Source organism: Erythrolamprus reginae, chromosome 3 (genome assembly GCF_031021105.1).
Source record: "Erythrolamprus reginae isolate rEryReg1 chromosome 3, rEryReg1.hap1, whole genome shotgun sequence".
Classification (NCBI taxonomy): domain Eukaryota; kingdom Metazoa; phylum Chordata; class Lepidosauria; order Squamata; family Dipsadidae; genus Erythrolamprus; species Erythrolamprus reginae.
Window position 1 is genome coordinate 109,818,751 of NC_091952.1, and position 243,793 is coordinate 110,062,543.

At 40.2% G+C, this 243,793-nt stretch overlaps 2 protein-coding genes and 1 long non-coding RNA gene across 5 annotated transcripts in view; 1 reads left to right on the top strand and 2 right to left on the bottom strand.

Annotated features, from left to right (window-relative positions):
• The window catches only part of KCNT2 (potassium sodium-activated channel subfamily T member 2), a 295,119-nt gene extending 219,049 nt beyond the window's left edge, over positions 1-76,070 (bottom strand). Inside the window, exon 1 of the mRNA XM_070746341.1 lies at positions 75,975-76,070. Coding sequence (XP_070602442.1) covers positions 75,975-76,069 — 95 coding nt within the window. The 5' untranslated portion in view covers position 76,070. The remainder of the gene's footprint in view (positions 1-75,974) is intronic.
• A 24,140-nt stretch (positions 76,071-100,210) lies between these two features.
• LOC139164343 (uncharacterized) lies at positions 100,211-102,700 on the bottom strand. Its single transcript, XR_011558606.1, has 2 exons — positions 102,618-102,700; positions 100,211-101,539 (listed from the first exon to the last, which is right to left on the bottom strand). It is a non-coding gene; the product is annotated as an uncharacterized lncRNA (long non-coding RNA).
• An 11,207-nt stretch (positions 102,701-113,907) lies between these two features.
• Positions 113,908-241,899, top strand: CFH (complement factor H). 3 transcript variants are annotated; one of them, XM_070746350.1, is made up of 23 exons: positions 113,938-114,159; positions 132,957-133,148; positions 135,341-135,446; positions 145,901-145,977; positions 154,941-155,135; positions 156,460-156,630; positions 168,954-169,127; positions 176,622-176,816; positions 177,226-177,408; positions 185,099-185,287; positions 185,955-186,131; positions 188,736-188,909; positions 192,293-192,475; positions 193,864-194,043; positions 198,301-198,465; positions 201,377-201,547; positions 202,601-202,777; positions 218,179-218,355; positions 218,739-218,915; positions 229,256-229,435; positions 238,128-238,310; positions 239,407-239,603; positions 241,166-241,899. In XM_070746350.1, the coding sequence occupies exons 1-23, from the start codon at positions 113,964-113,966 to the stop codon at positions 241,169-241,171; spliced, it is 3,825 nt and encodes a 1,274-aa protein (XP_070602451.1). In that variant the 5' UTR covers positions 113,938-113,963; the 3' UTR covers positions 241,172-241,899. The 3 variants fall into 3 exon arrangements, with proteins under 3 accessions (XP_070602452.1, XP_070602451.1, XP_070602454.1); XM_070746351.1 differs by lacking the exon at positions 198,301-198,465 and having other exon boundaries at positions 113,908-114,159; XM_070746353.1 differs by lacking the exon at positions 218,739-218,915 and having other exon boundaries at positions 113,949-114,159.
• The last annotated feature ends 1,894 nt before the right edge of the window (positions 241,900-243,793 follow it).

Genomic DNA, 243,793 nt, shown 5'->3' on the forward strand with positions numbered 1-243,793 from the left:
ACCTCTGCCCAGAATCCAGTCCTGGAAATTTCTGTCCTGGAAAAGGTAAAAATATGGATCCATGAGAAACCAGTTTGAGTGACATAATATTTTTCTTCATTGATTTTTTGAAGAAAAGTAGATATCACCCTTTTTTCCAAAATATGAATTTAGAGCTTTTATCCGTTTAGTTAGATCTCTTTATCAGCACAGCCTTTTCAGTTGTTGAGTCGGTTGAATATTGTGTCCTTATAACAACAGCTTTGAATTCAACTGCTCAATAGACTATTAAGACTAAAACAGGAAGCCCAGTCCGCTGATTAATAAGATTATTTTGTAGTGTTCTGCACAATCATTGAAACTAAATAAGTTGCCAGAGAATAACATTTTGTTTCTCTTGTGTTTGTTTTGGGGTTTGTTTGTTTGTTTTATTTCCTTCTATGATCTATTAAGTGGAAGTTCATTGTCCTTGTGTTCATTACATTACTGAAAAGTAAATCTATTGTTATGCAAGACAGAGGTTATATCAGCATTATGAAATGGATGCCGTACCATATTTGAAACAGTTTGTTATTACTAATGATATAATGGTTGATGGAGAAACTGGCTTGCTTTAAAGTTTTTCCAACAGATCTCTTAGAGCAGTGATGGTGAACCTTTTTTCCCTCGGGTGCTGAAAGTGCATGCGCACACACTATCACACCTGCATGAGTGCCCATACACATAAATCAATGCCTGAGGAGGGTGAAAATTGCCCCCCCGCCACCCTCCCCGGGGCCCTCTGGAGGCCAGAAACATCCCATTTCCCAACTTCTGGTGGGCTTGGTAAGGCTGTTTTTCATCTTCCCCAGGCTCCAGAAGCTTCCCTGGAACCTGGAGTGGGCAGAAACACCCCCTATCCCCCCGGAGGCCCTCTTGAAGCTGAAAATGACCTTCCAGAGCCTCTGTGTGAGCCAAAAATCAGCTGGACAATGCACACATGCGTGCTAGATCAGAGCTAGGGCAATGGCTCGCATGTCGGCAGATATGGTTCCGCATGCCACCTGTGCCATAGGTGTGCCATCACTGTCTTAGAGGGTAAATTTAGTAATACCTCTACAAGAGACATACAGTATCTCTCCTTACATCTCAATGAAGATCCAAATCTTGACACATATTTTTTTGAATTGCTTTTTTATTAATATATCTGTGCAACTCATATGGCTTTTTTTTGTCTAGCAGTCCAAGTCCAAGTACATCTGCTTTATTTTATTCTCCCTCCTTTTTCCCTCCCTCCCCACATTTGGTGCTACAGGTTAATCAATATATAAAGGACTCTTCAACAATTTGGATAGTGAGAATTAATGAGACAATGAAGTTTATACAGATCTTGCCAACATGTTCTTTGTGTGGATGTACTGATTTTGGACTTGCCAATGATTGTAACCAAAATTTTATTAATTGATGATTGAGGGGAAATTATTTTAACTGAATGAGAAAATAATGTCTACCACCATCCCTTTTATTTATAAGAGTAACACAGAAGCATTTCTATTTCAACAATAAAGAAACAAGCACAATTAGTCTTCGTGCATTTAATAATATAAGAAATTATTGATCTCATACCTTTAATCACAGCATTTGGTAGGTAGCCATAGAAATTTTTAGATTCACATTCAATAAAGTACTGATAAGATGGTTAGTAGGTGCATATTAAAGAACAGCAAAAAAATAAAAAAATAAAAAATCACTGTCAAAAGAAGCCAACGTAATAGCTAAATTCTACTTCACAGACACTTAAAACTGATTTGTTAAAACAGTTATGAGTCATATTTTAAAAATAAATTGATTGGTTAAATCGAACCCATATTTATAATCATATTTTACAACAAAACAGTAATAAAAATTATTTAGGATACAATTTCCATGATTTGCTATTTCCTATAAGATGAGGACTACCATCTAAAAATAATCTAATCAATTTAAATTAGGAGAAAATTGCTAAATTGATTCAAAAATTTAAAAAGATCATATTGAAGAAAAATAAGTTAAAATCAGCAACAGAATTAGAAAAGTACGGTATAGACTGGTATATGAATATACAGTAATAAGCAAGGTATGTAAAAGATATTAAACCAGAAGGAGTTAATTTTGAAAAAACAAAATTGGATGAAATTTTACTTGGGCCAGATGAAAACTTGATATTTTTAAAAATAATTATTTTTGTCCATCAAACTAGAATTTGAACAAGTGAAAGAGATTATAATAAAATGGATGAGGTATATAAGCCATAAAATATAGGTATGTGGCAACAACAATGGGATAGGAATTATAAAATGATAATGTCAACACCATTTAAAGATAATATGTATAAAATGTTTTATAGATGGCGTATGTCACCAGAGGCTAGCAAAAAATGTTTTAATAAGTTTATGAAATGTTGGAAATGTGGTCATACACCTGGCCCCTTTTATCATATGTGGTGGACTTGCACGAAACCCAAAAAATACTGGACAGAAATTCAAATATGGATCTAGAAAATATTGAAAAAGACTATTGAGTTAAAACCTGAAATATTTTGTTAGATATTTTACCATAAAAAAATAATAAAGAAGAAATATATTTAATTGTTCATAGAGTAACTGCTGCTGGAATTATATATGCACAATTGGAAGTTGAATAGAATACCAACAGAAAGAGAGATGTTAATGAAAATCCTGGACTGTGCTAAAATTAATGGACTTACATTGAAAATTATTGTTAAAGAAACTTCAGAATTTTATAAAATTTGGGGGAAATTCTATGAATGGATTGATAATTAAAATAGTTAAAATACATAATTATTTTGAAAATAATGTAAGAGAATTAGAAACTTGATGGTAGAAACCCAGATGACAAAAAGAGAAATGGTGGCAGCATTAGATAATTACGGAATGTAACACACATTTAAAGTAGTTTAAGATTCATATTATTCTAAATATAAAATTTTTATTCTTATTTGGTTTTAGGTTAATTGTTGGAGTGATGGAGTAATGATAGCTGAAGTTTAGGATGTTTTGTTAATTTTTTTTAGATAAGAAAAATTTATATGTATGTTGTTAGGATTGATGTGTTTTGATTCATGTATGCTCTTTGAGGTGGAGAAAAATTTTTAAAAAATATACCCACGAAATTTTAAAAAAGATCTGTAATTTAAGGCACTATCATAATGCTCACCAGAATGGAAGACTGTAGAAACTCTGTCAAGCATTATACCTTATTATGATGCTAATAGTATTCAGTAGATACTGGAGCAGAAAATAATCCAGTGAAAGCTCATTGATTCCAAATTTCTGATAGGCATATTCCATGCCATTCAATTTGTGGCAATGTATTATTTATCCATTGTGCCTCGCAGTATTGCCTTTATGAGATTGGCAGCTATCTAAATGTGATTAATAAATACAAATAAATAAATGTTGTCTTATGGCTATCTTTTAAAAATTCAATAACACTCACTCACAACTGACAACATTATCATGAATTATAAAGATTTGGAAGTTGTGATATTCTTACTGAATTATGTAAAATATACTGGAAAATGTCACATTTTGCTACAATATCAAAAAATTTATTCGCTGGTTATTGGAATTTGTAGCTGCTGTAAATGAAGAGAAGGCACACTGGGGGCTTTTCTTCTATGTATGGATAATTGGTGTGCATTGGAACTCAGCTAAGTTTATTCAATTATTACAACTCAATAAAGAATTAGAGCTGCTGCTGTAAGTCTGTTCCTAGAATCCCTCATTATTTGCCATGTTTGCTGAGGATGCTGGGAGTAGTGCCTCGATATTTAGTGAGCCAGATTTTCTCTTGTTCAGCTCAACATAATCAAGGATATGTTATTGACATAATGATGTTCATTTCCCATATAGACATTTGGGAAGAAAAGGAAGAGCAGGGTGCCAGAATAAACAATTGCTTTTATCTGCCACACAGCTGCAATTATATAAAATGAGTGAACAAAGCTCTTAGAAGTCTATTTCACAGGCATATTTTTGAGATCAATTTTAGACAAGGATTGTTTATGAGCTGATTGACAGTCTTCTCACTAACTTGTAAGTGCAGATGTATTTGTGCATAAATACACACAATGGAGGACAGGGAAAGAAGACTTGTTCACAACTCTTAGCAATGTGACATAACTATGTTGTATTATAATGGACTTCAACAATATTTTCTTTTCCCTACTACTTAGGTTTGGAGTCCTAATACAGTAGAACAGATGTTTTTACTCCTGAATAGAGTAACCCCTCAAACAAAACATGTCTCCTCTTGCCTGAATGATCTTTTACAGCAATAAAAGTCTCCCCTTCCAAATTGAGCTACAGTCACATGCAAAAATACCATTGTCATCTTCATTCAAACAATATATTCAATAAGTTAATCTTATCATCTCCTTTCTCTAATCAACTTCATTGAATTGTTCTTGTGAGATTGCATATGTGCTTTTTAAATTCTTTTTAAATTTTATTTATTTGCTCTAGCTTTCATTCTTTTATTTTATAATTTATAATTTTACAATTTCTTTTGATTAAACACTACATCAGGAGAAGCCTCATCAGTTTATTTCAATTCTAAACAATTTCTGGAACAAGTAAAGAGAAAAGAGGGGAAAAACAAATGACATAGAAGGAATTCAGGAATGACTGTCACTTCAAAGCTTCCAAAGCAACTGAAAAATGGTCAACTATTTATCAAGGAAGAATAATTTAAATAAGTAAATCTATCCAATAGTAATAGTAATGGAAGTAACTTTGCTTACGTGAATTGAAAGATGGGATTTGAAAATAAGAAATTGAGAACAACAATTACACTTCAGTAAGGCATTGAACAAAGTAGACCATAGCCTACTTCTTGGCAAGGTAAAAAAATGTGAGATAGACAGCATCACTACGAGATGAATTTGCAACTGGATGGCCAATCACACTGAATGTGTAATCCCAAATGGAGCTATCTCTATGGAGATATATGCAGCAGAATACCCCAAGATTCTTTCTTAGGCCCAGTATTCTTCATAAATAGTTTAGATAAGTTATAGAAAGGGAAACTCATCAAATTTGCACATGACACCAAGTTGAGTATTAGCAAACTCCTAGAAGATAGAGTCAAGATCTAGAAGAATCTAGCCAGATTCAAACATGGGCCCTGGTCAGGCGTAAGAAATCAGGAACAAGGATTGTTCAAATGAGTTCATATTTATTCAATGCTATCTCTAAACAAAAATCTAAACTACTATGTCAAGGTAAATTGGCAGCAGTTGAATTCGAGGGCTGGGTGCAAAGGGAACCCAAACTGATGATACCCTTGCCCCTTGTGCGCTTCAGTAAGCATCTTGGGCACCCATCACAGCAGTGTTCATTCTCTTAGCACTCAGGTAGTGTATTACAGCACTCTGTACTTAGAGGGAAACAGAATGATGACACTCATCCCTAACCTTCACCACAACGCTGGTCGATGATCAAACCACTGGCACTGCTCGTTCTCTTCAGCTGGTTTCCCGCTACACGATAATAATACCAACTTCCCCCGCAAATATTCCCCATGAGAGCTATTTGCCCTATAACCTTACTTTCCAGATAACCCTCGTATATTTGAGGGGCTGTCACAAAGAAGAAGGAGTCGACCTATTCTCCAAAGGCACCAGAGAGCAAGATACAAAATAGCAGATGGAAAGTTAGCAAAGAGAGATCCAACCTAGAATGAAGGGGAAATTTCCTGACAATTAAAACAAATCAGTGGAAAAGCTATGGTATGTCATTACTGGAAGTTTTTAAGAAAAGACTAGAATAGTATAGGGTCACGGTGGCAAACCTATGCCATGCATGCCACAGGTGACATTTGAAGCCATATCTGATGGCACATGAGGCGTTGCCCTATATCAACTCCAGTATTGGCCACTTTCGCTCTGCCCAGGCTTCAGAAAAGCCTCTGGAACTGTGGATGGCAAAAAAACGGGCCAACGGGCACACCTAAAGTTCATTTCTAAACTTTTGGTAGGCCTGTTAGGCTTGGTTTTTTTTCCATCCACAGGCTCTGGAGACTTTCCTGAAGGTTGGGGAGGGCAAAAAAATCGCCCAATGGGCCTACTGAAAGTCCGGAGTCTTCAGTGAGACCTGCACGCATGCGCAGGGAACAGCATGGGGGGGGGGGGTTGTGTGCACATGTACAGGAGATGGCATTGCATCATGGGTGTGGGCACCCACATGCACACATGTGCACCCTTTTGGCACCTGAGTGAAAAAAGAATTGCCACCACTGGTATAGGGTCTCCTACTTGAGTTACTAGAAGACTTCCGAGGCCTTTCCAACTTTATTAGTTTATATTCTCTACTATTTTTCAAGATCAACAATAACATACTCTCCCCAAGGCTGCTGCTGTTCCTCCAACCACTTTAGCCTTTAGAAGGACAGATCTAGAATCTCACAAAAGAAAGTGCCACAAAGTTTATATCTAGATAATACATTTTAACAGCACAGATTGTACTCTTTATCTTAGACTTCTTAACAACAATAAACAACAATGTGGGTTCCTTAAAGAAGTCTTTTGAGGCTTTTATTGAGAAACAATTAGACAAACTGTCTGCACCTAAGAAAGCACAAACTAACAGTAAGACAGAGCAGCCTGCATCTAATAGCAAAAACATTTTAACTCCAATTGAGAGGACTACTCTTTACTCTGGGATGAAAAGAGGGAGTGGAGAATTAATAATAATTGGATTATTATTAATTCTGTACAAGTTGACCATCTCCTTCTAGGTAAAAAAGATCAGTTGTCCACTGCAAATAGCCCTGACTATTTGGCCTTGACAAAAACCATCTTAGATAAACAACTAAAGTCAAGTGGTTACAAAAAGTGACAGATGAAGCTCTAGAAGTACAGCTGATTCATTATTCTGGAGCACAGCCAAATAGTGAGCAAGATGAAATATTGAGAAAATTAACAAATATCCAACAGACACTGTTAACCACACTTATAGCAGCAGAACCTCTGATTGATTTAGTGGCAACATGTCCCGAAAGGTTTGCAATAACAGTAATAACAAGCAACAAATCCTTCTGATACACCGCCCCCCACCAAAGAATGATTCTGAACAGAAAAGCACACAGAAGGAAGATGATCTGGCAATCTTAACAGATTCACAGGATTTAAAGTGGCAGCACCCAATTAATAACTCTATTTCCCCTAATGTAAGTTCTGGTCCATTGAATGCCAATGCTCTGCTTCTCTCTGAAGTCGCAGTTATATCAAATGGATAACTTATAAACCATTATAACTGAAATTTCAGTGCAAGGCTGAGGCCTTCTGTACAGGATCACATTAATAACATGAACAACCCAAATAATTCTACACCCTATTACTTTCATGTTTGTTTGTTTTTTAGTTGTTAAACCTAATAGGCTAGTTAATCTTCAAATTCTAGGAAATAAGCCCCAAAGCTTTGTTTATTTATGGTATTACAGTGGAAGACGTGTAGTGCCGCAATGCTTAGAATGCAGTATTGCGGGCTATTTCTGCTAACTGTCAGCAATTTGATTCCCATTGGCTCAATCTTCCATCCTTCCGAGGTGGATAAAATGAAGACCCAGATTGTTGGAGGCAATAGGCTGATTCTGTAAACCGCTTAGAGAGAGCTGTAAAGCACTGTGAAGCTATATATAAATCTAAGTACAGTGGTACCTCGGTTCTCGACCACAATTCATTCCAGAAGTGTAGTCGAGAACCGATTTGGTCGAGTACCGAATTAATTTATCCCATAGGAAATAATGGAAATGGATTTAATTGGTTCCCAGCCCCTGTTGACTCGCTGGGAACCAATTAAATCTATTTTCTTTATTTCCTATGGGATAAAAATCTGAGGAGATCTATAGTCTAACCTCTCCAAGTTGCAGGAAGGGTGGGGGCGGCTGTAATACTGGCAGCTTTGGGGGGCTCCTTTCCTCAATGCTTCGTCTTGTGCACCAAATTTCTCCTTCCCAGTGGCAGCGGTGGTGATGGCAGCGGCTTCCCTTCGAGGAGCAGCAGCGCCGGGAACGTCACGTAATGAAGGGAAGCTGGCGGCAACTGCTGAGATGGCTCCACTGGCTTCCCTTCATCACGTGATGTTCCCGGCGCTGCTGCTCCTCGAAGGGAAGCCGCTGCTGTTGCCACCGCTGCCGCCGGGAAGGAGAAAGTTGGTGCACAAGACGAAGCACTGAGGAAAGGAGCTCCCCGAAGCTGCCGGTATTGCAGCCACTCCCACCCTTCCTGCAGCTTGGAGAGGTTAGACTATAGAGACTGGGAGGCTGTTAAGCGGGCAGTAACATTTCGGATAACAAAATATTGTGTGGCTGTTCGGTATCCGAATTTTTGTTCAGATACCGAAGCAAATTTTTGCAGAAAATTTTGTTCGGTATCCGAAATGTACGAGAACCAAAGCGTTCGAGAACCAAGGTACCACTGTACTACTGCTACTCCTTTACTTACCTTCAAGAGAAATCAAGTAGCACTTTAGAGTGTATTTGTTTTCTAAATAATCACATGTCCATTTTCTCAGTTATTGTTTTATGTAAGAGAGGATAGCAACTATCAAGTTACTCTAAATTATATGGTCACTCTGACTCCATATCACAAAGGATAAATAGGTTTCACTTCATGCAGATGTCCCCCAGGACAGAAACATAAAATGAGCCAGAGTGGATACAATGGCTTTGACTGAATATATTAATTCTGATCAAGCTTGTCTTTGATAGACACAGTTGCTTCATCTTTTACAGATGTCAATTCTGAACTTACAGCCTATGAAAACCTGACATCAGAACTAAGAAAATGTTTAAGTAAAAAGATCCTCCATGGAAGGTCCTTAGTGGTTTCACACAGAATGTCATTTCTCTAGAAAAAGATTACGGCAAGCAATGTGTCTAGCAGACAACCATCCATCAAACAATAACGACATTGCCAGGCTAAAATTTAGACAAGAGTATAAAAAATGATAAACATAAGAAGTCTCACCATTCTCTCTGGTTAAATTTAGAGTTAGCAGCCAAAAGCATGAGAGGTGGAGGTAAGCTGGGTGATGGCTCATGTACCTGCAGAAAGGGCTCATCAACCACAACTACGTGGGTTCTATAATTCCAACATAAAAGTACAGAACATCAAGAGTCCCAATGATTACATACAGTGAGGATTACATACACCCTCCTTTATTGATACAGATATAATCTATTTTTTAAATGGATCTTTAGGGTGACAAATCTATACCAACTGTAGCTGTGAGGACACAGTTGGGTGTATCCCATGCACATTTAGTAATTAAAGAATACAACAATTGGCTGAAAATCTTATTCATGGACCCAGTGAGATTATCAAAGCTGTCTTTCAAAAGCAGAGGCATTCATGATTTTTGCCATCCCATAATGAAATCAACTTTGTTTTACTATCTTTATTGTGAAGCTAACCTAGTTTTGCCTTATTTTCGGAGTATAAGATGCACCTTTTTCCTCCCTAAATTTGGCTGTGTCATATACTCTGAATGTAACTTTTTGCAAAGCTTTTTTTTCAGCCCTAACTAGGTGCTAACGATCTTCCCAGCTCTTACATTGCAGGCTCTTTCACTGTTACTCTCATCTAAGAATATTTTCCAAGCCCTATCTTTGCAGGTTTCTTTCATTGCTCTACTTGCTTCGAATGCTTTTTTCCACTCCTAACCAGGTGCTAATAATGTTCCTAACTCTTACTGGCTTGCAAGTGCTTTCATTTTTACTCTCTCCAAATAAGATTTTTTTTCAAAGCCCTAACCAGGGGATAAAATAATGTGCTGAAGCTGACCAGACTAAGGACGCTAGCCAGATGAATATCTGGTAAGCAGATTCTTTTCCCTATTTTCCTCCCCCAAAACTAAGGTGCGTCTTATACTACACTGCATACAGGTGCGTCTTATACTACAGCCAAAATGTGACCTCCAGGAAGGACGTCTTCGTGACGTCAAAGCTCCGCCCAGGGAATTCCCTATTGGGATTCCCCACCTCCTTTCCAGCCTGCAGATCGGCCGAAAACGGCACCACTGATCGCAAAAACAGCGCTCCGCCAAGCGGCGCCACCCAGCTGTAACCTTCTGAAACAGCCGGGCGCTTCTCAGCGGCCTCCAGAACCCGAACCCGAACTTTTGCCGAACTTCCGGGTTCGGGTTTGGGAGAACGTCGAGAAGCCCTCTGGCTGTTTTAAAAGGTGACACCCGGGCGGCGGCGCCCAACGGAGCACCATATTGCGATCTGCGGTGGGTTCGTAAGGCGAAAAAAGTTCGTAAGAAGAGGCAAAAATTTTCTGAACCCCAGGTTCGTATCTCAAAGTGTTCGTATCACGAGGGGTTCATATCACGAGGTACCACTGTAGTTAGTTTTTCCACATAACAAAATAGATAGATGGGAATGACATGTAAAGTCTCTAACTGGTTATTTGTGAAGGATTTACACGAAATGAAATACCTCTGCCTTAATTCTGGTACAAAGCAGCAGATACAGCAATTTCTAAGTACTTCTTGGGAACAACAGCAGAGTAAAAATCCTGTGTTTCATGTTAATTCCATAGAAATCCAGATGGCCAGCACTTGATTTGGCAAAGAATTATCAAATCCATTCCAGTCTATCATAAGTGGTCTATGTCCGAAATAGCAGAGGGGGAAAGACAGACGTATTCCAGATATCTGGAATTTAAAAATAAATGTAACTGGAGGGAAAGACCCGTTGTACCTACCTGAACGGTCTTCTCGATGCACTGGAAGGAGAGTCCAACATGGTATTTAACCAATCCGATTGGTAGAGACTGAGTAAAAATTTACATAATAAAAGTTACCGCCCCCTTGCAGTCCCCCCATGAGCTCAGTTTTAAAAACGAAAGGCACTTAAGAGGATAACCAACTTTTATTGACCAATGCAAGAACTCATGAACCAACCCAACCTCCGGTGTCCCTGAACTGCAACTACCGGGTGGGTTTGGACTCTCCTTCCAGTGCATCGAGAAGACCGTTCAGGTAGGTACAACGGGTCTTCTCCACTGCATCTGGAAGGAGAGTCCAACATGGGATATACCAAAGATCTTTAAAGCCCATGGGAGGGAGAAGGTCTAACTAGGGACTTAGGAGAAACACAAACTCTTTGAAGAACCCTCCTGCCAAAGGCCGCTTCCGCTGAAGCAAAGGAGTCCAACTTATAATGTCTAATAAATGTTGTAGGGGCTGCCCAGGTTGCAGCTCGACAAATGTCCTCTATCGATGCTTGAGTAGACCAAGCCGCCGAAGTCGCCGCACTCCTGGTTGAGTGAGCTGTCAATCCTTCTGGAACTGTGTGTCCTCCAGCCTTGTAGGCCTCCGAGATACAGTCCTTAATCCACCGACTAATGGATTTGGCCGATAATCCAAGTCCCTTCCTATATTCAGAAAATGAAATAAAAAGATTCTCAGACTTACGAAACTCCTCTGTCCTTCTAATGTAAATCTTTAGAGCTCTCCGGACATCCACCTTATGCCACAGTAGCTCTGATGGATGACTCCCGTGAGAGCAGAAATCTGGAAGAACAAGTTCCTGTTTCCTATGGAACACTGTATTTACCTTTGGTACAAAGGTGGGGTCCAAGCGAAGAACCACCCTATCCGGATAAAAAACACAGAGGTCAGGTCTCACGGATAACGCCGATAACTCCGACACCCTGCGTGCAGATGTAACAGCTACAAGAAAGGCTGTCTTGATGGAAAGTAGCCTAATTGGTATAGACCTCAATGGTTCAAAGGGAGGTTTAGTTAAGGCCTTAAGTACCCACGTGAGGTCCCAGGATGGAAATCTCCTGACAGGCGGAGAATGTTTATTCGTGGCTCCTTTAATAAAATCTCTGATCCAAGGATGCTGAGCCAAGGGACGAGACTCTGGAGTTTGAATCATAGTGGCTAGGGCAGCCACCTGTCGCCTCAAAGTATTAGGAGCTAAGCCACGTTCCACCCCTGCTTGCAGAAACTCTAAAACAGTAATTACAGAAGCTTCCCTAGGATCCTGTAAATCCTTGTCGCAAAATTTACAAAACGCAGCCCAGGTCGCCTGATAAATTCGTGAAGTCGATGGGCGCCTGGCAGCCTGCATGGTATCTATAACCTTCTCTGGTAAGTCCAACTGCTTCAATTTATGCCTTTCAAGTGCCAACCTGTCAAGTGTAGCCATTGAGGATCTGGGTGTTTCAGATTCCCCTGGCTCAACGAGATGATCCGATCTGGAATCCTCCACGGGGGTGACACTGAAAGTTCCACCAAGTCCGCGAACCACGGGCGACGTGGCCAATATGGTGCTAGTAAGATCACCTCCGCCTCCTCGTGAAGAATCTTCTCCACCACCCTCGGGATGAGATTCACGGGGGGAAAGGCGTACAGGAGACCTGGAGGCCAAGGTGACAGAAGGGCGTTGGTCCCCTCTGCTCCTGGATCCGGAAACCGTGTGAAAAACCTCGGAAGCTGAGTGTTCTGGCCGCTGGCAAATAGGTCCACTAGGGGGACCCCAAACCTCTGGGTCAACTGGTAGAACAGGTCTGGATCGAGTCGCCACTCTGACGGATCCAGGGTAGCCCTGCTGAGCCAATCCGCTGTGGAGTTGCTGATCCCTGCGATATGTTCCGCGGTTAGTGATGCCAAATGGGTCTCGGCCCAGGTGAAGAGCCGCATAGTTTCCTCCATGAGACGTTGAGACCTCGTGCCCCCCTGATGATTCAGGTGGGCCCTGGTTGCTACATTGTCTGTTAAGATAAGTATGTGTTTGCCCTCTACTAGGGGGGCAAAGGCCAACAGGGCTAGAAACACTGCTCTTAGTTCTAAGAAGTTGATATTGACCGAAGCCAATTCCTCTACTGTCCATTGTCCTTGGGCCATATGACGTCCCAGGTGGGCACCCCACCCGTATAAACTGGCGTCTGTGGTCAGAATGAGACGGTCCTGAGTACGAAAGGGGGAACCCTCCTGAATTGTTGCGGTGAGCCACCACTTCAACGACTCTTTGACTTTCCTTGGTAGGAAGATAATCCTTTGTGAGTGGCTGACCCTGGCCCTCTGGGCTGGCAAAAGAAACCACTGAAGGCCTCTTATATGGTGTCTGGCCCAGGGAACTATACCTATGGCTGACACCAACGTACCTAGCACCTTTGACAATAGCGCCATCGGGGGCCGTCTGAGGCGGATCAAGCCGGCAACCAGACGATGAATGTTCTCCTGCCTCTCGGGAGAAAGGGTTACCTTGCCGGATATGGTATCGATGATGGAACCCAGATGTTGTAGTCTGGTTGTTGGAGACAGCTGACTTTTCTCCACGTTTATAGTGAAGCCATGCGCTTCTAGGGTCCGTATTGTTCTGGCTAAGTCCTCTCTGGCCTGCCTGGGAGACCTGGACAAAATGATTATGTCGTCCAAGTAGGCCATCAGTCTGATAGAATGAGACCGAAGACTGGCCGTCAGGGCGTCCAGCAACTTGGTAAAGGTCCGTGGGGCCGAGGAGAGGCCGAAGGGCATCGCCCTGTACTGGTAATGTACGCCTTCTGAGCAGAACCTGAGGAATTCCCGGTGTGCCGGGTGTACAGGTACGTGGAGGTAGGCCTCCTTTAAATCTATTGAAGTCAACAGGTCCCTGGAACGTACCGAGGGAAGAATAGTCTGTAAGGAGTGCATATGGAACCTCCTGTACTTGATGTAGATGTTGAGTTGTTTCAAATTCAGTATCATTCGGTATCCTCCTGAAGTCTTGGGTACCAGGAAGATCCTGGAGTAAAATCCCCTGCCAACTTCCTGCTGAGGTACCTGTTCGATGGCTTGTATTTCCAGTAAATGGGCAATCTCCTTGCGGATCTGCTGCCTCTTGTGTAGGTCCCGAAGCCTCGGGCAACTTACAAAGCGATGAGGAGGGGGCCCCATGAATTCCAGACGAAGTCCTTCCGATACGGTGGCTAAAACCCACTTGTCCGAGGAAGTGAGCAGCCAGGAGGGGCTGAAGTGCTGCAGCTTCCCTCCTAGAGGTAGGGGCCCGGAGGAGTCATTTGGAACGACGATATCCCCTCTGGTTGCCTCCACGAAAGGGCCGCCTGGACTGCTGGAAGCCTCTGGGACGATCCTGATAAGATCCGCGATCATTCCTGAATGATTGCTGGGAGTACTGATTCTGGTGAAAACCTCTCTGCGCCTGTCCTTGTCCGGTAGAAGCATCCCAACGTGGGTTCTGCCATCTGGTGTAGGGAGTAAAACGACGGTCTTGGCGTCTATTGGACTTAAGGAGGACCTTCCTCTTGTCCTTGTCCTCTATGAGGACTTTATCCAAAATGTCACCGAAGAGCATCGATCCCTGCAGTGGAGCTGAGGCCAGGCGCCATTTTGATTTCAAGTCCGCTGGCCAATTTCTCAGCCACAAAAGTCGGCGTGACGACAGCGTAGTGGTCATGCCCCTACTGGCAAACTTAGCTGCGTGTAGGGTGGCGTCGGCGGAAAACTCAGCTGCGGCCTGTAGTTTGCTGATATCCTGGCGAAGTCTGGCTTCCTCCGGGCCAAGGCGCGACTGCAGCTCCTGGAGCCACATGATGGAGGCCCTGTTGAAGAAGGAGGCCGCAGCAGCCGCTCTGAAACCCCAGCCCGCCATTTGGTGGGTCTTGCGTAATAGGGTTTCCGCCTTTCTGTCCTCTGGTTTCAAGCTCTCCCCCGTCTCTGACGGTACAAGGGCACTGGAAACCAGCGTGACTACTGGCTGGTCAATGGGGGGAAACTCCAAAAGTTTTTCCACCTCATCGTCGAATGTGTAGAACTTGCGCTCCAAATTCGAAGGGCCCTGAGCCGCTGCGGGGTGTTGCCAGGGTTTTTTGACTCCCTCAACGAAGATATGCGATGCCGGGATGTGGTCCGACTCGGGTTGGGGTTCTCTTAAAAGGGAAGCAGATGTCTTGCCGGTCTCTGCTTCTGGTGTCTTAGCCGCTCCCTGCAGGTCCATTACCTGCTTTGCCTTAAAAAGCAGAGTCCGAAACAGCGTGGGCTTAAACAGTCCGGCCACTGGCTGCTGTTCTGGGGTGTTCTCATCCTCTGAGAACTCATATTCTTTATCACTGTCCTCGCCAAAGTCCGGATCCTCTGAAAGAGACCCCAAACCCGAGGGGGGCGGTATTGGCCAAAGGCTTCTTGCTTGAGTCTGAGGTCGGTTCACTTGCTGGCCTGTCCCGGCATTCACTCCTTGAGCATAGACATTTGCAAACATCTCCTGTAATTCTGGAGCCATGTGCTGCCACGAACCAGTCTGGGGGCGCAGCCCCGCCGCTGTGGGTGTAAATGTGGCAGAAGGTGCCTGGGTGCCCCTTCTTGGGAGCCCGGAAGGTTCAGGTCTAGTCCAGGACAAGGCTGGAGACGGGGCCTGTGGCAATGACATGAACTGTCCCTCTGGGGACCAGTCACCCTCCTGTAGGGGTCCCAGGTGTCCAAAGGCTGACTGAGGGGTCCCAGGTTCAGGCGTGGTTGGCTGCCTCTGAGTCAGAGGTACTGGAGAAGGGGAGGGGTGCAAGGCTGCCTCCAATTTCTTCTCTAGCGCCTTTATGCGCTTTTCTGCCTCTTTTAATGAGGCCACCGAAGCAGGGGACTGGGAGGGCTTTGACCTCTCCTTATCCTTCCCCTTAGCCTTCTCCTTGCTCACCACTGGGGAGCTGGCTTTCTCGGTATTGGGCTTATCTTCCATTGTACTCACAGCTCCGGTGTTGTAATAGGAGTATCACGAGAAAATTGCCTCTCAACAGCTTCGTCACGAAAGAAAAAATGGCTGCTGATGCTGGCCTCGCCCTTGCGGCTGCGCATTAGAGCCGTAGCCCAATTCGCACCTCTCAGCTGCCGGAAGCCCTTCCGGATGGCGCTCTTGCGCTCCGTGGGGGGGTGTAGTCAAAATGGCGCTGCCCAGCGTTTTCGCGGGTCTTTTGCGCTCACCCCCCCTTTCGCCGCTTCTTCGGGCTTTCCCAGCCCGGTCTCGGCCCTCCAGGGCTCGCCCAGTCCAGCCGCGGCGATCCCAGCGCTGGCGGCTGCGGCGGCGGCGGAAGTCTCTGCGGCATTCCTCGCCGCTTTACAGCTGATTCGGGCTCCGGCGCTGCCTGCGAGCCCCTCCGGGGGTCGCCGTTCTCCTCGAGCCTCCCAGTGGGGGGGGCGGACCCCCCCACCTTCGGCTCGCAGCCCTTGTTTGACCGCTGAGGCCAGGGACTCCGGGCTGAGGTGCTCCTCTTGGGGGCAGTTCCCTCGGGGGGAAGCAGCCCCTAAGGAGATCGTTGGGGGTGTTGTCCGCGGAGGACAGAGACCCCTGCCTCCAACGTTGATCAGATCTGTAAGGAGACAAAAGAAAAAAGATTAAACTGGTAATAACACCTTAAAATTTATTCAGCAAAACTCAGTATGTCTCTACTCTGGGACTGAGTTTTTAAAACTGAGCTCATGGGGGGACTGCAAGGGGGCGGTAACTTTTATTATGTAAATTTTTACTCAGTCTCTACCAATCGGATTGGTTAAATACCATGTTGGACTCTCCTTCCAGATGCAGTGGAGAATAATTTTGCAGTCTCAGTTCAGAAAAAAAATATTGTGATTCACTTTTTGCTTGACATAGAAGAGCTCAAAACAAAACCCCAATGACAATCACTGGAGTTTTTCAATAAAGTTAGTTAATCTGGAGTTTAATTATAATAATCACAATGAACTTAATATACAAATTATTCAGGAATCTTTGTTTCTATAATCTTAAATTATTATTATTGTTTTCAATTATTTTGACTCCTAGCAAACTTATAATTTGAGGAAACGAAAGGAGAAAACTGCATTTATTTGCATCCTTTATTCCTTGATAATATGTTTTAATAGAAGTATAATGAAGGAACTACTGAATAAGACCCAGAACAGGTGCTACTCATTTGGAATGGCTAAGATGATTATCACCTTTCCTTTAAATATATGTTCACAATTTAAAAATACAGTATGTGTAAAATGTACTCATTAATGTTAAATGGTTAATTCTTTTTTTATATAGTAAAATCAGTACATTATTATACTAATTCAAAATAAATCTCTAGGAAAATATAAGGGACAGGTAAAGACTTCTTCAAGTTGACTATATAAATACATCCTTGCAGACCTTCTAGCAATAATAAAGTGACCAAGTTGTTTGCTTTATAACATTTTTAGCTCTACAGTCAAGCCTACAAACCAAGTACTAACCAAGGCTGAACACTAACAAAATAACCTGGGTGCATCCATCTGCTTAAATAGTAAATATATACTATAATATGCTTATGATATTTACATGGACTTTTAAAATCTTATTTTATTGTTTACTAGATTTTATTATTCAATAAGGTTTATTTCACATGTACACTAAATGAAATTGTTCCTTTTTTCTTGTTTCTCCATTTCCTTATTATGAGTAAAAAGTTGGTTTTATGATTTATAGCTATATTTAACTGTGAAATCCATTATCATCAGCTATTATGTAACAAACCAATGATTGCACATGTATAATTCTTTCCTTACTCAATAACACTTGAGCATACTGTGTTGCAGTACTTTATTTATATTGGAATACATATTCCAAATATGTTTTGTTAACTAATGCGCAATGGGCTTTGATATAAGTACAATACTTAACATTAGCTTCATTTTTATACATTACTCTAAAGACTGCTTTGATAAAGCATATTGTACTTTGATTGTTTAAAAAGCACTTACTAAGGACAATTTTATATATAAATTAAAGCTGGTGCCATTTTTCTAAATGTCAGTGAGTCTTAGTTTTTCTGCCAAACTTGTATAAGAATCAAAGCAATAAGGTCTGCTTTCTTTTTGAGACATTAAGTCAGTGTTATAATAATATAATAATTTATTAGATTTACCAACTCTGTGGGACCTAATTGGCCGCTGGGATTCATACAGCAGAAGAGGTCCCGTAGGTATTCTGGTCTGATGCCATGTAGGGCTTTATAGGTCATTACCAACACTTTGAATTGTGACTGAAAACTAATTAGCAGCCAATGCAAGTTGTGGAGTGTTGACGAGACATGGGCGTATCTAGGAAGGCCCATGATTGATCCCACAGCCGCATTCTGCACGATCTGAAGTTTCCAAACACTTTTCAGAGGTAGACCCATGTAGAGAGTGTTGCAGTAGTCGAATCTTGAGGTGATGGGGGCATGAGTGACTGTGAACAGAGACTCCCTGTCCAAATAGGGCCGCAACTGGTGCACCAGGCCCTCCTTGCCACAGCCGAGAGATGATGTTCTAATGTTAGCTGTGGATCGAGGACACCCAAGTTGCAGACCCTTTCCAAGGGAGTCAATAATTCCCCCCAGGGTAATGGACGGACAGATAGGATTGACCTTGGGAGGCAAAACCCACAGCCACTCTGTCTTGTCAGGGTTGAGTTTGAGCATGTTGACACCCATCTAGACCCTAACAGCTTCCAGGCACTGGCACATCACTTCTACTGCTTCATCGACTGGACCTGGGGTGGAGATGTACAACTGGATGTCATCAGCATATTGATGGCACCTCACCCCATGCCTTTGGATGATCTCACCCAGTGGTTTCATGTAGATGCTAAATAGTAGGGGGGAGAGGACTGATCCCCACAAGGGAGAAACCTCGAAGTCGACCTCTGACCCCCCACTAACACCGACTGCAATCGGCCAGATAGGTAGGAGGAGAACCACTGCAGAACAGTGTCCCCAACTCCCAACTCCTCTAGCCATCATAGAAGGATACCATGGTCAATGGTATTGAAAGCCCCTGAGAGGTCAAGAAGCACCAGGACAGAGGATAAACCCCTGCCCCGGGCCCACGAGAGATCATCCATCAGTGCGACCAAAGCAGTTTCCGTGCTGTAGCCGGGCCTGAATCCTGACTGCTGAGGGCCTAGATAATCGGCTTCTTCCAAGGACCGCTGAAGCTGGAGCAACACCACATTCTCAACAACCTCCCCCCATAAAGGGAAGGTTGGAGATTGGACGGTAGTTGTTAAGTACGGCTGGGTGCAGGGAAGGTGGACAAAGACAAGCTCCAGTCACCTCGACTGACTCGTTGTCAGTCGACACTGCTGTCCAATTGGAATCAAGGTCCGTCCAAATCTGAGCGATTTTATCAGCGAAAAACTTATTAAAATCCTTGGCACAACCCTGCAAGGGCTCCCCACCTCTCCTCTGATTAAGAAGGGAGCGGGTGACCCTAAACAGGGTGGCTGGGTGAGATTCCGCTGATGCAATCAAGGCAGCATGATACGCACATCTTGCCGCCTTGAGCGCCACTTTGTAAGTCTTAATATGAGCTCTTACAAGCAACGTATTACATTAAACAATTGTAGAAGGAACACCTGCAAGAGGAAGGTAATTTATTATTGATATCTGGTCAAGAATATTGTTATCATCGACAGACCTGGCACTCAACTATACAGACTTAAAAAACTATCATCAACAATATCCCTCCAATTGGCTGAAAGAAATTGAAATCAAAATGCTAAAAGCAAACCAAAGTAGGCCCATCTTTACATAAGCACCATATTTCTTCCATTCTTAAAATGTGGGCAGTCAATCTATATCTAGTCAATGACATTAAATTACCAAAAACAATAGTATGGAAATTATGAAATACATTGGAACAATATTGCTTAACAGAAACAACCTAGACATGCTGAGGTATCTGAATTTTTTAGAACAAATATGAATAATTGAAGTTAGCAAGGTGTAAGGATGAACAAGTGAATGGGATCTGGTTGTATATTAACGAAGCTAGTCTTATTACATATTCTCTCTCTCTCTCTCCCTCCCTCCCTCAATCTATATATCTCTGATCTCTATCATCTCTACTAATCTCTATCATCTCTATCCCTATCATCCCCATCTCTACCGTTTCTAACACCTGAGAAAGGCACCATAGTAATCCGACCAAATAAAATAAATAAATCTCTATATCATACCACTCTCTCTCCCCACCACCTACCTACCTACCTCTCTATTTATCCACCTACCTTGTAGACCATGTTAGTATATGGTAACAAAAAAAGTTCAAGAGATTAGTTGTCAATGCCCCAAATAGCAGCTAATATCTAGATCAGTGTTTCTGAACCTTGGGCGTTTGAAGATGGGTGGACTTCAACTCCCAGAATTCCCCAGCCAGCAACACTGAACTAGATCTAGTTCTAATATCTTTTAAACTAATTTTATTAAGAAATGAATTACAGTTCACAAAAACTTTTAATCAAATGTGATAGTCAAAAAGGAGCACCAGTACACACACACACACACCCCTACATGTCGTATATTTCTTTTGAACTCCGAAATAACTGCTTGGCCTTATTTTGAGGGAGATCTTATTATTTTGGGGCACATGGAGCAAGACAGGGCTCCTCTTACCTGATTTCCAGCTCTGTCTCCCTAACCCTAACCAGAGGAAATGGCGGGACCAGCTGTGCATGTGTTTAAATATTTTCAGGGAGGGCTTATTTAGGGGGGAGGGCTTATTTTTGGGGAAGAGTTTATTTTTGTAGGAGGGCTTATTTTTAGCGGATTCCTTATTTTCGAAGAAACACTAATATATAGACACAAACATACACATACAAACACTTTTAAGAGTTTACTGTAGTAATTTTTGGGTTCTTGTCACAGGGCCAACATCTATTGTCTAATACAATTGGGGGGGAGATACATGTGTGGATTTCAATTTCTCTCACAGTACAGTGGGCAAATTTCCATTTTATTTCTATCTTATTAGATTTTTAAGCCCTTCTTAACTACCTTAGAGTTATTGTACTAACACTGATATTCACTTATTATGAGCCTTAACAAAATATTTTCCCTTGGCAACTAATCACATACTATCAATTTCTCACAGGAACATGGCTACTTAGTTGACTAATCTTTTATGAGCCTTGTAATTGTTGAACAGATAGGTTAATATTCCCTTCTGCCAAACTGCCCCATATCTAATTATGTTCTTAAATATCTTAGCTATATCTTTGAAACATTTCATTATCTACATATTGGTTCTAGAATCTTCATATTGCTTTTTTAAAAAAAATTATATATGCATATTGTTATTGTTATCACCATCATCATCATCATCATCATCATCATCATCATCATAAAGCACTACATGGCACAGGACCAGATTATCTCCGAGACCGCCTTCTGCCGCACGAATCCCAGTGACCGGTGAGGTCCCACAGAGTTGACCAAACAATGTCGGTTGGTGGGACCTAGGGGTAGAGCCTTCTCTGTGGGAGCCCTGGCTCTCTGGAATCAACTCCCCCCCAGAGATTCGCACTGCCCCCTCCCTCCTTGCCTTCCGAAAGAGCTTAAAAACTCATCTTTGCCGCCAGGCTTGGGAATTTTAGATCTTCCCCTGACCACTGAATGCCTTAAGTATGACTGCTGAATGTTTGGTTAATAAGTTAATTGTTTGGTTAATCTTTTCTTTTAATTGTTTTTAAACTGTAGTATTAATTGGATTACATTATTGTTCTGTTTTTATATATGCTGTGAGCCGCCCTGAGTCCTAGGAGAGGGGCGGCATACAAATCCAATTAAATAAACAAACAAACAAACAAATATAATCATCATCATCATTATTATTATTATCATTATTATTATTTGTATGCCGCATTTCTCTGAAGACTCAGGGCGGCTCACATGATTAGATGCCTCCAAGAATTTTTCAGAACAAAATGCATCCCTTTTTTGGTCTAATCATTTATCCAACGTTTTGGGAATCAAGCCTAAAACAAGAGATGCATAGTAAATCTCAGTGTTTGAACAGTAAAGACATAACATCTGCTACATAACTCAAACATTTGCTGGTAGAGAAAACAAAGAGGCAGCTCTTGTTTCTGGCTGTGACCTTTAGAGACAGGTTGGTCCACAAATCTAACTAATACATTTGTGCGATTCTATCAAGATAATTTAATTAGATTCAGCATTTAGGCAAAGCTTAGTGGAATACAAAACATCTGCTTCCTGCTCTGATAATGAATTATAGACACTGAAAAGTTCTCTCAGAATAGCCAAAATGTCCAACAAAGCTATGCAATCCATAACCATTAGCCAATTACATGGAATATCAAATAAATTATCAAGATAGTTTTATTTGCTTTAAATTTGGCAGGTGGTGACAAAAATTGCATGCCAGGTTAATCATGCACATAATTTATAACGCAAATGTAACTGTATATAAACAGAAAAAGAGTTTAGTAATATTAGGCGAGATCATCCAGGGGCATGGGGTGAGGTATCGCAAGTATGCTGATGATACCCAGTTGTACATCTCCACCCCATGTCCAGTCAAGAACAAAAATTGCATGCCAGGTTAATCATGCACATAATTTATAACGCAAATGTAACTGTATATAAACAGAAAAAGAGTTCAGTAATATTAGGCGAGATCATCCAGGGGCATGGGGTGAGGTATCGCCAGTATGCTGATGATACCCAGTTGTACATCTCCACCCCATGTCCAGTCAACGAAGCAGTGGAAGTGATGTGCCGGTGCCTGGAGGTCTGGATGGGTGTCAACAGACTCAAGCTCAACCATGATAAGACGCAGTGGCTGTGGGATGTGCCTCCCAACTTGGGCGTCCTCCTCGATCCACAGCTTACATTAGAGAACCATCTTTCAGCTGTGGCGAGGGGGGCGTTTGCACAGGTTTGCCTGGTGTACCAGTTGCGGCCCTATCTGGAGCGGGACTCACTGCTCACAGTCACTCATGCCCTCATCACCTCAAGGTTCGACTACTGTAATTCTCTCTACATGAGGCTACTTTTGAAAAGTGTTCGGAAACTTCAGATCATGCAGAATGCAGCTGCGGGAGCAATCATGGGCTTCCCTAGGTATGCCCAAGTTACACCAACACTCCGCAGTCTGCATTGGTTGCCAATCAGTTTCCGGTCACAATTCAAAGTGTTGGTAATGACCTATAAAGCCCTTCATGGCATCGGACCAGAATATCTCCGGGACTGCCTTCTGACGCACGAATCCTAGCAACCAGTTAGGTCCCACAGAGTTGGCCTTCTCCGGGTCCAGTCGACTAATGTCATCTGGCGGGGCCCAGGGGAAGAGCCTTCTCTGTGGTGGCCCCGACCCTCTGGAACCAGCTTCCCCCAGAGATTAGGATTGCCCCCACCCTCCTTGCCTTTTGTAAACTTCTGAAAACCCACCTCTGCCATCAGGCATGGGGGAATTGAGACATCTCCCCCGGCCTATATAATTTATGCATGGTATGTTTGTGTGTATGTCTTGTTTTTTAAATAAGGGGTTTTTAGAGGTTTTTAATATTAGATTTGTGATACATTGTTTCTTATTATTGTTGTGAGCCGCCCTGAGTCTGCGGAGAGGGGCGGCATACAAATCTAATGAACGAACGAACACACGAACAAACAAACAAACAAACAAGTAGATTATTGGAGTTGGGAAACATTTGCAAGTAGTGCGCATGTATATCAAAATATAATGGATTGTACAGTGATGCCTCTACTTAAAAACTTAATTCGTTCAGTGACCAGGTTGTTAAGTAGAAAAGTTCTAAAGTAAAAGCAATTTTTCCCATAGAAATCAATGTAAACGCGTGCAAACCCATTAGGAAAGAAATAAAAGCTCAGAATTTGGGTGGGGGAGGAGGAGGAGGGGGAAGAGGAGGAGAACAGTTGCTGCCGAAGGAAGAAGGTGAGGTGAGGAGAATCAAAAAAATTCAAAACTTTAAGGCTTAAAAAAAAAAAGAGGCATACGCCTCCCTCCATTCGCTCTGGCCTGCCAAAGCCTCCTTAAGCACCACCGAAAGGCTCATCTGGCAGCCCAGAAAAGCCCGAGATGGCCAGGATTAAACGAGGAATGACAGAAAACTGGCCGCGCTTCGTGCCACTTTCACATTTCCTGGGAAATTTTTCCAGGCTCGGGTTCTTAAGTAGAAAATGGTTCTTAAGTAGAGGCAAAAAAGTGTTGAACACCTGATTCTTATCTAGAAATGTTCTTAAGTAGAGGCATTCTTAAGTAGAGGTACCACTGCATATGTATAAAAGTAGGAGAAAGCAAATATATATATTTAAAGGGGTAAAGTCTATCATGATTGCCATGGGGAGTGGATATGTCTCTCAGAGGCCAATAAAAGTTAATTGGAAACCCAGCAAAAGTAACTGCGCAATTTCATATATAAAAGAACAAAGATGGAAAATGCAATTTAATGATGGAAAATTAGCTCTGCAGTCAAAAGAAAAAGCAAATGATAAATACTGAAACATGATATGCTAGGAGATGAGTGGAAAAGGGAGAGAGAGACAGAAAGAGAGAGAGAGAGAGAGAGAGGGAAATATTTCATGTTTCCAGCATAGGCATATAAAAATCTCAAACAGAAGGTGCTACACATCTATGAAACAAAGGATGTTTTATCTTTCATGTTGCACCTCATCCTCTGAAGACTACCACATATAAGAAACTCCCTGCTTGTCCAGAAGACAGATAGCAAGGTTTATTACTCTAAATATGAAGGAAAAAAGTAAGCACAATTCAGATCTTGGGAAGGAACATATCTTCAGCAGAACAGAAAGGAATCTTATGTAAAACTTTGTTTTAAACCTTTTAATAATGTTTAGTTATAAAATTGCTGTATTAAGATTGCAATTTAAAGAAAAGAAAGGAATCAGAAAAATACAGGCAGTCCTTGACATGGAATCCAATTTTTTGTCATTGTGGTGCTAAATTGAGTCATGATGTGATTTAACCCAATTTTACCATTGTTTTTAAAATGGTTGTTAAGATTTACAATAGTTATTAAGCTAATCATATGCTTGTAAATCCTTATCTACCTCTTCCTCCCACCCAAATTCCAAGCTTTTCTTTCTTTCTTAATGGATTTGCATGCATTATTTGCTTTTACATTGATTCCTATGGGAAAAATTGCTTCTACAGTACTTACAATCTTTTCTACTTAAGAACCTGGTCACGGAACTCATTAAGTTCTTAAGTAGAGGTACCACTGTAATTGTAACAGATGCTTATATTCTGCTGCCTTTATTATTCCTTTTTACATATATGTATATAACCTGCTCAGTTATATGTATATAATTGGTTCTGATTTCTCCTTCTATATATGTAATTACAGTAGTATAGTGCCTTACACCTAATTTATCAGGCCTGTTTTTCTGGTGAGCAAATCTTAAACATTAAAGTGTTATTCCATGATGCTTGGTAGCTAGTATTCAATGGTATTTAGATTTTTACACTACTGTTTATAATAATTTATAATATTTCATGAAAACTCTGTAATGGTGGTGATTTTATTGGACGATTTACAAGGAGAAATGTAGCCGTGGTGGGTACTTTTTTCCCTTAGGCATATGGTACATAAAGCACTATGAATTAATATTTAAATGTAGTGGTTTAGACCATTACATAGTGCAAAATGTGTTTCAATTCAAACATTTTACTAAATGTTAAGCAAAAGAACTTATTTTGAATTGTTTCAAATACAATGCTTGTAATTTTCATTGTAAACTTCATGGCTCTATAGCCCAAGCCTAAAGACAGCACAGTGTGTTCCAATAGAGTCCAATTCATTATTTGCTTACACCTAATGGGCAGAATCTTTCCAAACTAAAGCTATATAATTTTAGCGTATATTTTATATATTTATATTTTAATGTTTTTAGTGTTTAAATTGTACTGTCTTTTTATACTATTATTAATTTAATTGATTTTTAACGAAATTGGGGCTTTAAGTAATGGATGACTGGGATAAACATACTTGTGGTTACGAATGGAATGACTGGTACGATTGGATGGGCGGGGGTGGGGGGGGGGTATGGTATGGATGAGTGTATCGATAGTAGTGTGAATGATATGTCTGGCCCACCTGACGCCCGGGAGACAGGAGAGGGAGGGGCACCGATCTCTGGGGTGGCAGGGGGTCGGAATATCCCTGTGTTGCTGGGGAGAGGCAGATATGGCGGGGGCCACAGAGTTAGCCGTTCCAGGGGAACGAGGGACCGTTGCTTAATAACGGTCCCCTGTTCTGGCTCTGTGAGCCCAATCTTGGGTACTGGTGATGAGTGTAACTCTGGCCCTGGGCTCAGGTTGCTGCTGTTGAATGCCAGGTCGGTGGTTAATAAAGCTCTCCTCATCCGGGATTTGATCCTGGATGAGGAGGCCGACCTGGCATGTATTACTGAAACCTGGCTGGGCCCGGAGGGAGGTGTTCCTCTCTCTGAAATTTGCCCAGCCGGGTTTCAGATATGGCATCAACCGCGACCCCAGGGGAGGGGGGGAGGAGTGGCTATTGTAGCCAGGGAGAGCCTTTGCCTGCGTAGACTCATTGCTCCGGAAATAGCGGGTTGCGAGTCTCTCTTGATGAAGTTGGACTTAGGAGTTCAGGTGGGCTTGTTTCTCACGTACCTGCCTCCCAGCTGCGTGTCAAAAGCCCTGCCTGTGCTACTCGAGGAGGTAGCCGGGTTGGCGGTAGAGTTCCCCAGACTTATTGTCTTGGGGGACTTCAATCTGCCGTCGCTCGGCGAAACCTCTGGGTTGGCACAGGAGTTCATGGCCACCATGACAGCCGTGGACCTGACTCAAGTAGTTCAGGGTCCGACTCACGAGGGAGGGCACGCACCTGACATGGTATTCCTTTCCGAGCAATTGAGTAATGGTCTGAGACTAAGGGGCTTAGAAGTGTTGCCTTTGTCATGGTCAGACCATTTTCTACTACGGCTTGACTTCCTGGCTCCAATCCTCCCCCGCAGGGAGGCGGAACCAATGAAGATGTTCCGCCCCAGGCGCCTGATGGACCCAGAGGGCTTTCAGACGGCGCTTGGGGTTATTCCAGAGGCACTCGTCCACAGTTCGGCGGAGTCTCTCGCGGAGGCCTGGAACACGGCTGCAGCGGGGGCTCTTGACCGGATTGCGCCTTTGCGACCTCTCCGAGGCGTTAGACCCCGTAGAGCCCCATGGTTCAACGAGGAGCTCCGGGAGTTGAAACGCCAAAAGAGACGTCTAGAGAAGCGATGGAGGAAGAGTAGGTCTGAATCCGATCGAACACTTGTAAGAGCTTTTATTAAGACTTACAAAGTGGCGCTCAAGGCGGCAAGATGCGCGTACCATGCCGCCTTGATTGCATCAGCGGAATCCCGCCCGGCCGCTCTGTTTAGGGTGACCCGCTCCCTTCTCAACCAGGGGGGAGTTGGGGAGCCCTTGCAGAGTAGTGCCGAGGATTTTAACACGTTTTTCGCTGATAAAGTCGCTCGGATCCGGGCCGATCTCGACTCCAATTGTATAACAGAGTCGACTGACAATGAGTCAGTCGAGGTGACTGGGGCACGTACTTGTCCACCTGTCTGGGAAGAGTTTGATCTGGTGACACCTGATGAAGTGGACAAGGCCATCGGAGCTGTGAGTTCCGCCACCTGTTTACTGGATCTGTGTCCCTCCTGGTTGGTTTCGGCCAGCAGGGAGGTGACACGGAGCTGGGCCCAGGAGATTACCAACGCTTCCTTGGGGAGGGGAGTTTTTCCATCACTCTATAAAGAAGCGCTTGTGCGCCCCCTCCTCAAGAAGCCCTCCCTGGACCCAGCCGTACTTAACAACTATCGTCCAGTCTCCAACCTTCCCTTTATGGGGAAGGTTGTCGAGAAGGTGGTGGCACTCCAGCTCCAGCGGTCCTTGGAAGAAGCCGATTATCTAGGTCCCCAGCAGTCGGGTTTCAGGGCCGGTTACAGCACGGAAACCGCTTTGGTCGCGTTGATGGATGATCTCTGGCGGGCCCGGGACAGGGGTTTATCCTCTGTCCTGGTGCTCCTTGACCTCTCAGCGGCTTTCGATACCATCGACCATGGTATCCTTCTGCACCGGCTGGAGGGGTTGGGAGTGGGAGGCACTGTCCTTCAGTGGTTCTCCTCCTACCTCTCTGGCCGGTCGCAGTCGGTGTTAGTGGGGGGCCAGAGGTCGACTCCTAGGTTTCTCCCTTGTGGGGTGCCTCAGGGGTCGGTCCTCTCCCCCCTGCTATTCAACATCTACATGAAACCGCTGGGCGAGATCATCCAAGGACATGGGGTGAGGTATCATCAATATGCGGATGATACCCAGCTTTACATCTCCACCCCATGCCCAGTCAACGAATGGGTGGAAGTGATGTGCCGGTGCCTGGAGGCTGTTGGGGCCTGGATGGGTGTCAACAGACTCAAGCTCAACCCGGATAAGACGGAGTGGCTGTGGGTTCTGCCTCCCAAGGACAATCCCATCTGTCCGTCCATCACCCTGGGGGGGGAATTATTGACCCCCTCAGAGAGGGTCCGCAACTTGGGCGTCCTCCTCGATCCACAGCTCACATTAGAACAACATCTTTCAGCTGTGGCGAGGGGGGCGTTTGCCCAGGTTCGCCTGGTGCACCAGTTGCGGCCCTATCTGGACCGGGACTCATTGCTCACAGTCACTCATGCCCTCATCACCTCGAGGTTCGACTACTGTAATGCTCTCTACATGGGGCTACCTTTGAAAAGTGTTCGGAAACTCCAGATCGTGCAAAATGCAGCTGCGAGAGCAGTCATGGGCCTACCCAGGTATGCCCATGTTTCACCATCACTCCGCAGTCTGCATTGGTTGCCGATCAATTTCCGGTCACAATTCAAAGTGTTGGTTATGACCTTTAAAGCCCTTCATGGCATCGGACCAGAATATCTCCGAGACCGTCTCCTGCCGCACGAATCCCAGCGACCGATTAGGTCCCACAGAGTGGGCCTTCTCCGGGTCCCGTCAACTAAACAATGTCGGTTGGCGGGCCCCAGGGGAAGAGCCTTCTCTGTGGCGGCACCGACTCTCTGGAACCAACTCCCCCCGGAGATTAGAACTGCCCCTACTCTTCCTGCCTTCCGTAAACTCCTTAAAACCCACCTTTGCCGTCAGGCATGGGGGAACTGAAACATCTCCCCTGGGCACGTTTAATTTATGCATGGTATGTCTGTGTGTGTGACTGTTAGCATATGGGGTTTTTTAAATATTTAAATATTTTAAATTGTCTGATTGCTTATGATTTGTTTTTTACATGTTGTGAGCCGCCCCGAGTCTTCGGAGAGGGGCGGCATACAAATCTAAGTAATAAATAAATAAATAAAATAAATACTTCAATATGTAGATCCGGAAAGATAATAGGGTATGACTACCCTTAACATCTTCCCTCCTCTCCCTTGCATTTTGGGATTGTACAATCTCTTAATTTTGGGCTTCTCTGGAATACACCATTAACTTTCCTGAGAAAGTTCTATGTTGCCAAAACTCCCTTTCCAGGTGCACTTTATTTCATACCTCATATGTTACTACAGCACTGTATTCCAGGGAGATTACAAAAGTAATACAACTTATTTTTTAAAGTCAATTTTGGACTTCTTTCTCTATAAACCATTATACAAAGAAACATGAAAGATACTGACATCATCAATATTTTTCTTTCTTTTCTTTTCTTTTACAAGCCATTACTGCTGATAGAAAATGTTTTTCATACACACTAACAATTAAACAAAAAATAAACATTAAATAGTAAATGACTACTTCCACTTACATAGTGGACTACAATAATTGATATTTCCATTTGAATAAATTGAATTCAATTTTTTATGATAAATTCTAAGAAAGTTTCATCAAGCATGAATAAACTTTAGTTATTACTTTAGGAACTGCCTCATAACATGGTAAGATGGAAACAGCTGCTAGTCATTAAAAAAAGGTGTTATTCTAAAATATCAAATGTGGAAAAACAGATTCTCAGATTCCAGAATTTAAAAGTGAAGCCACAAAATTAAATTAACTAATAAAATGTCCACTGACAAGGCCAAGCTTCATTTATTTTCATAAGGCGTGAAAGTATTTGCTGACTCTTATATAACAAAGCTAAGGAGTCATGGGATATCATAAACTGGGGATAAAACTTAAAATTTGCAGGACAAAATAAATAGCCATCAAAATTTTAAATGAAGACACAATGATACAATTATCTCATTTAGTTCATTACTTAAAAGATTATTTCAAACATATCTGCTTGAATAATGAGTCTATATCAATTTTTCACAAACTTACATAATTCATCAATTGTATCCCTAAATTTTAGAGCCCGTACCACCCTTGCCATTTTTATTCTAATTTATGTATACAGTTTACAATATATTAAAATGTATTTATACTTTATTTATATTTTACTCAAAAACACACGCATGAAAATCTGTGCAAATTTTATCCTGGAATGGGACAACTCGCTGCAGCCAACTTGCTGTGGCCAACTCACCACTGTCAACTCACTGCAGAACAACTTATTATGGGACAACTGAATAATTTCAATTCAATAATTCAAATTTTTAAATATTTTAATTTTTGTCGTTCACATTTCATTTTGTCCTTCCTTTTGCAATTTTTCTTTAATGATTCTATCCCAGCATTTGTCTGATATTAGTACAGTATAACTTTTGTCCTGCAGCAAACTGTCCCACAGGAAGTTGGCTTGCAGCGAATTGGCTGCAGCAATGCATTTTAATTTTCCAATTCCACAGTTCAGGTTAAAAATAAAAACAAATACAGTGGTACCTCAAGATACGAACCCCTCGTCTTATGAACAACTCGTGATACGAACCCAGGGTTCAGAAAATTTTTGCCTCTTCTTACGAACTTTTTTCGAGTTACGAACCGACGTTCGGAGACAGCTAGGAAGCCGCGCGGCTGTTTTAAAAGGTGACAGCCGGGCGGCGGGGCTTCCCAGCAGCCTCCCGAATGCCGGTTCGTAACTCGAAAAAAGTTCGTAAGAAGAGGCAAAATTTTTCTGAACCCCGGGTTCGGTTCGGGGGGTTGCTGGGAAGCCCCCCAGCCCGGCTGTGACCTTTTAAAACAGCCGCGCGGCTTCCCAGCTGTCTCCGAACGGTGAACGCGGAAGTTCGGCTTTGGTGTTCGGCTTCGGGAGACAGCTGGGAAGCCGCTCGACTGTTTTAAAAGGTCACAGCCGGGCTGGGGGGCTTCCCACCCCCCCGAACCCCAAACTTTCCCCAAACTTCTGGGTTCGGGGTTCGGGGTGGTGGTGGGAAGCCCCCCAGCCCGGCTGTGGCCTTTTAAAACAGCCGTGCGGCTTCCCAGCTGTCTCCGAACGCCGAACACGGAAGTTCAGCTTTGGCATTCGGATTCGGGAGACAGCTGGGAAGCCGTGCGGCTGTTTTAAAAGGTCACAGCCGGGGTGGGGGGCTTCCCAGCACCCCCCCGAACCCCGAACTTTTGCCGAACTTCTGGGTTCGGGGGGGTGCTGGGAAGCCCCCCAGCCTGGCTGTGACCTTTTAAAAGAGCCGCGCGGCTTCCCAGCACCCCCCCCCAACCCCGAACCCGGAAGTTCGGCAAAAGTTCGGGGTTGGGGGGGTGCTGGGAAGCCCCGCCGCCCGGTTGTCACCTTTTAAAACAAGGTGACAGCCGGGCGGCAGCGGGTTTTTTGCGGGGGGGGGGGTTTGGTTGCACGGATTAATTGACTTTACATTGTTTCCTATGGGAAACAATGTTTCGTCTTACGAACCTTTCGTCTTACGAACCTCCCCCTGGAACCAATTAGGTTCGTAAGACGAGGTTTGACTGTACTTGGACCATAGTGATTCAAGGCTGAATTCCGCACTATGCCGGAATGATAACTATGGTTTTCTCAACAACTCATAATAATTAAAGTTTAAGGTAAAGTTAAATTATAACAAGTCGATTAAATTATATTATGGCTTAGAACTGTAAATTATTCAGGTAATTGTCTCCTCCTTAGTTCAATGACTTTTGACTTTTTCTAGTACAATACATTAACCAGTTGTCAGCCTAAGCCCAAGAATGATATTGAACAATCCAACTAGAGTTCAGTTCTTTATTTGCTTACATACAATAGACAGAATCTTTCCAGACCAACTAACTAACCTGGAAGATTTTAGGGAGTGACTATCCTTACTCTTTTCCTCCAATCCAACTCTGGGCTGTGTTGCCTGTTGTCTGCCCCCTTTCCTTGGGAAATCTTACGTCCTTTGTGAGAAACAGCCACTTCACTGTAGTCATCATATAACACACTCCCATAGATTTTATCTTTCACACCACTGCAGCTCACTGGCATGTATTACATATCTTCGTGGCTATCTTCAGTTTTATTACATAAGTGCTTTAAAATTCAATAAAGGCAATATATAATTAGGTAAATATCACTTCATTCATCCATCTTGATAATACTTTTCTTAAAAATAGTAAGATTTAAGCAGAAATTATGTTTCATTTTCAACAACAGGAAGCATCACATTACAGAATAAACCAAGTCATAAGATTTCCAAATCAACCCCAGATGTTCCCAGAATAATGTGCTTATAAAAAGCATTTCCACTGATCCTCAGCTGAAAGGCTTCTTGGTGACTTACATACAATTAAACGAATATTTATGTATATGTTTACAAAATAAAGGCCCTAGTCCAAAGTGAAAGAGAAAATTAAATGGGGGGGGAGTAAATAAAAGTTGTGAACAACATGAACAAGTGTAGGACTGGAGGAAGCCCAATAGATTTAGGCACTAGTAGAACATCATTATTTTTCAAATTCCTCTGCTGCATCCTATAAGAAACAGATATTACATTGCCTTATAGTTTTATTCTTTAAAAAAATACAGCGGAACACACTGGTAATCAAATACAGTAATACCTCGTCTTACAAACTTAATTGGTTCCGGAAGTAGGTTCGTAAGGCGAAAGGTTCGTAAGATCAAACATTGTTTCCCATAGGAAACAATGTAAAAGCGATTAATGCAGGCAAAGGGGGGGGAAATCGCAAAATGGCGCTCCGCTGGGCGCCGCCACCCGGCTGTCACCTTTTAAAACAGCCGGGGGGCTTCTCGGCGTTCTCCCGAACCCGAACTTTTCGGGTTTGGGTTCGGAAGGCCGCCGAGAAGCGCCGCCGCCCGGCTGTCACCTTCTGAAACAAACGGGGGGCTTCTCGGCGTTCTCCCGAAAGCTGAACCCGGAAGTTCGGGTTCCGGAGGCCACTGAGAAGCGCCCGTCTGTTTCAGAAGGTTACAGCTGGGCAGCGCCACCCAGCGGAGCACCGTTTTTGCAATTGGCGGCGGTGTTTTCGGCCGATCTGGAGGTTGGAAAGGAGGTGGGGAATCCCAATAGGGAATTCCATGGGCGGAGCTTTGACAGCCAGGCGGCGGTTCCCAGCGGAGCGCCATTTTGCGATCTGCGGTGGGTTCGTAAGCCGAAAAAATTTCGTAAGAAAATTTCTTTCGTAAGAAAATTTCCGAACCCCGGGTTCGTATCATGAGGGGTTCGTATCATGAGGGGTTCGTATCACGAGGTACCACTGTATATAAATTAGTAATACTAACAAAATAGATATGTGAACAAAATTTTAACTTAAGAACATTTAACACCAGTATTAATGGAATTTAAATTTAAGATTTTTTTTCCACATTTTTTTAAATAATGAATCTTGGACAACAAAGATAATTTCTATTTTACCCTGCCTTCCTGCATGTACAGTAACAAAATATAATTTTTATTTTCTAAAATTTATTCTAATTGATATTTTAAGTCAAGCATTACCAATAGTAGCAGTTTATGAAATCTAGGTTAATTCTTTTACCTCTCTTAGGGCAGGGGTAAAATAATTGATATTTGACAGTTTAAGCTAATGCACAAGGTTAAAAAAGAAAGAAAAAGAGTTACAAAATGACAACTGCTATGACATGGTGAACCTGTAGCACGCAGAGCCATATCTGAGGGCATGTGAGTTGTTGCCCTATGTCAGCTCCAGCAAGCATGGATGCACTGGCCAGCTAATTTTTAGCCTTCTCTTTAGTCGTGTTCTCCCTCCCCACCTTCAAAATGGCCCAACCAGAAGTTTACTTATGTGCTCACCGTCAGCTTCCTTTTCGCTGTCAATAATCATCAGGAACTTCTTCAGCTTTGGACAGTTGCAGCCAGGCTTCTCACATCTCTGCCCATTTCTTCTGCAGCCAGGAAAGCTTTCCCGAAGGCATCTGCAGCCTATAACAGAGCTCCAGATCAATCCGGAGCTCTGTTGTTGGTTACACAGGCCTTCAGAAAAGACTGCCTGGCTGCAGAAGAAATGGGCCAACGTGTATGAAGCCTGTTTGCAACTATATGAACGGAACTAGTAGGGCAGCTCCACTTCATTTTGTTTGTGAATTTCCAATTGGCCCGTTGTGCCATTTTTCGCCATTCCCAGGCTTCAGGAGACTTTTCTAAACCCTGGGGAGAGCAAAAAACAACCCAATGAGGCTATTGAAAGTCAGGAAGCTTCACTGAGGCCTCTGTGCATGTGCAGGGGGGGAGGGGCAGCAGGGGGTTGTACACATGTGCAGAGCATTGCATTATGGGTGTGGGCAGGCGTGAACACCCTATCGCATGCACACACACCCTTTTGGGTAATGCCCATGAATTCGAGCTGAAAAATGTTTCCCATCACTGTACTAATCATATACAAGGGCAAAAAGGGGAGGAATTGAGAAACTCTTATCCTAAATCTAATCTTCCAATTAGATTAGATTAGATTAGATTTATTAGATTTGTATGCCGCCCCTCTCCAGAGACTCAGAGCGGCTCACAATACATTACGGGCACTCTGAACCTACCAAGGTTGCAGTACTACCAGTATATTTCACACAAATACAATAACACACAAATATACTAGAAGCCTTGTGTCTTTAATTTCATTAATTCATGGGCATTACCACACAGACAATGCATTAGGAGGAAGAAATCAGATAAAATAGCCAGACTAATCAGTAATAGCAGTAGTAAAAGCAGATAACTCTTCAATTCTTCTACCATCATTGTTTAATCACTCAAGACAGGTGCTTTGCACTGCCTAAAGGTAGGAACAATCCTGGACAGATGTTTGACTTTTTTCATTTATCTGGGCCAGTCAAACTCTAGCTTGCTTAAAATAGAAAAATTCTGCTTGGGAAACAGTGTTCAACAATGATTTCTGGCTAATTCAGACGAAGAATGATTGAAGGTTGGGTAACTACAAACCATCCACATAAAAGAGGGCATATACAAGATCATTCTCTTTCATGTTCTTAACAGAATATTTTGATTATACCTGTAAAATGTTATCTCCCCACACCTGAGAGCAAACATAATCAAAAAAAGCATTCCCAAATACCATTTTCATAGCTTTAATAACATTTGAAGGGATCTTAGATGGGATAATATTTATAATATTAAATTATTTTTCTATTTTCAGCCAGTTGAAAAGATTTCTCAACTGAAATGAAAGGAAGCAAGGAACACTGTAATATTAAGACTGACAGCCCAAAACCAGATTTGTGATTAAAACCTCCAAATGAATTTTGCAAGCCTAATTTTCTTTTTTTTTAAATGTTCCTCTTTTCACATTTATGGCAGCAATTCTAACATAAATAACTGTGATTTATCACTCCTGGTTACTCAATGGAATTCTTCTTGCCTCACATCTATTTAGGCTGAGATCTGGAAGAGTTAAATACTAAGCATGCCCATTTCCTTTGTTTTTTCACATGATTACTCTTTGAAAAGCTGACTGGAAGAGAAAGAACAGAATAGACTATTAAATATCTTAGCAGATTGCAGCCCTAAAGGAAATAAGCCCATAACATAAAATTAACATGAAATACTGTTTCAGGGTCATTGGCTTTCTTCACTCACAATCAACACATCCAGTAGAGAAATATAGGGAGACATATGGAGCTGGAAGGCAAAGATGTGACGATGCAAAAAATACATAGAGGAAAGGCTTCCTTACATTTTCGAACTTAATGTAAATGATTTTACTAATCAAATATTAATAGCACTAGCAGGTGCCAAATTTACCTGAAAGAAAATTAGTTTTCCCCTAAACAATTTATGATTAAAATAGATGGATCATATTTGACTGCCTGATTCATTTAATTAACACAGACATAGGAGGAATTTCCACAAAGCTATTTATCTCATTTGTGCTTTCAGTAAGATTTACGCCAACAATTTCCTAGATGAAAGCCTGCATTCAGTTATTGCGTCGCATTACTGTCCAATATAATACCTATAATAAAAGGAAATAGGCATTGCACATTTTCATTACGTGTATTTCTGAGTTCCCTTTTTCACAAATTGTGATTAACATTCAAATAGGTAAAAGACAGCAAATAAAATTGGTTTAGATTCCTACCAATTTTTACTCTCAGACAAGTAGTAGTTTATACACCTTTAGTTTTATGAAATGTATTAAAATGGAAGAAATCTTAAACATTCATTTTCAGTAAGACTAAGCAGCACATGAAATAACCTTCCTGCACAGCACATAACACATTTAAGCGCCTCATAAAAAGTTCTGAGATTTATATACAGTGGAACCCCGACATAAGAGCTGCTCTACTTAAGAGCAACTCGAGATAAGAGCTGGGAGGGGAGAGATATTTTTGTTCTACTTACAAGCCCAAATTCGAGATACAAGCGCCATGGAGCTGTCTCCTGAAGCCAAATGCTAACTTCCGCGTTCGGCTTCAGGAGACAGCTGCGAAGCGGCGCGCATGTTTTAAAAGGTTGCAGCCGGCCTGGGGGGCTCGGGGGGTGGGGTGCTTGCAGCTTTCTTTCTTGCTCTTTTTCTTTCTCTCTTTTACCTTCCCTTCCTCTATTTCTTCTTTTCTTTCTCCTTCCCATCTTCTTCCCTCCCTCCCTCCCTTCACTCATTCCTCTCTTACTCTCCCCTTTCATAAGTTTCCTTGCTTCCTTCCTCTGTTCCTGTCCCTTCCCTCTTTCCTTCCTTCCTTCCCACCCTCCGTCCATTCATTCACCCATTCCTCTCTTGATCGCTTAAAGCCGGTCCCTGGTGCAAAAAGGGTTGGGGACCTCTGTCCTACAGGATTGGGTGGCAGAGAAGTTGAACATATGTAAATTTAAAAGTTTAAGAAAGTTTACAAGTTAAGTGAAAGAAACTTCATTATTCATTTATATGTACATGTACATTTCTTCATTAAAAACATGTCTTTCTGCATAATTTAGACTAACTTTGTGAGTTTTTTGAGGGCTGGAACCAATTAAAATTATTTACATTAATTCCCATGGGGAAAAGTCGTTCGAGATAAGAGCTGCTCGACTTAAGAGCCCAGGTCCGGAACGAATTAAACTCGTATCTCGAGGTACCACTGTATTTGCAGTGTTTCAAAGATGGCTGAAATGTGCAAAACAACTCTTTCACACACAAAATTTTTTTCAATGTTTGAACACTTATAATTCAAAAATAATAAAGCAACTTGGTAGCGATAACTATAAAGTAAAAATGATAAAGTTCAAACTATTTTAACATGATTTTTTTAAAAAGGAAAATATACAAATTAAATAATTAAACTATCATACCCTAAATTAAATTAGGATATCTTTGAATCAGGGAAATGAGTCTTGCCTCCCATTATTTTTATCAAGAGAAAAAAATAATTATTTAAATATATTTTGTCTCACTAAAAAAAAATCTGATGAGCAGCTACTGATTGATGATATATTGTTCTTACTGTTTTTGAGGAATTTTATGATCTGGTAAATGGTGGTTTTCCATGCTCTAAGAAGTAGTTGGCTTTGTTTGTATTGGTGCAAATATTGAAATTAGTTGTGTGTGTGTGTGTGTGTGTCTGTGTGTGTAACATTTTTGCTGATAATGAAAAGGGAGACTAATATAGATCTATTTCAAACTATTTACCTCTCATCAGCTACCCATACCCTTACTGGGATTTGAAGCTGGGCAGTCTGCCTGTAAGGCAGTAACTTTAACATTTATACACCATACAACTTACCTTTAAGCAACTATTTATTTCAGATCCTTCAATTGGAAATTCAATCAAGAAATATGCTGAAAGTATTAAATTAAAATATGGTACAGTGGTACCTCTACTTACAAACTTAATTCGTTCCGTGACCAAGTTCGTAAGTAGAAAAGTTTGTAAGAAGCAATTTTCCCCATAGGAATCAATGTAAAAGCAAATATGTTATTAGTATTTTAATTATTATTAATTTAATTCATTTTAATATTGCTAGGGGGTTTCGTAATTAATGGATGATTGGGGTAGATATGGGACGAATGATTGGTATGAATGTAATGGTTGGGGCGGGTGGGATTATGGTATGAATGTGATAAATGGAAACAGTATGAATGATAGACTTGGCCCACCTGACGCCGGAGAGGCAGGAGGGGAGGGGGCACTAATCTCTGGGGTGACAGAGGGTCAGAATATTCCGGTGTTGCTGGGGAGAGGCAGATATGGCTGGGGCCACAGAGTTAGCCGTTCCAGGGGAACGAGGGACCGTTGCTTAATAACGGTCCCTTGTTCTGGCTCTGTGAGCTCAATCTTGGGTACTGGTGATGAGTGTAATTCTGGCCCTGGGCTCAGGTTGCTGCTGCTTAATGCCAGGTCGGTGGTAAATAAAGCTCTCCTCATCCGGGACTTAATCCTGGATGAGGAGGCCGACCTGGCATGTGTTACTGAAACCTGGCTGGGCCCAGAGGGAGGAGTTCCTCTCTCTGAAATTTGCCCAGCTGGGTTTCAGATATGGCATCAACCTCGACCCCAGGGAAGGGGGGGAGGAGTGGCTACTATAGCCAGGGAGTGCCTTTGCCTACGTGGACTCATTGCTCCAGAGATTGCGGGTTGTGAGTCTCTCTTGATGAAATTGGACTTAGGGGTTCAGGTGGGCTTGTTTCTCACGTACCTGCCTCCCAGCTGCCTGTCAAAAGCCCTGCCTGTGCTGCTCGAGGAGGTAGCCGGGTTGGCGGTGGAGTTCCCCAGACTTATTGTCTTGGGGGACTTCAATCTGCCGTCACTCGGCGAAGCCTCTGGACTGGCACAGGAGTTCATGGCCACCATGGCAACCATGGACCTGACTCAAGTAATACAGGGTCCGACTCACGAGGGAGGACACGCACCCGACATGGTATTCCTCTCTGAGCAATTGAGCAATGGTCTGAGACTAAGGGGCTTAGAAGTGTTGCCTTTGTCATGGTCAGACCATTTTCTACTACGGCTTGACTTCCTGGCTCCAATCCTTCCCCGCAGGGAGGCGGAACCAATCAAGATGTTCCGCCCCAGACGCCTGATGGACCCAGAGGGCTTTCAGACGGCGCTTGGGGTTATTCCAGATGCACTCATCCACAGTTCGGCGGAGTCTCTTGCGGAAGCCTGGAACAAGGCTGCAGAGGAGGCTCTTGATCGGATTGCGCCTTTACGACCTCTCCATGGTGCTAGACCCCGTAGAGCTCCATGGTTCAACGAGGAGCTCCGGGAGTTGAAACGCCAGAAGAGACGTCTAGAGAAGCGATGGAGGAAGAGTAAGTCTGAATCTGATCGAACACTTGTAAGAGCGTTTATTAAGACTTACAAAGTGGCGCTCAAGGCGGCAAGATGCGCGTACCATGCCGCCTTGATTGCATCAGCGGAATCCCGCCCGGCCGCTCTGTTTAGGGTGACCCGCTCCCTTCTTAATCAGGGGGGAGTTGGGGAGCCCTTGCAGAGTAGTGCCGAGGATTTTAACACGTTTTTCGCTAATAAAATCGCTCGGATCCGGGCGGACCTCGACTCCAATTGGAAAACAGAGTCGGCTGACAACGAGTCAGTCAAGGTGACTGGGGCCCGTACTTGTCCACCTGTCTGGGAAGAGTTTGATCTGGTGACACCTGATGAAGTGGACAAGGCCATTGGAGCTGTGAGTTCCACCACCTGTCTACTGGATCCGTGTCCCTCCTGGCTGGTTTCGGCCAGCAGAGAGGTGACACGGAGCTGGGTCCAGGAGATTATCAACGCTTCCTTGGGGAGGGGATCCTTTCCATCATCCTATAAAGAGGCGCTCGTGCGCCCCCTCCTCAAGAAGCCTTCCCTGGACCCAGCCGTACTTAATAACTACCGGCCAGTCTCCAACCTTCCCTTTATGGGGAAGGTTGTCGAGAAAGTGGTGGCACTCCAGCTCCAGCGATCCTTGGAAGAAGCCGATTATCTAGGTTCCCAGTAGTCGGGTTTCAGGCCCGGTTACAGCACGGAAACTGCTTTGGTCGCTTTGATGGATGATCTCTGGCGGGCCCGGGACAGGGGTTTATCCTCTGTCCTGGTGCTTCTTGACCTCTCAGCGGCTTTCGATACCATCGACCATGGTATCCTTCTGCACCGGCTGGAGGGGTTGGGGGTGGGAGGCACTGTTCTTCAGTGGTTCTCCTCCTACCTCTCCGGTCGGTCGCAGTCGGTGTTAGTGGGGGGACAGAGGTCGACTCCGAGGTCTCTCCCTTGTGGGGTGCCTCAGGGGTCGGTCCTCTCCCCCCTGCTATTCAATATCTACATGAAACCGCTGGGTGAGATCATCCAAGGGCATGGGGTGAGGTATCATCAGTACGCTGATGATACCCAGCTTTACATCTCCACCCATGTCCAGTCAACGAAGCAGTGGAAGTGATGTGCCGATGTCTGGAGGCTGTTGGGGCCTGGATGGGTGCCAACAGACTCAAACTCAACCCGGATTAGACGGAGTGGCTGTGGCTTTTGCCTCTCAAGGACAGTTCCATCTGTCCTTCCATTACCCTGGGGGGGGAATTATTGACCCCCTCGGAGAGGGTCCGCAACTTGGGCGTCCTCCCCGATCCACAGCTCACATTAGAGAACCATCTTTCAGCTGTGGCGAGGGGGGCGTTTGCCCAGGTTCGCCTGGTGCACCAGTTGCGACCCTATCTGGACCGGGACTCACTGCTCACAGTCACTCATGCCCTCATCACCTCGAGGTTCGACTACTGTAATGCTCTCTACATGGGGCTACCTTTGAAAAGTGTTCGGAAACTTCAGATCGTGCAGAATGCAGCTGCGAGAGCAGTCATGGGCCTACCTAGGTATGCCCATGTTTCACCATCACTCCGTAGTCTGCATTGGTTGCCGATCAACTTCCGGTCACAATTCAAAGTGTTGGTTATGACCTTTAAAGCCCTTCATGGCACTGGACCAGAATATCTCCGAGACCGCCTGCTGCCGCACGAATCCCAGCGACCGATTAGGTCCCACAGAGTGGGCCTTCTCCGGGTCCCGTCAACTAAACAATGTTGGTTGGCGGGCCCCAGGGGAAGAGCCTTCTCTGTGGCGGCCCCGACCCTCTGGAACCAACTCCCCCCCGGAGATTAGAACTGCCCATACTCTCCTTGCCTTTCGTAAGCTCCTTAAGACCCACCTTTGTGGTCAGGCATGGGGGAACTGAGACATCTCCCCCGGGCATATACAATTTATGAATGGTATGTGTGTATGTATGTGTGTTTAGAAAATGGGGTTTTTAAAATGTTTTTAGTAGAAATTTAGATTTGTTATAAATTGTTTTTCACTTTGTTGTGAGCCGCCCCGAGTCTGCGGAGAGGGGCGGCATACAAATCTAAATAAATAAAATAAAATAAAATAAATAAATAATGCATGCAAAAGTCACCCCTTTTGCCTTGCGCCACTGGTAATCCCCGCCTCTGGACTTTCTTTGCCAGCCAAAGCGTCCGTTCTTTTGCTGCTGGGATTCCCCTGAGCCTTCGCTTGCTGGGATTCAAAGAAGAACCGGCAAAAACGAAGGGAATCCCAGCAAGGGGAGCCTCAGGTGAATCCCAGCAGCGCAAGAACGGGAGCTTTGGGTGGGAATGGTTCGGAAGTAGAGACAAAAAAATCTTAAACAACAGGTTCGTATTTCAAAAAGTTTGTCTGTAGAGACGTCCGTAAGTAGAGGTACCACTGTATATTTGCTTGGTTTGGTCATAACATAACTTGCAGACCCAATCTGTTTTGAAATTGTAAATTTCATTAGTAAGGAGCTTTGCATCATCAGGAATTTATTGCAATTGTCTGATCTTACAACTTCTCTATCTGGTCCCAGTTGACCTCTTGATGATTCTTCGTAGTTTATTTGAAACTAGAGAAAGAAAATTATGTTCCTTTTTAAAAATTTCTACAGCTATGCAAAGTTTTCGATGAGAGGAATTCTTACCTGCTGGGTCACAAAATATCAATACTGTTCCTGATTTTTATAAGAAGTTTAGAAAAAAAATCTCCCTATATTGATTTTAAGGGTTTATATTTTGCAATTTTATTTTAGTTGCATAAGCTATCTTAAGCAATTTTATAATCAGACTGAGAAAATATTAAATATGTCTGTAATGAAAATTTGATGGCACATTTACTAGCATTGAGTATCTCCACATTTATGTAGCATTAGTAACACTACATAAATGGCATTGGCATCCTTCAGTCTCGAAAGACATACGCTCATGGTAAATAGGATTTCAATAAAGATCCTAATGTTTGAGAAAGAAAATGACAGGTGCAATTCCTGGCTTCACAAGATCTTTCTGTGCTCAGAAACTATGCTAGCAACAGTAGGCAAGAAAATGATGATGTGGAGAAGAAAGGCTACACACATTTTCTTGGAAGTAAGCCACAAAAAACAGCCACTCTCAAGAATAAATGCACTATATTCCCTAGTTCCCTAGACAAAAACATCCATCAATCCATTGGTAAAGAAGCAATCTTGACATATAATCTAGACTTTTGCCTTACCATCTTTTTCTGTAGTTGTCATGGCATTTGTAATTTTTTTTTGTCTTTTTCCCATGGATGCTAACATGACTTTCCATTCAATTTCTTCAACAAATCACTATAATTCCACTATGAATCTTTAAAAGATAATTTAGGGCATTTCCCCCAATTTGGTTTTATCTCAGATTATTTTTGTTTCATCTAAACTTTTTCTGCTGGAGTTTTTCTTTTTAAGCTTCTTTCTCCCTCTTTCAAAATAACTTTTTTATTGCCATTAAGTCTGACTTTTATACAATCTACTTTGGGAATAATATAGTAACTAAAGGAAGACATTAATGTCTCTGCATGATACTTTATTGTATAAAGAAAAGTCAGAGCCATTTCAAAAGTTGGCTGATACCTTCATAATGAGAACAGATGTGCAATGTAACAAATCAATAAACATTTCCAAAATGCTTACCATCAATTATGTAGCTAATGTCTGTTTTGGATTTCTTTGCCTCTCTGAAACATAACTGGACTATTACTCCATTTTCATAAGATAGTGCATTAATAAAGCATCAGAGTACTTAAGACAGGAAGCTACAGAATATATCTCATCCCCATATAATAGCACTTCATTTGGAAGAAACACTGAAAGAGCAGAGTGTTTCTACTTTAGAGCGGAAAACAAGTTGAGATTTGTAATATTATAGCCCACATGTAAAATCTAATTTAATCCATGAAATCTCATTGGGTGTCTTCTCAGCTTAGCCTTTGTCACAAGCTTACTGAAAATATAAAAAATAGTTAATCCAAGTATACTCCTTATATGGTGTATTACAAAAGCAATGCTACAGAAAAAAATGTATTTGTTCAAAATAAAATGAAGATAAACCTGATGCTCTGCAGTGAACAGGTTAACCAACTAATTCTAGCACCTGATGTTATAATGTAAATTATAATGTACAACAGACAACGTATTTGTGCATTGTTATTTATTTATTAAGTAGTATTATTTAATATTAAACTCCTAGCCCAATACTCCAAATTCTGAAAGGGTTACAGCTAACAACCAACCATCAGCTGCAAAGAAAAGTGATTAGTATGCTAGTTTTATTTGTTCTTCAGATCTGTTCATAACTCAATAGAACACCTACACGACAGCCTTTGTACTTTAATGTGATTTCAAGATGAACCTTCATGTCCTTTTCCTAACTTGTAATTCTATTGCTATGAAAAGGATCAACTGAGTAAATATGATTTAATCTGCTGAACAGGATTACAAGACTTCTATTGTTAAGGAGATCTGAACTGGATATCATTTTCAATTGAGAAACCTGATTTAACTAACTCTTGCCCCAACAGGCTAATGAAAAGCACCTTATCCAATTATCAGAGTAAAGGGGGTGTGTGTGTGCTTCAGTAGTCCAGTATGTGTGAAGTGGGGGGGGGGGGGGGGACCAGCATAAATGTATAGATTACTCTGCAGGAATACTAGCAATTCATTAGATCTTAGAACAGATGTAAATAAATGTAATTTATATTGTAGTGATGACTTTGAGAGGGGTGTGTGAGAGTGAGTGAGGGAGGAAGAGATTATTTGTTTAAATCCAGGAACAAAAATGAAGCAAGTACACCAGGGGGCATATGCCACCAACCGCCTGATCTATAATACTGGTACTGCCTTCCACATGATTACCATGTGAAAAAAATTGCTTACTTGCTTGTTTATATGCTGACAAGTTATTAATCAACTCTTAGCCACCATAATCAATAATTTTTTCCCATAATGATTTGACTCTAATCTGATGCTTCAGCTGTTCCAACTGTGTACTCATCAGCCTATCCATCTTGCTGTTGGTGGTCTTCTTTTCCTTTCAACTTTCCAAGCATTAGAGCCATTTACAGAGAGCTAGGTTTTCACAAAATGTGTTTTTAGTTAATAGGATGTGTTGCTTTTAAATTTTCAAAAACATCACTATGAATTTGTTAATGTTTAATTGCTTTGTGGAACAGGAATAACTATAATTACTTGGTCTCCTGTTGGTACAAAACAACATGGAATTACAATGGTAAAAATTGTTCTGCTTGTGTCACCACAATAGGTAATCAAATGGTTATCTTTCTTTAGACCTGCAGTCTAAGTGGAACAGATTGGAGCTTTTAATGTTTACTTTATGACCCTTAATTTTGGGGGGTTATTACAAGTAAATAATAAGCACACTTTGGGAACCAAGTTATCTGAACCAATTCATGGAATCCCTAAGTCTACTTACAACTGCTTGTAATATTTAATAATTAATCAACAAAGAAACGGAAGTAGGAGTAAACTACTCAGTATGCAACTGAGCACTACACTGAAAGAAAGCAATCCTGATGCATCTATGTTACATTTCCTGAAAACGTCATCTAACTGGTTCAAGTCGCTTATGCTGGTTCAAGTTGCTTATGCCGCCCAGTTCTGAATAGGATATACACTTATATTTAAGGGGTTGGGACCCCTTAAATATAACCTCAATTTACATAAAATGCACCAACTGAGCAATTCTTTGTTTCCATTGAGTGTGGCATAATTCTAAAATATTTCATCCTCATTTCTAAAGTAGCAGAAGATCAGAGGATTTTTCAAATACTCTATCATGATCGAGATACAAAGTGAAATTATCCAGTAGATCCAATTCCCTGGGGAGAAAGACTGAAAAAGCAGTTTGGTTGAGGCTGTGTACAGGGCTGAATCCTCTGTAGCTATATAAGCTTAAAGATGATATATGTACCCCTGTGTCTGTAAATATAAGTGTATATCAAGGGAAAAAGAGGTTGCAAAATTAATATAATACCTTGAAAGGTGTATCAATCTTCTTTAGCAAGACCAGCTGAGAAGCATAAACATTTTGAACTTTTAAACATTTTTTAAAAATAATGTCATTTTTCATCAGATGTTTTATATTAAATATTTATACCTCTAAGGTTGAGCAAGGGCTTGTGAGCTGTACAGTAAGAAGACACAGAAAATACAAAATGTGATTATAATAATAATTCCTGAGAAGGGAGGGGAATGAGGATGACATTTTTGCATGGATGAGCTAATGAACCAATGCCTCTGGTAATCTTCCGAGGACGATGTTGGACTTCCAGAAGATACTGGCTTACCTGCCAGCTGTCAGAGAAGAGTTTAAAGCCATCATATCTTTGAGAGAGAACACAGCTGAAAATTAAAATATCATAAAATTCATTTTTCTTCTATCTTAAGAAAGCAGAGGCAATGAAGCTGCTGCAGCAAATTGCTTACAGAATCAGGATTCCTCTGACACAGTAATCAGGGAATAATTAGGGAGATGTCCTACTCTGACAATGTCTGCCTATATGCTAACTTCCCTAAGTACTATTTGTAATTGAGACTTTCTCCAAACATCTCATAGTCTTGTAGTCTTGACTCTAGGAAAACCTGAGAATTCTTTATTAGATTAGATTACAATTCTTTAATGGCCAAGTGTGATTGGACAGAAGAGGAATTTGTCTTTGGTGCACCTGCTCTCAGTGTGCATAAAAAGAAAAGATATATTCATCAAGAGTACAACACTTAATGATAGTCATAGGGTACAAGTAAGCAATCAAATCATACTAAGAAACAATCAATATCAATGGTAAGGATACAAACAACAGTTACATTTATGCAATCATAAATCTTAAGTGGGAGGAGATGAGTGATAGAAACGATGAGAAGACTAATAGTAGTAGCAATGCAGACTTAGTGAAAGTTTGCTAGCATTGAGGGAATTATTTGTTTCGCAGACTGATGGTGTTTGGGAGAAAAAACTGTTCTTCTGTCTAGTTCTCTTGGTGTGCAGTACTCTATAGCAGTGATGGCGAACCTATGGCACGTGTGCCACAGGTGGCACGCAGAGACATATCTGCTGGCACGCAAGCCATTGCTATAGCTCAGCTCCAACGTTCATGTGTGTGCCGGCCAGCTGATTTTTGTCTTGCACAGAGGCTCTGGAAGGGCCTTTGGTTTCCAGATACCCTCCAGCGGGATAGGGGAGAGGGTTTTTACCCTCCCCTGGCTCCAGGGAAGTCTTTGGGCTCTGTGGAGGGTGAAATACGAGCCTATTGGGCCACCAGAAGTTGGGAAAGAAGCTGTTTTTCCCTCTTCATTGAATTATGGGTGTGGGCACTCACACTTGCGCAATAGCGCACATGCACACTCCTTCGGCACCCAAGGAAAAAAAGGTTCTCCATCACTCCTCTATAGTGTCGTTTTGAAGGTAGGAGTTGAAATAGTTTGTGTCCAGAATGTGAGAGGTGTGTAAATATTTTCACACCCCTCTTTTTGACTCGTGCAGCATACAGGTCCGCCATGGAAGGCAGGTTGGTAGTAATTGGGGTTTTTTCTGCAGTTCTGATTATCCTCTCAAGTCTGTGTCTATCTTGGTGGGTTGCAGAACCAAACCAGACAGTTAGAGAAGTGTAGATGACAGATTCAATAATTCCTCTGTAGAAATGTATCAGCAGCTCCTTGGGAAGGTTGAGCTTCCTAAGTTGGCACAGACCAACTTGTAACCACCTTGAATTAGGACTAACTGGTAACCAACTTGAATACCTTTTTCAACAAGTCTGTTGCCAATTAATACAAAAGAAAGGAATACCAGTCTCAACTACGAACACTGTCAATCACAGGCTATTGCTTTGGGCTCTACACTTTGTTTCTGCTGACAACATTAGACTGCTATGCCAAAGTTTGTTTGTTTGTTTGTTTGTTTGTTTGTTTGTTTGTTTGTTTGTTTGTTGATTGATTGATTGATTTGATTTGTATACTGCCCCTCTCCATAGACTCGGGGTGGCTAACAACAATAAGAAGAAACAGCATAAAACAAATCTAATATTTAAATTACTAAAAGCCCTTATTAAAAACCAAGCATACACACAAACATACCATGCATAAATTGTATAGGCCTAGGGGGAAGGTACAGTCATACCTCGTCTTACGAACCTAATTGGTTCCAGGGGGAGGTTCGTAAGACGAAAGGTTCATAAGACGAAACATTGTTTCCCATAGGAAACAATGTAAAGTCAATTAATTCATGCAACCAAAAAAAAAACCCCACAAAAAAATGCTGCCGCCCGGCTGTCATCTTTTAAAACAGCCTGGGGGCTTCTCAGCGACCTCCCGAACGCAAAACGCCAAACCCGAACTTCCAGGTACGGCATTCGGGAGGCCGCCGAGAAGCCCCCAGGCTGTTTTAAAAGGTGACAGCCGGGCGGCGGGGCTTCCCAGCAGCCTCCGAACGCCGAACGCGGAAGTTCGGGTTTGGCATTCGGCTTCGGGAGGCTGCTGGGAAGCCGCACGGCTGTTTTAAAAGGTGACAGCCGGGCTGGGGGGCTTCCCAGCAGCCTTCCGAACCCTGAACCCGGAAGTTTGGCAAAAATTCGGGGTTCGGGAGGCTGCTGGGAAGCCCCCCAGCCCGGCTGTCACCTTTTAAAACAGCCGGGCGGCTTCCCAGCAGCCTCCAGAACCCCGAACCCGGAAGTTTGGCAAAAGTTCGGGGATCGGGAGGCTGCTGGGAAGCCCCCCAGCCCGGCAGTCACCTTTTAAAACAGCCGGGCGGCTTCCCAGCAGCCTCCCGAACCCCGAACCCGGAAGTTCGGCAAAAGTTCGAGGTTCGGGAGGCTGCTGGGAAACCCCCCAGCCCGGCTGTCACCTTTTAAAACAGCCGGGCGGCTTTGGAGCAGCCTCCCGAAGCCGAACGCCAAATCCGAACTTCCATGTTCGGCGTTCGGACGCTGCTGGGAAGCCGCGCGGCTGTTTTAAAAGGTGACAGCCGGGCTGGGGGCTTCCCAGCAGCCTCCCAAACCCCGAACCCAGAGGTTCGGCAAAAGTTCGGGGTTCGGGAGGCTGCTGGGAAGCCCCCCAGCCCGGCTGTCATAGAAACATAGAAACATAGAAGTCTGACGGCAGAAAAAGACCTCATGGTCCATCTAGTCTGCCCTTATACTATTTTCTGTATTTTATCTTAGGATGGATATATGTTTATCCCAGGCATGTTTAAATTCAGTTACTGTGGATTTATCTACCACGTCTGCTGGAAGTTTGTTCCAAGGATCTACTACTCTTTCAGTAAAATAATATTTTCTCATGTTGCTTTTGATCTTTCCCCCAACTAACTTCAGATTGTGTCCCCTTGTTCTTGTGTTCACTTTCCTATTAAAAACACTTCTCTCCTGAACCTTATTTAACCCTTTAATATATTTAAATGTTTCGATCATGTCCCCCCTTTTCCTTCTGTCCTCCAGACTATACAGATTGAGTTCATTAAGTCTTTCCTGATACGTTTTATGCTTAAGACCTTCCACCATTCTTGTAGCCCGTCTTTGGACCCGTTCAATTTTGTCAATATCTTTTTGTAGGTGAGGTCTCCAGAACTGAACACAGTATTCCAAATGTGGTCTCACCAGCATTCTATATAGCGGGATCATAATCTCCCTCTTCCTGCTTGTTATACCTCTAGCTATGCAGCCAAGCATCCTACTTGCTTTCCCTACCGCCTGACTGCACTGTTCACCCATTTTGAGACTGTCAGAAATCATTACCCCTAAATCCTTTTCTTTTGAAGTATTTGCTAACACAGAACTGTCGATACAATACTCAGATTGAGGATTCCTTTTCCCCAAGTGCATTATTTTACATTTGGAAACATTAAACTGCAGTTTCCATTGCTTTGACCATTTATCTAGTAAAGCTAAATCATTTACCATATTACAGACCCCTCCAGGAATATCAACCTTATTGCACACTTTAGAGTCATCGGCAAATAGGCAAACTTTCCCTACCAAACCTTCCCCTATGTCACTCACAAACATATTAAAAAGAATAGGACCCAGAACAGACCCTTGTGGCACACCGCTTGTAACCTGACTCTGCTCAGAATACTCGCCATTAACAATAACTCTCTGATGTCTATGCTTCAGCCAGCTGCAAATCCGTTGAACTATCCAGGGATTAAGTCCAATCTTCACTAATTTATCTATCAGCTCTTTATGTGGAACCATATCAAAGGCTTTGCTGAAGTCCAGGTAGGCAATATCCACGGCACCACCTTCATCCAACACCTTTGTGACATAGTCAAAGAAATCAATGAGATTAGTCTGACATGATTTGCCTTCAGTAAAGCCATGCTGATTTGGGTCCAATAAGTTATTGTTTTTGTCACCTTTTAAAACAGCCGGGCGGCTTCCCAGCAGCCTCCCGAACCCCGAACCCGGAAGTTCGGCAAAAGTTCGGGGTTTGGGAGGCTGCTGGGAAGCCTCCCAGCCCGGCTGTCACCTTTTAAAACAGCCGGGCGGCTTCCCAACAGCCTCCCGAAGCCGAACGCCAAACCTGAACTTCCGTGTTCGGCATTCAGAGGCTGCTGGGAAGCCGTGCGGCTGTTTTAAAAGGTGACAGCCGGGCTGGGGGACTTCCCAGCAGCCTCCCGAAGCCGAACGCCAAACCCGAACTTCCGGGTTCGGCGTTCGGAGGCTGCTGGGAAGCCCCGCCGCCCGGCTGTCACCTTTTAAAACAGCCGGGGGGGCTTCCCAGCAGCCTCCCGAATGCCGAACCCGGAAGTTCGGCCAAAGTTCGTAACACGAAAAAAGTTTGTAAGAAGAGGCAAATTTTTTCTGAACCCCGGGTTCGTATCTCGAGTTGTTTGTAAGACGAGGGGTTCGTATCTTGAGGTCCCACTGTATATCTCAATTCCCCCATGCCTGACGACAGAGGTGGGTTTTAAGGAGCTTACGAAAGGCGAGAAGGGTGGGGGCAATTCTGATCTCTGGGGGGAGTTGGTTCTAGATGGCCAGGGCCACTACAGAGAAGGCTCTTCCCCTGGGCCCCGCCAAACAACATGGTTTAGTTGACGGGACCTGGAGAAGGCCCACTCTGTGCGACCTAACTGGTCACTGGGATTTGTGCGGCAGAAGGCGGTCCCGGAAATATTCTGGTCCGATGCCATGAAGAGCTTTATAGGTCATAACCAACACTTTGAATTGTGACCGGAAACTGATCGGCAACCGATGCAGACTGCGGAGTGTTGGTGTAACATGAGCATATTTAGGAAAGCCCATGATTGCTCTCGCAGCTGCATTCTGCACGATCTGAAGTTTCCGAACACTCTTCAAAGGTAGCCCCATGTAGAGAGTGTTACAGTAGTCGAGCCTCGAGGTGATGAGGGTATGGGTGACTGTAAGCAGTGACTCCCAGTCCAAATAGGGCTGCAACTGGTACACCAGGCGAACCTGGGCAAACGCCCCCCTCGCCACAGCTGAAAGATGTTTCTCTAATGTGAGCTGTGGATCAAGGAGGATGCCCAAGTTGCGGACCCTCACTGAGGAGGTCAGTGATTCCCCCCCAGGGTAATGGATGGACAGATGGAGTTGTCCTTGGGAGGCAAAACCCACAGTCACTCCATCTTATCAGGGTTGAGTTTTAACTGAATTACTGACTCTATTGAATTACTGCAGTCCTAAAACAGGATGCATTTATTATGGGAGATATGAAGACTGGCGAAAAAAAGAGCAAATGTACAATATATGCTGTTTGTGACCATGATCTCTTTTTTTCTTTCTTTGCTTTCATATTTCTATGCTGCATTTTAGTTTTAAACTACTAATTGATGGGGGGGGGATTACTTTTTATGGCATCTCATATTCCAAACAATATGCTATTGGTCCTTGATTCGACAGTCAATGTATAGTTTGTGTCAACACAACTGTCCTGAAAAAATAATAAAATAACTTGTCAGGCTCTCTATGTTTATAACAAAATCCTTGCCAGTGCTTTTGTAGCTGACATCTGAGGATGTTTATAGTACTTCTAGCAGCATAAATAAAATGCTCTGGGGATTTTCTGCTCTGCCTTAACACACACTGCACTATAACCATTATTTATCTAAATAAACTACTACATCCGTTAACCTATCTTAGAAAAACTATTAAGATAAAAGCACTCGCTACAGGAGAGTTCACTTTGTGTCTTAAGCTATATCAAGGTGCAGCAATGTTCTTTAATACTTGCTATTTCAAGGAGTCAAAGAATTCCAACTGGCAGAATCAGGAGGAGAGCATTCTCTGCCATTGTCCCCACCCATGGAATGAGCAATATTTGCCAATGATCCAGAAAGGCAATTTCAGCACACCAAAGATCCATGTTTTTCTCCAATTATGGCATTTACCACTCCTGCTTTTTCAGTTATAAGTTTTAATACATAAAAAAAATGACTTAGTAAATCTGAGATGGCACACAAAAAACTTACAATGGCTGCCTGATGGGTATTCATTCTTTAATAGGTAGTGGAATGGAAACACATAGTATGATAAGGGACACCATTAGTTTCTTTGTAGCAAAGAGATCATCATCGGTATTTTATAGCATGTTTTGTGGTGCTCTGAGACAGAATTATAAGGTGGTAAATATAAAAATGAAGGTATAGATTACGGGCACAAAATTCCTGACAAAGGCAAGAGTCCAGATTTCAAAAGCAGCAGAGAACATATAATGTGTTTGCATTTCTGATCTTCCTAATAGACAGGAAGCAACAAGTAAAGCTAGGCAAAATCACATCAGATAGCTGTACAATTAGCACAGGGGCCCCTCATGGCTGTGTACTCTCGCCACTTCTCTGTATACACCAATGACTGCATCTCAAACAGTCCATCTGTTAAACTGCTGATGTTTGCAGACGATACAACAGTGATTGATCTCATTTGAGACAATGATGAAATCGCATACAGATGGGAGGTTGAGCAACTAGCCTCATGGTGCGACCGGAACAATCAAAACCATAGAAATGGTGATAGACTTTAGGAGAAACCCTCCAATCCTACCACCTATCACAATACTAGACAACACAATATCAACAGTAGAGACCTTCAAATTTCTAGGTTCTATCATATCTCAAGACCTAAAATGGTCACCTGACATCAAAAACATCATCCAAAAAGCACAACATTGAATGTTCTTTCTGCATCAACTCAGGAAGGTCAAATTGCCAAAGCAACTGCTGATACAGTTTATATGGGAATCATTGAGTCTGTTATCTGCACCTCTATAACTGTCTGCTTTGGTTCTGCAACCCAACAAAACCGACACAGACTTAAGAGGATAATCAGAATTGCAGAAAAAACAATTGCTGCCTAAGCAGCCTTCTGTGTAAAAAACAATTGCTGCCAACCTGCCTTCCATTGAGGACCTGTATACTGCACGAGTCAAAAAGAGGGCAGTGAAAATATTTACTGACCCCTCACATCCTGGACATAAACTGTTTCAACTCCTACCCTCAAAACGTTGCTTCAGAGCACTGCACAGCAAGACTAGACACAAGAACAGTTTTTCCCCGAATGCCATCACTTTGCTAAACAAATAATTCCCTCAACACTGTCAAACTATTTACTAAGGCTGCACTACTATTACTACTAGTTTTTTCTCATCATTCCTATCACCCATTTCCTCCAACTTACGACTGTAAGACTGTAACTTGTTGCTTGTATCCTTAAGATTTTTTATTAATATTGATTGTTTCCTCATTGCTTATTTGACCCCTATGAAGGACCCCACCATCCCACCACCAAGAGCAAACCAGCACAGATATCTCTTAGCCCTCCATTGCATCTATATGTGTGAGGAGCTGTGCTCTCCTCTAGTCCTCCTGGGGCAGCTCACCTCCCCGATGGGGGCTCCTCTTCCCTTTTCTCCTGGCTTCTCCAGTATCTTGGCTGGAAGTGGCAGCGCGAGAACCACTGCTGCCCTCTCACAGCAGCAGGAGCAGCGGGTTGGGCGGCCACCTGTCCAGCCAAAAACACTGCCTTGTGCGCCCAAGTCGGCCAGGTGCTCTGGACCACAGATGTGCATAGGTGCTGTGGGCTGGAGGGTTGGGTTTGCACAAGAAGCCCACTCAGGTAGGGAGGGAGGGAAGCCTGCATGGTCCAAGAGAAGGTTAATATTTCTATATAGGAGAAAGCTGTTTGCCTTCAGGGAAGTGGTGGCATCTTCTGAAGAAACTATCCTTTGATCCAGTTGTGTTGAACAACTTTTTAAGGAAGGATATAGAGAAGATAGTGTGAGGAGAGGGTGGGGAGCGGGTGATATGGATTGCAGTGTTCCCTCAGTTTTCGCGGGGGATGCGTTCCGAGACCGCCCGCAAAAGTCGAATTTCCGCGAAGTAGAGATGTGGAAGTAAATACACTATTTTTGGCTATGAACAGTATCACAGGCTTTCCCTTAACTCTTTAAACCCCTAAATTGCAATTTCCCACTCCCTTAGCAACCATTTAGATTTAAAGTTTATTTATTTAAAAAAATATTTATTAAAGGCGGATGAAAGTTTGGTGATGACATATGACGTCATTGGGCGGGAAAAACCTTGTTATAGGGTTTACCGCAAAGTATTTTCTAATTCATATTTTTGAAAAACCGTGGTATAGACTTTTCGCGAAGTTCGAACCCGCGAAAATCGAGGGAACACTGTATTTCAATTTATATTTTGGGCTAGATTACCGAACCAAGAGAAGCATGTGCTGCAGTTGTGGATGACCTTTCGGTGTATCAAGACGGGAATGATGTTTCCGTGCTGGTCCTCTTTCTCTTGGAGGCTGCAGTATCAACTGTAACATCCTGGACTGATTCCAGAAGGTAGGACACAGTTTTGCACTGGTTCTCTTCCTTCTTTCCTTCTAGTTAAATATTGGTAGGGAAGGAGAAGTCCACCTCTAGGCCTCTTTTCTATTTGGTGTTTCACAGCTCTGGTCTCTTTCCTCCCCTTTTTAACCTCTACTTGAGGCTACTGAGTAAGGTCATGTGAAAGTAGAAGTTGCAGTGTCAACAGTACCAAAGAAAAATAGAGGAAACTGAATATGAGCAGCCAGTACGAAGCATTATATAAACTTAACTGTTTTAACTGAAACATGGTTACAAATTAGGATGCTTAGATCTGTGCAGCTCGATTAAGCTATGATTTCAGATGTTGGATCAGATGCTTGCTACCATACCTTTTCATTTAACCAGAAAATTTTCCAACCCAGTTATTCGTTATTAAGATAATAAATTTACCTGATACAGTCAGACTTCCACCCAATTAAAATAATCTGCGACCCAAGCAATCAATCTTCTAATAGGAATAAAAAACATTTGAAACAACAAAAAAGATACAAATTGTATTTCAGCCAAATACAGACTTGGACAATCGTGAAGATTTGACAGATATTTTTCTTTTCTTTCATATCCAATTACCCTTTTGCAACATCTGACCACTATCTGGTTTTGCTTTCTCATTTCTCTTTCCTTTCCAATTGAGTTGCCCTTTTTCACATCTAGAATGCTATTTCTGCACAAAGGAGGGAGGGAGGGAAATATGTACATTTCTTTATGCTTTCTGTGTGTGAGAGAGAAAGTGCTATTGATGCTATGGTGGCTATAGCCCTTCCATGTTAAGCACAAGTTCTCCTGCCTGAACAGGTATGATGGGAAATCCTGGGCAATTTACTACTTTCCTTGATCAGTAGAAATTATTTGTCTCTTTAAGACCATGTGTAATATTTATACGGTAATTGCAAAATAGGCAGTCCCCTTTCTGATGCAGATCAGCAGATCAGCCCAGACGTAGACAAATGCACCAATTCTGTGACACCCCTGAAAGAGAGCTTCAACAAACCAGTCAAACAAGCGATTGCCAACTGTGAAAATCCATCATATCTCACCGAGTAAATGCTCAGTGTGGGAATATACCTGAAATGTTCCGCTATTAGCTCAGGATGTGGGCTGAATGAAAGAAGCTTAACAGACCGGTTTAAAGAGAAACTATCAGATGAAATGGAGGACAAAGTCATTTGTCAAGGCACCCCAGAGGCTTCATCCACCATTCTAAAAATATATTTAATTTTCTACTGATTCTCTGTTTTGATATTGTCTTCTGGTGTTTGCCTATTGGACATTGTCCCTTTGTCTAAGTCCAGGACATGGAATCGTTTTTGGTGTTTCATCCGATGTGGCAGACACTTGTGATACCATCAAATGCACTGTGACTTACAGCCTGGTCCTTCTTTTATTAGGTAAAATCCATGCTTATGTTCCAATAGTTTCAACAAATCTCTAGAGATTTCAGCTGTTCATGTAGTCCAAAAAAATTTGTTTCTAATCATGGATGATAGCTGCTGCAGAAATGCATATTTTTGGCTGACTTAGTTGTTGTGATATATTTAGACAATAACAGATGACCCTTTAAATTTATCTGACTCTGTCAAAGCAAAATAGCTCAATAGTTGTTGGAGGACCAGGAAAAAGAATGGTAGAAATGAGCAGTAAGCTCATTAATCTCTAGCTGGCCATTAAGTGGAATGTCAAATTTGGTTTTAAGTCTGATCCCAGTCAGCCAAACATCTTACTTCACATTTACCTTGAGATAATTTTATAGTATCCTTTTTTATCATTTTGGTTGAGAGAGAGAGAGAATGAGAATAAAATAAAGCAAATGTACTTGGAATTGGACTTTTAGACAAAAAAGAATCCATATGAGTTGCATAAATATATTAATTAAAAAACATGCAACTAAAAAAAAAACATTGAGGGAGGGGGGAGAGGGAGGGAGGGAAGGAGGAGTCTGCAAACTATAAAAACTACAAAATATGCTAGAAAAGCAATCCAGCAGGCATCTATTTGGGCAACAAGAAACAAATGGTCTTTTAAATCTTTTGGCAGCAATAAAACATCAACAACTATAAGTGTAAGTATAATATTCCATGGGAGAAATTACAGCAGTAGAGGTGTAGAAATAATGGAAAGGTTTTGATTGTTTTGGCACAAGGGTACAGTAGACGCAGCTGGCTAGAAGAATAGCTGTAGACCTTGGAGGTTTGTATTTTGATAGTTGTCTAATAGTGAAAATTGCTTTCTGTTGCTGAAATTTTCACTTGATTATCCAAGCAGTTTGGCAAAAGCTCATCTCAATTATGTCTGATGCCAACATAATGTTTCCACTGGTATTTTTACCTGGGGATTTGGCACAAGTTTTATCAAGGGAGCCAGTCTGTGTTGATCCCCTGTACTTCTTTTCATTCAGCTGGCAGAATGAAGTAAATTGCAAACCCTGAGAAATGGCAACCCAGACACACCTGTTTTCCTGACTGTCACAAGAATAAATTAATAATTATCAGGGAGTATAAGTGCATGGTAAGTTGTATTGATTTTTTGCCTTCCTCTTCAGGGCGGAAAGTGTCACCAATCACAGCATTTAACTGGAAGGAAGATGATACTGATTTGAAGACAGGAAGATGATATAAAACAATGCAGCCAAAAATCCTACATAGTGTTAAGTTTTCCACCATAGTACTGCTGATTGCCAACCCATGTGCTCCATATGGGGCTACTATTTGAAAATTATCTGGCGCAGAATGCAGCGAGGCAGGCAGTTCTGAATCCTGCTAGTATTGCACATCCTGAGTGAGATGCACTGAATACCAGTTTGCTTCCAGGTCCAATTCAAGTTCAATTGCCATTTTTTAAGACCTTCAAAGCATGGTATTAGGTTACCTGAGAAACAATTTTGTCTTAATTACATAGACCTGTTCCATTCGGTTGGGCAAGAACAGTGTGTTCCAGACCCTGTTGTGGGATCAAGGAAGAGAGAGCCTGTTCTGCCACTGGCCCCTCCCTTTGGATCACCTTGATCCCTGAAGTGAGGCAGGCCATCAGTCTGAACTTCCAGGAAAGCATTAAAACCTGACTCTGTCAACTACCATGGGAATCCAATAGTGGCATGCATAGTTCCCTCTAAGCTGAGCAGTGAGCAATCGCTCACTTAAAAATCATCATCAACTCAGAGTTTTTCAAACCTGCCCAGAAGACGAGAGGGAAAGAGTGAGAGGGAAGGAGAGAGAGAGGAAGAGAGGAAGAGACAGAAACAGATAGAAAAAAGAGAGGAAGGAAAAGAGAAAGAAAAAGAATGGGAGTAAGGAAGAGAGAAAGAAAATCAAAATCTAGTTTGAAACTAGCTCAACTATTTAAGTGGCATTTTGATATTGATAGAGTTGCCCTATTATGAGCTCACTGTTATAGACACACAGTACAGTATTTTATTTTGAAATTCTCTGAGGCAAAACAGGGTGGGTTTTTTGTTTGTTTGTTTGTTTGTTTATTTATTTATTTATTTAATATTTCTGTGCCGCCCAGTCCCAAAGGGACTGCCGCTCAGACACTATACTTTTCTGCCCCCCCCAAAAAAAAAATTAGAGGGAACACTGGTGGCATGTAATCCTGGCGAGGGGAGGGGCTGGTGCTTTATGGGCGCCCCTCCATCTTTTCAACTTGGTCCATTTTTTATGTATTTTATAGCTTTTTAGACGTACGTATACACATTTAACCAATACATCTTCAATTGATCCAAGGAATGTGATTTTTCTCAGTATGTGCTTGGGTTTAGAGAGAGGGAGGGGGAAGAGAGAGAATGAGAAATTTTGGCAAACGGCAAACGTATAAGATGTGGATACTCTGGTGTTTATCTTGACAGGTTTTTTTGAAGTGGAACTATTGAAATAGGATAGAGGAATGGACATAATCTGCTGCTTGTCATGATCATGTTCTGTCTGGGTAATCTATCCAACCCATTCACTAAGATGAGAGGTTGAAACAGAAGTGTACAATGAGAAAGACAAATGTTTAGACGAGGAGGAAACAATGGAAAAACAGATGCATTTTCAGCATGGCTGGATGCTGCAGGCAAAGTCTCTAAGATTGATCTGTACAAAAAAGAGAAATGATCTAATAGACCAAGTTTCTTCAATGATCATGTGTATGGAAGAAATCTGGCAGAAAGCCTGATGTGATTTCCAACCAAATTGGGGAGTGGCTGTTCCTGCTATTGACAAGTTAGTAGAGGGTTTGTAAGAGGCTTTAGGAAGATCCAGTTGATTTTTCACAAATAGCTGAGCACTCTGCAAATATTGGGTGGGTGGGTGGGAATAGAAACTCCTAGAACAGAATGTTTATACTGTATGTCCTAAAAAAGGAAAGAACCACAACAGGAGTGATTATGAGCAAACTGAGCCATAGGAAATTGCAAACAGTATCTTCTGTACTGTGTATTATGTCACGGAGAGGGGCAGAATACAAGTCCAATCAATCAATCAATCAATCAATCAATCAATAAATAAATAAATAAATAAGTCTTCTTTATTCTTCCAAGCAATTGTGGATCACTTGTAGAAGGCAGGTGCACATCTGATAGTTGAGACAATCTTCAAAACTAAACTTCCTAAAAATCAAATCATTAAAGAAATAGTGATTTAATAAAACATTTTGAATAAGCAGAGATGTGGAGAGGAAGTCACAGCAAGAAAAATGCTGTTTCAGTACCTTAAGAAATTCAAACAAGTTCATGAAGAGGGTTGCACTGGTACATCTTCATAAATATTGCTTAGAAATATATAGATTGCTCTAAAGCAATCTATTGTTACATTATTTAACACTCAGTGTAAACTTTGCTAAATTGTTTTAATGTCATACAAATAATAGGGTACATTTTTTGGCAATGATTTTCATATCAGTTCTTCCATGACAGTAATTATATAATTAACTAAAAAACCCAGATACCAAATAGAAATGTACATGATACCAAATAGAAATGTACATGATCAACCAAGACAAGAAGTAAGAAAATATATCTATAGGTAGTCCTTGACGTATATCTTATCCCTTAGCAACTTTTGAAATAGACCCTGAAAAGGGGACTTATGATGCAGATTCAAAGTTCTGATTCCACCCCTGCCCCACAGACACATAACCATATTTTAGGTGCTTTTTCCAAGGAGATGCAAGGCCATTGTTCACGTTAGTGTTTGTCAGTCATTGTCATGTATTTAATTTTATAGATATTGTAAGGTAAATTGTAAGGAACCTAATTCTATCAATAAATAATAATATTAAGTATGATATCAAGTTTTATTCAACATACCTCTAGGTCAGTGATGGCGAACCTTTTTTTCCTTGGGTGCCCACACCCATAATTCAATGCCTGGGGATGGTGAAAACAGCTTCTACTGCTCCCTGGAGACCCTCTGGCCCTCTGTTTCCCAACTTCTGGTGGGCCCAGTAGGCTTCCCCCAGTAGGCTTCCCCCATCTCTCTGGTCTCCCAGTTTCTAGTTTACTGTCTTAATCACTAGATTTCTCCTATAGCTAAATAAGTGCAGGAAAACTACATATACAGTGGTATCACTACTTATGAACTTAATTCGTTCCATGACCAGGTTCTTAAGTAGAAAAGTTTGTGAGAAGAAGCTATTTTCCCAATAATGCATGCCATTGGGGAAACCACAGGGAGGGTGTAGGCCCTGTTTCCTCCCAGGAGATTCCTAGAGAGGCCCCACAGAGGCTTTTCTGGTTACAGTTTCGGAGGTTCGGGTTTGTAAATGGAAAATGATTCTTGAGAAGAGGCAAAAATATCTTGAACACCTGGTTCTTATCTAGAAAAGTTTGTGAGATGTTTTTAGGTAGAGGTACCACTGTCCTGTCCTGTACTATACTATACTGTACTCTTCCTGTACCACTGTCCTGTCCTGTCCTGTCCTGTACTGTACTCTTCTCTTTCAAAATAATTTTGAAATCAAATTTCCTTTTATCAAACTGAATTAGAATCAGAAAAAATATAGAATATCTGCTTGGTATTCTTGCAAGTTGATGTCCATCAGATAAATTCAACTGTCATGATTCCTGGCATTATTTTTTTTTTGTTGAAAAATCTTGATAATGTTGTTATGATTGCTTGTTTTGAAATGTTAGTTCCCTTTTTGAAGCCACTCTGACAAAATAGGATTTCCAAAGCTCTTAGAAAAAGCAACAATGTAATTTATATGTCAAGATTCATGCTGAATGAATGGTGTAGAAGACACACAAAATCAAAAATTTGTTTTCCTTTAGATATCCAGTTCTGCTATTGCTTTCAGATGCACAAATATCTATTTAGATGTAGAAAGTCTGAATATTTGAGAAAGAAAATCTACAGAACAGCATTTTCTCAGACATTCGAACCACCCTTTTCTTTTTGGCATTTAAAAGTCTATAAAAACATAGCTATTGAAACACATCTTGGAGTCTGCATAGAGGTTGTTTTCCATTTACAACATACATACATACATACATACATACATACATACATACATACATACATACACACACACACACACACGCGCGCGCGCGCGCGTAAGTCCCCTGAATTTACATTTGATCAGTGACCATTTGAAGTTACTGAAAAAAGTTATGATTTTTCATACTTATGACTTTTGCAGATCTACATGGTCACATGGTCATAATTCAGATGCTTGGCAACTGGTTCCTATTTGTGACAACTTCACTTAAGCCAGATTCACTTAACAACTTTGTTGCTAACTGAAGTGATTCACTTAACAAGATCATACAATTGGGCAAAATTCACTTAACAACTGTCTTGCTTACAATGGAGAATTTGGGGTCAATTGTTATCATAAGTCGAGGACTACCTGTATTTTTTTTCCCTCGTAACTGAAATAATTGTGACTTAGCAAATATATTCTATTCCTTGTTCTTACATAGCTATTTTTATTACAATGTTATTTTATGAGATCTATTTCTTTTGTTTTTATTGCTTTTATCCTGACTTATGGAAGAGAGATTATATGCCACTCAAAATTTGTTTTGATGGGAATGCCCTATGAGCCCTGAAAATGAATAAAAGTATGAATACATACCTCCCTCACTGAGAGTGGTAAACACTTAGTCTGAAAAAGACATCTGTCACATGCTGCCAGAGCCCACTTATATAATATTCAACTTCTCTTTCTGCTTTCCAAGTTACTGATTCTATTGATCGAGGCTCATGAGCTTCCAAGGAAACCCAGGCTTCTCCAAACAAAGTCAGACATCTAATCTTCAAACCTTTTCATAATAATTAAACAGGGAAGTTTATATTATATTGACAGCTAGTAAATAATGAATATTTCTAATCAAGATGGAGCACATTCAACAATAGCACCAAATGGTTAAAGGCTGTTTACACAATTCTTCAGTATATATTTATATTTGAGGAAGGGAGTATAAGCACATCAATTTAAGCAGGCAATGTGCGGCAAATGTACTGCATTAATGTGAAATGTGTATTTGTATATGACAGATGGATTAAAGATAAGCCTTGACTTATGGCCAGAAATGACCATTCAGTGCTACAATAGTTGTTGTGGCCTGTCAGCTGCCAGCACCACTAGCACCAGAGTCAGACTAGGAGGAGGAGGAGGGGCAGTGTGGGCCAAGCTTCAGAGCCCTTGGAAGGCTCTGATTAGGAAGCAGAATCAGAGGCAGATGCAGAGCCAGGGTCTTCTGTCCACCCCCAGGTGGAGAAGAAACTGTCTTTGGCCCTGAGATAAGTGAGGGGGAGGAACAGATGGGGCCCATCTCAAAGTGCGTATGCCTAGAGAAGAGAGGAGAGCAACGGAAAGCAATAACCCAGCTCTCAGGGAAAAGAAGCCGTAGACGCTAGCCAGCCCCTGCCTGGCTAGGAAATTAAATAATAGGAGTTTGCGAGTCATCTCTTGTTGCAGACAAGAGTTTGTTTTCCAGTGTACATCAATCAGGTCAGACTCCTTTGCCAGAACCAGGTTTGTTGGGACAAATTGCTCTGTATTTGAGATGCCAATTGAGTCTCCCGGCTGGGAAATAATAGGTAGTGAATTTGGCTCAGCCATTGTAAACAGGAACTGTTTCTGCTTGGCTTAATCATTGACGGAGTTTTTATCTTGAGTTCTCATGTGAATAGAGACTGTTCGTACCCTGTTTCGGGATGGGAAAAGATGTTCATTTGTAATTATTTTTGGTTTTGGCTATCCAACGTAAATAAAGACTGTTCCTGCTGTTTTAAAAGGGGGAGTTTTACTCATGAGTAAGTGGTTTCCCACTGCTTGCGAAGGCTGGGTCAGAACAACAGCCTGAAAAAAGGTGCTTTGTGTAAAGTACGTCTGGCTTTAAAAATGTTATACTGTCTCCTCCCACTCTACATGGCCGCATGGTCACATTTAAGGTGCTTGGCAACTAGCTAAAGTTTAAGATTGGGTGACGTATGCTGTGATCACATGACTGTGATTATTACCATCACTACCCCCAGTTCCTGGTGGCTTTTGTTAGTTTCAAGGGGTGGGGGGAGGAAATGCCCATTCAGGAAAATGGATTCAGCCTTAAGACCATATGATTAGGCTGACAACTGCTATAAAAATGGTCCCAAAATTGGGTCCAGGCAAACGGATGCCAGAGCCTACGACAAATTTCCAGTCCCTATTCTAGTCTTAAGTTTAGAACTATTTATTTGCATGTATTGGAGATGTCAAGTACATGTAACCTCTGTAATATCCTATAATCTACTGTACACTGCTAAAATTCTTACGTCTGCTGGTAACCTTCAATTGTGTAAAACTGGAAAGTATAGGAAAACAATTATTGAACTAAAGTAACTCAAATGAGCTAATTTATAGAATGCCAAGACCCATGATTCCCATTGTAATACAATTTTGCCTTCCAACTACTTCCCAGAAACCCATGGGAGGATGGGAGGAACCATATCCCCACTCTCTTCCCCCCCTCCCTCTGCCCCATGCACCCTATTTTCAGGTTACAAGGCCAAACAGATAAATAATAATTGGTGCTTTGGAACAGAGACAGAAATTTGAAATCTCTTTAACAGTGATGGATGGCAAGGGAAACATAGAGAGCAACATGTCTGCTAGAGTAGGGCTGGCTGCGGGACACAGACCATTTATGGATGTGTCCTATTCCTCTCTGTCAGGTTGGGAAGCAGGAATAAGTTTTCCTCATGGTCATAGCTCCTTTTGTTACCACTTCTCCCCCCAAAATGGCAGGCAGCTGTGGCTTAGAGGTAGAGCTCTTGCCTCGCAATCAGGAGGTTGTAAGTTCGATCCTTGGTAGAGGCAGATATTGGGTCTCCTGCTTAGGCAAGGGGTTGAAAACTAACCTCCCCATCTCAATAAGAAAATTGCATACAAACAAAAAAGGACATGTAGCAAACTTCAAAAGCCGTTATAAAAGCATATGCAACCAAATAAAAGTAGAACGTCTCCACTACCACAGCATACAAGAGGAAAACCTCCTATGCACCAAATCCAATCGAGCCTTCTACAACTTGGTCAACAACAAACTCAAAGACTCTAGACCTATCCCACCTCTCAAAGGACCTAACAACAAAGAATATAATGGTGATTCATCCAAAGCTAACCTCCTCAACTCATTCTTTGGCTCTGTCTTTGTCAACAGCAATGGCTCATTCCCTAATTTCATCACTTGCATCTTAAACTCTCTCAATGACCATAGGTTACAACCGTAGCTTACGAAGTGTGCTGGTGCTGAAGGATTTTTCAAATATTATGCTCAGTGGTTCAGCTATAGTAGAAGAGAGCTTTTTTAGGAAGTATGCACATAGACCGCCTGGTCCGACTGATAGAGAAGGTTTAAGGTCACGTAATGCTTTTTCAACTCAGTATTCATTGAAGTCTATTTGGGTTATACTAATAACAAAAGACCTAAGTGCCACTGCGACAACATCGCCAAGAAGGCTTCAAGAATTGTTAATCATAGCTTCTGCTCTGGCAATCTCACACTACTTACCAAAGTTTACAAAACTTTTGCCAGACACATCCTAGAATACAGCTCATCTGTTTGGAACCCATACTGCATCTCGGACATTAACACCCTCAAAAATGTCCAAAGATACTTCACCAGAAGAGCCCTTCACTCCTCCATCCGAAACAGAATACCCTATGAAATAGACTCACTATCCTGGGTCTAGAAAGCTTACAACTATGATGCCTTAAACATGATCTAAGTATTGCCCACAAGATCATATGCTGCAACGTCCTGCCTGTCAATGACTACTTCAGCTTCAATCACAACAACACAAGAGCACACAATAGATACAAGCTTAATATTAACTGCTCCAAATTGGACTGTAAAAAATACGACTTTAGTAATAGAGTTGTTGAAGCGTGGAACTCAAAATGAGTTCCACACTTCGACAACTCTATTACTAAAGTCATATTTTTTGGACTCCATAGTATCTTCCCCCAACCCCCAACATTTTACCCTTAGACTATCTAGGGTTGACTTCTCCAGGTTCCTAAGAGGAAGGGGCATGCATAAGTAAGGGGCATGCATAAGTGCACTAGCGTGCCTCCCGTCCCCTGTCCTATTGTCTCTCCTATATCTCATATATCATATCTACTATCCCTATATCTTTTCTTTTATTCTCTTACTGGTATATTTTATTCCTATATTTTCACTTCTATTCTTTCTCTAATATATTTACTTGAGTATATCCTCTATAACCTTCATTGTGTATTATTGTGCATTGGAAAAAATAAATAAATAAATAAAATAAATAAATAAATAAATAGATGACCTGCAAGGTCCCTTCCAACTCTGTTAATCTGTTAAATCTATTTAAAAAGAGGAGTGATTTCCAGTGCTGTAAGCTTCCTACAAACAGCAGGAAATGAGGAAAGCCAGCAGCAAGTTAAGAGTCTCTCCCAGTTCCACTGCTTTTTTGCCTGTTAATAGTCATTCTATTTCTCTCTTTAGGAAATATCTATAAAAAGTGACCCAAGAGGTTGTCCACTAGTCAAACAGTCAAGACAATTAGCCTTGCCCTGGAGGTTCTGTAATGAGTATAAGAATATTGCAAGCTTCATTATGACTTTGCACTCTCCCAATTGTTCTAACAGTTACTGGATTCCCTAACTTATGGGCATTACATAATTATGTTGAGGATGGCTGTCCATTATTATAAGTACTGTAATTCATGTATCACTCCTGTAATATAATATAGCAACGTTCAGGAACCATGTTGTTCAGTTATTGACTCTGTTAACCATCAGTGCAAAGCAAAGCATAGAAAAGGAGGAGGACTGGGCAGGCTCAAATTTAATACAACAAAGTTGATGCTTATTTTATAATCTAGTAGAAAACTCCATTTTTGAAACTAAATCTTATGTGTATCTACTCATTAAATCCCATTCTACTCAAACAGAATTACTTCCATATAAATCTTTTTTTAGCCTGGCATTTTGCCAGTTCTGTAAGATTTATACCTTAGATTTATTAAGTCTAGTAAGCAGCAGTATCCCAGGGCACCAAAGCTGAAGCACACTGTTCTAGGAAATCTCAGAATAGAACAACAGATATTAAAATAGTCACTAAAAATGACAAAATACACGTGGAGTTCAAAGATATAATACAAACAATTATGGTTATACTCAAGAGTTACAACTAATGTTTAAATCTCATTTAAAGCATTAATATAAACTGAATAAAGGTGTTCTTTCCAATTTACCATAATTTTTCAAATACAATTTCTAAATATATTTTATCAATTTAGAAATAATATAAATTGATTTCCTAAACTGTCCCGTATGGCTTCATTATGGTATTACTTTTATTTATACCATGGAAAATACATTTCTTTCCCTCTCTCTCTCTCTCTCTCTTTCTCTCTCTCTCTCTTAACCATATGCATTTTTAGGATGAAGACTCTTAGCAAGATGTTCTTTCAACTCAGTGGAATCTCACTAAAGTGGATTTTGTGGATTCTTCTATCAGTTTCCTTAAAATAGCTGTCTAGTCAAAATTCTGTTTATCATTAACCAATGTAGCTGTAGCGAATTTAGAGGATAGCCCTGACAAGCAGAGAGAAGCTATATTACCAAGGCAACAACCATATCAAACTGGCTTAAGCCCATACCAAAAAAGTAGTTTCCAAAAATTTCTCAGATAGCTTCCCCTTTCACATGAAGGTAAAATGGGAAGATGAGAAAGCATATTCAAAGGATCTTTTTCAATTGTTATTCTACTAAAAGTAGTCTTAAATAATACAGTGCCCAGGTCTAGGTCTGAGCCTCTCTGAGTCCACCTTGGAATGAGCGGCATATAAACACAACACAATACAATACAATACAATACAATACAATACAATACAATACAATACAATACATACATACATACATACATACATACATACATACATAAATACATCATACATACATACATACATAAATCTTATAGGGCTGCACAACTTCAGTGCAAGTCTTCAGCGCAAGTATTTTCAACCTAGACAATAAACAACTGCACTACACACTTCCTTATATATTCCTCTAATATACTATAGCTTTAACTCTGCCAAATAATTTATGTAGCACATCCCTGATATAATGCTTTGAGCTCTGCAATCTGACATTCAGTATATAACCATGGTGCCTTTTTGACCCAGAGCATAAAGAGGAAATTGCATGTGGAAAAGTCCCAAATTGTGTAAACAACCAAGAAGTTCCGTTCTCTGGGCATTAGACTAAGACATTTACAACTGTAGGAGAAGTTTATTTCACACAGTGATAAACTTTTCTTTGTTCGTCCAGTGCAGCCTTGACACAAGGACCTACTGATAAGCCTCATGTGTCAGGGTCCATCTATAGGGAACCTAAGGCTCTGTATCAAACCTGAATGACAATCTATCAATCTCCACTTCATTGTTAGTCTATTACCTAGTGCATCCAATCACCTAATACAACTCTGGATTCTCCCCAGTCTGTGACATCTCCCAAGACTCTAGCCTAAGAACCATCAGACAAGGGGTCTGTTTACATTACAGTGTACAGTGTCTATTACAAAAACCAAGACTGAAAGAAAGAGCATGAGTGAGGGAGAGAGGGAGGAGGGAGGGAGGGAAGAAGGGAGGGAGGGAGGGAGGAAGAAAATGTTTGCCAAATTCAGTTGAACCCCAACTATCACTCATGCACATTCATTTCAATTGTAATATTCTATGCAGCTCCTTCCACTACTTTCCCACACAAAAATGCTATGTACAAAAAATCCATGTAAAGTCACAAGAACACTTATAATAAAATTAACTCCAGGAATTGCCTACCTAACATTTTAATTTGCTTTTATTATTTGAAGTGGAAGGAAGAATGAAAAAAAAATATTCCAATAAAAAGACAAGCCATGTAATCCTAGAGAATTTCAGTATCAACTCCATCTATACAAATATACAAACTCTAAAGCCTGAGCTACAACCAACCTCATCTCAAATCCGAATGGGACTAACACTAGTGGCACGAGCAAGGAGCTCTCTAAACCCCATTGCCCTTCATAAAATGAACAACTAATGAATCACCTTAGTACTGAAATAAAAATGTTAGCACGTGCTTGGGGTTGTCAATTGTTAATTTGGCATCATCAACATGGATGGCACTTTACAAAACAGGGACAGCTGTGAAAGGAGAAAGAGTAACAAAGCATGAACATGAACAAGAGGGCAAGTGTGAATAGTGTTTTCTCTTTGCATAGGCAGGAGCAAGTCTCTATTCATGTGTTCACATAATCCTTTAAGAAACGTACAAAATGCATCACTGCTGTCAGTGACACATTTGTGACTTACCATTTATCAATGTTGGACATCATTCTATAGCTGAGCTATCTGTTTCCCAAAGGATTAGAATGTTAGGAAATATTTAATGAAGAAAAATTTCCTATCCTTCCCGTCACTGAGGGCTGACAGTTTCTATGGCAATGTTACCAATTTTTCCCTAAAAGCAATCATGTTTCTATGAAAATATGTACACAGCAGTCATCCACATAAATGACAATATCACCGTAAAAACAGAAAGTTATTCCCTAATTGGCTTAGCCTTTTGCTTTCATTCTCAACTTAAATTGCAATTTCCAATTTCCACCTCTTTAGTTTTTCATTGCAGCACCATATTGTTACATTATAAACCTCCCCTAGATATTTCAAACAAACGGTGACAAACATTTCCAGAAACACAATACCAATAATTCAAGGAAGCAATAGACATGTTCGTGTTCTTTTTGGTAAATGCTTCCGAGCTTCTACAATTCAACAACTGAATGCTCTTCCACTCAAAAAACATTATACTGTATTTCCCATATTTTTCCAATTCTGTTCTCAGTTCTTGGCAACCAAGAACACGGGAGTCCTTCTTCAAAAGCCAGAGATAAATACATAAACTTTCACACGAACTTCCATTCAGGGTATGCTGTCAATGGAATATTGTTAATTGCTAAGGTGAGTCTCAGGTTGTATACTTTATGAAAAAATCCTTTCCTCTCTCCAAATTTTGCGTGGTGATCAGAAATATTACAGGCAAGAAAGAAGAACAGAAGAACACTCATTTGGTTGGACTTGTAGAGATGGATTCCTTCTGGTTCACACCGGTTGTATAGAATAGTAACGAGCTGCTGATGATGTCACGATGATGTCACAGAACCGGTTCTGTCAGTGGTGGTCCATGGACGCCATCATCTTTTGTGGGGGATTTAAAAAAAATTCTGGTATTTTTTTTTCTTCTGCACATGCGCGAAAGTCAAGTTTTGGCACTGTGCATGAGTCACCATCTTGTTTTGGCTTTTTTAAAAAAAAGGATTTTCTGATACTGCGCATGTGTGCAAAGCATGTACACTCCTACAAAACGCAGCCACGTAGTGCGGGAGGAAGTGAATCGGCAGCAAGGTAAATTAGAACCCACCCCTGGACTTGTATTAGTCAAACCCAAAACATTAGTAGAAATAATTTTACATTTTGGGGAGTCTTGGCATGTTACAGGACCAAGAGGTTTGCAAATGCATTTTGGGAAATACATAACATGGCATTTTTAGCTAAAACAAATCACACCCCTAATTTAGTGAAATAATAACGTAGAAAGCTGTTGGTACTTGGATGTCTAACTAGACAGATTAATAAGTTTATTGTTCATAATAATTAACATACTATAAAATAACAGTAGAATAGTAAGATTACAAGATTAATAATAAAAAGAGAAGGTTAAATAAAATACAGAAGGTTACAACAAGATATACCCAGCACTATAACTACAAATTTAAGCATTTCTTTCTAAAAAACAGCAAAATAAAAGCCACAACCTGGCTGTTCATAGATGGGAGCATTGTCTGCAAGAAGATAATTCTATTGTTCAAGGTCCAATCCCTTGAGTTCACCTACCATCAATTTGACCATAATCAGATTATAAATGGAGCAATGCAGGACATAATTATAAATTACGTAATTAATAACGGAGGGAAAGGGCATTTACAATACAGTATTTCCTTTCAAGATATGGCTACAGCCCAAGGGATGTAAAAGCCCTTCTCAATAAAGCACTGGCAATATTAATCGGGTACTGGGTGAAGTTTTTATATTGTTTATAGTGATGGTACCAAGATAAAGTTTGGATTGTACTTCATTGGCATCTTTATTGCCATTCCTTTCAAAAAACCTAAACTCTTACATTTTTTTCTGTTCTGAGACATTCTCCTAAAGATGGTATGGAATTCATGGAGTGACAAAATTTACTGTATTTTTCAGAGTATAAGACACACTTTTTTTCCTCCCTAAAAGAGGCTGAAAATTCAGGTGCGTCTTATACTCTGAATGCCGCTTTTTCCGAAGCTTTTTCCCCCAAGTCTAACTAGGTGCTAACGATCTTCCCAGCTCTTATCTTGAAGGTTCTTTCATTGTTACTGTCTGCAAAGAATGTTTTCCAAGCTCTAAGTCTTTGCAGGTTTTTTTATTACTCTAACTTGCTCCAAGTAAATTTCTTTCCAGCCCTAACCAAGTGCTAACGATGTTCCCAGCTCTTACCACTTGCATGCTCTCATTGTTACTTTCTGCTAAGAATGTTTTCCAAGCCCTGTCTTTGCAGGGTTTTTCTTTTTCATTATTATTATTATTATTATTATTATTATTATTGATTAGATTTGTATACCGCCCCTCTCCGTAGACTCGGGGCGGCTCATAACAACAATAAAACAATATACAACAAATCTAATAATTTAAAAGACATTAAAAAACCCTTATTAAAAAGCAAAAACATACACACAAACATACCATGCATAAACTGTATAGGCCTGGGGGAGATGTCTCAATTCCCCCATGCCTGACGGCAGAGGTGGGTTTTGAGGAGTTTACGAAAGGCAAGGAGGGTGGAGGCAATCCTAATCTCCGGGGAGAGCTGGTTCCAGAGGGTCGGGGCTGCCACAGAGAAGGCTCTTCCCCTGGGTCCCGCCAAACGACATTGTTTAGTCATCAGGACCCGGAGAAGGCCAACTCTGTGGGACCTAACCGGTCACTGGGATTCGTGCGGCAGAAGGCAGTCCCGAAGATATTCTGGTCCGATGCCATGAAGGGCTTCATAGGTCTAACTTGCTCCAAATGTTTCTTTCCAGCCCTAACTAGGTGCTAATGATGTTCCCAGCTCTAATCCGCTTGCAATCTCTTTTAATGTTACTCTCTGTGAATAATGTTTTCCAAGCGCTAAGTCTTTGCATGTTTTTTTTTCATTGCTCTACTTGCTCAAAATTTTCTTTCCAGCCATAACCAGGTTCTAACATTGTTCCCAACTCGTACTGGCTTGCAAGCTCTTTCATTGTTACTATCTCCAAATAAGGGGTTTTTTAAAGCCATAACTAGGGGATAAAATAATGTGTTGAAACTGACCAGACTAAGGATGCTAGCCGGATGATTATCTGGTAAACAGATTCTTTTCCCTATTTTCCTCCCCAAAAACTAAGGTTCATCTTATACTCCGGTGCGTCTTATACTCTAAAAAATAAGGTAGTTAATTGATTCCCAATTGTGTAATGGAGAAAACAGTTTTGGCCAGGTGGGATTCTTAAAGGTTTTCTACAGTAGGTTCTTTTATTGCCTAATAGTACAAAATGTATTTTAATGGGGATGGAAGGTAATTTCCATCCTTCAATAAGCAGTTCTTAAGGAAGCACATCTTCCTTATGAAGTTGTTGGGTTTTAACCATAGTGTGTGGAAGTCATGATCTGGCAGTCACATATCACTAATCCACAATAAATAGTTTTATATATCATGCCAAGACAAAGATCACTATAACTAGGCATATAAAACATGTTCATAGGGACATTTACTGAGAACAGATTTTTCTTACCTGATTTTATTAGAAAAAATAATAAGTAAAGTTGCATTTTGTCTGAAATATGATTGATAATGATCACAAGATTTTCCAAATAAATGTAAGTTAATAAAAATTATGTTTAATTAAGTTTCATATGAATAATGGAAAACTTGACCAAGCTGAACACATCTGCTTTATATAATATATGTTAAGGAGTGTACAGAACCCTTGAGTTATTAAGGATATACACAGAGGAAACATGGGATTCCAGCAAATATCCAGGAGATATGAGTAATTATTCAGTCATACAAAAAGATACATTACAGTTCTATTAGTGTTAACTTTTGAAAATAAGTAAGTCAAGCAATCTGGTCATACACATTCAAATCAGTCAAAATTTCTCAATACAATAATATTACAAGCCTGTCTTTGTCTTGCATATCAGACATACATTACAGCGTACATCAAACTATCATTAAACACATAGTGCCTATTACATCAGTCACATTGAACCAACAGAAAGAACAGAGATAGCAGAGAGAGAACCCAACTGTTTTGTACAAAAGACTAATAATATATAACTTTGATTTTTGTAAAGGTTGTGAGCTACTGAGTAATTGAAAGCACGTAGTAAATCTATCTGGGTGCATGATAATGTGTCTCTAACAATTATATATCTCAATTTAAACAGGATGATCAATAAATACTCCTTAAATTAATGTTGTTTTAATACTATTTTCATTTTCCAGTATTCACTTTTAATGATACAACCATAATCATCTGTGCATTTTTTGTAATTCAAATGTCTTGGTCACCATAAAACATCAAAATTGAAAGGAAAAAAAACATGAAGTGGTCTCTCTTAGAGTTTTTATATTTAATAGAAATTTATCTTTTATCACTGCATGACTCCTATTTCAATATACAAAAGGAAATTATGGAGTTTCTGTAATTATATCTCTCATCTACTCCTCTGGTTGACATAGCTAACCTTAGTCATGCTTAGCCATCTTACTAATAAATCACAATGCAATGTATGAACATAACCAATGAGTGACACAAGGAGAATCAAAACTTTACCTGGATTTAGTAAACTGTCATATTGTATATTTACCAGAATTATTGAAAGAATGATAATCAGATTATTTTAATTGGAGACATTAAAAATTGAGGGTTCATAGACCTATATATAACGAGTTGGTACCTTTTTAAATATGGTATTTATATTCATGGGGAAATCTTTAAATGTTAAAGACGTTTTGAATTATATCAGCCATCAGAATCACACTATTAGGGAGATAGGCAATATATAAATTGAATAAATAAAAATAAAAGAAATATACTAAGATTTGCAATCGGATTACATATAGTTGCATCATGCATAGAGGTCATTAAAAGAATCATATTCAGAAATTAGAAAACTAATATTACAGAAGTAATGCTTTTGAAAACACGTAATTTATCTCTTTTGGAAAAGCAATATTCTTTATTAATCAAAGGATGAAACAACCTGTACTATTTTAGCACAGACTGTATATTTTGCAATAATATTTTGTATTTGATTATACTATAGTACTACAGTATATGGTATTTATTAGTAATCCAGTGACTGTTGATCAATCAATAGTAGATTATTATTGTAACTCATTGGATTTTTTTTCTTTTTCATTTTTTTTTTGGTTTCCATCAGTTTTTAAAGTTAAATTTATATTTCATATTTTTTTCTACATTAAATAACTTTTTAAAAAATGATTATCAGAATTCTGTAAAAAAAAAATTATTCGCTGCTCAAAGCTTAGATTTATAAAATTGTTCAGAGGCCACCTCCAAATTTAAAGCAAGGAAGAAAACTGAAACTAGCCACACTTACTAAAGAGGTGGAGGAAATCAACACAATGAATATTAATTTGGATACCTGTTGATGACATGAGTCACTCTGTGTACTCCAACACACATAGGAAAGGCAATGGTAGTGTTCATAAAGATATTATGAGGAATATAACAGGAAGGAGCATGTTGTAGGAGCCTTTCATGTCACTCAAACATTAGATAAACATCTTAGGGAGATATTTATGTGAGCAAGATTCAGACAACTTGACACAATGGTCAGATATGGGAGATTCCATTCTATACCCTACAATGAGCATCTCTGCATTTGCAGACTGGCAGAGGTAAAAGACCTGTCTCACATCCTATTTAATTGTTGCTTGTATAAGAGGGTGAGAGACAAGTATCTTGGTCTATATACAAAATGAATAACCCATTGGAATCCCCATATCAAAACAACTTACCTTATGTGCGTCCAGAACCTGAAAATAACATTTAACACAGCACAGTATTTAAACAAAATGGTTTTGTTGAGATCTGCATATGTGGAACTCATTGGGTTAGATTGCAGTAGATTGAGATTCTAATTTCATTTTAAATTGTATTTTATCAAATTCCATTTTAAATTGTTTTTATCCAATTTTAGTCATTTTTTTTCTGGAACTTTGCACTTTGATATGGCCTGAGGGCTAATAATGCCATTAGATAATCTTAAAATGTCGCAGAATCATCCATTCATCTTTGTAATTTGTTTTGAATGCCTAGTAATGTGCAAAAGTAATGGGATTCAATTTTTTTTACTACTGGTTCTATGGGTGTGGCTTGGTGTGAATGACAGGGGAAAGATACTGTAAAATCTCCATCCCCTCCTCACTCCAAGGGAAGGTTACTGAAAAATCCCCATTTCCCTTCAATCAACTGAGACCCGCGAGACAGAGAATAGATGGGGGCGGGAACAGTCAGAAGTGGTCTTTACCGGTTCTCCAAACTATTTAAAATTTCCACTACTGATTCTCCAGAACTGGTCAGAACCTGCTGAATCCCCCCCTAATATTAGGTAATAATCAACACATTCAGAAAAAAAGGTCTGGCCTAATTATGATTTCCCTAAATACTAATAAATAATTATTTATTTTCCTAAATACTAAGGAAGGCCAGAATACCACTTCTCAATATTATATACTTGTCACTACTATATTGATATTCTAAGGATGGTATATGGCTAAAATATCAATTCTCCATAAGATCCAATTCTTTACACACCCTGGAATAAGCGGGAATAAGATATAAACTATAAGCATTATATCTAATAAACATGGACATGGATATTTTATATCATATAGTAATGTACGTTTGTGTTAAAACACATTTTAAAAGGTACAAATAATATAAATTATTAAAATAGTATAAAAGGCAGGGTAAAATATTGTATATCTTTATATCTAGCAGCACAATGAGAAAATTTAAGACAGTTGTTTACCTTTTCCACTGGAATAAAAAATAAATCAATATTTATTTCAAGGAAAATACATTAAACTGCAGATAGATTGTAGCTCCGGCTTTTACCAGTAAAAAGAGATTCAGCCATAAGATCAGAATTTTAGCCTATCTAATTAATATCAAAAAAGTAAAATGGAATAAAGTATTGATGGATAATATTTAGCTCCATCAGGCAATTGTAGTCCAATGGTCCCAGTGATTTGTCAGGAAAGACCTGATGCTTCAGCAATGATAAAGCTAAGTAGATGCAATTTTTCCATACTTATTTTAAGCCTCTGGCTGGAAGACCGCCAGAGTCTAATAAAAGAATGCAAATATGTTTAAGAGGAGCTTCTAAAACTGACATTTTTTAAAGAAATGCTTTACTTATATAAATGCTCATTATTTTTCTCCGAGAAACGCCATGTGATGCCGAAGCCTATTTCAAAAAGCCTACACAGACAGGGAGCAAATCATTATTAGCAGATTAACCCATTCATTCAAATAGGAAAGTTAACTGGTATTGATGTCTTCGCCAAGAATTAAAGGACTGCTGAACATCAGTCTGTCTTCAGACATTACAGAGTGTGGAGAAGCAGGAAACACCCAAGAGGAAAGTGAGGTATAAGAAGATATGACCATTGGATAAATAAAAACAAAGAGTGGAGAAGAAGAGAGCTAGCTCACAGAAACCAATATAGATAACAACATCACACATACTTACTACATATACAAAATCATACTTGTTCAGATATATTCATGCCCTACATACTTCTGTGCATATGGGTACCCACGGGAAATGTCTGAATTGACAACAGGCACAAATATGTAGAAGTAGCATGTGTTTTGAGTACAAATGGCTGAAAAATAAGGGGATCCATAAAGGTTAGGAAATACATTATCAACATTTATCCTTAGGCACCCACAGTAGGTACATTATGCAAGACATGTGCAAAACGTCAGGTACCTAGATGTATTTATTCATGCAGTCCAGAATTATACTCTTTCTCAAGCCATTGCAAGGTAAAACAGAAGCCACACGTTCCCCATTTCTAGGAACACCTCATATTACACGCATCCTCCCTCTCCCCCCTCCTCTTTCTGTATCTTTCTTTGCACAAATGCTTCATCTCGCCTACTCACCTCTCGTCGTTTTGCCATCCCTGATCTCCCAGTAGCAAATCTCGGAACCTGTATCTTGGAGGAAGCGGAGGAACCTCATTCTCCAGGTCTACCATCCTGAAAGGAAGATGAAAGCAGCCCTCGCAGGGATGCTAACGGCAGAAGCAGTGAGGAGCAAGATGAACACAGGGAGCCAAAAACCGAGACTTAGTCCGTGCTTAAAAGGAAGACCCAGGAGTATGTAATGCTACCAGGCGCTTGGTTTTTTTTTTTTCTCCCTGTAGCCGAACATGCAAAATCTGTTCCACCTGCTGGCAAAGTTATTTAAAAGCCTACACACACCCTTCCTTCTTTGCAACCTGTATCGCAACAGGAGGCAGAGGAGGGAGGGGGCGCGCGCGCACGCCCCGCAGCCAACCGGCCAGCGTCTCCAGATGCACGCGCAGGTCTCTTAGCCTGCCGGGATCGACAACAAAGGGTTGCCTGCCGCCGTTCTTTCTTGCCATCCTTCCCCGGCCATGCAAATGTCGTTTGGAGCTGCCGCTGAGAGCTCGGCCAATCGGGATTGGCCCTCAGGAGCTTGAATGTGTGACGTGCCGGGAACCTCGCTTTCTCCGCCAATAGCCTTTTCTTCCCTTATTAATATTCGGCGGCTGGATGAGGGTGATTCTCTCTCTCTCCCTCTCTCCAGGCCAGAGAATGAGCGCGGTTGGGTGAATGGAGGTAACCCCGGAGTGTTCAGTGACGGGCACACCGCCTTGTAAGGTGGCCCCTTGAGTGACAGTGGCGCCGCCTGTAAGGCAGCCGGCCTCCAACTATGCTTCAGTGCTTGGGTTTCCATTGTATAACAAAGGCAGTTGGTCGGTAAGGATAGCTTGTGAGGCCAGGTATTCAAACAGCAAATAGCATTCCCCCTTCTGCCTGGAAACAATAGAAAGGGAGCGCGCCCTTCTCCCGAAAAGCCCTTCGGAGCTCCCAATACCGTCTTCCCCGACTCAGCGGGCGAGAGAACGGGAATCGGCCGGGACCCAAATAAGGCGGGCAACCGTTTCCTACTGTGGTTTTCTTCATCCAGGGCTACTGCCCGGAGGGAGGGGGGACGCAGTAGGGTAGCGAAAATGGAGCTCCACCCTAGAGCATCCAACTTGCACTGAAAGATGTTGAAAGAAAATGCAGGGCGTCCTGCATAAACCACGCCCACACTGGTAGTAAACATTTTGGTAGTCTTTCACTGTCTTGGTCGTAGTTTCTGCACCCACCTAAGTCGCTGCTGAAGGGTCTTCCGCCTTCGGCAGCACGCTTTATCCGAGTTTAGTTCGAGCTACGGTTAACTTTTCAATTTCAGGGTTTGCACGACACCCCTTTCTCCCCCCACTGGATCAAGCTCCACAGGCTAAACACGTATCGATTATAGCTGAGTGCGAATAAGGTTGCCGTGCCCACGAAATCTTTATTATTTCTTTGTTTGTTTGTTTTGTCAAGTACATATTGGTGTTATACAAAGATATAATAATGTTTATGTACGCGATATTAGTAAGAGAGAAATATTAGGACAGGGGAGGGGAGGCACGCTGGTGCACTTATCCCCCTCTAGAGAAGCTTTTCCCATCTTGTGACACTCGTACACACCCAATATGCGACTGTTGTGTACCTATATTTGTGTCAGGTTAACGCGCGCCCTCAGACACACACACCTTTGCTCGCGCGCACTCGCTCTCACACACTTCCCACCCCTCCTGCTCAATGGCCATATTGGCCGAAGTCGGTGGAAGCTGTGCAGAACACACCTGGAGGGCACCAGTTTGGGAAAAGCTTCTACAGGCGGCGCGGACTGAAGATTCAGCAGCCAAGTGGCTCCTGGGTGACTTCTATGAGGAGAAGGCGAGGAGCAGAACGGCTCTCTGGGGATCGCACAGTAGGCCCCGCGCGGCCCTCTAGTGAGAAAACTGAGACAGTGGCTGAAACAGTATATGGAGAAATACAGTATACTGAATTGGTTTCAAACCCCACTTCTTTGTCATGCGGCACATACTTTCTTACTTTTAAAAGGCATTTACTATAGCAAATATGTGGCTCATTTCTAATCGTGTTGGAAAGTACAAACGTTTTCAACTTACACTTGATTCAGCACCCTTAATATCAATTTGAAGTGGAACTGTTTTCATTTAATTCCTCCAATCCTATTTTTTTTTGAAGAGGAAAAATGTATTCAGATTTGTTATTTGGATAAATTGGTGGTCAAGAATACTTGGTTGTGACACCCTCCTCCAGTAATGTCTGTACTTATTACCCTAATGTTGATCTCATTGTAATAAATATTGATTCTTTATGATAATTTTCATAAATTTGCATAGGAATTAGAAACCACTTTCATTTTTAATCATGTGTTTTAAGGATTGTAAGATTATTTAGAGTCATATGAGGGAGGTGGACATATAAGCCTACAAATAAATAACTACATCACGTTTGGTGCTATAAATTGTCACTGTATTCTTATAATAAGAGGTGCATTTTAGTGCTTTGCAAAGTATTTCCCTTCTGTGCTAATCTGGGAACAAAGGCCTCAAAATTCATTTGGTTACTGAGTGGCTTAGATTTTAGGAAGCATTGATATCACAACTTTCATTGGACTTGTAGTGAAAAAAAGGTTGAAGTACAATTTTTAAGCTATTTCCCAACATCTTTCACTTCCCCATATAATCAGGCATGACAGGACCTAGCGTAAAACCCCTTCCAGGGGGGGGGGGGGACAGGAAGAGCACTCTTTGATTAAACTGATGCTTGCACATTTTCAAAGCAGCTAGACCAGAGGTCTTCACATTTGGCAAATGTAACACTTGTCTATTTCAATTCGCAAAATTCTCCAGCCAGCATAGTTCAAAAGTCTTAAAAGTTCAAAAGTCTTAAAAATGGCCAAGTTTGGGGACCCCTGAGCTAGACTATGTCTGCATGCCATAATAAATTGGAGTTGATTATTCTATTATTAATCCATATAAAAGCAGCCTGCTTTTAATATGATTTAAGTAGCTTATTGCTATTTTAATTTTGTCCAGATTGTTAGGACCAGTTGGGTATCCTTTCAAAACATAGTTTCTCGACAGCTGCTTAGTTGGCACCTGAGACAGAAAACATCTTTCACCGATTCAGGCTGCTTTAGAATTGTGGCCATATTTATTTATTTATTTATTTATTGGATTTGTATGCCGCCCCTTTCCAGAGACTCGGGGCGGCTAACAGCGACAATAAAACAGTGTACAATAGTAATTTGGTATTGATGATTAAAAATCAATATAAAAACCAAACATACATACATACATACCATGCATAGAATTGTAAAGGCCTAGGGGGAAAGAGGATCTCAATTCCCCCATGCCTGGGGGTAGAGGTGGGTTTTAAGTTGTTTACGAAAGGCAAGGAGGGTGGGGGCAGTTCTAATCTCTGGGGGGAGTTGGTTCCAGAGGGCCGGGGCCGCCACAGAGAAGGCTCTTCCCCTGGGTCCCGCCAGGCGACATTGCTTAGTTGACGGGACCCGGAGAAGATCCACTCTGTGGGACCTAACTGGTCACTGGGATTCGTGCAGCAGAAGGCGGTCCCTGAGGTAATCTGGTCCGGTGCCATGAAGGGCTTTATAGGTCATAACCAACACTTTGAATTGTGACCGGAAACTGATCGGCAACCAATGCAGATTGCGGAGTGTTGGTGTAACATGGGCATATTTGGGAAAGCCCATGATTGCTCTCGCAGCTGCATTCTGCACGATCTGAAGTTTCCGAACATTTTTCAAAGGTAGCCCCATGTAGAGAGCGTTACAGTAGTCAAGCCTCAAGGTGATGAGGGCATGAGTGACCGTGAGCAGTGACTCCCGGTCCAAGTAGGGTCGCAACTGGTGCACCGGGCGAACCTGGGCAAACGTCCCCCTCGCCACAGCTGAAAGATGTTTCTCTAATGTGAGCTGTGGATCGAGGAGGACGCCCAAGTTGCGAACCTTCTCTGAGGGGGCCAGTGATTCTCCCCCCAGGGTAATGGACGGACAGATGGAGTTGTCCTTGGGAGGTAAGATCCACAGCCACGCCGTCTTGTCTGGGTTGAGTTTGAGCTTGTTGACACTCATCCAGGCCCTAACATCCTCTAGGCACCGGCCCATCACTGCTAGGATTGTTGGGGTTTTTTTTCCATTTAAAGCTTTGTAGAATTTTAGATCTAGTTTGGTATAGTAGTTATTATTATTATTATTATTATTATTATTATTTATTATTATTATTATTATTATTATTATTATTATTATTATTATTATTATTATTATTATATTTGTATGCCACCCTCTCCGTAGACTCGTTAAGGAATCAGGCTAGAAACCAGGAGTACTAGTCCTGCCTGAGGCACAAAGCCAGCTGGGTGACTTTGGGCCAATCACTTTCCATCCTAGGAAGGAACCATTGGGAAGCCTCTTGCAAAATACTGCCATGAAAACTACAGTGATTAATCCAGGAATCCAAGAGACTGGCACCAAAAAAAAAAGTTATGCTGTAGGCTCCTATTAAAAAGTAATAGGAAAACAAAACTGGCAAAAAGGAGGATTCAGGGCTCCACAGGGGATGTAAAAAGTCTATACTCCCTTGTTAAATGCCAGATTTTTGAGATGTAAAAAAACACTAAAATAAATAACTCCAGAATTTTTCTGTCTATAACATGTGAGCTATATACAGTAAGTCAATTAAAAAACTGGAAATATCTATTGGATAAAAAATTAAAAACTACAAAAAAGTGACTGCATAACTGTTTCATATCCTATTACCTGTAGGATTAATCACATAACACGTTAAATTGTTTAACATCATTTTTGGAAATTTTTGCTCCCTTTTGCCCTCTCCAGCCCCCAGGATCACTACAGGCCTCCCAAATCGTCTGCCTTCTACTTTGTTATGTTAATACAAACTATAATTCTATACTTGTTCGATAAATAAACAAACAGACAAACAAATAAATAAACAAACAAATAAAAAAAATGAAAGTTCATTTGATATCTTACAGATAGGAAAAAAATAGAAAAATTTTATTGCTTCAGTGTCTTCCTCAGACTATGTAGTCTCTGCAATAAATATGAAACACTATAGATGTTTGCATCACTTCCTTATTCCAGCATGAAAATATGCCTCATCTATACATTTATAGGTTAAGTTCATATGTGATTAATTTATAATTAATTTATAATTTTCTTTAGAGTGAATTGCAAAGGTAATACTGTTTAGTTAGACATGGTCCATCTATAGAATTAAAATATTTTCTTTTCTTTTTAAATAGTTTATTGAATATTAAAAATTAGAGGGGAAAAAGGGAGGGAGAAAAAAAGGGAATGAGGACACAATAAAGAAAAGTCGTAAATTTTACATAGTTTGGAGCATATTGAAAAATCAAAGAAAAACAATTGTATTTATTTAAACAATACATATAATGTGAAGCAAATAAATGAAGTAATGGAAGCAATAAAAGGAAAAAGTTTGTTAGAAGAAAGGAAAAAGTGAAGTGGGAAAGCGGAAGGGGGAAAGAGATGTCTGCTACATGGCAGACATTTCAGAAGTAATCGACTTTATAATTTGATTATGTGGTGGGTGTACATGGTATAAGCATTTTCTATCTTTAAATTGCTAACCAGACACTTATTTTGCAAATTCAGCATGCTGTGGTTTTACCAAACCAAATAGTTCCGAAATTTTGCTTAAAGCTTTGTTCTATTGAAAAAATTAAGAAATAATTTGGGTTAAATACCAGATACTTAAAATAACCCATGCTGTATTGGTTGGAAACATATTTGGTTCTTATTGATAACTGATAAAAATAATCAAAAGTGAGTAATTGGCTAATAATTTGAGGGGACCAAAAATTGTATACAAAACTAGTGATAAATTATACAGTGAAAATACAATAATTCAAAACCCTGATTTTTCAATGATAATTAAAATTATACGTATAAAAGGTCTCCCAACCTCTTCAGTGGATTCCTTTAAAAAAAATCCAGATTGTTACTGAAGTCAAAACATTATTGCCTTATCCATGAATGCTTACTTTTACCCATCCTCTACAAGCTATCCACAGAATCATAGAGTTGCAAATAATTTTGCAGTTTCTCAATCAGGAGAAAATGGTTATGGTCCAAACTTCTCCAGGTACATAGCAGGAAAAGAAAGGTGGATTGGTATGGCTCAAGAATGCCATTGTGCATTCTTCCTCAATATTTGTTTTGTAACTTCTACACATTCTGGGACAATTTGTTAATGCAAATCAGCCTAGTCTTAAACTGCTTTACATAACTACGTCTGAATATTGTGTTGGATTAACAAGATTTAAAAAACAATTTATGATTGGTTTTTATTCTGTAGAATTGCTACTCAGCTAATTCCTGCTTGACATATACGGTACATTCTTTTCTTCAATTGCGTAAAACAAAAGAGATGGTATAGGCTAGCTTTGGGACTTTCTAATACTACATACACAGAATTGCCGAATCTACCATCTATGTCGCTTTTAGGGGCCAACTCATGATGCATTTATAGCTAAGCCCCATTCCATTTTGCATAATTTGTTTTTTGTTTTTCTTATAAAAATCTGTACCGACTATTATATTCTCTTTATTCACTCCGAGTTCTGGGAACTTGGCCAGAAACATCCATATGAAGCATTGCTGCAATATTTTTAAGAGTTCTAACAGGTTTCATGTGTATTTTCTCCACACAGCATAACAAATTATTCTTATGATTTTCATTTTTCAGATGCAACATTGCAACTTCCTTATGGTTCCCCAGTGCAATCAAATCTTACTTACAACTATCATATCCTACAGCTTTAACAACATTACCACACCATTTCATTAAAGCTTCTTTTTTAAGTCTTACTCACCTCCTTTATACTAGCTGCATTCTTGTTATACTTCTTTGGATTGTCACCCAGCTATGCCCAGAATTTCATTGTTTTGTCTTTGTTAGGTGTTGACCGATTCCCTGCAGTCTCCCCACATGATGGAGGTGTAGAACATTTCTGATTGTTGTTCTTATCACCATTGGTGCTTTTTGTTTCTGGAAGAATGTTAGGGAAAGTTCCATTTTTGTTTGCTTTTAAATAGATCTCCAAAGTTTTGTCCGTCTGAATGTTTTATTGTCAGCCTCAAATTGATACCAGCATGCCACACCCTGAAAACTGTGGTAGATCAATTGCCAATGCTTAGATGATTTGCAAAGATGTATTGCTTTCTCTTCAGCTGTTTAATTATTAAATGTGTATGTGTTTTTAATTGCTTTATTTTAAAATGATTGCTAGCTGACTTGAACTCTAGGTACATAGGCAGGGTGGAAATCAAATAAATAAATAAATGTCAACCTGTTTAGTATCTTACATTGCATTTGCAGACCACCTTGGGTAGAAATCTTTGTTATGAAAGGCAGCAACCCGGAAGTCAAAACACCATCTGCGCATGCGTGCCCTTTTTTCTATGGGCACGCATGCGTAGATGGCGCCGGGCAGATCAACTGCTGGGCGGCTTCCCTGGGTCTTCCCCCTCTTGCTGGCGGGAGGGCGAGCGGCGGGCATCAGCAAGGAGTTTCCCCACTGCCCACGCAAACTCCTCGCTGCCGCCCGCCCTTCGCCCGCCCACGCCATTCATTCTCGCCGCTTCCCAGCTGAGTCCTGAAGCGAATTCGCTTCAGGACTCAGCTGGAAAGCGGCGAGCGCGAGCGAACGGCTTGTCCGCCGCCCGCTCGCGCATCGGCCGCCCACGCCGTTCATTCTCGCCGCTTTCCAGCTGAGTCCTGAAGCGAATTCGCTTCAGGACTCAGCTGGGAAGCGCGAGCGAGCGGCGCCAGCGAACGGCTTGTCCGCCGCCTGCCTGCCCGCTAGCGAGGAGCCGAAGATTGGGGGCAGCGCGGCTGTTTTAAAACGTCGCCACCGGCATGGGGGGCTTGCCAGCACCCCCCGGACCCCCAACCCGGGTTTGGGGGGCTGCTAGGAAGCCCCCCATGCTGGCGGCGACATTTTAAAACAGCCGCGCGGCTTCCCAATGAGTCCAGAAGACAAACGCGGAAGTTCGCCTTTGACGTTTGTCTTCGGGACTCAGTTGGGAAGCCGCGCGGCTGTTTTAAAACGTCGCCGCCGGCATGGGGGGCTTCCTAGCAGCCCCCCAAACCCGGGTTGGGGGTCCGGGGGGTGCTGGCAAGCCCCCCATGCCGGCGGCGATGTTTTAAAACAGCCGCGCCGCCCCCAATCTTCGGCTCCTCGCTAGCGCTGCGGAAGTAAAAACATCATCTGCGCATGCGCAGATGGTGTTTTTACTTCCGCAGCGCTACTTCGTGAAAACCCGCTCGTTGCGGGGGGTCCTGGAACGGAACCCTCGCAATGATCGGGGGATCACTGTAATATATAAAACATGTGACATAGATAGATAGATAGATAGATAGATAGATAGATAGATAGATAGATAGATAGATGATAGATAGATAGATAGATAGATAGATGATAGATAGATGATAGATAGATAGATAGATAGATAGATAGATAGATAGATAGATAGATAGATAGATAGATAGATAGATAGATAGTTCTGAGAACAATCTACATACATATACCCGTGAAAATCTACGAAAACAAATATATATATATATACCAAGACCGTCATATATATACTGTATATATATAAATTATATACAATATTCAAATTATATATTCAAATTCAGCAAAAATGTGACACGTGTGTGTGTGTGTGAAATGTATTTAACATTGCTTCTCAATATAACCATCTTATATCTCTAGCTTGCTCTTGCATACATCAAGGTTGCAGTTCAGACCTCAGTTTCATTTATATTAACAACAGAGAAAAATAAATGTTTCAATATTTTATTCCTAGGCTAAATCTTATTTATTTATTTACTTAGTTACTTACTTATTTATTGGATTTCTATGCTGCCCATCTCCGAAAACTCGGGGCGGCTTACAATATATGGAAAATATTGTAAAATGCAATAATATCAATACAATTAAATTAAAATACAAGCAATCTAAAATCCCTGATTACATTAAAAATCAATCACACCGATTCATACAACAATCATACAATCATTCATTGGCCAGGGGCTAAGATCTAATCAGCCCAATTCTGATGACCTAAATGAGTCTTAAGACTTAGAAAAGGTGAGGAGGTGGAGCAGTACAAATTGCTGGGGGGAGCTGATTCCAGAGGTCTGGAAGGCCCCACAAAGAAATGACATTGCCTAGTTGATGGACCAGGAGAAGGCTGACTCTGTGGGACCTAATCGGTCACTGGGATTCATGTGGCAGTAAGCAATCCCGCAAGTAATCTGGTCTGGTGCCATGTAGGGCTTTATAGGTCTTAACCAACACTTTGAATTGAGTCCAGAAACCAATTGGCAGCCAATGCAGACTGCAAAATGTTAGAGAGACATGGGCAGGTCCATGACCATTAGCGTGGCTGCGTTCTGCACAATTTGCAGTTTCTGAACACTCTTCAAAGGTAGCCCCATGTAGAGAGCATTACAGTAATCAAACCTCGAGTCTTCGGAGAGGAGCAGCATACAAATCTAATAAATAATAATAATGTCATCAGTGACTGTGAGCAAAAACTCCCTGTCCAGATAGGGCCACAACTACCCGCCTCGCCACAGCTGACAGATGATGTTCCAAGGTCAGCTGTGGATCACGGAGGACATCCAAGTTATGGACCCTCTCTGAGAGGATCAAAAGTTCTCCTCCCCAGGTAATGGATGGGCATTCCAATTTGAGTCAAGGTCTGTCGGATCTGAGCAATTTTATCCCCAAAAAACTTATTAAAGTCCTCAGCACTACCCTGCAAGGGTTTGTCAAACCCCCCCTCCCCCAATTAAGGAGGAAGCGAGAATCCGCAGCTGGATGAGATTCCACAGATGCAATCAGGGTGACATGATATGCGCATCTTGTTGCATGGAACGCCACGTGGTAAGTCTTAACATAATATTTTGAATTGATAATGAAGTAATCTCAATCAGATTGGTTGGAAAGCAGTCTATATTAGAATAAAATTAACATGACAGTGGTTTATTTTTTGACCATGATGGATTTACAAAGTAGAGTTAAAACAACAATGTAGGCATTTTATTTTTAAAAAACTGTTGAATTATTGATTCTTTCTAATCTAAGAGCTGAACCATGAAATTCAGGTTCAGTCACCAATATTCCATCTGTCAATCCTATCCTATCCCATTCTGTTATGGTACAATATATTTCTTATTTCAAAAATTATAGCTTTCTTTTCAATGAATTAATATAGTGGCAATATTTAGTAATAATTAATGTCTACGTTCAGTAGTTCGACGTTTCTGAGGCCCAATTACACATAAATTAAAGAAGGAAAAGTCTCTCAGAGAGCTAAATATATAATTGAAAGTATGTATGGATGTGATTGGTTAATATTGGAGTTTTAAGACTATTTTAATGTAGATTTTATTGTAGATTTCTGATGTGTTTTGCATAAATTTGCTGTAAGCCGCCCTCAGGAGAAGGGCAGCATAGGAATTAAATAAATAAATAAATTATTAATTAAAGAATTTTTATTCTCTCATTGTCTCTCATTCTGTATATCTCTTTCTCCCCTCTTCCTCCCTACCCACTCACATCCACACACCCACTTAGTTGGAACATAAAGAAAGAAAGAAAATGGAAATACAAAAAAGAAAGGAAAGGAGATATCGTCTTAAACTATTCTTTAGCCTCTGTCCCATGTTTTAATCACCATATATGCAAATTATGCTGATTGAAAGACCCGAACTAGATCAGGGACTTTCCCCCAAAAAACCTCAACCATTATGGGAAATGATTTGTTTAACAACTATAGAATTCACTTAACAACCACAGATTAGCTTGATGGTGACTTGTTTAACAACTGCTGTAAAAAATGTAAAGTTGGGTTGGTCAATCTACTTAATGACTGGCATGATTTATGACTGTAATTCTGGGCCTAATTACAGTTATAGGTCAAAGGCTTATATTAAAAGCACAAAAGTATAAAATATCAGATATGCAGATGATACCACGTTTGTTTGTTTGTTCGTTTGTTCGTTCGTTCGTTCGTCAAACATGTACAAGATAGCAGGTATTGGTATATAAATAAACATCAGCAAAGTAGGTACAGGTAAATTAGGATAATAGGACAGTAAGACAGGGATGGTAGGCACAATGCTGTGCTAATGCATGCCCCTTATAGACCTTTTAGGAATGTGTTGAGGTTGACTGTAGACAGTCTAAGGTTAACATTTTTGGGTTAGGGGAAGAAACAACAGAATCAAGTAGTGCATTCCAGGCATTGACCACTCTGTTGTTGAAGTCGTATGTTCTGCAATCATGTTTGGAGTGGTTTACATTGGGTTTGAATCTATTATGTGCTCATGTATTGTTGCAGTTGAAGCTGAAATAGTCATTGACAGAAAGTGAAAAGGATCTAAAGAGCTTCTTGATGTGGATGAAGGAGGGTGGTGGTGCAAAAATTGGTTTGAAACTCAACTTTAAAAAAAATGAAGATCATGGCATCTGGCTCTCTCAATTCCTGGCAAATAAATGGGGAAGAAATGGAGGTAGTGACAGATTTTATTTTTTTGTCTCCAAGATCACTGCAGATGGGACTACAGCCAAGAAATTAAAAGACGCTCTTGAGGAGGAAAGCTATGGCAAATCTAGACAGCATACTAAAAAGCAGAGACATCACCCTATCAACAAAAGTGTATATAATCAGGCTGAGCACCAAAGAATTGAGGCCTTTGAACTATGGTGCTGGAGAAGACTTCTTTGAGCCCCTTGGACTGTAAGGCGATCAAACTGTTCACTCTTAAAGTACATCAACCTCAACTACTCTTTAGAAGGCCAGATCCTGAAGATGAAACTTAAATACTTTGGCCACCTAATGAGAAAGGAAGGATTCACTGGAAAAGAGCCTAATGCTGGGAAAGATTGAGTGCAAAAGAAGAAGGGGACGACAGAGAATGCGGTGGCTAGATGAAGTCACTGGAGCAGTAGTCATGAATGGATTCTGGAGGATGGTAGAGGACAGGAAGGCATGGAGGAACATTGTCCATGGGGTCACGATGGGTCGGACATGATTTCACAACTAGCGAAAAATTAAATGTCAAGTAAATGTGTTTCTACATTAGTATGGACTAATAGATAATGAGAATGTTGGGCATTTTTCTCTTGGACTGATCTCAGAATAAATTCGTATGGAAGTCTGGTTCTTCTTATTCCACAATTGTACCTTCCAGATCAAATTGCTATATGGCTGCTGCAAGTTTGGGTGTACATATTATTGCTAGGTGACCTATGACTTCTGGTTATTTAGGATACACAGAATATAAACAAAAAAATGTAATTGAATTACCAGGATCAAGATTGAATAAATGACAGACGGTGTGATGTTTGTCCTAATTGTGTACTTGTGTGTTTTTATGTGGGCTAATGTTAGCTTAGAGACAGGCAGTGCTTGGCAGTCTATAAATACAACATCTATACTTGGTTCTTGACTGTTTTTGCAGGGCCAGAACCAAGATAAAGGAACATAGAGTCTTAGATGAGCTAATTAATTAATCTGCCAGACTCAGTATCCTAATTGTTGTACTCTGGTAGGTATTTAAATAAACAAGCATGATTCAGTTCTGAGTTGTTTTTGAGCAAAGGCAGCATCTGGGACTCTGAGGATTACCTCAGTTAAAGATGGGTGTAACAAAATATTGCAAGCCATAATGGGAAAAACTTTTCTCAGTATATAGTTCTACTGCAATTTTCTACTGTCCTGTACTCACTTAAGGAACCAAAATCACTGAGGACTTGCTTTAGTAACATCAAGTTTTAGGTTGTTAACTGTTTCTCCTCTTATAGTGCTTAACCAAACAAATAGCAATAGGTATTCTTACTTTGCAATAAGCAGTGCAGTTTACAAATTCTAAATAAACAAATTTCATTGAATAATCAATTCATGAGGATCTTAATTTTTAAATGCTCATTACCAATTTACATCTCTTTCCAGATGTAGGGCTAGAAGAGAAAGAAGTGGTTGTAAATGAAGAAGGGTTATCAGCAATTAAAAGCACTAAGGAATGAATTTGGTTTATAAACAGTAAAGACTGGATTTGAAAATAAAATAATATTATATATTAATATTAATTCATCCAGGAATATTAGCATTTAAGACAGTGGTTGCCACAACCTGGTTTGTGTCAAAATGTGCAAGGCAGGATAGCAAAGAACTATAGGATCTTTGGTCAAGTGAGATACAAAGTATTGCTTTTTACCTTGACCATAATATTCAAAATTTTCCAGAGAAAAGACATAATTCACTGCCAGCGCAGCAAAACTTGCTGAGTGATTGCTTGGCATGGGGCATGATGGAGCCAGAGGGCAGGGCGGCGAGCCACAATATAAAGGTGGGCTCACCACTCCCCACCTTTGTTTCTTTCGGCTCATTGGTATGATCGCGGGCATCCACCGACCCGACCCTTATCTCAGTGTGACTAGTGGTCACCTGCGGGGGGCCGAGTAGGAATTTTTTGTGACCGCAATGCATTTTTTAAATTAATGGATTTGTATTGTTTTTCTTGTGAGCCGCTCTGAGTCTCCGGAGAGGGGCGGCATACAAATCTAATTAGTAGTAGTAGTAGTAGTAGTAGTAGTAGTAATAATAATAATAATAATAATTGTTTGTTTGTTTATTTATTTATTTATTAGATTTGTATGCCGCCACTCTCCGAAGACTCGTAGCAGCTCACAACAACAGAACAATACAAATCCAATAGTTAAAAACAATTTAAAACCCTTAATATAAAAACCAATCATACGTCTCATATGTTTCATTTAGTTTTAGCGTTTTTTGCCTACTCCACACTGGGGGTGGATGGCGAGTGGACTGGTTAGGGGGTGCCAGCAGGGTTGCTTCACCAGGACTAGGTCAATTGAATTAAATCTCTTTTTGTCACTGGAGAAGGCGGTATGGGGTGGGAAAAGGGGCTAACAGCAATTGTGTGATCTCCTTTGGAACACCTTTTGGAAGGTGAAGGGCTGCCCCTCGCCATGAGCCCACAGCCAACCAGGCCTGGTGATTGAGGAGGGGGTGCCCTTGGGGCTCACTTGCCGCAAGCCTACAGACGACATGCCAGGTGGAACTTTCCCACATGTCTAGAGGGTGAGGTCAAGAGCAAGGAAGGTCAAGGTGAAGACCAAGGCCAAATTCATGGTCAAGGTCAAGGGCTTTTTTTCCTTTGCTCAGCAAGGAGCTTTGCCCATAGTTTCCCATGAATGTTGAACATGAGTTTCTGCCCAATTTATTTTACCTCTACAGGTCCTGATTTCATAAATAAAGTGACTCATATAACCCAGCTCTGTGGTCTGTTTGTTTACTCCATCATCCACTGTAATGTTTTTTGTGATGCTGTTTTTGATAGGTTGGATTCTTTTTTCCCTTTGTGTAAGAACAGATGCAAAAGAGTAAAAAAACGTGTTAAGTAGCTCTGCTTTCCCCTGTTGCTTGTCACCTTCTTGTCACTTTCTTCCTGCAATGGACCAATTGTTTACTTGACTTTTTTCCTTGTTTTTAATATGTTGGAAGAAGCTTTTTTTTGTTACATTTTTCTTTTGTTGCAAGCCTTTGTTCATTGTGAGCCTTAGCTTTCATCACTTTATCTTTATAGGCTTGGATTATTTGCTGGTATTCTGCCTTAGTTATTTGTTAATTATATGTCAGAAATCAGGTGATCAAATAAAAGACATTGATAATATTTTTGGCTGAATAATAGAAAGCATTGACTCTAGAAACATTCCACAAATGGCAAATTTATGCCTTACTTTATTCTTTACCAGATGGATTTGTATCTTTCTTAAATCTTGCAAGCTTATTCAAGGACTTTCACAATGTGTTCTCTGTTGTGCAGCTGCTGAGAAAGCAAGTTATCATATATTAAGGAAATGACTTTTTAAAAAAGAGAAAAATATGCTTCCTTAAAATTAAAAAGGCGTAAATTGTCATGTTAAAAGTGCCAATGTTCTCTTTTAAAATGCTAATAATAAAGCCTAAACATTGAGACAACACTGCAACAAGCTAGTCGTAAATATGAGTATTAATAACAAAATTATTTTTACACAATTGTAACTTTGAACATTTGCTGCATCAGTCAGTCAGTAAGGGAGAAATACTTGTTTAGGTTTAGAAGATATATTTTAATACCAAATTGTGGTTTTTTTACTATTTTTAAATAGTTCTTTTAAAATTATATGGCCTTAATAATCCATATTAACACTAATCTGCTACTCAACTGTAGGACTGAAATGTGGGCTAGCCAATAGTAACTGCTATTACTCTACTATGTCAGTAACAGCAACAAGAGTGCTGAGGAGAGGACTTTCCACAGTCCTTCAACAGATCCTTCTATTAAGAATCAATGTCAGCTGTTGCAGAACTTTCAAACTTTTTCATGTTTTGAAATCTGTTTCTTAAATTAACCCAAACCTCTTATTAAAAAGCAAAGTTCTACTAATAGAAAATTGGCTGCTATAGAATATTTTTAAAATTGTGTTGTATTTATTTTTGCATTTAATCTCTTATGAGATTCTCATCAAGTTGTCATGGAACCCTAGGGATCCAAAGAACAACTTTAAAAAATGAGATTTTAGAATTCATGTAAATCCAAATTTTACTCAGTACCGGTAGCTTGTTTTGAGAAGTTTTTATTGAAGGGGTTAATGTATATGATAACTATTTTGGTTATTATTGATTATTATATTAAAAATGAAAAAAATGGTTTTACTTCCACCCAATATGGGTGATATATTGCCCACTAAAATTGTACACATTAAGTTAATGGCAACGTTATTTCCATTTACTTAATTTCTGTTCCTTTTAATTTTATTTTCTTCCACAGGATAAAAATTGTGTTGAGATATACATTACACAAAAACTGATGGAATAGTTTGTATGAGAACTATAGCCCTTAGAATTTTTTATCTAAATTGCCATTAATGAGTCAACTAGTAGTTACAGGGAAATTAAAGACACATAAAAGAAACAATTACTTTATTTACTATGAGTTGTATGCATCCTCAAGCCTAGGCAATTTACAGCAGAAATAACAACCCAGTAGAACAGTCACAAAAAAAGCAAACAGCACACATTCTAATAATAAACATACCAATAACCTCAGAAATCAATGTCAGTGCTCCCATACAAATCACCAGATAACAATTCAATCCACTAATATAACAGTGTTCCTAACTGCTTTATGTAGCATCATCTTTATGGCTATCCAACCAAAGACTCTTCCAAAGCAAGGTAGTCATGATTAAGAAATCCTACAAACTTCCCAAGGGCTAGAAATTACAATATGCTCTCCCAACCTGACTCTATCTAGTGAGCAGATTCCACTTAGCACAGTTTGGAAGGAATCCAGGACCCAAACTCTGAAGAGTTTTATTGTTTACAACCAGCAATTTAGATTCCATCCCAAAACAAACTGGCCCCAATGCTGCTCTTGTAACATAGGTACTATCTGTTGTATTTTGTATCTCCTACAACTTCTGAATTGTCTTTAAGGACAGTACAATAATTTGTAAAGCAATTAAAATTAATCCAAGTATAGAACGTAGAATAATAGAGTTGGAAGGGATCTTGGATGAGATCTTCTTGTCCAACCCCCTGTTCAAGCAGAAGACTGATATCATTTCACAAATGGTTGACCAGTCTCTTTTTGAAAGCCTCCAATGATGGAACACTGTGACAAGGTGAATAAAACACAGCTTTAATGTAGTTGTGACAAAGGCTCAAGCCAAATCATTTCCCCTTTTCATGCATCCACCATTTCTTAATGTAAAGAGAATCTTATCATAGCACTTCCATTCTTTTATCTAGAGTCAGTAATATATTATAAATCCCCTTTGGTTTAGTAGGTGAATTATAATATTTCTTTGAGAATGAGGTCCTTATTTTACATTAAATCACTCAGTTGAGGATGATAGTAGTTCAATATGGAAATGGATTCAACCCCCCTTTTCAAGTCTACATGATGTTCTACTTTTTAATGTAGTCATGAGACAGAGAGAGAGAGAGAGAGAGCATAGTTTATTGTTTTTCCTTTTTGCCTTTCCTCTAATGACTTAATTAGATTGAAAGCTTTCATTTACATATTAGTTTCTATACATATTAGTTTCCCAAAAAGTAGGAATATGTTGTTTAGATTTATCATGGCTGCCCACTCCGTAAGATCGAGAGTGCATTGTAATATCAAAATAGATAATTAAAATAGATAAAAGCATAACAAAAATACAACAAAAACTCCACAGACATATTAGCCTCAGGTTTTGGAATGGAGATGGGTTTTCATAACCCAAAAGAGCAGACACCATATCTGAGGAAATGCTGCTTCAGAAGTTAGGGGCAGTGACAGAAAAAATACATTTACTACTGTCTCATAATAACAATGTTTAATTAGGCAGATCTAGAGCACACCTGATCTGCACAAATGTACTGTCATAAATGACTGGGGATGGGCAACTCTCCCACTTAACTGGGTGCATGAAGAGCTATATAGGTGAGAATAAGTGTCTTGAATTGAACCTGGAAGCCAGCTGTCAAATAATGTTGCTGATGTGGGAATGATGAAGTAATTGTTATTCCAAATTGTGATTTGTTGAAATAGGTAAAATACAACCTTCAAGAAAAACCCAATAAGAGGGGCATGGCCAAGCGCTGTGGTGACATGGAATTCCTAATTCTCCGCTGGGGAACCCTGGTATCTGTGTCGCCTGGGGATCTGGTCCGATCAGAACTGGGTCAGAACCAACCTGGAGGGGTGATGAAGAAGGAAGTTACCATTGGAGATCTGGGAGGAAACAGTAATCCCTCTCTGAGCCAATAAAGAGCTCCTGACCGGCGGTACTGGAAAACGGCTTGCTACAAGCTGTCCAAGCTGCAGCAGCCACAAACAGAATGATCGATTGGAATTTTGGATTGGAAGTCACCTGGAAAAAAACTTATGAAAAGTCCTGGAGAGACAATTTGGAGAGCATAGGTTGACTGGTGAGTTACCCTGCCAATGAGAAGATTTGGGACTTCTTTTTTAAAGAGTAAAATGGAAATAAAAGGACTGCCAAAAAAAATGGAGGACACAGAAGGCAATAAAAGAAAAAAATTGCTAAAGAAAGCAGTAATTAATGTCTACCCTTTGAGAACTTTTGGAAATATTATACTGAATCAATTTTAAACTAAGAAATTTCTGAATTAATATGAACTGATTTAAAATACTGATTTAAAAGGATTATCTTGAAGATTTAAAGAGATGCTTCATAGAGTGTGAAGACAGATTTAAAGCAACAATTTAGGAAGCTTTGGAGTGCAGTGAGGGAAGAAGTTGGAGGTTACATGTGTTCTGTCTGGATTCATTAATTGCTAGAAATGATAACCCTTCACACGATGATTCAAAAACAAAGCCAGTAACTTATTTTTTCACACAAAGTTCAGAAATACAAGAGTTAATTGTTGGAATTTGATCTTGGCTGTGTCTCCCTCATTAGCTAGAGATTATGCTGGCCTCATCTGGGAAATTCACCAGCAAAGGGATTGTAAAACTTCCTCTAATTGCCTTATTTACTTCGACAGATTACTCACACACACGTCCCAGGGAAATTTCAAGGCGTGAGCAAAAACCAGGCAAGGGAATCCACTGGCAACACCACGGCCCTTATTTCCCATGAAATGTCATTCATGCTGAACGTTACCTTGCCATGTCCCCTTTCCCATCAGCCTTTCTTTATATACTGTCAAGGAGTAACAATAACAATAGAATAGAACAGAGTAGAATTTTTATTGGCCAGTGTGATTGGACACACAAGGAATTTGTCTTGGTGCATATGCTCTCAGCATACATAAAAGAAAAAGATACATTTGTCAAGAATCATGTGGTACAACACTTAATGATTGTCATAGGGGTCAAAGAATCAATATTAATAAAAATCTTAGGATATAAGTAACAAGTTACAGTTATAGATAGAAAGAGGGGAGATAGAAATAGATTGAATAATAAAAATTAAAATTGGAATGTAACCTATGTTATTGTATTATTGTTTTTAAGTGATGATATATGCATATTGCATCAAATAGGTCGTCATAAGTTACTGCTTTATCTGAGGGCAAGACATTTGGAAAAGTTTCTGCCTCTATAGGAACAAACCCCCTGTGCATAATGAGATTTTTAAATTTTACTCCAACTAAGCTCTAAAAAGGCCCTACATCTTAAAGGTATTAATCTGGACTGGTTACAATACTTCTAAATCAAATCTAGATACAATAAAGACAGGATAATGGTAGACTTTCAAAAAACTGATAATATATCCATATTGTTTTATATTGAAGGTATATGCAATGTTATGTATGTTTTTTGTTATGGAGTAAAAATAAAAAAACTATGACAAAAAAAGAAAAACATATAAATCAACATTAGTTAATTCTGTTGCTGTGTTACTGTGGTATGCTTAGTCATTTCTTTTTATGTTCTTATATAAAATTGCTCTGGAGTCTGTTTTTCCCAGGAAGTTCAATAGGTGAAAACAGTTGTAAAATAAATATCTCCAAAGGGAAGTCAGAAAGAAATCTTATCAAAACAATAAGAACAATTACAAATTTCAGCAAAGGTGGCTAACAGATAGAAGTTAGAGGAAAGTTCAGAAAGCCAAAGAATGAATCTGAAGAAATTCTAGCTGAGAGAATTACAACATGGTAATTCTAGATGTAAACAGAATGCTGCATTATCAATATACCTGTATGTGCTGTAGTTATAGTTATATTCTTAACTTTGATTAAAAGAAAATAAATAAGATGGGTATAGAAAGATGTGGGGGGTTTTCATATTCTAATTGCCACTATAGCAGGGTGAAATTCAGCAAGTTTTGACAGGTTCTGGAGAACCAGTAGCGGAAGTTTTAAGTAGTTCGGAGAACCAGCAAATATCATCTCTGGCTGGCCAAAGAGTGGGGTGGGAATAGAGATTTTACAATATCCTTCCCCCAGGAGTGGGGACGGAATGGGGATTTTACAGTATCCTTCCCCTGGAGTGGGGTGGGAATGGAGATTTTGCAGTATCCTTCCCCTGCCATGCCCACCAAGCCATACCCACAGAACCAGTAGGGAAAAATTTTGAAACGGATGCATCTACTTCCTTCACTTACGTGAACAATTTTTTTTAAAATTGCTGTTTCTAGGCTTTTGTTTGTTGATTTTTACCCTGTTTGAAACAATTTTAACTATTCTGTTCATAGTGAATTAACTTGGTCATAAATATATTACCATAGTTAAAAAGGCTTGTTTTAGAGGCATCCAGGCAACCAGAATGTGTCCTTTATAACAGTGGAAAGCATCATAGTTGGGGCAACTAGCATAACATTTTCTCCAGTCCATAATGGTACAAAGGTATGCCCACATAATTTATTCTGCTCCAATTTGCTATATATTTTCCTGTAGAAATGAGGCCAATGTGCAAGGTTATCCTCATAGCTTTAATATAGGATAAATTTAGGATTGATTGAGGAATTCTTCCCACAAGCAGAAAAATACACTCTAGTGCAGGAGTCTCAAACTCATGGTCCACAGGCCAAATGTATCATCTGCTGGTCACGGCGAAGGGGGGAAAAGTTGTGATACCGCACTTGATGATGTGTGATGAGGCAAGATTGACAGCCCTGCTCTAGTGCAACTAGGATTAGAGATACGGGTGAATTGAGAGACTGGCGTGTTTAGCCCTCTATCAGAAGTTTATCTGTGGAGTGGAGGGGGTTTCCTGCCTATCTTTCCTTACTTAGATGCTAGATGGTTGACAACATACCATATTTTTCAGTGTATAAGACACGCACTTTTACTCTCCAAAAGAGGGTCAAAAACTGGGTGCGTCTTATACTCCAAATGTAGCCCCCACCCACTTGCCAGCCTCCACCCTTGGGAGGTTTTCATGTGGCAGTGCAGCAAACCTCTCTCTGATTTCAAAATCAGAGCATGCGGAGACCAAGGGGGAGCATCGCGTTTCGGGAAGCTGGCCGTTTTGGGCGGTGCTGCTGCCCTAAAATTCTTTCCTCTATTCCAAAAATGGGATATGCAAGTAGAGCTGCCCGCCATCTGGAATGCAATGCTCCCCTTTGGTCTCCACACAACGGACCAAATGCTCTTCAATTCCAAACGCTCTTCAATGGTCTTCAATTCCAAAAATGGGGTGTGCAGGAAGAGCTGCCCGGCGCTTGAAATGTGATGCTCCTCTTTGGTCTCTGCACAATTGACACTTTGGGGCTCGAGAATCCCATAAAGACTTCAAAGATGCCAGCATCGTCAAAAGAGCTGTGATCCAATGCCCCACAGCCTCTCATCCCATGCAGCCGGATGCTCCACTGTTTGGAATTGGGGAGGGGATTGCACACTGCTGTCTTTGGTCTCCACACAACAGACACTTTGGGGCTCGAGACTATCGCACATTCTTCAAAGATGCCAGCATTGCCCAAAGAGCTGTGATCCCTTGCCCTGCAGCCTCTCTCCCCACACAGCCGGATTCTCCGCTGTTGGAATTGGGGAGGGGATTGCGCATTGCTGCCTGAAAATATTTTTGTCCCTGATTTCAAATACGGGGCATCTGGCTGTGTTTGCAGAGGGGCCTCAGGGTGTATGATCGGGGCTCCCTCAGGAATGATGGTGTCTCCAAAGGCTACTTAGGAATCTCAAACCCAAACCTGTCAGTTGTCATTTCATCTGCCATGCCAGCATTTAATATGCAATTAAAATGAGATAGAGAATGTTGCAGTGATTATTATTATTGTTGTTGTTGTTGTTGTTGTTATTTATTAGATTTGTATGCCACCCCTCTCCAAAGACTCGGGGCGGCTCACAACAGTAATAAAAACAATACAGTAGTGGAACAAATCTAATATTAAAAAACATATAAAACCCTATCATTATTTAAAAAAAACCAAACAACACATATTTATTCTATGTGTCTTTTTTACTTTTGCTTTCAGGTTTGTTGGATTTTTATGTTATTTATGGTTATAAGTGATGTTCTTCACCTCATCCAGCAGAGTCTCTTCATTAGCAGGGCCGTGATACTGATACAATGACTCCAATATGAATATTATGCTTTTATTTCTTCTTTTCTCATTGAATTGGTTTCATATTTACACAAATAAACAACTTGACAATATAACTATACTTCTCTATACATCTGCTCTCTATGATGCAGATTCGCCAACAGTCAGCATACAAATCCCCAAGAATGCTATCTTCCAACTGTCAAAAACTGATTTACATACCAATATGCAAATTAGCTCTCTCTCTCAACATTCCATCCCCCTTTTCCATGCTATATGCTAGCATAACCCTGCTGAAATAATTTACATTTTTTTTCAAAATAAAACAAATCCATCAAGTTTCTATGTCTTTCATTTGGTAATGGCTTTGTAAATATATCAGCTAACATAATACCTCATTTTGTTGCCTTCTCCATTATATTTGGCATTAAACACCCATTTGCAACCAATTGGCTTTTTTTTTCTTTTGGTAGCTTTACCTATTTCCAAATTCTATTTCTCTTCAATGAATCGATTTCTTCTGAAGCTGCTTTTCCATCTTCTTGCCTCTTCATTTGACATTTTGTTTACTTCTTCCCAATTTTGTGGTTCTTTTACTAACATTACTCTAGCCTTATTCTCCTTTTTAACTTCAGCTACTTCCTGTGTTTCATTTTCCTTACTGATTTCTTTTCTAACTTTATTTTCGTTCTCATTATTTTTATTTCTTAACCACACATGTTCTTTTCCTATGTCTCTTTCAAATCTTACACTCCTAGACACTACTACCCTATCTTCTTCTTCTATATAAATTCTGTATGCATTGCTATTCTCATCATATTCTATGAAAATTCCCGCCGGGTGTATGGCAGACAGCGCGAGGGAGTCACCACAACAAAGTGGTATATTCTCTCTCCAAGCGTCCAGAGAAAGGAAAATACTCTGTTCACTCTGGGCTGCCCAGAGCAAAGGGAGTGTTTCTTTTATCTGGCGCAGGAAGAGGTTTATTCCCTCTCCAAGCGCCCAGAGAAAGGAAAATGCTTCGTTTGCTCTGGACTGCCAAAGCCTCCTTAAGCACCACCGAAAAGCTCCTTTGGCAGCCTGAGGTGGCTGGGATTAAAGGGGGAATGGCAGGAAACTGTTCAGACCTTTATACCACTCTCAAATTTCCTGGGAAATTTTTCCGGGCTCGGGTTCTTAAGTAGAAAATGATTCTTAAGATGAGGTAAAAATCTTGAACACCCGGTTCTTATCTAGAAAAGTTCTTAAATAGAGGCGTTCTTAGGTAGAAGTACCACTGTATCTTGCATTATGCAGCATAAAGAAATAGACATTTCAAACAATTTTTCCTTATTCATTAACTTGACAATTATAGTAGTAAACCAATCTTCAATTAATACTACTTTGTATACTACATACTACATTGTGGTGCATTGCATAAATTCTTTGTGAACCAATAAAGGGTTGTAGAAACAATAAGCATTTTCACATGCCTAAATTGGCTCAGAAATTGATGTAATTTAGTCTAATTTGGAATATGGAAATTGGTGATTTTTTTAAAGAAGATAGCAAGTATCTATCTATGGAGAACTTCAAAATGATGTTTCATTCCCTCCAGTCTTTACCTGAAGTTCCTTTTAAACCAGTTGCAAAGCAGTATCCTTCCTTACAATGTGGAGGAAGCAGAGTATATGCTTCATTTTGCTTGGAAACAGCAGCATCTGTCCAACCATAAAAATTGGTGTTGGTAGATCAGATCAGTGAATAAAGGTGACTAACCTCACCTCAATTCTTCATTAAACAGAACTTTTTAATGTTATTTTTGGCCATTTAATGTATATATACATGCACACATATACAATGTGCCTTAAATGATGATAAAGTGTACCTCACACAACTCTTATTATGGGAGTTGTTAAACTCTTGGGAGCTCAGAATAAACACACACACACACACACACACACACATATATATATAAGAGAACACATTTGCAAAATTCAAGGAAACTCACATAATCTGATTACATTTGTTATGTGTCTTTCATTGAAGACACTTGCAAATTTCTTCAAATAGTTCTTTCATAACACCAGAGGCAGCCTTAGGACCAAAGGCATGGATAGGTCAAATAAATATGATCTGAATGATACAGTCATGTCTTATTTTAAAATATTTTGCTTTTAATATAATTTTTAATACCAAGAAGACATAACATGCAACAGGAAATGCATTGCATCATATGTTCCATATTAAACTTCCCTGTTAATACAAATTGCTAGTGTTCAATTTTAATTACCATTAGAAAAAGAGGAGTTTGAATTTTCATGTGCCATATTCAAACTATATGGTGTTATTTCTATTCATTCTCCTTTAGAACTCTTAAAGTTGCTGGAGACAAACCTTATTATAAAGAATTGTTATTTTTTATGTTCACAAACTAAAATATCAGGGAATTCATTTCAATAATACAATTATTGAATTAGTTGCATTATAACTCCAAGAAGTAAAGAAGAGTGTTTTCTTCCCTACTGGAATTGATAATTTACCATCTGTTTCAATATTATGGTGGACCTCCCCAGAGTTATTTATAACCTGTTTTGAAGTTACAGTGGCCATTCCTCATCCCATGCAATCACATGATCAAATTTTGGCCACTGGGCAAAATGCATTTGTGACCATTTGCAGCATTGCATTGACTAAAATGAATTCATTTAATAATTGCTGGAGAAAAGGTTGTAAAATCAGACATGATCATCTTCTGAAGCACTTAATGACCACCATGATTTAGAATTATAATCCCAGGCTCAAATACAGCCCTAAATTGAGAATCACCTGTACTGCAATGCTGTCATCTTTTACTTTTGAGTTAAGTACCAGTGAAATAATGTAGATATATATTCAATTGTGTTGGGCAATGCCACATCCACACATTTAAATCTAAGAGCTGCTTTTAATGGACAAAGTGTCACACCAAATATGAAACCAGGCTTAATTTCAGGACCTGCTTTTACTTTTTACTGCATTGTTTGATATTGCTGCTACTTTTACAATGTTGCAATGTTTGATTGGCAAATATTGCAGAAAGATTGTTTACACACTGTTCCGAGAAGAGACTCCCTCTGGCCAGTCCTTCAGCCAAAAACAACTATAAACTTCATTTGAGCTGAACAAAGTTTAAAAAGGGAATGAAGCAATAAAGTAGGAGGCATTTCTAATGAAAATTGAGGAATGGCAATGGGGCAGAGAAGCTGAAGAAAACATCAAATACATATTACAGCAGATTTCAAAATATGAAAGCAGAAAAAGTAGATATTTAAGTTGCATTTATCCAAAATAACATGTTAAATTTCCTATATATTTCTAGACTTCATTGTTTTTTCTTTGTTTTACTGATTTCTACCATGCTATTAATTGAGACCCTTCTGGAGTGTGGAAACACCATGGTTCTTTTTCATCTGAATTAAGGGTGTGGTTGCAGATTCAATTGCCTGAGGATAATTAACATAGTGCATTTGAACATTTTTAAAGGATATAAATTGCAGCAATGGAGTTGATGAGGGTCCATATGTTTAACTTTTATACTGAACCTGAAATGTTTTTTTTTAAATCTCAATACTACTCTAACTCTTATACTAGAGAAATTTAAGAGGTTCAGTTGCAGCAGTCAGGTGAAGAGTGATGTAACCAGTCTCTTGCTGATGTTTTAAAAACATCACAACAATTATTAATCTCTCTCTACTTAGAGATTTATTGCCATTTCTTCATCTGTTTGTTTGCTTTTATTCTGATGCAATTACTATCTTTTTGATCCATCCAGATGGAACCATATTCTGTGACTGGAGATAACAGAAACATTATAACTTAAAATAAGAAGAAATACCATCTTATTTTTAGACAACTAATTTACTATTATGTATGTGAGTAGTGGTAGGATACTTTTTAAAATCAGGCCTTCAACATCTGAAAAACAGCAGCGTTGTTTTTATACACACATTTTCAAACTATATTCACTAACGGGATAGCCAATATTCCTCACCCTATTCCACAGACAGACATCAATTTATCTGGCCATGAAACAAATAATAACTAGCACAGCTGAGGGGAGAAGATTAGCTTGGAGGGCTCAGGGAACATTGTAGAGCACACACAATTGTTCCTGGAATGTTTAATCAGTTGGTTATTTTTCTGTCCATTCAACCTGGAAACTTTCCTATTTGTGTAAGTAAGGATACCTTGGAAGAAACTAAATTGGTAAAACATAGTATGAATCATCAAATAAACATCAACAGTGTCAGAACAAATTTAGCCAAAATGAGATGTTCTTGCTGTTTCCTGCTCTTTCTAATAATGTGGCTTGCCATGTGATGGGTGGGTTCCTCCCAGTTCAGACCAGATGGCCGAACCATTAGTGACCTGCTGGTGATATAATGTTGGCATCACAGATCCAGTTCTGTTGATGAGCTGCCATCTTTTTTGCTAAATTTTTGCAGAATTTTCTTCTGTTTGGATGGCTTCTCGTTCTCTACTTTGAAAAAAGCCATCCACCCACCCTGGGTTAATACTGACCTTTATTTCTTCATCCGAAGCACAGCTGATAAGCTCCTCAGCTGTGTTTTGGGCTGAATCAACTTTCTGAGCATGCGCTGAAATGAAATTACATAAGTGGATGTGCACATACTCTGCTTGTGCACACGCACAAAACATTGTGATGCAAACTGGTGGTGAAGATAAGTGGAACTCACCCCTGCCATCAGATATGGTAGCAAATGTATTAATACAGATATCTCTTATTAAGAAATAATTTTATTTAGTTACTTAATTTATTATTTTTACAAGTAACTCACTGCAGTTAATATTTTCCCACAACAAAAACTCTGTGAGTTGGATTGGCTGAGAGATAGTGACTAGCCCAAAGTCACAGAGCTGGCTTTCATAGCTAAGGTGGGAAGTGGAGATGTAGAGTATCAGATACTGCTGATACCTCACCCTGTGCCGATGGATGATCTCACCCAGCGTTTTCGTGTAGATGTTAAATAGGTGAGGAGAGAGGACTGAACCCTGTGACACCCCACAAAGGAGGGGCCTAGTGGTCAACCTCTGTCCCCCGAACAACACCAACTGCAACTGACCAGAGAGATAGGAGGAGAACCATTGCAAGATGGTAACTCCCACCCCCAACTCCCCCATTTGTCGCAGAAGCATACCATGGTCACTGGTATCAAAAGCCGCTGAGAGGTCAAGGAGCACCTGGATAGAGGAGTCACCCCTATCCTGGGCTCATCAGAAATTGTCCATCAGCATAAACAAAGCAGTGCTGTAGCTGGGTCTGAAGCCTGACTGATAAGGGTCTAGATAATCGGTTTCATCCAATGACCACAGGTATTGAATGACATGATACAGAAAGGAAATTTGCTGAATCTTGTTGATTTATTTCCCAACAAGTAATGGGTAACATATACTTTCTACTATAAACCTAAATGCACATTATTTGGAAATATGTTCCTTGAGCTCAGTAGAATTTCATTCCAAAGAAACGAATTAGCAATCATGTTTTAAATTACTTTCAGGAAAAATAACATATAAAAAGACATATCTACCATAATGTTCATTTAAAGTATATAATAGCAGAAACTCAACTTTCATAATAATTCCTGTTACACCCAATGGTATCATGTTAACCTTAGGCTATTTCTTACTGCTTTTATTCATTACAAAGAATACAAGAGAATTGCAACTGCAAAGATTTATTCCCACTTAAAAGTTACAACTATTAAGAAAACAGCTACTGCAAGGTTATTTATTTGTTTGTTTGTTTGTTTGTTTGTTTGTTTGATTGTTTGTTTGTTTGTTTGTTTTATTTGTCAAACATATATAAGATAATACACTTATGTATAAACATGATTATGAATACAGAAAAAGGATATAAATAAATTGGGACAATAAAACAGGGATGGTAGCAGTAATGGGTTGTTAGCCGGAACGCGCCACACTGTGTTCCAGTAGGGAAAATGAAGCTGCACGCACAGCTCGGTGTTGCTGGTGTGCCAGTGGTTGCGCCCCAATGAGATTTTGCTTCTGTACATGCACAGGAAGTAAATTCTTGTGAGATGACATGCATGTGCGTGAAATTTCAGTAATTCTTTCTTCTGCACATGCGAAGCAATATAAATCACTGTAATTTCTTGTGTGTTGCCTCCTCTCACAAGATTTTCACAAAATCTCGCTAGGGCGCATGCACATGCACACCGGCAATGCAGAGCTGCACACGATCGTTCTGGTAGCGGCAGTAAGTAGCAACCCCCGCCTGAATGGTAGGTACGTTGGTGCACCTATGCGCACTCCTTACAGACCTCCTAGGAATGGAGTGAGGTCAACAGTAGACAGTATAAGGTTAAAGCTTTGGGGGCTTAGGGATGAAACATAGAGTGAGGTACTGTGTTCCAGGCATTTATCACTCTGTTGCTGAATTCGTATTTTCTGCAATCTAGTTTGCAGCAGTTTACCTTAAGTTTGTATCTATTGTGTGCTCATGTGTTGTGGTTGAAGCTGAAGTAGTGATTGACAGGTAGGATGTTGTAGCAGATAATTTTATGTACTATGCTTGAGTCAGACCAAAGGCAGTGTTGTTCTAAGTTGTCTAAACCCAAAATTTCCAGCCTGGTGGCATAAGATATTCTGTTGCAAGCAGAGGAGTGAAGAACTCTTCTCATGAAATATCTCTGGCTCTCTCAATTGTATATATTTTAATGGATATGTAGTGTGGGTTTCAGACTTTTAGATTAGATTAGATGTTAATTGCAATGATAATTATTTATCAGTGAATATGCACAAGTCTTTTCACCAGTCCTATTGAATTTCTGAGAATGCATTACTAGAAATGAAAATCAATTCTTCTTGCTTTGATTTCTGAAAGTTTTGTGATGTTGGAATTAAACTCATAATAATAATGTCTCATTAAACTCAGTAGAATTTGGGTCAATATAGCCATCCTAGAACTGAACTTCTAAGAAGTTCTTCTAGTATCTACTGTCAGCGTTCTAAATAGCATCTGAGTTCAGCCTGACACCTGCATTCAAAAAGTAATGATAAAAGTAAAAATGAGCTTACCAAGCTTTGATTTTGTATACTATCTTGAAGGCACAGGACTACCAGGAGATAGGATTCTGACTGGAATGCTCTGATTAAGGCAAGTGCATGATTTAGCAATTTTGTGTGAGTGCATACAATTTCCAGATACTTTTATATTAGCACTTCTATGAAATTGAATATTTGTAGATGAAATAAGTCACCTAGAGATGTCAGCTAAGATAAATCATTTTGAAGATGGTACTATAATTGATCACCCAAATATATTGTGAAATGCATGATTTACTGACTACATGGTTATAACTTGGGGTTGGGTGAGCATGAGCAGGCAAGGGCATTGCAACGTGGTAAGGACATATCAAACTTTGCACTGGGCAAGCAGTCCAGTTTGGAAGCTCTCCTAGACTCAGTGTCATCCAAGAAGTGGGTGTGAACAAGAATGTTTTCTGTCACCATAGGAAAGAACATTATGTAATGCTGTTTGAGAGGACTAGGCTTTGCTATTGCTACTAACTTCCTAGGAATCTCTGTTCTCCCTTAGTATAAAACACTTAATATAAAAGTGTCTTTAAATATACTTTGAGTTTGTATACAATGTGCTCCCTAAGTACTGATAGATCAGTGATGGCGAACCTTTCCTTCCTCAGGTGCCAAAATAGTGTGGACGCGTACTATTGTACATGTGTGACTGCCTACACCCATAATTCAATGCCTGGGGAGAGTGAAAACAACTTCCTCCTCTCCCCAGAGGCTCTCTGGAGGCCAGAAATTGCCTATTTTCCAGCTTCTGGTGGGCCCTAAAGGTTTACCTAGAGCCAAGTGAGGGTAAAAATGCCATCCCCCATCCCCTGGAGGTGCTATGGAAAACAAAAACCGTCCCAGAGCCTCTGTGTGAGCCAAAAATCAGCTGGTCGGTGCACACATGCATGTTGGAGCTGAACTAGGGCAACAACTCGCGTGCCAGCAGATACGTCTCTGTGTGCCACCTTTGGCACCTGTGCCATAGGTTCACTATCACTGTGATAGATTATCAGACTGCATAGGTTGCCACTCTTTTTCTTTCAACTTTTGTTCCAAATCCTAAAAGAATTAAATCAAAGCTCTTTGAGGGACTTTCTGTCTTTTGATTTACCTCAGTAAGTCACTACTGAGAACATCTCAACTGAAAGATTGGGTCTTCTTCCTACTAATAAGTGTATTTGTGGAACCAAGTGCTAACAAACATCTATTAGACCTCATCATTTCAGGCCATCAAGTGGTCCTGAACACCTTGACTTAAAATTGAATTACACAAGTGAAGTGATAGCATTCATAATGTTTGTTTTTAATTGACTTAAGATCAATTGTATTGCTTTTTTATCATTGTTCTTACTAATACCATGTTTACCACAAGGCATCTATTTTTATTAAAATGTTTTTTATTTATAAAACATTTGCATACAAAAAAACCAAAACATACATAAGACCAAAAGACAAATATGTGGTGGGTCTTCTAGTATATACACTCAGATACCCTAAAATGTTACATTAATGTTCACCTTAAAGTTCTACTATCCAAGATATGTGTCTACATATGTATGTATGTAAGTATGTATGTATGTATGTACAGTATGTATGTATGTATTATGTATATATGTATATATGTATATATATATATATATGTATGTATGTATGTATATGTACACACACACAAACACACACATACATACACGTTACTTTTCCATAGGTTTTCCTTGATTTAAAGTCCTGGTTCTCCTTTCTCCTCACCAATGATATAATTTGTTCCAAGTTTCATAATGTTCAGTCTCAAAGCATCTATAATTAAAGAAAAATTGCACAACTTTCAAGTAAACAAAAATAATAAAAAAAAGTCATTGTTTTGATTCGATTATGTCATACAATTTTCAAAAAGGATTGCTTGAAATGTGGGTTCCAGAACATGTGAAATGAACCTGACAGCTTACTGGAAATGTTTCATTTCTGTCTAATGAAAGGGAGGTATCCCTTTTGATGATCTCTTATGGGCTAAAAGCCATAATAGTTATGGCAAGGGGTTAAGTATGCCTTGGTAATTAAACCTTTTAATAGCATATATATTAAAAACATAGAAGTTTGTGTAGTTTTAGTTTTCAGGGTAGAGTTGTATTCATAAAAATTATATTGCAGAATAAAAATGAATTATAATGATACATACTTATTATCAGTGAGTACAAACTGAATTTTGTACTCATCGATGGACCAATGGTAGATCAAGCCAAAACCACCCAGTCTAAAGTTTTGTTCTCACAACAGGCAATTGAATGCCAATGAAAATTCACAAAGAGAACAAAATTGTATGTATGTATGTATGTATGTATGTATGTATGTATGTATGTATGTATAAGCAAACAAACAAACAAATGAGACAAGCTTTTTATGGATGATAATTTGTAGGTATAACTAGATATATATATACCTATTACTAATTAATGTAAACTGTAGAATTGTTGTTTGTGGATCAAGCCAAACCTACTCATTCCATCATTTTGTCAGCCAGCCAATGAAAATTTACAAAGATGACAACATGTTTTGGTTGCAAGTCTGGTTTTCAAGGTGGGTGGCCATAAAAATGTTTTGGATAAATAAATTAAATGAGATAGATGAATGAGTCTTTCTATAAATGAACCCTAGCAATTGGAATTGACGGGCTTGTTACTATAATACAGAGGAAAATCCTGATTTATTTTCTATGAATCTCTCATCTGAAATTATGACCTTTAAGGGACTGGCATCTGCATTTTCTAGTAACAAATTCTCTAGTTCGAGCTTTGCTTAAACTCTCTCCATTCAACTTAATTGGACAACTTCTCCAAAACATTTAAAACTTTGAATATAATTAAAATTATTCCCTATATTTGCCAGGATTATTTCTCTTTTTTTTCTAGAAAAAAATTCAGAACATTTTTATGGTTGCTCACCCAAAACAAATAACTTCGCTTAAGATCTGCAGGTCAGAAGTCCTAGACATATATCAGCAAGGCTCCAAAACAGGGATCTGCTGGTTTGCCAATCTATATGTGAGAAACATGGGTTGAATATCAACAAGAAGTGGATAATAAAATGGTGTACTATCTTTCAAGGTCTGATTAGCCCTCCTATTCAAAACTTCAAGGAAATACTTTATTTATTACCTTTCTGGTGAAAAGAAATCCATCAACATTAAACAAAAAAAATTACTGGCAAAGAGTAATAAGTATGAGTATATTGTTCATACATTATCAGCATTTCTTCTTTCCTATCTTGCATAGGTTAAAGTCTCTTGCACATGTAAACATTTTGAATAACCGTATTAGATGCTTTCATTTTGTTTTATTGCTATGAACTTAAAGAAGAAAAGTGGGGTGAAAGTTACATGTCATAATTCTACACACATTGACCCTTTGAAATTAATTCCAATCCAGCAAGATGTTGGAATTGAGGAGGCTCAAAATTTTGTCTGCATTTCAACAGCTCTCAAAAAAATGAACAGAGCAAACTCAGTTTGGGTTTGAGAGACAGAGTAGCAAAAGAAAAATCACCTCTGAAAATAGGGTTGGAGGCAGGGGTGGGCTACTGCCCGGATAGGGGGGAACGCAGTGGGGTAGCGAAAATGGAGCTTCACTCCAAAGCACCCAATTGCATTGAAAGATGTTGAAAGAAAATACAGGGCATCCTACATAAGCCACCGCCACAGTGCGGTAGTAAAAATTTTGGTAGCCCTTCACTGGATGGAGGGCACAGGGGAAAAAAATATGAAAAAGTTTCTCCAATGCATTTTTAGGGGTAAAGAATCAGGATGCTGGTGATTGAATCAACCCAGTCTGTTCTTGCTATTTTCTTGCTCATGTCATCCAGAGCAAAATGAATGTAGCTGCCTGATGATTCACAGTGTACACATTGAAATGCTTACATATCATATAAGGGTAGAGCACAAATATACAGATGTAACATGTTACTTTATTCCACAGAAAAAATAAAGATACTTCCACTAGCCAATACTAGCAAAGAGTGTCACATGTTTACAGGCAGGCAGGCACACAGACAGACAGACAGGAAGGTTTCCAACCCTTACTGCCAGCTTTCTATAAGGAAATTCATTGTGAAAGTCATCAGGAAGTCAGGAGTCACTCCCACTGATTTTTTTTAGGGGGGTAGGGGTGGAGTGTCTTCACATAGTCATTCTGTTTTTCTATTTGGGCAAAGAAATATCTCTAAATCAATGACCTGTGATTCTCATTCACAGTGTTTCCTGAATTTATCATGTGATCATGAGGATCATGTGACCACAACTGACAGTGGTTTTAGATTTATATGTGTATCTCTCTCTCTCTCTCTTTGTGATTTATATATACAAATATTTATATTTATACTATAAATATATAGTATTTATTTAGTTATATAGTATATATAATAGAAATTTGTACTGTAAATATATAGTATTTTTGTACATGCAGTATATAAATTTATATTTATATAAATTATATAAATATATATTATACTATATATTATACATTAAATTTATATATAAATTTATACTATCTTATACTATATATACATATTAGATTTTGTACACATACACACACACATATATATTATTTTTTGTCAATTTTTTGTTACACAAGGCAGTCTCCCTCCCTTTTCATTATCAGCAAAAATATGTGTAAAAATATATGTATAATAGAATATTATGTGTTCGCCCTAGCACAAGGACAAAAGCACCAGCCTGAAGATAACACAGGAAGAAACCATAATCAGGCTGAAGTTATTGGCTTCGTGCTGCCTTCCGTTCCCTGTCCTAATATTTCTCTTTTACTATTATCATGCATATAAATATTATTACAGTGGTACCTCTACTTAAGAACTTAATTCATTCCGTGACCAGGCTCTTAAGTAGAAAATATTTGTAAATAGAAGCAATTTTTCCCATAGGAAAAATCGATGTAGGAATCAATGTAAAAGCAAATAATGCTTTTGCAAACCCATTAGGAAAGAAATAAAAGCTCAGAATTTGGATGTGAGGAGGAGGAAGACAAAGAGGAGGAGGACAGTCACTGCTGAAGGATGAAGGTGAGGTGAATCAAAAAAATCCCAAATTTTAAGGCTTAAAAAAAAGAGAGGGACTCTGAGGTGGTGAGGAGGACCATGCACCTCCCATACACCCGGCGTGAGGCTGCCTGTGATACACTGCAGCAGAGAGAGAAACTCATGCGGGCGAGAGGGGGTAACCTCCCGCTCCTTTGACCAAAAGGTGGCTGCTGCTGCTTCTGCTACCAGCTTCCTCTTCCTTCCCAAGCTGAAGGGTTCCTCTCTCCTCTCGCTCACTTTGTAGCCAGCACCTTTCCTTCACTGTGGTGACTCCTCAGTTTAGCTGAATCTGAGTTGATCCGGCCGGGGCGAAGTGCCCCCTTTTGCCTTTCCGCACCCAGACGCTCTGGGAGGCAACCTCACGCAGGGTGTATGGGAGGCAGCGTGAGGGAGTCACCACAGCAAAGTGGTTTATTCCCTCTCCAAGCCGCCCCGAGAAAGGAACATACTCTGTTTGCTCTGGGCTACCCAGAGGGAAGGGAGCATTTCTTTTCTCTGGGCGCTCGCAGAGATTTATTCACTCTCCAAGCACCGAGAGAAAGGAAAAAGCTTTGTTCACTCTGGACTGCCATAGCCTCCTTAAACGCCACTGAAAGGCTCCTCTGGCAGCCTAGAAAACCTGGAGATGGACGGGATTAAAGGGGGAATGGCAGGAAACTGGCCAGACCCTCGTGCCGCCCTCAAATTTCCTGGGAATTTTTTTTGGGTTGGGTTCTTAAGTAGAAAATGGTTCTTGAGAAGAGGCAAAAAAATCTTGAACACCCGGTTCTTATCTAGAAAAGTTCTTAAGTAGAGGCGTTCTTAGGTAGAGGTACCACTGTATATCTTTGTATTCCACAAATATGTGCTTAACAAAGCAATTAAATAAATAATAAATAAATATATGTTTTCGTAGATTTTCACAGGCACAGGTATGAAAATCTTGGCATATTCCAGTTTCTTTCCGTGTAAGTTTCAGAGATTCCTGGTGACGTTTCGACGAGGTTCCACTCATCATCTTCAGGCTGGTGCTTTTTGCTTTGTGCTAGCCTGAACAAAGAATAAAACTCCCATGCTCATAAATAGAAAAGGTAGCAGTACTCTCTGCCAGCTAATCTACTTTTAAAAGTTTGAAAAGTTTTCTGATGTTCAATTTTTTAAAAATAAAACCAAAACACTTCATCAACCACAGCTGCAAAGGCAAGCAGCTCTCCACAAGTTTTCTGACTACAATTCCTGATATCCCCAGCTACAACAACAATTGGTACTAGGTTTTGGAAGGCTGATCTTGGCTGCAGCAGAAGTATTTCCTCTTGTTACTATGTGAGTGTTATAAAAGGTGGAACCTTCGAAAGCCATTCCTAACATCAAACTACAAATAATTTCAGTTTTGAAAAGAATGTTGATTCTGATAATATGAAGGCAGAACATGGAATATTGTGGCAATTCTTTAAAATAAGTGTTTTGCAATGCATGGGAGTGCAATGCATATTCATATAATCCATTCAAGTATTGTAGCTGTGCCTTTTTCCAAACTCATAGGGGTGTTTCTTCAATTGCTCACTTTTTCCTAGATCATGAGGCAATTGTACTAACCTAGAAAAATATATAATTACTTTAATGTTTTGCTTTTTGCACTTTCCCACATATGATGAAGCACATTTTTAAAAGGTTAATCATAATCCTACTAAAAAATATTGATTATTCCTCTGGATAACATACAGAACAAAATTATGACTCTACAGGAAAGCTAAAAACTACTTTAATTGACATGGCTATTGTTTCTTCTTCCTCTTCATATGTCAATAAATTAAGGAGGTATCTGAGCCACTTTCAAATATTATCTTATTGTTCTGGATTTAAAAAAAATGTTTCAGCCACCTTTGCTTAAATGCAGTTCCTGCATTTCTGTCTGGCTATCTTCTGTAACCTAACCTTACCCTCAATACTCTCATTTAACAATACTAACAATACTCAATACTAACTCTTTGCCAACAGGAAATAGGCAGAAATTCTTTGGAAAGAGGGAATCAGATTTCTGTTTTTGCTTTTGGTATGTAGAAATGACCTCTGGAAACATGTAGAGGTGAAGGGAAATGATGCTTTATTTTATTTTATTTTATTTATTTGTTTGTTTATTCAGACAATATACAAAATAGCAGGTATCTCCTCTCATAACAAACATAAACAAAGTAAATACAGATAAATGAGGCCAGTAGAACAAAGATGGTAGGCACGCTCGTGCGCTTATGCATGCCTCTTAAAGACCTCTTAAGAATGGGGTGAGATTGACAGTAAACTTTCAGAGTAATTAAGGTTAAAATTTTTGAGGGTTGGGGATGCTAAAGGACCTTATCCTGTATTATTGCTGTGCTATGGAATAGGTCAGCCCCACCTTTTCTGTTTTATTTCCAAAGAAGTTCTGCTTTAGCCAAGTCCTAATCAATAAATAATTGACTTTTATGAGACTTCTTTGTTAGCTTGCTTTATTTTGGAAACCACCTATTTTTATTGTTACTCTGAAAGTCAGCATATTAATCAAATCAAATGTCTTAGAATCTGTTGGATCAAAAGACTATATTAGTGGAACATTGGATTCAGGCAAAAAATCATGAATCAAGCCTGGAGTTGTTCTTTGCTTCTCAAATATTCAAAGTTACTTTTTTTTTTACAGTTTTATGGTTAAAAGGCTTTGAGCAAATTGGCTCCTGAGCTAAACATACAATTCCAGGCATTAGTAATTGCCATTTCATTTTTTCATAGGGTCTTAACAGATGGGCTGACATTACCCTGGGAAAATATAATAGAGATGTGAGTCAAGTTTACGAGGACCAGTTTGGTTTCGTGGTTAAATCTACCTGGATTAGAAGCCAGGGGATTGTGAATTCCATTTTGGGCCAGGCATGTACTCTTTCAGCCTTAGGAAGATGGTAGGGGAAAACCCCACTTCTGAAAATGGTGCCAAGAAGATTGCCTGGACTTGTTCCTGTAGTTATAAAGAGGTAGGTCACTTAATGAACCATAGAAACAACAGTTTCTTTAATAAAGAGGGCCTACAATGTGAGTAAATCCTGGCCAGACATTGCATTTAGAACAACTGCTCTTTGGTAGTTTATTTCCCTATGAGCAAGGTATATCCACAAACACACCCAACTAATTTGCTGAGACATTCTTTATAATTTGCTGTTCTGTGCTGCATGCTCTTTAATAAGAGCCACCCCCTGACAGCACAGGGTACTCACCTTTCCAGTCACAGCAGACTCATGAAAAAAAGAAAAGAATGCATCCCGCACTCAGCAACCAAGAAGGCAAAGTATTTTTAGTTTGCTGTTTAAAGCACCAATCCAGAGAGGAGTAAAACTGTTGTGAACTTTGCCAAAAGGTCAGAATTGTGTGACCAATAGAACCCTTTCTCTGACAGCTTCTGCTTTTTGTGGTTCTGTCTAGTGTTAAAACTTGAAAGATGGAGAAAAACAGGATTCCTTTAATCAACTGGTTTCTAATGCTGAAAGAAACCTAATAACAATGCCCCTGTTTGTTAAGATGAGATTAATGACTTAGAGAAGCCTGAGAGGTTGAAAGCAAACAAGGAAAAGCTAGTTGAGAAATTGGGGAAGTGTGTTTGTATATAATTTACATAATTCTCTGACCATTAACAAAAGAGAAAAAAATGCACCGAAGTTGAACGGAAGAAAAAAAAAGATTGGTTGCCTATGTTGCAACAGGATGAAGGGGGAGTGACCCATGAAGAAAAAGCTCAAAGTAGGATATTCTTTGGAACAGTCAGAAGAAGCAAAGAGTAAGAGAAGATTTGAGAGAAATCTAAAAAGTCTTGCTGTAACAGGGCAAAAGTGCCCTGTGCCCGGCTCTGGAATGACTTTCCATTTTCTGGGTTACACTGCTCTAGTCCTGTTATTGGCATGCTTTACTGCTGTGGCTGGTAAGTCAAAAGTTTAAATAGATATAACATTGATAATAAGGGGTGTGTGTGTGTGTGTGAAAAAAACAAAATTTAAACAGACAATATTTAAGCATAGATTTTTTTCCCCTTTTAATGGAATCCTAAGCATCTCAATGTAAAGGTGCATACCAGTTTTAGGTGATCTAGATTAATTTTAGAAAAATAGAAGATTGACGGCAGAAAAAGATCTCATGGTCCATCTAGTCTGCCCTTATACTATTTCTTGTATTTTATCTTGGGATGGATATATGTTTATCCCAGGCATGTTTAAATTCAGTTACTGTGGATTTACCAATCACATCTGCTGGAAGTTTATTCCAAGCATCTACTACTCTTTCAATAAAATAATATTTTCTTACGTTACTTCTAATCTTTCCCCCAACTAGAATTTTTTTTCTAGTTTTGATGTGAAATTATTAGAGTACCTTCAATCTGCTTTGATTTCAATAAATTTGTGTCTTGTAATCTTCACTTAGTATCAACATATAAAGTTTGCATTATCTTGTTAGATTTGCAGAATCTAAACATAATAACATAAACATAATAACAAATAATAACATAACAATAATAACAAAAGCAAAAGGTTCAGTAATTTGGACATTAATGTTTACATTATTTTTATCATTTTCTACCCTAGATTAATCACAAACAAATTTTTGAAGTGATTTTCATTGCCAGTAAAGGAAATTAATAATACAGTCAGATATAAGAAAATAACACCAATTTGTTCATGGCTATTTAGAAGTAAATCCCTTTGGCTCCAATGGACCTTATTTAGTATGTGTGCATAAAATTGCATCATATATACTAAGCTATAATTAAATTCAAAAGGCATTCTGGTAAGGCTGATTTATACTAAACGAGACAGAGTGTAGTCTTAAATTTAGCACCAGCTACAAATTGCAGTCATTGCTATTAAAAGAGATGGAGGAATTTTTCATGCAATTTTAGAACATTAATGAAATATTAAATTTAGCCAGATTGTTTCAGTGCATGCTTGCATACTTACTTGACAGTAAGTTCCACCAAAGTCTGTATGATTAATTTTGACTTGATGCATAAATTTTCTTGATGAAAATAGCACACAGTAGAATGCCCAAGAAAGTTGTTCTTATTGGGTTTTTTTTTAATTAAGTTGAAATCAATATTAATGTATTTCCTTGTTTGTGATTTATTTAGTCTTCTATCATATTATCACTGAGAGCAGTAATGAGGACAGAGTTTATATTAATTGCCTCACTGATGACTGAATGCTATTGGGAGATTATCTAAACTTCTACTGAGAAAATGACTATAGTATTAAATATTATTTTATTTTGTATTATACAGCTGCAGTTCTGTATTCATTCTAGTAAACTTTTAAAGGACATTGCATTGATATTTTTTCTATTTTTGCGATTTGTTTATACAGATGCAGTTATATTACAATAAAAAGTATAACATGCATTATTTTATTTCTCTACCTGCCCAGTATCAAATATTTATTTTATGACAAGCAGAATATTAACAGGGAACTTACAATATGTATTGGTCTTTTAAAAAGATAACATGACTTTTTAAAATGTATGCTCCTTCTACTGGATAGCAAATAACTTTTCCAAGAATTGCCACCTTTTCACGTCCTCTTGAAATATTTATTCTCAAATTTACATGTTTGTTTCATTAGAGTCAACATAGTTCTAAACTGTATCAGTTATTGTAATAATAGCAGAGGTAAAAAAACTGATTTCAAGAATTTATTATACAATGCTTCTGAAAATGGGCATCTGTAATTATTCCAAAATGAATGTATAAATTTCCACTCCTTTGGGTGGTTGTTGGGGAAGTAATAACAATCATAGTCACAGCTATAATGCCTGAGCAGTTTCTGCATTTGAGAGCTGCCAAGTAGAATTTCTAGCAGTGCTTATCAATTTTAGACATTACTGTATATCTGTTTCCATATATTTGTAACAAGAGGAGACTCAAATCTAGATTATAGATTCTCTTCATTATCTCTTCTTATTGAGATTAATACATCATTATTTCCCTTTTAGAACCAAAGGTTAAATTCAGCTATATTACTTGCATGAAATCAATAACATGCAAAATGGAGTGACTGTGGGTTTTGCCTCCCAAGGACAATTCCATCTGTCCGTCAGTTACCCTGGGGGGGGGATTATTGACCCCTCGGAGAGGGTCCGCAACTTGAGTGTCCTTCTCGATCCACAGCTAGCATTGGAACATCATATTTCAGCTGTGGCGAGGAGGGTGTTTGCACAGGTTCGCCTGGTGCACCAGTTGCGGCCCTATTTGGACAGGGAGCTCTCTACATGGGGCTACCTTTGAAAAGTGCTCAGAAACTTCAGCTCGTGCAGAATGCGGCCGCGAGAGGTATCGTGGCATTACTTAGTTTTGCCCACATCTCTCCAACACTCCATGGCTTGCATTGGCTGCCGATCAGTTTCCGGTTGCAATTCAAAGTGTTGGTAATAACCTATAAAGCCCTACGTGGCATCAGACCAGAATACTTCCAGAACCGTCTTCTTCCGAATGAATCCCAGCAGCCGATAAGGTCCTGCAGAGTTGACCTTCTCCAGGTCCCGTTGACTAAACAATGTCATCTGGCAGGCCCCAGGGGAAGAGCCTTCTCTGTGGTGGCCCCGGCCCTTTGAAATCAACTTCCCCCAGAGATCAGAACTGCACCCACCCTCCATGTCTTTTGTAAATTGCTTAAGACCCACCTGTATCACCCAGGCATGGGGGAATTGAGATAACTCCCCCAGGCTTATATAGTTTTATGTATGGTATGCTTGTGTTGTATGGTTTTAAATGACGTGTTTTTAGATGTTTTTTTAAATATTAGATTTGTTACATTGTCACATTGTTATTATTATTGTTGTGAGCTGCCCCGAGTCTGCGGAGAGGGGCAGCATACAAATCTAATAAATAATAATAATAATAATAATAATAATAATAATAATTATTATTATTATTATTATTATTATTACTGTATAAGTTAATAGAAATACATAAAACGGGAATGTTTTGAAACAAATTACTCTGTTTCAGTTCTCACAGGCTTACTTAGAAAATGCAATCTCTTGTTCTATAACTTAACAACCAGAGATATTTTTTTTAAAAAAAAATCAATATATATTCTATTCATTCATTCATTCATTTCTACTTCTATGCCACCCAATCCCGAAGGCCTCAGAAATTTGAAAATTCAACAACCAATGGCACAGTCTTTCTGCTCCTAGGCTATGTTTGATTTTTTAAATTATTATTTTTATTATTATTTTGCACATTCCCTGAGCTGGCCCATATTCAATTCCCATTTGGTTACTCATTGCTTTTTTCAGTCACAATCCATTCCAAAGCTATCACACAATGGGCAATCCTTGTTGTCTCGTCCTCAGTCTTGTTTCAGGTTGACACACTAAGGGGGTATCCTTCATAGATGGAAATTGCCTGCCAATCTATCACTCTTGAATTCCAAGCTGCAGGTTGGTATGCAATCAGGACACATGGGATTACCATACTTTGTTCCTTTCCTTTTGCTCTTAAGCAATCTTTTTGCCACTCTCTTAATTGGAATGTGTCCCTTTTCTCTTAAACTGCCTGGTTTATGAGTAATCTTTCATTTTAAAGCTCCTCCCCCCTTAATCTTGAGTAATCCATCAGTCTCACTTAAATTGCTGACTGCATTTTGTTAATGGGCCTGTAAGCAGGGATAATGGCTGAACTAATCATAATGCCACTTATAGACATCGTTTCCCACAAGAGAGCTGGAATGATCAGGTTACATGCAACTTTCAATTAAGATGACACATGTGAAAAGAATCATGAGGCCCTATGATAACCTCTGATTACTAAAATATTCAGAGTATATCCTATCAATGCAGATGTTAAAATTGTTGGGCAGTGTTGGGGTTTAGGGTTTAGTGACTGCCAATAGATTTCCTGATCTTCAGAGGCAAGGCAAGACCAGAGGCAGCTGAGAGGGGACTGACTGGGCTCTTGATTTGATAACTAGCTGTAATAACTTCTGACAGGTCTTTAGTTGAGCTGAGTTCTGATTAGTGCAGGTTGAGGAGAGCATTGAGATTCTTTAAAATTCTCTTTGCAAGCATGCTAGTAGTAGATGGGATATGGCTGCTTTAAGTGTTGAGGACAGGATTAATTCATGCATGCTGTATTTTAATAGGAAGGAATCCATTTATGTTCTATGAATGGATACAATGTTATAAGTAAGGTTCTAACAGTTATTAGTTGCTCATCAAATGCTCTTAAGGATAGTACAGAACCACTGCCGATCTGTGATTTTTTTGGTGGTCCACAAAAAAAATGCATTTTGTTATATTGCACTAAATACTATTTATATTTTAAAAATCATATTAGTGTTCTGCAGGATTTAAAATTATAAATTTAGGTCGGAAAGGTAGGCAACCTCTTATTTAGTGGTCATTCAAAATTATAACTATCTCTCTTAGAAGATAGTTACAACCAAGTTCTGGAGTTTAGATGGTGGATGCACATACACGCACACACATGCACACTTAGAGAGAGAGAAAGAGAGACAGAAAGAAATATGACTGTATTTTGGCACATGGCAACTGCTTGTAGTGTTGTGTGGTCATGTGAATTGATTCATGCTTTTTTGCCAATTTCTAGCCTTTTTATCTGGTTTCCAGAAAAATCCACCCATAGCAATAAATGGACTTGCTTTGACCTTAGTGTTCACTTTATGACCATTGTATTGGCTTAATATAGTATTGTCAAATCAGGTTGGTTATGTTGATATCTCAACTGTGATGACTTACAAGAGAATTTCCAGGCATTATTCAGTCATAAGTTGAGGACAACCTACACTAAAGGAGGAACGTATGATACTTTCAAGGATATGTGGGTTTTTTCATCTATATAGAGTTAAGGATTTCAAGTTGAATTAAAGTAATTTTTATGAACATTGGCAGTATTTTAAATAATACACATCTACTGGTAGGTTTTCTTAAAAAAGCATTATTTCTTCATTCAAAATATCTTTTAAAATGTTCTCATTGTGTGTGCAAAAAGAAAAAATGAGACAGAGAAGAAAAGAACATTTTGTGAAGTCAAAATGCCATTTAGCATAAACTAAGTTCAACATCATGGCTATGCAGTGAAGCAAATGAAATAAAATTTTATGAATTTAACAAGATCATATGCTGCAACGTCCTGCCTGTCGGTGACTACTTCAGCTTCAACCACAACAACACAAGAGCACACAACAGATTTAAACTTAATATTAACCGCTCCAAACTTGACAGTAAAAAATATGACTTCAGTAACCGAGTTGTCGAAGCGTGGAACTCATTACCGGACTCCATAGTGTCATCCCCAAACCCCCAACACTTTACCCTTAGATTATCTACGGTTGACCTATCCAGATTCCTAAGAGGTCAGTAAGGGGCGAGTACAAGTGCACTAGAGTGCCTTCCGTCCCCTGTCCTATTGCTCTCCTATATCTCCTATATACCTTTCCTCTATTCCTATATCTCTTCTTCTATTCTTTCATTGATATATTCTATTCCTATATCTTCTTTTCTATTATTTCTTAGATATATTTTACTATGAGTATCTCCTCTATAACCTTCATCATGTATTTTACTATGTGTATATTGATATATACCCACTAAAACCCTCATTGTGTATTGGACTTTTATATCCTTTCTTTATATATAATAACTCATGTCTATCCTCTTCAATATGTATTGTGCATTGGACAAAATAAATAAATAAAAATAAAAATAAATAAAAATTTTATGAATTTAACATTAAAAGATAATTCATTGAATATAGAGAGAGGGTTGGTATTCCTTTCTTCAAGGAACAAGATTCTATCATTACTGTGAAAAATACGCTTAAAAGTATCTGGTAAAAACCTTGAGGACTCATTAAAATTCCTTTGGGCTAGGCTGGGGCTGTAACATATGCAGAGGTATGGATATAAAAATAATTGAAGACAGCAACTATAACTAATACTCTTGCCATCCTATTTTCTCCACAACTGCCCTGTGAGATGGGTTACACATACTGTAGAGACAATGGCTGGTCCAAACTTACTTCGACGACTTTCGTTCCTAATGAAGTTTGGAACTCACAGTGTCCTGGTTTCTAGTCCAGCATCTTCATCACTATGCCAAACGGACTCGCTTGATCTTTCATCTTGATAAATTATTGAAATTGTTAAGGTAGATAAATGAAAATTAGCTCTCTTTTTATAGTAGTTTCAGAACAGACCTCTCAGTTTAATTTAATTTAATTTATTTGACTACTTTGCTGCCCAATCCCATAGGACTCGTAGTTCTACTGGGTATCATTTAACGTAGGGATGTCAAACTCATAGCCAGTGGGCTGGATGCATTACACGCTGGCCATCCCCACTCCTATTTTAGTGAAGGGGAGGAAAGTCATGATACATCACGTGACCACAATGTGACCCTGAAAATTTAACACTCCTGATTTAATATATATTTTCAAATAAACAATTTGGCTATTTGATACAGAACTATCATTTTTTTTAGCAGCCAAAACCTCACTCTCATTGAAACTGGTGCCATTTTTCTCCTTCCTTAGAACTGTTTTTTTGTGAGTTCCTATTTGGATCTGACTATTTGGACCACCAAGGGAGTAAAGTCAGTTTGGTGTAACATACTAAATATACTTAAAAAACTAACAGCAAAAAGGATCAGAAAATAGATTGTTTCTGGGTTTTAAGTAACCCACACTCTGTAAAAGATCTTGGAATACTCATATCAAATTACCTAAGTACCAAAGCCACTGCAACAACATCACCAAAAAGGCTTCAATAGTTGTTAATCTAATCCTACATAGTTTCTGCTCCAGTGATTTCACACTACTAACCAGAGCATACAAAACTTTCGCCAGACCAATCCTTGAATACCGCTCATCTGTCTAGAGTCCACACTGCTTTTTGGACATAAACACTCTAGGAAATGTCCAGAGATACTTTACTAGAAGAGCTCTCCACTCCTCCACTTACAATCTTAGGTTTAGAAGAATAGAACTACATTACCTTAAACACAACCTAAGTATAGCCCATACAAACATCTGCTACAATATCCTTCTTGTCAATGACTACTTCAGTTTCAACCACAACAACACACAAGCACACAACAGATCCAAACTTAAAGTAAACCACTCTAAACTAGACTGCAGGAAATAGGACTTTAGTAACTGAGTAGCTGATGCATGGAACTCACTACCAGACTCTGTTGTTTCATCACCTAACCCCCAAAACTTTACCCTTAGACTATCCACTGTTGACATCCCCTGATTCCTAAGAGGTCAGTAAGAGGCGTGCCTTCCGTCCCCTGTCCTAATGTTTCTCTTTTACTAATATCATGTATTACCGCATTTTTCAGTGTATAAGACACACCGGTGTATAAGACGCACCTAGATTTTAGAGGAGGAAAACAAGAAAAAAAGTATTCTGAACCAAATGGTAGAATAGAAATAGGAATAGAACAGAATAGAATAGAATAGAATTCTTTATTGGCCAAGTGTGATTGGACACACAAGAAATTAGTTTTGGTGCATATGCTCTCAGTGTGCATGAAAGAAAAAGATACATTTGTCAAGAATCATGTGGTACAACACTTAATGATTGTCATAGGGTCAAATAAGCAATGAAGAAACAATCAATATTAATAAAATTCTTAGGATACAAGCAACAAGTTGCAGTCATACAGTCTTAAGTGGGAGGAAATAGTTGATAGGAATGATGAGAAAAAACTAGTAGAAATAGAAGTGCAGACTTAGTAAAAAGTTTGACAGTGTTGAGGGAATTATTTGTTTAGTAGAGTGATGACTTTCGGGGGGAAACTGTTCTTGTGTCTAGTTGCCTTGGTGTGCAGTGTAATAGTAACCTTTGCAGCCACAAGGAAATGTCTCCCTTCCTTCCTTCTTTCCTTCTTTCCCTTCCTTCCTTCCTCCTTCCTTCCTCTCTCTTTCCCTTTTCTTTCTTTCTCTTCACTTATCTCTTTCTTTTCCCTCTCTCTCATTCTCTCCCTCCAGGTCTCTCTCAGTTCTGTGTACTTCTCCCTCTCACCCCCCCACTTTTTGCTCTTATTTGTTTCTCTCTATCCCCATTTTTGCTCTCATTTCTCTCACTTTCATTTCTGTTTTTCTCTCTCTTTCCTCTTCCTTTCCCTTGTTCTTCCTCTCCCCTTCTCTCTCTCATTTGTTTCCCTCTTCTCCCTCTTGCATTTTCTCTCTCTCTCAATCTTTCCCTCATTTCTCTCTCACTCTCCCTTTCATTTCTGTTTTTCTCTTCCCTCTCCCTTTCTTTTTCCTTCTCTCCCCGTTTCTCACTCATTTGTTTGTTCTTCCTCTCCCTCGTTCTTTCCCTCTGTCAGTTTCTCATTTTTCTCTTTCTCCTTTTCTCTCACATCCCTCCCCCTCTCACTTCCCCCCTCTCTTTCCCTCCATCTCTGTCTCTCCAGGGACGAGCAGCAGCCTATCCCACTTCTTCTAACTTCTCCAGTTTCACGCAGAACTGCACCATGTCCAGGTTTTACAGCCAGGCGAACAGGAATGCCTCTTCTGCACTCTGTGCTGTGATCTGTCTCTGGCCGGGCTCTGCAAGATGCGCCAAGGGGACGCCTTGCCTGGTTCTCTGCAGCTTAGGAGTGTTGTGAGGCTGCCCGGCAGTGCTTGGCGGGAGGCTGGTGGCTCAGCCCTGGGGATGACCCCGAAGGTGGGAGATTGGAGTGGGGGCTGATGGAGCCGAGCCCCCTCCCACTGGACAATCAGTACTGCACCGCGAGCCTCTTCTGTGGCTGGATGTGCCAAGGGGAATCTTCCTCGGAAGCAGCTCCCTCCGGGTGGCAGGAATGAGGGGAACATGCCCCTGAGTTAGCTGGTCCTAACGGAGACACTGGTGGCAGTGGTGGCAGCAGCAGTGTGGACGGGATGTTCCCAATGCTGCTGCACCTCGAAGTGAAGCTGCCACCACCACTGTCTCCACTAGGACAGGCTAACTCAGGGGAAGATGCTCTCCTTGTTCCTGCCACCCTTTGCGGCTGGGTGTGGAGTTGAGCTTCCAGGAATCACTCACAAGGAGGATTTCTCATCCAGCCGTAGAGAAGGCGCGTGGTGTGACACTGATGGTCCCACGGGAGGGGGCTCGGCTCCATCAGCCCCCACTCCAATCTCTCACCTTTGGGGGCATCCCCAGGGCTGAGTCGCTGACCTGCTGCCAAGGGCTGCCAGGCGACCTCGGCAATATTCAATGTATAAGACGCACCCAGATTTTGGCGCAGTTTTCTGAAGTGAAAAGGTGCGTCTTACCACCGAAAAATATGGTATATCTTTGTATACCACCAAAACCTACTTGATAAAACAAATAAAACAAACAAACAAATAAATAAATAAATAAGCGAATGAATGAATGAATAAATATTTTTCATGATAGAAAGGACTAATAAGAAATATTAGCAAAAGATTAGCCAAATCATTATTTCTCATATCAACAGAAGAAGAAGAAAAGATTTATAAACATTTATAAAGTTGATTATGATGAGCAGTCATTTGTATGTTACACCATAAATAGAAGCTCCAAGGACCACAGCTAAGTAATACTTTTGGTTCAAGCCACCTTTTGGAACATCAAGTATTCCAAGGTTAGATTGGACACAACCCTATTGGCTTTTAGGACTTCCCTAGAAATATGATTGTGCCTTTAGGCTTGGGAACCCCAAGAGCAGTGATGGCTAACCTTTTCCAGACCGAGTACCTAAAGCTTGTGTACACATGTGCAAATGTGTGCACAGGTGCCTAATCCCCCAAAATGCAATGTGTGCATAGCCCCCATGCATATACCCTGTCCCCGCATATGCACATATGCCACTCTCTGCCCTCCGCACATGTGCATGCAGTCCCCCACATGTGTACTGCCCCTGTGCATGTGCATGCAGCCCCCATTGCACCCTGCCCTTATGCATGGGCACATGCCCCTGCACATGGCCACATGCATACATTTGTGGCCCCTGAACACACACCACCCTCTGCACATGCGCAACAGAGACCTGATGATCAGCTGGTCAGTGGGAGTCTTGCATGCATGCGCAGCAGAGCTAAACTGGGGGGACAGCTCGTATGCTCACAGAGCGGTCTCTGCGTGCCATCTGTGGCACACATGCTATAGCTTCGCCATCATGGCCATAGAGATTTGCAGCATTGCAAAAGGTCTGCATTGCTCACAGATGCTGCTGGCTGGCCTTTTCTTGCATTTCATATTTCTGGTTAATTTGTTGGGTTTTTTACTTTTACGGTTTTAACTTGTTTGTTGCTCAAACTTCTGTATCTGAGATGGCTGTTACATCAACACTCCGCAGTCTGCATTGGTTGCCAATCAGTTTCCGGTCACAATTCAAAGTGTTAGTTATAGCATCAGACCAGAATATCTCTGAGACCGCCTTCTGCTGCACGAATCCCAGCGACCGGTTAGGTCCCATAGAGTTGGCCTTCTCCGGGTCCCGTCGACAAAACAATGTCGTCTGGTGAGACCCATGGGAAGAACCTTCTCTGTAACGGCCCCAACCCTCTGGAATCAACTCCCCCCCCCCGGAGATTAGGATTGCCCCCACACTCCTAGCCTTTCGCAAACTCCTTAAAATCCACCTCTGCCGTCAGGCATGGGGAAATTGATTCCCTTGGGCCGTTTCCGCTTTACGTATGTTTTGTATGAGATGTATGATTGTTTTTTATATTAAGGTTTTTAAATTGTTTTAACCATTGGATTTGTACTGTTTTGTTGTTGTGAACTGCTCCGTGTCTCCAGAGAGGGATAGCATACAAATCTAATAAATGTATGTATGTATGTATGTATGTATGTATGTATGTATGTATGTATGCATGTATGAATGAATGAATGAATGAATGAATTGATGAATGAATGAATGACTGAATGAGTGAAAATAAATAAATCAAATGATCCAATATAATACATAAAATATGAATTCTCTGGAACTTTTACCAAGGAAAGAAATAAGGAAGGCAAAACTCTGTTGATTATAGCCATCATCAAAGGTTCAAGTTCTTTAGACTGAATCATTTGTTAATAATTATAATCACTGACACAATTAATTTTGTAGGACTGAAGGAAGTGGTTGTTCCTCCAGTTATGGAAAGACAAAGATCATTAGTTCTTCTTACGCATCTTTCCTTTGGAAAGGCACAGAAGATGCTGGTTCAAAATTTGAAGGGTTTCTAAACCCTAATGCATATTATAGATGGACTCTTTTATGATGTCTTAGGTATTTGTGTATTTTTGAATTATATTACACTTTGAATAAACATTTTTACTGCAATGAAACTTGTAGTCATTCACTTTGAATGATCTCTTAGCATTTGGGATATTTGGCATTTTTTTTAAATATTTGGGATTTTAGATAGTTATTTAATTTTTAATTTAATTGGATCAATGCTATGGTAATTTACTGTTTTTTTATTTGTTGTAAGTTGCCCCGGGTTTTCCGAGAGGGACAGCATAGAAATCCAATAAATAAATAAATAAATGAATAAATAAATTTTAGTGTCTCTCTGGTCAATACGGCATATTTTGACTATGTAACAGCACCCCCTGGTGACTGAAATATTGCTTAAACTTATAGGCTACTTAAAAACATATCTCTACATAAGAATCTTTTCTCAGGGAAGGTCTACAGATTATTGCTGTGGTTTGGATAGGTAAATCACATGTAACAATTGTAAAGGGCAACATTTTATCTGTCTAAATTTCTCCCATTAAAACTGTAACATTTTTCTTGCAATATTCTACACGATCTGAGAAGTATAGTTCAGACGAAGTATACAGGATTGTTCATTACATTTTTAATCAATTAAATTTTTGCAATATGTAACTATGTGGTTAAAAAGTTGGGCATCAGAATGAAAATATTAGTCAAAATTTGAAATGAAACAATAATTGAGAATAGGAATATTTCATAGCAACGCATGATTTACCTGAAATACTGTCTGCTGCATGACATATTCTAGAGGTGTGATTCAATGTGCTGATGGAGGAATGTGATCAAACATTATTGCAGATGCCAATTAAAAAAAATAGATAATAGTAGTCAGCATCAGGTTAGAAACCAGAAAACCTTTGAGTTTGGCAAAAAGCTTTGGGCCAGTCACCCTTTCTCAACTCTGGGAAGGAGTCAAATAGAGGTACCAACCTCTACTTACGAACTTAATTTGTTCCATGATCAGGTTCTTAAGTAGAAACGTTCATAAGTAGAAGCAATTTTTCCCATAGGAATCAATGTAAAAGCAAATAATGCATGCAAACCCTAGCTGCCCCGTCTCCACTCGCCGCTTCTCCTCACTGCTCCTGTCTCCACTCCATTCACCTCAGCTTGTGGGAAGTTCCCTTTTGCCTCCCCCTTTGCCTCCCCCCTCTGGGATTCTCTTCGTGCTTGCTGGGGCAGTTGGGATTCCCCGCCCCCAGACTTCCGGCAAGCATGAAATGAAGAGAATCCCAGTGGGGGGAAGCAAAGGAGTATCCCAGCGGCCAGCCCAAGCACAAAATGAAGAGAATCCCAATGGGGGGGGAAGCAAAGGAGTATCCCAGCGGCCAGCCCAAGCACAAAATGAAGAGAATCCCAATGTGGGGAAGCAAAGGGGTATTTCATCAGCCGTCTGGCAAGCACAAAATGAAGAGAATCCCAGCAGGGGGAAGCAAAGGGGTTTACCAGCGAGGCAATGACAAGCGCTTCAGCCGGCAACGGAAGTCTGGAGGTGGAGCATCCCAGTGGCGCCGGCTCGGGTTCGTAAATAGAAAATTGTTCGTGAGTAAAGGCAAAAAAAATCTTAAACATGCAGTTCATATCTCGAAAAGTTTGTAAGTAGAGGCATTCGTAAGTAGAGATACCACTGCATATATATATATATATATATATACTATTGTAAATAATCTTCAAAGTCTAACTTCAATATTTGTTATTACAGCCAGGTGCTCCCACACCCATCACACTATGCACAACTACTGTAATGGCTGAAACCTTTTATACTGCCTTCTGTGACACTGATGCAGCCATGGCTTCTCTCACAACATGGCCAAAGCCTTGTTGTAAGAGAACAAGTCCTTCCTGGGCCTCCATTTATATTCCGCATGAAGCCTCTTTCATACTGGCATAGCATCTGAGGAAAAAATATCACAATCATTAATTAATAAATAATAATAATAATAATAATTTATTAGATTTGTATGCCGCCCCTCTCCGAAGACTCGGGGCGGCTCACAACAAGCGATAAAACAATATTGTACAGGCACAAATCTAATATTAAGAAAAAACTAAAAACCCTATCAATTTAAAAAACCAAACAACACATACATACCAAACATAAATTATAATAAGCCTGGGGGAAAGGTGTCTCAAATCCCCCATGCCTGGTGGTATAGATGGGTCTTAAGTAGTTTACGGAAGACAAGGAGGGTGGGAGCAGTTCTAATCTCCGGGGGGAGTTGATTCCAGAGGGCCGGGGCCGCCACAGAGAAGGCTCTTCCCCTGGGGCCCGCCAGACGACATTGGTTAGTCGACGGGACCCGGAGAAGGCCGACTCTGTGGGACCTTATCGGCCGCTGGGATTCGTGCGGTAGTAGGCGGTTCCGGAGGCATTCTGGTCCAATGCCATGTAGGGCTTTAAAGGTCATGACCAACACTTTGAATTGTGACCGGAAACTGATCGGCAGCCAATGCAGGCCACGGAGTGTTGTAGAAACGTGGGCGAATCTGGGAAGCCCCACGATGGCTCTCGCAGCTGCGTTCTGCACGATCTGAAGTTTCCGAACACTTTTCAAAGGTAGCCCCATGTAGAGAGCGTTGCAGTAATCGAACCTCGAGGTGATAAGGGCATGAGTGACTGTGAGTAACGACTCCCTGTCCAAATAGGGCCGCAACTGGTGCACCAGGCGAACCTGGGCAAACGCCCTCCTCGCCACAGCCGAAAGATGATGTTCCAATGTCAGCTGTGGGTCGAGGAGGACGCCCAAGTTGCGCACCCTCTCTGAGGGGGTCAGTAGTTCCCCCCCCCAGGGTAATGGATGGACAGATGGAATTGTCCTTGGGAGGCAACACCCACAGCCACTCCGTCTTGTCTGGATTGAGTTTGAGTTTGTTGACACCCATCCAGTCCCCAACAGCCTCCAGGCACCGGCACATCACTTCCACTGCTTCGCTGACTGGACATGGGGTGGAGATGTACAACTGGGTATCATCCGCATATTGATGATACCTCACCCCATGCCCTTGGATGATCTCACCCAGCGGTTTCATGTAGATATTAAATAGCAGGGGGGAGATGACCGACCCCTGAGGCACCCCACAAGGGAGAGACCTCGGAGTCGACCTCTGACTCCCCACTAACACCGACTGCGACCGACCGGAGAGGTAGGAGGAGAACCACTGGAGAACAGTGCCTCCCACTCCCAACCCCTCCAGTCGGCGCAGAAGGATACCATGGTCGATGGTATCAAAAGCTGCTGAGAGGTCAAGAAGCACCAGGACAGAGGACAAGCCCCTGTCCCGGGCCCGCCAGAGATCATCCATCAACGCGACCAAAGCAGTTTCCGTGCTGTAGCCGGGCCTGAAACCCGACTGTTGAGGCCCTAGATAATCGGCTTCTTCCAAGGACCGCTGGAGTTGGAGCGCCACCACCTTCTCAACAACCTTCCCCATAAAGGGAAGGTTGGAGACTGGACGGTAGTTATTAAGCACGGCTGGGTCCAGCGAGGGCTTCTTGAGGAGGGGGCGCACAAGTGCCTCCTTATAAGGAGCCGGGAAGGACCCCCTCCCCAAGGAGGCGGTGACAATCTCCTGGACCCAGCTCCGTGTCACCTCTCGACTGGCCGAAACCAACCAAGAGGGACACGGATCCAGTAAGCAGGTGGCAGAACTCACAGCTCCAATGGCCTTGTCCACTTCATCAGGTGTCACCAAGTCAAACTCCTCCCAGACAGATGGACAAAGACGTTTAGCCCCAGTCACCTCAACTGACTCATTGTCAGCCGATACTGCTATGCAATTGGAGTCGAGTTCAGCTCGGATCCGAGCGACTTTATCAGCCCTCAGGGTCCATTAGGCGTCTGGGGCGGAACCTCCTAATCGGTTCCGCCTCCCTGCGGGGGAGGATTGGAGCCAGGAAGTTAAGCCGCAGTAGAAAATGGTCTGACCATGACAAAGGCAATGCTTCTAAGCCCCTTAGTCTCAGACCACTATTCAATTGCTCCGAGAGGAATACCATATCGGGTGTGTGTCCACCCTCGTGAGTCGGACCCTGAACTACTTGAGTCAGGTCTATGGCTGTCATGGTGGCCATGAACTCCTGTGCTAATCCTGAGGAACCGCCGAGCGACGGCAGATTGAAGTCCCCCAGGACAATGAGTCCGGGGAACTCCACCGCCAGCCCGGCCACCTCTTCAAGCAGCACAGGCAGGGCTGTTGACACGCAGCTGGGAGGCAGGTACGTGAGTAACAAGCCCACCTGAACCCCTAAGTCCAACTTCACAAGGAGTGACTCACAACCCGCGATCTCAGGAGCAACGAGTCTACGCAGATGGAGGCTCTCCCTGGCTACAATAGCCACTCCTCCCCCCCTTCCCTGGGGTCGAGGCTGGTGCCATATCTGAAACCCGGCTGGACATATTTCCGAGAGAGGCACCCCTCCCTCTGGGCCCAGCCAGGTTTCAGTAACACATGCCAGATCGGCCTCCTCATCCAGGATCAGATCCCGGATGAGGAGAGCTTTATTCACGACCGATCTGGCATTGAGTAGCAGCAGCTTGAGCCCAGGGCCCGGATTACACTCGTCACCAGGGCTCCGGTTTGAGCTCACGGGACCGGAACAAGGGATCGCTATTAAGCAGCGATCTCTTTTTCCTCCAGAACGGCTAGCCCCGTGACTCCCGCCATATCTACCTCTCCCCAGCAGGACCGGAATATTCTGGCCCTCTGTCACACCAGAGAAAGATACCCCCGTCCCTCCTGTCTCTCTACCGCCAGGTAGGCTAAATTCTGCATTCATACTGACCCTATTGTTCCCATACATACCGTCCCACTCACCCCACCCGTTCATATTATAAAAATTGCAATTACCATTTACCTCATCCATACCCCACCCATCCTGCAAGTTAGTCCCACCATTCATTCGATTCATTTCATATATACCTTCCATCTGATCCCAGATATCCATCACTAAAATTACCCCCCAATAAATTAGTTAAAAAATGTATAAAAATTAAAAATAGTTAATTAATTAAAAAGGTTAACCAGTCAGTTATAAAATTAATCTGAGACAATTATATAGATAGAATCAATTAATATAAAACTAGTTCTTGAATAAATAGGTAAATTAAAATTCATCAGTCAATCAGCCAATCCAGAACAGGATGATAAAATGTCTTTAGTAAAATCCTTCATTAAGTCTGTTGTAATTATAGAGCCATCCACCAGGGGCGCAGTTCTTCAATGTAATGCAATAGGGAATACAGTACAGGAAATGAGAAATGGGAGCAGGGGGAGGAAGAGGGGGGGGGAGACGACAAAGCGACGATCTTAACATCTACCAACACCCTCAAAGTTCGACAATTCAGTTTCCACTGTTCACTCTCCCCCAGCTATATCCACTCTGTTCTTTTTAGTCCAATCTCAGCCAATGGCCTCAGCTCCACACGACAGCCCCCAACTCGCCTCAGTCTCCTTCCCTTGAACTCCAACGCCGCTCCCTTCATCCCCCCTCGGCACCAGCGACTAATTGTTAAGACAACCAGGAGATTGGTCTCTTTACACAATTGTAAAGGCCTAGACACAGAACCATGCCATTAAGGCCTCATGAGAATGCTGCCAAGGGTAGCTACTATGGCAGAAAAAGCTTGCCTTTGGTGCCCAACTAGAATTTCTTAACTGATGGTGTTGTAATCATAGGTTTATAGGCACTGAAATTTGGAATAAAATATTACTGGAGAGTGATGTTTTAAGCCTAATGGGTGCTGTATAAAACCTTAATTCTTCCTCTATTGAAAGGAAGCAAGAGTCCAGGCTGAGTAAGCAAGCTGCAGAATCCATGACCATGTTGGGAAATAATTAACTTGATATACAGCATGAAGAAAACCTATAGCTAACTTCCATATAAGGAAATATATGCCTTACTCTCATTCCTTTGCTAATCACACAATCCAGGAAAAGGCAAAGAATGTAGCTTCCATTAATTATCTATAAGGAAGTCATGAGAAGAAGCCTTATATGGTGCATGACTGAATGGTAGTTGGAGGATGGCTTAATGTATGTGGCGTTTGCGAATTGGTTATTCTGTACCACATGTCAGAAAAGGTGAAATACAATAAAAGGAGCGATCTTGATTTAACAGAGGTTGTCTCATCGAGAAAACTTTCTCTCTGTCGCTTCATTCTGATGTGGCAATTATGGCATGCTGTGCCTCCCTAGAGGTCGACCCACTGGGGGAGGGCTGCATGCCTTCAGATGGCTCCTAGAATATACTATCCCACCAGGCCTGATCAGATGAATAATGGTGACTAGGAAGAGATGTTCATCCAAATAACCCAGTTCCAAGCCATAAAGCACTTTAAAAATGATACCCAGCGCATTGAGTTGCACCTTGTAGCACACCAGTCACCATTGCAGTTCACAAAGTAGTGGTGTCATATGCACTGAGTAACCAACCAGGGGTGGGTTCTAACTTACCTCGCTGCCAGTAGGTTCCTCTCATGCTGTGTGGCATGCGCAGTGCTGGAATTTCTTTTTCAGAAAATAAGCCAAAAACAATATGGCAATGCATGCACAGTGCTGGAAACTCAGCTTCTGCATATGTGCAGTAGGAAAAAAAAACACCAGAAAAAAAATCCACCCCCCCCTCACCCCCCACTAAGATAATCAAAAAAATTTAAATAAGAGATGGCAGCAACCATGAAATGGCACCGACCGAACCTGTTCTATAATGTCATCATGACATCACCAGTGGATTGCTACCAGTTTGGGCAAACCGGTCTGAACTAGGAGGAACCCATCTCTGTAACCAACCCCATTTACCACCCAGGCTGCCTTATTTTGCACCAGCTGAAGTGCTTTCTCAAGAGGAGTCCCATGTGGAACACACTGCAGTAATCCAGATAGTAAACTACAAAAGCATGACTGGCAATGAGCAGATCCTCCTGGTCCAATAATATTCTCCCAGAAACCTATTTGTTTCCCACGTTGATAATATTTATTTATTTATTTTATTTATTTATTCGATTTTTATGCCGCCCTCCTCCTTAGACTCAGGGCGTCTTAAAACATGTTAACAATAGAACTTTTTAACAGAGATAGAAAATCCGGGTCCTCATTTTACCCACCTCGGAAGGATGGAAGGCTGATTCAACCTTGAGCCGGTGTTGAGATTTGAACTGCTGACCTACAGATCTACAGTCAGCTTTAGTGGCCTGCAGTACAGCACTCTAACTTCTGTGCCACTCCGCCTTATTCCAGAAGTGTTTAAAAACCTTTGAAACTAAACACATTTCTTTTGGTTTAGTTTTCTGCTTTTTAGGACAAACTGCCCAGAGTTGTTGGCCTCTAGATCTCATATCTGAATACAATGTAAACAAACTATATAGGAAACTGTGAAAAAAATAAAGTTGAAAATAAAAGTAAATTATTTTTTACGAGCTATGGAACGAGATTTGGCAGCTGGGTTTTGCTAAATGCTGTTTCTTTTTCATTGGTGTCTAGCTGAAAGTGCATGTGAACCACCTGCTAGAAGAGAACGTGAACAACCTGTAGATGAACTGATTGCAGAGACATATGCACATAAAGAAAAAATATCATATAAATGTCGCCCTGGGTATGTTAAAGCCTGGTCTATTAGACTTGAATGTAATGATGGAGTCTGGATACATTTGACACCTACTAAGAACTGCACAGGTAAGAAATAAAATAATGTTTTGCAAAAGTCAGTGAAGAAGGATACTGAAATGTTTAAGAAGTATTTTTTATCATTTATTAGTATTTTTTATCATAAGCCATCAAGTGGATGTTGGCTCTTAGTGATAATGTAGATTGATTTTTCTCCTGGACAAGCTCTCTCCAACTTGACTAAGGTTTCCAAAAGGGAAGTCATCCTTGCTGTAACTGTGTTTGTTCACTTTGCTGCCAGGGTTTGAAATAGAGTCCTAATATTAGAACCACCATTAAAAATGCACAACAAAAATATTCTTCCTGTATCTAAACTAAACTAAAAATGTTCAGACTGCCCCCGAAGTTGTTGATACAGTGATACAGAGGAATTACAGAATCTATCTTTTGTACTTCTATAAATGTCTAGTTTGGTACAACAACCAAATGACAGGTACAGATTCCAATGAAAAGTCCTTAGGGAGTTGGGGAGCATACAAATTTAGACAGTCAGTCAGTCAGAAGAAACAATTGCAACCAGCCCTCCTTTCATAGAATACCTGTATATTGAGCAGATTAGAAGAACTGAGAAAATATCTACAGATCCCTCACATCTGAATATTAACTGTTTCAACTCCTCCCCTAACATCTGGATATAAACTGTTTCAACTCCTCCCCTCAGGAAGTCGCTGTAGGGCATTGCATGTCAAAAAAACTAAACACAGGGACAGTTTTTTCCTCATGGCATCATTCTGCTGAACACATTATTCTTATAGGACTATCTTATATATTTGTTTGTCTTATTTACCCATATTGTTTGGCTGTAGTATTATCATCCTTCTCATCTTTTTTAATATTCCCTTTTATTGATAGTATTATTATGATTATTACTCTGTTTCTTTTGGACATACACAAAGCTTTTCTAACCTTATTGTCTAGTCTAAATGCTTCCTGCTGGTCTGGACAATTTGCTTATAGCTCCATCTGCTGGCTAAACTCAGAGACAAATTCCTTTGGTGTCCGATCACACTTGGCCAATAAAGAATTCTATTCTGTTTTGTTCTTCTACTTTTCCCAGTATTACAGACTTCATCAGAAAGCTAGGCCTTTGCATAATATGTTCAAAGTAGGATCCATCCAACTCACTAGAGCAGGCCAGCAAGGAATATTGTAGGTCCTGTCCCCTAACGACTTATACCTGGTGGGACTCAGAAGGGCTTTTTCCATGTTAACTCCCTCCCTTTGGAGAATAAATTAGCCTAGCTCCCAATTTGATACTCTTTCCCTGAACACTTGGTTGGACCCATCAATTGGCTAATTTGACTGTGTGTTGTCACTGGGATTATTGTTTTTCTTTTTAAAAAATTTAATTTCTATGTTGTGCTTTTATTGCTTGTAGGTAGTGTTGGGCGAAGCCAACAAAGTTCGGGTTCGGCGAACTCACCTGAACTTTGCCGTGAAGTTTGGGTGAGGTCGCTGAACCCGAACCCAAACAGCGCCGCTGCGGCATCCTTTTCTGTAAAAATAAACAAGGAGGTGGGGAATTCCCCACCTCCTTTTGCTTCCTTTTATTTTTACCAAAAAGGATGCCGCAGTGGCGCTGCAAGCAAAAGGAGGTGGGGAATCCCAGGATGGGATTCCCCACTGTCCTCCCGGGCGGCGGCGCTTCGCAGTGTTCGAGCAAACGCTGAACCCAAACTTTTAAAAAAGTTTGGGTTCGGCATGTTGAACTTTGCAAAGTTTGGTTTGCCCAACATTACTTGTAAGCCATCTAAAGTCACTCTGAGCAAGTAGGTAACTGTATACATTTTCCAAATAAATAAATTTTCTGCTTTTCTTTGCACTCTGTTTTTACTTGATACCAAGTGCTATGAATTACATCATTATCACTAAAAATAGAAGTTGCTTTTCAGACTGAATGCCAGGAAGAATGTATAGCTGTTTCCATGAATAAGAACTTTGAATTAGCCATGTAATGTCTTAATGAAAGGCATTTCATATGATTACATATCATTCAGAATATTAGAATGTACACACTAATGAGGTGAAGCAGTAGTGCATAAATTCTGAAAATAGTAAGACCAGTTTTAGTTCATAATAACGATGAGATAGAAAAGATGAAATAGGCAAAGGGCGATTCAAGTTCTAGGCAGTCTAAGGGCTTCCCAAATGCTAATGTTCTTGTTATATTACATTGTATTACATATTATTTTAATTTTCAGGAAAATCTTGTGGCAACCCTAGAGAATCTGATTATGCCACTTTTGAACTTGTCCATGGAGATGGTTTTACTTTTGGTGCCCGTGTTGAATATACGTGTATTGAAGGGTAATATTTTTTAAATTGTTTTTCCCCTTTCTAATTATTCATTATATACAACCTGTGTATTACGGAAATCAAAAGCGCTGTCTCCCAAAACGATAATGTATTTATATTGTATTAGCTGGATACCCATCTTCGCGACGAAACTGTGATTGGGTGGTGATTTGTAACTGCCTATTGTCTCTGCTGTGGAGAATGATATCTTTCTTCTCAAAATTCTGGCTGACAATGCGAACAGCCACTTCTGTAGTCATGGGGGCATTGAAACAACCTTGGTGCTCTCCAGAAACTTCCTATCGGTATTAATCACCACTTGGAAGCAGGGAAGGGCTACCAAAATTTTTACTACGACACTGTGGGACGTGGCTTATGCAGGACGCCCTGCATCTTTCAGTGCAAATTGGGTGCTCTGGGGTAGAGTTCCATTTTCGCTACCCCACTGCGTTCTGCCCTTTCCGGGCAGTAGCTCACCCCTGCTTGGAAGTCCTTGTGGCCCTTAGGAACAGAATCAACAGCAGCCTTACATTCCAGAATATACTTGTGTTCATGTAGCAACTTCTGCAATTGGCTAACCAGTTCTGGATTAACACCTGTGTAGATTCCACAACGGATGTCTCTCTCATTGTCATCATCACCAACAAAGTATGTCGGGAGAAATGAAGGCTGCTGCTGAAGTCCCACCCTGATACTTCCTATCCTGTGGTAGACCTGCCCCTGCAGTTTGAATGTTGGCATAACATTTTCCTCCTTCACCTCTCTGACTCCAAAAGACATCATTTGAAAGCATCTGTTGTACTTCCGGGCAGCAGAAAGAAAGTGGTCTGCCATTGGATGCTGGTGGGTAAGACGGCTGTGTAAGGGTTTAGGGTAAGGCTCAAGGGGAGGGAGCTGGACTTTAGCACCGTTGCAGCCTGTCCTGGAAAGTCTCATCCTGCCACTTCAGGGCAGAGTACCAAGCACGGGGTAACTGAGGGCTGAGATCAACCACCTTTCCCCTCAAGTAATCAATCTGAGGTTCATATTTAAAACCAGAGAAATACTTATTAGTCCAAGACATTGATTAGATTTGTGTATCCTTTCATTGCATTTAGCTGTAACTGCCTGAGTAGGGGTTATTAGATGCATACTTTTTTACAGTCTCTCTATTGATTTTGGGATGACTTTGATGATACTTCTTGCAGCTTTCCTTATTTGTGTTTTTTATCTGTAAATCTTTTCCTTTGTTTCTTCTCTCTTCTCTCTTTAACTTGTGTTACAGTAGAAGGAACAGGTTTATCTGAACTGAGGAGGTCAGTTCAAGAAGTGATTTGGGGCTGGGACACTATGCAGGAGAAATTTGGTTCACAATCAGTTTGCTCAGTGGGGGTCGGTAATTGAGACTCATAAGGGAATATATCTCCTGCCACTTGGAGTTCGGAAGCAGTTCCATAGGTGAAAGGTATAGATATTTTGGTGAGGTAGTGAAGTTTAGTATTGTAAGGAGCCGAAACTAGGCCTGAGTGAAGGAATGGAATGTCTGCTAGTTTGAATTGAGGTAACGGAATGTGAGGCAACTGGCAGTTGGAACTTTTAGGGGGGGGGGAGTAGTGGAGTAGAAAGTCTAACTCCTTAGCATCAGTGTGTGTTATTATAATACTGGATAGGAAATACTAATGATCAGATGGTCATTTTGAAAAATCCTTTCTTAGTGAGCATCTAGAAGCCAAGAGGAACATAAGTGCCAAATTTCAAGTTTGAAGGCTTTACTATTCTGGAGATTTTGTGATGAGTGAATGGATTTCACTTTTATATACTTTACAGTGTTCCCTTGATTTTCGCGGGGGATGCGTTCCGAGACCGCCTGTGAAAGTCGAATTTCTGCGAAGTAGAGATGCGGAAGTAAAGACACCATTTTGGCTATGGACAGTATCACAAGCCTTCCCTTAACACTTTAAACCCCTAAATTACCATTTCCCATTCCCTTAACAACAATTTACTCATCATTATTACTGGCACTCACCATTGAATAAGACCCTTAGTGATCCTGATATTTATAAACATAATTATTTATTAACTATAATATTTATTTTTGTTATTTATTTGCAAAAATTATTAGTTTGGTGATGATGTATGACAACATCGGACGGGAAAAACCGTGGTATAGAAAAAACCCGCAAAGTATTTTTTAATTAATATTTTTTGAAAAACCGTAGTATAGGCTATTCGCGAAGTTCGAATCTGCGAAAATCGAGGGAACACTGTATATAGATTCTTGTGTAGGAATTTGTATATGCATACATATACAGACAAGAAGAGAGTCTGATATAATGTAATCTATAGCTCTTGTCTGGCCATCAAGAGGGTAGACACTGATTTAAGAAACATCTTAACATTAGCAGAAGTCCATTCTTTCCATCAATAGGTATTCAATAGGATTCTAGATCTATTCAAGTAGAAATTATGTTCTTGTTAGGGGGCAGAAATTGAACACCTAAATAAATAACTAAAAAATAAGTATTTTTTGTAAGAGACATCATTCTGCACTGTTGCAACATAATATTATTATGCTCTTGAATTTTATATCATATCTATCCCTACATTATATATTTGGACCACATGAGGGCACTCCTATACAAGGGATAATTAATTGAAAGTTTCATTTGTACTCTTTGAGCATTTATACATTACACTATACTACATACGTACATGTTTGTATTTGTCTGAGAAATAAAAAAAAAACCATTTAGTCTGCTTAAAACAGACTGTAATTTTAATACATTTTAAATTTATAGAAGGTATGAAATATCTTGTATCTTATAAAATATAGTAATTGCAATATCAATCACATATATCTGATTTTCATTTAATATGCCTTTTACTACAAGAATGACTTCTAATATAGAGAATGATTCCTGAGATTTTCATTACAAATCTTTAAAATACTTTGTTACACTGAGGTCCTAGTACTCTACTGAGTTTTATTTTTTAAAATCTAATATTTTGTTCCTAGTGCTTCTTGAAATGTTGAACTTTGTCAGGGATCACCAACCTTTCGGATTTCAGGGACCACTAAATTCATAATTTTAAATCCTGCCGACCACTAATATGAATCCAGCGTCCATACTCTCTCTTTCTCTCTCCCTCCCCTCTCTCTCCCTCTGACCTCTCACATCTCTCTCTTTCACTCTCTCACCCCCCTCTCTGTCTCTTTCTCACACACACTCATTCTCCCCTCTCCCTCTCCATCTCTCTCTTTCATTTATGCCAAGACAAGTATAAAAAGGGAAAAGAAGGGCAAATAACTAGCCTGTAAAGATAAAATGAGGGAAACATTCTCACAGTGAACAAAGGCTTGCAACAAAAGTAAAAAATAACAAAAAAAACCCTTACTCCTGTCGGAAAGAGGATCTTACCGGCAGAGTGCTCAGCCTGTTAAAACTGAAGTAAGGCTTTCCGGAGGTCGATGGACATTAAAGCACAAGCATTCATTTTAAAATGAATCAAAGTTTTTATTAGAAAAGTAGAAAAAATAAGTTTAGCCGGAGAGGTTTAACTATGCGTCTTACATCTTTAATAGAGAAAGAACAGAATGGCTGCTAATAGCTTCTCTTCCTGCAAGCAGGAGGAAGTGAGCAAAGCAGGGTTACATCATAGAGAGGGAGGAGCTACATTAACAAACAGAGTTAACCATTTAACTATAGGATGTTTCTTAATGTCTTTGGAGGCTGTCAATCCACAGCGTGACAACTCCAACATGTTAAAAACAAGAAAAAAGTCAAGGAAACAATTGGTCCATTGCTGGGAGAAAGTAGCAAGAAGGTGACAAGCCACAGGGAGAAAGAAGAACGATTTAACTCATTTTTTTGCATCTGTCCTTATTCAAAGGGAAAAAACAGTCCAACCTATCAAAAACAGCACCACAAAAAACAGATTAGGAACACAAATTAAAATAGGGAAGAAAATGGTAATCAAGCAACAAATCAGCAAACATGTAGGAGCAAACAAAGTAATAACCAAAAACCAACATTGGTTTGTCAAAAACAGATGATGTCAGACTATTCTTTTTTTATTTATTTATTTTTTATTTATTCTTTGTCCAATATACAATACATATGAGAGAGAATATACATTAGGAATATATATATAAAGATAGGAAGTAAAAAGAAGGGAAGTGGATAGGAAGAGAATATATATAGAGGAGAGAATATATAAGATAAAAGAGGTAAGAAAAGAGAATTGGACAGGGGACGATAGGCACAACAGTGCACTTATATACGCCCCTTACTGGCCTCTGAGGAATCGGGAGAGGTCAATCGTGGAGAGTTTAATGGAGAAGTGTAGGGGATTCGGGGTTGACACTATTGAGTCCGGTAATGAGTTCCACGCTTCGACAACTCGATTGTTAAAGTCGTATTTTTTGCAGTCAAGTTTGGAGCAATTGATATTAAGTTTGAATCTATTGTGTGCTCTTGTGTTGTTGCTGTTGAAGCTGAAGTAGTCGTTGGCCGGAAGGACGTTGCAGCGTATGATCTTGTGGGCAATACTTAGATCGTGTTTTAGACGCCTTAGTTCTAGGCTTTCAAGGCCCAGGATGGTTAGTCTATTTTCGTAGGGTATTCTGTTTCGAGTGGAGGAGTGGAGGGCTCTTCTGGTGAAGTATCTTTGGACGTTTTCGAGAGTGTTGATGTCTGAGATGTGGTGTGGGTTCCAGGCAGATGAGCTGTATTCGAGAATGGGTCTGGCATAGGTTTTGTAGGCTCTTGTGAGTAGTGTGAGATTGCCGGAGCAAAAGCTGCGTAGGATCAGGTTAACAACTCTGGAGGCTTTTTTGGCGATATTGTTGCAGTGGGCTTTAGCACTTAGGTCATTTGAAATGAGTATTCCGAGGTCTTTTACTGAGTGTTGGTTGGTAGTGAGGATTTGTTTATTCAGTTCATATATGTGGTTTGGATTCTTTTTGCCGATGTGGAGGGTAGAGCATTTGTTGGTTGATATTTGAAGTTGCCAGGTGTTGGACCAATCTGAAATGAAGTCAAGGTCTTTTTGAAGAGTGAGTGTGTTGTCGGTGGTGTTGAAGAGTTTCACATCGTCGGCAAAAAGTACACAGTTGCTTACGATATTATCGCAGAGGTCGTTGATGTATAGGATGAAAAGAGTAGGACCTAGTACGCTGCCTTGGGGAACGCCGCTTTTGACAGGGACAGGGGAGGAAATGGCGCTTCCGATTTTGACAACTTGTTGCCGGTTTGACAAGAATGCGGTAATCCAGTTGTGGAGGAGTCCTGAGATGCCATAGGATTTGAGTTTTAGGAGAAGTTTGTCGTGAACCACTGAGTCAAAGGCTTTGCAGAAGTCGATATAAATTGCATCGATGAATTTTCCTTGATCAAGGTGGGTAGTCCAGATGTTTTTGCAGTGGAGTAGTTGTAGGTTGCAGGATAGTTTCTTACGGAATCCAAATTGTTTTTTTGATAGTAGGTTGTTTGATTCTAAGTAGAGAGTGATTGAACGATTTATAATTGATTCCATGATTTTACAAGGTACACAGCATAGTGATATGGGTCTGTAGTTGTCAACTAGTGATGGGTCTCCTTTTTTGAAGATGGGGATGACTACTGCTTTTGACCACAGTTTGGGGAGAGTGCTGGTCATGAAGGAATTTTGGAAGATGATGCTTAGAGGTTCAGCTATGGCAGATGAGAGTTTTCTTAGGAAGTATGCACAAAGACCATCTGGACCGACAGATAGGGAAGGTTTGAGATCACGGATTGCTTTTCCAACGTAGTCTGTGGTGAAGATGATTTGGCTTAGGTTATTTAATGAGTTAGGAGTGCGATTTGCGAAGAGGGGGGATGAGTTATTACTGTTAACAAAAACGGAGCCAAAGAAGGAGTTGAAAAGATTTGCTTTGGATGGGTCGTCGTGGTACTCTTTGTTGTGTGGTCCAATGAGAGGTGGAATAGGTCTGGAGTCGTTAAGTTTGTTGTTGACGAAGTTGTAGAAGGCACGGTTAGATTTGGAGCGTAGGAGGTTTTCCTCTTGTTTACTGCGGTAGTTCAGACATTCTGCTTTTATTTGTTGGCATATTCTTCTGTAGCGGTTTTTAAAGTTGTTTACAGGACCTTTTTTGTTTCTACGCCAGAGGGATCTTTTTTTGGTTTGTAGTTTCTTTAATGAGATGGGAATGTTGTTTTTCTGTTTTCTTCTAGGAGGAGTAATTGGAACATACAGATCTATAAGTCTATTGATTTGGAGTAAGAACGTGTTGTAGAGGTCATCGATGGAGATGCAGTTGGAGAAGAGGGATTGCCAATTAATAAATGAGAGACTGACGTCTATGAGTTCGTAGTTAGCTTTCCTGAAATTGTACTTAGGTGACACGTTGTTCTGTTGAATGTTATGATGGCGTAGGTTGAGGTTGAAGTTGATCATACTATGGTCGCTGTTGGAGAAGGGTTCTATGATATGCAGTCCATAAATAGCACTTTTACTATTGCAGAAGATGAGGTCGAGGCAGCTGTTGAGTCTGGTGTTGTTTAATACTAATTGTTCCAGTCCCAGGCTGGTGACGGTGTTGTAGATGGCGGTATGTATAGGTTCGGTGGAGCATTCGTTTAGTGTCCAGTTGATGTGTGGTAGGTTGAGGTCACCTAGGAAGATGATGGGGTAGGGGCAGGAGGATGCCCATGTTAGTAGGGAAGTTAATTTTGATGCGTGGGAAGTGTCATAGTTTGGAGCTCTGTAGCACAGTAAAAAGCGGAGAGTGGTGTTAAGGGAAAGATCGCAGATTAGGGTTTCAGGAAGGAATAAATCTTGTGCGACTTGAATGTTTTTTAGATTGAGTGAGCTTTTGTAGAATATGGCTACACCACCTCCTCTGCGGGATTCGCGGTCGGACCGGAAAACCAGGTAGTTATTTTGTGTAATGATGGAGTCAGGAAAGGAGCAGTTGAGCCATGTTTCGCAAACAAAGATTATGTCAAATAAGTTGGTGTTGAGCAGAAGGAGGAATTCTGATAACTTGTTGATTAAACTTCTTGCATTGATTAGTTTGCATTTGAGGTTGTGTTTGAGTTCAGGAAGGGGATTGGATTGCGTTGAGTTGTGGCAGGATTGAGGCAAGGTAGTAAGGGGCGCATTTTCCTATTCATTGCTGGAGGTGCTGGGGAGGTCCGATTGTTGATGTGGGATGGTGGGTGGAGAAGTGTTGGAAAGTTGTGGAGGGGTAGCGGGATTGACAATGAAGGGAGGGTTGTAGGTTTTGGTTCTGATGCAATCAGAGCGGTAGTCAATGTAGAGGTTATTTTCGCCGAGTTCGCACCGTCTCCTGAGTTCGGCGCGTAGTTCGCGGGAGCGGATACGTTGGAGTAATGTTAAGTCAGGTCTGCATCTGAGTTTGTTGTATTTGGTGTTGTTTCTGGCAATGGTGTTCATGGTCCTGATGAATTGTTGTTTGGAAGATTCGTTAGTGCAGACTATTCTGCACAGTCGGGGAGCCGTTGATCCGTCGCTGTACTTTAGTGTGGGGCCGCTTCTGGAGACCTCTAGGATGACATCAGGGGTAATTGTTTGAGGATGTTGATTGTGGATAATGTTTTGTATATTTGTTAAGTCAGTTTCCCCGTTTTCCTCAAGGCCAAAAAGGATGGCATTGTGGCGTTTTTGTGCCCTTTCCATGGCATCATTCACCAGGGTGGAGATGTTGGTGGTAGGGTTTAGAGGAAGAGGTTTTGGTGGTCTGGGTTGGGAGTATGGTGGTGGTGGTGGTGGGGTGCTGCAGGGTGGTTGATTAGGTGTTTTGGTGTTTATCAGGTCTTGGATATTTTTTTCTATGGAGGCGAACCGAGGTTCGATACTTTCGGTATATGCTTGATGGGTTTTTGAGACTGCAGATAAGATTACTTCGGATAAATTGTCGAGTGAGATTGATTTGGGTGTGCAGGATGGGCAGGAATAGTAGAATGAGGGATTGTCGTTGAGGAAGGTGGCAACATGTTTGTTGATGTTAAGGCAGGTATGGTGAGCCAATTTTTTGCAGGATTGGCACTTTGTGGTTCCTTCTTGTGTATTTACATTAGTGTTGCATATAACGCAATTGTTAACGGAAATGTTTGCTTGAGGTTTCTTTTTGGATGGCATTGTGAGGGGTGAGAATTGGAATTCTGTTTGAAGATTCTGAGAGTATCAGTAGGAAATGGAAGTGGCTGCAATGATATTTTCAGCCACTAGATGGGGTTGGAGCTTCTGTTTGACGAATCTGTGAGGATCTGTAGCTTTGGGAAGGGATTGGAAGTGACTGCACTGTTATTTTTATTTTCAGCCACTAGATGGGGTTGGAGCTTCACTGTAAGCTGTGCGATTTTAGGTTTAAGAAGGATAGAGGTTATGAGGAGCAGAGTTGGTCTTCAGCCACGAGGTAATGGGTAATGGCGGTGGTGGGGAGGTGGTGGGGAGGGAGGTCGCAAGTGGCTTGTGGCTTCTTGGTGGGGCTTCTGAGCGCTTCAGAGGCTGTGGGAAGTCCTCCTAGCTTTGGAGATCTTTGTAGAGTTGGGGATTATGTTGGGGTCCCAGGGGATCTGCACGGCGCTAGGGCTCTGGGCCGGTTTCGCGCCGGGTAGTCAGCTGGGCGTCGGGGCTCCAGGTAGCTGGGCTCTAGGAGTCTTGGTTTCAGGGTTTCAGGGGGAGTCCACGTAGCGCTGGGGCTCTGAGCCGGTTCCACGCTAGGCAGGCAGCTGGCGTAGAGGGGAAATCCTCAGGGGAATCCTCGTGGCCAGTTATTGGGCAATCATCGGTCTCCCTGTAGCTGGGAAGCTAGGCTCGAGGAATTCTCGGGGGGTCCCCAGGGGATCAGCTCGGCACTAGCACTGGGCAGGTTTTAGTACTCACCCTCGGGAGTTTTCTTTATTTTTGTGATTTTTAATGTTTTTGATGTTTTTTGCCGTTATCTGTCGGAGCAGCAGTTCCCTCCCTCCTTCTTGTTGCCCCACCGGAAGCAGTCGTGTTCATTCTTTGACAAAGTGGACCAGAGGAATACTGTCTATATAATTTGCTTGGACTTCAGTAAGACATTTGATAAAGTAGACCATAACCTACTACTAGAAAAATGTGGGTTAGAGAGCATCACCACCAAATTGATTCGTAACTGACTGATCAACCACACTCAACGTATAGGCCCCAATGGAACTTCATCTACATGGAGCGAAGTAAGCAGTAGAGTATCCCAGGGCTCTCTTTTAGGCTCAGTACACTTCAACATCTTAATCAATGACTTGGGCGAAGGGATAGATGGGGAACTCATCAAATTTGCAGATGACACCAACCTGGCAGGAATAGCCAACACTCTGGAAGATAGGCTTGAGATACAGAAAGGTTTTGACAGACTTGATTATTGAGTACTATCTAACAAAATGAAATTCAGTGTTAAAAAAGTAAGGTTCTACATTTAGGCAAGAAAAACAATGCACAGGTACAGTATATGTGGTACCCTGCTCAACAGTAGTAACTGTGAGAGGGATCTTGGAGTCCTAATGGACAACTATTGAAATATGAGCCAGCAGTGTGCAGCAGCTGCCAAAAAACCCAACACAGTTTTAGGCTGCATAAACAGAGTGATAGAATCAAGATCACATGTATTTTTAATACAACTTTATAATGCTTTGCTAAGGCCACACTTGGAATACTGCATTCCATTTTGGTCACCACAATTTTAAAAAAAGAGAAGAGCATCAAAGATGTATGTCTAGTTTACTGAAAAGAAGGACCAGGGGAGACATGATAGCAGTGTTCCAATATCTCAGGGGCTGCCACAAAGGAGAAGGAGTCGAACTATTCTCCAAAGCTCCTGAGGGTAGGACAAGATGCAAAGGATGGAAACTAATCATGGATAGAAGCAATTTAGAACTAAGGAGAAATTTCCTGAAAGTTAGAACAATTAATTAGTGGAACAATTTGCCTTCAGAAATTGTAAATGCTGCAGCACTGGATGTTTTTAAGATTATGTTATATAACCATCTGTCTGAAAGGGTGTAAGTTTCCTACCTAAGCAGGGGGTTGGACTAGAATACCTCCAAGGTCCCTTCAAATTCTGCTATTTCTGTTTCTATATTTAATATGTACAATGTTGCTTTTATATTATTCTGTGCTGTTTGAGTCTTTTTTTTTTTTTTTTGTGAAAAACTGGAATATCAAACTCTGTTTTGGAAATACAATATTGTATATCCAGAAGTGGTTTGAATTTGGTGATAGTTTCAAAGGTTTTGGGATGGAAAATAAATTTAAAATTTGGGAAGAATGAGTTTCTCATCTTTTTCTAACTGGGAATAAATACCAAACTTGTTTCAGGAAAACTCTTCTACATTTACAAGAATAATCAGTAATAATTGAAAAAATGTATCATCTCAGTATGTATCAAATATGTTTTAAAATATAATCATTTTGCAGTTTTAGTGTGTTTAGTTCACAATTTTATTTTAAATTATTAGGTATAAGATGCTCAGCCAATTTAATTATCGTGATTGTCGAGCAAATGGATGGACCAATGAGATTCCTCATTGTGAAAGTAAGTAAGCTCTCAACATTTTTAAGGATCAGAATAGTAAAAATTGACTTCAATTCCCATAAACTGTCATGATTATCAAGCAATATCATTTCTGGCTTTAGTTGTGAATTTCAAAACTATTCAGTTTTTCTTATTATTTCCCAATGAAATAAACTCTTCACCTAAATGTTTATAAATCAAACATTTTAAATAATTTCTACTAATATCTGTTTCTTCTAAACAAGTTTCAATATTTCAAATAATGAAATAAATTTGTTTTTTGAGGAGGGGGAGAGCAGGCTAGATTATATTTCATGTTATATGCCAAAACTTAGAAAAAGTAAATATTTGTAGTCTTAATGTGGTGCCTCTTCCTTAGTTTCTTGTTGTGTCTGTTGCATAGTTTCTTCTGTCATGTCCTTGCCTTTTGTCCATGTCTTCTTTAAATGTTCCTAGGAAATCTCATGGTATTAAAACTGAGTTAGTCAAAACCTCTTGTAGCAGATGACTGGGCTGAGCCTAAGGAGGGGGTAAAGCATGAGACCCTGCACAGCCATAAAATATCTAAGTTCAACACACCTTGAATATCTCTCTTATCTCCAACACATTTCTCTTAACAATCAGCTGGCCAAATTCTTGTAGGGAATTTAAACTTGCAATGATTTTTTATATTCATTTGAGCTGTCTCATCTCCTGGTTTTTTGAGTGTTTGGTACCTCTACCACAGGTGGGTTTAATTATTATTATTTTATTTATTACTTAGATTTGTATGCCGCCCCTCTCCGTGAACTCGGGGCGGCTGACAACAGGCATAAACAAATCGTACAAATTCAAATAGATTCAAATAAATTTAAATATTTTAAAAAGTTTAAAAAAGAACCCCAATATACTAACAAGCACACACACAAACATACCATACATAAATTGTACGTGCCCGGGGGAGATGTTTCAGTTCCCCCATGCCTGACGACAAAGGTGGGTTTTAAGAACTTTATGGAAGGCAGGGAGAGTAGGGGCAGTTCTAATCTCTGGGGGGAGTTGGTTCCAGAGAGTTGGGGCCGCCACAGAGAAGGCTCTTCCCCTGGGGCCCGCCAACCGACATTGTTTAGTTGACGGGACCCGGAGAAGGCCCACTCTGTGGGACCTAATCGGTCGCTGGGATTTGTGTGGCAGGAGGCGGTCTCGGAGGTATTCTGGTCCAATGCCATGAAGGGCTTTAAAGGTCATAACCAACACTTTGAATTGTGACCGGAAATTGATTGGCAACCAATGCAGACTGCGGAGTGATGGCGAAACATGGGCATACCTAGGTAAGCCCATAACTGCTCTCGCAGCTGCATTCTGCACGATCTGAAGTTTCCGAACACTTTTCAAAGGTAGCCCCATGTAGAGAGCGTTACAGTAGTCGAATCTCGAGGTGATGAGTTCATGAGTGACTGTGAGCAATGAGTCCCAGTCCAGATAGGGCCGCAACTGGTGCACCAGGCGAACCTGGGCAAACGCCCCCGTCACCACAGCTGAAAGATGGTTTTCTAATGTGAGCTGCGGATCGAGAAGGACGCCCAAGTTGCGGACCCTCTCCGAGGGGGTCAATAATTCCCCCCCCAGGGTAATGGACGGACAGATGGAATTGTCCTTGGGAGGCAGAACCCACAGCCACTCCATCTTATCCGGGTTGAGTTTGAGTCTGTTGACACCCATCCAGGCCCCAACAGCCTCCAGACACCGGCACATCACTTCCACTGCTTCGTTGACTGGACATGGGGTGGAGATGTAAAGCTGGGTATCATCAGCGTACTGATGATACCTCACCACATGCCCTCGGATGATCTCACCCAGCGGTTTCATGTAGATATTAAATAGCAGGGGGGAGAGGACCAACCCCTGAGGTACCCGACAAGGAAGAGACCTCGGAGTCGACCTCTGACCCCCCCACTAACACCGACTGCGACCGGCCGGTGAGGTAGGAGGAGAACCACTGAAGAACAGTGCCCCCCACTCCCAACCCCTCCAGCCGGTGCAGAAGGATACCATGGTCGATGGTATCGAAAGCCACTGAGAGGTCAAGGAGCACCAGGACAGAGGATAAACCCCTGTCCCGGGCCCGCCAGAGATCATCCATCAATGCGACCAAAGCAGTTTCCGTGCTGTAACCGGGTCTGCAGCCCGACTGCTGGGGACCTAGATAATCGGCTTCTTCCAAGGACCGTTGGAGCTGGAGCGCCACCATCTTCTCAACAACCTTCCCCATAAAGGGAAGGTTGGAGACTGGACGATAGTTATTAAGTACGGCTGGGTCCAGGGAGGGGTTCTTGAGGAGGGGGTGCACGAGCGCCTCTTTATAGAGAGTTGGAAAAACTCCCCTCCCCAAGGAAGCGTTGGTAATCTCCTGGACCCAGCTCCGTGTCACCTCCCTGCTGGCCGAGACCAACCAGGAGGGACACGGATCCAGTAAACAGGTGGCGGAACTCACAGATCCAATGGCCTTGTCCACTTCATCAGGTGTCACCAGATCAAACTCTTCCCAGACAGGTGGACAAGTACGGGCCCCAGTCACCTCGACTGACTCGTTGTCAGTCGACTCTGTTTCCCAATTGGAGTCGAGATCGGCCCGGATCTGAGCGATTTTATCAGCGAAAAACGTGTTAAAATCCTCGGCACTGCTCTGCAAGGGCTCCCCAACTCCCCCTTGATTAAGAAGGGAGCGGGTCACCCTAAACAGAGCGGCCGGGCGGGATTCCGCTGATGCAATCAAGGCGGCATGGTACGCGCATCTTACCGCCTTGAGCGCCACTTTGTAAGTCTTAATAAAAGCTCTTACAAGTGTTCGATCAGATTCAGACCTACTCTTCCTCCATCGCTTCTCTAGACGTCTCTTCTGGCGTTTCAACTCCCGGAGCTCCTCACTGAACCATGGAGCTCTACGGGGTCTAGCGCCATGGAGAGGTCGCAAAGGCGCAATCCGGTCAAGAGCCTCCGCTGCGGCCTTGTTCCAGGCCTCCGCAAGAGACTCTGCTGAACTGTGGACAAGTGCCTCTGGAATAACCCCAAGCACCGTCTGAAAGCCTTCTGGGTCCATCAGGCGTCTGGGGCGGAACATCTTAATTGGTTCCGCCTCCCTGCAGGGAAGGATTGGAGCCAGGAAGTCAAGCCGTAGTAGGAAATGGTCTGACCATGACAAAGGCAAAGCTTCTAAGCCCCTTAGTCTCAGACCATTACTCAATTGCTCGGAAAGGAATACCATGTCAGGTGCGTGCCCTCCCTCGTGAGTCGGACCCTGTACTACTTGAGTCAGGTCCATGGCTGTCATGGTGGCCATGAACTCCTGTGCCAACCCAGAGGTTTCACTGAGTGACAGCAGGTTGAAGTCCCCCAGGACAATGAGTCCGGGGAACTTCACCGCCAACCCGGCTACCTCCTCGAGTAGCACAGGCAGAGCTTGTGCCACGCAGCTGGGAGGCAGGTACGTGAGAAGCAAGCCCACCTGAACCTCTAAGTCCAACTTCACAAGGAGGGACTCGCAACCTGCAATCTCCGGAGCAACGAGCCTACGCAGGCAAAGGCGCTCCCTGGCTATAATAGCCACTCCTCCCCCCCTTCCCTGGGGTCGAGGTTGATGCCATATCTGAAACCCGGCTGGGCAAATTTCCGAGAGAGGAACTCCTCCTTCCGGGCCCAGCCAGGTTTCAGTTACACATGCCAGGTCGGCCTCCTCATCCAGGATTAAATCACGGATGAGGAGAGCTTTATTTACCACCGACCTGGCATTGAGCAGCAGCAACCTGAGCCCAGGGCCAGAGTTACACTCATCACCAGTGCCCTGGGTTGAGCTCAGGGAGCCAGAACAAGGAATAGTTATTAGACAGTGATCCCTTGTTCCCCTGGAACGGCTAGTTCCATGGCTCCCGCCATATCTGCCTCTCCCCAGCAACACCGGGATATTCCGACCCTCTGCCACCCCAGAGATCAGTGCCCCTTCCCCTCCCGCCTCTCCGGCGTCAGGTGGGCCAAATATCTCATTCATACTATTTCCATTCATCCCGTTCATCCCGTCCCTGGCATAACCCCACCCACTCCAACCATCGCACTCATACCAATCATTCATTCCATACATGTCATTGCACCCACTCCAATTGTGCATCGGTTAAACCCCCCCCAATTAATTAAAAATAGATTAAATTAGCGATAGATTAGTGTACTAATAAAATATTACAAATATATAGGATATAAAATTATAAGTCTAAATAAGTTAATAAGATAAGAAGTTAAGAAGTTAATAAGATAGTATAAAAATATAAAATATAAAATCAGATCTTAATTAATATCAATCATCAGTCAATCAACCAATCCAGGTCCGAAATCCTCTATAGATCTTCCAAATAGTCTTAGAGTCTTAAAGTCTGCTGTTTTTTCTATAGTCTTGCCACTAGGGGCGCAGTTCTTCTATGGTCTTAGTAGTAGTTGAGGAGATGGGAAAATGGTGAAAAATGGTGTGGGGGGGAGATGACAAATGATGACAAAAAACAGGAATTAAACGATAAACAATATCCCCAGTCTAATTGGCCATGATGATTCTGGCAGTTAATTCCATAATTCTCACCCCCCTCTAGTTCTTCAGGTCACATTAGTCTCTGTGAGCACTCATACTGGGCGTCTGTCTCCTTCATTCCATTTTATCCCCCCTTGGCACCAGCAGCTCTCACCCATTGGTGCCATACCGGGGGGGGGTGTTATTTCTGGATATTCCTCGCCCACCATATCTCCGCAGATGTCCTCCACCACCGACTGCAGGTCGCTCCCACCGGCCTGGATCGTCAGCGGCTTTGGTCTCACGAGCAGGCAGGGTCACCTCAGTTCCAGCGCTGATCTCTGCTCCACTCCGCTCTGCTCCGTTCCCTCCGTTCCCTTCCTTTCCGTCGACCCTCGAACCTTGCCTCCACCTCGCCTCCACCGCCTCGGCACTGTTCCTCCCAGTTCAGACCCCTTGGTGATTTCATGATAATGTCATGGATCCAGTTCAGTCGGTGCCAGTCCATGGGCACCACCACCATCTTCTTTTGAATTATCTTTGAATTATTTATTTATTTTTCTTCTGCACATGCACAGAGATTGAGTTTCTAGCACTGTACATGCATGGCCATTTTATTTTTGGCTTTAAAAAAAATGATTTAATTTTTTTTGCACTGCGCATACACAGGCGCCACACAGCCCGAGAGGAAGCGAACCGGGAGCAAACTACGTTAGAACCCACCCCTGACCTGTACTATTTCAAATTAAAAATCTCTCCTTTCAATTTGTCTCAACAAAATGATATCATTTTATGTTTCAGCTTTTCAGTCAAAAATATTTCCCCCCTTAGGTAGTATTCTGATTGAAAATTCTTTATGTACATCTATGTTGATCTTCAACCTGATATTAAAATGTTTTTGGAGAGCTTAATTTCTTGTCTTCCTTCTAACAAAATACATAAGAATATCTCCTAATGTATTTCTTAACTTTGCATAATGTATACTGTTCCCATATACATTATCTGTCTTTGCCTACATATCATCTCCAACCCATTACAGAAATTCTGTAGAGATTGAACTATCTATTCTTTGTCTACACAGGGGTCTTTTGAAACCACTCTGAATCTCAGGCATAATTCTTTTTCTTCTTTCATTCCAATATGACAAGATTGTGTAAATCTTTTTTCCCTCTTTCTATTATTATTTCTGCCTTTTAAAAAATTTGTTTCACCTCTCTAGTCAACTGTCCTAGAGATTTTTCAAGATTTTAAAAAAATCTCTTCTTTCACTTCCTCCTTAATATTTATAAATCTTTCTTCCAATCTCCCTTAAAATGTAGTCATATCTCTCTTAACAGATTCAGATACATTCTACCTCCACTCTTCAAATGTTTTTTTTTAATCTTTGGAATGATTATTTTTTCCTTGGGTGCTTCCTTTTCCAAGTTTGCTGATTTTTCCAGTAGTATCTATTTCATTTATTTGTAATCCAGAAAGAGAAAATGAGCCAAGTAGAAAATTAAAAGAAGTTTTTCTCTGCCATCTTTCATTTGCCTTTTCTGTATTACCTTAAACCTTTGGTCCTTTCTGACACTTACACTTTGAAGTTCTAAAGTCACATGTTCTGTTTTAAGATTCCTTCAGCTCATTATTTTGAAGTTTACCAATTCTCTTTACTAAAACTCTAAACACTCTGTATTCCCACTAAGATATGTATTTGTTAAATAATTTTAAAAGCTCTGTGTAAAACTAATATTTCAAATTTCACTATCACTTTTATCCATCTTAAACTTATTTAGACCAAACTCCCATCAAGCTTTTTGCTGTTGATTTTATTTTTTTTAAATTATAATTTATTTATATCCAGAAAATCTTTAATCCATCACCCTCACCGTAGTTAACTGTTCTGCTATTCCAAAAAGACATTTTCCCTTTAATTAAAAACAATTGCAATACAAATATGCTTAAGACAGTGAGGTTTTAAGCAAAGCCAATGTCTTTAAAGGCTCCACTGTGGAGCTGAGCTCTTTGACTTTCCTGAGTCTTCTGGCTACTCAGATTTACAAATCAGCTGCAAGGACTTAATAGTAATAGAGTTGGAAGGGACCTTGGAGGTCATCTAGTCCAACTCCTCCTCACGCAGGAGACCTATACTAGGGATTCGTACCTCCGAACTGCAAACTTTCTGATTGACAAGCTCAGTGTCTTAGCCACTGAGCCACCTAGTCACCTTAAAATCTAGCTGTGATTCTCAATTATGTTCTGCTACACCCCTATCCAGGAAAAAGTAAACGTTTCGCCATCCCCCCCCCCCCCCCCAAAAAAAAACCCTCTCTGCCAGGACAATTGTTTGCAACATTCGGCACATTTTCACCGAAAAAAATGAAGCAGCTTATCAGTCTGATTAGGGTGTAATGTATTTAAATGATGCCTTAATTTATTTAGATTCATGCTGTCTGCTGCCAACATTTTTAGACCCATTAAACATACCAGCCTTGTCTCATCTCACCATAGTCACAGTGAAGCCAAGCGTACATACGCTTCATCATATCCTTGTCTTAGCTTTTGGGAGACTTACATCTGTCTCATTATCTCCATCTCTCTCCCCCTTTCTTTTCATCCCTGTTAAATATTTTTCTATGGTGTTGCTTAAGGGTTTGTTACTTGTACTTCATATCTCATGCTCTGTGCTCTGTGTTATTGTTCAGTGCAACCCCCCCCAAATTCTGCGGCAAAAAAAAGCATGTTTCCTGGGTTCATGCCCCCCCCTGGCATTTCTCTGTGCCCCGCCCCACTATTTGCCTTACGTGAAAGAGCATTCCAGAGCACAACGAGCAGTATCTTGGTCTTGCTTTATTCAAGGAGGCTCTGGTGGCTCATGCTTATCATCCAATTATCAGTCTTCATCGCAATATTATCTCCACTCCTCCAGAGACACCCTAGTCTACCATTGTCATCACTTGAAAGTCACATACATTCTTAAATTGCAAATTGCACAGAGATAGGTCTGCTTATATTATGTCCTCAAAACATAAATTTATATAATAACTTTCATCTAGAAAATTCAGAATCCTTTATCACTTGTGCAACAGCCACTTTCTGGGTTACCACAATTAAATAAGCATAAATGGTTATAGATATAATCTCTTACATTTAATGCATGTTACCCATCTTGTTTTAGACAATATATATTTTAACTTCCTAGATCATCCCTTCATGCTGCCCTTCTTTCCTAATTGGAAGTTGTAGCTGCGGAGGGTGTAAAAGTGTGACCTCCACAGCCCAGTCCCCACATCCAGCTCACAGAGATAGGAGTCCTAGTCCTTCTATTTGGCCGATGAAAAATGAAGTAGCGGAGAAAGGACCATGGGTGCCACCTTCAACTAGGCATTGTTTGCACAGACCGCTGCACCCCCAAAAGGCGCCCCTGAAGCTGCCTCAGCCAGGAAGAGGCAGCAACTGCCTGGTCCCTGCCACAGCTCACTTGCCAACCTAAGCCACCAATGCCTGCCGGTCTCCCATGGGACACCCTCTGCTCCGAATTGAAATCCCTGCTGGTGCTTCGGCCATCGCAGCGCCCAAGCACAGTCAGCGACTTGAGTATACGTTGAGGTCGGATTTTTCAGCACATTGAAAACCTTGGCGAATAGAATAGAATAGAATAGAATAGAATAGAATTTTATTGGCCAAGTGATTGGAAACACAAGGAATTTGTCTTGGTGCTTATGCTCTCAGCGTACATAAAATAAAATATACATTTGTCAAGAATCATGTGGTACAACACTTAATGATTGTCATAGGGGTCAAATAAGCAATGAAGAAGCAATATTAATAAAAATCTTAGGATATAAGCAACAAGTTACAGTCATACAGTCAACATGGGAGGAAATGGGTGAAAGGAATGATGAGAAAAACTAGTAGAATATATACTCAAGTATATACGGTATATACAAAATGTATATGCCAAATATACAGAGAATATTTTCAAAATTTGAAATCACAAAACGCTTGATAATTTTTGCTATAACTAATCATTTTGTGCATTTTCTTCAAGATGCCTCAGTATTAGTGTTGGGTGTATGAGTCCCATTCATTATTTTTTGCTGATGTCTTTATTGTTAAATATTTTCTACAAAATCACTGTTACTATTTCTGCAATAATAATGCAGTTCGTGGTAATTTATCTCCCATTATTTGCTCGATTACCCACTGTGATAGAGTAAAAGATTTCTATGCTGATTGAGAATGTCCCCACATCTATTTTTTAATGATCACAGTGAATTCATTAGTAAAAAGACTTTTTTTGTTTCATTTTAAAAAAACATTAAATTTTCCATTTTGCTGGAGACTATACTGTGCAGATCACCAGATTTTTAAATATTTATGGTTGGTGATACGTTTCATTGCCTGCTTGCTTTTTTCTAAGACTTAAACATTTCTTAACTAGCTTTATATTACAATATTACTCTATTTGCAGTCAACAAATGTCCTCCACTAGCACTACCAGAAAACATGAGGATTATTCAGGGTGCAAAATTTCAAATGAATGAAGATTTTTTATATGGTGACCTAGTGATATTTGGATGTACTGGAAAGCTCAAAATAAAAGGATCTAATAAAATTACTTGTACTGCTGATGGCACGTGGAGTGCACCTGTTCCAGAATGTATAGGTGAGTGAGGGGAAGTTATCTGAACTCTGAGTTGCAGTGATTATTACACTCCTTTGTCATAGCTGTGTCACTCTTTGATTGGCTTGGAGTTCTATGGGCTACAGAAAGACTGGACTTATTTGGTCTGCCTCAGACAACTGATGAACCCCAATTGGTTCTAAATGGAACTTACTAAGTAAAATGGGAGAAAAGAGATCTAGAGTATCACTGGAGGGCAACAAAAAGTGAAGCCAGGTGAGTGTGAAATGGAGTTTTACTAAGAACTATCTCATGGTGGTAAGATCAGGGAAGTGTCCATAGTATTCTCTCCTTATTGCACCTAGTTGGTGGTTTCATTCAAGGCAATTCAGTTTTTCCAAAGGAGAATTGTGAGGAGTATGCTAGACATATGTTAGATACATTATTTGGATTCATTCTATAATGCATTTTAAACCTGAGGGAAGCGCCATGAAACTAATTGAGACTTCGTCTATTTTCATTGTCTGGAAGGAAATTAAAACCTATTAATCCTGATCATTAGCTTGTCCATCAGTATAATACATCAATTTTCCTCCTGGTAGGCTAAGACCTCCTGTCAGGTGAGACGTGGTTGAGTTCTGGCAGTAGTAAATTCCTTCTTGGGAAAGAAAAATGGTCCTTCACTTAAGGAACCAACGTACTCGTTTCTCAAGAAGCCACGATTAGCTGAACAAATATTGATTCATATTGTCCTAACCTATAACCCTTCCTGGGGGAGGTTATTAAGAACAAGCAATTGCTTCAGAGAACTGTGGAGTAAGTAACTTTTTCAGTCAGTTTTCAGATCTGAGTACAGAATTAAATTGATCATACCTGTGGTGAGAATAGGATGCATCCATCCTTTTTGTCCTTGGTATTTTAGTGGCTTTTAATCAGGGTAACATTTTGAGCTGCTTTTGAGGATTAGATTGGGTAGCACTGTGTTGTAATAGTTCTACTCTTTCCTCTGAGACAGCTTTAGTTAGCATTCATGGAAGGAGAGGTCTAGCCCATAGATGCTGCTTTGCAGGTTGCCTCAGTCCTCATCCCCATTTCTGTTTAATATTAACTTAAAGACACTTCTTGAGGCTGAAAACATTTCACTTGATTGTGAAATAGTAGATTTATTATCGTTCATCCTAATGAGTATGAAAAAGGTTACTTCTTCAACCTGATTCTACATAAATCCTCTTAGGATGAAAAATGAGATTAAAATTTACAACAATATCTCTTTCTTCTTTAAACTTTTTAGTAATACAGCATTTTTGCTTCAACTGAATAAAGAGGATATTAATGAAAAAAACATTTTGTTTGTATTTTATGGTAGAAATAACTTGCCAGGCAGGCCCTATTGAAAATGGAAATCTATTATCACCAAAGCTCATTTACAAGGAAGGTGAGAGAATACGATTCTCCTGTAATGATGGATACACGTATATTGACAGATCAGATGCCTTATGTACTGAGACTGGATGGAGTTCAAGGCTTCAATGTACAGGTTTGTATATGTTTCTAATGGTCATGGTTGTTTTGAAATCTTATACACATTTTAGTCTTCTTGTTATGCATGCCTAAAAATGTAGCTCCAATCAATCTGACCAGGTTAAAAACCTTGTGGTAAAATAGGAAAATAAATCTTTGTATGTCTTCATTTGATTTTGTTTTTATTGAACATGCCGAGAACATGAATAAGAAGCATTGTCTTAGAAAATTCATCATACCCTTTTTAAAAAGTAAAAGAAAATACTGCTTCAATATCCCTTTAGATCTATGGATTTTTTACATTATACTGAATTGATTTCCTAAACTAGCTACAATTAACTTTAAAGGGATAATTCAAAAAGAGCCACTAAGTCTATAATTTCAACTTTTTAATTAAATAAAAACTCAGGGTTCGTGGCTTCCTGGAACTTGTGGAACCAAATGGCATATTATACTTCCCTAAGTGATGAGACTTAGAAATGTCTTTCTTCAAAGAAGGATCTTATTCTTCTGAAGATTATTTGAGGCAAACATTTACTTCTGTCTTCAATCTATCATTAGTAATATGGCTCAGCAATAAATGTGGGGCCAAATAGGAATGAATGTTTCATATAGCATTTCTTGGACAGTGGAACATAATTCATCAAGACTTTGTGTCTAATGCACAAGGTATAGAAAAAATAATTGTTTCTTTTAGGGAAAATTTGGGTGATGGTGCCACAAGGGATAAAATCTATTTATTTATTTGACCTCTTTGCTGCCCAATCCATAAGTCTCAGGGTGACTTGCAAAATAATAATACAAATACAATAAATAAGAGCAAAAAGAGAAGTCAAATATAATATAAAAAACTAATCCCATGATAAAACCCATTAATATAAAAAGACATAATCACAAGCATACACACCATTCATACAGTTTGGCCATGAAAGTTGTACAATTCATGCCCCCAGGCCTGTTGGCAGAGCCAGGTCTTCATGACCTTACAGAAAGCCAGTAGGACAGGAGCAGTACAGACATCGGCCTTGTTGGCAACCGACCTGGCATTGAGTAGCAGCAGCCTGCGACCAGAGCCCTGACTACCAGCTACACGGGATGAGACCGGGGGACAGAACAGGGAATCGCTTCCAAGCAGCTAGTATTCATTCTCTGAGAGCGGCCTACCCCTTGGCTCCTGCCGGATCTGCCACTCCCAGTAATGACCGTAATGCCCTGGCTATCCACCCTATCTGGAATTGCTCTACCACCTCCACTGGCTCTCTTCTTCTTGGCAGGCCTATCTGTTGGTATGTCTCGGTGCAGCTAGGCTACGAGACCTTCAACATACCCTGAGCAGAGTTTAAGGAAGACTGTGGATGTGTGATACAGCCAGTAACGACACAGGCTTAGTATGCTAAACAAGTATTATTTACATATATACATATCTATAAGCACAAAGCAGAAACAATCAGCAAACCGCACATAGCAGCACGAAGCAGAAAAATACTCCCCCCACAAGGTAAAAGGCAAAAAGGTGAATGAGCTATCCAGCGTCATCATCAGGACAGAGTGCTGCCACTCTCTTATGGCTAGTCAGCCAAAGCCTTAAAGAGATATTACAACTGTAACAAATGCAAAACTACAATTAGCAGTTTAACATACAAGGCAATCCCAAATATCTGTATGTACCATGTACTAACAATCTCCCCCCTTGGGGTTGACAATTTTTAAATACAGTTGCATTTACTGCTTCAGGTTATACCTGGTACAACTATCAGTATGTAGTTTAGCACCCTGCGCCTTGGTGAAATTGTCAGAAAGATTTTCAGTACTTTCACAGTACTCTAATTTGATTAGGCCATCTTTAACACACTCCCTTACATTGTAATATCTTAAGTCTGTGTGATTTGAGCGTGTTTTCACAGCTTTACCCTTTGCCATGCTCAATGCTGACTGGTTATCCTCATAAACCACAACTGGTTTATGGCATTACACATTCAACAGCAACTACCAGTATACTACCGAATCCATACACAATTGTGACAAACTGGCAAACTCGGCATCCATTGTAGACAGACTGATATGCTGCTGTCTCATGGATTTCCACCCTACCAAGGCTAAACCTATAGTAGACTTTATGGTCACACTGTCCAAGGCAAAATTAGCATCCGCATAAGCCACAAGTTTCAAACAGTCATCTGGTTCTAAGTACAAACTAGGATGCATAGTCCTTTTAAAATATCGTAAAATCCACTTAACAGCCTTCCAGTGATATTCCATTGGCTCCTTGTTATACAATGCCAGCTGATTAATGCTATAAACGATATCAGCCCGTGATCAAAGTCCCAAATAAGACAAGCTACCAACCAGAAAACGATACAGTTCCCTAGCTACAGCCTCTCCTTCTGTATTGCCATGTTCAAAGCAACTCTCCATTGGAGTCCTGGCAACCTTACAGTTTTCCATATTATATTTTTTCAAAAGACTGTTAATTTTCCCAGCTTGTGTTAATTTAAAACCATTCTTGGTTTTCTCAATGTCAGTGCCTAAATAATCTCACCAAGATTCCTGATTCTGAATTTCTTTTCCAGATCCTGCACTATCTTCCTTACTGCTTCAACAAACCTAGCAATAATTGCAATGTCATCCGTGAACAATAACAATACTTCTTTGGAATCTTTTCTATTTCTCAGGAACATACAGCGATCAGCTTTACTCGCATGAAATCCCATACCCTCTAATGCTTTAACAATCATGGAGTTTTAACCCATATAAGCTTTACTTAAGCTTCCAACACTGATCCTTGTCATGCTTGACACTAGGCAGAATTCTCATAAAGATTTTATGCTGCAACGGCGCGTGCAGATATGCCGTTTCCATATCAATGTGATGCCCACAAAACTTGTGCTTCGCAGCCCATACTAATGCTGTACTCAGAGTTACTGCTCTTAAACTTGGAACAAAGATTTTATCATAATCACCCTCCATCTGGGAAAAACTTTGACTTTATAGACCCAAGAGATCCCACTAAATGCTCTCCAGGAGGCAATTGTACTTCTTCATACACTTCCAACTGCTTCATGGCAGCTAACTCCTTTCTTATAGCATCATGCCAATGCCTCTTCTCTTTATCTGGAAACATTTTAAGTTCTCCATAATGTGATGGTTCCACAACTGCACAAGCTACATTAGCCTTGTACCTATCCAGTTCCTTCCTAACCCTACAACCTCTCCTTGGAACAACAACATCACTAGTACCTGGCATTGGCTTGTTCTTCACTTCACTCTTAATATACACTACTGGAGCACTTTCACTCGTACCAGGAGTTTCCTCGGCCAATAACTCCTCCTCACCTGACCCTTCAGACTCGCTTCCAGCACTGCTAAGCAGTCTCTGGCAACTATCCTTCTTCTTTACAAATAAAGGAGACTGAACAATAACTTCTTTATTTGTCCCTTCAGGGTGTTCTACCCTATTCCATCCAGTCTGTTCTAGGAAATTGACACTTGCACTGTAACTGCACACACCAGTGTTCTTTTCCCAGAACTTAAAAGATCTATGGTTGTTGTGATAACCAACGAAATACAACAACCTTGCTCTATGCTGACCTTTTCTACGAACTTGAGATGGAATATGCACCCATGCTGGTGCTCCAAACACATGAAGATAGCTCAAGTCAGGCTTCTTACCATACCACTTAGTGAATGGAATCTCTCCAGTAGATGAGTGAACAACATTGTATAAGACAACATTCGCACACAGCAACGCCTCAGACCATATGAAGTAGACCCAGAGACAGGGTTTGAGCAATCGGTACTTTTATTCAGCTCAGAGAATAAGTGACAGCTCAGCAAGGTAAAGTGACGATTCAGCGAGTACCGACTGGCTCTGCAGGGAGAAGCCGCTTCTTTTATACTTTTGCGGTTCCCGCCAAAGCGAGAGCCGGCCGCGTCTGAGCCAATCAGGAGCGACTTCCTGCTTGGGCTCAGACAGCGCTGGAAAAGAGGAACAAACTATTTACAGCGTTACAAGGTAGCCATTTCAGGATACAACACCCCTCCCCTCATAGTTGGACCCATCCATCAAGAAAGCCACGTGACGAAGTCGTCCAATCGGTGAGGCCTTCGAGACTCTCGCGCTGACCTGCGCAGTCCATTTTCTCCTTCGCCACTGACTGTGGAGGATGGCTCGCCGCTGTTCTCCCGGTGCGGCGGACTAGGCCTGGCGGGCCCAACGAAGGCCTCGGAGGACGAGGATGGCTCGGCGTCGCTGGATGGTTCCCCCTGGCCCGATAAGTCTCTCTGCGTGTTTCTTAGTTCGGGCAATGTATAAAAGTCTGTTGAGGGGGGAGAGTCCGAGTCAGCGGGTTGTTGTAATTGGTTTTCAGTTCGTTTCCGAATGTGGTCTATGTGTCGTTTCCACAAACGACCATCCTCCAGTTTAACAATATAAGTCTTGGGTGCATTTTGCTTAACAATAATTCCCTTCATCCAGTTTACATTTCCATCAAAGCATTTTACATATACATTTTGACCCAAATACATTTCTCTTTCTGGTTTTATGCACATTTGGTTATTATTCAAACAGAACCTTGGGTTTAACCTGTCTAGTGGTGACCTCAACTTTCTCCCCATCAATAACTCTGCAGGGCTTACATGTGTGTGCGAGTTAGGGGTAATGTGCTGGGTTAATAAGAATTGGTCCAAGTTCTGTTGCACATCTCCAGGGCCTGACCTGTGCAATGCCTCTTTTGCCACCCTTACGTAACGTTCTGCCAACCCGTTAGCCCAGGGCGAGTAAGGCGAGATGAGGGCATGTCTGACCCCCAGGCCATCTAGGAATAATTCGAATTGCCTGGCTGTTAGTTGTGGTCCATTGTCAGACACCAATAGATCAGGGCAACCATGGGATGCAAACAGTCTGCTCAATACCTTGATAGTGGCACTTGTGGTTATGTTGTTCATTGCTATTATTTCCAACCATTTGGAGAAAGCATCAACCACTATTAGGAAATACTGAGACCCCACTGGGCCAGCAAAATCAATGTGGATCCTAGACCAAGGGCCAGCAGGCTGTTCCCACTCAGCCGGAGTTGTTTTGGGGGGATTGGGCCTAGACTCTTGGCACGGGTCACACTTTGAAACCCAACTTTCAATATCAGCATCAAGCCCTGGCCACCATAAATGCCCCCTTGCTAGGCTCTTCATCCTGACAATCCCAGGATGGCCCACGTGTAACATTCTGAGTACCTTTTCCCTTAGGCGTTTGGGGATGATCACTCTATCCCCCCACAGCAAACAACCTTTTACATATGACAATTCAAGCCTTTTGTTCTTAAAATCACACAATTCAGGTTTAACAATATCATTTTGCCATCCCTTTAGAACACAGTTCACTACTTGTTTCAGGATTTGGTCTTGCTGCGTGTGTGCAGCTACCTCTTTTGCTGTGGTTAGTGGGTTTTCCTCGAGTTCTATCATTAGCACGTCTGTGGTTGGAACAGGGTCTTCTACCAAGTCTGCTATGGGGCATCTGCTGAGGCCGTCTGCATGATTGATTTCCTTCCCCCCCTTGTGGGTGAGCTCATACTGATACCCAGAGAGGAAAAGGGCCCATCTGATTAGTCTTGGAGACATAAAAGGTGGAGTGGGCTTGTTGGGGGCTAGCAGGCCTAGTAGGGGTTTGTGGTCAGTGACTAGCTCAAAATTTCTTCCAAAAATGTAATTGTGAAACTTCTTTACCCCTGCCACTAATGCCAGAGCCTCCTTGTCTAACTGGCTATAATTTCTCTCCGTGCTGGTCATGGTTCTTGAAAAAAATGCTATTGGGGCCTCTGTCTGATTAGGTAGAACGTGAGCTAGGACTCCTCCTATGCCGTACGGCGAAGCGTCGCACGTGAGCCTAATGGGTAGTGAGGCACTATATTGGACTACTACACTTTTAGAAGTTAGTAAATTTTTTATTTGAGCAAAGGCTTCACGTTCAATTTTCCCCCATGTCCAGCGGGCTTCCTTCTGGAGTAAACGATGGAGAGGCTCTGCTACTGTTGCCTTCTGCTTTAAAAAAACGGAATAAAAATTAAGGAGGCCCAAAAATGCTTGCAACTCACTCTTATCTCGTGGCTCTGGGGCTTCTCTAATTGCTCTCAGCTTCTCAGTTGTGGGGTGGATACCTTCCTTATCTATTTTATATCCTAGGAATTCAATACTGTTAGTTCCCCAGACACATTTATCAGGCTTGATTCGTAACCCTTTGTCCTGTAGCCTCTTAAGTACTTCCCTTATTCTTTTGTTCACTTGTTCCTGGTTTTCCCCTGCAATTAAGATGTCATCAAAATATGGGATGGCCCCATTTACCCCTGACAATAGGCGTTCCATGATGCTCTGGAATATCCCTGGGGCTATGCTCACCCCAAACTGTAACCTCGTGCATTTGAAAGCCCCCCTGTGCGTTACAATTGTTTGAGCGTTTGCTGTTTGTTCATCGACCGGAAGTTGCTGGTAAGCCTGCGCCAGGTCGATCTTTGCGAACCTTTTCCCCTCCCCCAGGGAGTGTAAGAGTTGTTGCACAACCGGAATGGGGTAGGGGTGGTGTTGGAGTGCCTTATTCAGGGTTGATTTGTAATCAGCGCAAACTCTTAAGGAGCCATCTGGCTTCAGGGGTGTCACTATGGGAGTTTCCCATGGCCCCTGTTCCACAGGGACCAAGATACCTTGACTAATGAGTTTGTCCAGCTGTAAGTCTAGCTTGGGGAGAAGCGGGAGGGGAACCCTGCGAGGTTTCAGTCTAACTGGTGGGACCTTGGGGTCAATAGAGAAAGATATGGGGGTTCCCTTATACAATCCTAAGGTGGGGCTGAACACTTCAGGGAATTCTTTCACAAAGTTAGGCATAATATCACAGTTTACATTACACACACCCGAAATTTCAATCCCCAACGGTTCCATCCATGCTAGCCCTAGCAGGGAGTGTTTGGCCCCCGTCACAATAAGCATGGGAAGGGTACATTTGACATTCTTAAATACAATAGGTACATTTGCAGTTCCCAGGACCGAGATTACCCCCCCTTGGAAGTCTCTGATCACCAAAGAGGTTTGAATTAGGTCAGCCTCAGACACATTAGGCATATATAGCTTAAATTTTTCCCAGGGCATGATGGTATATCTCGAACCCGTATCTAGCTCCATTGAGCAAGGCTGGTTATTTAGCAACAACGAGATAACAATTTTAGCCCCCTTTTTGGTTGCCGTGTTATTCACGGAATATTGAGAGTTACCTCTATTGTAGTCTCGGTTAGCGGTGGGGTAATTCCTTTGACCCGAGTTGCGGAACGGTCTCCTTTCTCGCGATTGGGGGGGGTGGTTTTGGGGTCGCTGGTATTGTTGTGTGGCAAAAGTTTCTTCTGGTGCCGTTGCCCTGCATGCGATGGCGATGTGGCCTCTCCGGTTGCAACGGCGGCAAGTGGTGTCGCGGAACGGGCATCGATGGCGCTGGTGATTTCCCCGGCAGCCCGCGCAGGGGGCTGGATGAGTAGCTCTAGGGTGTCTCGGTTGGTCTTGCAGGAGGAGGCAGTCGTCCCCGTTGCTAGTTAGCTGGCCGCGGACGTCTGTTCCCATGGCGCTGGGAGACTCGGCGTCGATTTTGGCAATGGTTTCTCGCCTTCCGTGCTCTTTTAATTCTCTTGCCGCTGCGTCGGCTGCTTCCGCGGTTTGCGCTAATTTGATTACGGTTTGTAGAGTCGGCTCATCTTCGGTGAGGAGTTTACTTCTCACTGTGTGGTTCTTCATGCCGAAAATCAAGGCGTCGGTGAGGCGAGCTTCCGGATCTTGAAACTTGCATTGAGCGAGTACCGTTCGAAGCCGCGTTGTGAATTGGCTTATCGACTCGGTTTCTCTCTGAGCCATCATGTGAAATTGATGCCGGTAAACCACGGCTGGTCTGGTTGGTTTAAAATGGCTCGCTAGTTTCTGTTGAAGGACGTCCCACGCTGTGGCTCTTGCTTGTTCTGGTTCGGTGAGAGTTTGGGCAAGTCTACGGATCTCTGCGCCGCAGTAGTTTAGAAAAATAGCCCGTCTGCGATCGGCTCCGGCGTCCTGCATTCCCGCCGCCTCGAGGAATATCTCGAAGGTGGCCATGTACTCGTCCCAAGTCATTTTCTCGGCATCGAAAAGTTCTGGAGCCTGGCCGATCTGGATTTTGTCCATGTTGCACGCGAAGTTCTTCCGTTCGTTCGTCGCCAGTGAAGTAGACCCAGAGACAGGGTTTGAGCAATCGGTACTTTTATTCAGCTCAGAGAATAAGTGACAGCTCAGCAAGGTAAAGTGACGATTCAGCGAGTACCGACTGGCTCTGCAGGGAGAAGCCGCTTCTTTTATACTTTTGCGGTTCCCGCCAAAGCGAGAGCCGGCCGCGTCTGAGCCAATCAGGAGCGACTTCCTGCTTGGGCTCAGACAGCGCTGGAAAAGAGGAACAAACTATTTACAGCGTTACAAGGTAGCCATTTCAGGATACAACACCATACCTGTCCTGACAAACCAGAATCCCTAATCATGGTTCTCATCATGGCCTGTAGCGTTTGGCCTCTCCTCTCAACAAATGCATTATGCTGTGGCCTATAAGGCACAGACAGCCTGTGTTCTATACCACAATCCTTCAGCAAGTCAGCAAACCTCTTGTTTGTAAAATCTGTTCCATTATCAGAGACCACACTAACAACCTTCTTATTCATTTTTCTTTCCACAAATTTCAGCCAGTTACTAGACAACCTATAAGTATCTGCCTTCGTCTTCATTGCATACACAAAGCCAAACCTGGAATTATAGCTAGTTGTTCTCAATGGACCTATTACATCAATAAACACTAGTTACAAGATAGCCTTAGTTTTAAAACCTTCATAATGCTTTGTAGGGGTAACCTTGCTTTTCTCTTAGTGGCAAATATTGCAATCTACATATCTTGAACCTGGTTTAAGTTTGATACCTTCAACAAGCCCAATTGTCTTTTTCACCAATTGAAAATTCAAATGCCCCATTTTTCTGTGCCTAAGATGAATACAATTATCACGAGGTTTTACATTGCCAAACATGGCATTTCTTTTGGCTTGTTTCTTTACATTAAGCACGTATAAACCATCTTTAAACTCAGCAACAATTTTATACCCCTCTTTCTTAATAATGCAATGATCATTTTTAAATAATACAGTATAACCCATCATGGTTAATACATTAACAGACAGCAGATTACACTTTGCCTGAGGAATATATAAAGAGAACACTGTTTTTTTTAAAAAATGAACAGCGAGCATTTCCCTCTCCAGAAGCATGAAGTTTCCAGCTGTTAGCTAAACAAATACTTTCCCTACTTGCATTTGCTTCTCAAAACATTTCTTATCATTGTTTAAACAATGTGTTGATCCACTGTCAACAACCCACAAACCACTCTTAACATTCCTGGTTTGTTTTACATTCCTGGTAGCCACAAAAATATCACCAGGCTTTTCTTTCCATTGACAAAGCTTTGCAATATGTCCTTTTTGTTTATCTTTGTAACAAGTTTGAACAAGTTTCTAGATACAAAAAGCTTTTCTTCTTTAAACTGCAAACGGTCTCTGCGAAGATTCACTTCTTCCAGCAAACACCCAGTAATCTCAGTTTAAGTAAGTTCATCTTTGGACAGCACACCTAACAATGATACATAAGCATCATAGCTATCATTGAGTAAAAATAAGATAATGTACACTTGATGAATCTCTGAGAAAACAAGCTCTTTTTCATGCAGCTCTACCAAAATCTCTTTCATCACAGTCAAATGAGCTAGCATATCTCTATTCCGGGCTAAACGAGTGCGAAAAAATTTCCTCGTTAATTGTATATGTGCACCAACACTGTCCCAACACTTGGCAGCTGAGCTTTCACCACGAATGTGAGTTAATCGCTGGGCTGCAAGCATAAGACCAATTAAACTGTGAGCTTTCATATTGTCCCGGTTAAAGTCTTTTATCTTCTTGGCATCCTCCTCCACATCAGGATCCAAGGCATCCAAATTGGGAGGTTCAGCAACAATATCCCATAGTACCTCACATTGCAACAGCATAGTGCATTTATCAGCCCATGTGCTGTAGTTGCTTCCATCCAACTGAGCAATGGAGAAAATTTTAGAGGACTGGAATGTTTCCATTCTTTCAATAATACTGTTACAGCAAAAATACTAGCTGTGATACAATGCTAGCTAAAATAAACCACACATTAACAAACCAGAGTACTGTGCCACTGGGCCCATAACCAATGTTAGTATGTTTCGGTGCAGCTAGGCTTCAACATACACTGAGCAGAGTTTAAGGAAGAGTATGGATATGTAATACAGCCAGTAACAACACAGACTTAGTATGCTAAACAAGTATTATTTACATATATAAAGTACATATCTACAAGCACAAAGGAGAAATAAACAAACCGCACATAGTAGCACAAAGCAGAAAAATACTCTCCCCACAAGGTAAAAGGCAAAAGGTGAATGAGCTATCCAGTGTCATCATCAGGAGAGAGTGCTGGCGCCCTCTTATGGCTAGCCAGCCAAAGTCCTTAAAGAGATATTACAACTGTAACAAATGCAAACTACAACTGGTAGTTTAACATACATGGCAATTCCAAATATCTGTATGTACCACGTACTAACAGTATCCCAACAAACATACTAGCTTGGGGGTTATGACCAGGGCCCCACCCATTTCCAACCAGGGGAACCTTGGTCTTCATCTCTGGACCCCACATTTTATCTAACCAATAATCCCTATCTATCAAACAAGAACCATTCACTTGAACATTCAATCCCCAAATAATTAATGAAACTAATTAATTAAATTAACTAATAAAATCCTAAGCCAACTCCATCCTCCAATTCCCATCCCACCCTCCCCAGCACTAGAATTAATTTAAAAATATTAGTCAAGCACAAGTTAAGATGTAAATAAAAATAAAAATTACCCCCTTTTTGTCTTCACAAACTCCACAAATCAGTTGGCTATCCTTGTTTTAGACTGAAATCACCTTATGATTTCAGTATTGGTGGTTTTTCCATTTGAGCACTAATTCGCTCTTCCCCTGAGTATTTTGAAATCACATTAATGTTAATTTTAATATTTTTTTTAACAATACATTACTTTTATATTAATGGTATATTTTAGGAAAAACTCTACTATACTATAACCTCTTACAATATTTATTTATTTTTATGCCACCCTTCTCCTTAGACTCAGGGCGGCTTACAACATGTTAGCAATACACTTTTTAACAGAGCCAGCATATAGTAGACTAATACTAGACAACATAGTATGAACAGTAGAGTCCTTCAAGTTTCCAGGTTCTATCATATCTCAAAACTTAAAATGGACAATATCAAAAACATCATCAAAAAAGCACAACAAAGAATGTTCTTTCTCTGCAAACTCAGAAAGTTCAAATTGCCCAAAGAACTGCTGATTCAGTTCTACAGAGGAATTATTGAGTCTGTCATCTGCACCTCTATAACTGTCTGGTTTGTTTCTGCAATCAAACAGGACAGACACAGATTTTAACAGATAATTAGAACTGCAGGAAAAAAACACAATTACTACCAACCTGCCTCCCATTGAGGACATGTATACTTCATGAGTCAAAAAGAGAGCTTTGAAAATATCTACAAATCCTTCACATCCTGGACATAAATTGTTTCAACTTCTAACCTCAATATGATAGAATAGGGCACTGCACACCAGAACAACTTAACACAAGGATAGTTTTTTTCCCCAAATGCCATCACTCTGCTAAATAACTAATTTCCACCACACTGTCAAATTATTTACTAAGACTAAATTACTATTATTCTTCTGTTCCTTCCACATATGACTTTATCAATGTTGCTTATATCTTTATGATTTATATTGATTTATTATTTCCTAATATGATTTGACTGCTTATTAATGTCCTACGTCTATCGCTAAATGTTGTATCTTATGTTTCTTGATGAATGTATTTTATTTTTTTCTTCATGTACACTGAGAGCATATGCACCAAAGACAAATTCCTTGTATGTCCAATCACATTTGGACAATAGAAGAATTCTATTCTGTTCTATTCTATTCTATTCTATTCTATTCTGCTAAGCAGCAAATTGAGAACAGAGCAAAGCAGCCTTAGGGCAAGGATCCCCAATGTGGTCAGTATTAATTTATCAATAGTCGATAAATGGCTATAAATAACTGGTTTGTCATTTACAATCAACTAATCTTTCTTCATCATTGAGAACTTCCCAAGGACCTGGAACTGATAAATGTTCTTGTTGGTTAAAATTGACCACCTGTTTTTATTCATATTCCTCCATAGAAATTAACTGCTCCCCTCCAGAAGTGACAAATGGCCACTTTCTACCTAGACGAACTCAATATATGTACAATCAAAAAATTGACATAACATGTAATGAAGGGTTTGTCTCTGAAAGCCTGGGAAAGCCTTCCATATGCCAAGAAACTGGCTGGGTCCCTGTTCCTGTCTGTCAACGTAAGCAACTTTTCCTATGAAGTTTCTTTCTAGAGCAGAAATTGCTTCATTGTTTATGAATAATATTCTTATAGTTGGGTAGATGAAATGAGATAATTATGGTGGTAGGATAATATTTTATTATAGCTATCAGTAGTTAGAGTATGATTACTGTAATTTTTTCATTAAAAACAATCCTAAAGTCTTTTATAATAATAAAAAAATTGTTCCACAACAAAATAAGGAAAAACAATCTAAAAATGGAATAATAGCATTATATAGCGTAGAAAACATGCTCCATGCTATCACTAACCAGTCATTCATAAGCCATCTGATGACTATAGGAACTGAACTGAATTTTCAGGGATCTGATTAATTAATGTCCATCCAAATTAGCTGTCTTCCTATTTGTTGAAAAACAACAAGGCAGTAGGAGAACTAGTGTATTTCTACGGGATATTTCTCTATAAGATGATAAGGATAAAAGTAACTGCCTCATTATCTACTCACACCAGGTGAAATTCTTACACTTTTCAGTGATAGGATGACCCTGTACCATACAGGATCAGGTATTCACGAAACTGCCCTTTTCAGGTACATAATGCGAAATTTGTTGTATGCTTGACAAAATAAATTATAATCCATCTGTACAGAAAAAATATCCTTTTGGAATTGGTTAGGGGCAGCCCAAATTGGAAAGACTGTGGAAGACAGCTAATAGTATCCAGAGAAAAACAAATATTTCTTGTCTAGTGAAGTATCACAGATAGACTGCTTAGCTATTAAAGTGCTAGAAGAAATAATAAAAATACCATTTCGATACAGAGTGAGAAATGATAGGCAGAGTTGATTCTTACAATGGAATAGGGACAGGTTGAGGACAATGCTGTATATTCATACTCTCAATGAACTACTAGGGGAGGCCTATTTGCTACAGGGGAAACAAAAAATGTACTTTAGTTTATAGGAATACATGCATTATAATTTGCTGGCACCTGAGCAGACCTGCTTTTTTTCATGGCACATGACTAGAATGATTGCAATGAGTGAAAAAAAAATCATATGTTGAGGAATTTAGCTTTCATTAAATGAGGAATGGGAAGAATAGTACTGAAATGGAGGAACAGGAAGCCTGAATACCAAAAAAGATTGAACAGAAGTGGCTGCAGGAATAAAATCAATAGTTTTAAAGAAGGAAAGGAAAAGACAGTAACAGTTAAAACTGTTTCAATCTAGAAAAATAGAAACACATGGGTCTAACGTACTGGCTTGTATGCAAATACTTGAGAAACACAATGAGTACACTCCAGTCTCTATAAAGGTTGTGAAAAGCCACAAACTATCTAAACACTCTTAAATCTGTGTTGTCCCAACTCAGTCAATACTGACTTATCCAAAAGTGAAATTAAACAGAGAAGTGGGTATTCTTTGAAATTCGGATGCCAAAACAGATTTCTATAAAATTGAACATTAAAAAAAACCCACCACCCCTTAAAGCGACAAGGTGAAACAATGAAAGAAAAAATAAGTTAGCCACAAGGTGGCCTAGTAATTAAGCTCCAGTGGTACCTTTCTAAAATGCTCCAAGTTTCCTGAATAACTACCATTAAACACAAAATCTAACTCAAAGGAATTTTCAAGTCTTTTTAAAACAAAAAGTTCTAATCACGAGATAGTTCTAATCACAATGAGATATGACATCTAGTATTATGGTAATATCATTATCTGAATAGAGTCTTCAGAAAAAGATACTCTGAAGTTTTTTTGGTGGGGTATTTTAGGTTCTGCTTAAATTTTTATTCTGCTTCTACATCCAGTTACTGAATCAAGGTTACCAAACTATTTAATATGGGGGGAAATTGAATGTAAACCTCTCTAGTCCTAGCCTAAGGTAACCAGATGCCCCACTTTTGGTGGGACAGTCCCAATATTTAATAATTTGTCCTGCATCCCGCTGCATCCCAATGCCAGAAGAGATATCTAGAGAAGCGATGGAGGAAGAGTAAGTCCGAATCCGACCGAACACTTGAAAGAGCTCATATTAACACTTACAAAGTGTCGCTCAAGGCGGCAAGATGCGTGTATCATGCCACCTTGATTGCATCAGCGGAATCTCGCCCAGCAGCTCTGTTTAGAGTGACCTGCTCCCTTCTTAACCAGGGGGGAGTTGGGGAGCCCTTACAGAACAGCGTCAAGGATTTTAACACATTTTTCGCTGATAAAGTCGCTCGGATCCGGGCAGACCTCGATTGGATAACAGAGTCGACTGACAACGAGTCAGTCGAGGTGACTAGGGCCCATACTGGTCCATCTGTCTGGGAAGAGTTTGATCTGGTGACACCTGATGAAGTGGACAAGGCCATTGGAGCTGTGAGTTCTGCCACCTGCTTACTGGATCCATGTCCCTCCTGGTTGGTTTCGGCCACTGGGGAGGTGACACAGAGCTGGGTCCAGGAGATTGTCAATGCTTCTTTGGGGAGGGAGTCCTTCTTGGCACCTTACAAGGAGGCACTTGTGTGCCCCATCCTTAAGAAGCCTTCCCTGGACCCAGCCATTCTCAACAACTATCGTCCAGTCTCCAACCTTCCCTTTATGGGAAAGGTTGTTGAGAAGGTGGTGGCGCTCCAGTAGTCCTTGGAAGAAGCCAATTATCTAGGCCCTCAGCAGTCAGGGTTCAGGCCAAGCTATAGCATGGAAACTGCTTTGGTTGCATTGATGGATGATCTCTGGCGGGCCTGGGACAGGGGTTTATCCTGGTACAACTTGACCTCTCAGCAGCTTTTGATACTATCGACCATTGTATCCTTCTGCGCCGGCTGGAGGGGTTGGGAGTGGGAAGCACTGTCCTTCAGTCGTTCTCCTCCTACCTCTCCAGTCGGTTGCAGTCGGTGTTAGTGGGGGGTTAGAGGTCGACCTCTAGGCTTCTCACTTGTGGGGTGCCTCAGGGGTCAGTCCTCTCCCTCCTGCTATTTAATATCTACATGAAACCACTGGGTGAGATCATCCAGGAGCATGGGATGAGGTATCATCAGTATGCTGATGATACCCAGCTTTACATCTCCACCCCATGTCCAGTCAACGAAGCAGTGGAAGTGATGTGCCAGTGCCTGAAGGCTGTTAGGGCCTGGATGGGTGTCAACAAACTCAACTTCAACCCAAGGACACTTCCATCTGTCCGTCCATCACCCTGGGGGGGGGGGAATTACTGACCCACTCAGAGAAGGTCCGCAACCTGGGCATCCTCCTTGATCCATAGCTTACATTAGAGAACCATCTTTCAGCTGTGGCGAGGGGGGTGTTTGCACAGGTTCGCCTGGTGCACCAGTTGCGGCCCTACCTAGACCGGGAGTCACTGCTCACAGTCACTCATGCCCTCATCACCTTGAGGTTCAACTACTGTAATGCTCTCTATATGGGGCTACCTTTGAAGAGTGTTCAGAAACTTCAGATCGTGCAGAATGCAGATGCGAGAGCAATCATGGGCTTCCCCAGGTATGCCCATGTTACACCAACACTCGGCAGTCTGCGTTGGTTGCCAATCAGTTTCACAATTCAAAGTGTTGGTTATGACCTATAAAGCCCTTCATGGCATCGAACCAGAATATCTCTGGGACCGCCTTCTGGGTCCCACAGAATTGGCCTTCTCCGGGTCCCGTCGACAAAACAATGTTGTCTGGCGGGATCCAGGGGAAGAGCCTTCTCTGTGGCAGCCCCAACCCTCTGGAATCAACTCCCCCCAGAGATTAGGATTGGCCCCTTGCCTTTCGCAAACTCCTTAAAACCCCTCTCTGTCACCAGGCATGGGGAAATTGATTCCCCTGGGCCGTTTCCGCTTTACATATGGTTTGTATGAGATGTATGATTGTTTTTTATGTTAAGGGTTTTAAATTGTTTTAACCATTGGATTTGTACTGTCTTGTTGTTGTGAGCCGCTCCAAGTCTCCGGAGAGGGGCGGCATACAAATCTAATTAATAATAATAATAATAATAATAATAATAATAATAATAATAATAATAATTTATAAAATCCCGATTTGTTTTCAGTGGCCATGTGGCTAGCCCCTGGCCTTCTCTCCACCCTCCCCTCCTCCTCCGCAGCTGCGCACCCAACAATGAACTGCCATGCAGCATTTTCCAATGCTGTGCAATAGAGCCGGGCACCGTTTCTTCCCACCTGAAGGCTGCAACCGGCAGTACCCAATCCAGGGGCTTGGCTGGCTGTTGCACTCCAACCGGCTTCAGCCAGCCAAGAGTGAGTGCAGCCACCTGAAGCCTTTTCTCCTGTCTTCCTTCACTTGACTGACTTTCTCACACTTGCATTCTCACTTCTGGCGTAGGCTCAGCCCGCCACCTGCCAAACACCACCTTGCTTGAATGCTGAGGGGCCCCCGTCCTCTCCTCAGCCAGGCTCAGCACAGCCCCCTCCACACTCGACTGCCCCTGCCCAGAGCCTGAGAAAAGGGGTGGTGGGAGGAGGTAAGCAGAGACTGCCCATGGGGAGCCCTCAGTGAGGGGATGGCCAGGACTTTGTGGCATGCCCCAGAAATAAGGATCTGCAGGTCGTGAGCTCGGCCTTTGCTGGATCTGTGGAGCAGATGAGGAAGGGAGGGGGAAAGGAAGGAAGGAAGGAAGGAAGGAAGGAAGGAAGGAGATGGGAGGGAGGGAAAGAGGACAGAAGGAAGGAAGGAGATGGGAGGGAGAGTGGACAGAAGGAGGGAAGGGAGGGAGGGAGGGAGGAGGCCATGTGGTGCCTGATTGTCTGTCTAGCTCAGGTTTGGAACTGGCCTGTGATTGGAAGAATCCAAAGGTAAAGCTGGGCACCCCAGCAGGAGAAAGCAGCCTCGCGATGACCGGGGTAGCTCCTGCCTTGTCAGAGAGAAAGAAAGAAAGCGAGAGGGAGGGGGGAAGGAGGGAGAAAGAGAGAGAAAGAAAGAGAGAAAAAGAGAGTTTAAGGAAGGATGAAGGAAGGAAGGAAAGAAAGAAAGAAATAGAAATAGAGGGAGGGAAGGAGAGAGTGAGAGATAAAAAAGAGAGAGGAAGGAAGGGAAAGAAAGAAAATGAGAGGGAGGGAAGGAGGGAGAGAGAGAAAGAGAGAGGAAGGAAGGAAGAGAGACAGAGGAGAGAGAGAAAAAGGGAGAAAAATAAAAATAAACGAGAACATGATAGAGGGAGAAAATGAGAGGAAAAGGAGGAAATGAGAGGAAAAGAAGGAAACAAAAGAATAAACAAAAGAAAGAAAGAATAGTAGCATTAAGGGAAGAACGATGACCCAGCCCAGAGAAAAGTATTGGCCAGTTCTCTTCCACGACACATATACGCTCCCTTCGTCTCAGATAATTTAGGTGAACACCCCCCCCCCTTTAATGGGGTCCTGCTTTACCAATGTTAAAATCTGGTCAGCTTATCCTGGCTCATAGATGTAGTCATTACAATGTAATATGAGAGGCACTCCAAATGTCAGGAAAATTGTGGGGTGCGGGGGACCCAGAGGAAAATCAATCTCTGGACAAACTCTGGAGAAATTCTGAAATTCTCTCTGTAGAAAATCTCAAAGATACTAGTAAGGTTTTACATTCTCATCAGAAATTATTAAAATTTTATCTTCCAAAGCTGACTGAGGTATTCATAAAGCTGAACTAAAAACATTTTGTCCCCCTAACTTCTGCAATGATTTTGAAATAATTCAGCATTATCCAGAAAATGGACCTCTAAATTCAAATACATTCTACCTCTTTCAATATAAATCTGAATCACATCATCTTCCATTTCAAGGTTCCTTCAATTTTTTTGAGAGGCTGCTAGGAAGATGGAAGTTCTCTCAAACTGCAGCCAAGTGCCACTATTTGTCTTAAAACATCTAACTCTTTCCCCTGCCCAGCAGGAAGTGAAGGGTGGGTAGGGAAATTCAGTACACAACCTAAGTCATATCTACTGGATTGTGAATTATATTTCAGAGGTTGCAATCTGCCATTCATCTTTAGTAACCATGTGACATAGCACTACTTTACGTATCTAATGATATCCTTGTACATGAAGGGCACATGTTTCAGAATCTTAAAGCTTAAAACTGGAAAGAGGAGAAAGGAAAAAAGGCTTAGGGAAAAACCTGCACAAATTTTCTTGATTTTAAAGTATTTGTTTAAAAAACTGGAAAAAGTCATTTCTTAAAATATTAGCCGAGGAAAGCATTTTCTTCTACTAGTTTTCCTCATCATTCCTTTCACCCATTTCCTCCCATGTTGACTGTATGACTGTAACTTGTTGCGTATATCCTAAGATTTTTATTAATATTGCTTCTTCATTGCTTATTTGACCCCTATGACAATCATTAAGTGTTGTATCACATGATTCTTGACAAATGTATATTTTATTTTATGTACGTTGAGAGCATATGCACCAAGACAAATTCCTTGTGTGTCCAATCACACTTGGCCAATTAAAAAAAAATTCTATTCTATTCTATTTTAGGACCAAAGCAATATAAGTTACTCCTCAGCTTGATATTGATGCAAACTTTGTTAAAGGTTCCTTGGTGATGAATATTAATCAGAACTCTTGATCATTTAGTATTGTGGGATTCTGCAGACCAATCAAAAGGTTACTGTATCAATGAAGTGTTTGACCTAATCCCTCTGGAAGAGATGAAAACCACACTCCAATATTGAAACCAGAAGACTGCTAGTTGTAGTCTCATCTTAGGTATCAAAGCCAATGGTCACCCTCTCAGCCCAATTCACCCCACTTGTAGTAGAGAAAATAGAAACTAGAAGTATAGCAGAGATGAGCTTCACATACTGTAGCAACCTATTCGCTCGGCACCAGAAATGAGAATGCACATGTGCTGTCCATATCTGTACATATGTGCAGCATCACAAAAAATGCCAATTCTCTCAAGTGCACCATCTGCGCATTCATGCAACATTAAATAACATGGCAATTCACTCACATGTGCCATCCAGACATGCATGCAACATATAAAACACAGCGATATAGGATGGGGTTGCCTGCACAGGTCGCCACTACAGGTTTACCCGAACTGGTCTGAACCAGCTGAAAACCACCTCTGAAATAATGCTATATTTGCTACCTTGACTCATTTATGAAAAGGCAGATGAAAATATAATAATAGCAATAACAGCAAGAATCACAATGCTTGATAAATCCTAGTGCAGTAATAAAACAGGGAAGTAGAAAGAAGTTCAGTCCCATTTTACAGTATAAGACTGAAGATGTCAAATCAATATCATTCCATTCTCCCCACAGCCCGCACAGATTGTAAGCAGAAGAAATAAGGACCTTTTATTACTGCATCACTCATTGTCACTCTCTGTTCTCTCTTTAGATCCAAGGCAGAAATCCAGATCTGATTCTGATATTGCACTAGAGCAAACAATAACATTTAATAACAGGTTCATCTTTGATGCTAGCACAGAATAAAGCAAAGCAAATGAATTGATAGAATATTCTGAATTTGGGGAGTGCCTTACTTTTTTTCCCCCTATGCCTTCTCTTCAGGAAAAGGATGTGATTATATAGATATAGAAAATGGAAGAATGACCAATTATCTTGAATATTACAAACCATTTCCAAAATGGGAGGGACAATCAATTCAGTTTTATTGTTTTGATGGTTTTCTGCCTGCAAACAAGGAAACATGGCAAACAGCAACATGCAGGAGTTCCCGTTATGTCCCAGAAGTAAAGTGTTTCAGTAAGTAATTCTTCCCCTTTGTAGTAGATATTGCCAAGTATAAACAAAACAGGTCAGATGCTGTCCTGACCTTACTTTAACCTTAATGAAGTAACATCCTACAGAGATGTCAGCCTGTTATTGGGTTGTTTTGCCTGCTAGGATGATGCTTGCACTGCTGTCTCTTCTCAAGAGACTCTAAAGGTTGTTTTGGAGCCTACAGTTTGCAAAAAAATGTTACTAAAGCCTTAAATGAGAGAGGTAAAAGCTGAGTCTTTGATAAAATATAAACAGAAAAATAGGATTCTTCTTCATCAGCTTCCTCTTTTCTTCACATCTTGTCATCTCTGTGAATTAGATATCATGCAGAGTATGAATAGCTTCCAAGAACCATAAATGATGTAACCATCTTGCTCTTTTTTGTTTTTAGAACGGTGTGATCCTTATGTACGTTTTTATCATGGCCGTACTGTTTATAACTCCCGGAACAAGTATATAGAAGGTGACAACATTACATTTACTTGTGATTGGGGATATTTTCCTGCAAACCAGCAATCAACAATTACTTGCACAAAAAATGGGTGGTCACCTGCTCCAAAATGTATCCAGCCAGGTAAGTTTTAGGAAGGTTAACTAAAATTGCCTGACCTGAAATTGCTTACCATGTGTATATATATATATGTTTGTATCACATGTTTTTATAGGCAAATAAGGAGCTGTGATGTTCCTTCAATACACCAGGGTGATTCGACACAAAAATATGTAACCCTTCTCTGGTGCAGAGCTGAAGGAATTGGATACTGTAGCCTAGAGGATAATTCTCTGCCTTACAAGGCAAAGGTTGCAGGTTCAAGTCCCAGTGGGTATGGCTAGCTGATGAGGCCAAAATAAGGCCGAAATAGATCTAACCTAGTCTCCCTTGGTTTTCAAATTCAGCAAAAAAAAGAGCATGTGACTGGGGGTAACGGTAAAGTTTATGTATATACATATAGTTGTGCCTATCATTTATTTATTTAACTTAATGCCTTATATTGCTTAGATCTATTTAATATTGCTTAGATCTATTTAATATTTTCAATAAAAAGGTAACTTTTGATTTGAAGAAAAATATTTCAGATTAAGTTTGTTAACAATGAAACATTGTTTTCATTATATTTCTTATTTTTTAAGACACAGTGATGTGTTTTGATGGGCAAAGGAGATTTAGGTTTGTCTCCAAAGAAGATCTGAGGCCTAGTATAAATTGTGTTGGGCAGTATACAAATATAAAATAAATGAATAGATAAATGGCAATTATTAAGGAACAGTAAAATAAAGAAAAAAGTAGTAAACATCAAAATTGCATTTTATATATATCTTGCAGCTAAAACAATTCACTGCATCAAACACATTTTTTAAACCTCAGTGTGTGTGTGTGTGTGTGTGTGTGTGTGTGTGTGAAAGCATTTGCATAAAAATAATTAGGTCTGTGCTCTAAATACTTTCACAATTGTATAACACTAAAGAAGTATTAAAATATGACAATTCTCTAATTGTTCTCATTGAAGCAGGGGTGGGTTCCACCCAGTTTGGATCAGTTCTATAGAACTGGTGGCGACCCACTGATGATGTCACCAAACTGGATCGGTCAGTGCTGGTCCATAGAGACTGCCATCTTTTCCCCCCATTTTTTTCTCATTTTTCTTCTTTTGAGTATATGCAGAAGCTGAATTTTTGTATGCAGTCACCATCTTGAGGAAGCCAGCCAACAAAGAGATAGATTTTGGTTGCCCATCATTGGTTAGAACCCACTCTACTTGGGTCCCCTCAACTGTTCAGTCCCAGATATGATGATCCATGAGAGAATCCATAAAAACCACAAAAAGTTATAGGATGACAAAATGCCTTTCTCCTATTTACAGTTAGGCACCATTCCCCTTCCCTCCTTCCCATTTTTATTTGGTTTTCCCTCCCACCCTGAAAGCAAAAAGAAGCAAGGGAGGGGGAGAACAGCTCAGACTGTTGCTATTATTTTTTGCTCCTGAAAACAGGCTGTGAGTGTGTGTGTGTGAGAGAGAGAGATAAGATGGGGGAGAGAGAGACAGAGAGGGATCGACAGAGAGGGAGAGAGGGAGATAGAGAGCGAAAGGGACAGAGAGAGAGAGATGTGAGAGGGAGAGAAAGAGAGATGAGAGGGAGGAAGGGAGAGGAAGAGAGAAGGGGGGATGAGAGAGTGTGAGAGAACATTACACATGCCTTCGGATGTTTTTCCCCTAGCTTGCACATGACTGTTATTAGAGCCAGGAAATGTAATGGATTGAGTAAAATGTGGTGAAACTCACTTAACAATGCTCTTGCTTAGCAACCAAAACTTTAGGCTCAATTGTGGTCATAAGTCAAGGACTATCTCTGCCTTCCTCTGGATGGCAACCTTGTCCTAGTAAATTCCTGTTTTCTAGCTATTTTCCTCTCTGTTAGAGGCACCAAAGTTTCCTCTCTGTTAAAGGCATCATTTCCTGGCCCTAACAGTCATGTGCAAGCTATGGAAAAACATCTGAATGCATGTGTAATGTTCTAATGTACAGAAGTTATGGTTAAATGTATGGCAGAAAGTGGTCTCTGGCTGCGTTTTCCAAATGCACTAAGTGAGTTGAATCTGTGTGTGTGTGTGTGTGTGTGTGTGTGTATAACATATAGTATATATAGTAGATAATGTATCTTTTTGTGTGCCTATGTGTAATATTTATAGCACTTAGGCTTATATACCGCTTCCTAGTGCTATGTATGTACACATGGGGCATATATACATAGGATTAAATACTATATTTTGGATGTTCAGTAGTTACTACTATTTGTGAGTGTGACTTGATAGTCATGTGACATAGGCATGCCCTTGTGGTCATGTGACTAGATGGGAGTATTTTGGCAGCCATACGACTAGGTGTAGGTGGCTTTATGGTCATGTGACTGGTTGGGGGGGTTTGCTGGGTGGGCATGGCCTACTTGATGTGTCAAGGATTAGGGTTAGTGTGCCTGGCCTCTCCTCGCCTCAAAGGCCTCAACAAGATACAATTTTCCTATCTATTTACTATTGCCAAACATCCAAAATACAGTGGTACCTCATGATATGAACCCCTCGTCTTACGAACAACCCAAGATACGAACCCGGGGTTCAGAATTTTTTTGCCTCTTCTTACGAACTTTTTTCTTCTTACGAACCTGCCGCGAAGCCCTGCCGCCCGGCTGTCACTTTTTGAAACAGCTGGGGGGCTTCTCAGCGTCCTCCTGAACCCGAATGCCAAACCCGAACTTCCAGGTTCGGCATTCGGGAGGCCGCCGAGAAGGCACCTGGCTGTTTTAAAAGGTGACAGCTGGGTGGCGGGGCTTCTCGGTGGCCTCCCGAACGCCGAACCTGGAAGTTTGGCAAAAGTTCGGGTTCGGGAGGCCGCTGAGAAGCCCTGCTGCCCTGCTGTCACCTTTTAAAACAGCCGGGGGGCTTCTCGGCGGCCTCCTGAACCCAAACGCCAAACCTGAACTTCCAGGTTCAGCATTCGGAAGGCCGCCGAGAAGCCCCCCAGCTGTTTTAAAAGATGACAGCTGGGTGGTGGGGCTTCTCAGCGGCCTCCCAAACGCCATACCCAGAAGTTCGGCAAAAGTTTGGGTTCGGGAGGCCGCTGAGAAGCCCCACCACCCTGCTGTCACCTTTTAAAACAGCCGGGGGGCTTCTCGGCGGCCTCCCAAACGCCGAACCTGGAAGTTCAGGTTTGGCGTTCGGGTTCCGGAGGATGCTGAGAAGTCCCCCGGCTGTTTTAAAAGGTGACAGCCGGGCGGCGGCATTTTTTTGCGTTTTTTTTTTCGTTGCACGGATTAATTGACTTTACATTGTTTCCTATGGGAAACAATGTTTCGTCTTACAAACTTTTCATCTTACGAACCTCCCCCAGGAACCAATTAGGTTCGTAAGATGAGGTATTACTGTATACTGATTAACCCTATGTATATATGCCCTATATGTACATACATATGTACACACAGGCACACAAAAATATACATTATTTACTGTAAATATTGTATGTGTATGTACAGACAGAGAGAGAGAGAAAGAGAGAGAGAGAGAGAAAGAGAGAGAGAAAGAGAGAGAGAGAGAAAGAGAGAGAGAAAGAGAGAGAGAAAGAGAGGGAGAGAAAGAGAGAGAGAAAGAGAGAGAGAAAGAGAGAGAGAGAGAGAGAGAGAGAGAGAGAGCTCTTCTAAAACTGCACATTCACCTCACTTACTGCATTTGGAAAAACACATCCAGAGTCCACTTTCTGCCACACATTTAACCATAATTTCTGTACATTAAAACATTATACATGCCTTCATATTGTCTTCCCTTGCTTGCACCTGGCCGTTAGAGCCAGGAAGTATAATGGATTGAGTAAAATGTGGTGAAATTCACTTGAAAATACTCTTGCTTAGCAACCAAAATTTTGGGCACAATTGTGGTCATAGGTCAAGGACTATGTCTGCCTTCCTCTTCATGGCAACCTTATCCTAGTAAACTTCTTTCTGGCAATTTTCCTCTCTGTTAGAGGCACCAAAATAATCCAGACAATTTAAGTTTTCCTGCTACAGCATGGGGTTGGACTAGATGACCTCCGAGATATCTTCCAGCCCTAAATTGCTGTGCTGTTTCAAAGTGTCTTCTAAAGCCACATCTAGTGGCAAGGTTAATAATAATAATAATAATAATAATAATAATAATAATAATAATAATAATAATAATAATAATAAATAGAGTTGGAAGGGACCTTGGAGGTCTTCTAGTCCAACCCCCTGCCAGGCAGGAAACCCTACATCACTTCAGATAAATGGCTGTCCAATATCTTCTTTAAAAGTTCCAATGTTAGAGCAATTTCTGGAGGCCAGCTGTTCCACTGATTAATTGTCCTCATTGTCAGGAAATTTATCCTTAATTCTAGGTTGCTTCTTTCCTTGATTAGTTTCCACTCATTGCTTCTTGTCCTACCCTCAGGTGCTTTGGAGAATAGTTTGACTCCCTCTTTTTGTAGCAACCCCTGAGATATTGGAACACTGCTATCATGCCTCCCCTTGTCCTTCTTTTCAAGGTGCTTCCTTCATCTTCTTCCTTTCTCTCTCTCTCTCTTCTCTCCTTCCTTCTTTCCTTCCTTCCTTCCTTCCTTTCTTCTTCCCTCCCTCCCTCTTTCTTTTTCTTTCTCTTTCTTAATACCCTATATGAGCCCTACTTATTGATATAAGTGGGTTTTATTTGTACGTATCTTCATGTAATCTGCTACCTCTGCTATAAGGAATATGCCAGCAAAGGATTTCAAAGTCTTGGATACCTTAACAATTGAATGGTTAATATCACGAAGGGAATAAAAATGATACAGGAAGCACATTAAATCATTTGGGTTTGGTTTTTTTTTTATAGTTTAGGTCAAGAATCAGCAACCTTAAACATTCAAATAGCCATTTGGATCCATTTTCCACAGAAAACTCCCACCCAGTCACATGAACCCCCTTATTCCTTCCTTCCATCCTCCCTCCTGATTTTACCTTCCTTTCTTCTGTTTTCTTTCTTTCTTTCTTTCTTTCTTTCTTTCTTTCTTTCTTTCTTTCTTTCTTTCTTCCTTTCATAGATTGGAGCTAGCATTCTGTCCCACTCTATATTAGAACAGTTATAGTATCAGATTACCATGCATTTCCTTGAGTTGGGAGATGTATGCATTACCTGTTCCCTTCTTGTATTTATGACCTAGCTGATTAGAATAAACATTTCTTGTTTGGTTTTCCTAACTTTCCACATTGGAAAGTCTGTCTGTTTGTATTTGTCTGAAAGTGGGAAGAAGCCCAGGAGAGGAGACCAATATAGGTAATAAATTTGATTGACAGACTCAGTCTTCAATGTGTTGTTTAATAGGTTCTAAGTAACATTTCTACATTAACAAAACGCATACCTAAACGACAGAATATAGGAGCAAAAAAATCATAGCAATAGTCTGAGCTATTCTTCTTGCCCCCTACCGCCTCACTTCCTATTGCTTTCAGGGTAGGGGGAAAAACCAAATAAAATCAGGAATGAGGGAAGGGAAATGGTGCCTAGCTGTAAATAGGAGAAAGGCATTTTGTAGTCATGTACTTCTTACTTGTCATCCTATAACTTTTTATGTTTTATATGGTTCTTTCATGGGTCATGATTTCTGGGATTGAAAAGTTGAAGGAACCCAAGCAGAGTGCGTTCTAACCAGTGGCAGGCTACCATTTTGGGCACTTCCAGAATGAGCCGGGAGCATGGAGCGTTCGCGTGCTGAGCGCATATGGACACGGAGTGCAGGATTTGGCTTCTGCGCATGTGCAGAAGCGAATCACACATGATGACACATGCATGCATGATTTCGGGTGAGTTTTTGCTTCTGCAAAAGTGCAGAAGTAAAAAGACTTGGAAACCAATAAGTAACAGCCTCTCGACCTGCCGCGCTGCTCATCCTTGCTCCTCCCACTGCTCACCCTGTCACATCCTTTGCTCCCACCACCGCTCGCCCTTCTGTGCTGCTCACCCTTGTTCCCCTGCTGCTTGCCCTGCCGCGGCCCTCGCTCCCCCCACTGCTCACCATGCTGCACCACTACTCCTGCTGGGCTGCTCGCCTTTGCTCCCCCCGCCGTTTGCCCTGCCAAGGCCCTCGCCCTTGCTCTCCCTGCTACTTGCCCTGCCGCAGTCCTCACTCCTTCCACCACTCCCCCTGCTGTGCCGCTCACCCTTGCTGTGGCCCTTGCCCTTGCTCCCCCTGCCGCTTGCCCTGCAATGCCCCCGCTTACCTTTCTCCTGTGCTCACCTCCTGCAGGGACCATGGAGCAGACCGGGTGACCCCAATTCTGGCCGTGCGGTCTGCATCTCTCCTGCGGCCTGGGAGATGGGACAGGCTGCTTTTGGTGCCAGCCCCAGCTGCTGTTCTAGGTGCAGCAGCCAAAATATCTTTCTGGCAGCAAAAAGTGCCGGTTTCTTTGCTTCCATGTATGCGCAGGAGCAAAAACCTGTCAATTTTTACCAGAATTGTACCAGTTGCGCATGCACAATGCATGCACTCTGGACAGCAATGGAGCAAGCCTACACACTCTATTTCTGTCATCGGAACGGCATTCCCGATGTTCCGGTTTGAGGACTACCCCTAGTTGTAACTTACCTCTCTTCTGTCTGGCTTCCTCAAGATGGTGACTGCATGCACAGGGCCAAACACTTGGCTTTTCCACATGCTCAGAAGAAGAAAAAATGGGGGGGGGGGGAGAAAGATGGTTGTCCCCATGGATCAGCACTGTCCAATCTGGTTTGGTGATGTCATCATGACATCACCAGCAGGTCACCACTACTTCTATAGCATTGGTCCAAACCAGGAAGAACTCACTCCTGCATCATGCTAACTTACATAACTTCTGTTCACATAAATAAACAGAATGCAATGTACTGTATCATGTTATTTCTATTACTGTACGTGTCCCTACGCCTAGCCGAAATATATCATTACAGTTTTAGGGATCGAAAACACTAGTCTGTATGTGGTTTCCTTTGAGATGGGCATTGTAACCCCATCTAAAATAGAATATATTTGGAGTTTTCAAAACTCTCCTTGAACAGTCCAATCTTTCCTGGATTCACCTATAATTTATATATCTTTTCACAGCAATTTCAAGAGATCTTGCATATTAATAAGTTTCGGTGTCAACAGCATCTTAAAAGGATTAAGCCTTCCTGAGTCCTTGGAGAGGGGTGGCATATAAGACCAATCAAATAAATAAATAAATTCCAAATCTCCTGATGTTGTCACCCATTAAACTCCAAAGGATTTGGGCCAGAATATAGGACATTCAAAACACAAGTGAGAATCTTCAGCCCATGATCCACATGTAGGAATTCCAATACAGACTGAGATGAGCCACTAAAATATGGAATACATGTAGCTTATATGGCAGTTTGATTTACTTTATATGATTAAAGGACAAATTAAATGCCCTAAGTTTCTATAAGAAAGATAGCTGTGAAACTGCCTAATCGAATACATTGATTTCCCCACTCAATCTACTTATGGATTTTTCAATGTATTGTATACGGCTTTTCTTAGCAGCCTTTTAGCCCATTTATTCATGATTTTAAAAAGAGGCAATCTTCCTCTGGCTCCAGATATTTTATAAAGAGTTTGCATTTTATAAACAGAAGGATTCACATTTTATACTGCTTTTCCCAAATATTTTATTTCCCAGATATTTTATAAAGAGTTTGCATTTTATAAACAGAAGGATTCACATTTTATACTGCTTTTTTCCATTAGAAGTTCAACAACGTACATGTAAGAAGGTTAATATATTGCATGGGAATTTTCAATCGTGGCAACAGAGTTTTCAGATTGGCGCTAAAGCCAAATATACTTGTGATGATGGTTATACAACACCAAAAGAAGAGACTGAGGCAGAGATTCAGTGCCTTACAGAGGGATGGAGCCCAGAGCCTGAATGTATCAGTAAGTAAATACAATTCCATTGGAAGATAGATTGAAACAAAGACATAGAACCTTATTCAATGAAGAATAGCCTGACATAACAATATAATAACACTTTTATTGTAAACATACAATTTGCATTTTATTTCCTGTCATCCCAAGAGCTGATGCCACAAATATCCCTTAGGTGCAAACAGAAAATATATATTGTGGATTTTCCATTTACAGAGGGAGTTATATATCCTTAAACTTGCAAAAGGGCAAGAAAATCTATTGAGCACCTGTCATGTTCTCTACACAACATATAATCAAGCACAAAATTCACTTCAGATTCAAAAGCAAAAACTGCTGAAAGACACAAAGTACAGTACTCACATAGTTACTGTCTACAGTGTAGGTAGCCACAACTACAGCACAATCCTGAAAAACTATGTATATGTGTTCAGGTGCTAGAATCATGAAAGGGCCTGCAAGATCAAATTGTCTAATGTGACCCACTAACCTGGTTAAAAACAACTAACCCTGTTTGCCAAAATTATTAGCATGAAGCAGTGAGAGCTTATTTATAGCAAGTCATTATTTGCTTCCTGCATATTCCTGTACCTCAGAGGCCATTCTTTGGTGAGAAGACTCAGACTCATGAGAAAAGAACAGTGAGACTAATAATAACCACACTTTGATTCCACAGAGACATGCTTAAAGCCATCTGAAAGTGATTTTACCTTCACCACAACTAAATCCATTTTCATTCCTGGAGATGAACTTCACTATGAATGTAAAGAGGGGTTTGAAATTACAAAAACTACCATTGATGAAACCATAGCTTGCACTGAGAAAGGGTGGGAACCTGCTCCTAGCTGTGTGTGTAAGTTAATGAAGCATCTAAGAATCCAATTGTCTAAATCAATACTTCAATAATATTTTCCTGATGATTTCCATAATGTTGCATTTATATTTAGGTATACTTTAAAGTATTATAATCCTAAATTATTTTCCAGAAACTGAATTTTTAAATATAAATTTAAAAAGGTAGAATAATTCAATTGTTTATTTAATTTTCTTCCCTCTGTTCTTCCAGTAATTTCTAAATATTAGCTATAACCTTTTCAATAATAATCTATTTATCATATATTCACAGATGTTAAATAAATAACATAAAAATATAAACAATAAGAAGGATAACCATATTTCATTATAATCATTCATCCATAGTTTATGTCTGAGAGAGCCAGCAAGGCACAGTGGTACTAGACTAAATGCAGGGAAATCCAGTTTTAAGTCTTCCCTTCAATTCAGAAAGCAGCTGGCTCTATTTCCAAAACACAAGGTCATCTAAAGCTATGTACAACTTTATAAACCACATTTTCAAACCAAGGTTAAATACTAGACTAAAATTGTCCAGTATTAAGCAGTGCCTAAGATCTCATACAAGCTTCTTGTATGAGTCTTCGGAGAGGGGCGGCATACAAATCTAATAAATTATTATTATTATTATTATTATTATTATTATTATTATTATTATTCTTTAATGAGCCAGAAGGGACATGGATCTATAGAGGAGATGGCTGAACTCCCATACGTAAGTACCTAGTCCACTTTGTCAGGTCCAACAGTTCAAACTGCTCCCAAATTGGATTCCTTCCCAGACAAGTGGTCTGCACCTGCAACAAAGCTGGCATTTAACTATGAACTTATATGAGCATATTTTTTCCTAACAGATTACGAACAAATTTCTCTATGTTTCTACAAAACAATTTTCAAACCCCATTTATTGAAAAGGTCTTGTGCCACTCTAAACAGGACCATGGAGCAACTATTAGTGCATGCAGTAGGGGTACAGAAGGATTCATCATCCTTACTGTCACATGATAGACTTTAATAGAGCTGTAACCAATATTTAGTCAAGTTTATCTTTTTTTGAGTGCCAGGAATACTCTAGACACTTCTTTTGTTCCTTTCACCTCCCTCAGCTTTTTCATAAGCCATTGGAAATGGCAAGATTCCCAAGATGAGATATTGCATGGTTGCTACCTACCTCAGCCCTCTCTTATTTCAACCAGTGACTAAGTCTTTGGATGGACCATAAAACAGATGAGCAGGAACAACTACCCAGCTCCCCTGAAACCTATGAATCCATCATCTAAGACAGACCAATCTAATGGACCCATAGAGACACTAGATAATCCCGTAATAATCAGTGTGTAATTTAAGACACTGGAAGCTCTCCTAATTCCAGATCACACAGCCAGTTCTCCAAAGGAAACTAGATCTGGAGCTTGATCATTATTCCATGTTGGGCTCTGGATCAGGAATCACCAACAATTCAGACCGCCAGGACAACTAAATTCATAATTTTAAATCCTGCTGACCATGAATATGATCTGCCTAACGACCACCTGGGTGGGCGTGGCCAACTTAATGTCACTCACATCAAGAGGCACCTCACCAACCACTATTCCCCCCTCCCCTCCCAGCCACTCTTCACCTGCCCATCCAACAGAAAACAGTTGTTGGAGCTAAGCCGCCACCAGAAGAAAAATTTGCCGAAACAGCTGGCTCAGTTCAAATTGGATCTGGCTGAGAAGGAGGCTGAGCAGAAGCACCTCACTGAAGACTACAAGCATAGGCTTTCCAAGCAGAAGGAAGACCTGCAGATGTGCAAGGCCAGAAACTGGTGCCTGGAGGTTCAATGGGCTGAGATGATCAGCCAGTTTCAGGTCATGATACAGTCCCACCAGTAGCACTTCCCTCCAGCCTTCATCCAAAGCCCTGCACCAGGAGGCTGAAGCAGACCCCAAGTCAGAATTTCTGTTCCTCTCCAATCTGGAAAAAAAGGGGGAGACTCTCTGCAGCAACACAAGCATTCATTGCACATATCTATCCCAGAGGCCATAGCTTGAGGACCCCTGATTTAGTGCAATTAAAAAATGCAAATAATTTTTGGGGGTCACCAAAATTTTCTGACGGACCACCAGTGGTCCAAGAATCATTAGTTGGTGTCCCTTGGTCTGGAAGATCTGAGATAAGCCCATGACTATCAAGATAGGCATGAACTCCTGAGTCATTTTATTCCACACCCAGAAAAGGCAAATTGAAGTCTTCTGAAGTCTGGAGAATCACACTTTCATCCTAGAAATGGAATGAAGGAGCTCAAGTAGGGAAGTTATTGTACAAGCAGGAACAATCCCCATTAATCGCTAGAGTGCAATATAATGAACAGGGTCTCACATCTGGTGATCTGTAGAGTAGTGCCTTCAGAAGCCATAAGGGATTCCTGGATGACAATCACCACCACTACTTCATTCCAGTATAATACTGGAAAACTGAGGAATATATAGTGCAACTCATATTGCATTTAAAGAATATAAAATCATGTTTATTTTATATATAAACATCAGTGTCTTAAACTGTCTGGCAAGCAGTTTCATTCTGAAATAACTTTATTTTATTTTATTCAACATTTGTATAGCTATAGTATGTGAAACTCCAATTTTGGAAAATGGCACAATTGAACAAAAAGAGGACACATTTCACAATAAAATGGTGGTACATTTTAAATGCAACAAAGGATTTACAAGAGTTGGCTCTGAATCTGCACAATGTTATTATTTTGGATGGTTTCCACAGCTTCCAATATGTAAAGGTAAAAATGGGCAATTTAAGAATTATTACTGTATTTTAGGTGAGAGGAAGGGAATTAGGGCATATGTTTCTTAAATATATATATATATTCTGTTTTCTAGATTGTGTGAGGAATGCTAACCAATGAGTAGTAAACAGATTTCTCTTAGCAGGATATATTGAATAGGTCTCTTTCACATCTTCATTTATACATATATAACATACAACAGAAGTGTATTCTTAAATTCATATAATGTTTATATGAATAGTAATATTAATTGTTCTGTAGGTTTTTTATTTTTTAGAGGCAATGGGAATATTTCTTTTTTATTATATTAAAATGACTTTTGAATGTACTTTTAACATAGCCAAGCATAAAAAGAAGTCAGCTAGCAGAATTACAAATATATTGTAATAGTCTTGGGAGAGAGGCGGCATATAAATCCAATAAATAAATGAATGAATGAATGAATGAATTAATAAATAAATAAATAAATAAATAAATAAAATATTGAATTGAACACCTACACAAAACCAGAAATGTATATTGTAAAAGGAAAGAAATGGGCAATTCTCCTGTATTGACAAGTAACAGCTGTATTTGAAGTCCACTTCTTTATTGTAATCATTAAACAACATACATTTTAATAGAACTTTTTAACAGATTACAGCAGTAAAGATATAAACTGGAAAAAAAAGAAAAACAGAAAGTACAGAAAATAATGAAAAAAGAAACAGATATAGAAAAGAAAAAAATGTTAAGAATATGATAACGAAATATATATAAAAAAATAACAGAAGTTGGAAAGAAATGTGAAGGTCTTCTAGTATAACCCCCTGCTCAAGAAGAAGCATACAAAAAGAAAAAAACCCAATCAATAATAATAAAAACATTCCATTAACATCTTCTAAGAAAATAAAATGATGGTAAGAAACTCATCATTTGAGAAATCTGGTTCTTCTGACCCAAAGGCCCAAGGAAAGATCTTAGCTGTTTTTCTAAAGGTGTTTAAGGTGAGGACCAATTCTTTTTTTATTTATAAAACATTTTAAACATAATACATATATAACACCTTTTCTAAAGGTGTTTAAAGTGGTAACCAATTTTTGAGGGGAAATGTTTGAAAAAGGCTGATGCATCCATCAGAAAAGCACATAACCTGGGTGCCATAAGAGGACATTTTTCATTGAGGAAATCAGATCAATATGTACACTTGGGAGGATTTGGCTCTGCAAGTAGCCAATCCTATGCCATGTTGGGCTTTATAGATGGTAACCAGCACCTTCAATTGCACCTTGAAGTCTATTGGGAGCCACAACAGAGACATACATAATTACCCTCATCATTGCATTCAGGACCATGTGAACTTTCCAGAATTTTCATAGTCCGATGTGCAATACATTGCAATAATTCAATCAGGAGGTGACTCAGACATTAATTGCTGTAAGAAGTTCCCCTATAAAAATTAAAGAGATTGACCTTGATAGAGAGAAGAGCTGCTACTAAATCAGTGAGGAAATAAAAATTGCAAAATCCTAAATGAGGGGCTAGATGTACAAAAAACAGTTTAATTTACACGACATATAAAAGGAGGAGGAGGGGGAAAGACATTTAAATCTGCAAGTTTGCTATATGCAAAATTAATAAAATGCAGTTTAGCCTTCTATGTCTATTTCTTAGTGTGAGTCAGGATCAAACACAATTGGTATGCAAGATAAAGTTTTACAAAGCTCCCCAGCCACAGTTGCCACTTGCTTTTGAAACAGGAGCCATGTGTGCAAGGAGTATGAACTGAACCCAAGCAAAGAGGTGCAATTCCACTCAGAGTCAAGGTTGATATATTTCCAGATTTAAGACTGATAAGACCAATAATCATAGCCACTTGATTTTGTTTTATTTTTCCACATTCAGACTCTCACAGCCATCTCCATACTGTGGCAGGATTGTGACAGTTTCACTTGAACAATTAGGGAGGGAAATGTACAATTAGATATAATTGAAATAGGATAATACTGCACAGAAATTGGTGAATGACCTCCCTGAACAGCTTCATACAGATGTTTAGAAAGGGATTGGCAGCCTTTAGTCACACCACAAAGCAATAGGTTCAGATTACACTGACTGCTCCATCCTACATTGAGTGGAAACAGCTCTGAAATAAGAAGAAATGCTCAATAAGTGCTCCACTTCCTAGCTCCTAAACTAGTCCAGAAGGTTATTGTAATTGACACTATGAATGGTTCCTTTTTTTTTCCAGCCATGGATGACTCAACAGTAAAAGCAACGGGTACTTATTTTTGAGTTTTCTTCAGTATTTAATCTGAAGGAGAATGTTGTCTTTCAAGTGATATTTAGGCAACTGGCCCTCTTGAGATTTCTTCTAGGCATTTAAGATAAATGTTTGACCATGTTCAGCATGACGTTTCTTAAAATGGAGCATTTGGTTCTAAATATAACTTTCCTCAACTTTCTAATATTTTCATTCATTGTTTATTCCCATGTTTATTCATTCATCATCATCCCCCCCCCCCCGTTGTTTAGTACCAAGGCATGAGAGTTGATCCTCTTCTAACTTTTCACATGCTTTGAAGAAGACAATTATTGAAAACTCATATGTAGACTTGCTGAAGAGTATTTCTAGCTATCACTACAACTTCATATGTCTTTGTAAGATTTGCAAACTTAATCCACCACTTTTTGCATCTTTTTGAGAGTAAGGGAGGAAATGAGTAAGATATAAAAATAGTGGAAACAAAAATCTATTTATTTATGTTTTAAGGCTATTTATAATGTATACTCTTGGACACCAGACCTATACTGACATTTTAAACAAACATTACCTACTGCTGTTCTTCTACTGGTTGTTGTAATAGTTGCTATAGTATAACTATAGTAATGAAGCATATCCCTGTGGGACCTGAGTAGACACTCAAAATTTATATATTTATTTATTTATTTATTAGATTTGTATGCTGCCCCTCTCTGTAGACTTGGGGCGGCTAACAACAATAATCAAAACAGCATATAACAAATCTAATATTTCAAATAGTTTAAAAACCCTTATTTTAAAAAACCAAACATACACACAAACATGCGATGCATAAATTGTATAGGCCTGGGGGGGAAGGAATATTTCAATTCCCCCATGCCTGATGACAGAGATGGGTTTTAAGAAGTTTAAGAGGAGGGAAGTTTAAGAGGAGGGGGGGGCAATTCTGATCTCTGGGGGAAGCTGGTTCCAGAGGGTCGGGGCCGCCACAGAGAAGGCTCTTCCTCTGGGTTCCGCCAGACAACATTGTTTAGTTGATAAGACCCGGAGAAGGCCAACTCTGTGGGACCTAACTGGTCGCTGGGATTCGTGCGGCAGAAATAAAAAATAAAAATGATATTCTCTTTTTTTCTAGAAAATGTTAAACAGTGCCTGGCATTACCCATCATTCCACATGGCATAATTACTGCTGAACATGAAGCAGTTTTTGAGCATGGTGATCTATCGGAAGTTCAGTGTGATATCTCATTTGCACTATATGGATCAAAAATCCTAGAGTGTGTGGATGGTGAATGGACACCCTTTACAACATGCATAGGTAAAAAGCAGCTGTCTGAAAGATGTGTTCACAAGAAGAAATATGAGCAGACAGACTTGTAAATGTAACATGGTAGTTTTTTGTACTTATCTGGGAGGGGGAGTGGTGGGGCGAGTGTTCCATGGTGTGTAAACTGGAATCTTCCTTTAAAACAGATTCCAATTCATTAGAAGAGAATGGAAGGGGTTACTTTCCAGTGTTTAAGTAACAAAATTATAGAGGAATTAAATTATATTCTGATTTATTCTAATAATCTCATGAGTCATGAATATATTCCTGTAATTAATTCTAACACTCGAGTCTTTTTTCCTCACAACAGGAAGTAGAAATTGAGAGTTGTCCTTCTCTTTGTAACATTTCCATGGCTCCATGAGAACAAATGGTAAAATCAGACATGGTTAGAGGTAGCATGATATTCACAAAATTTGTGATATTTCCAAAAATGTATTGGAAATGTGGGCTTAATGTAGCTAGATGATTCACGAAATCATATTAGAAGTACCATAACAGGTTTAAGACTTCAATATTAAAAATTAAATGATAACTAGACAAGAAATTGCAGCATATGATTCAAATAATTAGCAATACAAATATTTAAGTTATGGTAATACAGTTGTACCGGAACCAGCAGGAAGGGTGTGGGTTTTACAACCAGTTAACATGTTCCATTGGAAAATGTAATTTATGACACACCTTGGGGGGAGACAGGATCACGGGGGTCCATGTATTACATGTGGTCAGAACTGACTCTCTGTGAAGTTTCTGAAAGATGCCCTAATTAATTCATGAGTCTTGAGCAAAGTTTCAAAAGAAATCCAGTCATTTATTAGGAGTAATATTGCAGCAATTACTCCAGTGAAGTCAGCTTTGACCCCATGTAATTTATGGGTCTTCATGACCCTGTTTCCCCACTCCCACCTACATGTGTCATAAATCACATTCTCCAATGGAACACACTGGCTGACTGTAAAACCCACACTCCACCTGCTGGCTCTGGTAGCCTGGGATACAATCTGTAGAAAGGCATGTTTGGAATGTATTCTTGCTTGAGGCAGCTCTGTCAGTTCTCCCCATATTACTACTTAGGGCAACTTGAAAACTGGTCTGGAAAGCTTTGCAAGTTGACATCAGTACGAATTGAGTGTTAGCTGGAATATGGATGTTCACATATATTTTCCTCCTTCATTTGGTCAGAACTTTCTGTTACAGATATTAAAAACCTCTAACAAAACTGAAAAAATAAAAACTGTCTGTAATTTTTATATTGATTGATTGTTTGATAATGGAGTTATAGTGGGTATATAACTTATAACAAGGGCAAATTGTTAGAATAAGCTAAATTATTAATACCTTTATGTAGTAATTCATTTTTCTGCTGCTTTCAACAGAGGAAACAAAAACATGCGGATCACCTCCAACAATTAGAAATGGATTTGTAGACGAGGTTGAGTCATTCATATACAGGCATGGTGACACTGTGAAATACAAATGCAATGGACAACATGTCATTATTGGGACCAACCCAGCTAAGTGTCTTCATGGACAGTGGGAAGTACCATCATGTCTTGGTAATCTAGAGTGTTATGATTGAACCTATAGAAATGAATTTTAAACTTATCTTGGAACGGCATTAATTATTGACATGATTGCTCAGAAGTGTGATTCAGCAGGATAACAATGGGAACTGCCAGTGTGGGGGTTTTTTCTGTTTGATCTCTGTTTAAATGGGATTTTCACAGGATCTATGAAAAAGAAAGATTTTAATGCTTTTGAAAATGATTCAATTCAAACGTAATCCTGATGGGATTATATTGATTCATAGAAATGGCCTCCAATGATAAAAGCATTAGGTGGCTCTTTTAGTACATGGTAAAACCAAATGATCCAGGTTATAATTACTGGTTCAAGTTTACTGGTACCTCATCTTTGTAGTGAAAAACTGGCAGATTCTAAAATGCAAATTCAGTGCAATGCAAATTCAGTGGTGAGAAAAGTAAAGTTTTATCTTTGGACAAGAACAATCAAATGGCTAGGTATAAAATATGTGGCATGTAATTCAACAACATTAATTTTTAGAGGGATCTAGGAGTCTCAATGGACAATCACTTAAATATGAGCCAGCGGTGTGCAGCAGCTGCTAAGAAAGCCAATGGAGTCCTAGGTTATATCAATAGAGCAATATTATCAAGGTCACATGAAATATTAGTACAGCTTTATACTACTTTGGTAAGACATACTTGGAATACTGCATTCAGGGTTTTTTTTTATCATAATAGAAAAAGATGTTGAAACTCTAAAGAGGATATAGAGAAGAGCAGCAAAAAAAGTTCATGTGGCTCAGGAGAGGTGGAGATCTTTGATCACACACTCCTTCAATGTTCCTTTTACACAGAGTTATGAAAAAAAAACCATCTTTCCAATAGCTGCTAGGTATCTTGGCTGTTCTGACACTTTATTGATTGATTGATTTTGTCCAATACACAATGAGAGTTTTAGTGGGTAAGCACATAGTAAAATACACGATGAAGGTTATACAGGATGTACTCATAGTAAAATATATCTAAGATAGAATAGAAGAGAAGTTATAGGAATAGAACATATCAATGAAAAAATAGAAGAAGAGATATAAGAATAGAAGAAAGGTATAGGAGATATAGGAGAGCAGTAGGACAGGGGACAGAAGGCACTCTAGTGCACTTGTACTCGTCCCTTACTGACCTCTTAGGAATCTGGATAGGTCAACCGTGGATAATCCAAGGGTAAATTGTTGGGGGTTTGGGGATGACACTATGGAGTCAGGTAATGGGTTCCAGGCTTGAACAACTTGATTACTGAAGTCATATTTTTTAGTCAAGTTTGGAGCGGTTAATATTAAGTTTAAATCTGTTGTGTGCTCTTGTGTTGTTGTGGTTGAAGCTGAAGTAGTCGTCGACAGGCAGGACATTGCAGCATATGATCTTTTGGGCAATACTTAGATCTTGTTTAAGGCATCTTAGTTCTAGGCTTTGTAGGCCCAGGATTGAAAGTCTAGTCTCGTAGGGTATTCTGTTTCAAGTGGAGGAGTAAAGGGCTCGTCTGGTGAAATATCTTTGGACATTTTCAAGGGTGTTAATGTCTGAGATGCGATTTGGGTTCCAAACAGATGAGCTGTATTCGAGGATGGGTCTGGTGAAAGTTTTGTAAGTTCTGGTAAGTAGTGTGAGATTGCCAGAGCAGAAGCTACGTAGAATTAGGTTTACAACTCTTGAAGCCTTCTTGGCTATGTTGTTGCAATGTGCTTTGGCACTTAAATCTTTTGTTATTAATATACCGAGGTCTTTAAGCAAGTGGGGGTGGATATGGTGCTTCCTATTTTGACCGCTTGTTGTCTGTTTGACAGGAATGCTGTAATCCAGCTGTGGAGGGATCCTGAGATGCCATAGGATTTGAGTTTTAGGAGTAGTTTGTCATGGACCACTGAATCAAAGGCTTTGCAGAAGTCAATATAAATTGCATCTATAGATTTCCCTTGATCTAGATGAGTTGTACATATATTTTTGCAGTGGAGAAGCTGCAGGTTGCAGGATAATTTTTTTCTGAATCCAAATTGTTTGTTAGAGAGCAAGTTATTAGTTTCTAGATGGAGAGTAATTGATTTGTTTATAATTGATTCCATGACTTTGCATAGGATGCAGCATAATGATATTGGTCTGTAGTTATCGACAAGAGAGGGGTCTCCTTTTTTGAAGATGGGGATGACCATTGCTTTCGACCATAGCTTAGGAAGTATGCTGGTTCTGAAGGATTTTTCAAAAATTATGCTTAGTGGTTCAGCTATGGCAGAAGAGAGCTCTTTTAGGAAGTAAGCACATAGACCGTCTGGTCCGACTGATAGAGAAGGTTTATGGTCATGTAATGCTTTTTCAACTCAGTCTTCAGTGAAGTCTACTTGGGTTAGGTCATTGAGGGAGTTTGAGGTGCGATTGATGAAATTGGGAGATGAGCCATTGCTGTTAACAAAGACAAAGACAAAGAAAGAGTTGAGGAGGTTGGCTTTGGATGAGTCATCATGGTATTCTTTGTTGTTGGGTCCTTTGAGAGGTGGGATAGGTCTAGAGTCTTTGAGTTTATTGTTGACAAAGTTGTAGAAAGCTCTATTAGATTTGGTGCTTAAGAGGTTTTCCTATTGTTTGCTGTAGTAGTTAAGGCATTCTGCTTTTATTTGATTGCAAATGCTTTTATATCGGCTTTTGAAGTTGGAAACTTGTCCTTTTTTGTTTTTCCTCCAGAAAGATTTTTTTCTTGTCTGTAATTTTCTTATTGAGATGGGAGGTTATTTTTTTTTGTTTGTGGTACATGTTAGACCTACATGAAGTCTGATAATAATTTTCATTTCAAGTAGGAATGTGTTGTAGAGGTCATCAGTGGTGTAGCATTCAGAGAATAGAGTTTTCCAGTTTAATGTTGAGAGGTGGGCTTCAATAAGTTCGTAGTTCGTTTTTTTTAAATTGAATTTTGGTGTTGTATTATTTTAGTGGATCGTAGTGTGGCTTAGGTTGAGAGTGAAGTTTATCATGCGGTGGTCACTGTTGGAAAATGGTTCTGTTATTTGTAAGCCATACATTGCACTTTTGCTGTTGCAGAAGATGAGATCCAGACAGTTATTAAGACTGATATTGTTAGTTACTAGTTGGTCGAGTCCCAGATAGGTGACGATAATATATATAGTAGAATGGATGGTTTCCGTGTTGCATTCATTTAAGGACCAGTTAATGTGTGGTAGGTTGAGGTCTCCGAGGAAGATAATGGGGTATGGGCAGTTGGTTGCCCACGTTAGTATGGGCAGTTGGTTGCCCATGTGGATAATTTGTTTGCATGTTCGATGTCGTAGTTCTTATCTCAAGTGGCTGCTTAAGGACGAGCAGTCCATAACTATAACACAAGGAGCTATATTCTGTGCAACAGCACTGTGGATTCATCAGAAACACGTGTTTAAACCACTATAGCAATTTTATACAAATGTGGCAAACCTTTGCACTGCTTATTTCCTTTACTTTTTAGTATTAAGCAGACTGTAATTGACAGACTGGATGTTATCATAGATAATTTATTATTATAAATTTTTTGTGTGTATAACATTTTTGCTGATAATGAAAAGGAAGGGAGACTAGTAAGATCGAGCTCTTTACACACACACACACACACACACACACACACACACACAAACACATACACACACATATGGTCTCTGTCTATGACTGTAATAAATTGAATTGAATAGATTAGGGGGCTGGAGTCTAAAAAGATACAATGAACGGATGCAGGAACTGGGTAAGTCTAATCTTAGAAAGAGAAGGAGTAGGAGTGACATGACAGCAGTCTTCCAATATTTGAGAGGCCGTCACAGAGAAAAGGCTGTCACAGAGGGGTCAAAGCTGCAGTTTTCATTTTTTAAATTAAACTATTCTACCGTAGATTTGGGCTCTTATGATCTTCACAATTGGGGAGATCTATAACTGGCAGCTTTGAAATTCAGAATGGGAACAGAAAGGAAAGGGATAAGGTTATCCCTTTTGTTTGTTTGTTTATCAATCCAACCTATATGCCACCTACTTCATTAAGGCCAACTTTCTGGCTTACCTGTCTGATGATTGCATCAAATCTAAAATCCTGCATAAGGGATCTGCCATTCAGAATAGAGAACAGATGAATAAAGCAGAAATTAATCAATAAATGTATTTGGAATATGAAGTCAGTCTAGAAGAAGAAGAATGGATTATATAAATAAAGAGAAGAATAATGGATTTATTATACAAATACTCATGTAACAATATTTGAATTGTTAGTTAATCCACGAACATGTACACGTCCACGGTCTGCAGTCTTTCATCCAACTGTTTCACCTACAAAGCCGTTTAAGACCAACCAGTTTGCAAAATACCGCTGTGGTTCCAATCTGCATCAAACAAAATGTGTTGATGGATTATGGCTTCCTGAGCCACTGTGTGAAGGTATCGTTTGCATGCTACGTACAAGTTTCTGCTTTCTTCAATAGGGTGATATCAATCTTCTCTAAAAATAAAAGTGGGCACACCTGTGGACTGTCTTTCCATGTAACATCCTTCTCAACAAACCAAGGACAAAAGCAAATACAGCATTAACCCTAAAATCAGTTTGTTTCTTCCAGTGGTGGGTTGCACTTATCCACATACTGGTGTGCTCTGCGTGCATCCTCCTGATTTGAGCACGCTTGTGCGCATGCATCCCTCATGCAATTTTGCTTCCACACGTGCGCAGGAAGCAAAAAAGTGCTGAAATCTCATGAGGGGACGTTCACGCTTATGCGATTTTGACATTATTTTCTTCCTCACATGCAAAAAGAAGCAATAAAGCCCTGAAATTCAGAAAAAAAGATAGCACCACCCGATGATCAGCACCGGAGTGGTTGCGTGCAAATTGTGCAGTCTGGCAGCTGCTACCAGAACAGCGTATCGGTAAGAATTGGTTTCTTCCATAGCAACTATTCTGTTCCCTTCACAGCAGCAGCTCCACCTCAGGGGTCAACTCAGTTGTAACACAGTTGTGTTGTAGTCTGCATTGGACAGCATACTTTTGTCCACTTTTCCCCATTAAGCGACAATCTAAGTTCAGTGATAAAATTTCATTTGTCACATTACAACGTTATTTGCTTTGAGTCTCTCATGTCTTAAGCAATTGAAGTGAATTTACACAGAATAAAAGCATGCAAATCTAATATGGAATTTGTCTTTGATTTTTGGTACTTGCATGCATCTACATCAGTTTCTTGGCAAGGTAAAAAATTTCACTGGAATAAATTTCAGAATTTCTGCTGCTTAAGAAGACCATTGGATCATTATATTGCTCCTAGTTAATTTCAAAATAACTTTACAATAAATGTAACTCCCCCTCATAAATCAATAAGAAATATATTAAAATAAAATGTAAATGTTTTAACATTCAGGTTACAAGGCATTCATCTTCATTCCTTTCCAAAATTGTGATAATCTAGGATACCTCCTAACTATATTTACATTAATTAAATCTTATTTTTGTTCAGTTCATAGAAGAGCAAATATTGTGATGAATAGATAAACTTTGCCTGGATTAGATGAATAATTTCAGCTGGTTACCTGTCTTTGTGCTAACTGGTGGACTTTCCTCATAGTCTAGTTCAATATCAGCTTGTCTACCTTAATCTAATTTATGATCAATCCTGAAAACAATGTTTATAGGTGTCAAAGATCAATACAGTTAAATTTAACTACTGTATTAACGTCACAGCTGCAAAGTTTTGATGGATCCATCTGCTTCATCAATTGTGGCCTTAAAGCACACAGATCTTGCAACAATGACTCATATCATTGGTATTTAATGTAATTAGATATTGTTGTAGCTTAGTTTGTGGCTGTTGAATTGGTTTTGACCTTAATGGCTGTTTTGTGAGTGTTTCTAGGTGTAATGTTTAAGGATGAACTCTGAGTACTAGGTGACAGCAAAGAATAATCATCAGAAGAAACAGAAAGTTTAAAATGTGCTCCTGAAATATTTGTTTGTGAAAAAACAGATTGATGTTTATTTATTTATTTATTTATTTATTTATTTATTTATTTATTTATTTAGTTAGTTAGTTACTTAGTTAGTTAGCTAGCTAATTAGTTCAATACATAATACACATTGAAGAGAATAGATATGTAGTAATATAACTAAAGAAACGAATAGAATAAAAGATATAAAAGTATAGGTGAACAAATTTGAAAGGAAGAAAAGATAAATGAGATAAGGAGAGACAATTGGACAGGGGACGGAAGGCACACTGGTGCACTTATGCACACCCCAAATGTTAGAGCAGATAACAGAAAAGAAAAGACAATAAAAATAGAAAAGATGGAAGCTATACTTCTTGTTTTTTTCATTCCCCAGTTGGGTCAATCCTGGCATTCTGTAGGATTGGTGAAAAGGAAAGTCTATGTGGCTTCTCTATCGATATCATTTTCTGATGAAATTCATTGGTTTCCACAAGATTATCAGTATCAATTCCAGGTGTTGATCTATATATTTTGGAAATCACAGTCAGCCAAGGACAAGGTGCTCAACTTCCATGAAACAAGGGGAGAGGAATGAGATATAAAATATAAAACCACAATTTCTCAGTAGTAGCACCAGCTTTCTAGAATAGCGTTTTTCTTTAGAAAAATGTTTCAAATTGATTTCTTTCACAAAATATTTATGGATTAATTGCATGCCCTGTATTTTAGATGTATTGTTAAGGTGCTGATCTGCTTGCTATTTAACTTTGAAAGCGATTAATTTTTGCATGCTGTTTAATTCTTACCGTAAATGTTTATCTGTAAAACATTGCCAAACAAACAAATATCTTTTGAAACATAATGCAAATACTGACTGGTAGGGGTAAGGATAGAAGCCTATGGGTCAGCAGACTATGAGGGCTGTGGTACCCAAAACTACATCCCTAGCCTCACATGGGGACATCAACATTCAAGAAAAATGAGATCACAAATATCTCCATCCTCAGTTGCCAAAGAGAGAAAAATATCATAGGCAAATGTATGGAAAACTACCAAACTACTGAAGAGCACCACAAAGACTATTTGTCGGCTCTCCTACGTAGCCATTTATCAACTGGATGCAGCAAATTTCATTGTATAACTCAACTGAAATCCTGACTTAAAGAAGCCCTGATAATTTATCATGCAAATATAATTAGAATTTAAATCTCTTTGTCATTATGGCATCTCAATCACAGTAGAGATTAAACAAGAGATTTGACATAAATCCTCCTAAGAAAATATTTAGGATTTATCTTCTTTGGGTGAAATAGAAATGAGATAATTTTCAGCTCTAATTCTAATCAAATTTTAATTATAAGATGTTTTGTTAAAGGAAACTGTCCTCCACCACCTCAACTTCCCAATGCCATCAATATAACAGAGATGAGAATCTACAAGAGTGGAGAAGAAATTAGCCTTAAGTGTCAAGAACATTTCCTTCTTCGTGGCCCACAAAAAATAAAGTGTGAAGATGGAAAATGGCAAACACCCCCACGCTGTCTTGGTTTGTATGCTCAGTTTTGTCTTTATTTTAAAGAAACTGGACATTACAGATAAAGTGTAAGAAGCAAAATTTTGGGAGAACATTCAGAGCATGGCTTATGGAATTCTTCACAGCCATTTATCCACAGTGGCCTCTGTATATGTGTGTGCTTTGTTCCAAGCGACAAATCAGGTTCTTTGCACATTGTAGATGCTGCCTTCTTCTCTCTCTGAGAGTTAGATCAGGGTTGGTACATGGATGCTAAAACTATTTCTGGTTTGACCTGTGTCTGTATATGGTGGCGAGCATAGGGGATGTATATGCTCTATACCAGTGATGGCAAACCTATGATACGAATGCCACAGGTGGCACACAGAGCCATATCTGCTGGCACGTGAGTTGTTGCCCTAGCTCAGTTCCAACGTGCATGTGTGTGCCAGCCAGATGATTTTTGCCCAACATAGAGGCTCTGGGAGGGCGTTTTTGGCTTCCTTAGAGCCTCTGGGGGGATGGGGAGGGAGATTTTACTCTCCCCTGGCTCCAGGGAATAATAATAATAATAATAATAATAATAATAATAATAATAATAATAATAATAATAATTTATTAGACTTATATGCCGCCCCTCTCCGAAGACTCAATCAAGTCTTTGGAGCCTATTGGGCCCACCAGAAGTTGGGAAACAGGTTGTTTCTGACCTCCAGAGGTCCTCCAGGGGGCAAGAGAAGCTGTTTCGCCCTCCCCAAGCATTGAATTATGGGTGTGGGCACTCGTGCATGTGTGATAGTGCACGCCCACGCTCTTTCGGCACCCAAGGAAAAAAAGGTTCGCTATCACTGCTCTATACACTCCATTATGCATCACATGACCAAGAGGCAGCCGCTTACGATGGAAGGGTTGGCAGCAATTTGAGTCTTTCAGAACTAGTTCTACACTAGCAGCTGTTTTTAGCATAGAGATTTGTTTTTTGAATTATGTTTCATTAAAAGAGATTTCCTATACAGATACAATAGAAATGTCTTTATGATATTTTATTTCTTTCATTAAAAAGCTTCTTATGGTTTCTCTTTCTAGATTTACGATGTAAATCTCCTCCTGAAATTGTCAATGGTATAATAGAAATTGGAAACCGCACAAGGTTTTTTCCTAATGAAACTGTAGAGTATAACTGCCTTTCAGGTTTTGAAATTAGTCAGCCAAATACAGTAAGATGTGAAAATTTGAAATGGTCTAAGCTACCTGTTTGCAAAGGTAAGAAATAGTACTTTTTTCTATTGAAATGCCAACCCTGTGTTTGAGTGCATATGTATTTTTTTCATTCCTATGTTAATATTAGAAATGGGACAAGGAAGATGCATCAATGAGGAATTTGTAGGGGCTTATAAATATTGAGATTTCACATGTCTTGAAATATCACATGTATGACCTCAAACATTAATCTTATTTGTAATATCATGTAAATTTTCAAAACAGTTTTTGTCAGCAGGATTCTGACGTCAAAATCTATTATTCACAGTGTATAAGGGACTTAGAAAGTGTCATTGGTTTAATAAATCAGCTCAAAGATTGTCTTTCCTGAAGGACTCTTTTACCACTCCAGAGAAGAGATGGTGAATGTAGATAGCTTAGGCAAGTTCCGTATGATAACAAAAAAATATGTAAAGTAAGTAAGCACAGCAGTGCAAAATTTTTTGTTTTTGTTTGCTGGAGAGACGGAGTAACGACACAGACACAAGAGCTGGATTTAAACTGGGTCATTTTTATTAACATAAATTTGCATAATTTATTCAATACTTTGCATAAATTAGCATAATCAACTATGACCCGGAAATGGACCTGCAGGGTCAAACAAATACTTCCGGGGCGGAAATGACGTTATGCCAAAAACATTCCTGGGCAACTCATGGGCGTATCTCGATGCAAGTCCAGGTGAGGGGCCAGACCATCACCTGCGACCCTGCCATGCTGTGCATGAGGGGGGGTCCCACCGGCTAACCCGAATCCGGGAATTAAAGGTGCAGGACCCAAAGACAGGTTCCCCCCAGCTGCTCAGGCAGAAACTCCCTCCATGAGCTTGCGGAGAACCTGTCAATCATCCCCAAAGATGCCCAAGGGAGAACGCGCGGTTGCTAAACCACCCCAGTTTTCTGCCCCTAACCTGCCTACCCAAATGACCAAAGGTAAGCCAATTAACCTAATAAATGCAAACACCCCCTAACCGCACATCCATCTCCTCAGTGTGGAATGGGCGAAAAAACAGCTCGGCTAAGAGGCAGAACTGCCAAAAATTCCCATTCGGCCCCCTAAGGGCGACCCCTAAGCACACTGAAAAATAGGGAGGGCGGGCGGGTGTCTGCTCGTGGCCTCTGCAGTCCGGGCGAAAAGGGAGAGCCCCGGGCCTGCTCGCCCTTATATAGGGCAAGCAGGCCCCGCCCGGACCAATCAGAAGCCTGGCCAATCAGGCCTGACCTCCCGAGCGAAGTCTCGCATCGCGAGATTTCGCCCGGGATCCAAAATGGCGGCCGCCATGAGGGACCGTGTCTCCCGGTCCCTCCAGCAAAGCCTGCCGCCGGGTAAGTCCGGCGCTGCCATTTTGCCTGTCTGGGTTTAGTCTTCAGCAGTATAACTTTTATTTAATAAGTGTTTATTTTCAGTGCTATTCTGGCTGGTCTCTACTAGATATCTGCTAGAATTGCTTGGCTTTCTCAAGCAGGGACCATTATGTTTCCTCTGGGAAAAACAAAGACCTTTCTCTCCAATCTACAGTAATATATAAAATATATATAAATAACAACAGTAAAGTCCATTTCGATCTTAAAAGAGTAAGCCAGAAGAATCGGTCCATAAAGGGAAGGGGAGGTGATGGTGGGGGTGCCAGGTTTTACAATCTGTATCCATATGAGTCCAAGGTCCTTGGTACCTTGTCTACGGAGTCTACGGAGAGGGGCAGCATACAAATCTAATAAATAAATAAAAATAAATAAATAAATAAACATCCTCAAGATAGATTCCCCAAGATGCAGGTCACTCCTCATCCAGGGATTCCTGCAGTTTATTCCTCCCAACAATGCACATTATTCTCTCCAGATCAAAAGCCAGCATACCCTTCATACCCCTAACCCCTCGGTAGTTAGAAATTCCTCACTTTGCTGTTTCTCTCCCAACGGTGTCTGGTCCCTGGCATCTGATATTTTGCCTCAAATGGTCAAAAGAGAAGCAACAGCGTCTATAGCCTTCACCCAGTCCCCCCTGGTCACCCTCGCATCTGCCATTTGTCTCATCATCTAAACCAATCTCAATGTGCTTGTATGTCTCTCAAATAACTTGCATGATCAAAAAAAGCATTACAGTCTCTGAGCATGAAAGTTATTACTGGGGGAGGCTCATGGCTCTCTGTCTCGGCTAGTCGACCACTTATTTACCTATGCATTTGGGTGCCATCTTCCACAGCCCTTTGGGGTAAACCTTTAGCATTCAGCGTTTGAGCTCCTGGGGAGTTATTTCGGCTCCTCTTGTCTCCAAGCCTTCAGCAGTTATGTGGAGCACATTCACTGCCAGGCTGCCTTACAAACTATTTAAATTGACTCTGCTGGTGGGTTTTTGGTTTTTTTTTAATGGTAAAACGCCATAGTTGGTCACCAAGCAACTTGGCTTTCCTCCTCCTTCTAACATGACTGGAAACAGAAATATGTTGGATACATGCAACTATTTCCTTATTATTCATGAAAAACCCATTAATTACTTTTAGCAGAAAATAAAGCCTAAACTTGTAGTTCCATAATGATAATAAATTATGTTTTTAGCATTCCTTTTCTACAAATCTTCAGACTTAATAAGGATCTAAACCTCAGGAATCTTCCTTAGAACTACCAGATGTTTTTTCTAGAAAACCAATTTCCATTAATCAAATTATTAATTAAAACATACTTCTCATTATTTCTAATGATGGGATTAATATAATTTATAACTTCAGATTAAAGAAACTAGCATAAAATATTTCATCTTTAGGTGCACTGGCAATATAACAGGACATTTTTTTTTAATTTAGTTAGTTAGTTAGTTAGTTAGTTAGTTAGTTAGTTAGTTAGTCCAATACATAATACACATTGAAGAGAATAGATATGTAGTAATATAAATAAAGAAAAGAATAGAAGAAAAGATATAAAAGTATAGGTTTAACTTGAAGGTCATAAATGTTTAAATTTGTCAAAATGAAGATATTAACCAGGTTATTGTATTTTTTAAAAAGTGTTTTAAATTCTAAAGCCATCCATTTGTGGTGGGTGATGGTGGAGTCTAGGACTCATATAGGGTATTAAGAGAGAGAGGAAATGAAGGAAGGAAGGACAGAAAAAAGAAAGAAAGAAAGAAAGAAAAGGAATAGGAAAGAAAAAAGAGGAAGGAAGAGAGAAAGAAAGAAAGAAAAAGAAAGAAAAAGGAAGGGAGGGAGGGAGAAAGAGAGAGACAAGGAAGAAAGAACATAGGATTAAATAATATATTTTGGATGTTCAGTAGTAGTAAATGGACATGGAAATTGTATCTCATTGAGGCCTTTGAGGCAAGGAAAGACCAGGCACTTTAACGCTGTGATGTTAAGTTGGCCACATCCCTCTGGTCATATGACCACCCAGTAACATGATCACCCAGCAACCCTCCCACCCACTCACATGACCCTCAAGCCATACCCACAAAATAAGCCACGCCCAGAGAGTGACAGTAAAAATGTTTGGAACCCATCCTAATCCACGTCCTCTCTGCATACCAATTGTATCTTAAAGATGACAGATACTGTATTGTTAAGAACATAGTATATTTTTAACATTAAAGCTATAATCTTTAAAAGATACTATGAAATTAAAGGAACATTCCAGAAAGATATTCCCATACTAGCATTTTATTCCATTGCAGCAATACAAAGTTTATTTACTGAATGACTGATATACATTTTCAAATCTTCTAAAAAAAACATCTCCAAGTACCTCTACAATTTTTTATTGTTTCTGCCTTATTAGCAACTCATGAGCAGAGATGATAATGGAATGTTAGCTACCTGTCTTGCAATAATGTAGATGAAATGATGTTATGTCTAGATTTAAATGTCTTTCTCACCTTAGGGAAGTTCAGAGTATGTAAATGTTATTTATAAATGCTTGATTTTATATACTTTATTTTAAATATTAATTGTCTGAGTGGCAATTAGTATTTAAATCCATTCTTGACTGGATTAGTACATAAGCAGAGAATAGATAAAGCTAACCTTGATGATCTAAGAATCAAGTGTTTCCTAAGAGTATGGTTATCACCCGTGAGTATTCAGAAATATATGCATAATTATTTTAAGTTATGGCTGTAGTGACAGACCAGAAAAGACAAAAGGCTGGAAATTTTAAATCTGCATAGTCAAGCCCTAATTTTTGTTCTTGGGAAGTAAACAAAAAAAAGTAAAGGTTAAAAAATGAAATAGATTCTGTAGCACTCCCTCTTATCCCTGTCTACTGAGAATGTGACTATAGAATTCAACAGCCCATTCACCTCCACCTGGAGAGATAACTTTATTTTATTTATTTATTTGGTTTGTCAAACATAAGATAACAGGTATATGTATAAACATGAATATAAAAACTGTAAATACAGGGTACAAATAAATGGGAACAATAGGACAGGGATGGTAAGCACACTGGTACTCTTATGTACACCCCTTACAGACCTCTTAGAAATGGGGTGAGGTGCATGGTAGACAGTTTAGGGTTGAAGCCAGGCATGGGCAGCAGCTGGAATGCCCGGAACCATCGTTCCGCTGTGGAAAGCGGAGCGTGTAGGCCTGCTCCAGTTGCAGCTGGATATGCACGTATGTGCACGAGCAACTGGAGCAAATCCGGTAAAAATTACAGGTTTTTTTGCTTCCGCGACTGCTGTAAGGTGGTGAGGGGGCCGCATGTCGGTAGAGCGGGCAGTGGGGGAGTTGCCATGTGGGGCAAATGGTGGCAAGCGGGCGATGGGAGGGCAAATGGCGGTGGGCAGCAGCGAGCAGGCACTTACTTTTTTTCCCATTTTCTGCATCTGCAGAAGCGAAAAATTGCTCACGCGCGCACAGGGGGAGCGGGGCCGTTCCGGTAGGGCCATGATTTAAGCTATGGGAGTTTGATGAAGTAACAATGGAGTCAAGTACAGCATTGCAGGCATTGTCCAATGTATTGCTGAAGTCATATTTTCTGCAATCGAGTTTGGAACATAATAAATAAAAACGTTAGTTTGTATTTATTGCGTGCTTGTGTATGATTGCAATTAAAGTAATTTTTTTATAATTTTTTTTATTAATTTTAAATGTTAAAACATACAAACTACATACATACAACATAAAAACAGTGTCCTGTGAAGGTGCACCCATCACCTGACGATATACATATACAGTAATACCTCATGATACGAACTTAATTTGTGCAAGGAGGAGGTTCGTAAGACGAAAGGTTTGCAAGACGAAACATTGTTTCCCATAGGAAACAATGTAAAGTCAATTAATCCGTGCAACCAAAAAACCCCCCGCAAAAAAACGGCTTTCGGAGACTGCTGGAAAGCCGCGCGGCTGTTTTAAAAGGTGACAGCCGGCCTGGGGGGCTTACCATCACCCCCCCGAACCCGGGTTCGGGGGAGTGCTGGCAAGCCCCCCAGGCCGGCTGCGACCTTTTAAAACACCCGCACCGCTTCCCAGCTGTCTCCTGAAGCCGAACGCTAATGCCGAACTTCCGCGTTCGGCTTCGGGAGACAGCTGCGAAGTGGCGCGGGTGTTTTAAAAGGTCGCAGCCGGCCTGGGGGGCTTCCCAGCAGCTCCCCGAACCCCGAACCCGGATGTTTGGCAAAAGTTCGGGGTTCGGGGGGGTGCTGGCAAGCCCCCCAGGCCGGCTGCGACCTTTTAAAACACCCGCGCCGCTTCCCAGCTGTCTCCTGAAGCCAAACGCTAAAGCCGAACTTCCGCGTTCGGCTTCGGGAGACAGCTGCGAAGCGGCGCGGGTGTTTTAAAAGGTTGCAGCCAGCCTGGGGGGCTTGCCAGCACCCCCAGAACCTCGAACCCGGGTTCGGGGGGGGGGTGCTGTCAAGCCCCCCAGGCCGGCTGCGACCTTTTAAAACACCCGCGCCGCTTCTCAGCTGTCTCCTGAAGCCGAACGCTAAAGCCGAACTTCCGCATTCGGCTTCGGGAGACAGCTGCGAAGCGGCGTGGGGGTTTTAAAAGGTTGCAGCCAGCCTGGGGGGGCTTCCCAGCAACCTCCCGAACCGAACCCGGGGTTCAGCAAAATTTTGACTCTTCTTACGAACTTTGTTCGAGTTACGAACCGGCGTTCGGGAGGCTTCTGGGAAGCCCCGCCGCCCGGCTGTTACCTTTTAAAACAGCCGCGCGGCTTCCCAGCAGTCTCCGAATGCCGGTTCGTAACTCGAAAAAAGTTTGTAAGAAGAGGCAAAATTTTTCTGAACCCCCCGGTTCGTATCACGAGTTGTTCGTAAGACGAGGGGTTCGTATCTTGAGGTACCACTGTATACCCCACCACCAATTGGAGTGTCTGTACTAACATCTTTAATATTCTTCTAAACTGGAATCTGTGTTCTATTTATATATCAAAGAGTGATTCTAATTTATTCTTAATGGCTAAATCACAAATTCTACTTGTCATATAACCTCTCACCATTTCCCATCGCTCCATCAGTTTTTTCAATTTATTTTCATTATACATATTTATCTTTACCTCCATAATTTCAAAGCAAATGTGGTCCACCATGTACCGATACCAATTCTGTATCATCCATTTTGCTGCTTCTTTCCAACCCAATACAATTACTGCTTGGGTGCTTTCCAATGCTGCTACTTTTATTTCTTTAAATTCTCTTAAGTCTCCCTTTTTTACCAGTACTGTCATTTCTTTTGTAATTGTCCAATTAATATTTAACATCCTGTTCATTTCATCTTGCACTACTTTCCAAAATTTCTGTACTACTGAGCACTCCCAGAACATGTGCATAAAAACTCCTCTCTCTTGGCATCCATGCCAACAAGTGCCTTTCCCCTTCTTCTAAAAATATGCAAGTTGTGTTGGTGTATAATACCACTTATGTAAAATTTTCCTCCTCATTTCTCTAACTCTTGTATCCTTTGTTTTCTGTATATTTTCAACTATCTCCTTCATCTCTCTTTCGTCTATTTGTACTTCATTTTGCCACCATCTAGTTAATCCTTTTATCACACTCTCTTCCGCCTGTGATAACATTCTGTATATATTACTTGCTTGTGCTTTTATATCATCCCATTTTTCTTTTAATATTTTTCCAGTTGAGTTTCTTCTCTTAATAATGTTTCTTTATTCTCCCTTTCGTTCAATTGTTTGCTTATTGTGTTTGTCTGCAACCATCTCTGTTGGCCCAACCACCTTTCTAAACGAATTCTGCTAACTCTTCCATCCTTCTTATATAACTGTTCTATTCTGGTTATCCCTTTATCATTCAATTCCTTTATAATTTTATTTAAATTAATTTCGTTATCTCTATTTAATACATACAAAGTTGACAGCTTTGATCTTTTTATTCCCATTTTTCCATGCCGTTTTGACCAAATTTCTAAAGTCCCCTTAAAGGGTCCATCAATTTATTGATTTCCTTTTTATTCCATTTTATAAATAACAGCTCTCTATTATTAATTTTGTTAATCTCTTTTTCCAATCTAACCCATTTATTATTCTCTAATATCTGCAGCTCCATTAATCTTTCAATTTGAAACACGTCTCTATATAGCTCCAAACTAGGGCTTCCCCATCCTCCATCTTTTTCATTAGCAATCAGCCATCTTTTCCTTATTCTAGGTCTTTTATTCTCTTCTATCCAATAATTCAATTTACTATCCCATTCCCTCAATTTTGCATCTGAAAAGGTACCTGGTAAAACCTGAAATAAATACATCATTTTTGAGATAATCATCATTTTAAGTGCTCTTATCTTTGCCATCCTTCTCAATTTTTTATTTTTCCAACTCTTCATCTGTTTTAACATTTTCTTCCACATCAGGTTATAATTGAGCTTCACTATTTTATTTGGATTTCTTAATGCAATTAAAGTTATTGAAATAGTTATTGACAGGTAGAGTATTGTAGCAGATAATTTTGTTTTACTACGCTTAGGTCAAACCATTGGCAACATAGTTGTAAGTTGTCCAAGCCCAAAATTTCAAGCCTGGTGGCATAAGGTATTCTGTTGTGAGCAGAAGAGTGGAGTACTCTTCTCATGAAATACCTCTGGACTTGCTCAATTGTGTTAATGTCAAGTATTAAAACATGAATACATATAAGAGCCAGGGTAGCACAGTGGTTAGAGTGCAGCACTGCAGGCTACTTCAGCTAACTGCTAGCTATAGTTCAGCAGTTCAAATCTCACCCCCTGCTCAAGGTCGACTGAACCTTACATCCTTCCAAGGTGGGTAAAATGAGGACCCAGATTGTTGGGGGCAATATGCTGATTCTGTAAACTGCTTAGACAGGGCTGTAAAAGCACTATGAAGCAGTATATAAGTCTAAATGCTACATGGTGTACAGTGTGGATTCCAGGCAGATGAGCTCTACTTTTGTACAAATGTGCAAATAATAATAATAACAACAACAACAATAACAACAACAACAACAGTTGGAAGGGATCTTGGAGGTCTTCCTGCTCCTGTTTAGGCAGGAAAACCTACATTACTTCAGACAAATGGTTATCCAACATCTTAAAAACTTCCAGTGTTGGAGCATTTACTTCTGGAGGCAAGCTGTTCCACTTTCTCCTTAGTTCTGAGTTGCTTCTCTCCTTTATTTAGTTTCCACCTATTGCTTCTTGTTCTACCTAAGGTGCTTTGGACTTTCTCTTCTTTGTAGCAGCCCCTGAGCTATTGGAACACAGCTATCATGTCTCCCCTCGTCCTTCTTTTCCTTAAACTAGACATACCCAGTTCCTGCAACCGTTCTTCATATGTTTTAGCCTCTAGTCCCCTAATCATTTTTGTTGCTCTTCTCTCTATTCTTTCTAGAGTCTCAACTTCCTTTTTGGATTGTGGTGACCAAAAGTTTGGCCTTACCACGACATTATAACGTTGTATTAACACTTTGTGTGATCTTGATTCTATCCCTCTGTTTATGCAGCCTAGAAATGTTTCTTGGCAGCTGCTGCACACTTCTGGCTCATATTTAAATGGTTGTCCACTAGGACTCCCAGATCCCTTTCACAGTTATTATTGTTGAGCAATGTACCAAATATACTTCAACAGCATTTGAAAAGGCTCTCCTATAAAAAGAATAAAATGAACATCAGAATGCTCTAGAATGGGTAATATCAGTCTGTCCTTAATTTAGGTTAACTAGCCTATAAAAAGGTTCCAGGTTACATGGAAACATACAGTTTATTGAGCACACTTTTGGAACAGGAATAAGAGAGATAATGAATCCATATAGCACCAATAATTAAATTTAATGCATAATTCCTTGCTGGATTTCTTAATTATTTTTGTAAATAAGATCTGATGCTTGAAACTAAAGTCAGCTTCTGGCTTTCCTTAATTGTTGTTAACATTTTGTACATTTGCTTTCTATCAGGGCTAAATGGGATATAACTTCTGTCTTCAGTTTTAATGGTCATTCAAAACCTGGCCCTGGCTTGCTCCTTTGAAGATAAAGAAAAACTTTATTTAAAAAAGGTTTTAAAACTTATTTTAATAATTTATATAATTGACTAACTCATAAAAATGACTCTACACAATGAACAGAGAGTTAAAATTAAAGCACAATTTGAAAATCAAACATATATGCACAGTCTAAAAATCACTCTACTTCTAAATCAAAGTATAGAGTGAATAAATTAATCAAATATTTCCATTAATTTGCTTTTAAAATGTAATTTTAATAAATCCCCAAATACCTCAAAACCCTTTTTTGTGGTTTTTGTTTTGTCCCCATTTATGAATGGATCAAAAACACACCTTTTGAATGAATTTACTTTAATCAGTGAACCATTAATAATAACAACTGGCTTAGCAGTGGTCACACACACACAAATCAAAATGCAATCCTTTCTTGCAGAAAGTCATCTGCTAATTAATCTCCTGTCAGGCTGAACTCTCTAAATCTTCACATGGAGTTAGAGAGTTCAGCCTGACATCTACATTAGCAGCTGGCGTAAGTTCAGACACACTTAACTCAAAACAATGCAATTCTTGTTATTTCACATAATGTTTAAGCGCTTGGAAAAATGCCCAGGAGTCTTTCAAGAAATCTGAAGCAGAGAAACAGGGATTCACAAGTTTAGTTTAGTTTTATTGGATTTATATGCCGCCCCTCTCCGAAAACTCGGGGCGGCTAATAGCAATCATAAACAATATACAATAATAATCCAATACTAAAAGCGAATTAAAAACCCCTTAATATAAAAAAACAAACATACATGCAAACATACCATACATACAATTGTAAGGCCTAGGGGGAGAAGGAATCTTAATTCCCCCATGCCTGGCGGCAGAGGTGGGTTTTAAGTAACTTGCGAAAGGCAAGGAGGGTGGGGGCAATTCTTATCTCTGGGGGGAGTTGGTTCTAGAGGGCCGGGGCCGCCACAGAGAAGGCTCTTCCCCTGGGTCCTGCCAAGCGGCATTGTTTAGTTGACGGGACCCAGAAAAGACCCACTCTGTGGGAAGCTAACTGGTCGCTGGGATTCGTGCGGCAGAAGACGGTCCCTGAGATAATCTGGTCCGGTGCCATGAAGGGCTTTATAGGTCATAACCAACACTTTGAATTGTGACCAGAAACTGATCGGCAACCAATGCAGACTGCGGAGTGTTGGTGTGACATGGGCATATTTAGGGAAGCCCAGGATTGCTCTCGCAACTGCATTCTGCACGATCTGAAGTTTCCGAACACTCTTCAAAGGTAGCCCCATGTAGAGAGCGTTACAGTAGTCGAGCCTCGAGGTGATGAGGGCATGAGTGACTGTGAGCAGTGACTCCCGGTCCAAATAGGGTCGCAACTGGTGCACCAGGCAAACCTGGGCGAACGCCCCCCTCGCCACAGCTGAAAGATGTTTCTCTAATGTGAGCTGTGGATCGAGGAGGACGCCCAAGTTGCGAACCCTCTCTGAGGGGGTCAATGATTCTCCCCCCAGAGTAATGGACGGACATATGGAATTGTTCTTGGGAGGCAAGACCCACAGCCACTCCATCTTGTCTGGGTTGAGTTTGAGTTTGTTTACACCCATCCAGGCCCCAACAGCCTCCAGGCACCGGCACATCACTTCCACTGCTTCGCTGACTGGACATGGGGTGGAGATGACAATTCATGACAGATATCCAAGTCTGAACTGTTGTTTTGAACTATTGTCTGAACTATTGCAGCCTTTCAGCCATCTCTACTGTTCTTAAGTATACTAGGGGAGTAGCCAATTAGCCCCCAATCTTACTCCCGAGGAGACCTCCTCTGGAGTAACCATTCCATTTCTTGGCAGCTCTGCAGGCTCTTAGATCAAGAAGAGGAGTAGCCTCTTCTTTCTCACTGTCCTACTTGGGTGCCAGCTGCACAGGCCGCTGGCAGGCCACAACAGTTTTTCTTAGAGAAAGTCAGGGCAGAGAAGCAGTTATGCAAATCTAAAACCAAACTTTAATTTCTTCAGGTTTTTTCCCTTGCTATAGAAAATGTATTTAAGTAAATGCACAGTACAATTATACTTAAATGATACAATATTAATGTATGCTCTTCTGACTCAATCATATAGAGTATCTCTCAAAATCTTATGTGATACAGATGGTCCTTGACTTACAACAGTTCATTTAGTGACTGTTCAAAGTTACAATGGGATTGAAAAAACTGATGTATTATCGTTTTTCACCCTTACAACTGTTGCAGAATCCCCATGGTTATATGATCAAACTTCAGATGTTTGGCAAGTAGTTCATATTTATGATGGTTGCAGTGACTTCCTGACAAGCAAAGTCAAAGCCAAATTTACTTAACAACCATGTTACTAACTGAACAATTACAATGATTGAGCTTGGTGAAACCAACCTATACGTAGACTACCACACTGAATGCATCAAAACCAAGACCTATAACCCTCCCTTCAAAAATCCCATCCCTCCTCAACCATCCCACACTTTCCAACCCACCACCTCTCATCAACAAATTGCCATCCCCAGTACTTCCAACCAAGAATAGGAAAGCGTGCTCCTTATTTCCTCAGTTCAATCCAACCTCAATCCATTCCAATTTATATTCAACTCAACTCAGCCCAACTTCAACCCAGAACCCAAACTCAATCTTAAATGTAAACTAATCAATGCAAGAAGTATAATTAACAAGTTGTCTGAATTCCTCCTCCTTCTAGACACCAACTTATTTGATTTGATCTTTGTCTGTTAAACATGGCTAAATACATCCTATCCTGACTCCATCATCACATCAAGTAACTACCTTGTCCTTCGGTCTGACCGTGAATCCCGCAGAGGAGGCGGTATAGCTATATTGTATAAAAAATCACTCAATCTAAAAAACATCCAAGTTGCACATGATCTTATCCTCCCAGAAACCATTATATGTGATCTTTCCCTCAATCTCACACTTCGCTTCCTACTATGCTACAGAGCTCCTGACTCCGTCATCACTCATGCAACCAAATTAACCTCACTGCTAATATGGGCAACCTCCTGCCCTTACCCCATTATCTTCCCTGGTGACCTCAACCTACCTCACATTAACTGGACCTTAAATGAATGCAGCACGGAATCAATCCACACTACCTTATACAATGCCATCACCAGCCTGGGACTTGACCAATTAGTATTAAACAATACTAGACTTAACAGCTGTCTTGACCTCATATTCTGTAATAGCAAAAGCACAATCTATGGTCTGCATGTAACAGAACCTTTTTCCAACAGGGATCATAGTATGATTAACTTCAATCTCAATCTACACCAGGATAACTTTCACCTGTATCATGTGTCATTTAAGTATAATTTTAGGAAATCCAACTACAAACTCATAGATGCCAATCTCTCAATTCTTGACCGGCAAACTATATTTTCTAACTGCAACACTATTAATGATTTCTACAACACATTCTTACTACAAGTTAAAAGACCTATCAGACTACATGTACCACTAACTTCAACCAGAAGAAAAACAAAAAAATAACTTACCTGTCTCAATAAGGAAACTACAAACCAAAAAAAGATCTCACTGGTGTAAAAATAAAAAAGGCCAAGTAACCAACTTCAAAAGACGCTACAAAAGCATTTGCCAACAAATAAAAGCAGAATGTCTCAACTACCACAGCAAACAAGAGGAGAATCTCCTTCTCACCAAACCTAAACGAGCCTTCTACAACTTTGTCAACAACAAACTCAAAGACTCTAGACCTATTCCACCTCTCGTTGGACTCAACAACAAAGAATACCATGATGATCCATCCAAAGCTAACCTCTTCAACTCTTTCTTTGGTCTGTCTTCGTTAACAGTAATGGCTCATTCCCCCATCTTCACAAATCACACCTCAAACTCTCTAAACGACCTAACCAAAGTAGACTTCACTATAGACCATGTTGAAAAAGCAATCCGAGACCTCAAACCTTCTCTATCAGTCGGACCAGATGGTCTTTGCACATAGTTCCTAAAAAACCTTTCTTCTGCTATAGCCGAACCACCAAGCATCATCTTTCAAAATTCCTTCAGGACCAGCATACCCCCCAAGCTATGGTCAAAAGCAGTAGTCATCCCCATCTTCAAAAAATGAGACCCTTCTCTCGTTGACAACTACAGACCAATTTCACTATGCTGCATCTCATGTAAAGTCATGGAATCAATTATAAATCAATCAACCTTTACTTAGAATCTAATAACCTACTCTCTAACAAACAATTTGGATTCAGAAAGAAATTATCCTTCAACCTTCAACTACTTCACTGCAAAAACATATGGACTACCCACCTAGATCAAGGAAAATCCATTGATGCAATTTATATTGACTTTTGCAAAGCCTTCGATTCAGTGGTCCATGACAAACTACTCCTAAAACTCAAATCCTATGGCATCTCAGGATTCCTCCATAGCTGGATTACTGCATTCCTGTCAAACAGGCAACAAGTTGTCAAAATTGGAAGTGCCATTTCCACCCCTGTCCCGGTTAAAAGTGGCATTCCCCAAGGCAGCGTACTAGGACCTACTCTATTCATTCTCTGCATCAACGACCTCTGCAATCATATCACAAGCAACTGTGCTCTTTTCGCCGACAATGTAAAACTTTTCAGCACCACGGACAACACATCTACTTTCCAAAAAGACCTCGACTTTGTCTCAGATTGGTCTAACACCTGGCAACTTCAAATATCAACCAGCATATGTTCTACTCTCCACATTGGCAAAAAGAATCCGAACCTCATATATAAACTGAATAAACAAATTCTCACAGCCAACCCCCCACTCAGTAAAAGACCTTGGAATGCTAATATCAAATGATCTAAGTGCCAAAGCCTACTGCAACAATATCGCCAAAAAGGCTTCTAAAGTTGTTAACCTGATCCTACACAGCTTCTGCTCTGGCAATCTCACACTACTCACCAGAGCCTACAAAACTTTTGCCAGACCAATCCTTGAATACAGTTCATTTGTCTGGAACCCATACCACATCTCGGACATCAACACCCTTGAAAATGTCCAAAGATATTTCACCAGAAGAGCCCTTCACTCCTCCACTCGAAACAGAATACCCTACAAAAGCAGACTATCAATCCTAGATCTAGAAAGCTTAGAACTACGATACCTAAAACACAATCTAAGTAATGACCACAAGATCATATGCTGCAACATTCTACCTGTACTACTTCAGCTTCAATCGCAACAACACAAGAGCATGCAACAGATTCAAACTTAATATTAACCATTCCAAACTTGACTGTAAAAAATATGACTTCAGCAACCGAGTTGTCGAAGCGTGGAACTCATTACCTGACTCAGTAGTGTCAACCCCTAACCCCCAACATTTTCCCCTTAGACTATCCACGATTGACCTCTCCAGGGGCGTGCATAAGTGCACCAGTGTGCCTTCCGTCCCCTGTCCAATTGTCTCTCCTTATCTCGTTTATCTTTTCTTCCTTTCAAATATGTTCACCTATACTTTTATATCTTCTATTATTTTCTTTATTTATATTACTACATATCTATTCTCTTCAATGTGTATTATGTATTGGACTAAATAAATAAATAAATAAATAAATAAGTAAATAAATAAATAAATAAATAAATAAATAAATAAATAAATAAATAAATAAATAAATAAATATTAACTTAATAAGTGTGGCAATAAATGTCGTAAAATGGGGCCAACTCACTTAACAAAAGTTTCACTTAGCAACATAAATTTTGGGCTCAATTATGACTCAAGCACTACCTGTATTTAGAATTTTATTTTTAAAAATGCATTGAACTTCTGAAATAGACAGTCTCCTATGAATGAGTTCTTTGTAAAGGTTAGGGTAAACTGAATAGTGCTCTTGCATCTTAACTTTCTAAAACTGCTATTGATGATAATATGCTTATTTTTTAAATATTTTAAGAAATCTTGGCATAAATTAATTTCTACTGAAAGTTGTTTTTTCATCCCCCCCCCAGAAAAGTCATGTGGTCCAGCCCCCCAAATCCCTAATGCTTCACTGGAGCAAGATGATGCAGAACTGTATAATTCTGGAAAAATATTAAATTATATATGCAATGATGGATTTGATACTGAAGACCTTACTCAAAAGACATGTATAAAAGGAGAATGGGTAGGATCCTTCACTTGTAAAGGTACAGTAATTTTATTTTTGAACTTCACAAATTAATTGTTTTTGAAACAACATTGTTGAAAAGTGATGCTTAAAGGAAAGAGGACAAACTTGCTGTCTTACTCTTTCAATCTATGCTGCCTTACTCTTTCAATCTATGTGGACTCAGAAAAACAGGCATTTGTTGTTCTAGAAATTGAATGATTCTTTACATTGTATGGTCAAAAAAGCCTAGATTAAATTAACCAATGGAAGCATTATTGGAATCGATCAACATGAACAATTTTGTGTCTTTAGCTGGCCTAATGTTGATGATATATTTTGTCATAATTTATTTTTGGCCTATATTCTATCTATTTTGAATCACTTCAGGAAATTGAAGTTTTGTATCCTCTATCAATTTAGATGCAACATGTCCCACACCCCCTATAGTTGAAAATGCTAGAATTAGTGAAGATACAATAAAGAAGTACACGAATGGCGAGAAAATAACTTATCGGTGTAATGACGGTTTTGAGATATCTGAATCAGCTACTGTAACATGTAGACAAAATAACTGGTCACCCTTGCCAAGATGTCAAGGTAGGAATATATGGTCTATATTTTTGCTGAGATTCACAAAATTCACATGGAGAGTACATTTTTTAAAATTCAGAAATGAAATATTATTTATCTTATTAATTAATCCACAGAGAGGGGCGTATCAGAGCTTGCATTTGTGCAAGGTAGTCTGTTTGTGCCCAACCAGCTAACCAGTCCAGCCAGCCCACCAATCCAACCAGTCAGCCAGCCACAGACCAGTAGAAATGGAGTTAAAAAATTAAACACTTCTTTATACTACTACTACAACTACTGTCTATACTATACATACAATAAACTAGTCTCTTACTAGTACCTTGCTACAACTATCTTAGCTCAATACCTTCCAGGAACCAACTTAGAAACATAGAAACATAGAAGTCTGACGGCAGAAAAAGACCTCCTGGTCCATCTAGTCTGCCCTTATACTATTTTCTGTATTTTATCTTAGGATGGATATATGTTTATCCCAGGCATGTTTAAATTCAGTTACTGTGGATTTATCTACAACGTCTGCTGGAAGTTTGTTCCAAGGATCTACTACTCTTTCAGTAAAATAATATTTTCTCATGTTGCTTTTGATCTTTCCCCCAACTAACTTCAGATTGTGTCCCCTTGTTCTTGTGTATACTTTCCTATTAAAAACACTTCCCTCCTGGACCTTGTTTAACCCTTTAATATATTTAAATGTTTCGATCATGTCCCCCCTTTTCCTTCTGTCCTCCAGACTATACAGATTGAGTTCATTAAGTCTTTCCTGATACGTTTTATGCTTAAGACCTTCCACCATTCTTGTAGCCCGTCTTTGGACCCGTTCAATTTTGTCAATATCTTTTTGTAGGTGAGGTCTCCAGAACTGAACACAGTATTCCAAATGTGGTCTCACCAGCATTCTATATAGCGGGATCATAATCTCCCTCTTCCTGCTTTTTTATACCTCTAGCTATGCAGCCAAGCATCCTACTTGCTTTCCCTACCGCCTGACTGCACTGTTCACCCATTTTGAGACTGTCAGAAATCACTACCCCTAAATCCTTTTCTTTTGAAGTATTTGCTAACACAGAACTGCCAATACAATACTCAGATTGAGGATTCCTTTTCCCCAAGTGCATTATTTTACATTTGGAAACATTAAACTGCAGTTTCCATTGCTTTGACCATTTATCTAGTAAAGCTAAATCATTTACCATATTACAGACGCCTCCAGGAATATCAACCCTATTGCACACTTTAGAGTCATCGGCAAATAGGCAAACCTTCCCTACCAAACCTTCCCCTATGTCACTCACAAACATATTAAAAAGAATAGGACCCAGAACAGACCCTTGTGGCACACCGCTTGTAACCTGACTCTGCTCAGAATACTCGCTGTTAACAATAACTCTCTGATGTCTATGCTTCAGCCAGCTGCAAATCCATTGAACTATCCAGGGATTAAGTCCAATCTTCACTAATTTATCTATCAGCTCTTTATGTGGAACCGTATCAAAGGCTTTGCTGAAGTCCAGGTAGGCAATATCCACGGCACCACCTTCATCCAACACCTTTGTGACATAGTCTTGTACAGCATTTCAGCTTCTTCAAAGCATATTTCCACGAACAGCACCAGCACACAAGCTAACAGCGAACAGGCATAGAGATCAGACATAGAAAGAGCAGGGAGCTCTTGCCTAATTAAATACCATTCATATAATTGCTAGGTTGCTGCACGCTCAACTGCCTCTGAATGACTCAGCATTCTTAACAGAGGCCTACTTTCTGTATTAAGATATTACCCAGGGATTTTTAATTCCTGACATGGCGGCATACATAGAAACATAGAAGACTGGCGGCAGAAAAAGACCTCATGATCCATCTAGTCTGCCCTTATACCATTTTTTGTATTTTATCTTAGGATGGATATATGTTTATCCCAGGCATGTTTAAATTCAGTTACTGTGGATTTACCAACCACGTCTGCTGGAAGTTTGTTCCAAGGATCTACTACTCTTTCAGTAAAATAATATTTTCTCTGTTGCATTAGATCTTTCCCCCAACTAACTTTGGATTGTTGCCCTTTGTTCTTGTGTTCACTTTCCTATTAAACTTCCCTCCTGAACCTTATTTAACCCTTTGACATATTTAAATGTTTCGATCATGTCCCCCCTTTTCCTTCTGTCCTCCAGACTATACAGATTGAGTTCATTAAGTCTTTCCTGCTACGTTTTATGCTTAAGATCTTCCACCATTGTTGTAGCCCGTCTTTGGACCCGTTCAATTTTGTCAATATCTTTTTGTAAGTGAGGTCTCCAGAACTGAACACAGTATTCCAAATGTAGTCTCACCAGCGCTCTATATAGTGGGATCACAATCTTCTCTTCCTGCTTGTTATATCTCTAGCTATGCAGCCAAGCATCCTACTTGCTTTTCCTACTACTCGACCACACTGCTCACCCAATTTGAGACTGTCAGAAATCACTACCCCTAAATCCTTCTCTTGTGAAGTTTTTGCTAACATAGAACTGCCAATACAATACTCAGATTGAGGATTCCTTTTCCCCAAGTGCATTATTTTAGACTGCAGTTTCCATTGCTTTGACCATTTACCTAGTAAAGCTAAATTATTTACCATATTACAGACGCCTCCAGGAATATTAACCCTATTGCACACTTTAGCGTCATCGGCAAATAGGCAAACCTTCCCTACCAAACCTTCCCCTATGTCACTCACAAACATATTAAAAAGAATAGGACCCAGAACAGACCCTTGTGGGACACCGCTTGTAACCTGTGTCTGCTCAGAATTTATTTATTTATTTATTCATTCATTCATTCATTCATTCATTCATTCATTCATTCATTCATTCATTCATTCATTGTATTTGTATGCCGCCCCTTTCTGGCTAACAAACAGTGATAAAAAACAGCATGTAACAATCAAATATTAAAACAACTAAAAAAACCATTAATAATAACTCTCTGATGTCTACGCTTCAGCTAGCTGCAAATCCACTGAACTATCCAGGGATTAAGTCCAATATTTACTAATTTATCTATCAGCTCTTTATATGGAACCGTATCAAAGGCTTTGCTGAAGTCCAGATAGGCAATATCCACCACACTACCTTCATCCAACACCTTTGTGACATAGTCAAAGAAATCAATGAGATTAGTCTGACATGATTTGCCTTCAGTAAAGCCATGCTGATTTGGGTCCAATAAGTTGTGGGGGTTTTGGTGCTGATTTATCCTCTTTTTGAGTAGAGTCTCCATCATTTTAACTATAACTGATGTCAAGCTAACTGGCCTGTATTTACCAGCTTCTTCTCTACTGCCCTTCTTGTGGATAGGCACAACATTGGCCATTCTCCAATCCTCAGGAACATCTCCTGTTAACAGAGATTGGTTAAACAAATCAGTCAGGAGGGTATCAATGACAAATCTGAGTTCTTTAAGAACTCTGGGGTGGATGCCATCTGGACCCATTGCCTTATTTATCTTTAATCGTTCAAGTTCTTCTAAGACATCAGCTTCTATGATCACTGGAGCTGAACCCGTACAGCTGGAAGCAATGCTATATCCATCTATAATATTATAGTGTAAGGTGTCTTTTGAGAAAACTGAACAGAAATAGCTATTGAAATGGTCAGCGACCTCCTTATTCCCATCAATGCATGTAGTATTCCCGGTACTAAGCTTCGTGATGCTGCAGTTTTTCTTCTTCCTATCACTAATATATCTGAAGAAGGTTTTATCCCCCTTCTTTACAGATTTGGCAATTTCTTCCTCTTTTAAGGCTTTAGCAGCATATATTATCTGTTTTGCCTCCTTCTGTCTCATTTTATACACCTCTCTATCAGCTATGCTTCCAGACTCTTTATACCTCCTATAGGCAGCCTTTTCTTTCATTGACTATAGCCCTTACATCATTGCTAAACCATAGCGGTTTCTTCTTCCTTTTACCTTTAGTTATTTGCCTTACATACAGTCCAGTGACTTTTAAGATGGCCTTTTTTTAATACAGTCCACTGGGTGCTCGCTCCTGCCATTTTATCCCTCCCCTTTAATTCATTATTTAAATATTCTCCCATTGCGTTAACATTTGTTTTTCTGAAATCCAATACTTTGGTTGCAGTATAGGATTGCTCACAATCAATTTTTACATCAAACCACAAACATAGATGGTCACTGCAACCTAATTTTTCTCCCACCTTAACCTCTGAAACCCAATTCCCATTCGTAAAGTCTAAATCTAGAATATTCTCCCCTCTAGTCAGTGTCTTAACCTGCTGTGCCAGAGCTGCTCCTGTAAAGGCCTCTACTATATTCTTACTTTTGCATGTAAAGGCACTGGGGATATTCCAGTCAACATCAGGCATGTTGAAATCATAATATCTCCCTTTACTGCCATTTGGGTAATTTCATCCACCATCTTGTTGTCATATTCCTCAGATTGCCCTGGAGGCCTATAGATCACCCCAATTCTAATGATAGAACCTTCTTTATTTTGCATGCAAACCCAGAGAGTCTCCAGAGCTTTACATATATTTTGAATTAGTGTTGTTTTTAGACTTTCCTTAACATAAATGGCTACTCCACCCACCCCTTCTCTCTATTCTATCCTTCCTACACAGTTTATATCCTGCTATGGATATTTCCCATTCATTAGAATCCTTAAACCATGTTTTAGTTATGGCAACCAGATCCAAATTATCTCTAGATATTATGGCCATTAACTCACAAAGCTTGTTGCTCAAGCTTTGAGCATTCGTGCACATTACCCGAAGAACATTGTTTTCATTATTAGTTTGCCCCTTATCATCAACAACTACATCTATTTTATTTGCAGCTCCCTTTTCATAAGCTTCCAGAAACTGATTTATCCTCATTGGTCGGGGACAGAAATCACCCACATCAGTTACATCTCTGTCCCCTTTACCTAGTTTAAATGCCTGTCCAAAAAAGTTCTGAACTCCTCACCGAGCACCTGGGTACCTCTGTATAATGGATGCAAACCATCCCTCTTAAACAACTCCCTATTAGACCACCTACTGACATCATGACTTACATAGCCAAAACCTTCAGCTTTACACCACTGCCTTAACCACACATTAAACTCTCCGATACAAGTTATTTTATCCACCTGGCCACAAACCGGTAACACCTCTGAGAAAGTCACTGAATCAGTTATTTTGCCCAGCTCCACGCTTAGACATTGGAAATCTCTTTTTACTACATTAACATTTCTCTGGGACAAATCATTTGTGCCAAGATGCACCACCACATCAACATTATTACCTTTACTCACAGCCTCCAATCAATCAATCAATGAATCAATCAAATCCGAACCATTCACCCAAGATGAGCTGTTGCTCTTATTTTTTTCTGTTTGACAAATAGATAATGCCGCACAAATCCCAGCGACCTGTTAGGTCCCACAGAGTTGGCTTTCTCCGGGTCCCGTCGATGAAACAATGTTGTCTGGCGGGACGCAGGGGAAGAGCCTTCTCTGTGGCAGCCCCGACCCTCTGGAATCAACTCTCCCCAGAGATTAGGATTGCCCCCACCCTACTTGCCTTTCACAAACTCCTTAAAACCCACCTTTACTGTCAAATTGATTCCCCTGGGCCGTTTCCATTGAACTTCCTCCAATTTGAAATGTCTTCTTTTCTGTTTAAAAAGAAATGCAGTTCATTACTTTTGGTAGTATTTTCTCTGCTTTATTATTATTATTTTTTTGAAAATCTCTTTATTAATTTTTCTTATATCATTCCTATCACACATTATTTTGAATTACAGATTATACATGTTCTCTGTTAACATTCTGACAATAAATTTTGACCAGTTTCATTTCATTATATACATTGTATTTCATACTTTTAAATTCTAAAATCTATTACGTTCATTAATTTTACATGGTAACTGTAGGTCGTTTCAACTGTACTGTTGTTTCATATTGTGTTGATTTTATATTCACTTTTGAACCCATTCATGCCATTTTTGCCATGTTCTTTTTGATTCTATGATTTTATTTCCCTTAATTGAGTTCATGAGTTCGTCCATCTCCACACAGGCATATATCTTATCTATAATTAAATCTTCCGTTGGTATCTGATCACTTTTCCAGAGTTGTGCTATCGCAATTCTCGTGGCAGTGTTTATATGTGTTGTGAGGAGCATTGTTTGTTTTGAATAATGTTTTCTCCAAACTCCTAAAAGCATAGCTTCCGGTGTGAGTTCTATTTCCTCTTTCGTAATCTCTGAGAGCCAAGTTTGGATTATTGTCCAAATTTTTTGTATCATGGGGCAAGACCACCACATATGGAAAAACGTACCTCTTTCCTTTTTACACTTCCAACATGTGTCTGATAATGTTGGGTGGATCTTTGCTAACCTAGCTGGTGGGAGATACCATCTGTAAAAAAGTTTATAATAATTTTCCTTATATGCTGTCGAAAGGGTTATTTTGGATATTGTGGTCCATGTTCTTTCCCAGTCTGCAATATGTATTTTGTGTTGCAGATTTTTTTCCCACGCTATCATTGGTGTTTTAGTCGTCTCTTTTATTCTTTCCTGTTCCAAAAGTATTTGATATATTCTGCTTATTTGTTTATTTTCATTCCCTATCAGAATCTTATCTAATGGGTTCATAGATTTTTGAATACCGGGTGTTTGATTGTCTTTTTTAAATCTGGATTCTATTTGGGCGTATGTCCACCAATCCATTTTGTAATTTAATCTTTCCAGTTCTTGTCTAGATTTGAATTCCCCGTTTGGCTGTAATATGTCTATGTACTTGATGGTTTTGGCTATATCGATCAAATTTGGGTAGATGATGGCTTCCATAGTGGAAAGCAATCTTGGAATTTTGTCGTAGTGTTTATTTTTAATTTCGTACCAGGTTTTTAGTAGTGATTTATGGATCAAGTGCCTGTCGAATATAGTCTGTTTTTGCAATTTATCTTTCCATAAATGCGCATGCCAGCCTGTTTGTAAGTCATGGCCTTCTAATACAAGTATTCTCTTATTTTTTAAGTTAATCCACTCTTTTATCCAAATTAGGCTTGCCGCTTTATAGTATATTTTTAGATCCGGGAGCCCCAGGCCTCCTCTAATTCTATTATCTTGGAGATAAACATATTTTATTCTTGGCCTTTTGTTTTGCCAGATGAATTTGGAGATGATTTTATTGATTTCTTTAAAAAAGTTTGGTTCCAAGTTAATCGGAGCTGTCTGAAAAAGATACAAAAATTTGGGAAGAATATCCATTTTTATTACAGATATTCTGCCTAACATTGATATTTGTAGGTCTTTCCATTTCTCTAAAAAAAATTTGGTATCTTGCAATAATTTGTCATAGTTGTCTTTTTAAAGTGTAATTGTTTTGTTTGTTAATATTAATCCTAAGTACTTCATTTTTTTTTGTAGTTTGGAGTTTAGTAGTTTCTTCTAATTTCCTAATTTGTCGTATACTCATGTTTTTTGTCATTAACATTGTTTTCTGTTTATTTATTTTTAGACCTGCAAATTCCCCAAAATTTTCAATTTCTTTGATTAACTCTGGTCCAGAGCTGGTTGGTTCTTCTAAAAAGAACACCATGTCGTCCTCGTATGCCTGTAATTTATATTCTTCTTTTTTAATTTTAATTCCTTGTATATTTTTATTATTTCTTATTTTATTTAGTAGTAGTTCCTGTGTCAGTATAAATAATAAGGGTGACATTGGGCAGCCTTGGCGGACTCCTTTTTCTATCAAAATTGGTTTTGTAGTGTCTCCATTTATTATTGCTCTAGCCTTTTGGGTGGTATATATATTTTTGATAATGTTTTCAAATCTGTTACCTAATTTTAATTCTCTAATTAACTCATTTAAGTATTGCCAATTAACATTATCAAATGCCTTCTGGGCATCCAGGAAGACAAGAGCTATTTGCTTTCCTGGATGGGCTTCACCATATTCTAAGATGTCTAAAACTGTCCTGGTGCAGTTGAAAATTTGTCTGGAGGGTAGAAAACCATTTTGGTCTGTGTTGATGATTTTATTTAATATTTCTTTTATTCTGTCTGCTAAGATTACCATAAAGATCTTATAATCCGCGTTAAGCAGAGAAATTGGTCTGTAGTTTTTTATTTTCTGTTTGTCTAACCCCTCCTTTGGTATCATCGTTATGTATGATTCTCTCCAGGATTCTGGAATTTTGGCTTGTTCTAATATTTCATTGTATGTCTCCAGTAATATGGGTTCAAATAGATCTTTATTTCCTTTATAAAATTCCCCCGGGAATCCATCCACCCTCCTTGCCTTTCGCAAACTCCTTAAAACCCACCTTTACCATCAGGCATGGGGAAATTGATTCCCCTGGGCCGTTTCCGTTGAACTTCCTCCAATTTGAAATGTCTTCTTTTCTGTTTAAAAAGAAATGCAGTTCATTACTTTTGGTAGTGTTTTCTCTGCTTTAGCATTTCCTAATCGGAGGGTGGGGTGTCAGCCTAGATATACAATTTATTTGAGGTCATGAAAACCCAGCAGGAGGGACACATTTTAAATTAGTGCAGGTTTTATGTCCGGAAATAGCACTTATGATTGCCTTGCCTACCTTGAATGATCAAGCTTGTTTGCTCATTTACCATATTTTTTGGAATATAAGATGCACCGGAGCATAAAATGCATCTTAGTTTTGGGAAAGGGAAACAAGGAAAAACAAATCTGCCTCTGTCTCCCAGCAATTTCCCTCCCAGCAAACAGCACAGATGATATACACTGTTTGCTGTGTATTTCTGCGCATCTGGGTCTAATAATAGAAATAGCAAAGAATTGGAGAAATGTATATTATGGCATTATATTAATACCAACAGGTTTTCTTAAACGTAGTCACACCAACTCTTCCCAATTATTTAAATAGATCTACTCCAATCATGACTAAGTCAGGGTTTAACTCAGTTGCCTTATCTTTATATTAAGCAGGACCACTGCTAGATTTCAGGGTGATACTTTTACAGATACTGTTAAAATTGATGTGGCTATCTGGAAGTACAGTTATTATCTACAATTTAAAAGAAGATTCAACAACACTAAGCCTCTTCAGATCAAGCATTTGTTTTAAAAAGATTTTTCATTTTGTTAAGTTGTCTAGAAAAATAATAAAGCAGTCTTTAAAAAATAAGTCTAATAATTTGAACATTGTATAGACATTTATAGTTATTGACTTATCTTCTTGCAGCATACAACAAATAGCCAGTTTCAACACAATGTGATTAGCACAAGAAATAAAATCCTGCCTTCCCTCTCCCTGACAGTGATTTGCCTCCATCACTTACATTTTAACATATGGGTTTGCCTGCAGCTTCAATCAATCAGCTGAGGGTTGAAAGGCATATAATCAGTGGCTTATGCTAATCAGGCTATGGGCTGCTTGCTGCAAGGAGGTAAATTGCTGGGTGGCAGAAACCAAAAGGTGTGAGTACTGGGGGACTACAGCAACCATGTTTTCACCCTCTTTTGCGGGGGTAAAAGGTGCATTTTATAATCCACTTCTATCCCATCACAATCTAGAGACAGTTAGCTGCTTATATAGAGAGTATAAAAACGAAGTATAACAGCCTCATTACAATCAACTGTAAAAATAGTAAATCAACAGAACAGACTAAGTGGTCTTTATATTAATCTGTTCTCTCTCATCCAGATCTGATGGTTTCCAGACATCAGCAAAGGATATTGAAACCATTTCCCTCAAAGCCTAGAGTAGAGGATCACAGTTGCATCTGTTGCTTTGCTGCTTCGTAACAGACTGATTAGAAGGGAAAAGGCCAGAATAGTTCATCATGCAGAAGTCATTCACTTGATAGCTTCTTTTCTGCATGTAGTTCATAGAAGGATTTAAATTTCTTGCAAAATAATCCAGTTTTCAATACAACATTTTAGAATTGCTCTAATGCACAAATACCATCTAAGTATTAATGTTGTATTCTTATTTAGCTTTTACAAACAAAATTAGAAAAGAGACTGTATACAGATTCTCCCACTCTCCAAGTTAATAATAATCCTACAAAAGGAGTTTCAGAGAAAATTATTTACACAAACAACTCACTACCACTAATCTAAGACTGATCAGATATCATGATAGTAATGATTGAAGGCACCCAGTTTCATTTCTTCAAGGAGGAAGAGGACGTTCCACTCTCTGTAGTCTCACATTCCGCTCACCTCAAAGGGAAGAGACCCTGCAGGGCCACCTTTGTATTTTCTATGCCATATGATATGTACTGTCAATTTTGGTTTAAAAAGTTAAAGTGAGCATGTTTACAGAAGTTTGTTTTGGGAAAACAAAGTGCATTTAACTGAACCATTTTTGTTACTATTTTAGATGTAAGATGTTCTTCTCCCCCTGTAATTCAAAATGGTCGGATTGTTGGTGACATAAAGGAGAAGTATTTGCCCCAGGAAAAGGTGTATTATCAATGCAACACACGTTATACTTTTCTTGGATCTTCTTTCATTACATGTTTGAAGAAACGTTGGGAACAACAACTACCACGTTGTACAGGTATTTGTACAGATCTTCACTACGTAGAACTGAAGTTAAAATTGGAAATGAATTTGTTTTTATTTCACTGGCTCTTTCATGTTATTTTGAAAAAGTCCTTTCAAACTTTTTCAATATTATATTATATACCAATATTGTATAAAATGCTATAATTGTAAAATTTAATGTGCCGGTTGAATTGTGAAAGTAGATTGTATTTATTTATTTTTGTTAAGCATATATAAGATTACAGTAAAAGTGTAAATGTATAGATGAGATGGTTATGAGTACATAGGAAATAGATGGTAGGTGTGCTTATGCACGGTTCTTCCAGACCTCTTAAGAATGGGATGAGGTCAATAGTAGATAGTCTAAGGTTAAGAATTTAGGGATTTGGGGAAGAAAGCACAGAGTCAAGCAGTTTATTCCAGGCATTGATCCCTCTGTTGCTGAAGTCCAACTATCTGCAATTGAGTTTGGAGCAGTTTACCTTAAGTTTGTATCTATTGTGTGCTCCTGTATTGTTGCAGATGAAGCTGAAGTAGTTACTGATGGGTAGGACATTGTAGCAGATAATTTTATGTTCTAAACTTAGGTCAAACATAAGGGGATGTAGTTCTAAATTGTCTAAGCCCAAAATTTCAAGTATTGTGGCATAAGATATTCTATTGCAAACAGAGGAGTGGGGGACTCTTCTCATGAAATATCTCTGGACATTCTCAATTGTATTAATGTCCGATATGTAATGTAGGTTCCAGACAGATATGCTGTAGTCAAGAATTGGTCTAGCAAATGTTTTGTATGCTCTAGTTAAAAGTACAATATTACCAGAGAAGAAGTTATGCAAGATTAGGTTAACAACTCTTAATGCTTTTTTCGCAATGTTGTTACAGCAGGGTCTGGTACTTAGATCATTCGAGATAAGTACTCCAAAGTCTTTAACAGAGTAAGGGTCACTTACTAGATCATTTCCATCCAGCCTGTATTTTGTATCTTTTTTTTTTTGCCAATGTGGAAGACAGAGCATTTGTTGGTTGAGATTTGTAGTTGCTAACAGTTTGACCATTCTGACACATAGTCAAGGTCTGTTTGAAGGATAGCAGCAATGTTAGTAGTGTTGAATAGTTTTACATAATCAGCTAAGAGAATGCAGTTGCTTTTAATATGGTTGCAAATATGATTTTAATATGATTGTCATTTATTTTATTTATTTATTATTTGGATTTGTATGCCGCCCCTCTCCGAAGAGGGGTATAAAAAGTGTTGGCCCTAAAACACTGCGCCACGGTTAACAGGCACAGGATTTGATATACCATTTGATATTTTGACTACTGGTTGCCTGTTTGATAGAAACACAGTTATCCATTTGTGCAGGGGGCCAGATTTGCCATGAGATTGCAGTTTTAGAAGTAGTTTATTTTGCACCACTGAATCAAAGGTTTTACAGAAATCTATGTAAATTGTGCCTATTGCTTTGCCATTTTTTTTCCATTCTATCAAGGTACAGTGATACCTCTACTTAACAACTTAATTAGTTCTGTGACCAGGTTCATAAGTAGAAAAGTTTGTAAGTATAAGCAATTTTTCCCATAGGAATCAATGTAAAAGCAAATAATGCGTGCAAACCCATTAGGAAGGAAATAAAAGCTTGAAATTTGGGTGGGAGGAGGAGGAAGAAGAAGAAGAAGAAGAGGAGGACAGTTGCTGCCGAAGGAAGAAGGTCAGATGAGGGGAATCAAAAAAATCCAAAACTTTAAAGCTTAAAAAAAAAGAGGGACTCTGAGGTGGCTAGGAGGAGCACACACCTTTCATACACCCAACACGAGGCTGTCTCCCATACACTGTGCCAGAGAGAGAAACCCAGATGGGCGAGAGGGGGAAACCTCCCACTCCTTTTACTGAAAGCCGGTTGCTGCTGCTGCTACCTCTTCCTTTCCATGCTGAAGGGCTCCTGTCTTTTCTCACTTGCTCATTTGGTAGCCAGTGCCTTTCCTTCACTGTGGTGATTCCTCGGTTTGGCTGAAGCCAAGTTGATCCAGCCGGGGCGAAGCGCCCCCTTTTGCCTTTCCGCACCCAGATGCTCTGAGAGGCAACCTCACGCCGGGTGTATAGAATAGAATAGAATAGAATAGAATAGAATTTTATTGGCCAAGTATGGGAGGTGGTGCGAGGGAGTCACCACAGCGAAATGGTTTATTCCCTCTCCAAGTGCCCAGAGAAAGGAAAACGCTCCATTCTCCCTGGGTTGCCCAGAGCAAAGGAAGCATTTCTTTTCGCTGGGCGCTGGCAGAGGTTTATTCCCTCTCCAAGCGCCCAGAGAAAGGAAAAATGCTTCGTTCACTCTGGACTGCTAATGCCTGCTTAAGCACCACCAAAAGGCTCCTCTGGCAGCCCAGAAAAGCCCGAGATAGCTAGGATTAAAGGGGGAATGGCAGGAAACTGGCTGGGCCTTCATGCCGCTTTAAAATTTCCTGGAAGTTTTTCTGGGCTTGGGTTCAGTTCTTATCTAGAAAAGTTCTTAAGTAGAGGCGTTCTTAGGTAGAGTTACCACTGTATGTAGATTGACCCATTAGCTTATTTTTTCCATTTATTAATAATTTGTATCCTATTTAATCATTTGAAGGTTTCCTACATTGCTCCTCATTGCCCATTCATATGTCTAATTGTAAAAGTTTTTTTATCTTTAAATATACATCAATTTCATCAATATCATAGCATGGATACTATGGTATCTGAGTGTCATTCATTTTGATATAAAACAATATTAATAAAAATAAAAGTTACTACATTAATCAAAGTGGCTGTGGGTTTTGCCTCCCGAGGACAATTCTATCTGTCTGTCCATCACACTGGGGGGGGGGAATTACTGACCCCCTCAGAGAGGGTCCGCAACTTGGGTGTCCTCCTTGATCCACAGCTCACATTAGAGAAACATCTTTCAGCTGTGGCGAGGGAGGCGTTTGCCCAGGTTCGCCTGGTGCACCAGTTGTGGCCCTATTTGGATCAGGAGTCACTGCTCCCAGTCACTCATGCCCTCATCACCTTGAGGTTCGACTACTTTAATGCTCTCTATATGGGGCTACCTTTGAAGAGTTTTCGGAAACTTCAGATCGTGCTGTGAGAGCAATCATGGGCTTCCCTAGGTAGGCCCATGTTATTCCAACACTCCGCAGTCTGCATTGGTTGCCGATCAGTTTCCGGTCACAATCAAAGTGTTGGTTATGACCTATAAAGCCCTTCATGGCACCGGACCAGGATATCTGCAAGACCGCCTTCTGCCGCACAAATCCCAGCGGCTGGTTAGGTCCCACAGAGTTGGCCTTCTCTGGGTCCCGTCGACTAAACAATGTCATCTGGTGGGACCCAGGGGAAGAGCATTCTCTGTGGCGGCCCCGACCCTCTGGAACCAACTCCCCCCAGATATCAGAGATGCCCCATCCTTCTTGCCTTTCATAAGCTCCTTAAAACCCACGTCTGTTGTCAGGCACGGGGGAATTGAGATATTCCCTTCCCCCTAGGCTTATAAAATAACCATTGTGGTTATCAGGGACGTTAACCTCATTCTTGTATAATTCTTCTGTGTCATTTTCCCCACCTCTTCTTAATCTCTTCTGCCTCTGTTAGATCTCTGCCATGTTGGTCCTTTATCATGCCCATCTTTCCATGAAATGTTCTTCTCATGTTTTCTTGAAGAGATCTCTGGTCCTCCTATTCTATTGTTTTTTTCTATTTCTTTGCACTATTCATTTAAGAAGGCATTCTTATCTCTTCTAGCTATTGTCTGGAATTCTGCATTCAACTGGGTGTATCTTTCTTTTTCTCCTTTGCCTTTCACTTCTCTTCTTTCTTCAGCTGTTTGCAAAGCTTCCTGAGACAGCCATTTTGTTTTCTTGTATTTCTTTTTCTTTGGTATGGTTTTAGTTGCTACTTCTTGTACAATGTTGTGAACCTCCATTCATAGTTCTTCAGGCACTCTGTCTATCAGATATAATTCCTTAAATCTATTTGTCACTTCCACTGTATATTCATTGATGATATGATTTAGTTCATACCTGAGTGGCCTAGTGCTTTCCCCTACTTTCTTTAATTTAAGCCTAAATTTTGCAATGAGAAGCTCATGATCTGAGCCACAGTCAGCTCCTCATCTTGTTTTTAACTGACTTCTTACTCTTTGGCTATGTTCTCTACAGAGAACATAGTCAATCTGATTTCTGTGTTGACCATCTGGTGATGTCCATGTGTAGAGTATTTCTCGGGTTGTTGGAAAATAGTGTTTGCTATGACCATCATATTCTATTGCCCTTTTTCAATTTGTACTCCAAGGCCAAAATTGCCTGTTATTCTGGTTATCTCTGGCTTCCTATTTTAGCATTCCAATCCCCCATGATAATAAGGACATCATTTTTTGGTTCAATTCTATAATGTGCTGTAGGGCTTCACAGAATGGGTCAACATCATCTTCTTCAACCCCAGTGGTTGGTGTATAGACTTGGACTACTGTGATATTGAATTGTTTGCCTTGGATTTGAAATGAGATCATTCTGTCATTTTTAGGATTGTATCCCAGTACAGTGGAACCCCGACATAAGAGCTGCTCTACTTAAGAGCAACTCGAGATAAGAGCTGGGAGGGGAGAGATATTTTTGTTCTACTTACAAGCCCAAATTCGAGATACAAGCGCCAAGGAGCTGTCTCCTGAAGCCAAACGCTAACTTCCGCGTTCGGCTTCAGGAGACAGCTGCGAAGCGGCGCGCATGTTTTAAAAGGTTGCAGCCGCCCTGGGGGGCTCGGGGGGGGGCTTGCAGCTTTCTTTCTTGCTCTTTTTCTTTCTCTCTTTTACCTTCCCTTCCTCTATTTCTTCTTTTCTTTCTCCTTCCCACCTTCTTCCCTCCCTCCCTCCCTTCACTCATTCCTCTCTTACTCTCCCCTTTCATAAGTTTCCTTGCTTCCTTCCTCTGTTCCTGTCCCTTCCCTCTTTCCTTCCTTCCTTCCCACCCTCCGTCCATTCATTCACCCATTCCTCTCTTGATCGCTTAAAGCCGGTCCCTGGTGCAAAAAGGGTTGGGGACCTCTGTCCTACAGGATTGGGTGGCAGAGAAGTTGAACATATGTAAATTTAAAAGTTTAAGAAAGTTTACAAGTTAAGTGAAAGAAACTTCATTATTCATTTATATGTACATGTACATTTCTTCATTAAAAACATGTCTTTCTGCATAATTTAGACTAACTTTGTGAGTTTTTTGAGGGCTGGAACCAATTAAAATTATTTACATTAATTCCTATGGGGAAAAGTCGTTCGAGATAAGAGCTGCTCGACTTAAGAGCCCAGGTCCGGAACGAATTAAACTCGTATCTCGAGGTACCACTGTATCGCTTTTCCTACTTTTTTATTATGAAGTCTATTCCATTTCTTTCTGAGGAATTATTGCCCGCAGTAATATACCTAATAGTCATCTCAATTAAATTACCTCATTCCTGTCCATTTTAGTTCACTGATTCCTAAGATGTTGGTGTTCAGTCTTTTCATCTTTTGTTTGACTACATACAGCTTGCCTTGATTCATGGATCTTACATTACAGGTTCCTATGAAGTATAGGTCTTTACAGCATCAGACTTTCCTTTCACCATCAGATACATCCACAGCTGTGTGTCCTTTCGGCTTTCGCCCAGTTGCTTCACTCTTTCTGATGCTATTAGTACTGGCCCCCTGCTCTTCCCCAATAGCATATTGATTACCTTCCGACCTGTTCCAGCATCCTATCTTTTTGCCTTTTGGTACTGTCCATGGGGTTTACATGGCAAAGATACTGGAGTGGATTTCTATTTCCGTCTCCAGTAGATCATGTTTTGTCAGAGCTCTGCTATGACCTGTCCATCTTGGGTGGCCCTGCACAGCATAGTTTATGCTTCATTGAGCTATACAAGACCCTTTGCCATGGCAAGGCAGTAATCCATGAAGGGGATTTGTCCAGCTATAGGACAATAATATTAATTTTATATTTGGTCACTGTCACATTTTCTAAGTTTTTGAACTTCTCTCCCACATACATTCTGTTCAGCCGGCTTATGACACAAGCCTTCAATTAAAGGGAAATGTAGCCAAAGCAGACACACACAAGAGAGAATGCAATTAAAGTTTCTTTATCCAAACAAAAGAGCAGCAAAACTTCCTTTTTAACTTCAAAGGGATTTCTGGTACAAACAAAGCACACTTGAATATAGTAAGATAACAAAGGCAAGAAAGACATCCAGCCAATAAACCAGTAACTGTGAAATTCGTCACAGCTACTGTTTTTCAGATTTTGTAAAAACTCGCAATGATTTATATCCCAAAGTCCTGAAATCCAAACAGAGTTCTGAGCACAGTCCTGAAACAGCAAGTCACGGTCCAAACAAGTACAATCAGATAATCTTCCACACTGTGAGGCGGCACGCTGCCAATTTAACAGCAGCCCTAATTATTTGAACCCCACCCAAACACAGGTGGACTCAATTATCTTCTGTAATACTTTTGAAGCTGTTCTCTCCTATGCATAGTTCATATTTCCTCATCCGAATCTAACAAAGATAAGGAGGATTGGCTTCTTCCTGGGCTGTCTGCCAAGCCCCCCTCATCCATCCCACCGACACTTCCTTCTTCAGAGGATAATTCACCGGCCGACACTGTCGGCAGCAAAACAGGCCTGTGACATTTGGATGTTTCCCCCGCATCCACCTCCACAGTCCTTGGAGCAGGAGCTGGGCCAGAGCTAAGCACAACACATTCCCAGGAACAATTAATAAACTAACCTCCCTGTAGCTTTTAATTCACCCTTTCAATTCCATCCTACACCTATCTTTCCTTTTCCATGCAAGCAATAGCACCTTCTTCCAATTTAAGTTTAAATATCCATATGTAATAAGCTGCACACATTTTCCATTATTTCATAATTCAATTATTTTCCTCCATGGTAGCAAGGCCTAATCAAACACTCTAACCACTTATGACTGAAAGCACATTTTAAAATTTCTCCTGATATAGCATCAAATTTGCCCACTGCTACTTTTCCTCATCATTTACTGCATTTCTGTGACTTTTCCTTTGACTCTAATATCAGTAGCATTGAGTTACATACCTTTCCATTCCATCCTTCAACTATCTCTATTATTTGCATTACAACTTATATAATGGGAATGATGACATGGGTCTTCAGAGCCATGTGGAGGAAATTGTGAAACACTTGATAGGAAAAGTTGCTTCTATCTATTGTCAGTAGAAGGCCAAACATAAAGCAGGTCCATTAGAGATGCCCAGGAAGTGGGCTTACCCAGGTATCTGGGAACAGTTTCATTTTGTTAGATCTAAAGAAGCAGACAAGGTCCTCAAGGCTATCAGTGCAAGTGCTTGCCTATTATATCCCTATCTCTCCTGGCTGGTGAAGATAATGTAGATAATGTATATTTTTGTGTGCCTGTGTGTGATATGTATGCACACATGTGGCATATATACATAAAATTAAATAATATATTTTTGATGTTCAGTAATAGTAAATTGATAGGGAAATTGTATATCTTTGAGGTAAGGAGAGGCCAGGCAGCCTAACTCTAACCCAAACCCTTGACGTGAGTGATGTCAAGTTAGCCACCTTTAAGCCAGTCACATGATCTTTAAGCCACTCCCAGTCATATGATCATCAAGCCACTCCCACCTGGTAACATGGCTGACAAGCCACACCCACAAAATAAGCCATGCCTACAGTGTGGTAGTAAATTTTTTTGCAGCCCTTCACTGGACATGTTGGTTATCATCTTTAAAGCCCTTCATGGCTTTGTCACTCACTCTGACAAAAGAAACATGCTGCAGAACTCCTCGGTCAAGAAAATTTGCTAGCAGGATCTAGTAAACGATCTTTCTCTGCCATGCCTCAACAATCTGGAAAATCTTGCTGCTGGAGATAAGATACACCCTCACTGTCTAGGCATTCTAGATTTGCCTAAAAACCTGAGTCATTTGACTTGGGTCCATGATGGAGCATTTTACACAGGAAGTGTTTGGAGGACAAAGAAAGAAGATTCCACCACTGTGCTGCTTATGTACTGGTTCCTAGTTTTAGTCAACCTCTATTGATTTTTAAATGTTTTTTTTCTATTCTTGTTTTTATACTGTTGAAGCCTCCCATCACTTCAATACTGACATGGATGGCACAACATTCAATACAACTACACAATATATTTGTGTAGATTTTGAACATTTATTAATGGAAAATGGGTAATTCAAATAATAACACCTTGTGGGGAGATGTCAATTATCCCAAAGCAATTGCTATTCATTTAAATACAGATCTGACTTTAGGTATTAAAAAAGTAATGGCACTATATTTTCTAAAGTTGAAAGACAGCACTAGGGACAACAGTAATAATCATTTTTTGCCTATCAGTTGATCAAGCTTCAGGATATTGTTTTTAAAAATAAGAAACAGTATAATTTTGAAATATACCATGTTTTCCCAAAATTAAGACCCTGTCTTATCTTTTTTGAACCCTAAAATAAGCTCTTGGCCTTATTGCCATGTACTCAAAAGCCTGATTGTACTTATTATCAGGGGATGTCTTATTTTGGGGAAACAGAGTAGTTTCTTATGAATATGCTTAAAATGTGTCTCTCTGTGTGAATACACTTTGAATATTTGTAATCATGAGCAGCATTGCTGAATGGATTCTGTATGTATTATAGATATTGGTGGGGGATGTGGACGCCCACCTTCCGTGGACAATGGAGACATTGTGGAATCACCCAAAGCAACCTATTTACAATCTGAAACTGTAACATATCAGTGCCAAAATTTCTATACAATGCAAGGGTCTCGAAGAGTGACTTGTCGAAATGGTCGTTGGTCACAAACACCAACATGTAGAGGTATAAGTAATATCTATAATTCTTCATAGATTTATTCCTTATAGAGAAATATTGTGACCTATGTAGTATGTAGATTTTCTTTTGCTTAGTATTTCACAGGTGAGAATATAGGGCCTTTCCACCACCACCACCATCATCATCATGCAATCATCATTTATTTATTTATTTATTAAATTTATATTGCGGCTTATTCACCCAAGATACCCATCATCAGTCAATCAGTCAGTCAATCAATCAATCAATCAATCAATCAATCATTTCTTGAACAAAAAGTTAAAAAAGCCATGTTTCCCAACAATCCACTAGAGCTCTTTTTGAATAATAGTATTAGTTAAATCTCTAAGGAACTAAAATTATTGGTTTTTTTTTAAATAGACTAAGTATGGAGGCGGACTCTGTTGATTTAATCACATTTACCCTGTTTAGTCAATGTTGAAAAATAAGATATAAGGTGACATTGTAAGAGAGGTTGCCTGAACTTGGTCTTCTAATTCAGATTTTCAGTATGAGGAAATTTGGAAGACGGGGACTAAAATGTTTTTCTTCTTCCTTTTACACATATGACATCAGTCCATTTACATAGATCTGTACAGTGTTCCCTCACTTTTCACGCGGAATGCGTTCTGAGACTGCCCGCGAAAGTCGAATTTCCACTAAGTAGAGATGCAGAAGTAAATACACTATTTTTGGCTATGAACAGTATCACAAGCCTTCCCTTAACACTTTAAACCCCTAAATTGCAATTTTCCATTCCCTTAGCAACCATTCAGATTATTACTCACCATGTTTATTTATTAACGTTTATTAAAAAAAATATTTATTAAAGGCAAACAAAACTTTGGTGATGACATATGACGTCATTGGGTGGGAAAAACTGTGGTATAGGGGAAAAACCCACAAAGTATTTTTTAATTAATATTTTTGAAAAACCATGGTATAGACTTTCTGCAAAGTTCGAACCCGCGAAAATCAAGAGAACACTGTAATTGTTATACCCAATTGCAATATAAAATATCTAACCTAAACTTTAATTGCTTTATTAAATGAATTCCTCAGTATAAAGTCTATATGTCATCTGTTCTGTGCCCTTTTACAGCCGCTTGTACAGCAAGTGAAGAAGATATGAGCGAACGCAATATAACGCTGAAGTATAATAGAGGAGAAGAAAAAATATATTCCGGGGATGGAGATAGAGTGCAATTTACATGTAAAAGAGGCTATAAACCAAATCCAAATAAAACATTCATAGTTTATTGTGTGGATGGGAAATTTGACTATCCGAATTGTACTCCCGTATGTATATTTTCAGAAAAATACTTTAATTCACCAATATTAACATTTTGTTCCCTTATCTATATCTATTGACCTATATCTATATATATATGCATTAAAAAACACTTGAAATATTTAAAAGACCTAGGTCTAACACAGTACTGGGTTCTAAAACCCATTACTACCGGTTCACATGTTTTTGTACACATGCACAACACTTCTGCGCATGTTACAAGCATTGTGGACAGAGGACAGAGCTTCCTGCCACCGGCACTACCGGTTCTAAGAACCAGGCTGAATTGGGAGCAACCCATTGCTGGTCTGGCAGCTAAATTTGTGGATGTAATGGATTCTAAAGTAGATTAGATTAGATTAGATTTATTCAATTTTTATACCGCCTCTCTCCAGAGACTCGGAGCGGCTCACAACATAAAACATGGTACAAATCCAACAATAGAAAGCAATTTAAAACCCTGAGTGTAAAAAACAATCATACATCTCAGACAAACCTTGCGCAAAATGGGAAACGGCCCAGGGGAGTCAATTTCCCTATGCCTGACGGCAGAGGTGGGTTTTGAGGAGTTTGCAAAAGGCAAGGAGGGTGGGGGCAATCCTAATCTCTGGGGGGAGTTGATTCCAGAGGGTCGGGGCTGCCACAGAGAAGGCTCTTCCCCTGGGTCCCGCCAGACAAAATTGTTTCATCGACGGGACCCGGAGAAGGCCAACTCTGTGGGACCTAACTGGTTGCTGGGATTCGTGGTCAAAAGTCAAACCCAAGCCTGATGCAGCCCTCAGTGAAATTAAGATTGACACCCTGGTTTAGAGCAATGGGAGAGAAGCACTATGGGGACAGGGATAATGCTTAAAAATATTGAGGAATGAGGCCAGAATGCTAAATCTGCCAGCACTTCATCTCTTCTGTTCTGTTGATGAATCCTGACAGATTCCAAGACAAAGATCAGAAGATTTCTCTGTGCTGGAGCTGAAATGAGTAAAAACTCAGTGGGCCATTTTCACTCATTTCATTACTTCAGTCAACAAATTTAGTTGCTTCAAAATGAATGGTTCCAAATGAACACTCATACATTTTACTTATTTATTTCATTGCATTGATATTGAAATAGTTACTAAATTGATAATAACAACAGCAAAAACCACTTAGACTTGTAGACAACTCCATAGTGTTTTACAGCTCTCTCTGAACAATATACACAATCAACACATTGTCCCCAACAATCCTGGACTTCATTTTACCAATCTTGGAAAGATGGAGGGCTGGGTCAACCTTGAGCTTGTCAGGATCAAAATCCTGGCAGAGGAAATGCAAACTAAGAATTACTTACTTTCTACTGAAATCTTTATGGTGGTCACTGATTAAATTTGTTGCACTGAGCCGCTAACCATTTGTTTTAAAAATGCTGATACTGACTTTCAGAATCATGTTGCCCATGTAGATTGATGTATTAAAATGATTGCAGGCTGCTTTCTGCTATAGATCAAATGAATGGATTTTAAAAAATAATTACATAAAATGTACAGATGCAAATTTATTTCTTACTTACTGTTCACATTTTATTTTACAGATCTAAGTTAATGAACAACAGGACATATACAGCACCCTTTAAACCAGAAGATGAATGTCTGAAATCATATATCATTCTCTTAAATATGACCACATGAAGCTGGATTGTATACCATTATAAACGGTGGATCCAAATGTGAAAGTCCACTCTGTAAAAGACATTTTACCAACTGAAATTACTGGGAAAATGATAACATTTAAAAACAAGTTTATAGAACCTCTTTAAGGATGTTCAATTTAAGGATTAAATATTATAATATAACCATATAAATATATTTTTAAAAATGCATCTTGAGTGAGAAATGAAGATTTTTTTCTGTCTATATATGTAATAATTGTAAACATTTGATTAATCAGAATTCAATCAGCAGCCCATCTTATAGCAATAACAATAGATAATTGAAATTGATGTTTTTACATATAGAGAAGTTAAGTACTTTTACAATTTTATTAAAAATTCATTAATCATTTTTGCTGCCAAACAATTTGTAGTATGTTTTGTAAACATCCATTTAGTACTTCAATTTACAGTCTAATCCAAGATCAGGGAGAAACTGGCGCTCCTTATGTTGCTCTGGAAGTCGCCAAATGTATTATGATGGTCGGAATCTTTTGGAGGTTCACCCAGATGAATTTCTATGCTTGTTTTTGTTTTGCTTTGCTTTTGATTGTTTGTTCTTACAATATGAAATTATATAATTATAAGTAATTAAAAATTAAGATAAAGTTTAAAAATTGGCACAGGCCTTCCCAAACTGCATTCCTTCCAAGGCTGTTATTTAACACTGAATGGACTACAATTTGTCATGATATCAATATAGTATCATTCATTGTTCTATACAAAGAGAACCCATTCAAAACAAAGTACATTTTTGGACTACCAAATCCCTTATTTATTTATTTTTATATAAGATTTTTTATTTTTTCTCTACCATAAAGTAAAACAATATATAGTTATAAACACAACAATGCTTAAAATCAATCATATACAAACTTTTTTTTTCTGATTACTCCCTCAATGGAGGCTCTAATCTCTCTCCATGTAAAATTTTCTGTTAATTTTATACAATATTAGCAATTCTTAAAAATCTAAATTAAAATTTTTCCCTCACCATCTTACTACAAAAGGTTACAGCAATGTAAAGAATAATAAAATCTCTTTTATCTAAATTTTAATCTTATATCATATAGCTAATTAAAAATTCTCTCTATATATATGTGTCAGCATTCCAAATAGCATCTGAGAAATAAACCAAGTGCCAGTCCAATTCTCTCAATCAGAGCTCAATTTATTAACAGAACCATGTTGGCTATGCCATCGTCATTCTGATTCTGACTAGTTCCCAGAATCCCACCTAGGTTAAAGGTTCATCTTACATCCCCCACACCCACAAGTTCATTACGAGAGCCAGTCTGTGTGCAGGGGCTTATCAACTGCCTCGTCTCTTCAATTGAGGCAGAACAAAAGGTGACCTTGGCTTGGAGAAAGGAATCTTTGGTTGTGTCTGGTAACTTCCCCCTCTGACTACTCACTACCCCTCCCATCCCCCCATGTGTTGTGTCAGGCTGAACTCTCTAACTCCACATGAAGATTTTGGCCTGACAGGCAGCCCCCCTTCACAAAGAACCATCTCCTGGAAAATTAGAATAAACATATAGGGGTTAGTATCAGTTAAATCAATTAAGACATTTCAATTTGGTTGGGTAAGTTTCATGAAACCGCTTAATTAATCTATCAGCTTTGACATCCCGTCTCTTAACCCAGGTTGCTTCTGACTGGAGGTACCCTTTCCAATGAATCAGATACTGCAGTTTGCCTCGGAAAATGCGGGAATCTAATTTTTTTTTTACTTCATAGTGAGTCTCCCGGCATGGGAATGAAATCTTGTCCACTGGTGACCTGGAAAGGAGTTAGTCCCATACTGCTGTGTACAGAGTTGTTGTATGCTACTGCCGCAAAAGGCAGTAGTTCAGCCCAATTGGTTTGTTGGTAACTCACGTAACATCTAAGGTACTGTTCCACTACAGTGTTAGCTCTTTCTGCTGCTCCATTTGTGGAAGGGTGGAACGCAGAACTGACTCCTTAGGTGGAACCAATGGTATGGATGAATTCTCTCCAGAACATGGCGGTAAATTGGACCCCTCGATCTGATATAATCCTACGGGGAACTCCATGCAATCTGTAAATGTGTTTTAAGAATAACTTCGCCAGATGTCTGGCTGTGGGCAGTCCTGAACGAGCGATAAAATGAGCTTGTTTGGAGAACAAATCGATAACAGTCCAAATAACGGTGTTTCCCTTGCTCTCAGAGAGTTCCACAATAAAATCCATTGCTATCTCTTCCTAGGGCCTGCTAGAGTTGGCGACTTGCTGCAATAACCCTGAGGGTTTAGCAGGTCTATGTTTCCTAGTGGCGCAGATGGCACAACTTTTCACATAATCTTCGACTTCTGCTCTCATCCTAGGCCACCAGAATTGTCTCCACACTAGGTGCAATGTTTTCAGGAACCCAAAGTGACCCCCAAGTTTGGAGTCATGACTCCCTTGGATAATTTCTATTTGCAGGATGACAGGCACATATTATTTGGCTCCCTTCCAAGCCAAACCTTCCCTTAGTGTCAGGATTTC

Excerpts from the sequence above, each read along its gene's own strand:
- CFH (XM_070746350.1), top strand. The coding sequence starts at position 113,964 with ATGAAGAAAAAGCTCAAAGTAGGATATTCTTTGGAACAGTCAGAAGAA. Across the intron at positions 194,044-198,300 it reads GGAAGTACCATCATGTCTTG|TTAATCCACGAACATGTACA; the intron begins GTAATCTAGAGT and ends TTGAATTGTTAG. Across the intron at positions 218,356-218,738 it reads AGGATCCTTCACTTGTAAAG|ATGCAACATGTCCCACACCC; the intron begins GTACAGTAATTT and ends CTATCAATTTAG.